The following is a 288,358-nucleotide window of genomic DNA, read 5'->3' as shown; positions in this document are numbered from 1 at the left end:
CTCCCCTGAATAGAATGTAAAGAACGTTCATCAGAATTATTGGGTCAGTTGCAGTACTTGATGCATGCATTTTTCGATACACTGTGGACGCTAGCTGCAAGGCCACTCAAGGCTACGTTTCTAGCAGCAATTCTGGCTGTTCGTTCTAGGTTCACCGATTGTGGATAATAAGGATACTTTTGACTAAAATGGTAGTATGGCAGATAATAATGATATTTAACAGATTTTAAATGGAACCGGATGCACTATGTTCCTCTTATATGGAAAATGCTAATATATTTAAGTCCACTATGCTGTACGCTAGCAATTTTTGACATAATTGTACACCTCCACCAAACTGCACATTATACTGACTGCACTGCCATTAGCCACAATAGGAACATTTTGATTTGTTTACATTACCTGTTTTTGTTCGACCACGCTTCATTCCTCTCTGCTGTCTTCACAGCATGGTGTGTGGGCTAAATAGCTGGATGTTGTTCTAATGTGCCATGGTAAGTGTTGGACAGTTATTTACCTAAAAATGTGGTGTAGGTGTAAATTAAAATAAAATCGAATCCAATTTTATTCGTCACACACACATGGTTGGCAGATGTTAATGCGAGTGTAGCGAAATGCTTGTGCTTCTAGTTCCGACAATGCAGTAATAACCAACGGGTAATCTAACCTAACAATTTCACAACAGCTACCTTATACACACAAGTGTAAATCAAATCAAATCTAATGTATTTATATAGCCCTTCGTACATCAGCTGATATCTCAAAGTGCTGTACAAAAACCCAGCCTAAAACCCCAAATAGCAAACAATGCAGGTGTAGAAGCACAGTGGCTAGGAAAAGCTCCCTAGAAAGGCCAAAACCTAGGAAGAAACCTAGAGAGGAACCAGGCTATGTGGGGTGGCCAGTCCTCTTCTGGCTGTGCCGGGTGGAGATTACAACAGAACATGGCCAAGATGTTCAAATGTTCATAAATGACCAGCATGGTCAAATAATAATAATCACATGCAGAACAGTTGAAACTGGAGCAGCAGCACGGCCAGGTGGACTGGGGACAGCAAGGAGTCATCATGTCAGGTAGTCCTGAGGCATGGTCCTAGGGCTCAGGTCCTCTGAGAGAGAGAAAGAAAGAGAGAAAGAGAGAAAGAGAGAATTAGATAGAGCATACTTAAATTCACACAGGACACCGGATAGGACAGGAGAAGTACTCCAGATATAACAAACTGACCCTAGCCTCCCGACACATAAACTACTGCAGCATAAATACTGGAGGCTGAGACAGGTGGGGTCAGGAGACACTGTGGCCCCATCCGATGACACCCCCGGACAGGGCCAAACAGGAAGGATATAACCCCACCCACTTTGCCAAAGCACAGCCCCCACACCACTAGAGGGATATCTTCAACCACCAACCTACCATCCTGAGACAAGGCCGAGTATAGCCCACAAAGATCTCCGCCACGGCACAACCCAAGGGGGGGCGCCAACCCAGACAGGAAGATCACATCAGTGACTCAACCCACTCAAGTGACGCACCCCTCCTAGGGACGGTATGAAAGAGCCCTAGTAAGCCAGTGACTCAGCTCTGGCTGAGGGATGAAGAATATGTACATAAAGATATATGAATGAGTGATGGTACAGAACGGCATAGGCAAGATGCAGTAGATGGTATAGAGTACAGTATACACATATGAGATGAGTAATGTAGGGTATGTAAACATTATATTAAGTGGCATTGTTTAGTGGCTAGTGATACATTTTTTACATGTATGGCAGCAGCCACTCAATGTTAGTGGTGGCTGTTTAACAGTCTGATGGCCTTGAGATAGAAGCTGTTTTTCAGTCTCTCGGTCCCTGCTTTGATGCATCTGTACTGACCTCGCCTTCTGGATGATAGCGGGGTGAACAGGCAGTGGCTCGGGTGGTTGTTGTCCTTGATGATCTTCATAGCCTTCCTGTGACATCGGGTGGTGTAGGTGTCCTGGAGGACAGGTAGTTTGCCCCCGGTGATGCATTGTGCAGACCTCACTACCCTCTAGAGAGCCTTACGGTTGTGGGCGGAGCAGTTGCCATACCAGGATGCTCTCGATTGTGCATCTGTAAATGTTTATGAGTGCTTTTGGTGACAAGCCGAATTTCTTCAGCCTCCTGAGATTAAAGAGGCGCTGCTGCACCTTCTTCACCACGCTGTATGTGTGGGTGGACCAATTCAGTTGGTCCGTGATGTGTACGCAGAGGAACTTAACTTTCTACCCTCTCCACTACTGTCCCGTCGATGTGGATAGGGGGGTGCTCCCTCTGCTGTTTCCTGAAGTCCACGATCATCTCCTTTGTTTTGTTGACGTTGAGTGAGGTTATTTTGATGACACCGTAGGCTGTCTCGTCGTTGTTGGTAATCAAGCCTACCACTCTAGTGTCATCTGCAAACTTGATGATTGAGTTGGAGGCGTGCATGGCCACACAGTCGCGGGTGAACAGGGAGTACAGGAGAGGGCTGAGAACACACCCTTGTGGGGCCCCAGTGTTGAGGATCAGCGGGGTGGAGATGTTGTTACCTACCCTCACCACCTGGGGGCGGCCCGTACCCAGTTGCACAGGGCAGGGTCGAGACCCAGGGTCTCGAGCTTGATGACGAGTTTGGAGGGTACTATGGTGTTAAATGCTGAGCTATGGTGTTAAATCAATGAACAGCATTCTCACATAGGTATTCCTCTTGTCCAGATGGATTAGGGCAGTGTGCAGCGTGGTTGTGATTGCGTCGTCTGTGGACCTATTGGAGCGATAAGCACATTTTAGTTTAGTTAAATGTATTATATATATATATACAGTACCAGTCAAACGTTTGGGCACACCTACTCAAGGAATTTTCTTTATTTTTACTATTTTCTACATTGTAGAATAATAGAGAAGGCATCAAAGCTATGAAATAACACATGTAGTAACCAAAGAAGTGTTAAATAAAGTAGCACCCTTTGCCTTACACTCTCTTGGCATTATCTCAACCAGCTTCACCTGGAATGCTTTTCCAAAAGTCTTGAAGGAGATCCTACATATACTGAGCACTTCTTGGCTGCTTTTCCTTCACTCTGCAGTCCAACTCATCCCAAATGGGTTGTTGGGTGATTGTGGAGGCCAGGTCATCTGATGCAGCACTCCATCTCCTTCTTGCTCAAATAGCCCTTAACAGTGTCATGACACTCTCTCCTTGGTGAGGATCAACAGAAGAGGAGAGGGGGGAATTGGGCTGGTTTTATGACTCTTAACGCCCAGTCATAAATCGTTTGCAGAAACTCTCCATCTGGCTCTCTGGTATGAGAAGACTGAAACATCTTTGTTCCAGACTCTTTGCCGCCAAAACTTTTACGTCAATAAAAGGGAAATATTGGAACATTATTCCTGACATCCAAAGGTTAAGAATTGTCTGTGGGGATCTAAAGAATAATCCTGTCATATTGTTTATTATTTTATGATGTCATTAATGATGGTATAACGAAATAACTGTAACTTATAGGAAGGAAACATATTATATCTGTCAAGTTTACATCTAAATGTTGTATAAAATAAATTATTAAGTATGAGAGTATTTTTGGAAAGATAGAAATGTGATTTTAGTTTTCTAATGAGATCATTGTTTTTCATATAAGCTATGCACAGTCACACAAGTGAGCTCAGAGTTCATGTCAGCATGATGGAACGCCCCCTTTGGCCAGAATGCTTAAAAGGACTCACTAAGAATGAACATATTAGACCAAGCAGACTGACGGTGTGAGCGGGAATAAATACTAGACCAGACAGTGTGGAGCGGTGGCTACACCGCTGAAAAATGGCTGACCAGTACATTGCCGGGTTACTACTGGCGTGTAAAGTGGTCGGGAGCTGAACCCTGAATAATCAACCATTGAGACCAAAATACGTGAGACCGTGGTCCACACGTTGAAATGGTTAGAAACTCTGAAGCCTCTACACAAGAAGATGAACTCACAAGACCTTATCATATCAATCTGCAGCTGGCATGTAAAGTAGTTTAGAACATTTCAAGTTCTAAAGTTCTTGCAGATATCAAGGAGTATGCGACGTTCATAATGAGACTGATATTAGGTAATGATTAATAAGTGACTGTTATCGATATATATATTATTTATTGTCTAAGAGTTTAAATCGGGAGACGGTAACTCGTTAAACAACTTCTTCCATGGTGCCCCAAATTCCTAATGAGTTAATTGTTACATGATTAATTTAATCGAGTAACAATTACATGTAGTTAGTTGATAAGATACATAACAGACATGTTAATGATAGTCACGCACCAACAACAGCCTGACGGTGCGTTGGGTTATTGTTCTGTTCAAAAACAAATGGGATGGGAACAGTGTATCACTGCAGAATGCTGTGGTAGCCATGCTGGTTAAGTGTGCCTTGAATTCTAAATAAATTGCAGACATTGTCACCAGCAAAGCACTCCCACACCATCACACCTCCTCCTCCATGCTTCACGGTGGGAACCACACATGCAGAGATCATCCGTTCACCTACTCTGTGTCTCACAAAGACATGCCGGTTGGAACCAAAAATTGCAAATTTGGACTAATCAGACCAAAGGACAGATTTCCACTGGTCTAATTGCTCATGTTTCTTGGCCCAAACAAGTCTCTTCTTATTATTACCTCTGCAGCAGAGGTAAAAATATTTTCCTTTCCTGTGGCAGCCTTCATAAGAGCCAGTTTCATCATAGCGCTTGATGGTTTTTGCGAATTGACTGACCTTCCTGTCGTAAAGTCATGATGGACTGTCATTTCTCTTTGCTTATTTGAGCTGCTCTTGCCATAATATGGACTTGGTATTTTACCAAATAGGGCTAACTTCCTTATACCACCCCTACCTTGTCACAACACAACTCATTGGCTCAAACACATGAATTCACTTTCAACAAGGCCACCTGTTAATTGAACTGCATTTCAGGTGACTACCTCATGAAGCTGGTTGAGAGAATGCCAAGTGTGCAAAGCTGTCATCAAGGCAAAGTGTGGCTACTTTGATGAATCTAAAATCTAAAATATATTTAGATTTGTTTAACACTTTTTTGGTTACTACGTGATTCCATATGTGTTCTTTCATAGTTTTGATGTCTTCAATATTATTCTACCACGTTGAAAATAGTAAAAATTTAAAAAAGTAAAAACCTTGAATGAGTAGGTGTGTCCAAACTTTTGACTGGTACTGTATATACAGTATATATAAAATATACTGTATACATATTTTTTTTATATATGTTACTTTATTATTTTTCCCTAACCCTACAATCCCTCCCCTAATTGGAGTAAACTAATGGACAACAACACTTAGGCTTCTACTTACAGCTTATATATACAATATACATTTTATGAACACAGTATATTTTACAATACTTATCTTTTTTAGTCCCATCTTTCAGCTCCACTAGTTTAGTTGAGTTTATTAGGATTAGCTACATTAGCTACTTCACATGCAGCAGCTACTCTTCCTCTGGTCGACATAAAAGGTAGAAATATACATGACAAAGTACAGAACAGTTAAACACAAGACCAACATAAGCATATATTACATGATTTAAACAAATCAAATACAAAAATGTAAACACCAAGAGACAACAAAAATACTATTTATATGCGTATTCATAGGTGCACGTTTGCATGTGCGTGCATTCATAAACAGACTGAAAAGGTTTACATTGTGTTTCCAATGTCCTTATGATGATCCACTGAAGTTCCACTTCATATTGGGGTGGATCTTACCAAGCAAGACAATAATACATCAACATGAACTGAATGCATTTGATTACGGTCCCTTCAGTCAAACACGGAGTTTCAAGACCTTCTCAATAGGCATGACAATGGTTGGCAATGCAAATGACGCAAAATAATCCACTGCAAACATCGAAACGGTCTAATAAAAGACATTGAAAGAGGCCATTGATGTACAAAGGTTAAGCTAGAGTTCACCAGTAGATCTTGAAACAGTTGGATTGTCAGACAAGGCTGCTCGTGAACGTACAAATACCTATTTTGAGCTTTTTTCTCAATCATTGTGTACATTTTTAAAATTATTATTATCAGAGATAGCCTGGATTGAACTGTTGTTGTACATGATGGCACTGCATTAGCATTGAATATTACTCTCAGCATAGACCTCCTTCACAATAGATACAATGGCAAACATTTTCTTTACTCTGAGAACATTGTATCCTCAAGTCAACTTTATTTGAGGTTATTGTTATTCTTTCAAACATTTTACCCGTTAGAAATGTGTGGGTAGAACTTGGGTTTGAAAAGAATACTGTGAGCCAAAAGCAGACGATAAAACAAGAAAAGGTATTATTATTTTCCCTGAGACACGTTTCTAACAGTAATAACAAGAACCCTCATTTTGGGAGAAGGTTGTGCTTTCTTAAATCTAATTGCCCAGTAGTAATGATCATATTTCTAAGATTAACTGTCCACGGTGTAGTTTCTCTACACACTAAATTACAGACTATATAGCCGTAGGTGCTCATCAAAGGAGAAGAACGGTAACATTTATTACACCAGCAACACCACACTTTAATACACTCCCCCAGCCAACCAATAAATGTGTCACTGTGACAAATTGACTGGAATTCATAAATAGGTGTGTCCGCCCATTCTTCTTCTAGGAGGGAGGTTATACTGAGTAAACAATAGGAGAAGACTGAGGTGTGGTTTCTCTGTACTGTATGCTCAGGAGTTGCAATCCTGCACATTCCCACATATGCGATTCTATGGATTCTTATGTTAAACGACTCTCGTGTAAATGATCCGTATGTAAATCATTCTTATGGAAACGATTCGCATAATAAATTACTGTTGCATTGTTCTTGAATGTATGTGTATAATGGGTGTGTGTTTGGAATTGGTGAAAATACTATTCTCCCGTTGATATACTGTGATTTCTGGGATTTTCCAACGGTTAAGAAGGGTCAAGACCTTTTCTTTTGCGGCATGATGATAGAATATACCTTTGGTCAAAAGCTTCATATTGCTTTCCTCTGTGAGTGCCCTGATCAGAATCAGTCAGCCTGTTATATGGAGATGGAAGATTGTGTTCTTTTCTCAATGAGCTCATGCACTTTTGCATATGTAATCGTGAGTGTCAGAGTGTGTGTGTGTGTGTGTGTGTGTGTGTGTGTGTGTGTGTGTGTGTGTGTGTGTGTGTGTGTGTGTGTGTGTGTGTGTGTGTGTGTGTGTGTGTGTGTGTGTGTGTGGTGAGCATACTTATGATGAAAACACCACCAGTCTGTCTATAACATGCTGACTGACTTAGGGCAGGTCACTCACTCACAGTGTTTCAGACATATCATTAGCCGCCCACTAAAGTGGGTCCGACCTAGAGCATGCTGGGTAAACCACACCACATCACCTCTTCCTTCTCCTCAGTGTGTGAAGGAAAAGAAGCAGCAGCGACTCGGGCAAGGGAACATGGTGGAACCCAAGCTGCTAAGGCTGCTGGGAAGGGCGAAGCAAGCTGTTATGAGCTCTGTCATGTGGTATCTCCAGCCTGCAGGGCTGGTTCATTCAGAGGGGACTTAATAAGATTGGATAGAAATTATGTATCCCAAATGGTATCCCTGGTAAAAAAGTAGAGCATAGGAATATGGTGCCGTTTGGGATGCATCCAATAAGAGTGGGTGGAATAAGAGTATCAGCTAACCTCAGGAGGCAGGGGTTTGTCAGTCTGTCATCCTGGGTTGCATTCAGGGTTCAATGCTGCAGTCAGGACATCAGGTGAAGGAGGAATGAAGGATAGGCCCTCCACAGCCAGACGAGTGTTAACCTACGATCTATGGTAACGTCCTGCCACAGTGGTTCAAGGTACTGAGGCATGTCAGGCAGGTCACCCTTGCTAAGAGTAGGGAGAGTTGGAAGGTTTGAATCAGAGACACCTTTGTTGTTTGAACTGAAGGAAGGAGGAGAAAGTGTCTCCTGAAACGTTGCTTTGATCACGGTTCCAAAAACAAATTGAAGCCAAGCCACTTGGAACAGTGAAGCTCATCTTCTCTAAAAATGAAACCCTTTCGAACAGAAAGACGGTTAATGAGGAGAGGCTGAGCACAGCAGCAGGCCCCAGATCTGGTGGAGATGATCAGTGCGCGTGCCTTTCCGCTTCAGTTTGAAAGTTGACATTTTCAAACTAATTAGGCTTTTCAGGGAGCATATTGAAGTAAATTGGATTCTCGTCAACATCGCTCAACATCTCGTTTTGGCGTTAACAACATCTTTCCTATCCAACTGTTCGACTGACAACGCTATCTTCCGAGACAGGGAACAGGGACTGCAATCTGGCATGCTCTCTGTTTCTAGTCTCTGCATTAAAGTAGATGGAATGACATGCTGGTTATGTTACTGTTTTTCATTACTCAACATATTGCAAACACTGACAGTAAATAGCACTTAAACCAGTCCTCGCCCTGGTAAACATACAGTACACTGAAATGTCATATTAGCACAACATATATTCTCACATAAGGGGCAACTACACCTATCGTTCTCTCCAGAGCTCAGTTACAGTATGTGGTACTTGTTGTGTGTAGTATAGAGCTCACAGGCAAGTCACACACGGCTTTGTTCCCTCACCGCTTCCTTTGCGTAACCAATAACGACAGAAAAACTCTTTACGTTGGATTTTAATTGGCTTTCTTATCAGTAAAAGCAGCATTTCACCACGTAACGTCACTCCCCCAGAATACTGTAAAGGCAGTAAGTCAGGACTTTCCTCCCTTCTAATTTCAGATACGATAGATGTTAAACAGTAGGTTTAACAGGGAGGCAAGTGCACTCCACTGAATGAAACTTTATGAAGTATTACTCCATGAATGTAAAGCTAATGTGCAGGTTCTCCAATAGGCCTAATGAGAGAAAGGGACTGATAAGAGAAAGAGGTTTCAGAGAGCAGACATTTGAAGTTATCATTTCAGGGGAATGATCCAGAGAAAATGAGCTTTTGTGAAATGAATAGTGTCCCAGGGAGAAATGGGGTTTAAAAGCCTGAGAATTAATCAAATTAAAGACAAGTGTGACTGTAATTTGGAAATGGTCTGCAGAGTGTGGGAGAGATAGGAAAAGTGTGTGTCTGCATGTGGAGGGCAGGCAGCGAGGTGCAGCAGGATTACATGCGTCCCATGCTGCTGTGACTTCTACGTGCACCTCCAGCCCTCCACAGGGAGAAGGACTCCAGCCTGATGAAGTAGAGCAGAAGCACCATTCACCTCCTCTACAGGAAGATGAAACATCTGCTCAAATTACAGGGGACCACAGCAGCCAAGTACACTCATTATTACACCATGCGCACAAATCATGTATACGTCAATCTGAGACATTGCATACAGGAACAGGACATCACATCCTTTTCATGACATTTGAGTCATTTAACAGAAACCTTATCCAGAGCAACTAGGGTTAAGTGCCTTGCTCAAGAGCACATCCATGGATTTTTCACCTAGTCAACTCGGGGATTCAAACCAGCGACCTTTCAGTTACTGGCCCAGCTCTCTTAACCGCTAGGCTACCTGCTGTATTTTACAACACTGCCTGTAGCTAAAGACTTTTCACTCTCCCCACAGCGAGCTGAAACCTCACATCACAAATGTCCAAACAAATCACTCAAACCGAGCCTAAAAGAGATTTTATGGTGATAGTTTCCCATTTTAGGCTTTGGGGGATTTTCAGAATTATCGCCATGGCAATAAATTGTAGCTAGTCCTTGGGTAGGCCCCTTGGCAAGACAAGTATTGATCGATTTGAATTTAGTGTGTATTGATAGTGTTCCATTTGGTTCTGTTATGATTCTGGTGCGGTAGAAGCTGGGGTGCTAAAGAGATATATTGCCTTGAGGGTGAAAACTTAAATACCTTACTATGTTCTGTTTCAGCCAAGACTATGACTAACCATTTAAAACATAAAAAATGCTTTACGCTCTCGTTTAAGTTTCACGTATATTAGAAGAGGTCGGTCACTGAGCACAAATATTTGACAATGGCCTGTGTCGGCCAAGTAGTACTTTTCAAGTAAAATATCGGAGCTTTAGGGTGTCATTAACAGGGTCTCAAGTTTTGCATGTTCAAGTCCTGGTGGCCACAAGCCTGTGTTAGACCACAGAGTTAAACGCCTAGGTAGCCTGGTGTTGACCTCTCTCAACTGGTCATGTTGTATAAGTTCAGTAACAGACCATTCGTTGTTCATGAAGGAAACAACAGGGGGTTCTAAGATAAAAGTGATATATTCATTTTTTGATGACTCATCCAGGAGTCTCCTTGACCCAGTTCTGTCATGATGTCCAGTATCAAATTGCTCGAAGACATATAAACGTGCAATTCAAACATATTTTTCTGCCTCCTGTAAAGCCAACATCAAATACATTACCACACATTTCATCCGTGGAGGCTACACACAGAGAAAATAGAAAATGAATGTGTCTGTCCCCTCAGTTTTACTGAACCGTTGTTCACTAAGCTTATCTTATCACATAACCCATAGAAGGAGTTACCTTGGCTCTTGGAACAATTCAAAGGAATTTCCATTACACTGTATTAATCCAATTGAATACTAAGCACACAGTATTATTATTATAGTAGCATAGTGTGAGCTTGTAAGTACGCAAAAACCAGACTTCATAAACAAAGTTTTCATGTTGTTGTATTTCGGAGATCTTTGAACTTTTGTGGCGTGTACCTTTAGAAAAGGATTCATTCCCCCACAGTCTCCTGCCTTCGTTGTTATTATATTACTATATCAAACTGTAGAAAGTAAGTATTCCAAAGCAAAGGGCGCAAAACATTCATGTTGAAAATTAATGTGTGGGTGTAGTAGGAATATATCATTTTTATTATGAATAATTTGCCTCTCTAACTCTCTCTGGTACTCTCTCTCTCTCTCTCTCTCTAACTCTCTCTGGTACTCTCTCTCTCTCTCTCTCTCTCTCTCTCTCTCTCTCTCGCGCTCTCTCTCTAACTCTCTCTGGTACTCTCTCTCTCTCTCTCTCTGGTAGTCTCTCTCTCTCTAACTCTCTCTGGTACTCTCTCTCTGGTACTCTCTCTCTCTCTAACTCTCTCTGGTACCCTCTCTCTCTCTCTCTCACTCTCTTTAATTCTCTCTGGTACTCTCTCTCTCTCTCTGGTAGTCTTTCTCTCTCTCAATTCAATTCAATTCAATTCAAGGGCTTTATTGGCATGGGAAACATGTGTTAACATTGCCAAAGCAAGTGAGGTAGACAAAATACAAAGTGAATATATATAAAGTGAAAAACAACAAAAATTAACAGTAAACATTACACATACAGAAGTTTCAAAACATTACATTACTAATGTAATTACATTACATTACATCTCTCTCTAACTCTCTCTGGTACTATCTCTCTCTCTCTCTAACTCTCTCTGGTACTCTCTCTCTCTCTCTCACGCTCTCTCTCTAACTCTCTCTGGTACTCTCTCTCTCTGGTAGTCTCTCTCTCTCTCTAACTCTCTCTGGTAGTCTCTCTCTCTCGCTCTCTCTCTCTCTAACTCTCTGGTACTCTCTCTCTCTCTGGTAGTCTCTCTCTCTCTCTCTCTCTCTCTGGTACTCTCTCTCTCTCTCTGGTAGTCTCAATCTCTAACTCTCTCTGGTACTCTCTCTCTCTCTGGTACTCTCTCTCTCTCTCTCTCTCTCTCTCTCTCTAACTCTCTCTGGTACTCTCTCTCTCTGGTAGTCTCTCTCTCTCTCTCTCTCTGGTACTCTCTCTCTCTCTCGCTCTCTCTCTCTGTAACTCTCTCTGGTACTCTCTCTCTCTCTGTGGTAGTCTCTCTCTCTCTTCCTCTCTCTTTTAATTCAATTCAAAGGGGCTTTATTGGCATGGTAAACATGTGTTTACATGGCCAAAGCAAGTGAAATAAACAATAAACAAAAGTGAGAAGACACAAAACAAGATAAACAACAAATGAACAGTAAACATTGCAGCTGAAGATAAAGAGATAAAGTGTTATATTATCAGCTATGTACAGGGTTTTAGCTATGTGCAAATAGCTGTAGTAGTGGCAGATAAATATACAGATACATATTGGTAGTATTTACAATGTTGTTTGTGATGTACTGGCTGCCCTTTTCTCATGGCAATAGGCCATAAATCTTACTGCACGTTGCTGCATTTCCCTTAACACATATGGGAGTTTATCATCGTTTGATTTTTTTTAAAAACATCTTTGTGAGTCCATACAATCTGTGGGAAATATGTATCTCTAAGGGGGTCATACATTTGGCAAGAGGTTAGGAAGTGCAGCTCAGTTTCCGCCTCATTTTGTGGGCAGTGTGCAAGGCTATGCTTACTGAGTTGGTACATGGTCAAGGAGTTTCTTCATTTTGGGTCAGTCACAGAGGTCAGGAATGATTCATTCCCCCATAGTCTCCCGCCTTCGTTGTTATTATACTACAATATCAAACTGTAGAAGTAGGTATTCCAGATAGCATTCCAATTTGCTCGTTTTTTGGGGTTAATTCTTTCCAGTGTGTCAACTAGTTATTGTTTGCTTTCTCATAATTTGGTTGGGTCTAATTGTGCTGCTCTCCTGGAGCTCTGTGGGGTGTGTTTGTGTTTGTGAACAGAGCCCCAGGACCAGCTTGCTTAGGGGACTCTTCTCCAGGTTCATCTCTCTGTAGGTGATGGCTTTGTTATGGAAGGTTTGGGAATCGCTTCCTTTTAGTTAGTTGTAGAATTTAACTGCTCTTTTCTGGATTTGGATAATTAGTGATTATCAGCCTAATTCTGCTCTGCATGTATTATTTGGTGTTTTACGTTGTACACAGAGTATATTTTTGCAGAATTCTACATGCAGAGTCTCAATTTGGTGTTTGTCCCATTTTGAATTCCTGGTTGGTGAGAGGACCCCAAACCTCACAACCACAAAGGGCAATAGTATCTATAACTGATTCAAGCATTTTTAGCCAGATCCTAATTGGTATTTCAAATTTTATTTTCCTTTTGATGGCATAGAAGGCCCTTCTTGCCTCGTCTCTCAGCTCATTCACAGCTTTGTGGAAGTTACCTCTCTCTCTCTGTTCTCTCTCTCCAACTATATTTCTCTATTCTCTCTCTCTAACTATCTTTCTCTCTTCTCTCTCTCTCTCTGTCTCTAACTCTCTTTCCTGGTACTCGCTGTCTCTAACTTTCTCTCTCTTGCTCTGATGTGGGTGTTGGGTGGGGTTCTGTAATTGTGTGTGAGAGGAGCTGGTCTGTTTTCACCGATAACCTTAACTGGTCTCTATTTTCACCAGGACATATCCACCAGCTGTTCAGTCAATCAGTTTAATTTGCCCTGGTAACCCTTGAACTCCGCCACTGAATTCCGATGTATTAGTCTTGTATACATTTCCCAAACCCCCTGAAACATTACTTGTTGAGAAGTATTATATTGCTGTTTTGGGATTCTATCCCAGTGGGAAAAGCTGGTTGAAATGTCCAGATCCGTTTTTTAATCTGGTTGCAGTTTACTGCTGGATCATCTAGGGTAGAATGTCTTATCCTGACCTGAAGACTGAGGTGAGGTGAACGTTTTAATTAGGTGAAAGACAAGCTGTCAGTCAAGTGTGATTGGCAGCTTAAGTGATATGTAAAGCCTTCCCTTCAGTGTCGGTGCCCCCGGGGCTTGATTCATGGTGGGCATTTAGTCAAGCTCATTGCAGTAATGCACAATCCAGAGTGTGAGCCAATGATTCAGTCACTACAATAAGAATTTGGTGGGTGCTTATATTTGTCCTTTTTCACACATGTACAAGTATGTATTATACACATGTGAATTGGAAATGTGTTTTTTGATCAGCCATTATCAACAGCGACCCTGGAGCAATTAAGGATAAGTGCCTTACTCAAGAGCCACGGACAGATGTTTCACCTTGGGACTTGAACTCGTTAAAGGTCCAACAATCTAACTGCTAGGCCACCTCCCGCCACTATTCACACAGTGTCTTTCTGACGTTTCACGACTCAGTCCAGAACTCAAACTTTAACAGAGGAGGGTCCGGATTCAGAACCTGAAAATGGACTCAAGAGTGCAGCATGTACAGATTCCACCAAATGGCAAAAAATACTCACACTTCTGGCACATTTTAGACAAGAGTACACCCAATGCATATTTTATATTTTGGGATTTTAGATCAGTGAGTGTACACACATCTAATAATACAGCAAATGTCCGTGCGTGATGTCATACACAGTACATTAAGGTAAACTTTATGTATACAAAATATCCATGGTAAGCCGCTAAAGCATATACAAACTCCATATTCCATTCTGTTACCCTCTCTCTCTCTCAGCTAAGTACTCAATTCATCCAAAGTCGACGGCAGCACATCAATGACTAGAACGCGGCTTTCATGAATCATTTCACAGCTCTCTCCCATGCGTGTCTGCATTCGTCCCCCCCATCGACAACAATCAAGATGCCTATAACCTCCCCATGGCTTAGCAAAGAGTTTCTCGCATGGCAAGGCAAACACAATGTCACAGGTACAGTACACACACACACACACACACACACACACACACACACACACACACACACACACACACACACACACACACACACACACACATCAGTTGATATGCCTGGAGCCAGAGTGTTTATTCACAGGACCCAGGATATGCCGGTGGCTCTCAGTGTGTGTTCTGGAACACTGTTAGTGTTCTGTGGTATAAACCTGAAGATAGCAAGGCTTTAGTGGCATGGTAAACAATTATTCTGTCAGGCTGTAGTTGCATCTGAATCTATAGACTGATATAGGGGCATTAGATGGATGTTGTATCTATTATTCCTGTGGGTGAATGGACCATCTTCATGTCCGGTGTTTTGATTTAGATTTTGTCTAAACCCAGTGTTCACACATTACTTTGAGGCCCTGGTTTTCATCTGTGTATCTGTGCTGGTTCCTCAGGGAGAGGCTTTGAGTGGGAATGGTAACTTTGGCAGGTTTGGGCCTATAGGTGTGTGTTGTGGGATCAGTGTTAGAGCTGGCAGATTCTCAGTGAGTTGAGGCTCTCTGGGACCACAGTCCTCACGGTGGGACACCAGATGGGCACAGCTGCTGCTCTACCCTACAGCTGAATCTATCCCCCAAGGTGTGTGTGTGTGTGTGTGTGTGTGTGTGTGTGTGTGTGTGTGTGTGTGTGTGTGTACTGTACCTGTGACATTGTGTTTGCCTTGCCATGCGAGAAACTCTTTGCTAAGCCATGGGGAGGTTTTAGGCATCTTGATTGTTGTCGATGGGGGGGACGAATGCAGACACGCATGGGAGAGAGCTGTGAAATGATTCATGAAAGCCGCGTTCTAGTCATTGATGTGCTGCCGTCGACTTTGGATGAATTGAGTACTTAGCTGAGAGAGAGAGAGGGTAACAGAATGGAATATGGAGTTTGTATATGCTTTAGCGGCTTACCATGGATATTTTGTATACATAAAGTTTACCTTAATGTACTGTGTATGACATCACGCACGGACATTTGCTGTATTATTAGCTGTGTGTACACTCACTGATCTAAAATCCCAAAATATAAAATATGCATTGGGTGTACTCTTGTCTAAAATGTGCCAGAAGTGTGAGTATTTTTTGCCATTTGGTGGAATCTGTACATGCTGCACTCTTGAGTCCATTTTCGGGTTCTGAATCCGGACCCTCCTCTGTTAAAGTTTTTGCCTTGCCATGCGAGAAATTCTTTGCTATGCCATGGGGAGGTTTTAGGCATCTTGATTGTTGTCGATGGGGGGGACGAATGCAGACACGCATGGGAGAGAGCTGTGAAATGATTCATGAAAGCCGCGTTCTAGTCATGTGTGTGTGTGTGTGTGTGTGTGTGTGTGTGTGTGTGTGTGTGTGTGTGTGTGCGCACCTGTAGGGACTGTATTAGTAATAATAAGAATTAACACCAAGGCCATAACTTATTCTCCATTTACTAAAAGGACAGGACTGGACTGATAATGAGAGGATCCATTGCCTTTCAAAATATATTCCCTCCTCTTAGACCTCTCCTCCAGCTCATTGAGAATGTGAGATTACATTAGTTAGGTAAGTATGTACATTCATCTATATGTGTGTGTGTGTGTGTGTGTGTGTGTGTGTGTGTGTGTGTGTGTGTGTGTGTGTGTGTGTGTGTGTGTGTGTGTGTGTGCGCGCGCGCGTACATACATTCCACATGTATATCATGTAGATGAGCCAGTCAGAGTGAGTAACTCCTCTGGTCTGGTGATAGTATATCGACTATAGAGAATGGCTGGCTGAAGGCCTTCTCATCCATCTTAGTGTGTAAGTTGCTCCATTAACGCCTCCAGAGAGAGGAGGTGACTCAGACGTTTACACACGGTCTGCTACTCTGAGGCCACAGAGGCCTGGGGACAGATCATTCTCATCCAGCCTTTGAATAACCCAATTTACACTTCCTGTTTATGTGCCCCCAGAGAGAGACGCAATCACTACAAACATACATATAGTGGCTGGTTGTTGTTGTGGGAAAAATCAGTCATCCCCAGATATTATTCTGTTGTTGCCATGGCGCTGTGAGGTATCCTAGTCAGAGAGCTTTGTAAATATTGTACATACACATTAGGAACACCTGCACTTTCCATGACATTGACTGATCAGGTAAATCCAGGTGAACACTATGAACCCTTATTGATGTCACCTGTTAAATCAACTTGAATCAGTGTTGATGAAGGGAAGGAGACAGGTTTGAGACATTGACAAAATATTTAAGTGCCTTTGAACGGGGCATGGTAGTAGGTGCCAGTTGCACCGGTTTGTATGTGTCAAGAACTGAAACGCTGTTGGGTTTTTCACATTCAACAGTTTCCCATGTGTATCAAGAATGAGTCACCACTCAAAGGACATCCTGCCAACTTGACACAACTGTGGGAAGATTTGGAGTCAACATAGGCCAGCATCTCGGTGGAATGCTTTCGACACCTTCCCAGACTAATTGAGGCTGTTCTGAGGGCAAATGTTTTGTACATTCAGTATTCTTTGGAAAAGATTGATGCAGGATCGTGATGAAAAGTCAATATTTTGGCTTGACAGCTAGCTAGCTGTTTAGATTCAAATCATGTAGCTTTTTGTTTCATCTGTTTGAAAGTATTACACCAAGGACTGCATGCTGTGTCCAGAGGTAACAGAGGAAGTCCAAGGACTGTTCAGACTGTCTTTGTTTCTCCTTGGCTGCCCCATCAATGCCCTCTCCGCTGAACCAACACTAAACCTCCACTAAACCTACTCTGAACCTCCGCTGAACCGACACTAAACCTCCACTAAACTTACGCTGAACCTCTGCTGAACCTACACGGTACCTACGCTGAAACTCCACTGAAACTCCACTGAAACTCCACTGAAGCTACACTGAACCTACACTGATCCTCCACTGAACCTCCACTGAACCTCCACTGAAACTCCACTGAACCTCCACTGAACCTCCACTGAACCTCCACTGAACCTCCACTGAAACTCCACTGAACCTCCACTGAACCTCCACTGAACCTACGCTGAAACTCCACTGAAACTCCACTGAAACTCCACTGAAGCTACACTGAACCTACACTGATCCTCCACTGAACCTCCACTGAACCTCCACTGAAACTCCACTGAACCTCCACTGAACCTCCACTGAACCTCCACTGAAACTCCACTGAACCTCCACTGAAGCTACACTGAACCTCCACTGAACCTCCACTGAACCTCCACTGAAACTCCACTGAAACTCCACTGAACCTCCACTGAACCTCCACTGAACCTCCACTGAACCTCTACTGAACCTCCACTGAAACTCCACTGAACCTCCACTGAACCTCCACTGAACCTCCACTGAAACTCCACTGAAGCTACACTGAACCTCCACTGAACCTCCACTGAACTTCCACTGAAACTCCACTGAAGCTACACTGAACCTACACTGAACCTACACTGAAATTCCACTGAAGCTCCACTGAACCTCCACTGCCTTTCCAGCTCAAACTGCCTCAACTTCATCTGAAGCCGACTGAGACATTCAAGCTCAATATTTTCCATTGTTTGTTTGTTATTTATTTATGGGCTTTGAGATTCTTTGAAAAGCACTATACAAGTAAAATATTGTAACCTAAGTAGGTCTAGTAGGTTAGGTCTACTGTGTCAAGAGGACCACAATGGAAATACGTTTTCAGATCTTTTTGTGTCATCCTCCATTATTTGAAACGCATTGTCCGCATGTGTGGTTGTACTGTGTTTTAAATGATCATCTACATCTATCTATCTATTTATCTACTGTATATGCCATCCACTGCTTTGTGTGGGAATCATTACGTTGGGCTGTATTTTCACTATCCTCATGAAGTGCTGTGGTGCTAATATTGTTGTAGAAATCTTCAGAAGAATGAGAGGTGGTGTTTTGGCTTTGCATCAAAGTATGTTGAAATCCCCATGGCAATCTGAGAATCTCCTGCATGACAGAACTTGTTTTCTGTGTCCATAGGTCGAAGAATGATGGATGTGCTGTATTTGCGAGCAGTGACAATTTGAAAGTGAAAACGGAACAGCTCACTGATTGCCGTAGAGGAAAGAGGCTTCAATCTGCTTTCTTTTCACAGTCAGTGGTCCAACAAATGTTCCTTGTGAGTTATCATGTGTTCACTCACTGAGCATACAGTATGTGTCTCTATGCAAATATCAAAGTCCCGTCAAAGATCTTCAAGGCACGGTGCAACATTGTCAAAATACCTTACACCTCATTAGAATCAGACAGCGTGACGAAATTTTAAACTTTTCTCCAACAACAGCAGAAAAGGCAACAACATGGGTATGATGTGTCCCTGGGACAACATACTGTTTCAGACAAAACTTTACTTACATTGGCGTTTTAATGGTGATCATTTGTACCGCCATATGCTCTCCACTAAAGAACCATTCGGACTGTGAAAGCATCTGGTTAATTAATATGATGCGAAGACATTGCTGCTACATTTAAATGAATTGCTCTCTGGCAGCAATATTCAGCTAAAAGTAAAACACACATGGCCTTTTTCTGTTTGTTGAAGCGCTTTAGCGTTGCCTTTCCCGACCTTTATCAAATCAATCTTATTTAGTCCCTGACTAGCCTGCCAAGGCTCGTGATATGCAGTTACGCCATAATTAAATTAATTTATCAGGTGGAGTAATTAGCATGGGCAATTCTACAGGCACTTAAACTTAAATAAAGTGGAGGGAAAGTCCGTTGAATTAGCAGGGGCGCTTGCTAGCCAATGGGATGATCTGGCGTTCTCTCCATCGTCTCCTTCTCAAAACTCTCAAAACGGGAGGAGTATGCAATTGAGATCTTGCCAATCTCTTATCAATTATGCTGGGAAATCATTGACAGTCTTCTTCCTCCCTTCCTTTTCCTCTCTTCCTCCTCTTCCTCCCTCAAAATGAACACTCAAGCTCCCTATGAACAGTTTATCACTGCAGAAGATAAATTATTTTAAGGAGTGCAGATTCCACAATACTCAGGTCTGTGTAGCCTGGCGAAAGTAAACCCAGCACAGGACACAAACTCATTTGGGGTTGTTTATTGTGACAAAGCTTACATTTAAAATAGGATCATGTAGAAGGGAAGTCACCATCAAGTAAAGTTCAGTCTAAATCACAATCAAGTGAAATAAATCTGCATGAAAACAATCTGAGTACAATAAGTACAAAGTGAAATGTCTAAACGGTAGTGGCTCTGCTTTCTATAGAATAACACAAGAAAATACAGAGACCGCAATGTTCACAGTTAGAATGGACTTTCTGACATTTCAAATATCTGGGTACAAGATGTCTATAAATAAAATGACATTATGCATGAAAAACAAAAATAAATGCTGCCATAAAACAATATGAATACTTACAAAGACTCTGTCCAGGTGATACCCTAACACCACACGGAACAGTAGACCGTCATCTGACCCATACTGCACTGGGGGAAATGTCATATCAACAGATAAGTTACAATTAAAAAATGAAACAAAATACAACACCCTATGGCTTTACACAAAATAGAATGCCATTCTGATAATTACTCACACTTCAAATAATGTTATCATCAACTCCACAACGTGGTCCCGAGAGCACTGGTATTCAGCTAGCAAGAAGCTAACATCCTCATGTCAATCTGAAAGTATCAACAGGCTAACATGGCCATCTGGCATACATATTACAAAACAAACTCTTATACACTGCAGATTATGCAAAATATGATATATTCCGGTACAAGAGTAAGATAAAAAGGTTAATTTACCCATTTAAAGTAGTGTTGGACCCACGGTGGATTTCACCAGCTCTCCAGTGTAATTGCTTGCGCTCACTCTTACACACTACACACACCTTATTTATGGATCTCTTACAGGGACACTGCCATCTAGTGGATATAAATGAATACAGCTACGTGCTTTTGCCACCTGGCTACATCTGTTTTCCCGATTTAAATTGCAGAGCATCATTCCAAATAGCCAACTAGATACTTAATTTCTTTCATATGAAATGTTATTTTCACGATATGCAATCCGACTACTATTAACGACATATAGCATAAGAGATTTATTCCCTTTGCAGAACAGAAGTCAGCCTTTCTCACAGAATCAGCTAATTACATTATGGAACTCAATTGTCTCGTAGTCTAGGACTATTGCCTTATCCTACAGTTCTTCCTTTAGAAGTGGCACTGCATGTTGTAGCCTTCTATAAAAAAACATTAGCATTCTGCTGTATGCCTACCTGTCAATAGTGAGTAGCAAACCAATTACTCAACCAATTCAGTTTGAGTATTGAATTTTTAATTGCATTACATCATTCTCTTATCCGCCTTTTACTGAAGAGCTAAACACAAGCTTTTAAATTCTCATGTTTGTCCTTGCTTTTATTAATATGGCATGGCTGCTGAACCATGGGGAAGGCATTGCTTGTGAAACGTGCCTTGTTCTCAGTCTAGCAATGATGAATGCCTCCTTGCATCACACATTGGACAAGAACCAATCATAAAGCCTTTCGATTATGAAAGCAATATTTAAATAATGTGTGTCTCGTATGCTTCTGAAGAATGGAATGTTCAGTCATTTTCATAAGGTCACTGCAGGGAGGAAACAAATGAGTGGAATGTTTAGTTAGGTATAAAATAAAAATGTTCCATAGATGAATCTCTCTACCTGCTCATAATATAAAACACAGTTGTCTTGATTTAAGTAGCTTTTGATTTCTATTGGTATGTTCGCAAATGTTAGTGAAAAACCAAGGTCTATGCAGACTATCCTGTAGATGTACGCAGGGCCGGTTCCAGGCATAAACGACATAAGCGGTCGCTTGGGGCCCCCGGATATTAGGGGGCCTGTCTTGCCAAATAGTGTCCCCCACTACATCATAATGGGATTCGATGAGTTATATCTTCTGTTGCTAGGGCTGTTGCTTGAACTTGCAACATTCTGACCGGATTATGTAATGAACCAAAGCGTCCGTTACTAAACTGGTTGCTTGGCTCTATTTTACCTCGTAGGAGGATGCTGGCAATTCTCCTTCTATTTCACCTCTGACTTGGTGAATAGATTCACAACGAGTGTAGCTTTAATTTGGTATATTGGATGTCAATTTTGATGACATTTTGATTTTTATCATAAACTCATTTTGCATCGTGGTGCACTTGAAATTTCAGAAATTTCTCCCCTTTAAAACAAAATTCATGCTGATTATGCATGTTTCTACATGAAAGCAATGCTTCCATAACAAGTTAAACTTTTCTCCAATACTATAAAATGAGCCATTACCAGGCTTTAGTCTTCAGATCAATGCTTGAATAGAAATATAGTTTTTAAAGGATGAGAGAAGTGCACACCCCAGATTTTTATTTATATTTTCTTTTGAATGTTTCACACCCCAGATTTTTATTTAGATTTTCTTTTGAATGTTACCTCTTTTTCTCCCCAATTTCATTGTATTCAATTGTTTAGTAGCTACTATCTTGTCTCATCGCTACAACTCCCGTACAGGCTCGGGAGAGACGAAGGTTGAAAGTCATGTGTCCTCCAATACACAACCCAACCAAGCTGCACTGCTTCTTAATACAGCGCCATCCAACCCGGAGGCCAGCCGCACCAATGTGTCGGAGGAAACATCGTGCACCTGGCAACCTTGGTTAGCACACACTGCGCCCAGCCCGCCACAGAAGTCGCTGGTGTGCAAGGATTTCCCTACCGGCCAAACCGGACGATGCTAGGCCAATTGTGCGTCGCCCCACAAACCTCCCGGTCGGTTACGACAGAACCTGGGCGCGAACCCAGAGTCTCTGGTGGCACAGTTGGCGCTGCAGTACAGCACCCTTAACCACTGCGCCACCCGGGAGGCAACACACCCCAGATTTTGAAGTCAACACAGTCGCTACAGTCCCATTAGTTTTCTTTGCAGGCTCGTTTGAATGTTGCGGCTGAGCACATTTGTATGGACACCACTGATCTCGACAAGAGGCGCAACATTCAGAGAAATTCACAATTCAGGGTAACGTTAAGCAGTTCATTTCTATTAGATAACTAGACAGATTTAGATCTAACGTTAGCTAGTTGCTAGCTATACATATAGTTCAGTGGAGGCTGCTGAGGGGAGGATGGCTCAATCTGGGCATGGAGTGAATGGAATGGTATCTAACACATGGTTTCCTTTGGTGGCAGGTAGCCTAGTGGTTAGAGCGTTGGGTCAGTAACTGAAAGGTTGCTAGATCAAATCCCCAAGGTAAAAATCTGTTGTTCTGCATTGTAAATAAGAATTTTTCTTAACTGACTTGTCTAGTTAAATGAAGGTTCCTCAATATGACAGACATATAACTATATCAGTTGAGGCTGGCTCATAATGGAGTCCAATGTTATGTTATTGTTGCTCTTGACAATCAAACTGAACAGGTTGAACGGTTGGATGCATGACATCGAAGATGCTGAACACAAAACCCCTTTCTGAATTCCTTCCTACTCAAGCAAAATGTCAAATAAAACACCTAGAGTACCTTTGCAACTGTGGTTCCCATATTATCCTTAAACCTTCAAATCCCACTTTGAGTACAGGAACCATGGAAACCCAGTTGATGTAACGAATAATCTGCCCAGGCAAGGTGGTGTCCCTAGAGACACAATATAACGTTGCAGGTAAAGTTCAACATTAATAAATGAAAGGAAAACATCACCTCTACACCTCAATCAATATAAGAAAGATATCGTGCTCGGAGACATACCATCAAAGGAGATCTGCTAGCTTTTCGAAAGACTAATATCACACATCAGCAAGGTAGGCTACAGTATATGAGTCCCTGAAGGAAAAGAGGATATTGCTGTGCTTTTTAGAAGAAGCACTATGGATACCTCAGTTATATCCCATTGGTTATATCCCAATGGGGATATTGACGTCCCATTGGGCACAGACGTCAATTCAACGTCTATTCCACATTGGTTCTACGTAATTTAATTGAAATATGTCATTTAGCAGACACTTTTATCCAAAGTGACTTACATTCATGCATGCATCCATTTTACGTGTGGGTGGCACCATGAGGATGATATGATGATGATATAGATTGGTGAAATTAGATGAGTCGTATCATTCATTCACAATGTTTGCTTGTTTCACAGCTACTCTGAAAATATAGTTTACCAAGCTACACTAAAGCTACCCTTAAGAAAAATATAGCTTACTTAACTAAAGTTACTTTGCAAAGTTTTTCATATCTATAAAGCTATCACGTCCTAATCAGAAATGTTATAGGCTCTGACTGGGAACAGACGTCAGTCAGTTCAACGTCTAGTTTTGATTTACATTTGGTTGAGTGGTCAACTAATGTGAATTCAAGATGAAATCATCAACAAAAAATCACAATGTCATTGGATTTAGGTTAAAGGTTGGGTGAGAAAAAGGCAATGCCCTTACGTTGACAACTTTTTGCAAATCCAATTAATTTTCCTTGTTGATCGCATGTACAGTATGTAAGCTGACATATGGAATTGTTTTAAGATCATACTAAGGTCATACTATGGATAATTTAACTATTTGATTTGGAATTTTAGGACCCCTTTATGTCTACAAAAAAAATATTTGAAAATGATTTGATAAAATAATGAGTTTGACCTTTACTACTATAGTCCAGAGAAACGCATTGAATAACACATTCAGAAATGGCTATAAAGACAGTCAAAAAACAAATCATAAAGAACAAGGTTTTGAAGGTGCTAAGAGATTGTTGAGCCAACCCGGGTGTGTATTGACAGTTAAAGTCTTAAATATTGGTTTTAGGGATCATATGGTAACCTACTGTACCCGTAAGAAACCAAAAATGCTTCTAGAGCCAGGTAATATTTTTTTTATTTTACTAGGCAAGTCAGTTAAGAACAAATTCTTATTTTCAATGACGGCCTAGGAACAGTGGGTTAACTGCCTGTTCAGGGGCTCTGGGCACCTTTCATCCAAGCTACTCAATATGCCCCTGCAGCCATAAGAAGTTAACTGTAGAAACCAGGCAAGACACAAAATGGATAGGCCAAATCCCAACATTATGTAGACGCCATTAATGACAACTTACATCAGCCTCATAAACTGTGGAAAATTGTCAAGGACATTGGCTCAAAAACTCCTGTAAGGTAAAATCCTGTAGTATTGGCCTGGATATTGATGATGTTTTATGCCATGACCAGGCAAAGGTTGAAAACAATTTTACCACTTTCTTTTTACCACTGTAGCCTCATCTCTGGTTAAGAAGTTACCCACCTTCTCTGGACACTACAGCCAGTCTTTCTTTAACAACTTTTACCATAGCAAAGGTATCGCAAATGATTTGTTTGCGCTGTGCATGGTAGCAGAGGACAAAGTTTCCAATCTACACTGCTTAATGAGAACAAACAAAACAATTGGGCTGGATCACCTTCCTGCAAGATTCATAAAGGAAAGTGCTTGTGTCACTGCTAAAATGATAACTCATATTGTAAACCTTGCTATTAGTAGTGGTACATTTCCCAAGGATCTCAAAACAGCCGGGGTGTTTCCACTCCACGAGAAGAGCAGATACGCAAATGTAGGACCCTACAGGCCTCATCCAAAGTTGCTGAGAGATTAGTTTTAATCAACTTCAGGCATACCTTCTTGAGCACAAACTTCTTTATGAGCTATAATCTGGCTTTAGAACCGCTCATTCCTCTGATACTTGCCTTATCCACATTTTTGACCACATTAAGCAGGAAAGTGAGAAGTGGAACTATACAGGTACGGTCATGTTAGACTTGCAGAAAGCTTTTGACACTGTGGACCATGTTATTCTCCTGATGAAACTGTAATGCATGGTTCTAAATGATGTAGCAGTGAATTGGTTTAGGTCTTATCTGACCAACAGAACACAAGTATGTAATGTTGGTGATGTTCTGTCAGAGGTCAAAGAAATATTCTGTGGAGTACCGCAGGGATACATTTTAGGGCCTCTCTTATTTCTTATATACTTTAATGATATGCCAGATACAGTAAAGTGCAAACTCCTGCTTTATGCTGATGATTCAGCCATACTGGTATCATGGTATCAGGAAGGATACAGTTTACATAGAGGAGACCCTGAGTAAGGAATTACATTTTGTAAGAGATTGGTTGTCTGACAACAAATTGTCACTACATTTGGGGAAAAAATGAATCGATTTGGTTTGAAACAAAACGTAGATTGCTTAGGGCTGACAAGATAACGGTAAACTGTGCAGGCAAGGAGATTGAATCTAAAACAAGTGTATCTTATCTTGGTGTGTCTCTAGCTCAATCCCTTTCTGGAAACCTGATTGCTGCTAAAATTCTTTCTAAAATGGCAAAGAAATTGAAATGTTTATATTGTAACACTAGATATTTTGACATTAAAGTTAAGAAACTGCTTGTCTCAACCTTTATTCAGTGTCATTTTGATTATGCCTTCTCTGCTTGGTATAGTAAGCTATCAAAAAAGCAGAAAAGGAGAATGCAGGTCATGCAAAATAATGTTGTCAGGTATATGCTGAATGCCTCCCCCAAGACCCACATAGGGGTACATAGGGGTACAGGAGTTCTGGGAGGCTTGTTGCCTGTGGAGTTCAGAGTAGAGTAACTTAAACTTAATCATATGTTTGACATCTTAAATGATCGTGCAATGAATAGATTGTTTTAATGTGAAATGAATATGGTTGATTTTTAAGGTTAGGGAGAAGTGCAGTGAATAGTGACACTTTTTAGGATGCCAATATAAATGAATGTATTTATGGTTGTGTGTAATTTGGTCTTGTCTTTTAATCATTATATGTGTTATTGTTTTTACCATCGAGGACCACTTTGGAAACAAGCGTTTGAATTCATTCTTTCAAGTGATGTCCTCTGGGTCCACATTGTACATTTTGTTGTATATGTATGTTGCCCAAAATAAATTCAATTAAATTCCATATATCTAGGAGATATAAGAAAGCTTAGGAAATATTTTGGGTTATTTTTTTACACATATTTAACCCCTTTTTTGAATAGGCACAAAACTACCGTCATACATTTTTAAACCGGAGCCGGTTACCTTCAGATGACTCCCGTGACACTTGTGGGGGTCTCAGAGCAAAATGGAGCAAAATCTCCCCTTTCCACAGTGGTATCATATTAGTTGGTAGCCCAAACTGATATCTCTAGTTTAAGCAGACAGATTTTGATGGGATTTCTTTATTATGTTACTTAGATTGACACACCGGTGCGTCAATCGACTCTGGGGGGTTTTAAACACAAAAACTATGTTTCAGGTGAGAATTAGGCGGGTCTGATGTCGAAAAAGAAAGGAAATTCTTGTCTACTTCCCATCTTTTATTCCATTTTTTGAAACAAAAATAAAGGAAGTGTGTAGTTCCAGTAGTTAGCAACACCGCTACATGGGAAAAAAGTCATTAAGAACTGAAAACACTACCAAGATTTTAATTTAGTTCAACTACCACCAAGCTACAGCATAATGTAATTTAATGACGACATGTAGTTCACTACTCCCCAACACTGTTCATTCAACACAGATGTCTTGCCAAAGGGGAAACCGTGTTGATATGATTATTAGCTAGTAGCAGTTTCTCTATCTATTGTTACCCTGCAATAGAAAACTGACCCAAGTTAAGATCCTACACCTGTAACAACCAGCTGATATGTTGCTGAAGGAGTTCTGTTTTATTGTACATTGAGGGAGGGAGGTTGACAGAAACAGCTGTTAGATTGTGTAAAGTCTTCATCTGGTTCAATAGACCAGGACAACAGCTCCATCTACTGTAGACCGTAGACTGTGTGTGTGTGTGTGTGTGTGTGTGTGTGTGTGTGTGTGTGTGTGTGTGTGTGTGTGTGTGTGTGTGTGTGTGTGTGTGTGTGTGTGTGTGTGTGTGTGTGTGTGTGTGTGTGTGTGTGTGTGTGTGTGTGTGTGTGTGCGTGCACTTACGTATGTGATACGTGAACTGTAGACTACTGCCAACCATTAAATCTTACAAAAATGTCTACTCTCTTTCCAACTTTTAGAGATGATGTCATTCTGAATCTACCCAGTACTTATTTTTCCCTTTGTGGTGCGGTTCACTCAGAAAGTGCAATGGCAATATACTCCTCAGAGACTCAATTAGATTGTACTTGTCAGCAGGATCTCTGCAAGCCTCATTACCATATGGGTTATTCATTGTGACCACGGTGTTGTTTTGTTTCCAACCAAAGTGTATGTGGTTAATGATGGCTGGCTTCACTGTAGCTCTGGTTAGGTCTTTAGGAGGGCGCAAGGGAAGAGATAGGATTAGATTTTGATTCAAGTGTACAGTGGGTTATTATTGATCTCTGGGATGTTATCCTTTGTGGGTTTTATGATGGATGAACTATGTGGAACAATTTAACGAGGCACTCTCAGCACCTTCGGCTGTGTACACAGTACAGTACATACAACGTCACTTCTTCGACCCTCCCCAGAATCTGTAGCATAACATGATAGACAACCTGTATCACAAAGGTACTTTGTAATGAATCTACGTGTGCATACTGCTAACTTTTAATACTGTAGGTTTCAATTCATAGCTATTTTCTGCTAAATTGTCCGCATCTGGAGTAAGCTAACATAAAGTACTGTGGAGTAGTGATTCATGGTGTTGTGTTGCTGCTGAGTGCTTTTTATCATTGTTGTGGAGCCGGAGGAGAGCATTGATGGAACAGTAGGGGATGGATGGCAAATGAGTGTATATTCAAAATGGCTCCTCATCCTCATGAGCAAGGTGGGCCACATCCCAAATGGCACCCTACGGGCCCTGGTCATAATTAATCTACTATGTAGGGGTAAAGGGTGCCATTTGGGACGTACGCTCAGTCTGTGATGAGCGATTTTCTCTTAGACCACGGAGCCTCATGAATATCACAAATACAGTTAATGAGTACACATTACAGAGTGGTGTTTGACTTCACATTCAATTATAGGAGAGCGGAGAATATTTTTTGGCAGCAAAGTCAACTAATTAAAGGTGAGACCTCACTCTAGTGAACTGTCGCGGATGAAGGAATATGAGGACACTGGTGAAGAGGAGTTGTGTCTAGGTACAGTAGTAGGGACACTGAAGAAGTCGATGTGAGATGAGTGTTAATGCAATGAGATATTCTTATTGGAATTTCTGTGCTAATGTCCTTGAATCTTTTTGGACAGGGAAGTCTAATTACAATACATAAATGTCATATAGTCATACTCAGCAGTCCCTATAATGATATGGCTGATCAATTCACATTACACATCTAACACAAATAGGCTGCGTTTACACAGGCAGCCCAATACAGATCTTTTTTCACTAATTAGTATTTTGACCAATCAGCTCTGAAAAAGGTCTGATGTGAAAAGATCTGATGTGATTGGTCAAAAGACCAATCAGTGGAAAAAAATAACAGAATTAGGTTGCTGGGTGAAAACACAGCCTTAGAACTTGGGTAATCATGCACATATATGCTAATGCACACTGCATTTTCACAGATGCATGCACATTTTCTCTGGCAAATAAAGCATTCATGGGGCTTTTTTGAATATTACATGAGTCTTTCCCTAGTGTGCTGAGACCTGCTGAACTAAGATTCAACCTGGCGCGTGCACACACACACACACACACACACACACACACACACACACACACACACACACACACACACACACACACACACACACACACACACACACACACACCATGGGGAGTAGGACATGCAGACCTTGTTAAATAACTCCATGAACCCTGACTTAGGTTGCTTGTTAGTCATAAGAGGCAGTACCTCAGGATGGGGGTTTGTGGGTAATGTCATGATAATTGCTACTATGTCAACAGTGCAGTAGGAAGTGAAAATGCTTATGTAAATGTAAATCCACCGTAAATCACAGTTCCCCTTTCTTTGTTCAAAGTTGTATGTCATGTTAATCTCTCATCAATTGTACACAAGAATAACTGTGTATGTAATTTGGATGTCTTGCATTAGCAACATATATATATATATATATATATATACTTTTCTTTATTGTGTTATTGACTGTACGTTTGTTTATTCCATGTGTAACTCTGTGTTGTTGTTTGTGTCGCACTGCTTTGCTTTATCTTGGCCAGGTCGCAGTTGTAAATGAGAACTTGTTCTCAACTGGCCTACCTGGTTAAATAAAGGTGAAATAAAAAATTAAATAAAAATATGCCCTGCCCATGTGAGGATCTGTCTTACAAGTGCAAAATCCTCTTGTAACTTAAATCTCACAGGACTGATTGATTTCATTTTGCTCCTGTGACTCTTTCATACTCTTGTAATGACCTGTTTGTAATGACCTGTAAAACACACCCTGGTAATGGCTGAAATGGGCTCAATTGAATACATTATCCTTCTGTTGTATCTATAAGAGCGCTAAAGTGTTGTCAGGGATATTACGCCGACACTCGACACTTACATCACAAGAAAGAGAAGAAAGATAACTTTCCTTTTATGTGCAATTGAACAAAGTAATTGTTTAGTACAGTCAAAATGTTTACAAATTAAATGTGCTGAAATGAAAGCAACTTCCGAAGATGAACACTCGGATTATAGTGATATTATGTCTAAATAGATTAAATATGTGTACTCTACAGCCAAGCATGTTGTTTTTTAATCTGAGGGTATCCTGCTATTGACACAATTGTTGAATTATGCAAGAGAATGTGAAAACAGCAGTAATTAATGAGTCAGTCTAGACAGCACAGGTGTGTGCAGATAGGTTAAACAAATCATATATGCAAATACACCTGGCGTATTCACTCAAATTAGCCACATATCATTTAATTTATTTTAACACAACATATATAAAAAATACCTGATACAGTAAGAAAATGTATATGAGTGCATTCTAAGAAATAAATACATTTGACAATAAATTAAATTCCTGAATACCATTCATTATTTGTCCTTGCCTATAAAATATTTAATGCTATATATAATTCAGTCAATATCTAACGGATTATTTAAAGTTATGAGTTTGGAGCATCTTCATCCATTGTCCAACTGTTGCATTTATTAGACTTGTTTTGAAAACATTTGAACTATTTCGACGACCGTTGCTACTTATATGATTGGTAGCAACATAATGCCTCCACCCACAGCACACTGTCTATCTAGTACTTATATGATTGGTAGCAACATAATGCCTCCACCCACAGCACACTGTCTATCTAGTACTTATATGATTGGTAGCAACATAATGCCTCCACCCACAGCACACTGTCTATCTAGTACTTATATGATTGGTAGCAACATAATGCATCCACCCACAGCACACTGTCTATCTAGTACTTATATGATTGGTAGCAACATAATGCCTCCACCCACAGCACACTGTCTATCTAGTACTTATATGATTGGTAGCAACATAATGCATCCACCCACAGCACACTGTCTATCTAGTACTTATATGATTGGTAGCAACATAATGCCTCCACCCACAGCACACTGTCTATCTAGTACTTATATGATTGGTAGCAACATAATGCCTCCACCCACAGCACACTGTCTATCTAGTACTTATATGATTGGTAGCAACATAATGCCTCCACCCACAGCACACTGTCTATCTAGTACTTATATGATTGGTAGCAACATAATGCCTCCACCCACAGCACACTGTCTATCTAGTACTTATATGATTGGTAGCAACATAATGCCTCCACCCACAGCACACTGTCTATCTAGTACTTATATGATTGGTAGCAACATAATGCATCCACCCACAGCACACTGTCTATCTAGTACTTATATGATTGGTAGCAACATAATGCCTCCACCCACAGCACACTGTCTATCTAGTACTTATATGATTGGTAGCAACATAATGCCTCCACCCACAGCACACTGTCTATCTAGTACTTGTATGTAATGCTCTCAGTATCATTTTATTTCATTTGTCAACAGAGGCACCTGAACTGTCACAAATGTGTGCAGCAGACTTAGCCTGGCATTTTTGTACCCATTCTAGTATACTGTATATAGTCAAAATGTGCATTGCATAGACTAGTACCATTACCACCCCAGTCTATTCCTCAAGACAGCCACTTTCAATTCAATCTTCTGTAATTGTCCTTCACTTTTTCCTGTGGGCCTGCCTACAAATCTCATTACATGACATAACCAATGTCACTGCCAGACAGCCCCGCCCTCTCCCCGAATCCACCAATAACAAGAGGGGCTCTTCTAATCACGCATCAAATGAACTAAACCCCTAACATTCCTTTATTAAACTCTGTTGGCTCTGCAGGTCTGTAAAGAGAGTAGGTTATCCCTGTACAACTCAATTCTAACAAGATGTCGCCACCATGTCTTCCAAGAGAGTATGTGTGTTTAGTATGGATTGGGGGGTCTGTGACACGTATCGGTCATCGATTGTGACACTAAAGCGGGTCCGACGGAACAGTGTGACAGTCACGGAGAGATGAAGACAGAACTCTCCAGTGGCCAATTAGAATGGATATTTTGACCATTTCTGGTTGCTCATCAGTGGTCACGCTTCATTTGGGGATTTGTATTGAATACAAATTTGAAATGATATGATTGATTTGATTTGAATTGAGAGCTGCCATTAAATCAGTGACTGATTAAGGAATATAGTTACTGTCACCAGTTTTTTTTTTTTATAATTCAAAGTAATTCAAAGTTTTGATATTCGAGCTTTTCCGTTTATCTCGAAGGCGTATGTCCGCTAGCTCGTCAGGACACAAGCTCTTTTCTGACAGCTTGTGATATCAGTTGTTATGTGGACGATGATTATAACCTCCCCTATGCATTTCAAAGGCTTGTTTTGATTTACATTTGATTGAGTTGTCCACTAACGTGAGATCAACAACAACAATCACCATGTCACTGGATTTAGTTAGGTGGAAAAAATAAACAATTCCCTTATGTTGATGACTTTTTGCAAATACATTTTCAAAGTTGATTCAACGTCATCACATTTATTTATTTATTTAATGATGCCGAAACAACCAGTGTTTGCCCAGTGGGTTATCTCTATGCCCAGTGGATTATCTCTATGCCTAGTGGGTTATCTCTATGCCCAGTGGGTTATCTCTATGCCCAGTGGGTTATCTCTATGCCCATGCCCAGTGGGTTATCTCTATGCCTAGTGGGTTATCTCTATGCCCAGTGGGTTATCTCTATGCCTAGTGGGTTATCTCTATGCCCAGTGGGTTATCTCTATGCCCAGTGGGTTATCTCTATGCCCAGTGGGTTATCTCTATGCCCAGTGGGTTATCTCTATTCCCAGTGGGTTATCTCTATGCCCAGTGGGTTATCTCTATGCCCAGTGGGTTATCTCTATGCCCAGTGGGTTATCTCTATGCCCAGTGGGTTATCTCTATGCCTAGTGGGTTATCTCTATGCCCAGTAAGTGGCTGTCCTTCATTGACATGGAGCAGGGTTCCCCGATAGGCGACCCACAGGCCAATAAATTATCATTTTCACTGTTGGACATAAAATACTGTAAAATCACCAGGAAATCATCTCAAACTGATTTTAATTCAGGAAATCTGTTCGCAAGTACTCCCACGCATAAATAGAGACGCATATGTGATCATATTCCAGTGTAATCAAGATTTGAAATCATTGTTTTGTCAAATATGATCTGTTTGGGCTTCCTGTGGACAATTTGCAGTGTTAAAATGATTTATAATTATGTTCCTGCTCACAGACCATCCGCTCAAGAAACAATCGGCCCACAGATTAATGTCATTGAGGACCCCTGACATAAAGAGAGGTTTTTCTTTAGAATTTTGAGTTTAGAGTTTTGTGAGAAACAAGCAATAACTGTCTGCACACAAGTGTTAACCGCATGCAAACATTTCATTATCATAGAACAGCCTTGATATGGACTTAATAGTTGCCCCATTGTGGTTCTGTGCCCCAATCATATTCAACTATGTGTTAACAATGTGCTCGATATGATGTCATAATGACACATCATTAGCATCTGTTTGGCAGACTGAATCAACAGACAGACAAATTGTGCAGCAATAATTGCTGTCACACAATTAGTTGTAATTACTACATGTGTACTGCTGTGACACAGCAGAGTTATTGTTGGAGATGATTGGGTTGCAAAGCATCCTCTCTGTGACCGACTGTATTAGCATGCAGTAGAATATACACTGAGAAAACAAAACATTAGGAATATCTTTTGAATATTGTGTTGCACCCACTTTTGCCCTGAGAACAGCCTTCAATATGTTGGGCATGGACACTGCAAGGTGTCAAAAGTGCTCCACAGGGATGCTGGCCCATGTTGACTTCAATTGTGTGGGAAGCGTTGAATGTCCTGTGGGTGGTGAACCATTCTTGATACACATGGGAAACTATTGAGCGTGATAAACCCAGCATGGCACCTACCCCGTTCAAAGACACTTAAATCTTTTTGTCTTGCCCACTCACCCTCTGAATGGCACAGATACACAATCCATGTCTCAATTGTCTCAAGGCTTAAAATCCTTCTTTAACCTGTCTCTTCCCCTTCATCTACAGTGATTGAAGTGGATTTAACAAGTGTCATCAATAAGGGATCATAGCTTTCACCTCGATTCCCCTGGTCAGTCTGTCATGGAAAGATCAGGTGTTCTTAATGTTTTGTGCAGTGTATGTGAAGAGAGCTTGTAACTGTAGTCTTCCATTTCGTCTAGTTTTTTAAGTGTCATTTGACATTCTTTCTCATCCCCAAAAACTCCCCGCTGAGAGGAAGATAGAGAGAGAAAGTGGAGAGCGGATGAAAAAGATTTAATCGTTCATTGTCCCACGCCTTCCTTTGACAAACAGCTTAATCTTCTTAGAAAAGTAGAGTTAACTTCCAAAGACGTTGATCCTTCCTCCCCTTCCTCCCCTTCCTTTCCCAAAGTTGTCTGTTCTAAATGTGATGGTGCTTCTCTCCTGAGTCTCTGACACCGCTCTCTGGCCTTTATGAAGAGGTCATCTGGGGATACAACACCTAGACAGGCTTGAAGACAATCTGCCTCTACCGATCTTACTTTCAAACGTCACACGCTCAAAGAGAGTGGACGTGTAAGAGGGGGAATAGCTTAGGGAAATACTCCCCAGGGCATGGGGACCGACTGAGATCAAAGAGAGTGGGCGTGTAAGAGGGGGAATAGCTTAGGGAAATACTCCCCGGGCATGGGGACCGACTGAGATCAAAGAGAGTGGACGTGTAAGAGGGGGAATAGCTTAGGGAAATACTCCCCGGGCATGGGGACCGACTGAGATCAAAGAGAGTGGGCGTGTAAGAGGGGGAATAGCTTAGGGAAATACTCCCCGGGCATGGGGACCGACTGAGATCAAAGAGAGTGGACGTGTAAGAGGGGGAATAGCTTAGGGAAATACTCCCCGGGCATGGAGAGCGACTGAGATCAAAGAGAGTGGACGTGTAAGAGGGGGAATAGCTTAGGGAAATACTCCCCGGGCATGGGGAGCGACTGAGATCAAAGAGTGTGGACGTGTAAGAGGGGGAATAGCTTAGGGAAATACTCCCCGGGCATGGGGACCGACTGAGATCAAAGAGAGTGGACGTGTAAGAGGGGGAATAGCTTAGGGAAATACTCCCCGGGCATGGGGAGCGACTGAGATCAAAGAGAGTGGACGTGTAAGAGGGGGAATAGCTTAGGGAAATACTCCCCGGGCATGGGGACCGACTGAGATCAAAGAGAGTGGACGTGTAAGAGGGGGAATACTCCCCGGGCATGGGGACCGACTGAGATCAAAGAGAGTGGACGTGTAGGAGGGGGAATAGCTTAGGGAAATACTCCCCGGGCATGGGGACCGACTGAGATCAAAGAGAGTGGACGTGTAAGAGGGGGAATAGCTTAGGGAAATACTCCCCGGGCATGGGGAGCGACTGAGATCAAAGAGAGTGGGCGTGTAGGAGGGGGAATAGCTTAGGGAAATACTCCCCGGGCATGGGGACCGACTGAGATCAAAGAGAGTGGACGTGTAAGAGGGGGAATAGCTTAGGGAAATACTCCCCGGGCATGGGGACCGACTGAGATCAAAGAGAGTGGACGTGTAGGAGGGGGAATAGCTTAGGGAAATACTCCCCGGGCATGGGGACCGACTGAGATCAAAGAGAGTGGACGTGTAGGAGGGGGAATAGCTTAGGGAAATACTCCCCGGGCATGGGGACCGACTGAGATCAAAGAGAGTGGACGTGTAAGAGGGGGAATAGCTTAGGGAAATAGATCAAAGATCAAAATAGATCAAAGTGAGCAGTTAGAAAAGTGTATCGCCTAGTAGTCGACTTACACTAGCCTCCGATATGGCTTTTCAACCTTTGATTCACATACAGTATTTCATAATTATTTCACACGTATTTCACCTATACTTCACACGTTTCAAATAAATGTATCTATGACGTGCATTTCGGATGTGCTATTCCATTATAGAGGTGAAAAGACATGACTGTGCTGTGTGACACGTCTGTACTCTTCTTTCAACATGCAGTGCACGGGCCAGAGCCTTTACAAACCGCTGGAGATCAGATTAATACCTTTTAGAGCAACTGCATGCGATTGAATTGCTTCTGAATTTGATTGAGAAGGAATGTCAGGGTACCTTTCACCTCAACCTTGAACCTGGGGCAGATCGTCAATCAATAGACAAGCTCTGTGCTCAAGCTGGCTTTACTGAGCATCACGAACAGCAACCTCAAAGCCGGATGGATGTTGTCAAAAGGTAAATTCATATAGAGATGTTGTATACAGTGCATTCGGAAAGTATTCAGACCCCGTGACTTTTTCCACATTTTGTTACGTTCACAGCTTCATTGTAAAATGGATGAAATCGTTTTTTATCCTCATCGATCTACACACATTACCCCATAATGACAAAGCAAAAACCGTTTTATTGCAAAAACAACTGAAATATCACATTTACATAAATATTCAGACCCTTTACTCAGTACTTTGTTGAAGATCCTTTGGCAGCGATTACAGCCTCAAGTCTTCTTGGGTATGACGCTACAAGCTTGGCACACCTGTATTTGTAGAGTTTCTCCCATTCTTCTCTGCAGATCCTCTCAAGCACTTTCAGGTTGGATGGGGAGCGTCGCTATACAGCTATTTTCAGGTCTCTCCAAAGATGTTCGATCGGGTTCAAGTTCCAAAGCCAAACCTGCATTGTCTTGGCTGTGTGCTTAGGGTCATTGTCCTGTTGGAAGGTGAACCTTCGCCCCAGTCTGAGGTCCTGAGCGCTCTGGAGCAGGTTTTTATCAAGGATCTCTCTGTACTTTGCTCCGTTTGTCTTTCCCTCGATCCTGACTAGTCTTCCAGTCCCTGCCACTTAAAAACATCCCCACAGCATGATGCTGCGACCACTTTACTTCACCGTAGGGATGGTGCCAGGTTTCATCCAGACGTGACACTTGGCAATCAGGCCAAAGAGTTCAATCGTGATTTCATCAGACCAGATAATCTTGTTTCTCATGGTCTATGAGTCCTTTGGGTGTCTTTTGACAAACTCCAAGAGGGCTGTCATGTGCTTTTTACTGAGGAGTGGCTTCCGTCTGGCCACTCTACCATAAATGCCTGATTTGTGGAGTGCTGCAGAGATGGTTGTCCTTCTGGAAGGTTTTCCCATCTCCGCAGAGGAACTCTGGAGCTCTGTCAGAGTGACCATTGGGCTCTTGGTCACCTCCCTGAGCAAGGCCCTTCTCCCCCGATTGTTCAGTTTGGCCAGGCAGCCAGCTCTAGGAAGAGTCTTGGTTCCAAACGTCTTCGGTTTAAAAATGGTTGAGGCCACTGTGTTCTTGGGGACCTTCAATGCTGCAGAGATTCTTTGGTACCCTTCCCCAGATCTGTGCCTTTTATAAGAGTTTTATATCATAAAAAAAGATAACACCAACATCAATTTGAAGTTTTTTTGACATTTTCGGAGGTTTCTTATTTTTCTTGATTTATAACTCTGTAGTGAAGTGTATGAAAGGGTTGTTTTGTGCCAGGTAGGACCAGAAAGGTTTGAGGCCTAATGTGAAATCAATAGCCTGACATGTCCCATTTGACAATATGTGTGACCTTCTGTTGTTTTGCTGAGTCTATGAAGGGATGAGAATTGTATCCTCAGATACCCCAACGTCTATCAACAACAGTCTTTCGATAACATATTTGCTATCTATATTGATGAATATTTGAGCTTCTGTAGTGTTATGGTTTTAAACAGTCGTACAATGTAGCGTCATGACGTCAGTGTTATATTATATGACTTCCCTCAATTGTTCAACTGAAGATCTGACCGACAGAAGCATAATATTATTAATCGGCAAAGAACTACAGGTCTTAAATGAAGTCACCTCCAAAATCATTGGCACCCTTGATAAAGATGAGAAAAAAAACCCCACTATAAAATAAATAATAACTGAGCTAAATTGCACGCTCAAGAAAATTAGATACAATTACATTTACATTACATTTAAGTCATTTAGCAGACGCTCTTATCCAGAGCGACTTACAAATTGGTGCGTTCACCTTATGACATCCAGTGGAACAGCCACTTTACAATAGTGCATCTAAATCTTTTAAGGGGGGGGGGGGGGGGGGGGTGAGAAGGATTACTTTATCCTATCCTAGGTATTCCTTAAAGATATTCCTCAATTGTATAAAATACTGTGCATGCACATGTACATAGAAAATACAACTGAAATCGAAATCTACTCAAATATACCCCTTCGTCCTTTACCAATAACTACTCAGTTCAATTCACTCGTAGTCTTACTCTTTAATTTGCCATTATATAAGTAGAAGCCAAATCTCACATGTTCAGGAAATTCTCCCAACAAACGAATCGTAGTGAGACAGTGGATTGCTTGCTATTTTGGGTTTAAGGCTGGGTTTCTGTATAGCACTTTGTGACATCAGCTGCTTTATAAACCATAGAGAGACATCCCCTTCTATTACATGAAGTAACGTTCTCCCTGCCTTGGCTTCCCCCCCTGGTTTCATGGAAAGCATTTTCCCAACCGATGTTAGCCTGAGAGCATTTGATATACCCTCCTCATCACACTGTATTAAAGCATCAAATAGCCCTTGTAATGTCACAACATTGCTATTAGCTGCTCCATCTAATTCGTATCCTATATCCAGGTCGTATCCGGGCAGAATGATGATTATGCTGCTTGGGCTAATGTTGGTTTATTCAGATGTCAGCAGGCAAGGACATTTGTGAACACCCTCTCCTGCTAAAGTAATGTTCCCATTCCTATTAATTCACTACTAACCTCTTCTAGTCCTAATAACCCTCAGAGGACTGGAGAAGCCTGGGATGTATTCACTAGGAACCAAACGGGACAACATAGGGAGGGATCTACCTGAATGTGTTCAATAGAAACTCTTGTTTATTTTGGAGGGGAAAAAAGGGGTTGCTACAGTGTCCACTAATGAATACGCCCCTGCTGATCCACGTCCTAGGAAGAAATGGATAAGAAATCTCTGATGGAGGAAGTGACCGTACAGATGGGAAACTCCCTGAAGACTAATGGGGAATTCCAATGCAAAAGAGAGCAGTGGAAATCCACTAATCTATTATAGCTGATGGAAAGTCCATAACAATGTATAACATGTCATACATTATTGATCCTAATGAAGCCATTCAAAATGTCCCTCATTACCTGCATGCACTGGTTTGTGATAATGAGGAGACACGTAACACATTACCAGGCTGTATTCTCTAACCTCTGGAGTCTACAGTCGTGGCCAAAAGTTTTGAGAATGACACAAATATTAATTTCCACAAAGTTTGCTGCTTCACTGTCTTTATGTATGTTTGTCAGATGTTACTATGGAATACTGAAGTATAATTACAAGCATGTCATAAGTGTCAAAGGCTTTTTATTGACAATTACATGAAGTTGATGCAAAGAGTCAATATTTGCAGTGTTGACCCTCTTTTTCAAGACCACTGCAATCCGCCCTGGCATGCTGTCCATTAACTTCTGGGCCACATCCTGACTGATGGCAGCCCATTCTTGCATAATCAATGCTTGGAATTTGTTAGAATGTCTGGGTTTTTGTTTGTCCACCCGCCTGAGGATTGACCATAAATTCTTAATGGGATTAAGGTCTGGGGAGTTTCCTGGCCATGGATCCAAAATATCGATGTTTTGTTCCCCGAGCCACTTGGTTATCACTTTTGACTTATGGCAAGGTGCTCCATCATGCTGGAAAATGCATTGTTCGTCACCAAAATGTTCCTGGATGGTTGTTAGAAGTTGCTCTCGGAGGTTGTGTTGATACCATTCTTTATTCATGGCTGTGTTCTTAGGCAAAATTGTGAGTGAGCCCACTCCCTTGGCTGAGAAGCAACCCCATACATGAATGGTCTCAGGATGCTTTACTGTTGGCATGACACAGGACTGATGGTAGCGCTCACCTTGTCTTCTCCGGACAAGCTTTTTTGCCCCAAACAATCGGAAAGGGGATTCATCAGAGAAAATTACTTTACCCCAGTCCTCAGCAGTCCAATCCCTGTACCTTTTGCAGAATATCAGTCTGTCCCTGATGTTTTTCCTGGAGAGAAGTGGCTTCTTTGCTGCCCTTCTTGACACCAGGCCATCCTCCAAAAGTCTTCGCCTCACTGTGCATTCAGATGCACTCACACCTGCCTGCTGCCATTCCTGAGCAAGCTCTGTACTGGTGGTGCCCCGATCCCGCAGCTGAATGAACTTTAGGAGACAGTCCTGACCGCTCTCCTTGAAGGTCTTGATGATCCGATAAATGGTTGATTTAGGTGCAATCTTACTGGCAGCAGTATCCTTGCCTGTTAAGCCCTTTTTGTGCAAAGTAATGATGACAGCGTGTTTCCTTCCAGGTAACCATGGTTGACAGAGGAAGAACAATTATTCCAAGCACCACCCTCATTTTGAAGCTTCCAGTCTGTTATTCGAACTCAATCAGCATGACAGAGTGATCTCCAGCCTTGTCCTTGTCAACACTCACACCTGTGTTAACGAGAGAATCACTGACATGATGTCAGCTGGTCCTTTTGTGGCAGGACTGAAATGCAGTGGAACTTTTGGGGGGGATTCAGTTCATGTGCATGGCAAAGAGGGACTTTGCAATTAATTGCAATTCATCTGATCACTCTTCATAACATTCTGGAGTATATGCAAATTGCCATCTTACAAACTGAGGCAGCAGACTTTGTGAAAATGTATATTTGTGTAATTCTCAAAACTTTTGGCCACGACTGTACAAGGAGAAAGAGGCTAGGTCAGTAAAGTAACGTGAGAGAGAGAGAAAGAGAGAAGAAAAGAGAAGATAAAAAAGACAGAGAGAGACAGAGAGCACAGTATCTCTGGCTGACAAACAACAGATATTGGTCAGTCTCTCTCCCCCCCCTCTCTCGTTCTTTCTTTTTTTCTCTCTCTCTCAGTCTCTATCTCTCTCTCACTCTCTCTTCCTCCTCTCTCTCTCTCTCTGTGGGCCTCTCTCTCTGACTCCCTGTCTGTCCCTCCCGCGCCACCTCATCACAACCAGCAGGAACAAAGCAGCGGTCCTCTCTGTCACTGCAAACCTGTCCTTCCTCCGTCATCATCAACAGCCTCACACAGCATGGGGCTATTACAAGGATAACTACGCTCTGTAGTCACTAATAATGGATGTGCTTGGGTGAAATGGAAGTCAGCAAAAACCACCCAGTCATCCTGCAGCTGTCTGCAACCCAATAATCCATTGAGGAATTCATAATGCCAACGGCCTATTCCCCAATTCTCCCTGAAGATATTCACATTTAACAATGATTAAGGAACGGTTGCCTTTGTAGCATTCTCAGTGGAGTCCCCATGTGAATACATGTTTAATATCATGATCTGAAGGTATGAGCCTCAGTACAGTAACTCCTGCATTAATATGGCATGTGGCCATGTGAGCTTTACATAGTGACTCAGGGAACCCAACCATGGAAGGAAGAAGTGGTGAACAGAGGAAGTTGGCAGGAGGAGCTATAGGAGCTATAGGAGGACAGTCTCATTGTACCGGCAGGAATGGAATTAATGGAACGGTATCAAACATTCCATTTCAGCCAATACAATGAACCCGTCCTCCTATAGCTCCTCCCACCAGCCTGCTCTGATAGTGACGGAGGGATGACGGAGGGATGACGGAGGGAGGACGGAGGGATGACCGAGGAAAGAGAAACAGAAAACAACTATAAAGAGATAGACTTGGGCATCAGACAGTCTGTCTCTCTGACTCGACAAAGTCCGCCAGTACGGCACAATGTCTGTCAATGCCGTATATCAGCTAGCCAATTATCCTCACACTAACATCCACAGTCAATAGCATTCTATAGTTGCATCTGAAATGGCACCCTATTCCCTATGTAGTGCATTACTTTGAACAGGGCTCTGGTCAAAGTAGTGCACTATAGGGAATAGGGTGCCATTTTGGACGATCCCCGTCAGGACCAACCATTACATCCACTGTGCCCTGCATAGGCTATTATGCTGAGTCTGGGGAGTAAATGAGCTTTCCCTCTTTAGAAGTGAGATATTGTTCTTCTCTTTTGCATTATTTTCTGTCCCTCTAGCAGGAAGGAGCAGCGATTGTTTCTTTAAGGATCGATATTGTATTGCAGTGAGAGATGTGTTGAGGTAAAAGGGGTAAAAAGTTGTGCTGAATGCATTATTAAGTCTTAGATTTATTGTTCACTTTTATTTCTCCAGTGTGTTGTTCCCTCTCTGTTGAGAGACAGGGAAGGTTAGTGGTTTAATTGACTGATAGAGGCTGCAGCGCTCTAAGTACGACCAACAGGACGGTGGGCAGGACTGCCCTCCGGTGGACAATCTATCCCACTGCAACCAATGGAATGTAGGTCCTGTTTGAATACATAAAATTGCCTTCTTCCTCCCTTCCTTGAATTCACATATAATGCTTGGTGCTTGTGCACCAATTGATCATATAGTTTATGTGGGAGGGAGGGATGCATGTTAAAGGTTTAATTTGATTATTAGCGGTAGCGGCTTTGCTTCTTCATAACAGTTTTGTCATGAAAATAATTTGCTTGTTGACGATGGTTATAAAATCCTCCCATTCACTGCTGACACGATTAATTTGCATAGCTGTAGATATTGACGTCTCCATGGAAACGGAAAGGAATAACATCATCCACTTTGGCAGCTTCTGACCACATCTATTTTAACACAGAGGGATGGTCATTAAAACATCAATAAATACATGAAAACAAAGTGACTAGAGACCCTGAATCTGCTTGATTCACTCTAAAATGTGACTTCTGCTTTATCCTAACCCCTCTGAAAGACACGTATAGGCCTACAGGTTGGAGCAGGGGGCTGCCACACTGGGCACTCATGGAGCAGTTGTTGTCGATTGCTCAATAGCACAACGGAAGACAACGCCATCTAGGATTTGATACCAGCAATCTTCCGGTACGCTAGCTCACTTCCCGAAAGATTTTTCACGTCAGACCCGGGATTCGAACTGTCAAATCTCTAGCTCGCCTCTCAAAACCTGCTAACCACTAAGCTACTTGACGCCCGCCTAGTAGTAACGGTTGATATTCCTAAATGTTTTTCGAAACAATACAATTCACAAAATCATAGCACATCCCTTTAAGGCTGACTAAGGATCTGACCTTTTTTAATTAAATTTTTTAATTTAGCCTAAAATGACATACCCAAATCTAACTGCCTGTAGCTCAGGACCTGAAGCAAAGACATGCACATTCTAGATACCATTTAAAAGGAAACACATTGAATTTTGTGGAAATGTGAAATTAATGTAGATGAATATAACACATTTGTCAGGGCAGATTTCCTCTTTCTCTGAAGAGGTGAAACAAGGATCGGACCAATACGCAGCGTGGTAGGTGTCCATGGTTTTTAATAAGAGAAACTTAACATGAACACAGAATACAAAATAATAAAGTGAACTGGTAACGAAACAGTCCCGTGTGGCACAAACACTGACACAGGAAACAATCACCCACAAAATACCCAAAGAATATGGCTGCCTAAATATGGTTCCCAATCAGAGACAACGATAGACAGCTGCCTCTAATTGAGAACCAATCTAGGCAACCATAGACATACAATATACCTAGACAGGCACCAGCCCCATAAACATACAAACCCCTAGACAAGTCAAAACACATAAAACCCCCATGTCACACCCTGACCTAACCAAAATAATAAAGAAAACAAAGATAACTAAGGCCGGGGCGAGACAGTACCCCCCCCCAAAGGTGCGGACTCCCGGCCGCACACCTAAACCCATAGGGGAGGGTCTGGGTGGGCGTCTGTCCACGGTGGCGGCTCTGGCGCGGAACGTGGACCCCACTCCACCATAGTCTTAGTCCGCTTTTGTGGCATCCTAGGAACGGCGACCCTCGCCGCCGACCTAGGATTGGCAACCCTAATAAATGGCCCAACTGGACTGAGGGGCAGCTCCGGACTGAGGGGCAGCTCCGGACTGAGGGGTAGCTCAGGACTGAAGGGCAGCTCCGGACTGAAGGGCAGATCCTGGCTGACTGGCTGCTCTGGCGGATCCTGGCTGAATGGTGGCTCTGGCGGATCCTGGCTGACTGGCGGCTCTGGCGGATCCTGGCTGACTGGCGGCTCTGGCGGATCCTGGCTGACTGGCGGCTCTGGCGGATCCTGGCTGACTGGCGTCTCTGCGGATCCTGGCTGACTGGCGGCTCTGGCGGATCCTGGCTGAATGGCGGCTCTGGCGGCTCCTTGCAGACTAGCGGCTCTGGCGGCTCCTTGCAGACTGGCGGCTCTGGCGGCTCCTTGCAGACTGGCGGCTCTGGCGGCTCCTTGCAGACTGGCGGCTCTGGCGGATCCTTGCAGACTGGCGGCTCTGGCGGCTCCTTGTAGACTGGATAGACGGGAGACTCTAGCAGCGCTGGACAGGCGAGGCGCACTGTAGCCCTGGTGCGTGGTGCCTGTGCTGGTGGTACTGGGCCGAGGACACGCACCTCAGGGCGAGTGCAGGGAGGAGGAACAGGGAGTACTGGGCTCTGGACACACACAGGAAGCCTGGTGCGGGGAGCTGCCACCGGAGGACTGGTGCGTGGAGGTGGCACTGGATAGACCGGACCGTGCAGGCGCACTGGAGCTCTTGAGCACCGAGCCTGCCCAACCTTACCTGGTTGAATGCTCCCGTTCGCATTGCCAGTGTCGGCGAGGTGGAATAGCCCGCACTGGGCTGTGCAGGCGAACCGGGGACACCATGCGTAAGGCTGGTGCCATGTACGCCTGCCCAAGGAGACGCACTAGAGACCAGATGCATAGAGCCGGCTTCATGGCACTTGGCTCGATGCCTACTCTAGCCCGGCCGATGCGAGGAGCTGGTATGTACCGCACCGGGCTATGCACCCGCACTGGGGACACCGTGCACTCCACAGCATAACACGGTACCTGCCCGTTCTCTCTCGCTCTCCGGTAAGCAGAAGAAGTTGGCGCAGGTCTCCTACCTGGCTTCGCCATACTCCCTGTGTGCCCCCAATAAATTTTAGGGGCTGACTCTCGGGCTTCCTACCGCGCCGCCGTGCTCATTTCTCCAACTCCATTCTCCTGTAACCCCCCTCGCACTGCTCCAGCGAATCCCAGGCGGGCTCCGGCACTCTCCCTGGGTCGACCGCCCACCTTTCTATCTCTTCCCAAGTGGTATAGTCCAGATTTTGCTCCCAAGTCCAATAATCCTGACATCGCTGCTCCTCCTGCCGCTGCCTGGTCCTATTTTGGTGGGTGATTCTGCCCACTGTGGTTTTCCTCCTCTTCCTCTAAAGAGGTGAAACAAGGATCGGACCAATACGCAGCATGGTAGGTGTCCATGGTTTTTAATAAGAAAAACTTAACATGAACACAGAATACAAAATAATAAAGTGAACTAGCAACGAAACAGTCCCGTGTGGTTCAAACACTGACACAGGAAACAATCACCCACAAAATACCCAAAGAATATGCTGCCTAAATATGGTTCCCAATCAGAGACAACGATAGACAGCTGCCTCTAATTGAGAACCAATCTAGGCAACCATAGACATACAATATACCTAGACAGGAAACAGCCCCATAAACATACAAACCCCTAGACAAGTCAAAACACATAAAACCCCCATGTCACACCCTGACCTAACCAAAATATTAAAGAAAACAAAGATAACTAAGGCCGGGCGTGACAACATTAGATCTGGTAAAAGATAATACAAATAAAAAATTGTGCGTTTTTTTGTATTTTTTTGTACCATCATCTTTGAAATGCAAGAGAAATGTCATAATGTATTATTCCAGCCCAGGCACAATTTAGATTTTGGCCACTAGATGGCAGAAGTGTATGTGTTGTAGACTGATCCAATGAACCATTGCATATCTGTTCAAGATGTTGTATCAAGACTGCCCAGATGTGCCTAATTGGTTCATTAATACATGTTCAAGTTCATAATTGTGCACTCTCCTCAAACAGTAGCATGGTATTATTTCACTGCAATAGCTACTGTAAATTGGACAGTGCAGTTATATTATCAATAATTTAAGCTTTCTGCCCATATCAGATATGTCTATGTCCTGGGAAATGTTTTTGTTACTTACAAACTCATGCTAAACACATTAGCCTACATTAACTCAACCGTCCTGCGGGGGAGGGGGGGACACCAATCCCATAGAGGTTAAGGCTGACTCCACTATGTCTCTGTGTAACGCTTGATGTGAACAAGCATTTCATCTCCACACTCACTGCCTTTTAGAGCGAAAGCATTTTCTGTTTAGCCTAATTAATTAAAACCATGGAAACGTTCAATATTAATCTCCTCAGCGCTCTGAACTCTAACTGTGGTCATAATCTTACACAGACAATGTATGCTAATTAAAATTCCTTCAAGGTTATCTCTAAACAGGCCAACTGGGATCACCAACAGCTTAGTTCATTATTGTGGAAATAATATAATTGAGTGGTCACAGACTTGCAACTCCACTAGAGTTAGAGGTAGAAGAGATGACTTTATCTGAGGTCAAATGGGAGGGAGCACATGAACTCATATTACACTTTACCACATGGGGGCGCTAATGGGCCATATAAATTAGACATATTAAATCCGCTGGCATGCTGGCCTCCTAATTCTCTTGCCAGACTAGACACAGCTGGTAAATACATAAACATGTTTAAAAGCCTTCAGTATTGATAGAAAGAGGAAATATATTCATCTACCAAAGCTTACATTGACTGGTGGATTATGTCTCTGTGATTTTCCTGAATTACATCATCCATGAATCACAACTAGACAGAGTTAGAAACATGTGTTAAAGTGGCACTCGACAATGATACAATAATACACAATACTGAAACTCATTGTGGAAAACTCCAACTTTTGAGACACTGAAAACAATCATGGTCAAACATGGTACATGTCTATAATACATTGCATCATCAATACACATGTATAAAATAATAATTGTAAAAAACGATTTAAGTACAATGGATAACCCCAACCCTAACTATGCATCACCAAACCCTCATTTGCATTGGTGTGTACTGTTACTTTTTATTTGCCGGGCCAACCTTTCTTTAAAAGTCCGTATCAGTTGGACGCTTCTGTGTTTATAGTCTCAACTCTGAACATGTTTCAACTCAGAAAAATCATTCACCTGTGACATCATGTCTAAACTTGTCATGGTCGGGGCTATGCTTTATGGGATAGGTGGATAAGGGTATGGGGGAAGGTTAATGAGCTATAACGACATATCCATAGATAGTACAGTATACAACTTTCAGAGCTCAGTTCTGACCCTGTTAGCGGTTTGAATTCAAACCCAAACAGAAGCTTACCTGGTCCTTCAGGAGACCAGTGTAACAGATAACAACTACCAGCTGCTCCTTACTGAATGTAACTAAGCAAAACATTTTCCTTTCCCCCATTTAGTAAGTTTGCTGTGCTCTTGTCTTCTCTTTGGTATGCCCAGAGTGCTTGAATACCTTAACTGGGAGGATTTTGCTTCCGCAGAGAGCAGAGGAGCTGCCAGGCTTGTGGCTACAGGCACACAGTTAATTGCATCACATCCGCAAGAGTGATCCAGCTGGGTGTGTGTAGCTATGTGGCTGTGTACTGTAGGTTTCTTTCTCACCATCTCTTTTTTTCTCCCTCCCTCCCTCCCTCCCTCGCCCTCTCTCTCATTCTCTCCCTCCCCCTCTAGGTGAGTCAAAAGCAGCCCAGAATCAGGAAGTAGGATGCCGTGACAGACATGAGTAGGCAGAAGGAAATGGGCACCACCACCACACAATGTCACTATGTCTGCTGCTGCTCCTGTCCATGGTAACACAAGGACGAGAGGGAGGAGAGCGAGGAGAGGCCACAGGGAAATGACCCCATCGTCGATCATGTTGCTGCTGGCTCTGACAGCCTGCCTGGCTGGGACTGGTAGGTGTGGACTGTGGATTGGAAAGATGACTTGCCCTTACTGCTCATTGGAAACAGACATTTCATGGCTTTCTCTACTCTCCTACATTCCCTCACTTTCATGACCTGTCTGTTTTCTCTTGGTGTCTCTCTGTTCTGCTCTTTTTTTCCAGTTTGCCTGAGAATGTAATAGTCTGCTGAAATGTGGTTGATATTGGCGGGTGTTGGCTGCTGAAATATGTGTGGACACGTTTTATGAAGAGATAGTGAAAGTTCTAGGCCTTTTGACTACATTGTATTCTATCCAGTAGGTCTCACACACTGTACCTGCTGTATGGCTACATGTGCCTTTGAGTGGCTTCACAATGCTTTCTGAAGTTGAATATTTGAATAGCTCTCCGAGAGCTTGTTCACTTCTATTCAAACGGATGTTATTGTCTTTGTACATTTCTGTCCCATGTCAGTTGTGAAAGAGGCTGAGTTCACATCCCTTCTTGCAACAGGTAGTTAGTTACGAACGATAACAATCAGCTATGAACACAGTGAAACGTTGATGTTCCTGTTTCATTTCAAAAGACCCATCTTCACCAAAAGAACGAGAACATTGTGTTTTGTCGGTAGGAAAAGCATTAACAGAAACATTTTCGCGATGGCATTACCCAGGTTCTAATGGCACCGTTTGTTCCCTCTGTGGTGCACGTTATCTCCATCTGTGTGATACCTCTTTTGAGTTGAAAGAGTCATAGAGTCTACTGCCAGTATACTGTATGTGCCTTGCCTTTATCGCTGTATCCACTGGCTGGTAACCAAGGGATACGTTCATTTGGAAGGGTTTTTAATGCCCACGTCTCCTCAACACATTAATTTTGAATTACACTGTACACGCCCAAACATTTACAGTAAGATGTGTGATGCTTCTTGGAATGTCTGTGGTTAACCTACACAAAGAAAGGTGCTATCTAGAACCTAAAAGGGTTATCAGGCTGTCCCCATAGGAGAACCCTTTGAAGAACCCTTTTTGGTTCCAGATAGAACGCTTTTGGGGTTCTACATGTACCCCAAAGGGGTACTACCTTTAACCACACCTAAACCCATAGGGGAGGGTCTGGGTGGGCGTCTGTCCACGGTGGCGGCTCTGGCGCGGAACGTGGACCCCACTCCACCATAGTCTTAGTCCGCTTTTGTGGCATCCTAGGAACGGCGACCCTCGCCGCCGACCTAGGATTGGCAACCCTAATAAATGGCCCAACTGGACTGAGGGGCAGCTCCGGACTGAGGGGCAGCTCCGGACTGAGGGGTAGCTCAGGACTGAAGGGCAGCTCCGGACTGAAGGGCAGATCCTGGCTGACTGGCTGCTCTGGCGGATCCTGGCTGAATGGTGGCTCTGGCGGATCCTGGCTGACTGGCGGCTCTGGCGGATCCTGGCTGACTGGCGGCTCTGGCGGATCCTGGCTGACTGGCGGCTCTGGCGGATCCTGGCTGACTGGCGTCTCTGCGGATCCTGGCTGACTGGCGGCTCTGGCGGATCCTGGCTGAATGGCGGCTCTGGCGGCTCCTTGCAGACTAGCGGCTCTGGCGGCTCCTTGCAGACTGGCGGCTCTGGCGGCTCCTTGCAGACTGGCGGCTCTGGCGGCTCCTTGCAGACTGGCGGCTCTGGCGGATCCTTGCAGACTGGCGGCTCTGGCGGCTCCTTGTAGACTGGATAGACGGAGACTCTAGCAGCGCTGGACAGGCGGGCGCACTGTAGCCCTGGTGCGTGGTGCCTGTGCTGGTGGTACTGGGCCGAGGACACGCACCTCAGGGCGAGTGCAGGGAGGAGGAACAGGGAGTACTGGGCTCTGGACACACACAGGAAGCCTGGTGCGGGGAGCTGCCACCGGAGGACTGGTGCGTGGAGGTGGCACTGGATAGACCGGACCGTGCAGGCGCACTGGAGCTCTTGAGCACCGAGCCTGCCCAACCTTACCTGGTTGAATGCTCCCGTTCGCATTGCCAGTGTCGGCGAGGTGGAATAGCCCGCACTGGGCTGTGCAGGCGAACCGGGGACACCATGCGTAAGGCTGGTGCCATGTACGCCTGCCCAAGGAGACGCACTAGAGACCAGATGCATAGAGCCGGCTTCATGGCACTTGGCTCGATGCCTACTCTAGCCCGGCCGATGCGAGGAGCTGGTATGTACCGCACCGGGCTATGCACCCGCACTGGGGACACCGTGCACTCCACAGCATAACACGGTACCTGCCCGTTCTCTCTCGCTCTCCGGTAAGCAGAAGAAGTTGGCGCAGGTCTCCTACCTGGCTTCGCCATACTCCCTGTGTGCCCCCCCCAATAAATTTTAGGGGCTGACTCTCGGGCTTCCTACCGCGCCGCCGTGCTCATTTCTCCAACTCCATTCTCCTGTAACCCCCCTCGCACTGCTCCAGCGAATCCCAGGCGGGCTCCGGCACTCTCCCTGGGTCGACCGCCCACCTTTCTATCTCTTCCCAAGTGGTATAGTCCAGATTTTGCTCCCAAGTCCAATAATCCTGACATCGCTGCTCCTCCTGCCGCTGCCTGGTCCTATTTTGGTGGGTGATTCTGCCCACTGTGGTTTTCCTCCTCTTCCTCTAAAGAGGTGAAACAAGGATCGGACCAATACGCAGCATGGTAGGTGTCCATGGTTTTTAATAAGAAAAACTTAACATGAACACAGAATACAAAATAATAAAGTGAACTAGCAACGAAACAGTCCCGTGTGGTTCAAACACTGACACAGGAAACAATCACCCACAAAATACCCAAAGAATATGCTGCCTAAATATGGTTCCCAATCAGAGACAACGATAGACAGCTGCCTCTAATTGAGAACCAATCTAGGCAACCATAGACATACAATATACCTAGACAGGAAACAGCCCCATAAACATACAAACCCCTAGACAAGTCAAAACACATAAAACCCCCATGTCACACCCTGACCTAACCAAAATATTAAAGAAAACAAAGATAACTAAGGCAAGCGTGACAACATTAGATCTGGTAAAAGATAATACAAATAAAAAATTGTGCGTTTTTTGTATTTTTTTGTACCATCATCTTTGAAATGCAAGAGAAATGTCATAATGTATTATTCCAGCCCAGGCACAATTTAGATTTTGGCCACTAGATGGCAGAAGTGTATGTGTTGTAGACTGATCCAATGAACCATTGCATATCTGTTCAAGATGTTGTATCAAGACTGCCCAGATGTGCCTAATTGGTTCATTAATACATGTTCAAGTTCATAATTGTGCACTCTCCTCAAACAGTAGCATGGTATTATTTCACTGCAATAGCTACTGTAAATTGGACAGTGCAGTTATATTATCAATAATTTAAGCTTTCTGCCCATATCAGATATGTCTATGTCCTGGGAAATGTTTTTGTTACTTACAAACTCATGCTAAACACATTAGCCTACATTAACTCAACCGTCCTGCGGGGGAGGGGGGGACACCAATCCCATAGAGGTTAAGGCTGACTCCACTATGTCTCTGTGTAACGCTTGATGTGAACAAGCATTTCATCTCCACACTCACTGCCTTTTAGAGCGAAAGCATTTTCTGTTTAGCCTAATTAATTAAAACCATGGAAACGTTCAATATTAATCTCCTCAGCGCTCTGAACTCTAACTGTGGTCATAATCTTACACAGACAATGTATGCTAATTAAAATTCCTTCAAGGTTATCTCTAAACAGGCCAACTGGGATCACCAACAGCTTAGTTCATTATTGTGGAAATAATATAATTGAGTGGTCACAGACTTGCAACTCCACTAGAGTTAGAGGTAGAAGAGATGACTTTATCTGAGGTCAAATGGGAGGGAGCACATGAACTCATATTACACTTTACCACATGGGGGCGCTAATGGGCCATATAAATTAGACATATTAAATCCGCTGGCATGCTGGCCTCCTAATTCTCTTGCCAGACTAGACACAGCTGGTAAATACATAAACATGTTTAAAAGCCTTCAGTATTGATAGAAAGAGGAAATATATTCATCTACCAAAGCTTACATTGACTGGTGGATTATGTCTCTGTGATTTTCCTGAATTACATCATCCATGAATCACAACTAGACAGAGTTAGAAACATGTGTTAAAGTGGCACTCGACAATGATACAATAATACACAATACTGAAACTCATTGTGGAAAACTCCAACTTTTGAGACACTGAAAACAATCATGGTCAAACATGGTACATGTCTATAATACATTGCATCATCAATACACATGTATAAAATAATAATTGTAAAAAACGATTTAAGTACAATGGATAACCCCAACCCTAACTATGCATCACCAAACCCTCATTTGCATTGGTGTGTACTGTTACTTTTTATTTGCCGGGCCAACCTTTCTTTAAAAGTCCGTATCAGTTGGACGCTTCTGTGTTTATAGTCTCAACTCTGAACATGTTTCAACTCAGAAAAATCATTCACCTGTGACATCATGTCTAAACTTGTCATGGTCGGGGCTATGCTTTATGGGATAGGTGGATAAGGGTATGGGGGAAGGTTAATGAGCTATAACGACATATCCATAGATAGTACAGTATACAACTTTCAGAGCTCAGTTCTGACCCTGTTAGCGGTTTGAATTCAAACCCAAACAGAAGCTTACCTGGTCCTTCAGGAGACCAGTGTAACAGATAACAACTACCAGCTGCTCCTTACTGAATGTAACTAAGCAAAACATTTTCCTTTCCCCCATTTAGTAAGTTTGCTGTGCTCTTGTCTTCTCTTTGGTATGCCCAGAGTGCTTGAATACCTTAACTGGGAGGATTTTGCTTCCGCAGAGAGCAGAGGAGCTGCCAGGCTTGTGGCTACAGGCACACAGTTAATTGCATCACATCCGCAAGAGTGATCCAGCTGGGTGTGTGTAGCTATGTGGCTGTGTACTGTAGGTTTCTTTCTCACCATCTCTTTTTTTTCTCTCCCTCCCTCCCTCCCTCCCTCGCCCTCTCTCTCATTCTCTCCCTCCCCCTCTAGGTGAGTCAAAAGCAGCCCAGAATCAGGAAGTAGGATGCCGTGACAGACATGAGTAGGCAGAAGGAAATGGGCACCACCACCACACAATGTCACTATGTCTGCTGCTGCTCCTGTCCATGGTAACACAAGGACGAGAGGGAGGAGAGCGAGGAGAGGCCACAGGGAAATGACCCCATCGTCGATCATGTTGCTGCTGGCTCTGACAGCCTGCCTGGCTGGGACTGGTAGGTGTGGACTGTGGATTGGAAAGATGACTTGCCCTTACTGCTCATTGGAAACAGACATTTCATGGCTTTCTCTACTCTCCTACATTCCCTCACTTTCATGACCTGTCTGTTTTCTCTTGGTGTCTCTCTGTTCTGCTCTTTTTTTTCCAGTTTGCCTGAGAATGTAATAGTCTGCTGAAATGTGGTTGATATTGGCGGGTGTTGGCTGCTGAAATATGTGTGGACACGTTTTATGAAGAGATAGTGAAAGTTCTAGGCCTTTTGACTACATTGTATTCTATCCAGTAGGTCTCACACACTGTACCTGCTGTATGGCTACATGTGCCTTTGAGTGGCTTCACAATGCTTTCTGAAGTTGAATATTTGAATAGCTCTCCGAGAGCTTGTTCACTTCTATTCAAACGGATGTTATTGTCTTTGTACATTTCTGTCCCATGTCAGTTGTGAAAGAGGCTGAGTTCACATCCCTTCTTGCAACAGGTAGTTAGTTACGAACGATAACAATCAGCTATGAACACAGTGAAACGTTGATGTTCCTGTTTCATTTCAAAAGACCCATCTTCACCAAAAGAACGAGAACATTGTGTTTTGTCGGTAGGAAAAGCATTAACAGAAACATTTTCGCGATGGCATTACCCAGGTTCTAATGGCACCGTTTGTTCCCTCTGTGGTGCACGTTATCTCCATCTGTGTGATACCTCTTTTGAGTTGAAAGAGTCATAGAGTCTACTGCCAGTATACTGTATGTGCCTTGCCTTTATCGCTGTATCCACTGGCTGGTAACCAAGGGATACGTTCATTTGGAAGGGTTTTTAATGCCCACGTCTCCTCAACACATTAATTTTGAATTACACTGTACACGCCCAAACATTTACAGTAAGATGTGTGATGCTTCTTGGAATGTCTGTGGTTAACCTACACAAAGAAAGGTGCTATCTAGAACCTAAAAGGGTTATCAGGCTGTCCCCATAGGAGAACCCTTTGAAGAACCCTTTTTGGTTCCAGATAGAACGCTTTTGGGGTTCTACATGTACCCCAAAGGGGTACTACCTTTAACCAAAAAGGGTTCTACCTGAAATCAAAAAAGGTTGCCTATGGGGACAGCTGAAGAACCCCTTTGGAACCCTTTTTTGGAAGAGTGTATGACACATCGGCTCATTTTGTTAAACATGATTAAGGTCACAGCTCTCAACCAAGTACACTACTGACAGGCCCAAACTGATTCACATCCAAAGATCTGATGACTGTTTAAACAGTATCACACTGTCTGACTCAGTGTAGTTTGCACATAGTGGAGTCTTTCGTGGGTTTTCTATGAATCCCCAATATTCTAAATGGCATAAAACTAGGGTGATGATTTTTCTTTTCCTGGCCAAGTGACCCGGGAAAACTCTTGGCTCTCGTTACACCGTAGGCTTGAGGTCAGGTGGTGTTATAATGAAGAACTCTTGGCCCTATGTTGCTTAACCATGGACTCTTTCATTCATTGCAGTGTTCTGCCAGGGTGATGAGGACACAAGTACTGTTGAAGAAACACAAACAGAAAATGATGCCGGGTTCTCAGGTGAGCTTTAGCTGTTGTCTGCTCCCCCATGTGCATACTCCTCCAACACGACCTGGTGGCAAGAGCTCATAACTGTCCCTTTCCAACGGGTTTGGCATTAGTTGTGCTTGTGTTGATGCTTCTCTCAATGTCCCCAGTGATCCCACCTGTAAGTGATGCTACCCCTACACCAGACTCATACCTATCATATGAGAGTCCTTCAGGTGAGATTACACCTGTCTCCATAACACAATTCCATTACCTGATTTCCATCAGAGCCTTGCATGACAACAACAAAAAAAGCCCTCTGGTTTTTCATTTAATTTCCTGTCATTTCAGAGGGATATGAGACTGAAGCTGAAGCTGGTTCTGGGTTCAGTCCAGATGTCAATATAGAAGGTATCAGTACATCAGCACTTAGTAACAACTGCTGATGTAAAAGGGGCTTTATAAAATAAACTTGGTTGATTTGATTGATTGAACACAAACAACAAAACTGAAGAAAACCGTGTGTTAGAAACGGTTATTGAGATGGTGAAAATAATTGCAGAAACATTGCAGACAAGCCGGTGTTACATCTATAGCGTCATGATCAGTTTCCCACCATGATGGTTCCTCCTCCAGGGGAGGATCATTTCAAATCCTCTGAAGCACCACTGGAGGACAGTCTGAGTCTCACCTTCGTCCTGGTTCCTGTTGTGCTGGTGGTCGTGATAATCGCAATGGTAGTGGGCGTAGTCATAATCAACCGCAGATGGAATCGGAAAGGAAAGAACAATTCTGGTAAGTCATGAGAACTGTGCTATAGCTGGAAATATGTCCACGTGATGAGAAGTGACATGACCTCATTCTCATACACCATGACAGATCTGCTTATGACTAGATGTACTGTACCTTTCACTTTACAACACGATGACGTGAAAAACAGCTCTGAGTTGGGGTATGTTTAGCTTTGTGCACACTTATTTAAAATAGTGTGTAGGCCTACAGTTGTGTACTCAACCACAATACAGTGGATATTGTTAATATACTTTGACATGACTTTCTTAGGTGGTGCACGATGTTGGCTATAATGATGGTTTCCTATTCCAGATAACGTAGAAGAGGATAAATATTTGCATGGTAGCGATGACACAGAAAAAGTTCCAATGTAAGTATTGAACACTGCACTATGAAGTTATACAGTGCATTTGGAAAGTTTTCAGACCCCTTGACTTTTTCCACATTTTGTTACATTACAGCCTTATTCTAAAATGTGTATATATATGTTTTTAAATGTATTTCCCTCGTCAATCTACAATCAATACCACATAATGACAAGGTGAGTACAGGTTTTTAATTTTTTGGGCAAAAAAACAGAGACTCGATGAGACTCGAAATCGAGCTCAGGTGCATCCTGTTTCCATTGATCATCCTTGAGATATTTCTACAACTTGGAGTCCACCTGTGGTAAATTCAATTGATTGGACATGATTTGGAAAGGCATTGAAGGTCCACAAGAACACAGCAGAAATAAATCAGGTAAACTGTGCTAATGTGTAGTGAGTTTCACTTACTGCCTAGTACACAAGGGTCCAAAACTGTAAACCTAAAAAAACACTAAATAGATTCTTAAATGGAAGAGGTTTGGATCCACCAAGACTCTTCCTAGAGCTGGCCGCTCGGCCAAACTGAGCGATCAGGGGAGTGGGGCCAATGTCAGGGAGGTGACCAAGAACCCGATAGTCACTCTGACAGAGCTCCATAATTCCTCTGTGGAGATGGGAGAAGTTTCCAGAAGAACATCCATATCTGCAGCGCTCCACCAACCAGGCCTTTATGGTAGAGTGGCCAGACAGAAGTCACTCCTCAGTAAAAGGCACATGATAGCCCATTTGGAGTTTGCCAAACAGTACCTATAGGACTCTCAGACCATAATAAAAAGGATTCTCTGGTCTAAAGATGAACGGAGAAAAGTACAGAGAGATCCTTGACGAAAACCTGCTCCAGAGCGCTCAGGACCTCAGACTGGGGCGAAGGTTCACCTTCCAACAGGACAATGACCCTAAGCACACAGCCAAGACAACGCAGGAGTGGCTTCGGGACAAGCCTGAATGTCCTTGAGTGGCCCAGCCAGAGCCCGGACTTGAACCCGATTGAATATCTCTGGAGAGATCTGAAAATCCCCAAATACAGGTGTGCCAAGCTTGTAGCGTCATATCCAAGAAGACTCGAGGCTGTAATCGCTGCCAAAGGTGTTTCAACAAAGTACTGAGTAAAGGGTCTGAATACTTAAGTAAATGTGATATTTTTTATACATTTGCAAAGATGTCTAAAAAACTGTTTTTGCTTTGTCATTATGGGTTATCATGTGTAGATTGATGAAGGTACAAAACAATTTAATCCATTTTTGAATAAGCCTGTAACTTAACAAAATTTGGAAAAAGTCAAGGGGTCTGAATACTTTCCGAATGTATCTAGGCTACTGCTGTCTTGACTGTGCTCTCTATACGTTTGAAGTTGCAGTCACTTAAAATTCATATATGGCGGTAAATCTGTTTCCTTGGTATGATTTTGACCTCACCCTTTCTCGCCTCTGTTTGTTATTTCCTGTTTAGAAAGAAAGACGTTGAGGAGTTTGAAACAGGCGTGTGTGTGCGTGTTCCGTGTGTGTGTCTCTCTCTGTGTGTGTGGGTGTGTGTGTGTGCTCTTTTCCTCAACAAGTTGTTTCACACAAACACACATGCACCAGTCTCTCATATCTGACATAAAGTATATAGTCATGTGTGAATCGAAGTGTTTACACATTAGCCTGAGAACTTATGAAAGAGCATTTCAGCAGAAATATGGCAAAGCTCAAGTTCCTCCTGCTATGACATGACACCCTTTCCCTGGTAACCAGCCTCCACGTGAGAATGTACGGTATGACTAAGGTATCTTTAGTGTAAGAGAAAGACTAACATCGTCAAAAACGATCTCCTGTCAAAACTTTACACTGCACATGAGTGCTCTCTCTCTCTCTCTAAGCCAATCATGTGTCCATGATGACTTCAGCGCATTGACAGAAAACTATGGTCAATGACGAGAGCGCCCCCCTCTGGGAATCAGCAATACTACCACTCAAATGGCCTTGAGTAGAAAATCATGTCAAACTCTATTGGAGGGAAGGACAGTGCTTATTCAAATACGAACAGTTTTGGGTGGAAATCAGTGAGAAACAGCATATTCCTAAGGAGTTTCATTTGAGACCAGTACACCGTGTGAGAAACCCCTCAAATGTTTGGATTGTCTTTATACCTCAACAGTGGATGTTTGTATTCCCCCCCCCTCTACACTCCCTTCATTTTAGTCCCTTTATTTTGTCATTTTTCGAATGTCAGAACAGTAATATGACGGGCTGACGATGTTGTCTGTTTTCCAGGCCCATGTTTGAGGATGATGTCCCCTCTGTGTTGGAGCTGGAGATGGAAGACCTGGAACAGTGGATGAATAAAGATGGTGAGTCATCTTAAAACCCCAAAAGAAAATGTATTGCAGCCCACTAATAATGATCTTTGAAAATAATGTATAACTGGAACCATCTGAGCTGAGGCTGTATATTTTGTATGTTAGTTGGCAATAGTCGTCCTTGTTCTCCGAGCATTAGACTACTCTTAGTTCACAATACGAAGATCTGTCTGTTGTCAACTCTGTTGACTGCTCACTCCTGTTTTGTCATTGAAATTTGGACATGTGCAATCACATGCCTTTCCCTGATAAATGCCACTGTGAAAACAGGTTGGTTGAGTGTAACTTTTCTCCAATAGAGGGCGCCATTGTATACTTTACTACTGAGCCACTGCAAGTGTGACGATAGCGTTCATGCATGGACTAGACTGGAGTCAATTCCTTTTATATGTGCACTTTAAATATCTAAGTACATACTGATAGGAAAGCTATTCGTAGACTGTAAATGTCCATATTGTTTGAGATTTATACAGGGATATTGTATTCGTCACATGAGCTGTCAATTTGTTTCTTTTAGGTGGCGTTCGAATGGACTCTGGACAAGGGATCTAACATGAGATCATGGTAAACATACACCTGTTATTTACTAACACTATAGTAGTCAACTCTGCTGTACTTTGCTGTTAATGTAGCAACGCTGCAGGATAAGATAATGGGCTCTATTCAAAATGCATCACTGAATCGTTACAGATTGCGCGATATAAATGTGAAGGTAATCCCGATTGTGCCGAAAAAGGCAGCGTTTACCGTGAACGTAGTCTCCGCTAACGCGGAATATTGCATTTACATTTCAATCACGCTTTAACGCTGCATATCTGTAATACGGATTGAATAGAGTCCAAGGTGGTGACTGGCGAATGCGTCAGTCACACCCATCAATGGAACTCAGGAACAGGGAGGGAGGACAGACAGCCTGGTGATGACATAATGTGCTGTTCTGGTGACATACTAACATGGCCTGTTGCTGTTGACGTGGGTTGACCTGTCCTGCTGTTACTGTAACATGAAACTCAACAGTCTATCATTTGATTAAGAGAAAGGATCTAGGATCAGTTTAGCCTTTTAGATCATAATTAATAAGATGGACATGGATGAGGAGACCTGATCCTAGATCAGCACATGTAGTCTGTGATACTTTATAATTACAGGCCTTGCTGAGGGGAGGACGGCGCATAACAATGCCCCAAAGGGAGCAAATGGAATGGCATCAAACACTTGAAAACAACATTTTTGATGCAGTGGTGCAACTTTTGTTTTAGAAGTGGGAGGGACATTGTTTTGTATTTTTTATCCAGTCGGGATAAACACTCTAAACAGCCTACCTGACCGCTCGGAGGCGTCCACATGGTCCTAAAGCACACCATTGCCTCGTTTTGTATCACATTCCAATTATAAAGCTCGGGGGAACAAAAATGCAATTTCAGAATGTGGGGGGACATGCCCCCTCTGTCCCCATTGAAAGTTTTGCCCCTTGTTTGATGTATTTGACACCATTCCACCTATACCGCTCCAGCCAATACCAAGAGCCCGTCCTCCCCAATTAAGGTGCCACCAACCTGCAGGTACGATTAATAAAGCTGCCAGTTGAGGACTTGTGAGGCGTCTGTTTCTCAAACTAGACACTCTGATGCGCTTGTCCTCTTGTTCAGTTGTGCACCGGGGCCTTCCACTCCTCTTTCTATTCTGGTTAGGGCCAGTTTGCGCTGTTCTGTGAAGGGAGTAATACACAGCGTGGTACGAGATCTTCAGTTTCTTGGCAATTTCTAGCATTGAATAGCCTTCATTTCTCAGAACAAGAATAGACTGATGAGTTTCAGAAGAAAGGTCTTTGTTTCTGGCCATTTTGAGCCTGTAATCGAACCCACAAATGCTGATGCTCCAGATACTCAACTAGTCTAAAGAAGGCCAGTTTTATTGCTTCTTTAATCAGAACAGCAGTTTTCAGCTGTGCTAACATAATTGCAAAAGTTTTTTTTATGATCAATTAGCCTTTTTAAAATGATAAATTTGGATTTGCTAACACAACATGCCATTGGAACACAGGAGTGATGGTTGCTGATAATGGGCCTCTGTACGCCTATGCAGATATTCAATAAAAAATCGACCGTTTCCAGCTACAATAGTCATTTGCAACATTAACAATGTCTACACTGTATTTCTGATCAATTTGATGTTATTTTAATGGACAAAAAAATGTGCTTTTCTTTCAAAAAACAAGGACATTTCTAAGTGACCCCAAACTTTTGAATGGTAGTGTACATACTCATCATGCGCAGATATTTATCCTTTATTTAACTAGGAAAATCAGTTAAGAACAAATTCTTATTTACAATGACGGCCAAACCCAGATGACGCTGGGCCAATTGTGCGCCACCCAATCACGGCCAGATGTGATGCAGCCTGGATTCAAACCAGGGATTGCAGTGACGCTTCTTGCACTGAGACGCAGTGTCTTAGACTGCTGCGCCACTCGGGAGCCCAATTTAGCAACAGTCATTTCTGTTTTTTGGGGGGGGTTGTATTTTACCCTGTTTTTTTCCACAATTTTGTGATTTCCAATTGCGATCCAATTACGATCTTGTCTCATCGCTGCAACTCCCTAACGGGCTTGGGAGAGGCGAAAATTGAGTCATGCATCCTCCGAAACATGACCCGCCAAACCTCACTTCTTAACACCCGCCTGCCTAACCCAGAAGCCAGCTGCACCAATCTCAGAGGAAACCCCGCTCAACTAACGACCGAAGTCAGCCTGCAGTCACCCGGCCTACCACAATAGTAATTTCTGTTCCCCTTGCATAGTTTGTTTTGATACGTCGTAGCCACATACACACACACACACACACACACACACACAAATACAAATACAAATACAGATACAGAGCGAGACAGAGTCTCACATACTCCCACACACTCACACGCACAGAAATATACACATGACTGCACAAACACATGCCTCACTTACTGCCTCACTTACTGATATAAGGGCACACACACACACAGTGACTGCTGAACTCTGTCCCCTAGTCCTCTGTACCCATCATAACCTTCTAACCCTCTGAAGCAGGAAGAGTCCTGACATCTGTTAGTGATTACCACAGGCATGCATGGAAGTGTGGCGCAACAGGGCGTTGGGATGGCCCCTTATTCTCTCTCTCAGAAAGGCTGGGAGGGTCAAGGTCCATTAGACTAGCTGTGAGCTCACGTCATTCACACACAGCTTTTTTACCCCCAGGGTTCTGTTGGTTTGCAGCATGCCATAAGGGTGGAGGGTCATAGACTACTCTCAGTTAACTGTGTAGGGCAGGCCTACTGTAGACCAGTGGAGGCTGGTGGGAGGAGCTATTTGGAGGACGGGCTCATTGTGATGGCTGGAATGTAATAAATGTAACGGTATAAAACACATCAGACATATGGAAACCACTTTTTTGACCCTGTTCCATAATTCCATTCCAGCCATTACAATGAGCCCATCCTCCTATAGCTCCTCCCACCAACCTCCACTGCTGTAGACAGCATGCCCTATTGTAGACCTACTGTAACTACATAAAAATCAACTGTAAATATCTGTTTCCAACGGGGGATTTATTGACAGTTTGGTGTAGACTAGATCAACATGCCAGCTGATTGTGAAATGACATCATTCTCATTCCTTCCCAAGGACCTTTGTGAGTTACATACTGTAGGTCAGAGGGTCTGGTGTGACAACCAAACGAATGTTAAAACATCACGTCACTCCTTCCAATGAAGGATGTTATTCTATTGATTGTATGAACATGTACTGTACTGTATGTCGTCGCATGACCTCTCCCTGTCTGTCTGTCTCCTATAGGCTAGTCCCTAAAGAGTCACGGAGTCAGTCAATTCTCTCTCCCAACCGTCCTCTTGCTGTACTGCCGGTGACAAAGGACATTTCCCCATCGCAGGGAAGGACATTCTGTTACCCAGCTGCACTGTAGGCTTCTTCTATTCATGTCAATGTCAAAGCAACGTCATCAACCGACCACATTGACAACAAGAAAGCAACACCTCCGCCAAGGGGACTGCAAAAAACAGGAAATGCTGAATTTATTTTCCATTTCAGCATAAACAAAAGACAAGAAACAATAAATGCACAAGTTAAATGTTTTTAGAACGTAACATCTTAAAATGTACTGTATAGTATAGACTCTATGGAGAAACAGTGTGTGGCAATAATCCTTTCACTACACGGATCCTGATTGTGGTCGGCCCAATAATGAATGCTTTTTGCAACGCCATCAACTCAGTACAGTGCCTTTTTTAGTCATTGTTTCAAGTTCATCTACACTTTTTATGTGATTGTTTTATTGTCTTTTGTATTCAGCTGTCATGCAGTGAGAGAGGGAATCAGTGAGAGAGGAAGGACTAAAACACAGGAGGTTGGTGGCACCTTTATTGGGGAGGACGGACTCGTGGTAATGGCTGGAGCGGAATGAGTGGAATGGTATCAAATGGATCAGACACTTGGTTTCCATGCGTTTGATGCCATTCCATTCGCTCCGTTCCAGCCATTATTATGAGCCGTCCTCCCTTCAGCAGCCTCCTGTGGAGTAAAACGTGTAAAACTATTGCTGAAAGCGGGTGTCGGTAGCCATGTTCTGACACCCAGACAATAATATTAGAACTTGACCTCCAAAGATCCTACAGGCCCTCCCCTTTACAACAAACACATATTCCATGCCCACAGTAAAGCCAGACCAGATGGTATATAGCCTTATTCCAACGGCCAGCTAACCCAGTCCCATGATAGATATGATGGCTCAACAAATGTTTATGCTAAAGATTAGCTAGTGTCTCCTCCTCTCCTCTGCTCTGTCCCTTCTGGTTGTAGTACACAGACTGCATGTGGATCTATCTCTCTGTCTCTCTCTCTCTCTCTCACAAACTCCGACTCTAATTACCAAACCCTGTCTATTGTTTCATGCATGAGATAACTGAGAACTGCTGGTACACTGCTTTGCTTTGGTTCATGCCCATCGCACAATGCTAAAGCTGTTTAGAATTCAAGAGGGATTCGGGAAGGTAATTTCTGAGATAGTCTGTGAGATATTTTCACAGAGTGCAAATTTCCGTTTGGTTGTTATATATAGTGACTGTCTTGTGATGTTTTGTTTTCCATGATTTTCTTTGAGAAACAGTATTTCACAATTACTGTCATTACACCCTAAGCATGTAATTCCTGTTGATGGTACACTGTCTTTCATTGGTTGAATATGTTTTTCCTCCAATGATAGTGGTGTTGTTGCTATGCAATCTGAATCTACAAATTCTCGTCACATCGATGTATAAATGTTTTGCTCAGCTCTACGTGACAGTCAGTATTTTGCAGTAACTTTCATTGTAAATATGTGGAAGATATTTTTTTAACTCGCATGTATATTTTTTAACTGTGTATATTGTGCTTGATTTGATACAAATATTGATATTTGCTTATGGTCATAGGAGTGAATGGGGTCCCTCAATCTCTGTTAGGTCCTCATACTTGTCAGTAATCCAAGTGTTACAGCAGTAGTTATAGTCATTACAATAAGGAACCAACTGTCCTGCCAATATATTTGTAAATCATCAATAAATCTGTGACGCGCTATTTTGTTTGCGTGCGCTGGCCCATTAATGTGTGCCACTTCGTCTGTCCCTGTATGCGTCACAGGAGGTTGGTGGCAACTTAATTGGGGAGGACGGACTCGTGGTAATGGCTGGAGCGGAATCGGTGGAACGCATCAAACACATGGTTTCCATGTGCTTTATGCCATTCCATATGCTCCGTTCCAGCCATTGTTATGAGCCGTCCTCCCCTCAGCAGCCTCCACTGGTGTGTGTGTGTGTGGTAGAGCCAGAAACCCATCTCCCATCACCCTCTCTTCCACCCTCTCTTCCCTCCATATACCTGATGGACGCTCATTGGATGGTAATGGAATTCATATTAGAGGAGGCTGGCGAAGAGCAGCAAGGACAGACATCCTGGAAAGCTATGCATATCAATAAGGAATAAACGCCAGGAGAGATGGAGTCGCTATTCTCTCTCCTCTCTCTCTCTCTCTCGTTACATCATTACCAATGTACTGTCTGAAACTCCAGCTCATGGTCTCCCACCAGTGTTTCTGCTTTTCACCTGGACAGTTCTAGTGCCAGTATATGTCATATAAACATGTTCTTATCTCTTTAGATCATTGAAATGTCTAGTTGTTTTTGATGAGTGTCTAGAGGAGACCTTTTAAAGTCATTTAAGAAGTCTATAGATCTACTTTATAAATATGTCTTGAGTGAAGGAGGTTGGGGGGGCAGGGCGGAGGGTTAATGTGTCTCCTCCAAATTTTCTTTGTACCCCTATGTCAATATAAATTAAACTAAATAAACAGTTGATCAAAAAATAAATACAACTATTTTCAGATATATCTGATATAGTTTGGGCTCCCGAGTGGCGCAGTGGTCTAACACACTATATCTCCGTGAAAGAGGCGTCACTACAGTCCCTGGTTCAAGTCCAGGCTTTATCACATCTGGCCGTGATTGGGAGTCCCATAGGGTGGGGAACACTTGGCCCAGCGTTGTCTGGGGTAGGCCGACATTGTTAAATAAGAATTTGTTCTTAACTGACTTGCCTAGTGAAATAAATAAATAAACATCTAGTTGATATAGCACTGCGTGTGTTGGAACTCTACTGCACACCCCAGGGAAAGGTTGCCCCTAAATATTACTTTACCTGATTCTGAACTTACTGTAATTGTTAACAGTTGAAATGCAAAAAGGATCAGCTAATAACTATTATACTACCACATATTACACTGGACTGGTAGTTGACCTCAGACGGATTCATATGTAACCTTCATGACAGCAGTGTATGGTAGTTGGCCTCAGACTGATTCATATGTAACCTTCATGACAGCAGTGTATGGTAGTTGACCTCAGCCGGATTCATATGTAACCTTCATGACAGCAGTGTATGGTAGTTGACCTCAAACTGCTTCATATGTAACCTTCATGACAGCAGTGTATGGTAGTTGACCTCAGACTGATTCATATGTAACCTTCATGACAGCAGTGTATGGTAGTTGACCTCAGCCGGATTCATATGTAACCTTCATGACAGCAGTGTATGGAAGTTGGCCTCAGACTGCTTCATATGTAACCTTCATGACAGCAGTGTATGGTAGTTGACCTCAGACGGATTCATATGTAACCTTCATGACAGCAGTGTATGGTAGTTGACCTCAGCCGGATTCATATGTAACCTTCATGACAGTAGTGTATGGTAGTTGACCTCAGACTGCTTCATATATAACCTTCATGACAGCAGTGTGTGGTAGTTGACCTCAGACTGCTTCATATGTAACCTTCATGACAGCAGTGTATGGTAGTTGACCTCAGACTGCTTCATATGTAACCTTCATGACAGCAGTGTATGGTAGTTGACCTCAGACTGCTTCATATGTAACCTTCATGACAGCAGTGTATGGTAGTTGACCTCAGACTGCTTCATATGTAACCTTCATGACAGCAGTGTATGGTAGTTGACCTCAGACTGCTTCATATGTAACCTTCATGACAGCAGTGTATGGTAGTTGACCTCAGACTGCTTCATATGTAACCTTCATGACAGCAGTGTATGGTAGTTGACCTCAGACTGCTTCATATGTAACCTTCATGACAGCAGTGTATGGTAGTTGACCTCAGACTGCTTCATATGTAACCTTCATGACAGCAGTGTATGGTAGTTGACCTCAGACTGCTTCATATGTAACCTTCATGACAGCAGTGTATGGTAGTTGACCTCAGACTGCTTCATATGTAACCTTCATGACAGCAGTGTATGGTAGTTGACCTCAGACTGATTCATATGTAACCTTCATGACAGCAGTGTATGGTAGTTGACCTCAGACTGCTTCATATGTAACCTTCATTTTTATTTTTTATTTTATTTTACCTTTATTTAACTAGGCAAGTCAGAACAAATTCTTATTTTCAACGACGGCCTAGGAACAGTGGGTTAACTGCCATGACAGCAGTGTATGCGAAAATATGAAGGGCAATTCCAGGGCTGTGAGCATTGTTCTCACAGTCAGAGCTATATTCTGGTTGCTCTGTTTTGTGTTGTGTCTTTGTACGTAGCAGAACAGGCCGCTGATACAAGGTGATCTGACACAACCTAAACATGACCTAAGCCTAATGTTGACGCTCACTGATATCAGACAAAGGCCACTTAAAATAAACGGATGAGATAATCCAAACAGATAGGAGACGAGCCAAAATGACAAGACGACTTCTTGTGCGTGAGAAAAATAGAAGACAAGATGATTAGCTAGAAGACTTCTTCTGAGATTTGGGTCAACTTGCAAATAACTTTTCTTTATACAAACTATACAGTATCTATTCATGGGAAACTAATAAGTGAATCTACAGACTGATGAATGACGGTTCACAGAGATACGTAGATACATCTCTCTGAGATATCAATACATTCATCAAGGCACCCTTTGTTTTGTCTGTGTTCATTCTGCCCTGCCAGAGCAGAAAAACATGTTTATCTGAAATCCCATGCAATCTGTGATATCAACACTGTACATTCAATTCAAATGCCATATCAGGTTTCTGTTTCTCTCTCTGTGTTCACTATCCTCAGTCTGTTCTGCCCTGTACTGGATCCATGGTTTACTGTAGTGCACTGTATCATTATCTGGCCTGAGCCATTGTTACTGTCACCTCTAATCAATTCTCTCTCTCAGCCACACAGTCAGCCATGTTTTCCTTTTCCAGAGAGGCTGCAGTGTTCTGAGGTGACCTCTTTCTCATCTCTTCATCTTTCTGTTTGTGTGTGGCTTATCCATGCTACCTACTACACTGAACCAGTGGGCAGAGGGTAATCCCACACAGCCACAGTACGCACCGGGGAAACAGACGTGTGTGTGTGTGTGTGTGTGTGTGAAACAGAGAAAGTGTGTGTGTGGTGTCATCCTCTATGATAGTGCCACACTTTTCCTCCAGGCCTAGGCCCTCTTGAAGAGTCATGTCCGGCGAGAAGAGAAAAGCCCCCTTCCTTCCCGCACTCATCATCAAAGATATGAGATCTCACACTGCACTATGCTGCTGCTGTGTGTGGCACAACACGCCTGATGAGCAACACATGATCCTTTCCCGGCAATACTGGGTTAACCCTTTCATTCACAGCAAGAAACCCTGATGCAGCCAACTGAGCTATATTCTTCCTCTGTGAGCTCATTTGACTACTGCACAGGGGAAGGCCTATACAAACAATACCAATGTCATCTTCCCTATTGTACAGAGTAAGAGCTGTGTTTCCCTATGGTCATGTTGGTGGTTGTAAGGGCTTGACCTCAGAGTAATGGTTTAATCTAGTCAAAACAGAGCAAAGAAGTTTCCTGAATGTGAGAAAGCTTTGTATTATTATGATGAAACCCACTTTCCATCCATCATTACACAGACTAGCCACATGACCACCATCCAACCTAGTGGTCAGCAGACAACAGCAGTTCTCCATCACTGACTGCGACCCTCTATTTCTCAACACAACACAGAAGCCCATCAATGGACATTGGGTGTGTGTCAAACTATGAACTCTGCGGGCCCGGAAATACCTCGGCGCAAGTCGAGACTCAGTTCAGACTTTGTGAGCGAGATGAAAGGCATCTGGGATTTGTCATTGGTCTTTAAAAAACATATGATGCAAATAGAATGGGAAGCCTTGTCTGTTTCTGAGAGTGGAGTTATGATTTGTAAGAAAAATGCACAATGAGAATGCACAGGCCAGCCAAAAGTGTCTGAACACTCTCCAGCAGCACTGGTCTGGACGCTAGTGGTGGAGCAGTCATAGAAACAGATGGAAGCCATTTGTTGTGTTTTTTTCCCCTCTGTAGCTGTGGTCTGGACAGCCTAGCCTAGGCTCCATGTTAATCGGAGTAATGTGTGCAGTTATGTGAGGAATATCGCGGTGTAAATTGAGAATCGTCACAGCAATAAGCTGTCCTGTTGTGTCCCTGTCCAGAGGTTTAACATACAGAGCTGACATTCTGTCATTGATGGATTCCTGCCGTATTCTAAATGTTCTATGGAGCCTGGGTCTGAGACATATGTTCTATGGAGCCTGGGTCTGAGACATATGTTCTATGGAGCCTGGGTCTGAGACATATGTTCTATGGAGCCTGGGTCTGAGACATATGTTCTATGGAGCCTGGGTCTGAGACATATGTTCTATGGAGCCTGGGTCTGAGACATATGTTCTATGGAGCCTGGGTCTGTCCCGCGACATGAGACATATAGGATGTTAACGTTATTCATTTCCCCTCATATTCCGCAACTCTATGTTGCCCGATGCGATGTGGCCTAAACATATAACTCCAACAAAGCCTTTTGTATTTCAATGTGAAAACTAATATGACCATACTGATTCCTCTGACTTTGTCTGGATACTCAAATAAACCTAATGTACTATTAGAATATGAAGACAGACATGTCAGAGGGACTTTTCAATTTCCACATAAGGATTCCCTGCGTGTGGAGGTTTCAACTGCCGGGCTGCTCTGCTATCCACAGAGGCTCTTAGTTTATTTGTGTCTGCCTGGCCTGGAAAAGCTCTCCCTCACTCACTCTCACTCTGAGGCATATTTTTCAGCTTTCGTTGGCTCAGTGCCAGTGTCAATTCCATGCTCCTCAGAATCACATTCTTTGGCGCTTAGTGATATCTCAGGCCTTCAGACTAGCTCCCCCTGGCAGATTAAGATACAGGACATGGAAATGACCGTAAAACAAAGCAAAACAATACCGGGCACACAGCCGCTTCGCTTCAGCGCTGTGCTAGACACTGGTCCAGGAAATAGCGTTATACTGAAATTGGTTGGTATGAATCTCCTGGGTTTTTCACACAGATGCATTTCAAGTTTCAAGTTGTATTAGTCATATGTACTGGATACACATGGTATACATCATCCAAAAAAATGCAACAACAATAAAACATAATAAAAGATACAAACATAAAGAGCACAATCACACACACACACTTTGTATGAAATATAAGAAACAGTAGCCAATAGACTGGACCAATTATGTGAAAACAATCATATTCATTATAATAACTACCCTAAACAGTACAGGTTCAAGAAACTATTTCGGACGTAACATGTTTGCATCGTTCTAAAAAAAAAATGTTTTTGGCATCGTCATCATCCTGCGACTACCAACTCTCTACTAGTCAGTGAACGGAGAACCGAGAGCACTATCGCTTGAGGTAGCGAAGAGCATCAAGCGGATAAACTCTGTCTAATTTTCAGCTAATTCCCCTTCAATGCTGGTCGGACACGGACCATACACCTTCCCCAAGTTGATTTTTTTTGTCTGTGGGTGAACCGAACTGTTGGACGAATTGAAATATATTATAATTTGGCATTATATCTAAGCAGGAACGAAAGTATTGACAGTGGTATCCGAGGTTAGCCAGTTGGCTAACTGGGAAGGTTGCCTAGCTAGCTGCTGCTGAGAAAATACGAAGTGGAGGGAGACCCCAGCGGCAAAAAGGGCCATCGACGTGAGCTGTATCCTGAAGAGGAGCGCTCCGTTTTTCTGGACACATCAAGAGGAGCCGGAGTCCATTTTGCTGTGTTCTACTCTGATAATTTCGGAGGTAAGAGGTACAAGGAAACGGGTGGACGGTCCCGGCGTAGAAATCGTTACAATAGAGCGCTTGGGCCAGACAGTCAGCGGCGGAATGGTTATCTAACTTTAGCGAGATAGCTAGCAATTCCTTGCTAGCCAGCTGCAAGTGTTTCTCAGTAAATGAAGCTATTTGTAAACATCAGCTTTGCATATACATTGAGTACGAATTAAATGTGTTAATCTGTGTTTTTAGACAACGAAACGGATACATTTGTTATTAATAACATGACCACCTTGACCTAGCTAATGTAGTCCATATCGGCTAACGTTAGTAGCTAGCTAGCTACCAACCAACTGCTGGACTTTAACTAGCATTAGCTAGCTATCTTGCTGGCTGACAAGACACTTTCATTGCACGAAAAACAAGTATGTTGTTTATTTTGCTTGTTTTGTTTCGGGAGAATGCTAACGTTAGTGTTGGCTTGTAATTTCAGTGATTCGTTGGAGAGTGAGTTAGCTATCCAGCTAGATAGCACCGCACGCTAAATCAAGATAGTTAGTCAGTCTCCTTTTGTTATGCTAATGCTAATCGTCCAATTTCTGATAGCATAACATCCTGATTTACTCGCTACAACACAGCATGCAAGCACAATAACGTTTAGTTTGTAAGAGCTTACTTTCGAGTTACATACCATCGCAAGCTAACGTTTATCGGATTGTACTTTATCACATTTTATTTTTCTTCGTGTTTTTTTCGTAAGTTTTGGTGAAGCAAGGTTAACGTGTTGGAGTGCATCTTACTAGCCGCGAGGAACAGCGCCAGTGTGATCCGAGCACATGCTCCTGTCTATGGCATCAGTCAGAGAATGTAGAAATTCGAGATTATCAAGCGAGGATAACAAATGCAACTCTTTCTTTGTAAATGTACCATTTCATAAAAACAAACACCTGCAAAACGCCCAAGCACAGTGAGTTCTCATATTGGCTAGTTGTGTTTTTTAAATTGACTGAAATAATATTGTTGTCACTTTAAGATTTTATGTTTACGTAACCTGTATGGGTAACGTTGCAAACGTATCAAACTAGCCTAGATATCACACCGGAATAGTTAGAAAAACTAGCCAAAGTGTGCACGGTCCATTTACAATGATGGGGAGCGAGAGATGGGTTAGGTTTGATGTGCGGTTTTGAGGTAACTACTGTTACCTTTCCAGTATCACTAACTGTCATACTTGACTGAGTTGCCACAGTGAATCAAGTAAAGTAAACGGTGCATTTCAAAACTTGGTGTCTACTCTTATGAAAGACTATAGGGTGTCATGTTGGCAATACCTGCATTTTCTTCTTATGTAATCACTATTGTCAAATGTATTATTGCCCTTCCTGTATGTGCCATTTTCCTTATGGAATGTACCGGATGACTCCTCTCTAACAACTGTAGGGATATATGATGCAGCACTTAGGAATGTTAAACAAGACACCAGTTGAAAAGTATTTTCAACTGCGTTTCTCCCCTAACAAATCTGGGCCCCATGAATAGCTACCTATAGTTCCTCAAAATAAAGGTGTATGTCCTGTAGGCAAGTACAATAACAATGCACTGTCCTGTAGGCAAGTACATACTGCTAGTCTCTACAGCCAGTTTCTTTCTTCTCAAGACTTGGTGCTGAGGGTTCTCATGCAATCTTGACAGTTCAGTGTGGTCCCTTTTTTGTGTTGTCCCCTGCACAAGACAAAATAAAGTTAACTTACACGTAGGAACGTAAGATAAAGGAAACCCTTTAATTTTCCTGCTCAACTAATTCATTTATTTTAACACTCCCTCTGTGCTCTCCTCTTGCTCTTTCTCCCTCTGTCCCTCTGTCTTCATAAGGCTTAGAGCCTCTGCTCTCTCCCTGCACAGTGAGTCCTCAATAACTCGGAGCTCAGGCCCTCCACAGACTAACAGAAAGGAAGAAGAGAGAGAGGCGGGAGGGAGAGAGAAAGCCCTTAAGGACTCCAAGAGATATATAAAACAATGCAGTACTCTTCTCTCTAATGAAAGCCAGGAAGTGGGACAACCGAAGGGTTTTTTCTCTCTGAATAACAGCTTTTTTCACACTGATTGTGGTGGTGATGGAGAATGTTGGTAAGAGATGAGTAATGGAACACATTCATGTTCATTAATCCAAATTGTTTATGTGGACTGTCTGGATGTTTCTTTGAGGGCCTCTGAAACTCTAAGCCTACGGGCCTGGTTATTAAATTGTCCACTCATTTAATACCCTTTGGTGTCGAGTGGTGATTTATCCAAGAGGGTTTGCATCATGCTCTTACAGCCATGCAAATAACAGATAACAAAATCATTGCTGCTGCTCTCACAGCATAAAAACATGTACACACACGATTCTCAGTACAGTTTGTGCTTGGAATTACCGAGGTGATACTGCCTGTCGCTACTCAATAACAGATTAACCAACATCGTATACACACTAGTCATGTAATGTATAGCCTGACTCTTACTCACTTCAATGCCTGTGTGATTTCTTTGCGAGGTTAACCTCGTCAGGTGTTTTTTCTTTAGTCTATACCATTAATATTAGGTCATGAATATAGGCTATATAAGTCTCCTTTTTATGGGAGTTGTAATAGAGCAGGGGTCTCCAACCTTTTTTAGCATGAGAGCTACACAACAAAAATATGTATCTTTTTAAATAGGCACATTCTTCTTCTCTCCCCTTCCTCGTGTCCTTAGTGTCAATATACACTACCGTTGGGGTCACTTAAAAATGTCCTTGTTTTTGAAAGAAAAGCACATTTTTGTCCATTAAAATAACTTCAAATTGATCAGAAATACAGTGTAGACATTGTTAATGTTTTAAATGACTATTGTAGCTGGAAACTGCTGATTTTTAATGGAATAAGTGCATAGGCGTACAGAGGCCCATTATCAGCAACCATCACTCCTGTGTTCCAACGGCATGTTGTGTTAGCTAATCCAAGTTTATCATTTTAAATAGTACCTGCAAAAAGTCTCAACGTCAACAGTGAAGAGGTGACTCTGGGATGTTGGCCTTCTAGACAGAGTTGCAAAGAAAAAAACGTATCTCAGACTGGCCAATAAAAATTTAAGATGGGCAAAAGAACAGATGCTGGACAGAGGAACTCTGCCTAAAAGGACAGCATCCCGGAGTCGCCTCTTCACTGTTGACGTTGAGACTGGTGTTCGCGGGTACTATTTAATGAAGCTGCCAATTGAGGACTTGTGAGGCATCTGTTTCTCAACCTAGAATGGAATAGGCTTCATTTCTCAGAACAATTTGTTTCTAGCCATTTTGAGCCTATAATCGAACCCACAAATGCTGATGCTCCAGATACTCAACTAGTCTGAAGGACAGTTTTATTCCTTCTTTAATCAGGACAACAGTTTTCAGCTGTGCTAATATAATTGCAAAGGGGTTTTCTAATGATCAATTAGCTTTTTTAAATGATAAACTTGGATTAGCTAACACAACGTGCTGGAACACAGGAGTGATAGGCCCATTATCAGCAACTATGTAGATATTCCATAAAATCTGCCATTTCCAGCTACAATAGTCATTACCAATGTCTGCACTGTATTTCTGATACATTTTATGTTATTTTAAGGGACAAAAATGTGCTTTTCTGTCAAAAATCAGAACATTTCTAGGTGGCCCCTAACTTTTGAATGGTAGTATACCTACTACTATAATGGTTAATAATGGTTACTTCTAAAAATGTTTTTTTTTTCATGTACAAAGAAGGTGCCTTGCTGATTTAAGTTTGTCTCAAAATGAATCTGTAAATGTTGGTTAGAAGTGGAACCTTCTTGGGTAAAGCAAAAAAAAAATCTCTTTTTATTTTCCCAAATTCTATTTTCTCAGTTTTCTGGAGGAAAATGAACACATTTTGATTTGAATGCAATTCCCCTTTAATTACACATCTAGTGTGTGAGAAATGTACTCTCTAATGTGATGGTTTTGTATTGCTGCTGTTCATTTCATGATGAAGTTTGCAAATAATAGATACAAATGAGTGATGCACCGATATTACATTTTTGGCCGATATCCGATATTTTCCTTGCCAAAAGAACGATACTGATGACCATTATTCAAAAATGTAGCTGTCTTTTTAAAAGCTTTCTAGTGCAGTTAAGTAGTTAACACACACACATGGACCCAGTGTTCTAAGACACTGCAGCTCCGTGCAAGAGGCGTCACTACAGTCCCTGGTTCGAATCCAGGCTGTATCACATCCGGCCATGATTGGAAGTCCCATAGGGCGGCGCACAATTGGCCCAGCGTCATCCTGGTTTCACCGGGGTAGGCCGTCATTGTAAATAAGAATTTGTTCTTAAAGTTTCTGATAGGCTTATTGACATCATTTGAGTCAATTCGAGGTGTACCTGTGGATGTATTTCAAGGCCTACCTTCAAACTCAGTGCCTCTTTGCTTGACATCATGGGAAAATCAAAAGAAATCAGCCAAGACCTCAGAAAATTTACAAACACCTGAAGGTACCACGTGTACTATTGTTTGTACAGATGAACAAGTATAAACACCATGGGACCATGCAGCCATCATACCGCTCAGGAAGGAGACTCGTTCTGTCTCCTAGAGATGAACGTACTTTGTTGTGGAAAGTGCAAATCAATCCCAGAACAACAGGAAAGGACCTTGTGAAGCTGCTGGAGGAAACGTGTACAAAAGTATCTTTATCCATAGGAGTGGCCATCACAAAGCCCTGACCTCAAAATTCACCCAACTTATTATGGGACGCTTGTGGAAGGCTACCCAGAACGTTTGACCCAAGTTAAAACATTTGAAGGCAATACTACCAAATACTAATTGAGTGTATGTAAACTTCTGGCCCACTGGGAATGTGATGAACGAAATAAAAGCTGAAATAAATCACTCTACTTTTATTCTGATATTTCACATTCTTAAAATAAAGTGGTGATCCTAACTGACTTTTTTACTAGGATTAAATGTCAGAAACTGTGAATAACTGAGTTTAATGTAGTTGGCTAAGGTGAAAACTTCCAACTTCAACTGTAAAAAGCTAGGTGTCATCTAAAATAACCCTCATTTTATAATACTGTTCTTATTTGATTAATGGTTGGATCCATCTATTTGAAGATAGCCACAACAGTGGATGTTGGTTAGCCTTCAAACTAAAAGTATGGCATAATTCTATGATTTTTCACTGTCAATTACTTTTAATTTGAAGGCAAACCGCAAATTCCAATTGTGCCTAATGCTTATTGTGGCTAGCTTCACAGCAGTTCATGCTAGCTGGCTGCTAAAATGTTAGCTTTGGGCAACAGGGTTACCCTGTTGAGTGTAGGGGGCATTATTTTGATGTTTGGATGAAAAACGTACCCAAATGAAACTGCCTATTTCTCAGGCCCAGAATCTATAATATGCATATAATTGTCAGATTAGGATAGAAAACACTCAAGTTCCCAAAACTGTCAAAATATTGTCTGTGAGTATAACAGAACTGATATTGCAGGCGAAAACCTGAGGAAAATCCAACCAGGAAGTGCCTAAGAGAAACTAATCTTCCTGTTCCATTGCATGCCCCCCTCCATTTAAAGGGATATCAACCAGATTCCTTTCCCTATGGCTTCCACATGGTGTGAACAGTCTTTAGACAGTTTCAGGCTTTTATTCTAAAAAATTAGCTAGAACAATCACATCAGTGGATGGCTGGGTGCCAGCAGAGTTTTGCATGTGCAACAGCTTGGAGCAGACATTTTCTCTCTCCTATTGAAAAAGCTACGCTCCGGTTGAAATATTATCGATTCATTTATTGTAAAAACAACCTGAGGATTGATTATAAAAACCGTTTGACATGTTTCTATGAACTTTACGGATACTATTTGTAATTTTCGTCTGCACGAGCCTGTGGATTTCTGAACAAAACGCGCCAACCAAATGGAGGTTTTTGGATTTAAAAATAATCTTTATCGAACAAAAGGAACATTTATTGTGTAACTGGGAGTCTCGTGAGTGCAAACATCCAAAGATCATCAAAGGTAAGCGATTCATTTGATATATTTTCTGACTTTTGTGAGGTGTCTACTTTGCTGCTAGCTGTTTGTAATGTTTTGTCTGCTGAGAGAGCTGTCCTAACATAAACGCTTGGACAGCTTTTGCTGTGAAGCAACAAGCTACGCTGTGTTTTGCTATATTGCACTTGTGATTTCATGAAATTAAATATTTTTAGTAATTTAATTTGAATTTGGCGCTCTGCAATTCAGCGGTTGTTGACGAAGATGATCCCGCTAACTGGATGGGTGCGCCAAGAAGTTAAGTAGCTGGCTAGCTATTTATTTTTATGATCTGAAGTTCAATTTCAATAGGCGAACAACAAGTGGCTACCTAGCTAATATTTACTCACAAGGATTCAAATCATTGATAAGAATAATGAAAATGACAGCAGTTTCTACTGGTCATTGTTTTCAGGCTGGTGTATTGGTGCTAGCTAGCTACCCCAAATTATGCTTTATTACCAACGCTGTATTGTAAGCACATCGTTCGTTTGTGGCTGGTGTTTGCTTGTTTGCAGACTTTTGTACAGCTTTGACGGTGCTACGATCTTTTTTGATACGCAAGACCCAAACAGCTTTCCATAGTATGCATGTCATGAAGCTAATAGCATCGACGCTATTAGTGTAACTCCGATAGGGCAACATCTGAAAATTAGCGCACTTGGTAGTGTGTACTAGTGCTCGACCAGTTGGCGAAAGCCAACATCGCCTACGACAGAGAACGTTTGATTTTCAAGGGCAATTCATTCCATTATCTTGGCTTTCATGGATTTCGCCTTTTGAGTTGTCTCTCTGAAATGTTCTTTGACTGCTGGACTTGTTGACTGCTCGATCCACATAGCAGACATTGTGGGCTAGGTTAGGAATGCTGTGTTGCCCGTGTTGTGCAAAATGTTATGTGATGTAGGTACATGACGTAATGACGTTATCTAGGTATGCACTTCATGACATCGGTTTTGTACACCGGTGGTAAACTAGACATCGGGCGACATCGATGTTGGCATTTTTAGCTAATATCGTCCGATTCCGATATGTTCCCCAATATATTGTGCATCCCTAATAGAAATGATATACTCACTCATGATATACTTCTGCCAGGTAAGCTTACTTTTCAGTTACCGTTTTAATTGAAGATTTTGGTTAAAGTATTTCTGTCAACCCACAAGACGGTTATCACATCAACTGGCTAAACATGGAGTGATAGACAAACGCGCACCAGACAGACGGACAATATTGCTGGAAATTAATTGGCAAAAATGTATTAGGTTTGACTAACCAAGGGTGAGAATGTTGTGGTGATTAGATAGTAGCTGGGAGCTTGCGGTGTCTGATACTTGTGAGATTTGTTTTGCAGTGGAACATGTCCAGATTTGATTTTACTTTCAGAATTATTTGCGAGCTATTCATAGGTGGGCTGCAGGCTACGGTAGCTTGAGATCGACCTGACCCCTGTGACAGAGTGTTTGCATTCGAGCCCACAGCAAAGAGCCTACTTGTTTTCCTGAGCTCAACCCTCCGTCGCTGTCTCTGCAGCTCTACAATTTGCAGGGATTGAAAAGTTATTTTGACGGCTGAGGACCAGGCAGCAGAACAGTGGTGGTTTGACGGTTCATATAATCCTTTATGATACGAGTCTGGCTCCTACAGGTTAAATATGATATACAATCTAAGTTTGAGGTAGCTGCAGTGTTTGCAGAGTAACGTATTTGGCAGATTCAGGTGGAAAGAATGTGCCTTGCTGTTTAAGTTTCTCTCAATGAAGCTGTAACTGTTGGGTGGAAGTGGAACCTCCTTGGGCAAAACTATAGGGCCGTTCTTCTGGTAATGCTAGAGGGGGGCTTCAGTGAGGGAGAGGCCATTGTCACAAGACGTTTTAGGCCTGTGTGTTAGCCACACAATGGCATTCTTCAGGTTCTCAAATGACTTTGGTTCAGGTCAAGGGTGGCGTTGATGGGTTTATGCATTAATGTCGTTTGCCAAAATTATTGAGGAACTTCACATGGCTTTTGAGAACTATATCCCTAATGGATTATGAGCTGTAATGGCGATTTTCAGTTTCCTACCTCTCACACTGAGGGATTTTCTCCACTCACAGCTTTCCAGAATAAGGTCAGTGAAAACATTTGATAGAGAGCATGCATGCATCATGGATCTTCATAGACATTCATGGGCCTGCCTTTTAAAAATTTTATCTTTGTAGATGGAGGATGTAGCTAATGTTTCTCTTGCTTGTGTGGACAACCGGTTGGTTTCAGTAGGTTACAGATCCAGCCTTGGACTGCAGTCTTGTAGAAAGCATTCTATAATGCAAACACGTCTAATGGGTTTGTCTCGTGCTGACTGACCTTCTGGTACTATGGGTTAGAGAACATTTGCTGGAAGCAGGGGCCTATAGAATGCTGTCTTGCTGTAATGGTTTTGTCTTACTGTGAAGTATGGCTTATCCACATTCTCTCAGTCACCCACGGCTGTTTCAGACGGTAGGATACTGACCCCTGGGCTCTGCTAAAACCATTCTCATCCACGGCCCTGGCTTTGAAGTAGATGTTGCCACAACACCGGGGAGATGAAAGGGGGCTTGGCAAAGGGTGTAGCTGTGTATCTCTGTTCTCTTGATGTGCAGGTGTCGTTTTATGTATGTGTGACTGAGACCATGGGGGCTTGCCTTACTACTTCACTCCAATTTCCGAGTGAAGGCAGACTTTCTGATTAACGTATGTCAGAGGGGTCTCGCTAATCAAGAAGACCAGCTGGCTCTTGTGACTGCTCCAAGCCGACCATTGAACTGACTGAGGCGACCCTGGTGTGTCCTTCATACTGTAGACCGGTCTCCTGTGTGTCTTGGAAAAGTCGCCTCCAACAAACAGAATAGGCTACCTCTTTTAACTTTAGCCAGGCGACCCTGCCTGCCACGATGACATCCTCTCAGACCTAAGACTTTACAGGATCAAGGTGGAATGTTATTTTCTCCCCTCCACCTCATCTCATTTTTAAACCGTGACGTCATGAAAGTTGGAGCAGGAGCATCATCCGTTCCACAGTAGGGCCTTTTTTCTCTGTCCCATTGTGAATGGCTTCATGCAGCTCCCTATCTGCGGTGGTGAGCGAGAAGGACCATGTAAATAATTCAGAGCCCTGCCATGCATGCCTCTCTGGGGCTGGGATCACTGAGGAGTCTCCTAGCAAGGCAGCCTGTGCTTTGATGTGGGCTTCTGGTTTGAATACTAGCCTATGTATGGGACACAGTGAGTCAAGGGACTGGGGGAGGAGGGGGCGATTCTGATAGATACATCTCAGGATGATTACAACAGTAATAGTAGAACAGTACATTTTATTTATTTATTAAAGGAATTTTCTATGAAGAGTATGCCGGGTTTTTTCTGGCCACTGTGGTGAACCCCATTTGATAAGGAGATGGCATACTTGTAGATAAAGTATGATTTTTACAGTTAAAATGGCTTGTGCATTATTATCTTTCCCCATGACTTTCTAGAGGAGTTATTCATTTCAGGGCAAATATAATTTCATAACTGCTAAATGACTTAAATGTAAATGTAAATAAGATGACGAAACAAAAATAGAAACGCATCATGCAACAATTTCAAGGATTTGACTGAGTTACAGTTCATGTAAGGGAATCAGTCAATTGAAATATTTTATGGATTTCACACGACTGGGCATGGACGCAGCCATGGGTGGGCCTGGGAAGAGAATAGGCCTACCCACTTGGGAACCAAGCGCTCCTATTGGCGAGCCAGGCCCAGCCAATCAGAATGAGTTCCCCGTAAAAGGGCTTTATTACAGACAGATATACTCCTCAGTTTCAGCTGCCCAGGTGGCTGGCCTCAGGTAAAGAAGCCGGATGTGGAGGGACTGGCTTGGTTAAAACGATTCTCTAAAATGAGGTAGGAGGCGGCTTATGGTAGAGAAATGAACATTAAATTCTCTGGCATCAGCTCTGGTGGACATTCCTGAAGTCAGCATGTCTATTGCCGGCTCCCTCAAAACTTGAGACATCTGTGGCATTGTGTTTTGTGATTAAACTGCACATTTTAGTGGCTTTTTATTGTCCCCAGCACAAGGTGTGTAATGATCAGGTGGAAGGATTATCTGGACAAAGGAGAAATACACAACGAACAGGGATGTAAACAAATTTTTGTGTGTATGGAACATTTCTGGGTTCTTTTATTTCAGCTCATGAAACGTGACCAACATTTTACATATTGTGTTTTATATTTTTGTTCAGTATAAATGGAGCCTCCTGCCAGAACTTTAAACAAAGCAATATAAACAACTACAATTCTAGGAGTATTAGTCCATTTCACTGGAAATATTTATTTGATTCCTTAAAGATTTTATTTTCCGCCCATTGCAGAGGCATCTGGAATTGGCCCACTAACATCAAAGTGAATCCAAATAATTTATTCATTGTTCTTCTGTGACACATTCAGCTTCTATTTCTAATGAAAGAGAGCAATACTTGGGCTGAAGAAAATCCTACTTAGCCAAAATGTGGGTCTATATTTGAAGAGGGCCGTGGTAGCTAACTAGACATCGACGTTTGAGATGTGTTGAATGGAAAACCCCCCGCCTTCCACCAACCCCGTTATAAAGAAAGAAATCTCCTTTTCCTATTCCCACATTTCGCTGTCTGAGCGTTGTTTTGCCTCTTAAAGTTATCTAAAAGGATTACCTCCACAAGAGCGTTGGCAGTCTAATTCAATGGACCTCTGAAATGGGGTGAAAGGGAAACCACGGCATTGTCTTGCCTCTCGCCGGCCAGTGCTGCTGAGGTTTTTCTTTTTGTTCTCTGCGCTTCTCTCTGGCATTGAACGTTTTCACAGTCCACAGTCTGTCTCAAAACAGCTGCACTGTCCCCATAGAAATAGAATTACAAGAACAGGAAACGCCAGACCATGCCAATGGAATAGAACACATGGGTACACTTGATTCCTGTTCTAATACTTATTTCTATGCCATGATCCTTCTTTGACTGATGGGTAGAACACAATGTCTGTTCTAGTAACTATATTTCTATGCCTGGATGTCATTTCCTGGGATCTTTCGGACAGGAAGCTGGCCCTCTCATCATTGGGAACAGACCTCGCCCAGACCAGGCTCATCCTGGTGTGGTGCCTTCTATGCCCCCTATGCTCTTCCTTTCCTGTCAGTGGATCTCTGGGATGTCTCTCTGTTCCTAAGTGCACTTCCTTCCCGACCAGCACTCTTGAGCTTGGAGCACCGCTGATTGTTTAAGCGAAGCAGGCAGCCCCTTCATGTCTCTCATGGTGCTATCAGTGTCTGTGACTGTCTTGGTGGTGCATAATTACACTCTTCCCCCCTACCTCACCCCAGCCCCTGTCCTTAAAAGAAATCCCCACCACCCCTCTTTCTGAGGCTGAGGGAGCAGGACGATATCCCCATGAAAGGAGGACCCCCCCCCCAGCTGAGGGCCTGTTCACATAGAAACGCCTGTCTTTGTGAATGGAGAGGCCTCCCTGACAAGCACTGGTCAGAGACCGCAGGCCTCCCACCCTCCTCTACTGCAGGAAGCCTGGGCCCCACAGCGAGCTCCACAACGTGGTTTGCTCTGATGATTAACTCCAGAACTTGAAGGCTTTTTGTTTGGGTCTTTACTCTTATGAAATACTGTTGGGTGTTCGAACGGTATTATTATTTTGTACTGTTGAAGCTCAGTTGCACAAATTTCCACAAACTAAAGGACAATGCCAAATCTTACATAATGTGAAAAACGCTCACTCTTACTACACAGGTCTAGACTAGCTCTCATATTGATGTGATGTAACATCGAAACAACGACATTACAGATCTTGAAACATACCATGAAAAATTTAAACGGAGAGGAATGCCGACACCGTTTCAAATTCTCAGAAATTTCAGGGATCCTGTAATTACGTGTCTGTTGCGTTCCAAAGGGTGTATAGTGCAGTGGGCCTTTGTCAAAAGTAGTGCACTATATCGGGAATAGGGTGCCATTTGGAACACCTAAACTTTTTATTTATTTAAATCATGGTTGCTCTGCCCCACATTCCCCTCCCTGCGCACCATGAATTATTTACTGCTTATCAAAATTCTAAGCTGAGACCGGAGAGGCCTTGGTCGGATCTCACCTGATGAGAATGTTTCGCAGTGTGAGGCACAGCAGGCCTCTTCTCACAGTCACTGTGGACACACACTCACTCTCTCTTCTGTAGTCTCAAGGAGGGGTAAATTAATTATGCCCTAGTGAAGGCGAGCCGGCCGCCAAGCCTGCTGGGTGATATAACACACAGTAACACGGCAGGGTCAGTGACATTGCGTAGTTAATACGCTACTGCAATGCTGCAGGCGTATTGTGCTGCAATGTAGCGTTATGTGGCTAACCCCTGCTGCAATGTTATTGAGGACCTGCGAACGGGTCGACCAGCAGTGACGATATCTGGCCTAGCCCGTGTGTGTGTGTTTTGCAGGCTATGCTGGCAGAGATGGGCAGCTCAGTCAAAGTGCCTTAAGGTCTATTAGGGAGGATAATCCTCTAGGGAGAGTCCAGTCCAGCAGTGGATAGAGTGGAGAAGAGAGGACGACAAAGTCAGTATAAATATCACTATGTACCCCCCTCTCTCTCTCAATAATATATTACTCTATACCCCCCAACACCCTGCTCGCGCCTTCCCTCAGTGCAGCCGGACTTTCTCTAACGCATGGCAACCATCTGCTTTCCAGATTACTCTCCTTTCCACTACAAGGAAAGTCAGCCCGCAGAACGACAGGGCAAGCCAACACCATCTCAGGTTTTTTCGACCGATACAGCAAACATAGTCGTGTGTCATCCCATTTTGCAATGGAATGTTACGTTGGTGGGAGAACGCAACTTCATGCAGTGAACTCCTTATCTTAGGGAAGCGTTCAGTTCTTCAAAGAGGGGAGGTTAATGCGAACCTATGTCCAGCATAGCTAGAATGCAATGTTTTGGTAAGAAGTGTGCAATTTGTTTCAATTGACAATTCTAACTTGTATTAACCTCATGTATTTATAGCGGTCTTGTAATATATTTTTGTTGATTAAATAGTTGTCCTCACGGCACCATTTGCAAATACACTGGTCTTAATGAGGCTCCCATTAATAAAAAATTAGCAGGTTATTGAGATGGATGATTACATTTAGTGTTTGACACTTTCCTAGGGTTTTTAATTTTTTAATTTATCTGTTATTTTTCCAGGTAAGTTCCACCCCCCCAATCCTAAGTGTTTTCCTTGTAGTTCTACCCATGCTCTCCCTTTGTCACCCCTGCCTTGTTCCCCCCCCCCCCCATCCTATTTCCTCTGGCTGGCAGTCGGTGGCCTCAGCAATTCAAAGAGGGAGGCTCTGCAGAGCTCAAGGATAACATGCTGTACCACTGAGCCCCCCCCCAGGTCTGAGGTATGTCTTTGTCATCCAGTGGGAAAGACTGACTCGTACCTGTTCTTTCCCCCTTTTGCTAACTCTGCTCTTCCCATCTTTAGTAATGGTTTCCCTCCCCCTTCAGGCAACATTTAGTGTTCCATTGTTTCCAGCTGCCTACAGCCCAGGTAATAAGGCGTGTGTGTCCCCAGCCGTTTGTCTACAGTGACTGTTCCCCTCGGCTGGCTGGCAGTCACCTCATGCAGCGTTTTAACTCTGTTCGAGAGGAACCGGGGGATGTGAAGCCAGTTAGTCTCATTGGAAGGAGTAGTGCTGTGTTTTTCTGTTTCCCCACAATGGGGGTTGCTATGCTGGCTGTGTCTGTCTTATCTCGGCGCTGCTCGCAAACCTGTTCTGTGAAGATTACCTCGTGCCATTGTCTATACAACCCTTTGCACTGACAGACACACAGGCTAAACACTGTTGTCCAACACGGCACTCTAATACGTTTGCCTTCTACAGCCACCGACTGGTCCGTTTCACCTTATTGGACAAAAAAAGAAACAAAGTGATTAATAGGCCTGTATGCTTTCTCTTGTGGCGTTTTGATTTGGCACACGCAAATGGTATAGGTATCAATCTGAGCCTGTTGTTAGTAGCCCATGTTTTGGTTATTTGGTTTCCTTTTAATTCATTTGCATCAGAGGGATGGACAAACAAAGCTCCAACAGATGACGCCAGTTGCCATATCACTGTTGCCATGGTAGCAGGTTCTTCTTGCCTCTCAATTTCCCCCATAATTTCCTCTGGGGTGTAGCACCTTGTGTCACGGCTGCATTCTTTTCAAAACACTTTGTATTCCACAGGCACCTCTAAACAAATCATGATCTGTGTAGACTAGCATGGCTTTGCCCAACTAACTACATCAAGTAATGGTCTCAAATGGCACCATATTCCCTATATTGGGCATATGGGGCTCTGGTTAATAGTAGTGCACTATAAAGGGAATAGGGTGCCATTTTGGGACGCGAGCCATCCAGCTCTTAAGAAGCCAGCTCATCTATAGAGAAGAGGGCCTACTACACTGTCTCTGTCCCTAATTGCACGATGGACTATTTTTGATCAGAGCCCTTTGCGAATAGGGAAGGTGCCATTTGGGATGCACACAAATGAATAATGTGGCTGTTGGGGCTAGAGACCTCCTCGCTATTCTGGCTAGTGTGTGTGTGAGAGGATTGAGCTACTTCCCATAGCAATAGTCAATGTAGCCTAAATGGTTTGACTTTTTCATAAGCACAACTAAACCATACATGTACAGTTGTTGGATACCAGCGTACACAAACCTACCTGTATTGTTTATGAATGTAAGGCCTACCAATGAATCCTTTGTTGGGTCCACCTCCCGTTTGAATAAATCAACTTCCTCCTGTTAATTTTGTTTTACAGCCACCTTTGTCTATGCTTCCAATTCTTTACTTCAGTTTTCTCATTTTACTTTTGGTTTTGTATACCAGCTGAAAATACCATATTTGGGGTTCTTGAAAATATATAAAACAGCGTTTTTATATAAGGTTGAGGCGGTATCCAGATTTTTATTCCGTCATTTAATTACCGGCTTGGTACACAAGGGGTCGCCAAAAAGCCCATTGGGCATCTATTACTTGAATGCTAACAAAAGTAGCACAAGTAATAGTGAATTTCGATGGCGGCTGCTAGCTAAATATGCCAAGGACAGGCAATCCAGCTCATAAAGTTATATCTACTGAACAAAAATGTAAATGAAACAATTTAAACGGTTTTACTGAGATACAGTTCATATAAGGAAATCACTCAATTGAAATAAATAAATTGGGTCCTAATCTATGGATATTGACATGACTGGGGAGCCAGGTCCAGCCAATCAGAATTACTTCTTTTTTTTCCCCACAAAAGGGCTTTTATTAAAGACAAAAATACTTCTGTTTCAGGCCGGTTGGAAGTACTGAAAAATTATCTAAAATGGAGGCGGCTTATGGTAGAGAAATTAACATTCAACTCTCTAGCAACCGCTCTGGTGGACATTCCTGCAGTCAGCATGCCAATTGCACACTCCCTCAACTTGAGACATCTGTGACGTTGTGTGACACAGCTGCACATTTTTAAATGGCCTTTTGTTGTCCCCAGCACAAGGTGCACCTGTGATATTCATTCTATTTAATCAGGTTCTTGATATGCCACACCTGTCAGGTGGATGGATTATCATGGCAAAGGATAAATTCTCGCTTACAGGGATGTTGACACATTTGTGCACAACTTTTGAGAGAAATAAAGCTTTTTGCGTGTATGGACTATTTTTGGGGTCTTTTATTTCAGCTCATGAAACATGGGATCAACATTTTACATGTGTTGATATTTTTGAGCTGGATTGCCTGTCTTCGACATTTACAAGTGAGAGGTTCGGTCGAGACAGAGGAAAAAATGCAAGGAAACTTCTCAAACACGACAATGTTAACACAATTCAGACACTAAGTTAAAGTTAGTGGTCGCGTTAAAGCAGATTTCTCAGTTTTTCACTCTGGGGGGGGGGCACACGAATAAGAAATGTCTTTCTGCGTTTTATAAACGCAGATCTAAAGTGTTATTTATTCTAAATTCTGCTCGGTATCAGACAGTTTTGTGCTTCAGTGTCACTTCTCCACTCGTATGAGAATTCACAACCGGACATTCTATCAGTAGACAGCGCTCTGACTGATGTGTAGGTTTATTTAGCTACCAACTTTTCTCCGGTACTTTTCTTGGTGTAGCCAGCCTACTTTTCTCCGGTAAAATGAAAGATAAAAATTCAAGCAAAACATTAGGAAATGTAGCTGGCTACATTCTTTCTACGATAAACATTAGAAATATGATGGCCACACATTGTTTTACTAAAATACCTTGGTTTTTCATTGTAAGCTCATTTAGGCCTACGTGTGTGTGTCAGCCAAATAGCATTGCGCTTCTGTTGTCATCTGAGGAAAACAAAGCTATTTTCTGCCGAATGTGTGTTTTTCTGTGAAGGAAAACCATAGTTGCACATCCCTGATAATTCCTATTGAAGCAAAAAAAACACTGACTTTCAATATAAAACACAACCCTGTCACAGCTGGACTCACCTGCTCTCGCTTTCTCGTGTTGTGCTGTTTACAAACAAACCGGGGACTGGCTAAACTGTTCTGGGGAACTACGGAAAGCTTCATAATGAAGTGATTTCTGCCTGTTGTACTTAAAAATATATATATTTTTAGTCCAGGTAGCAGATAATGCACCTCCTTTTTTTTTTTTTTTTTTTGTAGGTGCTGTATATGAACTACTTTACATTGGTTCTCACTGGAACAAAATGTTACATTTCTATGACTTACATGGTGGAGGAACATATTGTCTGTAGTCTACTGTACACAGTGGAGGAACATATTGTCTGTAGTCTACTGTACACGGTGGAGGAACATATTGTCTGTAGTCTACTGTACACAGTGGAGGAACATATTGTCTGTAGTCTACTGTACACAGTGGAGGAACATATTGTCTGTAGTCTACTGTACACAGTGGAGGAACATATTGTCTGTAGTCTACTGTACACGGTGGAGGAACATATTGTCTGTAGTCTACTGTACTGGAGGAACATATTGTCTGTAGTCTACTGTACACGGTGGAGGAACATATTGTCTGTAGTCTACTGTACACGGTGGAGGAACATATTGTCTGTAGTCTACTGTACACGGTGGAGGAACATATTGTCTGTAGTCTACTGTACATGGTGGAGGAACATATTGTATGTAGTCTACTGTACACGGTGGAGGAACATATTGTCTGTAGTCTACTGTACACGGTGGAGGAACATATTGTCTGTAGTCTACTGTACACGGTGGAGGAACATATTGTCTGTAGTCTACTGTACACGGTGGAGGAACATATTGTCTGTAGTCTACTGTACACGGTGGAGGAACATATTGTCTGTAGTCTACTGTACACGGTGGAGGAACATATTGTCTGTAGTCTACTGTACACGGTGGAGGAACATATTGTCTGTAGTCTACTGTACACGGTGGAGGAACATTGTCTGTAGTCTACTGTACACGGTGGAGGAACATTGTCTGTAGTCTACTGTACACGGTGGAGGAACATTGTCTGTAGTCTACTGTACACGGTGGAGGAACATATTGTCTGTAGTCTACTGTACACGGTGGAGGAACATATTGTCTGTAGTCTACTGTACACGGTGGAGGAACATATTGTCTGTAGTCTACTGTACACGGTGGAGGAACATATTGTCTGTAGTCTACTGTACACGGTGGAGGAACATATTGTCTGTAGTCTACTGTACACAGTGGAGGAACATATTGTCTGTAGTCTACTGTACACGGTGGAGGAACATATTGTCTGTAGTCTACTGTACACGGTGGAGGAACATATTGTCTGTAGTCTACTGTACACGGTGGAGGAACATATTGTCTGTAGTCTACTGTACACGGTGGAGGAACATATTGTCTGTAGTCTACTGTACACGGTGGAGGAACATATTGTCTGTAGTCTACTGTACACGGTGGAGGAACATATTGTCTGTAGTCTACTGTACACGGTGGAGGAACATATTGTCTGTAGTCTACTGTACACGGTGGAGGAACATATTGTCTGTAGTCTACTGTACACGGTGGAGGAACATATTGTCTGTAGTCTACTGTACACGGTGGAGGAACATATTGTCTGTAGTCTACTGTACACGGTGGAGGAACATATTGTCTGTAGTCTACTGTACACGGTGGAGGAACATATTGTCTGTAGTCTACTGTACACGGTGGAGGAACATATTGTCTGTAGTCTACTGTACACGGTGGAGGAACATATTGTCTGTAGTCTACTGTACAAGGTGGAGGAACATATTGTCTGTAGTCTACTGTACAAGGTGGAGGAACATATTGTCTGTAGTCTACTGTACACGGTGGAGGAACATATTGTCTGTAGTCTACTGTACACGGTGGAGGAACATATTGTCTGTAGTCTACTGTACACGGTGGAGGAACATATTGTCTGTAGTCTACTGTACACGGTGGAGGAACATATTGTCTGTAGTCTACTGTACACGGTGGAGGAACATATTGTCTGTAGTCTACTGTACACGGTGGAGGAACATATTGTCTGTAGTCTACTGTACACGGTGGAGGAACATATTGTCTGTAGTCTACTGTACACGGTGGAGGAACATATTGTCTGTAGTCTACTGTACACGGTGGAGGAACATATTGTCTGTAGTCTACTGTACACGGTGGAGGAACATATTGTCTGTAGTCTACTGTACACGGTGGAGGAACATATTGTCTGTAGTCTACTGTACACGGTGGAGGAACATATTGTCTGTAGTCTACTGTACACGATGGAGGAACATATTGTCTGTAGTCTACTGTACACGGTGGAGGAACATATTGTCTGTAGTCTACTGTACACGATGGAGGAACATATTGTCTGTAGTCTACTGTACACGGTGGAGGAACATTGTCTGTAGTCTACTGTACACGATGGAGGAACATATTGTCTGTAGTCTACTGTACACGGGGGAGGAACATATTGTCTGTAGTCTACTGTACATGATGGAGGAACATATTGTCTGTAGTCTACTGTACATGATGGAGGAACATATATTGTCTGTAGAACATATTGTCTGTAGTCTACTGTACACGGTGGAGGAACATATTGTCTGTAGTCTACTGTACACGGTGGAGGAACATATTGTCTGTAGTCTACTGTACACGATGGAGGAACATATTGTCTGTAGTCTACTGTACACGGTGGAGGAACATTGTCTGTAGTCTACTGTACACGATGGAGGAACATATTGTCTGTAGTCTACTGTACACGGGGGAGGAACATATTGTCTGTAGTCTACTGTACATGATGGAGGAACATATTGTCTGTAGTCTACTGTACATGATGGAGGAACATATATTGTCTGTAGAACATATTGTCTGTAGTCTACTGTACACAGTGGAGGAACATATTGTCTGTAGTCTACTGTACACGATGGAGGAACATATTGTCTGTAGTCTACTGTACACGATGGAGGAACATATTGTCTGTAGTCTACTGTACACGGTGGAGGAACATTGTCTGTAGTCTACTGTACACGATGGAGGAACATATTGTCTGTAGTCTACTGTACACGGGGGAGGAACATATTGTCTGTAGTCTACTGTACATGATGGAGGAACATATTGTCTGTAGTCTACTGTACATGGTGGAGGAACATATATTGTCTGTAGAACATGTCTGTAGTCTACTGTACACAGTGGAGGAACATATTGTCTGTAGTCTACTGTACACGATGGAGGAACATATTGTCTGTAGTCTACTGTACACGATGGAGGAACATATTGTCTGTAGTCTACTGTACACGGTGGAGGAACATTGTCTGTAGTCTACTGTACACGATGGAGGAACATATTGTCTGTAGTCTACTGTACACGGGGGAGGAACATATTGTCTGTAGTCTACTGTACATGATGGAGGAACATATTGTCTGTAGTCTACTGTACATGGTGGAGGAACATATATTGTCTGTAGAACATGTCTGTAGTCTACTGTACATGGTGGAGGAACATATTGTATGTAGTCTACTGTACACAGTGGAGGAACATATTGTCTGTAGTCTACTGTACATGGTGGAGGAACATATTGTCTGTAGTCTACTGTACACGGTGGAGGAACATATTGTCTGTAGTCTACTGTACACGGTGGAGGAACATATTGTCTGTAGTCTACTGTACACGGTGGAGGAACATATTGTCTGTAGTCTACTGTACACGATGGAGGAACATATTGCCTGTAGTCTACTGTACACGGTGGAGGAACATATTGCCTGTAGTCTACTGTACACGATGGAGGAACATATTGTCTGTAGTCTACTGTACACGGTGGAGGAACATATTGTCTGTCTGTAGTCTACTGTACACGGTGGAGGAACATATTGTCTGTAGTCTACTGTACACAGTGGAGGAACATATTGTCTGTAGTCTACTGTACATGGTGGAGGAACATATTGTCTGTAGTCTACTGTACATGGTGGAGGAACATATTGTCTGTAGTCTACTGTACACGGTGGAGGAACATATTGTCTGTAGTCTACTGTACACGGTGGAGGAACATATTGTCTGTAGTCTACTGTACACGGTGGAGGAACATATTGTCTGTAGTCTACTGTACACGGTGGAGGAACATATTGTCTGTAGTCTACTGTACACAGTGGAGGAACATATTGTCTGTAGTCTACTGTACACAGTGGAGGAACATATTGTCTGTAGTCTACTGTACACAGTGGAGGAACATATTGTCTGTAGTCTACTGTACATGGTGGAGGAACATATTGTCTGTAGTCTACTGTACACGGTGGAGGAACATATTGTCTGTAGTCTACTGTACATGGTGGAGGAACATATATTGTCTGTAGAACATGTCTGTAGTCTACTGTACATGGTGGAGGAACATATTGTCTGTAGTCTACTGTACACAGTGGAGGAACATATTGTCTGTAGTCTACTGTACATGGTGGAGGAACATATTGTCTGTAGTCTACTGTACACGGTGGAGGAACATATTGTCTGTCTGTAGTCTACTGTACACGGTGGAGGAACATATTGTCTGTAGTCTACTGTACATGGTGGAGGAACATATTGTCTGTAGTCTACTGTACACGGTGGAGGAACATATTGTCTGTCTGTAGTCTACTGTACACGGTGGAGGAACATATTGTCTGTAGTCTACTGTACACGGTGGAGGAACATTGTCTGTAGTCTACTGTACACGGTGGAGGAACATATTGCCTGTAGTCTACTGTACATGATGGAGGAACATATTGTCTGTAGTCTACTGTACACGGTGGAGGAACATATTGTCTGTCTGTAGTCTACTGTACACGGTGGAGGAACATATTGTCTGTAGTCTACTGTACACGGTGGAGGAACATATTGTCTGTAGTCTACTGTACACAGTGGAGGAACATATTGTCTGTAGCCTACTGTACATGATGGAGGAACATATTGTCTGTAGTCTACTGTACATGGTGGAGGAACATATTGTCTGTAGCCTACTGTACATGGTGGAGGAACATATTGTCTGTAGCCTACTGTACACGGTGGAGGAACGTATTGTCTGTAGTCTACTGTACATGGTGGAGGAACATATTGTCTGTAGCCTACTGTACATGGTGGAGGAACGTATTGTCTGTAGCCTACTGTACACAGTGGAGGAACATATTGTCTGTAGCCTACTGTACATGGTGGAGGAACGTATTGTCTGTAGCCTACTGTACACGGTGGAGGAACATATTGTCTGTCTGTAGCCTACTGTACACGGTGGAGGAACGTATTGTCTGTAGCCTACTGTACATGGTGGAGGAACGTATTGTCTGTAGCCTACTGTACACGGTGGAGGAACATATTGTCTGTCTGTAGCCTACTGTAAGTGGCACTTCACATTTTTATATGGAAAATGGCTGAGGATTTTTGTACAATATTCACAACATATTGACACAATTACAATCTTTTATAAATCTAATTTCCGATATGTGGGAAATGTTTTTTGTGTAAAAATGTATTAGCAAGCAGCAGATTAAATAAAGTTAATTATTTCCTCCCTCTCCCCGTTTTAGCTTGCTCACTAACTTGCTAGGTTTAGGATATTTACTAGCCCATACCAGCTATTGTTGATCGCTGTGGAATGTCTCGTAGACACACAATTCGCCCGCCTCATTCTCACAAAAGTTTTCCATTTACCGTGTGACTCTCACCGCAGGGTCTTGTGGGAATGTTTCATTTTTTTTGTAGAGAACCTCAAACTCAACAATATAATAACATTTTATTTTTACTGCTCAAGTTACGTTGGTAACCAGTTTATAATCGCAATAAGGCACCTCTGGGGATTGTGGTATATGACCAATATAACAAGGCTAAGGGCTGAATCCAGGCACTCTGCGTGCTTAACAGTCCTGAGCCTTGGTATATTGGCCATATACCACACCCCATCTGGTCTTACTGCTTCTTTTTATTTATTTTTTGGCATTGAGAAATAGGTGCTACATTGCCTTTTTTAAGTAGTGTTACTCCTCACCTCTTGTACTAATATAAAAGCAGGCCTACGTCTAGAGCTCTAGCTCTGTTGATTGTTGTTTTGTGAATTGACGTTGAAGCACACTCGCTAGTCCAAGACTTCATATCGAGATGCCCGGCCACCCACTGTTCAGGATCTCCCTTAGATCACAGCATCACAGAGCCTCAGCCTCCAGTTTGTTGCATGGCCACTTTAATCTGCTCTCTCCTTTCATCTCTGTAGGGTAGTAGACATCAGCGTAGAGCAGCACTACTAATCAGGTCATTTCTGATGAGCTGTAGCGCAGATCAACACCCATCTGATTTTGGTCTCTTCTCTCCAGTGTTTGACATTCTGGCAAGAGAATGTGGTGTATGATCTGAAACTCAATTTGAGGGATGTGTGTGTTTGTCTGTCAGCCTCCTGAAGTAGTGTCATTTGTCAATTGAGGTTCTTTTCATCCAAGAAATACACATTCACTTCTGCATATCATTTGACGGGTAGTTAGAAGGGATTTTTGTTCACCTGTGCTCTGTGGCTGTAGTCGGAGCACTGTGTGGCATGTCTAACATCAGGCGTCGGATGAGTGATCAGATGATTAGCAATATTAGCATAATCCTATTATTGATGTGGAGTTGAGCGCTTTCGCCTTATTGAGGTTCTAACCGTTGCTCATTGCAGCAGGGCTGGATAATCTCCCCCCTTTGTCTCCCTGGGTGTGCTGTGCCACACATTCATTAGGGCCCAAACGGAACAGCCCACCTCTGTATTGGGGGTCCATACAGGGTCCAGGTCCCCAACAATATCACGCTATAAGGCAACTGACTAAGCTTCTCCCGGTTCTCTCATTTTGACTGACGCGGGAAGTAGTCCTCAAAAGCATAGGAGCATATGAACGGTGTAAAGAGTGCATAATCATTAACTCATTCTTTCTTTTTTTACACTGACACGTCTCATTTTTTATATTAGAAGATTAAGCGAGCCAATAGGATTATCGGCTTAGACATAGTGGCAGCTTTGTCAGACCCCGACTGGTATGCCTTTTGCTTTCAACCCTTCATTGTTCCCAACCAAGTGGATCGATAGCCATTGACTTGCTATAACCAGGACAGGAAAAAATGTATTTTGAGGCTATATTACTATGCCGTGTGTGTGTGTGCAAACACCCCACTCAAGTCACTTAAGTGTTTCTCTGCACCACTCTACCCCAGACCAGCTGATTAAGTTGTATTATGCAGTCCTAGACTAGTCCCAGAGAACTGAGACCAAGGGAGCTGACTGCAGACAAAGCCCTCACCCCTTAATGCTCTCATTTGAGGGGGAACGTATGTTCAGAACAGCCCATGCCTGGCCACTGCCCGGTGTATCGTAACTCATTCTCTTGTCACTGTAGAGACAGCTGTCCTTTTATGTAGGGGGTTATAGATGGGCTCTTGTGTTTCACAGGGGCTACAACCCAAATGGCATTGGCACCCTATTCCCTACACGCTATTCCCCATTTGGGAAGCACGCGTGGAGACCACAGAGTTCTGGGTAGGCTTGGAAAATACACCGTATACCAGGGGATTTTGAAGTACTGACAACCCTAGTTCCGGGTACACACACCTGGTACAGACACACGTACAGACGGACGAGACAAGACAAGACACACCCACCCGGTACCTCTGGGGCAGAAGTCTATCAGCGAGCTGGAGGATGGCAGCCCGCATGGCTTTGCCCGGGAAAAGTATGCTGTGTAGCAACAGTCCCTAAAAGAATGTGTTTGGGTGAAATAGTTTTTTTGCACAATAGTTTATCCGTCTGTGACAGCAGCTGTCTGGGCTCCCTCTGCAGCACAGTGTGGAACACACTGGGTTTATTGGGTCTTCTAAACTTATGGGCACAATATTTCTTTATTGCCATGTTTTGATAAGCATAATGTGCACTCTGATATTAGCCAAATCTAATTTGCCTCAATTATCACTTCTATGCAATCATTGGTTGCAAAATGCTATAGTTGAAAGTCTGACCGTTCCACTTGGAGAGGAATGTTAAGTAGCGAATGTGACTCGAGCCCTACGGCTAGATGTTTTCCCCTATAGCCTGTTCTGCTGCTGTACCATTATCTACCGTTTTGGAACAGGGTCCAGTATTCTCTCGACGACCCTCAGGAAGAATAGCTTCTTCTTCCACAAAAACTAATGGGGATCCCGAAAAAAAGTCAATAAGGAGGGATCTGGCTTTTCAACATCCAAAGGCCCTCGGAAACACTCCAGCTTTACGCTCATGATGTCTTTCTAAGTATGGGCTTTATATGCTTGGCATTTTATTAGCCTACTAGCTTATTAGCTCCATTCATCTTATGCTTGTGGCTTGATCAAACTTCACTCAATTTTGTATTTTTTTTAAATGTAACTTTTTTTTTATTGAACTAGTGAAGTTGGTTAAGAACAAATTCTTATTTACAATGACGGCCAAACCCGGACCACACTGAGCCAATTGTGCGCCGTCCTATGGGACTCACAATCACGGTCAGATGTGATGCAGCCTGGATCTGACCAGGGACTGTAGTGACACCTCTTCCACTGAGACGCAGTGCCTTGGACCGCTGTGCCACTCGGGAAATGAATGAAGTATTCCATGTATGTAGCAACACATTGTTTGACACATTGTTCTACTGCGACTATCTGTGATTGCATAGTCCTTGCTGTGCAAACGAGGACCGCCCAGCACAGCTATAAATTTTTTTAAAAAAGAGATGATAATTCAGGAGGCTAGGGCTACATGCTGCCACTGCCAGACTTTCGGCTGTGCGACCCCCTTCTCTAGTTTGTGTCTTATCAGGATGCGCTTGCCTCCCCTTGCCCTTAGACCAGAGGCAGAGCGGGGAGAGGCTAATCCCAAGCCCAATGCTATTAGCCTTCCCAGCTGGACTACTCCTCTGCAGACACGACGTTCAAATACTAATCCAAATCTTTCATGAACTTTGAGCATTTGCCTAGGGTGCCAGATGGGTGGCGTTTGCAGTTTTGGGACTATGCTATTTCATCCAGTAAGCCAGGCAAGCTCAATCAAGCACAGAGAAGGTAATTGAAATGATTTTGAATAGTTTCTCTCCTCTGGGCCCAGCAGGTGGCTGTAGGTCTGGGATTCAGCCCCTGTTCTTTCGCAAGAGCCACTCGAACACAAAGTGCAGAGGCTTGTATTGGTAAGGAAGTGAAGCGGCTGGACGTCTGTGTTGGAACATGATGTATGTCAGTGGGAAGCTGTTTCAAATCACCTCTCATCGCAGTTGCTTGATTTGGGTCGTTATGTATGTTGGGTTCTCTCTCGGCTATCTGGCATCACATGTCAACAGCCAGGAATCTGTACCCTATATTTTTGATGATGCGAATGACAGAAGAAATGACTGTCGTCAAACACTGAGTCTTTTATTGGCCTATGCACAGCCTAGCGGTTAAGAGCATTGAGCCAGTAACTGAAAGGTCGCTGGTTCAAATCCCCGAGCTGACTAGGTGAAAAATCTTGTCTGTGCCCTTGAGCAAGCCACTTAACCCTAATTTGCTCTGGATAAGAACGTCTGCTAAATAACTCCAATGTTGTCATTCACAGTTCTTGTTTGTGTGTATGATTTAGTGAGACACATCCAGGCTGCGTTGCATCCGGCCGTGATTGGGAGTCCCATAGGGGGGCGCACAATTGTCACAGCGTTGGCCGGGGTAGGCCGTCGTAGTTAAGAAAAAAATACTTATTTACTGACTTGCCTTGTTAAATAACAAAAGCATAAGGCTTAACTGGCCTAGTGTTTGGCCCTCCTTGAACATAATTGAATTGTAGCTTCTGGCGTTGGACTATGGATGTATGAGCTGCATAGTGGGACTATGTGAAACTCTCTTTATACCAAAAGGAATAGTCTCCTATGGTGAGGACAGGTCACCAGAATTGGGTTGCAAAATGTACTGCTTATTCCCTCCTGATCCTGGGATCCTCAATCCGGGATTTCAGGAAAACCAGGGAATTGATTGAAAGTTCCCGGAATGTTGTTACCCTACACCAGAATGAACAGGGCAAGTAGTGTGTTTAAACAGGAACTGTATGTGCTAGCTTTGTGGTAGGCCTACAGTAATAATAGTCAGTCAGGTGTCCTGTAGTCCTTGGACTCTATTCCCTTCAAATTACATTTCTGTTGAAATATGATTCTTAGTGTTTAAATACAGTTGCATTAGAACAGTCATCAATTTTGATACGCTGTCCCTTGAAATAACTGTTTTGTACTAATCTAGAGGCGATAAGTCAATCTCTGTTTTCTCTTTTACCTCAAAGGGAGGCATGGTACTGTTTACAGACTAGTTTAACCCAGCCCTTTGTGTGGCTGTAGCCTGTTTATAACTAACAGCTTGGATACAAGGCCAAACAGTTTCTGTTTCCTCCCAGATACTCTTAACTTAAGGATATTAAGTGTTGCTAAGTGATGCCTGGCAAGGGAAAGGCCAGAGGTTTGGATATTTTAATTGGGTGAAATAATCATAGAAATATAATTAATAGAATGGGCAAGTAAATTATGGCGTAATGGATGAACTGGCTGCAATTTTGAGTGTACGCATAGGAGCAACGCAGGAAGTGGACCCATCAATCTGTGCTGGGATTTGTTGAATCAACTCAACTGACATTACTAAAATCCATTCCATAAGCCACATCAGTTAGCATAATTTGCTTAAACGTTCTACATTAGCCTGGAAATTATTGCATCACAACACCAGGCAGCCATTGTGAGTAACTGTGGCAATTTCGATTGGTAAACTCTTGGGTACAGAGGTTCCAAGCCTGTTCTATTCATTCTATTTCTATGGATATTTATCATACCCTGCCCCTGTTTACCAGTGGTGGTTGGCCTCTAAAACATGCATTGGGCCTAGTTAGTCTGATTCGATAGCCTCTGAATTTCCTAAGTTGTTTTTGGTGAGTATCAGTTTTGAGTTGGGAAGATGGACAGAGCATGGAGACAGGAGGAGAGTACTCCTTCCCTGCACCTCTTCAGCTTCATCATTCCCACAGTTCTCCCTTGCTGTCAGGACAGCAAATCCTGACAATGAGGGCCAGTGTGTCTTCCAGTCAGGCTCCATTAAGAACAATTTTTTTAGAGCCCCCTCTCCTAGCTTAACTTTCCCTCCTCCAGAGCAGGTGAAAGAGCCCCTCTGTTTCCATCAGTGACTGAGTGATTGGCTACTTTCTTGAACGCTCCGCTAGGATGCCCAGTGGACCTGGGAGTTATGGAAGAAGATTTAAGGACACTTCAGAGAGGGACCACAGGAGGAAAAGTTCCCAGAGATGACGAGATGTTCACTTTTCACAGCATATTGGATGTGTAACCAGGCCAGCTTAGTACAGCTTGATGTGGCTCCGCTCTGTTCGCCTCAGTAGTGTGAAAAGCTCTATGGTGACAGGCTTTTACCTCTACAACCTTTTTTTTTATTTAGACAGCGCGGTTACTGTCACCTGTGTAATCCAAAGCCAGGGGAGTCCTTGGGGTGAGCCAGCTTGATCGCTCGTCACGGGCAAAAGTACATCTGTGTGGAAGGTACAGGCCCAGATCATTACAGGGCGGGGATGGTGTGTCCGATGATGAGTTCAATCCCATCTAAGCCTCTAGCAGCTGCCACTCTGTAATTACGAGGCAGCTCCCTCCACTGCACTGTGCCCTGCCACTGAAACAACCAATGCCATGATGTGGTCTGTGGCTTATAAATGCTGCCTGAAGTTTTTGAGAAGGGGTTGTCGCTGCACTCTACATCTGGCTTTTAATCGGCAAGGAAATGCATGAAACTCACTGTAATGATACCATGTTAGATCACATTGAGATGCAGTGCAGCTAGGACAGGGCTGTCAAACTCATTCCATGGAGGGCCTAGTGCCTGCATCAGTCCAGTACAATGGAGGAGCGAAAACCTAACACACTCGGCCCTCCGCGGAATGAGTTTGACACGTGATCTAGGTTCTAGAAGATCGTGGCAAATGCCTCAACAACATGACTCGTGTAGGCCTTTATCAACCTAGATGTGTCTTAACACTGCCAACTCTCCCAAAAATTCCCTTCTGCAAAATGACTGATTTGCAGCTGCTTGAGAATTGGTTGTGGTAGCACAATTGTTAGTGCTTTGATGATCGTAGAACGTTCCAACAGCAGCATGAATTTGATTTAGCGACTCAATACATTCCTGACCTTCAACATCTGGAGCTCATACGCCTCTCCGGATTTCACAGCGACGATAACAACACGGCGTTTTTACTATCCGGTCTGATTCGGAGCTTTTAGAGATTTAACAGATGAATTGGAGCATTCAAGTGGCCTACGTCTATTACTAGAGCTCTGAGGTGATTCTTACGTTTAGAACGTCTTAGTGTGGCTTTGTCTAGGCCTGTGTATTAAAGTCCTATTTTCACTTCCCCATGATGCGAAGCCTAGCAGCAGTACATGTAAAAGTGACTGTCTTACGACACAGGTTCCCACAGTAGCATGGGTTACCATCCTCTTGATCCAGTCCTAGTCTACGCCGGAATGGATAGGATTGTGGGTTTGCATTGTTCGGTTTCTTTAAGGGAGTGGGAACCTTTTGTCTCCATTGGTCTACCTCCAACTCTCCATCACCTTTTTGAGAAATAGGGTGTCTGTACTTTTCTGTGTGTGCTTTAAATTCGGCTGACAGTGTTGGATTTCAGCCACTGCGATGATGGTTCCTGTTGCCTTAGGAAATGTGATCTGCATTTTCTCCTCGTCTCCGGAATCACTTTGGGGGGAAATGATGAATAGCTGTTGATAGGTTTAAGACGATACACGTCAGCGCTCTGGGACACATCCACATGCTTTGTCTTTTTTAGGCTCACTTGCTACTTCAACATTCAACGAAGAGACTTTGGCTAGATAGCTTAAAATGCATGCCGCAGTAGGGTATTGATTTTTTAAAATTGATTTTTATATTTCGCTGTATAACTAGTAGCCTGTTAGTCTCCAGCTCTGACTGTTGCCACTCAGCCAAAATGGATCTGATATTTCCTTCCTTTTCCTTCATTGTCAGTGGATCACTAACTGGTGCAGTCTCTACTTCTTCACATGAAAGGAGAACGAGTGGGAGTAGAGGGGCAGTCTTCTGTACGGCCGAGCCCTCAAAGTTGGGGTGGGTGAATGTGCCAGAGACCGGCGGTTGTGTGAAACAGTCAATTAGGATTCAGTGTTTATGCGCTGAGTGAGGGAGGGAGAGGGAGGTTAAGAGATGGCAGGGAAGAAGGGAATGGTTGGCAGAGTGTTTCCGCCCGGGTCTGTTTATTCATCGTGTCTGGCCTAATGAAGACATGCCTTTTTTGAGCTGGGTAGGGTAGCCCCATCTGTCTGCCGGTGAACTCCAGAGAGGGGAGATGTGGGGAGAGAGGGGTGGCTGGAGTCAGGCCAGGGCTCTGCTTCTCCCTGAAGAGGCTTGACTGTCGCTCTGTTCTGCTGTGGCCCCCAAAGCAGAGGCGTAGGGCCACGAGAGATCAGTTGTTTAGTTAGGGAGGCTACCTCATATGAAGAGAAGCCTGTCTTAATCATCATTGTAATCAGTGACGTAGTGGTGGGTAAACTCTGAATGCCGGTCGCAGAGGGAAAAAAAGTCCTTCCTATACTTTCAATGTGTTTTTCTGCAAAAGGTGGGTGAACTGTTGGGCATAACAATGGTGGGTGAACTGTTTACTTGCGTTTACTTTCCACGACACCACGAGTCGTAATCAGTCATCATAATTATTTATCTTTCTATTTTCAAATGTTTAGCTCTTGCTTCTCTAACTTTTTCTCCCATTATCACTCAGGCCTCTCCCTATCTTACCCTTCTTTCTACATTCCTTTATCCCCCTACACTACCAATCTATCCAGATACTGTCAACCCTGCCACTCAAAGGGGCCCCTGACCCATAATGGGTTTGTCTCAAAACTCCTCCCACTGTCCATTCCTTTCTGCCTTGGGAGGGGGGGGGGGGGGGCATGGCCCTTAGAAAAACATAGAAAGAGGAACCATATGCCTGGCAAATGCTGGCCTATCAATAGGCCTATTGTCTATGCTCCTCTTTGTAAGATTTGAAGAGAAGTCTTTACAGCGAATGTCATATGTCACATGGGTGTTATTTAAGCACACTGGTGTGTCATAGGTGCTAGTTTAGTAACTTAATCTGAGATAGATAGCTTTGAGATGAGTTGGGCTTTCTTGGTGATGCAGTTCTGTTTGTAAATCAACTCTGTGCTAAAGAGCAGCTTGATGGCATTACACAACTTTGTTGGTTTTAAACGGCCTCTGTGGCATCGATATTAGTCACATTTATTCTAGTGGCAAAATTGACTACAAGGTAAAAAGAGGATAGTTTTGGTAAAACTGTCCAGCCTCGTCCAAAACTGAGATTTATGAGTTCTTCACAACTTACTGAGTGTTGGGTTGGATGACGATCATGCCCAGGTGCCCACTACCACAAGAGAAGCAGCTGTGCTGATTGCGCTCTATCAACTGCGCACGCTCCATCCAATCAGAGCTGCCCAAACCTCCAGACAGTGAGACAGACCTGTCACATTACACAGCGCCTCGGAGTTTACGTAAGACAACACAACACAACACAATGTTATGTTGAAATACCCCTGGGCCCTAAGCCCTTTATGGAGTGGCCTCTTGCTGATGTGTGTGACTATTGATGTGTGTACAAGTCAGTTAAGGATCAATTCTTATTTTCAATGGCGGCCTAGGATCAGTGGGTTAACTGCTTTGTTCAGGGGCAGAACGACAGATTTTTACCATGTCAGCTTGGGGATTCGATCTTGCAACCTTTCAGTTAATAGTCCAACGCTTTAACCACTAGGCTACCTGCCGCCCCATTTGCGAGCGTCTTGTGTCCGGCCTGTTTTGTAATGACATGAATCCCTATGAAACACTGCCAGACACACTCACACTCTGGTAATAGATAGTTAGGTTGTATTAAACAGAATGGCAACAAATAACACGGGACTTGACAACTTGATTGTTCCCTGGCTGCTAGATGTACCTGCTAGCTACTACTAGCTAGCTTAACAGAAATGTAGCTTGGCTAGCTAGCTATTGATTTTGGGGCACTGATAAACAGCTTGTAGCAGCCTATACTTTATTTACAATAGTTTGACAACCTGCAGATGATTAAGTTGTGGGCATGTTATTGTTCTCAGGAATCTGTCCCGATTCGGTCGACTGTATGCAGTGCACTGACTAGTTTCTGTTTTTACTAGAGAAATACTGCACCAAACACCATAGCTAGATGTAAAATTGCATGACTAAAACCTCAACAAAAATGTCTAACATGAATATCTTTGGACTATTTTGAGGTGACTATTTTGAGGAAGTGGCTATGTTGTTGCTACGGTGACTCAGAAGGGACAAACGATACCTGCCAGGGTACGATATGCGTAACACACCCACATCAAACATCAACCCCAGTTTGTCTTGAGTCATGGCCGCTAGCGTTTCTTAATGGGCAATCTTCAAAACGAGGCCAAATAAGGAAGTTCCGTCGATCTTTAACTGTTTCACTTAGCAAGTTGATGTGTTCATTTAAAATGTTCTTTGACAGTCCGTAGTCCGTACCAAGTTTCCTTCCGACACGTGTCGGGCCTTGCCTCAAGATGTACACAAGACATATTCCAAAGTAAGATCTATTATTCATTTGACTGGGAAGGAAATATGGTTGTCATTGCCAAAGACCCCAACCTTGTGCAGTAAGGTGGTGTCTGAAAAACCTGCACTAGAAGAACCGTAACAAACCCGTCTTGAAATAGATGGTATCAAGGCGTGTTGTGTTGGAAAGTCTTTGTGGTCGTTCCTCTCTTCAACATGTATTATTCCATTCTTTCATTCCCCGCCCCACTCATTCTCTTTATTACTTCTTCTCGCCAATCTTCTCCTCTGTAACTGAAGCTTTTGGCAGCCCGTCCCGGCGTTCATTATCATTACCCGGTGTGGATGAAATGTGATCTGTGTTTTGCTGGTAGAGACCTCCGCTGTTGTGGCCCTCGCCTCTGGAGGAAAGGTAGCATCACGGGGATCGTCGGATTTCACCCACGGCTCAGTGTCAAAAGCCACAGAATGAGAAGGAGGTGGAGAGGAAATGATTCCCTCCGCATTCCTGCAGTAATTTGAGGACAGTCTCTCCTCCTTGCTTTCTCCTTACTTCCTGGTGTTTACAGCTGGGCTAGGCTAGCTGTAGTAGGACTAGTTATTATGTTCATTCACTAGGAGAGGTTCCCATGTCTTTCTCCTTACTGCCTGGTGTTTACAGCTGGGCTAGGCTAGCTGTAGTAGGACTAGTTATTATGTTCATTCACTAGGAGATGATCCCATGTCTTTCTCCTTACTGCCTGGTGTTTACAGCTGGGCTAGGCTAGCTGTAGTAGGACTAGTTATTATGTTCATTCACTAGGAGAGGCTCCCATGTCTAACTCCTTACTGCCTGGTGTTTACAGCTGGGCTAGGCTAGCTGTAGTAGGACTAGTTATTATGTTCATTCACTAGGAGAGGCTCCCATGTCTTTCTCCTTACTTCCTGGTGTTTACAGCTGGGCTAGGCTAGCTGTAGTAGGACTAGTTATTATGTTCATTCACTAGGAGAGGCTCCCATGTCTTTCTCCTTACTGCCTGGTGTTTACAGCTGGGCTAGGCTAGCTGTAGTAGGACTAGTTATTATGTTCATTCACTAGGAGAGGCTCCCATGACGCAGGTCTCTTTTCCATATGACACTGCTGCCCAACTTGGCGTATACAGCTAAAGCATACAGCGAGGGGGAAAAGTATTTGATCCCCTGCTGATTTTGTACGTTTGCCCACTGACAAAGAAATTATCAGTCTATACATTTAATGGTAGGTTTATTTGAACAGTGAGAGACAGAATAACAACAACAAAAAATCCAGAAAAACGCATGTCAAAAATGTTATGAATTGATTTTCATTTTAATGAGGGAAATAAGTATTTGACCCCTCTGCAAAACATGACTTAGTACTTGGTGGCAAAACCCTTGTTGGCAATCAAAGGTCAGAAGTTTCTTGTAGTTGGCCACCAGGTTTGCACACATCTCAGGAGGGATTTTGTCCCACTCCTCTTTGCAGAACTTCTCCAAGTCATTTAAGGTTTCGAGGCTGACGTTTGGCAACTCGAACCTTCAGCTCCCTCCACAGATTTTCTATGGGATTATGGTCTGGAGACTGGCTAGGCCACTCCAGGACCTTAATGTGCTTCTTCTTGAGCCACTCCTTTGTTGCCTTGGTCGTGTGTTTTGGGTCATTGTCATGCTGGAATACCCATCCACTACCCATTTTCAATGCCCTGGCTGAGGGAAGGAGGTTCTCACCCAAGATTTGACGGTACATGGCCCCGTCCATCGTCCCTTTGATGCGGTGAAGTTGTCCTGTCCTCTTAGCAGAAAAACACCCCCAAAGTATAATGTTTCCACCTCCATGTTTGACAGTGGGGATCGTGTTCTTGGGGTCATAGGCAGCATTCCTTCTCCTCCAAACACGGCGAGTTGAGTTGATGCCAAATAGCTCCAATTTGGTCTCATCTGACCACAACACTTTCACCCAGTTGTCCTCTGATTCATTCAGATGTTCATTGGCAAACTTCAGACGGGCATGTATATGTGCTTTCTTGAGCAGGGGGACCTTGCGGACGCTGCAGGATTTCAGTCCTTCACGGCGTAGTGTGTTACCAATTGTTTTCTTTGTGACTATGGTCCCAGCTGCCTCGATCATTGACAACATCCTCCCATGTAGTTCTGGGTTCATTCCTCACCGTTCTCATGATCATTGCAACTCCAGGAGGTGAGATCTTGCATGGAGCCCCAGGCCGAGGGAGATTGACAGTTCTTTTGTGTTTCTTCCATTTGCAAATAATTGCACCAACTGTTGTCTCCTTCTCACCAAACTGCATGGCGATGGTCTTGTAGCCCATTCCAGCCTTGTGTAGGTCTACAGTCTTGTCCCTGACATCCTTGGAGAGCTCTTTGGTCTTGCCCATGGTGAAGAGTTTGGAATCTGATTGATTGATTGCTTCTGTGGACAGGTGTCTTTTATACAGGTAACAAGCTGAGATTAGGAGCACTCCCTTTAAGAGTGTGCTCCTAATCTCAGCTTGTTACCTGTATAAAAGACACCTGGGAGCCAGAAATCTTTCTGATTGAGAGGGGGTCAAATACTTATTTCCCTCATTAAAATGCATGTGTTTTTCTGACGTGCCTTTCTGGATATTTTTGTTATTCTGTCTCTCACTGTTCAAATAAACCTACCATTAAAATTATAGACGGACCATTTCTTTGTCAGTGGGCAAATGTACAAAATCAGCAGGGGATCAAATATCTTTTTCCCTCACTGTAAGGCCAATTGGAAAAAGATTTTCGCCCTATGAAAATACAGCTGAAAGAGGCAATTAACGACTGAGGTTCCTGTTGAACTATTATGTATATTGCCCAAACTAATAACCTCACTGATTTAAATAAAACATAAAAAATGACCTGATATCGAAAAGGTCAACATTAAGTCACGTGGCCTTTCTGTTCACTGTTGACTAATAGGTTTTACACACACATTACATACATGGTTTTAATGCCCTTGCATTAAGGCTTTTATAACCCCTTACACCTTTAGCTTGGCACCCCCATGATCCAGACTGTGGTTTTGAGTCGGGGAAAATATCTTGACTTCTGCTATGTCATGACTACCAAGCCTGAGTAACACGACAACAGACTGGCGGCGGAATGCGTCACCTCTCACAGTTAGACCTGGGTTCAAATACTATTTGAAATCTTTTAAATACTTTGAGTGTTTGCTAGAGTGCCAGGTGCGTGGCGTTTGCACTTCGACCGTTGGTTCCTTTGGAACAGGCAAGCTCAGTCAAGCACGGGTACAGTATTTGAAATTATTTCAAATAGTATGTGAACCCAGGTCTAGTGCACGCACCTAGGTCATGTTGGGTGTGACCTGACAAGAACTTGCTTATTATTCAGTGGTTAGGCTCTCACCTACCTGCTCTTTTACCTTTTATTGCTGTGTGTTTTTAGTAAATAGCCTACAGCTGTGAGAACACGTCTGCCCTGCCTGGAGAAATACCAGACCTCCCAAAGATCACTCCTTTACAGGGAACTCTCTGTTATGAGGACATGACCAGGGATCTTACGCCACTAAGCCTAGACTGTTATGGTAGAAGAGTCAGAGCTCAGAAGACATTGTCCTCCATACCGGGTCAAAAAAAAGTTAGGTAAATAAATCACATTTTATTTGTCACGTGCTGAATACAACACGTGTATGACTACAGGTGTATGTTTTACCGTGAAATGTCTACCTGCACACATCATGGTACGTTAAGGGCTTGTAACAAAAATACACTCCCTTTGATCCAAACCTTCTAAAGCCATCCTGTACATGCTCATACATTGTTTGCGATGTCTACTGTCCCCCGTTGGTCAAGGTGGTTCACTGTTGATAGACGTGTAGGAATAGTTTGTTTTATAAGTGGAGATTCCTCCTTGTCCCATGGCCCTCATTGGGGCCTGGACTTGTTTAGTAAACACAGACCTCAGTCCAGTTACCGTGCATTAAAAAAACGAATTCAAGGAGCAGCAAAAGGGCTGGGCCCGTATTCACAAAGCATCTGATCTACGATCAGGTCCCTCGGTTTTATTCATTAGTCAAAAACTAGGCCATTAGCACTCGTACTCTGAGACGCTTTTGTGAATACAGGCCCTGGCTAGGTTCAGTCTAGCACATCTGGAAACTGTCTGGGAATTACACACACATCAAATCAGACGTTGTCTGCGTTACAGACGTTACAGTACATCTGTCTTGGCAGCCTTGCGGCATTTTTCTGAAGTAGGATGTTTGTTGACGTATTGCATAGGCCTGTGTTTGTGTGCATGATGTACTTTTCTCTTCTTTAGTCCGGTGTGTGCGCACGTGCGTAGAGCCGCCTGTTTGCCACTCGAGAGACCCTGCGCTGTTGATTTGAAGTGTGTATGGCTCTCAGATTGCCTCAGCAGCCTCATGGTGTGGGTGGCATGGTCCTTGTAAGGAGAGAGTGTTAGTTTGTTTCTATGGCATCTTCCACCCATGTATAGTGATGTTACTTTACCCACTAAGAAGGACCGTAGCCCCCGGAGATTGAGTGTGTGTTTTCTGATGCCTTGCGTTCAGCATATAGATTTACTGTAGTTCCCAGTAGCTTATTTTCTTTGGATTATCCCCAAACTTGCCTCGTTGTGTGGTTGATAATGTGTACTGATTATTCTGGGTCATGTCGTAACTTATTTCCTCTACGGAGAACAATCTAGCGCTTCATAGGACTGTGAAGCTGATTGGCCTGTCACGTCAGGTGTTCAAAGAAAGCCTGTCACAAACCTGTTAATAACACAAAGAAAGCACATTAAAGGCCAAGTGCAGTCATTTTGGACACCTACTCATTCAAGGGTTTTTCTTTATTTTAACTATTTTCTACAATGTATAATAGTGAAGACATCGAAACTATGATATAACATATGGAATCATGTAGTAAACATTTCAAAATAGGTTTGAATGAGTAGGTGTGTCCATGCGCGCGCACATACTTCATTCACACGGAGGAGTACCGGAATAGTACCGTGAAAATGATAACGGCCTTTTTAGTGTAAGATCTGTTTGAAAAGACCATCTGAAATTTCAGCCTTTTTTGGTGGAGAACATTTTTTTGGCCTTCCTGGTGCCGTCAACATATGGCCGTAGACCATTAAAGAGTTACAAACCTCTCTGCCAATAACCGCTCATTTCAGTTTGCATACTGGTGTGATTGGTATAAGGATGCCTAGTGTAACCCATGTCATGTTTTTGTCCCTTAATGCATCCTCCTTCCCTTTATACACTGTCTTCATTCAACAAAGGACTTTGAATAAACTCTGTCTGGAATTTTAACTTTCTCTTGGTTAATTCCCTCCACTAGCTTCTGTCCAGTCCAGCTATAATGCCTGTTTGTTGTGCTGGCCAAGGTCACTGGACAAGGTAACGGCGTCAAAATCAGGGGCTACCTGTGTCTTGGCTAGGGCTGTGACTGTCATGAAATTTTGAATGGCTGTAATTGGCCAGCCAAATGACCACAGTAACTGCAATAACCGTTCAAATAGCTATTTATTAAAACATTTTGATGTGGATGCACATTTTCTCCTCTCCTCCGTTCCTGACTGCATGTGCTGCCATAGAAGTAGAATGAACGGATCGGGTGTCCCCATTTCAAGTCAATGATGGCATAATGGGTGGGTAGACTGACAAGGAGTAAAGCAGGAAGTGTACCCATCAATATGTCCTGTGAGTTGTTGATTCAACTCAACTGACATTACAAAAAATATGTTCCATTGCATGAGCCACATCAGTTAGCATCATTTGAATGGACATTCTACATTTCCATAAATTATTGCAAGACCATACCAGGCAGCCATTGTGAGTGTACCCATGAGTTTACAAGTCAAAATTGACACACGAATGCCCGGCTATCCAGTCTTCAGTCAGCTGTTCATTCTGCAAACAAAATATTGTATTGCATAATTTTTTTAAATAAACTGTAATGGTTATTTAATTTCATCTGTAACCGTTGGTTACATGGTTATATGGTAGTTTTCTCCTAGCTGGTACAATGACTGCCCCTCACATTGTAGCCACGGAGGTTCAAGGCCGACCATGGTACTGCACGCATTGTTAGCAGAAAACAGCATCCCTCATTAGGGTGAATTTAAAAAACGTTTGTCTTTAAAAAAAGAATGTATTTACACAATCAGTACCAATAATTGCTTCTAATAAACCAAATGTATGTCTTTTGAACTGATTATTTTAAAATCACACAGAAGTTATAATGATCATTTAGTTGCTAATGGCAGCCTGCAGGACGCCGGTCGGCCTTCACTTTGAGTTACTTGATGAGAGTGGGCAGCACTGAGCTAGCCTGCAACGTCACTTCCTGGAGTAGTTCTAACGGCGCATGTTATGTCTCCAGGAGACGCCATCTTAACAGACTTAACTTGGCTTCAATGCGCTATTGAGTCTTCACATGGGTGTGAGTGGTGTCACGTGATCGATGGCTTTGTAAATGCGTACATACATACACCCCTAGTCTTGGCCCATCTGTTTCACCTCCGTGTGTGTGTGTGTGCCTGAGCAGCTCTAAGCATGTGCCTTGGCCAGGTGTCCTCCATCTGGATGACAGTGTGTCTGGGGATACTTCAGCTCCTCTACAGTCTAACCTGGATTAGCCAGAGCCCAGGCTGGGGTTGGATACTGCTGGGTGATTGGCCTCTAGACTAACCACCTGTTAATAAGTGAGGTCTTCCTGGGATCCAGTTAGGCGTTTGGCTGATTTCCCATCATTGGGTGACCCATACTATGCTATGCTGCCTCTGATGTTTTCTCTTCACATTGTCCAGCTATGGTGGATGTGGTAACCAGGTCAGCCCAATATGGCTGGGTTTGCCTTCGTAGTGTGCAATGGTCACAGTACACAACCAGGTTGAAGTTGAGGCTCATTATGACCATAGACGGAGTCCCTATGAACGAAGTATCCCACCAAGAGCTGCTTTGGCTGCAGTTGTCTCCCGGTCTCCCTCTCCCGTAGCGTGTATAGCCTGCCAGGTTTCTCTTGAGGCCTGAAGTGAGTAATGCTCTTCTAAAGATGTACAGTACTCAACTGGAAACCAATGCGGGTTAATGAGATGTAGCCAGGCTGATTTGACTGAGGTTAAATTACTTTAATTAAATAAGCAAATCGTCTGCGTTTTGACTGCATTTCGAGGACACACACAATCGCATGTGGCAAGTGAATGTTGTTGAATTAGTGTTGTTAAATAGGGTAATAGGTAGGCCTACATTTCGAAAACCTTCTTGGGTAAGAGAATGTTGTATTCATCTCTGGCTATGTCGTTCTACACCCTAATGCTTCTCACCCAGGGTTTAACAGAATGTCTTGACAATGGACCAAGATTCTAGAACTCATTGCAAGTCTTCTGTTGGCAGTCTTTGAATTCTACAGACTACAGCTGACCTGGACAGGAGTCTACTATCTCTGTACTGTGTTGACACGCACGCGTGCACGTCCGTCTGTCTCCGGGAATCCTCTGAGCTGTTCCTAGAAAGTGCTCCTTGTTATCCACCTGATATTGTGGTCACGATGTCAGCCTGTTGGTTTATGGAACTCCAAGCTTGGCAGCATGTGTTACAGGCCTGTTGAGAGGAGAAGGGGAGAGAACTTCTCTATTTTGGACCGTACAACCTTTCACGCAGTGCACTTTGTCCTAGTACTTCTCTCTGGCCAACTGCGACCATAACAAGGAAAGGTCTACTGCTTGCACTCACAAAAACCCTCCCTGGTCAATGTGGAAGCCTGCATCTCCACTTTCGATTCCACTGACTCTCTGTTAGTGGGTCACTCTGAATGTGTGTGTGTGTGTACGTACTTGTTGCCATTCTGAATCAAAGTGACTTTGATTTGATACATGCTGCGCTCTGCTTTGAATCAGATTCTGAAATTACACAACGACTCAACACCGCATGCTTCCCTCCTGCTGGGGAGACATGCTTCAGCTTCATTCAATGACAGATTTTTCTACGAGAGAACAAATCAATAGGGATTCAATAGAACCAGTATACAGGGACTCTCAATAGACTTTTGTGATGTATTTTGTGATGCCTGTGGCTGTCTATAAGACCACATGTTGTCATTGAAGAACGAGGGCCGACTCGTCCTGCAACCGGTGTACCTTTTTAACCTATTGTTCAGCTTTTTTCCGACAGCACTCTCTTTGTGCTCACTTTAACAGCACTATTAGAGTCAGACCAAACTGACGGTGAACAGCAGTCACCCCCGCCAACACTCTGTTTTGTAATATAAATATTAACGTCTGGCCTGGCGAGCAGCTGACGTCAACGGAAGGCTGTAGATGATCTTGGCACTGTCTGGGAATCTTTTCTCTCTTCATGTCCAACAATACATATTTGACCCCGATATATTCAATGTTATCTTTGGATGGTTTGCAATATTTTTTCCTTGTCGACGGTGATCCTGGTATGTTGGACTCTGAACTTTGGAGCAATGACTTCATGTGGTCATTCCCAAGTTTTTATCTTTCTGTATTTTATTTCTATAAATAGAAAATGGAAATGGATCCAGTTGTCGTTTTGACTACAAACTGTCATCTGAAAACAGGAAAGGAATGATGGGAAAGGTGAAACCTGTGAAATAAGATGGATTTGCTCATTCTCTTACTATCAGCAGCTCAAGTTTATTTGGCCTCTGGGCTCAACGATGAGATGAACAGAGTTTCTGTTCCACAGCTGGGTGGTATGATGATGGTCTTGTTCTCGCGCTCTCTCTCTTGGTCTCTTTCGCTCTCCCTCTTTCTCTCTCGTGCTCCCATCTCTCTCGTGGTCTCGTTCTCTCGCGCTCCCTCGGGGGCTCTCTCTCTCTTTCTCTTTTTTTTGTTCTTTCTTGTGCTGTCTCAGTCTCGGTGTGTGTCTGGAACCTCTCACCAGAATCTGTAAACATCTCCCAGCTGCTGTGCTGCCAAGTTACATAATGGAGCTACAAACTAACCTTGACTTCCCTCTCTCGTCTCCTATAATTCCATAGGCTCCTGGGAGTCATAAACCAACTGCTTTCTTGATGTAAAAAGATCTGATTGTTCAATAGACTAATTAGTGTAAAAAATATCAGAATTGAGTTGCCTGTCTAAACGCAGCCACAGTGATCTGCTGTCTCAAACATGCACACTCACTCCTGTCTCACTGTGATCCACTGTTAACCAGCTGAATAGTCTGCCTCTGCTATTCTCAATGTCTTTCCCAGGACTCCTGTCCGGCTCTGTCTGGTGTTAACACCCAGTTAGCCAACAGCAAGCCCTGGCCTGTTCCCTTGGCACTGTCCATTTTCCTAGTGCTGTTGTGATGGGATAGCCTGTCATATCTAGAGGTTATTTTCTAGGCACTGGCAGCCGCTCAGAGGTAGAAACCGACGGGATTTGGAAGCCGATAACTGTGCCTCGTACAACTGGTCTGCCTTGCCAAAAGATCCCCAGTGGCTGCTCAAGTTACATGTTGACTTTTGCCCGACTTCAGCTCCGACCACTTCCCATATCAAACTGCACTTTTTTTGTCTGTCTCAAACCAAATTGGTCCAAATTGGTCCATGAAGAAACTAACTTGACCAGCGAACCAAATTAGAGTAGCCTGACCCAGCTCGTGTTCTTGTCTTCTCTTTCAACTGGGTGGAAAGTTGAACACTTTACCATACGGACTGGGTTAGGGTCACCAGAGGGGTTCGAGAAACTCAGAGAACCTGGGGGATGCATCATAGTGGCTGTCCAACAGCAACTGCCGGTCTGCTTCCGACGGTTAACAGCAAGGCCCTCGTCTACGCACGCTATGGGAAGAGAGCTCTTATCTGATAGAGTTGCCTTGTTGAGAATGTCGTCAGTGTTTCCGTAGCATAATGGTTTTTATGCCAAACAACCGTCCGCCAGTACTGATTTCAGGAGGTTTTGCCTAGTTGATTATGGCAACCGACTGCAGTATGAAAAGGGAACATGCAAGAGTGACATGACATGCACATCCCAGACTTACCAAACCATATACTGCAGATAAGACAAGGGAAGACCTGCACACTGTATAGCCGAATGCTGCTTTCCTGCTGCACGAGATTACCCAGCCTGTAGGGCCTAGGCCCTAAGTGTGCAGCTGCCCCTTGTGAATGAATGGCTGATTACTAAATGTTAATGCGCCACTATCAGCGGGTAAATCCATCTGCCTCACGGGTGCAGTGGTGACACACTGTTTGTTGCATGTTGACACGGGTGTATTCAGCCGGTCTGTTCCTGTCTGGGTTTTTGACTTCTAGTCTACCTGTTGTTTTTTATTCTCTAGCTTTCTCCCGGAAGGAATTCCCCACACCTTCGGTGTCAGAAAGATCAAGGAACACCCTGGGTGTCTTCCTTGATGGGCAATAGGGTGCCATTTCTGACGCACCCCTGTTACTTCGTATAGCCACTGTAGAAGTAAAGTAGTGATTTAATTAAGGTGTAGGGTCATGTTATGTAGTCGAGTTGTAAGGCCTCACCTTCACATGGGAATGTTCACCTATACATCGTAGATCCTAGATTGCCCGTTTCCTGCTACATACGGCTCTGTATTTCTTTGCATAGCTCTCTGTCTGTACAGTGGGGCAAAAAAGTATTTCGTTAGCCACCAATTGTGCAAGTTCTCCCACTTAAAAAGATGAGAGGCCTGTAATTTTTAACATAGGTACACTTCAACTATGACAGACAAAATGAGAAAAATAATCCAGAAAATCACATTGTAGGATTTTTATGAATTTATTTGCAAATTATGGTGGAAAATAAGTATTTGGTCACCTACAAACAAGCAAGATTTCTGGGTCTCACAGACCTGTAACTTCTTCTTTAAGAGGCTCCTCTGTCCTCCACTCGTTACCTGTAATAATGGCACCTGTTTGAACTTGTTATCAGTATAAAAGACACCTGTCCACAACCTCAAACAGTCACACTCCAAACTCCACTATGGCCAAGACCAAAGAGCTGTCAAAGGACACCAGAAACAAAATTGTAGACCTGCACCAGGCTGTGAAGACTGAATCTGCAATAGGTAAGCAGCTTGGTTTGAAGAAATTAACTGGGGGAGCAATTATTAGGAAATGGAAGACACAATACCACTGATAATCTCCCTCGATCTGGGGCTCCATGCAAGATCTCATCCCGTGAGGTCAAAATGATCACAAGAACGGTGAGCAAAAATCCCAGAACCACACGGGGGGACCTAGTGAATGACCTGCAGAGAGCTGGGACCAAAGTAACAAAGCCTACCATCAGTAACACACTACGCCGCCAGGGACTCAAATCCTGCAGTGCCAGATGTGTCCCCCTGCTTAAGCCAGTACATGTCCAGGCCCGTCTGAAGTTTGCTAGAGAGCATTTGGATGATCCAGAAGAAGATTGGGAGAATGTCATATGGTCAGATGAAACCAAAATATAAATTTTTGGTAAAAACTCAACTCGTGTTTGGAGGACAAAGAATGCGGAGTTGCATCCAAAGAACACCATACCTACTGTGAAGCATGGGGGTGGAAACATCTTTGAGGCTGTTTTTCTGCAAAGGGACCAGGACGACTGTAAAGGAAAGAATGAATGGGGCCATGTATCGTGAGATTTTGAGTGAACCTCCTTCCATCAGCTAGGGCATTGAAGATGAAACGTGGCTGGGTCTTTCAGCATGACAATGATCCCAAACATACCGCCCGGGCAACGAAGGAGTGGCTTCGTAAGAAGCATTTCAAGGTCCTGGAGTGGCCTAGCCAGTCTCCAGATCTCAACCCCATAGAAAATCTTTGGAGGGAGTTGAAAGTCCGTGTTGCCCAGCAACAGCCCCAAAACATCACTGCTCTAGAGATCTGCATGGAGGAATGGGCCAAAATACCAGCAACAGTGTGTGAAAACCTTGTGAAGACTTACAGAAAACATTTGACCTCTGTCATTGCCAAGAAAGGGTATTTAACAAACTATTGAGAAACTTTTGTTATTGACCAAATACTTATTTTCCACCATAATTTGCAAATAAATTCATTAAAAATCCTACAATGTGATTTTCTGGATTTTTTTTTCTCATTTTGTCTGTCATAGTTGAAGTGTACCTATGATGAAAATTACAGGCCTCTCATCTTTTTAAGTGGGAGAGCTTGCACAATTGGTGACTGACTAAATACTTTTTTGCCCCACTATCTCTATGTAAGTCCAGAGTGTGTGACTTATTCACTGCCTTAAGGCGTCTTTGTGCATTTGTTTCCTTTGTGTTATCGCCCTGTTTGAGTCTATGTTGTGACTAACTGGGCCCGTCTGTGGGAGAGTGGAGGTGTGCTGTATCTGTTATGGGATCTGGTTTTCAGGGGGATAAACTGAGATACCAGGATGAGACCAAAACACATGGAACTGAGAGACCCCTAGAGCCCTGAGAGAGGGGAGATCATTACTTTCTCTCACCCCAGACGGCCCTGTGGCATGTTGACTCTGTGATGACCTCAGATTGTTTAACACACGATGCACTGACATCCCCTTCTCTCTACTCAGCCTCCACTGACAGCCCTAACAGAGGGGCCAGGCCGGGAGAGGAGAGGAGAGCAACCCCCAGTGTGGCCTGACCGAGAGACTCGTGAGTAACCGCTTCACTTCCTCTCCCTGGAGATTGGGGAGGGAGGGTGGGTGTGGTGGATTTTTCCATGATCACCAGCTGCATACCTTTATGCACAGTACAGATGTTAAGTGTGTATGTGCACTGTGTGGAGCTGACAAAGAGAATCCTAACTGCTTCACTTACGCTCCCATGGGAATGGGGGGGTTGAGGCGTGTGTGTGTTTCTTTTGGGTTGAGGCTACAGGAAACGAGAGATATTTAATAGCTAGCTAATTAGACTCCTTTCTTTCTCCTTCATTGACTTTTCAGGGGAGGCTTAATGCTCAATTAAGCTTCCCCCTTTTTAGGTTGTGATTTATCCCTCCCTCCCTCCTGTCTTTTCACTATCTTAGTATTCATGACTGCCTTTCCACTGTGTGGCCATTTTACCACGACTTCATTCTGCTTTCAACTGTGAGCCTACTCGACAGCGCCTCGTGATTTACCTCCTGCCCCCCATCTCCTCCAGTACAGAGATATCCTGATACGTTATTACAGCCTCTTTATGTTACTGAGGACTGCTTCTGTTATGCTTAGTCTCTAGTTGAGAGAATAAAATCAACACTAACCTGTACCTTTGTTCCCATAACTTCCATATAGGGATATCAAACAATATTTAACCCTAATATGACGAGTCACTCCAACATTTGACTACTTTTCACATTGCGACATATCCAAAGGGACAGTTAGCTTACAGTATACTGTATAGGTTAACCTCTTGCTTCTACTTGGGACGCTTGCGTCCCAACTAGAGCTCTGGAAATGCAAATGCGCTACGCTAAATGCTAATAGTATTAGTTAAAACTCAAAAGTTCATTAAAATACACATGCAGGGTATCAAATTAAAGCTACACTCGTTGTGAATCCAGGCAACAAGTCAGATTTTTAAAATGCTTTTCGGCGACAGCATGAGAAGCTATTATCTGATAGCATGCACCAATACACTACAACACAAAAGCACAGCAGGGGACGTAAACAAAATAATTAGCATTTCGGCATTACACAAACCGCACAATAAAATAGAAAACAGTCATTACCTTTCACCATCTTCTTTGTTGGCACTCCTAGATGTCCCATAAACACTATTGGGTCTTTATTTCGATTAAATCGGGCCATATAAAGCCAAGATATCGTTATATGTAGACTGTGTGATAAACGAAAAAAACAGCGATTTCACAACGTAACGTCATTTTTTTAAATTCAAAAAGTAGACGATAAACTTTCACAAAACACTTCGAAATACGTTTGTAATGCTACTTTAGGTAATAGTAAACGTTAATAAGCGATAAAAATCATCCTTAGGCGATGTAAAGATCATTAGCTGTCGTCTTGGAAAAAATTTCACGAGAGAGCTCTTCCGGAATGATCTGGGCGGAGACCGGAGGTAAGTGGTGCCCCTGTTTCGGTTCAACCAAGAATCAAAGATGATTCAATTCACAAGACTCTAGACAACATGGGGATGCTGTGGGAGTTGAATGCTCGGTCTTATCTAATTCGGCTCACTGTTAACAATTGCTGGAAGTGGCGCAAGGATATTTATTTCCATTTTCTGTGATCAGGTTTTCCTGCGCTTTCCGATGTAACGCACGTTATGTTATAGCCACAGTCGTGATTTAACCAGTTTTAAAAACGTCCGAGGGTTTCCTATCCACACATTCTAACCATATGAACGTACTATATTCCTGGCATGAGTAGCAGGGCGCTGAAATGTTGCGCGATTTTTAACAAAATGTTCAAAAAAGTAGAGGGTCGACTTAAGAGGTTAACACCAGAAGGCTAGCCTAGCCTGTAACATCAAAATGAGCCTACCAAGTTTGAACATTAGTTGCGAGAGTTGGGTCCTGCTCTTAGACCTGCTCTGACAATAAATTTACAGTGATACTTCAAGATTTTGGCAATGCTTCTCCAGGGTCTGATGAATTCATGGATACCATTTTTATGTCTTTGCGAGCAGCTTGAAGGAAGTTGCTAACTAGCGTCAGTGAAATGACTGGAAGTCTATGGGGATCTGCTAGCTAGCATTCTTAGACTTAAGTATTAAATAGACTTCCAGTCATTGCGCTAACGCCAGTTAGCAATTACGCTACTTAGCAACTTCCTTCAAACCACTCGCAGAGACATACATGTGTATCTACGAGTTCATCAGACTCTGAGAAAGTAGATAAAGGGCCTCATAGCCAAAATCCCGAAGGATCCCTTTGACTACCAGGGTAAGCAGTTCATTGTTTAACAGCATCCTCTGGCAGGCTCCCCCTGAACCATTTGAAGAGGTTTATTGTACCATATCTCTCCTCAGAAAGCGTTAGCCATGTGTCGTTCCTCCGGAATGGAAGGGAACAATGTCGAAAGAGGGAGAGAAATGATACACGGGGAGGGAGGGAGGGAGGGAGGGAGAGAGAGAGGGAGGGAGGGAGGGAGGGAGGGAGAGAGAGAGGGAGGAGAGAGAGGGAGGGAGAGAGGGAGAGAGGGAGGGAGGGAGGGAGAGAGGGATGAGCGCAGGAGGGTGAGGTGAGCGCAGGCGGGAGTGGAGTGAGATCCACCCTCCCGGAATGAACAGGGGAGTGGAGTGAGATCCACCCTCCCGGAATGAACAGGGGAGTGGAGTGAGATCCACCCTCCCAGCCTTTCTCATTGTTCTCAGTGATAGAGACAGGAAGCCTCACATTCACACTTCTGCGTCAGGGGAGTTTATTTTAATTTTATAACTACCAATGAAGAAACAGGAGGTTTATTAACTTTGAAGCGTCGCTGTCGGTGTTGCTCAGGTTCATCTGTGGGCAAATAGGGAGGGAACCTCGAGGGGATGAGATCACTAATGAGGAGTAGTGTGTGTGTGTGTGTCTGTCCCACTGTTGGAGCAAAGGCGCATAGAAGCAATGCCTTTCCTGTGCACATGCATGCACAATTGTTTCGGTAAAAACTTTAATTAATTTGAAGTAGGCGTTCACCATCTTTGTTTCCTGATGTGTATTCCCCAGTTTGAAAGTGGATTCTCATATCGGCCTCTCCCCAGCCACTTAAGATTAATGAAAGAGCAAATATGTGAATTCATGCAGAATGGGTTCACCTTTTAGTATGCTTGTATCTGTCCGATGTGCGTGTGTGCTGTGGGGAGCTCTACCTCCTTACAGACGAAAGTGCAGCCAGCATAGACCCTGAATAATTCATTGCTGGCACGCTTTTGTGAATTAAAGGTAAAGCGATTGGATAGCATACAGAGAGCCTCGTACGGGGTGCTCTCTCTGCTAAATATTTAAAGGGATGGTCCTGACTGCTAACCCCAGCCAGTCAGTCACCTCTTTAGGCTATATTGCCTTCTAAAACTACAATTCTGAGGCTCTCTGACGGTTTTCTAATGTGACACTATACCCGGGGGTGTTAATAATGGGTGGGTTTGGATTGGAATCCCAGGGGAGCACAGTCTTCATTCTTCCAATGCAGTTTCCTCAGGATGCTAGCTGGATGTTACCTCAACCCAAGCTAAGGTTGATACGTCTGGGCTCACTGGTGAGAAACCGTGTCGAAGCAGGTGAGCGGAGTTAGAGGTGCACACTTGTTTCTTTAAAGAACAGTTGCAATAGAAGTCTGCAAGTTGGGTTGTTTGAATAACATGCTGACTACCCTGGCTACGTGTAGTTGATTTAGTCTGTCCAGCGGCGATCATGACACGCAGGTTAAAATATCAAAACCAACTATATTACTTTGGTGGCAGGTTGAAACACATGAAACGTTCATGGACATTTAACTAAGCTAGCTGTTGCTGGCTAGTTTGTCCTGGGAGATGAACTTTGGGTTGTTATTTTAACTGACATGCTTATGGTCATTGTTTTTAGCGTATTATTTGTAGAATTGTTTTGTGCCCGAGTCGTACAAAATGGTGTGTGCTTCTACTCCAACGAACCTGTTTTTATTTTGTTGTATTTCAAACATCCCCGTGGCCAGTGAGGTTGGCGTGTAAGGCTTTTCACCTTGCCATCAATATTAGAACAGTGTAGGCTACAATGAATGGATGTCACGTCAGCTATCAGTCATCACTTGCTTATTTCAATGATCAAAATACAGTTGTGTGTTTGTGTGTGTGCCCAGATAAGAATGGCTCTAGGTGTTTGTTGCTCTCACACTGTGTGTTTGGTGGCACCGCCTGCTCCCTCTGGTTCTCACACTGCCTGTCTGTGTTTTTATTAAGAGAAACCTTTTGCTGCAGAGTTCCGGCTGCAGGGCTGTTGGTGCCTCTCTCTCTACTGAAGGAAGTAACTTAATTACAGTCTGTAAAGAGGGGGAAGAGCACCCGCTTGGTTACCTCCCCATGTTTGATATAGTAATTAGGTAATATCCACGGGAACTGCTGTGCCCGTCACAACAGGCGCGGTCGCTTTCATCTTTTCCTCAAGGTACAGGGAGGTGCTGGACTTCATTCCTCTGAAAAAAGAAAAAAAGATCTGATTCTTGTTTTCTTTTTAAAGGATGAGCTAGGATGAGCTTCATTCACCTGAAGAGGCAGGTCGTAGTTGGAATTTCAGGCTGTGACGTTTATTTAGAAGAGGTGTGAAGCAGTGGTGTCTGGGAAATGTGGGATCAGTTCCTGGAAGAGGTGAGCATTTCTTCACAAGTACAGACGGAGCACAGGGGGAAGACAAGTAGACCTTGGCTTTGTCATATCCTGAGGTGAAAGCAAGGCACTTTCCACAACAGCAGAGCAGCAGAAGAAAAGAGGTCTGGGATTCAACCAGTCGTTCTTTGTGTCACTCCTTAATCAGTCCCCCAGCGCCCACAACCCACACACATCCCATGTAAATAATTTAAAGGCCCTTTCCTTTTGCCAGCCCAGCAGCCAGGGGAAGAAAATGGCCAGCCCACAATTGATGACACAGGACAGCAGAGGACAGTAGAAATGGCTGCTGATATACTAAGGCTGCACCTGAAATTGCACCCTATTCTCTATGTAGTGCAACACGTTTGACCAGGGCCCGTAGGGCCATTTCAGTTGCACTCTACGGCTTTCAGCAATTGCTAACAGGGTCGGATAGTAAAACAAGCTGCAGATGCCCTCTCTGTTCGTGGCGAGGCGTTAAACAACTTGGAATGGCCGCGTCACGCTGTCAGCTTACATTTGGGCGTAATGAAAGGGCTGCTCGGAGGGTATTTAATCCGCTGCGCTTTTTTTGTTTAACGTTGGAAAAGTTTATCGTTAGTGGATCCATGCAGTGGGAAGAAGACTGGACTGTAAGAAATACTATAACATGTTGAGAGAACCGTCTCCTCTCTTGATGATCTATTGGCCCAACAGAATATAAATGCCTTACAGTTTCCTGTAGGCCCACATCTTAGGTTAGACTGGGATCCTGACTACAATACCACGTGAGGGTAATGTGTTTAAATGGCATTGGAGTAAAACCTGCTGGCCATTTTGTTTCTGCTTTTAGATGTTGCTTCTCTATTGTGGGGAACAGGGGTGAAATGACTCAAACACACACTGTTTTCTGTGGCGTGTTCTTTGCTGTTACTGTGAGAGCTGGGTAGTAGGATGGTGCTGTTTGTAGGTGGCGCTGTGTGTACGTTCCCTCGTCAGAGAAAAAAGGTGGTCACAGTCACACGCTTCAACCCAGTCATTCATGCTTCGGAAGCTCCGGACGAAAACAGGAAACCAGGAAACCACCCTGCACTGTTCTGTTCCTGGGGTGGCAGGAAGCTGTGGCTTACCCAGGCATCGTTCACTCTTGGAGGGCTCACCCTGTCCACCCAGTCCACCCAGAACATTGTTGTTGTTCAGTGTGTCATGCAGGCAGTCAGTGTGACATTCCTTTCTGTTGAAAATAGAAGAGGATAGCCACTTGTCGGCCTGTGGGTTACTCAGCCTAGGCATTTTGGTTTGTTGTTGCTGAGGACGTCATGCAGTCAGTGGGCCTAAATCGGACACATTTCTGTTGAGAATAGAGGAAGTAGTAGTACCTGTGATTCTCATGCTGTAGTGGAGGGGAAGGAATTGTACTGTCTTTCCCCACTAGAGGACAGTCTAGTCAGAGGAAATGGACACTGCCTGGTCAGATGGAGTGGAGAGAATCATCCTTCACTGGCTCCTATTGGGTCTCTCTGTACAATGTCATAGGAGCGGTTACTGTTCGCCAGAGAGATTCCCTGAAAACACGCCACTTCAATACGGCTACAACATTTTAGTTGCAGGTTAGGAGAATAAGGTTAATGCTAGGAAAAGAGTTAGGTTTTAACAAAAAGTCAGTTGGGAGGAGATTAATGATCAAGGAAAAAGGCAGAGATTTTAATGAAGGACCCAGACAGACCTTGCTTGATATAGAACGACGATGGTAATTAGATCATTGAATAATCTGCTTAGAAGTCACTACTTTGTAAAAGGAAAGGTTGGAATGCATGCTTATTCCCCAGGTCCGCAAACGACTCCTAGAAAGTGGGAAAACGCTGGACAAACGCTCTATAAAACGCCTCAATACATCAGGTCCAGTGACACAAGTGGATAATGATTTTGCGTCCAAGGATTTGTGGAGTTTTTAATGCACTCTCACTTTTCTCCATTTTAAAGTCCCTAAGGCCAATCTGGGAATTCCCATGGCTCAATGCAGCGCACCCCTAGCCTGGTGTCCTAGCTGATTTTGCTAGATATTTGGCTGTTTCACTTCCCTTCAGCTCCGAAGCCAGGCTAAGCTCACCCCACCCTAGCCCTATGTTTGGCTGTCTGGTCGGTGGCCGGGCCTGCGGCCAACATCAAGACAAACTGCAGATTTACTGTCCGTCTTTACAACCGCATCACAATTAATACTTGGGATTGGATCATGTCTTTACAGGTGGTTTCCTCCATCAGAAACAAACACAAGACTGTTCAGATGTCCTTGACAAATGCCTGCTTTCTGCCTGGGCTCCTTAATTGACTTAGCAGAGTAAGACTCAGTGGCAATGAAAGTCGCTGTAGGCTAAATGTTGTGAAGGTGTAGTCCTGACATACTGCAGCGCTGCCGTCATGAGCGATGCCAGCCCCCCCCGCGCGCAGACACACCTGTTCCCACAGCCGTGTACTAGTCACCCACAATCCCTCTCTCTCCAGGGATTGAACAAGTCTGATCACACAGGAGGATGATAGTCAGCATCACACAGCCTCCGGCTACTGCAGCTGCACCGTGATTTAAGGACTCCCTAGGTACTACTGCATAGGGGAATTGCACTCACAAAAGTGTCCAAAAGCATTTAGACACATTCAGTGAATGATTTCTGTTATGATGAAAAAAAGACATGCTGCTTTGTAAGGACTCTATGTACTCCCTAGGACAGGCCTCTCCAACCCTGTTCCTGGAGAGCTAGAATCAGGTGCTCTAGATTAAGGTTGGAGTGAAAACCTACAGGACGAAAGCTCTCCAGGAACAGGGTTGGAGTGAACCTACAGGACAGTAGCTCCCCAGGAACAGGGTTGGAGTGAACCTACAGGACAGTAGCTCCCCAGGAACAGGGTTGGAGTGAACCTACAGGACAGTAGCTCTCCAGGAACAGGGTTGGAGTGAACCTACAGGACAGTAGCTCCCCGGGAACAGGGTTGGAGTGAACCTACAGGACAGTAGCTCCCCGGGAACAGGGTAGGAGTGAACCTACAGGACAGTAGCTCCCCGGGAACAGGGTTGGAGTGAACCTACAGGACTGTAGCTCCCCAGGAACAGGGTTGGAGTGAACCTACAAGACAGTAGCTCTCCAGGAACAGGGTTGGAGTGAACCTACAGGACTGTAGCTCCCCAGGAACAGGGTTGGAGTGAACCTACAGGACAGTAGCTCCCCAGGAACAGGGTTGGAGTGAACCTACAGGACTGTAGCTCCCCAGGAACAGGGTTGGAGTGAACCTACAGGACTGTAGCTCCCCAGGAACAGGGTTGGAGTGAACCTACAGGAGAGTAGCTCTCCAGGAACAGGGTTGGAGTGAACCTACAGGACAGTAGCTCTCCAGGAACAGGGTTGGAGTGAACCTACAGGACAGTAGCTCCCCAGGAACAGGGTTGGAGAGCCCTGCCCTAGATCTTACCCTATAGATGAATTATACCCACTCAAGTGTCTGAAGTTCATTTATTCAATGAACAGTTCTGATAACAAAGTTCTGATAGATAGCTAGGCTTCGGAAAAGGTATTTCCATTTGGTAGCGTTAACATGGCAGGTAAAATGAATTTCATATGAAGCCGGAAGGTCAGACACCTGGCTGAGGTGATTATTTTAATGGGTTTATTCCTGTCTGAATCATGTTATGTGGTGTCTACTCTGCATCTTAGTCAAACATATTATACACACACATCAGTAGACTCACAGGTGCTGGGAGAAGATTTAGCCTCGTCTGTAACAAGACTAGAGCCACCATACGAGTAGGGCTGAACTCTAGAAATATAGCTAAGTCCCAAAACGACATGTTTCCAATCTAAAGTTGGTGTATCTGCTCTGTGGTTGTTGCGGGGGAGTGGGTCGGTTGCTTGCTGTGTTGCCGGCTTGGCCCGAGTAGTAAACTACAGCTAATGAACCCATGCTGCTCCAGGCTCCATATGGAGGAGTGACTGCCTCTCATCCTGTACTTGGCAGCACCCACCTCCCTCGCTCCACCCTCCACTCTGGCAGGATTAGACTGTGTGCCAGGTTGCCAGTCCTTTCAGATCAGACTTAAATCTTGACCAGGCAGTATTATGTCATGGGTAAACACTGACACAGTTCCATCTCTCTAAGACTCCTCTTCACTGTTTTGGACGGTTGAGACCGTTTCAGAAGACTGGGAAAGACACAGCTTGTGGTAGACAGGTAGAAGTGGCCTAACAGTGTCACCTTGTGGTGTATTGGTTGTCCGTTGTCTCCACAGTGGGAGGAGCGGTGATGCTTCATCTGGAGTGTCAGCTAACATGGTTTGTGTGAGGTAATTGAATCTGAGGTGCATTAAAGTAGCACTGCCTCACTGTAAATGGTGTGCTGAGATGCCCGCGTCTCGTTGAGCTTGGCTCAGCATTAATGTACGCCCAAGACGCGCGTCTTACGTGTCAAAACTGACTAGTCAGCTCAGAGGCCGACTGAGGTGACAATAGGTACTCAAGCTAGGGCAAGTGATGGAGATGACAAGTGCCAGCTTGTCAGTGACACTCTTGCTTTGCTTTGTTTTATGTGGTGTCCATGTGATTCCGTGGAAATGAAGCCCGTCAACAGCTGATCTTGCCCTGTGCTAAAGTCTGGAATTTCACAAGGAGACTTTAATGTGGTGTGTAGAGGATTTACTGGCTTTCGTCATGAGCCTGGGTTTCTGCTTATCTTTTATTTTACACCCCTTTTTCAGTTCCCTGTTGCTTATTGCGTTTAGTCCTGACACTTGTCATCTCCCCTCAAAGATTTATTTTCAGGGTTGAAGAATCACCCAATGCAATGAATGGGGAAACCTCATCACCTGAACATAGACCTTGCAACTCCAGGCCCAGCCCAGTCTGTACACCATCTGCAGAAGAGGAAAGCTTTTGTAGCCTGGTCTGGCTCCACACAATGGAGCTGTAATTGTATGGTGTTGGCTGTTGGAGGCTAGCCGCTCGTTCCTGATTGCCGGTGACTGATAACTCCGTCAGCCCCTGCTCCTCGCCACACACAATGGATGTTGTGGAAACTAGCCTCCGGTCAAAACAATGGTTGGATTTTCCTGAAGCTGCCGCCTGCCACCTTGTACGCCGTGTGTGTTTCTGTATTTCTTGAACGCTCTCAATAGACGTGGTGACCTTTCTTTAGGCTAATTCGGGGAGAACAGTTGGAGTCGGAGATGTGGCCTTTTTTTTTTAGTGACTGCGTGGCTGCCTCTTCCGCCTCGCAAGTGTTTATGTTTAGGCTAAACGATCCTAGACTGCACTAAAAGCCTTGCCTCCACATCCTGGCTGCAGAAATATAAACGGGATCCTTTTAAAGTACAGTCTAATGTGCTTTCCTTCACTCACTCCAACTATAAGCAAAGAAAATCCAGTTAGTTCCCCTTTCATCCCGTTCAGTCCATCTCTCCCTCTCTTCCCCCTTTCATCCCGTTCAGTCCATCTCTCCCTCTCTTCCCCCTTTCATCCCGTTCAGTCCATCTCTCCCTCTCTTCCCCCTTTCATCCCGTTCAGTCCTTCTCTCCCTCTCTTCCCCCTTTCATCCCGTTCAGTCCATCTCTCCCTCTCTTCCCCCTTTCATCCCGTTCAGTCCTTCTCTCCCTCTCTTCCCTCTGAAAACCTCCCCCGGTACTGTGGTGCAGCGAGCCACTCCGCCCCAGGGATCAATATGGAAGCCGGGAGCTGACGCAGTGAAAAGCAATATTTATAAATCATGAACTGGACGTTCATTCACCCGTTCTCTCGTTCTCTCTAGAGGAAAATAACAAAATGCTCAAATAGGGGATTATTGAACCCAGAATAATAATGGTGTGCTGAGGTGTACACAGTCTTGTCTTTCCTGCACGGTAGCCTGCATCAGCCATGCAGAACTAACCAAGGGAGAGAGAGAAGGGTCTGTATCGTTGTTGCCAAGTTTTGAAGTTTCCTAAGTGGCTTTTTGTTCCCTCTGAGCAGAGTGACTGAGAATCACAAGGACAGAGACCTTTTTAATGATTGCTTTGCATAGAGAAATTGTGACTGGAGAGTTGAGGAAAATAACTTTGTTCTCTCCACTCAAACGAAAGCGGTTTCTGTTTTTGTGATGTTTACATGTGTCATATTTGTTTGAACAGCTGGTTGTGGTCTTACTGTTTTTCTCATGCTACATCTGGATCTTTTTGATTTAAACAGCCTCTTTTCATTTCAGGATGTCTCTGGGCACACTGTTCCAGGCAGTAGGCTTGTTGATTTAAACAGCCTCTTTTCATTTCAGGATGCCTCTGGGCACACTGTTCCAGGCAGTAGGCTTGTTGATTTAAACAGCCTCTTTTCATTTCAGGATGTCTCTGGGCACACTGTTCCAGGCAGTAGGCTTGTTGATTTAAACAGCCTCTTTTCATTTCAGGATGTCTCTGGGCACACTGTTCCAGGCAGTAGGCTTGTTGATTTAAACAGCCTCTTTTCATTTCAGGATGTCTCTGGGCACACTGTTCCAGGCAGTAGGCTTGTTGATTTAAACAGCCTCTTTTCATTTCAGGATGTCTCTGGGCACACTGTTCCAGGCAGTAGGCTTGTTGATTTAAACAGCCTCTTTTCATTTCAGGATGTCTCTGGGCACACTGTTCCAGGCAGTAGGCTTGTTGATTTAAACAGCCTCTTTTCATTTCAGGATGCCTCTGGGCACACTGTTCCAGGCAGTAGGCTTGTTGATTTAAACAGCCTCTTTTCATTTCAGGATGTCTCTGGGCACACTGTTCCAGGCAGTAGGCTTGTTGATTTAAACAGCCTCTTTTCATTTCAGGATGTCTCTGGGCACACTGTTCCAGGCAGTAGGCTTGTTGATTTGTACTGTTTGTTCCAGTGAGGTGGCAATAGGGGATCAATCTCACCCTCTCGCTCTCAATTTTAATTTCAAATCAAATTGAGGGCTTTTATTGGCATGGGAAACATATGTTGACGTTGCCAAAGCAAGTGAAGTAGATAATAAACAAACAATAAAAATGAACAGTAAATCAAATCAAATCAAATTTATTTATATAGCCCTTCGTACATCAGCTGATATCTCAAAGTGCTGTACAGAAACCCAGCCTAAAACCCCAAACAGCACTCACAGAAGTTCCAAAAGAATAAAGACATTTCAAATGTCATATATATATATATACTCTCACCCCATCTCTCAATTCTATTCAATGGGCTTCATTGACATGGGAAACATGTTTACATTGCCAATGCAAGTGAAATATCTCTCACCCTATACAACGATCAGTCATGACTTCAAGCAGCCTCTGTCCTTTTCACAGTCCTCACCTGGAGAGAGGCTAACTGCTGTTGATTTCTAGCTAAAGTCCCCTGTTATCGCCTCACTGAACACAGCCGACCAGCTGAATACTGAACAGTCAGGCCCAGCCTGTGGTCGGCGAGGGACTGTTGTGTTCTGTGGATCCACATCTCTGACTTGGCCTCTGCTATATGTGGAGTGATAACACTTCTGATAAGGTCGAGGCGTGCTGCTCAGCACAGTAACCCAGTCTACCTATATTTTGGGATATTATACTGGGATATTCACCACCCCATCCTATTTCATATGACACCATTTAAATGTTATCGCTCTCTGTGTTTTGTATGGTACTGAAATTCTCTGTTTTCTCCTTTACCGATTTGGCCGAGTCTTCTGTCTGCACATTGGTGGTGGTGATTGTACTCTTAAAGGTGATTCTCTTTTTTATCTGCTTATTCCGGGGCTATTTATATCAAGCTGGCAGGGTGCCTCGAGCACAAGCCCTATTCTCCTTCCCTCATTCTGCCTCAACTCATCCACCCTCACCATGGCCTCTCTCTCTCCCTCCCCAACCTATCATTCTCCTCTCAAGGCCCCATGGCTTCATCAACTCTGATTACTATTCAGTGATGAGGTGAATGATTTGCCTGTCATCGTCTCCTACTCTGTGGGGGCGCATCGGTGCAGGCTCCATCTCCATCTCCAGGGCTAATCGGGTTAAACGCCTGATAAGGTGAGTGAGCAGTGTTGTTAAGGAGTGTAGAAGAGGGGAGATGCTGCTGGAAATGGTACCTGTCTAAGATATGTTTGTTTTTTTGCATTCATCCTGCCTCCCCTCCCTCCCTCCTACAGCACTGCTCGCTCACCTTATCTCGGGCGTTTAACCTGACTCTCCCTGGAGATGGAGGCTGTACCGAGCGCCCCCACAGAGTAGGAGATGACGTCGGGAAAGAAAGTCCCTTCCATCTAGGCTTCTTTCTCTCTCCATTTATTTTATCTGTGCATTTTCTCATGGTGCTCGAGCTTTAAACGCAAGCACTGGTGATGTGGTTCTCCCCCATATGCACTTCCAAATGGCTTGCCTCACCAACACCACAGCAGAGAGAGAATCTTACACTGAACAAAAATATAAATGCAACAATGTCAAAGATTTTACAGTTCATATAAGGAAATCAGATGCCTTAAAAAGGTAGGGGCGTGGATCAGAAAAGTTGATCAGGCTGTTGATTGTGGCCTGTGGAATGTTGTCCCACTCCTCTTCAATGGCTGTGCGAAGTTGCTGGTTATTATCCTGAACTGGAGCACGCTGTCATACGTGTTCGATCCAGAGCATCCCAAACATGCTCAATGGGTGAGTATGCAGGCCATGGAAGAACTGGGACATTTTCAGCTTCCAGGAATTGTGTGCAGATCCTTGTGACATGGGGCCGTGCGTTATCATGCTGAAACAACGAGATGATGACGGCGGATGAATGACACAACAATGGGCCACAGGATCTCGTCACATTCCAATTGCCATTGATAAAATGCAATTGTTTTCGTTGTCCGTAGCTTATACCTCTCATACCATAACCTCACCTCCACCATGGGGCACTCGGTACACAACGTTCACATCAGCAAACCTGATGTCTGATAGTTTGTGCAGAAATTATTTGGTTGTGCAAACCCACAGTTTTATCAGCTCTCCGGGTGGCTGGTTTTAGGCGATTTTCACTGGAGGTCCTGGGCTGGCGTGGTTAGACGTGGTCTGCGCTTATAAGGCTGGCTGGACGTACTGCCAAATTCTATAAAATGACGTTTGAGGCGGCTTATGGTGGAGAACTTTACATTCAATTTTCTGGCAACAGCTCTGGTAGATATTCCTGCAGTCAGCATGCAAATTCCACGCACCCTCTCAACTTGAGACATCTGTGGCATTGTGATGTGTGACACAACTGCACATTTGAGCGGCCTTTTACTGTCCCCAGCACAAGGTGCACCTGTGTAATGGTCATGCTGTTTAATCAGCTTCTTGATATGCCACACCTGTCAATTGGATGGATTGTCTTGGCAAAGGAGAAATGCTCATTAATGGATGTAAAGAAATTTGTGCACAACATTGGAGCAATATGCTTCTTTTAGGATCTTTTATTTCAGCTCATGAAACATGGGACCAACACTTTACATGTTGCGTTTTATATTTTTGCTCAGTATGTATTGTGTGGAATATGGAGGTGAATTTTACATTGATCGGCTGTCTCTCTCTTGCTTTCGTCTGATTACTTTCCTGTGACATAAAGTAATCAGACGTGGCATATAATTAGGATAATAACGCTGTCTGGTGCTCTGCCACTCCACTACTCAGCTACTTAGATGCTCCCTTCTAACCCTCTCCTTTGTATCCAGCTGTCTAACCTTGTGGAGGGAAGGAGCAGAGCCACGGTTTGGATTTCTCCCAACTCCACTCCGCTCTATCCACGCAGCACTGGGTTGATTGACAGGCTCCCGGGAGCACCCGTGTCATAAAAGTGCAACATACTTTGATTGGCGACTCGGTGTATCGGCTCTGAGTGGCTTATTGCCAGAGCTGCTGGAGGGGGGAGTAGGCAGGTACAGCTGTGGCAGTCAGCAGCGTTGACAGGGACAACATCCACATCACGTAAGCAGTCTCATCCGGGGGGGGCGGGCGACAAAGCGAGAGAATAGAAGACGGTAGTAGCAGCAGTATCCCCAGCAGCATCCTGCTCCAGAGTGAGCTGGGCAGAGGGAGGAGCCTCGGAGAAGAGGCATGTGTCTGGATTCTGCCAAGAGAAGAAGAAGAGAGTGGAAGGAGGAGGGAGTCACAAGGGGAATGGACTGGAGCATCCGTATTGTAGCGGCAGACTTGAGCTTCCCGGTATGTAGCGAGGTGAGCTGCCTCCGGCCTTCCCACCAGGCATGACCGCGGAGCCTGCTTCCCATCAGAGGTTTAACTGACTGGAGAAGTGACATTGCAACTGCAGCCTGTGGCTTGACACACACGAGAACCCGGAAGCGTCGGGTGTCTCTGGAGGACTCTGTTGAGCGACTCGGGACGAGGCAGTTATTTAATTTGGGAACTAAACGAATGCTGTGAGGAGCAACTGTGAAAGGAACTAAAGGAGGACCCACCCGACAGGACAGCATTAGTCTTTAGCTCTCCCTCTCTCATCCCTCATTCTCCCCTTGTCGTCGTCGTCTTTTCCTCTGGACCAGAGAGGCCACTAATGAGCAAGTCGATGTGTGGCTGTGGCTGCAGCTTCATCTCCTCTCTGATGAAGAGGCTGGGCCGCACAGCCTGTTGCTCAGACCTCCTCTCCTGCAGCCATACCTCCGAGCAGCTGCAGCGCCTGGCCACCGGCTGCCCACCGCCCCCCAAGGTAACGATGCCTAACGCGATGCCTGCCCACATTGCCACCCACATCCATGGCATAGACAGGGCACTTCAATGGATTTGACTGGATCTCTGTTTACGACTAATCTGTGTAAAGATGCGGTGTGCATACTAGAATGGAGTGAGGAAGTACTAGTCATTCACAATCTGTGCTTGGACTTATAGTCTAGTAAGCTACTAGCATTCCATCCTAGTACTATAGACAATACTAAGCTATTACTACTAGTATTACAGGATGGACTGAGAATCATATTGATTATGTATGTTTGGGTCAGACTGACCTTGCTTTTGGTTATCCAAGATTATTTCTCCCATTATCGGGCTGCATGCGGAGCTGTTGGAAGTGCACTGCAGTAATTGATTTTGTAATGGAACCAGGTGATTTAATGGCTGTCTAGCTTTGTTGCCGTGCCAACCATAGGGCTTGCTTTGAAACTGTCCTGTTTTCTAAGTGGATGCCTTCAGACATCCTGGTGGTTTAACACTGAGTGATTGCTGCTTCGCCTCAATTGGAAAAAAAAGCTTTTTGAGGAATGGAGCAAACTCCAAGGTGGTACAAGAAGAAAGGTGAGTGGAAGGGAGAGGAGGCGACGGGTACCACTGAAGAAGAAGTTAGGGCTCTGACCCTTATCACTAGCCTCCACCCTGTTCTCTTCTCTCCCTTACCCTACGGCTTTCGGCTCCTTTTCATAGTTCCCCACTTGTTACCGGTATTGTTTTTGGTCGTTTACCGGTATTGACTGAGTGGCTTCTTCCCGTTTTGACGGGGAGCGGCCTGGGCTGGGTTTGGCAGTTGGCCATTTTCACTTTGTACAAGATTGATCCTGTTTTCCTTTGGAGAGATTTATGTCCTGATGGAAGGTGAGAAAGTACCGCAAAGGAAAATAATGGATGTCTGGTTGGTTTATTTCATCTGTTGCCCGCATGCCAACTATTGACTGAGGGAGAGTTCTCTTTAAAACAGCTCTGCGTTGTTTAACAAACGGTATGAGAGGTAACGTTAAAACGTCTCTCTACTATTCATCCGTTTGTTATCGAGTTAAGTGTTTCATTGTCAAATTCGAGGAGAAATAATTCCCCTCTTTCCGTCCTTTTTTACAGGCCTGAACGGTTTCAGTTCCCCTCTTTTGAGGCACCAAGCGGCACCAGCTTTAAATAGAGAGATCGATTAATAGCCTCTGCAATGAAATGTAGACCCAGGAGGTCCCACTGAGCACTAAGCTCTGTATTTAAAGGATTACTGCCTCTAAAGAAGGCCTGTATATAACAGCCCATGGCGGCTGGGCAGAAATTCATAATTATAAATATTAACATCCCTTTATTACCACTGATTAGGCGGTTGGCATGTTGCATAATACAATTAATCTCTCAGCATGGAACATGTTTTGTTCAGCCCAAATCTGGCATTTATCTGTCTGACACTTAATTCGATTGCTGTTTTTTTTTTCTCCTGATAGCTCCTCCAGCTATCTGTTGCTGGTGATCTTTTTCTGGACTGAGTTCATAGTGAATGTTGTTCCTCTCCTTTTTGCTCTGTTCAGATCCCATCCGTTTGATTTATTGCCGCCGTTTCAAAGGGGATGTGCTCTCTAATTCGCTCTTCGTTGGCGTGCCCATGTCTCACTGGTCACAACACTGTAACCCTTTGATAGATGGGTTCTCACAGCAACTCTGCTTTTGTCTTTTCATACTTCACTTTAGGTATTAGCATAAGTCTGTAGAGAAAGTCCCTGCAACCCCAGCGGGGTATTTCAACCCCCCCTTTGGACAACAGGGAAACACTCAGGATCAGTATGTAGGCTGTGGTGTTGCCTCGAGCCTGCCGTCTTCTGTGCACAACAAGTGAGAATAGAAGTTCTTGTTTTGCAAAATCATTTCTGTGACCCATACAGGCTGATTGTGGCAGGATCCAACTCCCTCCAACTACTTGACATGCTCCGCAGGAGAGAATTATTGTTTGTTTTTATGAATGTTTCACAGCGAGTCTCGGCTTGTCTTAACTTACTGATTTAAGCGTCAGAATAAACGTTCAAAGTCTGTAATGATGGACCGACCGTGTGTCCGATGCTCCGTAAAGAGCAGGTCGTGAGGATGGTAGGCGATATGTGGTTGTCTGTGGTTGAATAGATTGTGTCCCAAAAGTCCTGCGTTTGTCTTTTCATACGCCACTTCCTCAGCAAGAGAGGAAATGACCCCCCCCCCCCCCCAGCTTTGATCAAATGAAATGTGATTTCCTGTTTCTTTATATATATTCCCACACTGTCGTTGGAGTAATACTGTGAAAATGATCATGCCTATTTAGTGTAAGAGCTGTTTGAAAAGACTACATGAAATTTCAGCCTGTTTTGGCGAGGTGATGTTTTCAGCAGTTAATAGACCAATAAGAGGTCCAAACCTCTGCCAAAAACATCTGGTTTCCCCCTGCCCACTCAGTCCACTCCCAGACAGTCCTAGCTAAATTCATCCACGCGTGGTTAATGTCTGTGGCTGTTGTTTAGATTGAGCCATTTACTCACTGATCCCCTTCACTGGGCTAATAATCCTTCAGCAGTCTGCCAGCCAGTTGGCTAGAGAGCCTACTAATACGTATGTGTTAAACACAGGGAGATTGCCGAGGGGAGAGGCCAAGCATGCCCACTGACCAACTGCCTGCTGTGCAAAATAGGGCCTTCACAAGTGCTTACCCGTTGGCCACCCCTCATGGCCCATGGAGAAGTTGGCCCGGCCTGAAGCAGCCCAGCAGTCCACCATAGGGGCATTCTGCCGGTCTGAAGTGCCCCCAGATGAGGGCACTGTGCCTGGGTGTGCCGCACACAGCTGTGTCTTTGTCTCCGGAGCTCCAGACTTGGCACGGCACGCCACAGACGCGCCCAACATCCCCTGTTATCAGCAGCTACACTGGGTGCTGTTTTGGTCCCAGCTGCCACAGTTCTGTGCGCTAGGCTAACTAACAGGACCCGGCCTTAAACTCTAAACATTCAGACCCATTTATATTATTCCTGTGGATGGAGAAAAAGCTTTTGGTCGGTCGATAAAGAGGCCAATGGCTGGCTCGTGTTTTTTATTTTATTTCAGAGCGCAATCAAAGCATATTTCCGAACGATACCAGCTCGTTACAGCCCCATTATTGCTTCTCGCTCATTGTCCATTAAACAGAGACCGTGAAAGTTCCCATGCAATTGTGGTCTGATAGGAAGAGCATAAAACCCCAAGCTTAATGATTAAGTTCTAATGGTGTTCTGGTTCTGCTTTCACTTGGTCATCTTGCAAGATGCTCTGATATGCACAACCTTTTGAGATAATGGCTTCTGTTTTAAACGCTCAGGTAACTTTACCCAGGTCTTTGTGCCAGAAGTATTTTATCATCCTATACGATCTCAGCCTTTTATAAACCCTTGCCGTACTAAATTCAACACCGCTTTCATTTAGCAGGATGCCAGCATGCCAATATTGTTTGTTGCAATAGCCATATTCTGAAGTCTAAAATCCCATAACTGTAGTATTAACTTGAAACCATCTGTAGGCTTATTAGAAAGCAAGTCAAGCTTGTGTTTTTGTGTTTATCCAGCAAAGTTGTGGATGAAGACAAACTGCAATGTGCCTAGGGGATATTACGAATGACAAACATTTGTTTTGCCGCGGGGGATTCCCACTTGTGTAAGTTCTGTCTCTTAAATTGCATTAAGGCACATGGTAATGGAATTCGGGATGTTGCTGAGATTACTCCTCAGGAGTTTTCTGCTGACGGAGGTAACTTAGTTCCCACCACAGAAATAGAATTACTTCTACACTTTTCATATACACCTCCACCAATTACCTCAAATAAAAGTTAAGTAAAAAAAACGTGGAACTTTTTCTGTCAGCAACTGAAGCATTCTGCCATTTCTGTTATTTAATAAGGAAATAAATGCTGCTTTCTTACCCTCTACCACCTACGGGCAGGTTGCCACAGTCTGAACAGGAAGTCTGCCAGGCAGTTGTTGTTGTTTTGGTCCTAGTGACCTCATCCTACCTGTTTCCTGTATGAGATGAGACTCTGTACAGTACCCATTTGGGCTGTGAGTCACTCTTTGCCAAAGGAAAACCAAGCTCACACCTGCATCACCCACTTCCTAGGGATGCGTTCTGCTCTCACCCTCTGACCTCAACCTAGAGTAAAATCCCTCGTTTTAGTGCTAGCTGGTGGAGTCTCACTGGTGGTCCATGCTTTGTAGAGGCTTATTTCAACTAGTCAAACCTAATGATACACAGTTTTATACTGGCTCACTGTGAATGGGAAGTATATATTTGGGGGGGAGGGGGTCACTAAATGAACCAGAAACAATTACCTTCATCCCTCCTGTGATTCAATACGTCACTGTCTCTCATGGATATGCGCTCTTGTCGTGTGTGTGTTCCACCGCAATTGTTTTCAGCAACAATAACAAAACATATTTCATGTGATGTTTAAGAACTACAGAACCTTGACGATTTCCTTATAGGAGGCATACCGGGTTCAGATATTCATAGCCTTCCTCTGTCGAGCTCACAGCTCTGAAAATACATGTCCCAGGAGGAGCCCTGCAATCTGAGATGATGCTAATGCTCCAGTGTCCACCACAGCGCTTGAGACTTGGAGAGCCAGGCATCCACACACTGAGCCACTCAGCCAACCCAGTTTCTTTCCTGGAGGTCACAAAGAAAAGGAGTTTCAGGGAAATGGACACAAAATGGCCGGCCATCTATCCACTCGTCACTTTGTCAATGCCAGCCGGCGCATGCAGCTCCACAACACAAAGCGCCTTCATTTCCTTTTGTGTGTGTGTAGCCTGCGACTGTGTCTCTGCAGGAGGTGAAGTGTGGCTAGAGAAATGTACCTGGCTGGTGTCTCATTTTGTCAGTGGGCTAAAGCAAGGGGATCTGTGTGTCCCAGATCTTGTGAATGTTACAGGAAAAAGAATGATCTGAAATGAGAACTTTAGTCCCTTTTATTTTTTTTTATTTTTTTTTTACTTCATCCTTTACTTTCATTATCATCCATTCATCCAGTGGCTCAGACACTAGAGGTGAACTGGACAGATGATTGCTCTGAAACATTTCTTTTAAAGGGAAGCTTACCGGTAACCACAGAAACGGCTTGTTTTCTGATTCTATTGGTCGCGTACGTACACATATTTTGCCGGTGCAGTGAAATGCTTGTTTCTCCAGCTCCAACAGTGCAGTAATACCCAACAATACAAAACGATGCACACATCAAAAAAAGTGAATTTATACATAGAAATATATATGTATATGATGGTGTGTGTATATACATTATGGACAGTATATGAATAGAAAAGGTGTGTAGAGCAGTAATTATATAATGAGCCTTGACCAGAATATAGTATATACATATGAAGTGGGTAAAACAGTATGTAAACATTATTAAAGTGACCAGTGTTGAAAGACTATGTACATAGGGCAGAAGTCTCTAAGGTGCAGGGTTGAGTACTGGGTGGTAGTCAGCTAGTAACAGTCACTAAGGTGCAGGGTTGAGTACTGGGTGGTAGTCAGCTAGTAACAGTGACTAAGGTGCAGGGTTGAGTACTGGGTGGTAGTCAGCTAGTAACAGTGACTAAGGTGCAGGGTTGAGTACTGGGTGGTAGTCAGCTAGTAACAGTGACTAAGGTGCAGGGTTGAGTACTGGGTGGTAGTCAGCTAGTAACAGTGACTAAGGTGCAGGGTTGAGTACTGGGTGGTAGTCAGCTAGTAACAGTGACTAAGGTGCAGGGTTGAGTACTGGGTGGTAGTCAGCTAGTAACAGTGACTAAGGTGCAGGGTTGAGTACTGGGTGGTAGTCAGCTAGTAACAGTGACTAAGGTGCAGGGTTGAGTACTGGGTGGTAGTCAGCTAGTAACAGTGACTGAGTTCAGGGCAGGGCAGGGTACTATGCGGTGTGTACGCCATTTGGCAGGAGTAGTTTAGAAGCTCTGCAGTCTCCCATGGCCCAGCTTCCTCAGAGACAAATGTCCTGCCAAATAAGCATTGGCCACAGTAATAAGAGGGAGAAAGCAAGAGGAAAATGACACGCACTGTACCCCTTTTATCTGTTCACGTGGATGCTCCCACTTGCTGTCTCCCACTTGCTGTCCCAACAGTCTGAGACCATGTTAACTGGAGAGAGTTCTGTCCCACCCGGTGCTGAATTTGAAAGTAGATACCAGTCATCCATTATGGAATGATTAGTGTTCAGGGAAACTGGATGAGACATGCTATTCCGGCCTGTCTTTCTGGCCTTGCCCTCTTTTCAGTCTGGCAGACGAGTATCGCTCGACCGGAATATCAATGTGTCCAACTGAATCGAACATGGCTTTGGTGTGTCACGCTCGTCACATTTTGCCAGTGGACTGGTAAGAACTGGTTTGAGGTTTGATTTTATATTCTGTCATATGTATCAGGTACATGGTAACAATAAGAAATGCTTACGTCCATGACTGATCAAAGGTCAAATTGAAAAACACATTGCAAGGTTTCTGCAAGCTGTTATCACTTCCAATGGTGTGCACCTTTTTAGGAGCGTTAACAATGAGCAAACTAAGAGACTGATGATATCGGCTGTTACATACCCACAGTCCACTTCTCAGCAACACCGCTCTTTGCTGTGCTGCTAAGTTGCTCATCTCCTGCCTGATAAATAAACCATTAATGTGACAACTTATAAGAAATCCCGCTATGCCCTCAGATGAACCATCAAACAAGCAAAGCATCAATACAGGATTAAGATTGCATCCTGCTGTACTGGCTCTGACTCTCGTCGGATTTGGCAGTGCTTGAAAACCATTACGGACTACAAAGGGATACCCAGACATGAGCTGCCCAGTGACGCGAGCTTACCACTCGAGCTAAATGCCTTTTATGCTCGCTTCGAGGCAAGCAACTCTGCAGCATGCATGAGAGCACCAGCTGTTCTGGATGACTGTGTGATAACACTCTCTGTGGCCGACGTGAGCAAGACCTTTAAACCGGTCAGAATTCACAAAGCCCCTGGGACAGATGGATTACCAGGACTTGCGCCGACTAACTGGCAAGTGTCTTCACTGACATTTTCTCTCCCTGACTGACTCTGTAATACCTACATGTTTCAAGCAGACCACCATAGTCCCTGTGCCCAAGGAAGCGAAGGTAACCTGCCTAAATGATTACCGCCCCATAGCACTCACGTCGGTCACCATGAAGTACTTAGAAAGGTTGGTCATGGCCCACATCAACAGCATCCTCCTGGATACTCCTGAAACCCCACCTCTTTCAGGAATACCTAGGATAGGATAAAGTAATCCTTCTCACCCCCCTTAAAAGATTTAGATGCACTATTGTAAAGTGGCTGTTCCACTGGATGTCTTAAGGTGAACGCACCAATTTGTAAGTCGCTCTGGATAAGAGCGTCTGCTAAATGACTTAAATGTAAATGTAAATGATACCCTAGACCCACTCCAATTCGCGTACTGTCCCGACATATCCACAGATGACGCAATCTCAATCACACTCCACACTGTCCTTTCACACCTGGACAAAAAGAACACCTATGTGAGAATGCTGTTAATTGACTACAGCTCAGCGTTCAACACCATAGTGCCCACGAAGCTCATCACTACGCTAAGGACTCTGGGAATAAACATCTCCCTCTGCAACTGGATCCTGGACTTCCTGACGGGTCGCCCCCAGGTGGCAAGGGTAGTCAAAAACGCGTCTGCCTCGCTGATCCTCAACACCGGGGCCCCTCAGGGGTGTGTGCTCAGTCCCCTCCTGTATTCCCTGTTCACCCACAACTGCGTGGCCCAAACACGACCTCAACACCATCATTAATTTTGCTGACGACACAACAGTGGTAGGCCTGATCACAGGCAACGATGAGACAGCCAATAGGGAGGTGGTCAGAGAACTGGCAGTGTGGTGCCAGGACAACAACCTCTCAATGTGAGCAAGACAAAGGAGGTGGTCGTGGACTACAGGAAAAGGTGGGCCAAACACCCCCCCAAGTTCCTTGTTGTCCACATCACCAACAATCTATCATGGTCCAACCACACCAAGACAGTAGTGAAGAGGGGACGACCAAAACTTTTCCCCACCAGAGAAAGAATTTGGCATGGGTCCTGAGCTCCTCAAGAAGTTCTACAGCTGCACCTTCGAGAGAACCTGACCGGTTGCATCACCGACTGGTATGGCAACTGCTCGGCATCTGACCGTAAGGCGCTACAGAGGGTAGTGCGTACTAGAGGTCGACCGATCTTTAAAAGGAATGGTCGATTTAATTAGGGCCGATTCTCAAGTTTTCATAACAATCGGTAATCTGCATTTTTGGACACCCATTGCATTCCACAAGGAAACTGCGTGGCAGTTTGACCACCTGTTACGCGAGTGCAGCAAGGAGCCAATGTAAGTTGCTAGCTAGCATTAAACTTATCTTGTAAAAAAACGATCAATCTTCACATAATCACTAGTTAACTACACATGGTTGATATCACTAGGTTAACTACACTTCTCTTGCATTCATTGCACGCAGAGTCAAGGTATATGCAAAAGTTTGAGCCGCCTGGCTTGTTGTGAACTAATTTGCCAGAATTTTACATAATTATTACATAACATTGAAGGTTGTGCAATGGAACAGCAATATTTAGACTTCGGTTTGCCGCCTGTTCGATAAAATACGGATCGGTTCCGTATTTCACTGAAAGAATAAACGTTTTATTTTCTAAATGATAGTTTCCGGATTTGACCATATTAATGACCTAAGGCTCGTATTTCTGTGTGTTATTATATTATAATTAAGTCTATGATTTGATAGAGCAGTCTGAGCGGTGGTAGGCAGCAGCAGGCTCGTAAGCATTCATTCAAACTTTACTGCGTTTGCCAGCAGCTCTTAGCAATGCTTGCTTCACAGCGCTGTTTATGACTTCAAGCCTGTCAACTCCTGAGATTAGGCTGGCAATACTAAAGTGTCTAGTAGAACATCCAAGAGTCAAAGGTATCTGAAATACAAATGGTATAGAGAGATAGTTGACGCATCATAATTCCTATAATAACTACAACTTAAAACTTCTTTACTGGGAATATTGAACCACCAGCTTTCATATGTTCTCATGTTCTGCGCAACATTAGCTTTTTTACATGGCACATATTGCACTTTTACTTTCTTCTCCAACGCAGTACTTTTGCATTATTTAAACCAAATTTAGCATGTTTCATTATTTGAGACTAAATAGATTTTATTTATGTATTATACTAAGTTAAAATAAAAGTGTTCATTGTTTATTCAGTATTGTTGTAATTGTCATTATTACAAATATATATATATATATATAAAATATGCAGTCAATGTATATATATATGTATATTTATATATATATATATATAAATAATAATAAAAAATGGGCCGATTTTTAATCGATACAGTCTTTTTCTGGTCCTCCAATCATCGGTATTGGTGATGAAAAAATCATAATCGGTCGACCTCTAGTGCATACGGCCCAGTACATCACTGGGGCCAAGCTTCCTGCAATCCAGGACCTATATAATGGGCAGTGTCAGAGGAAAGCCCATGAAATTGTCAGAGACTCGAGTCACCCAAGTCATAGACTGTTTCCTCTGCTACCGCACGACAAGCAGTACCGAAGCGTCAAGTCTAGGACCAAAAGGCTCCCTATCTCCCATCCATAAGTAAGCTGAACAATTAATCAAATGGCCACCGGACTATTGCTTTGACCCCCCCTCCATTTTGTTTTTACACTGCTGCTACTCGCTGTTTATTATCTATGCATAGTCACTTCACCCCTACCTACATGTACACATGACCTCTAACCTCCACACTGACTCGGCACCGGGGATCCCTGTATATAGCCTCGTTATTGTTGTTTTTTCAATTATTTTTTTACTTTAGTTTATTTGGTGAATCTTTTCTTAACCAACAGTGCAGTTCAAGAAGAGTTAAGGGCTTGTAAGTACGCATTTCACGTTAAGGTCTAGACTTGCTGTATTCGGCGCGTGACAAATTTAGATTTGAACTCCTTCAGCACTGTCACCTGTGGAAACCAACTGCTGTATCCAAGTTGTTTGTGTGTGTGTGTGTGACTGCATGTCCATCATTTGTCGCTGTGGCGATCCAAACGGACATCCCATTCTGCCCCCATGGCACTCGTCAATCCAGAACAGCTGACCAGGCTGAATGGACCTTCAAGGCTTTACCCTCTTTAGCTAAGCTATGTCTGCTGTAAATCTGGCGCGCTAGAGTGGACACACCACTTGGAGAAATCACCATCTGCCGCTTTCTCAGGATATATTTATTTAATCAAGCATTTGCTACAGGCGTTTCTGAGAACTAAACATTATTTAGGTCACTAAGTACGATGCTTTACTCTAGTAGGCCTAATTGGCACAGTTCAGTGAGACGTGGGGCTGGGGGTTGTTTGGTCAGTGATGTGGTGAGGAGACTGTCAGGTGGTCACCTCTCTGATCCCCAGAGTTGCCCACCAGAGAGAGTATCCCCTATCCCCCACCGTCAAAGACCCTGACATCAGAGAACAGATATCGCTAGCTTAGTATTATAGAGACAGCCTGACTACTGGCCGACAACCTTCTTGTGAAGACTGCAGAGAAATAAGAGTAGAATCCTCTGATGCAGTGGCTGGACCTCGACTTGCTAACCAGACAGTCTGCTATTTTACATGCTGGATGGTTATTACAATGTTGTCTTTGCAATGGAGATGTGTACATAAGAACCCCTCCCCCCTGCAGAAACACTACACACCCACGTACTCCACATCTTTAGTGCAAGCCCGGGAGGCTGGCTTGGGAGATGCAGCTTTGTCTTGTCTCTCTCCCTACCTCACTTTCTCCCGCTTCCACTTAAACTCTTGACGTGGTGCCAGGTCCTGACGCCTCCGAATCAGAGGCTCTCTCATCCACAGAGAAATAACACTGGCTGTGTTTTGAACTGACACCAGGGCTTGGCTGCATAGTAACTCAGATCGGGGAGCTGAAGTGGTCACACTGCATACAGTCATGATAAGTCCATATTCACATAGTAGCATGTAGCCCTTTACACTCGTACCCGTATACTGGTTGAATTGGCAGATTTGGACATGGATACGCGCCTAAATTGGAACGTAGTGGCGCTACCGTAGCATGCTATACGTGACGTCAGAGCTCTGGCTCTGTGCTTCACCGCAATGGATGGGATTTGACTGTCAGCTGTTCTGAATTTTAGCACAAATCAAATCAAATATATTTGTCACATACACATGGTTAGCAGATGTTAATGTGAGTGTAGCGAAATGCTTGTGCTTCTAGTTCCGACAATGCAGTAATAACCAACAAGTAATCTAGCTAACAATTCCAAAACTACTACCTTATAGACACAAGTGTAAGGGGATAAAGAATATGTACATAAAGATATATGAATGAGTGATGGTACAGAGCGGCATAGGCAAGATACAGTAGATGGTATTGAGTACAGTATATACATATGAGATGAGTATGTAAACAAAGTGGCATAGTTAAAGTGGCTAGTGATACATGTATTACGTAAAGATGCAGTAGATGATATAGAGTACAGTATATACGTATACATATGAGATGAATAATGTAGGGTTTGTAAACATTATATTAGGTAGCATTGTTTAAAGTGGCTAGTGATATATTTTACATCACTTCCCATCAATTCCCATTATTAAAGTGGCTGGAGTTGAGTCAGTGTGTTGGCAGCAGCCACTCAATGTTAGTGGTGGCTGTTTAACAGTCTGATGGCCTTGAGATAGAAGCTGTTTTTCAGTCTCTCGGTCCCAGCTTTGATGCACCTGTACTGACCTCGCCTTCTGGATGATAGCGGGGTGAACAGGCAGTGGCTCGGGTGGTTGTTGTCCTTGATGATCTTTATGGCCTTCCTGTGACATCGGGTGGTGTAGGTGTCCTGGAGGGCAGGTAGTTTGCCCCCGGTGATGCGTTGTGCAGACCTCACTACCCTCTGCATCTGTAAAAGTTTGAGTGCTTTTGGTGACAAGCCAAATTTCTTCAGCCTCCTGAGGTTGAAGAGGCGCTGCTGCGCCTTCTTCATGATGCTGTCTGTGTGGGTGGACCAATTCAGTTTGTCTGTGATGTGTTAGCCGAGGAACTTAAAACTTACTACCCTCTCCACTACTGTTCCATCGATGTGGATAGGGGGGTGTTCCCTCTGCTGTTTCCTGAAGTCCACAATCATCTCCTTAGTTTTGTTGACGTTGAGTGTGAGGTTATTTCCTGACACCACACTCCGAGGGCCCTCACCTCCTCCCTGTAGGCAGTCTCATTGTTGGTAATCAAGCCTACCACTGTTGTGTCGTCCGCAAACTTGATGATTGAGTTGGAGGCGTGCGTGGCCACGCAGTCGTGGGTGAACAGGGAGTACAGGAGAGGGCTCAGAACGCACCCTTGTGGGGCCCCAGTGTGGAGGATCAGCGGGGTGGAGATGTTGTTGCCTACCCTCACCACCTGGGGGCGGCCCGTCAGGAAGTCCAGTACCCAGTTGCACAGGGCGGGGTCGAGACCCAGGGGTCTCGAGCTTGATGACGAGTTTGGAGGGCACTATGGTGTTAAATGCCGAGCTGTAGTCGATGAACAGCATTCTCACATAGGTATTCCTCTTGTCCAGATGGGTTAGGGCAGTGTGGTTGAGATTGCATCGTCTGTGGACCTATTTGGGCGGTAAGCAAATTGGAGTGAGTCTAGGGTGTCAGGTAGGGTGGAGGTGATATGGTCCTTGACTAGTCTCTCAAAGCACTTCATGATGACGGAAGTGAGTGCTACGGGCGGTAGTCGTTTAGCTCAGTTACCTTAGCTTTCTTGGGAACAGGAACAATGGTGGCCCTCTTGAAGCATGTGGGAACAACAGACTGGGATAGGGATTGATTGAATATGTCCGTAAACACACCAGCCAGCTGGTCTGCGCATGCTCTGAGGGCGCGGCTGGGGATGCCGTCTGGGCCTGCAGCCTTGCGAGGGTTGACACGTTTAAATGTTTTCCTCACGTCTGCTGCAGTGAAGGAGAGTCCGCATGTTTTGGTTGCGGGCCGTGTCAGTGGCACTGTATTGTCCTCAAAGCGGGCAAAAAAGTTATTTAGTCTGCCTGGGAGCAAGACATCCTGGTCCGTGACGGGGCTGGTTTTCTTTTTGTAATCTGTGATTGACTGTAGACCCTGCCACATACCTCTTGTGTCTGAGCCGTTGAATTGAGATTCTACTTTGTCTCTATACTGACGCTTAGGTTGTTTGATTGCCTTGCGGAGGGAATAGCTACACTGTTTGTATTCGGTCATGTTTCCGGTCACCTTGCCCTGATTAAAAGCAGTGGTTCGCGCTTTCAGTTTCACGCGAATGCTGCCATCAATCCACGGTTTCTGGTTTGGGAATGTTTTAATCGTTGCTATGGGAACGACATCTTCAACGCACGTTCTAATGAACTCGCTCACCGAATCAGCGTATTCGTCAATGTTGTTGTTTGATGCAATACGAAACATATCCCAGTCCACGTGATGGAAGCAGTCTTTGAGTGTGGAATCAGATTGGTCGGCCCAGCGTTGAACAGACCTCAGCGCGGGAGCTTCTTGTTTTAGTTTCTGTCTGTAGGCAGGGATCAACAAAATGGAGTCGTGGTCAGCTTTTCCGAAAGGAGAGCGGGGCAGGGCCTTATATGCGTCACAGAAGTTAGAATAGCAATGATCCAAGGTTTTTCCAGCCCTGGTTGCGCAATCGATATGCTGATACAATTTAGCCTTGTTAAAATCCCCAGCTACAATGAATGCAACCTCAGCATATATGGATTCCAGTTTGCAAAGAGTCAAATAAAGTTTGTTCAGAGCCATCGATGTGTCTGCTTGGGGGGGAATATATACGGCTGTGATTATAATCGAAGAGAATTCCCTTGGTAGATAATGCGGTCGACATTTGATTGTGAGGAATTCTAAATCAGGTGAACAGAAGGACTTGAGTTCCTGTATGTTGTTGTGGCCACACCACGTCTCGTTAACCATGAAGCATACGCCCCCGCCCCTCGTCTTACCAGAAAGATGTTTGTTTCTGTCGGCGCGATGCGTGGAGAAACCAGCTGGCTGCACCGACTCCGATAGCGTCTCTCCAGTGAGCCATGTTTCCGTGAAGCAAAGAACATTAGTCTCTGATGTCCCTCTGGAATGCTACCCGTGCTCGGATTTCATCAACCTTGTTGTCAAGAGACTGGACATTGGCGAGAAGAATGCTAGGGAGTGGTGCACGATGTGCCCGTCTCCGGAGTCTGACCAGAAGACTGCTTCGTTTCCCCCTTTTACGAAGTCGTTTTTTTGGGTCGCCGGCTAGGATCCATTCCGTTGTCCTGGGTGAAAGGCAGAACACAGGATCCGCTTCGCGAAAGTCATATTCTTGGTCATACTGATGGTGAGTTGACGCTGCTCTTATATTCAGTAGTTCTTCTTGACTGTATGTAATGAAACTTAAGATGACCTGGTGTACCAATGTAAGAAATAACACGTAAAAAAACAAAAAACTGCATCGTTTCCTAAGAACGCGAAGCGAGGCGGCCATCTCTGTCGGCGCCGGAAGTACTTGCCCTCATCCCTCCCGCTAATTGGGCCAACGTCTGCAAATAATTTTTTGTCTGATTGAAGGAAATGCTGTAAATTACGAGGACTATATATTTTAAAAGATGAGACATTGAGGATTATAACAAATACCGCGTTGATGTCATACAAGCAAGCCAAGCAATTGTATCCAAATGTGCACTTTACATTGTCACGTCATAGTGTCAACATTTCTGATCACTATTTGATGTACAGTTACAAGACTACTTGGCGTTCTACCCTGGGTTGTTCCGAACAGAATAAACACCTATGTTGTATTGTGAAGAACATTTTGCAACGGACCACACCTGAATGCAAGCGACTCCGTTCTTTGTGCATCAAAATGACGATCTGCTTCTCTGAATTGCTTTGTGAAAGCCTAACACTGTAAAATCGGATTTGGTCATTTATCTAGTCATGTCGACAATGGAACACGCTTCCAGATGTTTGCCTGACCCTGATTGCGATTTATAATGGACCATTTTTGGATTGCGTTAACAACAGTAATTGTGTGATGGCGGGGATGCAGGGCTGTGTTCCAAACTAAACAACTACAAGTGTGCTTGCTCTAGTTCCTCAACGGCACAGCTAGGAGAGCTCCAAAAGCCCCCTAGAGTTGAAGACCCTTTTTCTGAGTCAACTGTGCACACTTTGGAGAGGTGTGTGGCGACTTGGAAACACCAGTTGGACCTCTCACTCAAACCCCTTGTGATTTGTTTGGTCTTATGTTGCACGTACCTCACATTTCCCAGGAATGTTCTTATGTTACTGAATGTATCCAGGGTGTTTTTTCCCGGTTTCGTTATCAACAAATCCTGCGAAATGTACAATAAATGTAAAAGGCACACAACATCATAATGTTTGGATTTAGTCTTGTCGGGTGAGCTGCTGTTCTCACCTTTTTAGTCAAATTTTCCCATGATCTTCAAACTGTTAATTTCTAATTGCTACCGTGGTTATGCAAACTCTTACCATATTTCTTCTGTAAGAAACAGTTCAGTTTAGCCCTATCCATAAAAGCCAATTCCCTGGAGTGTCAGGGGTTAAAGATGAGACAGTCTTCCCACCAGGAGTCTGTCGAGCTAGAGCACAACCAGTGAAGAGTGGATGACGGAATGAAATGGAGGAACCCTGCCTAGATAAAGGTCATTTCCCAAGCCCTAGTGTACTGGGAAACCCTCCTTCCTTGGGGGCATTGAGGGGTTACAGGGTTGACCCCATGCCCGGATGCCTGTGTCCCCAGAGAGCTGATGGCCAGTATGGGGCGCCATTCAGGACATATTTACAGATGCAGTATGTCACTGGCCGGAGAGAGTGGCTCAGTCATGTTCCATTGAGAACTGTGTGAGAGCGAGGCAGGCAGGAAGGGTGGGTGAGAGAGAACAGTATTTGAGTTAGTAATATTCTCAATAGCACAAACAGTCTTAAGGTCTAAGCACATCTGTTCAGTCACACGGAAATAACCTCAGTGCAAGGCATGTTGGAACAGCATCATTGTCCTCCAACTGCTCCTATAAAGACGAGGGACGTCGACCAATCAAGCGTCCTTCCAGGAAAAGTTAAGCACATTATGGATGCGTCCCAAATAGCACCCTGTCCCGTAGAACACTATGAGCCCTGGTCAAAAGTAGTGCACTATATGGGGACTAGGGTGCCATTTAGGACTTAGTGTATTTTCCCACGGTTCCCAACAGGTGCATCGACTCTCCCCTCTACCTCCCCTAACCAGCGTTTTAATAGCTTCCTCCATCAGTCCCCCAGCTGTGCTGCCCTGCTGCATCTCTCCATTCAGCCCTGGATCTGCCCTGCTGCATCTCTCCATTCAGCCCTGGATCTGCCCTGCTGCAGCTCTCCATTCAGCCCTGGATCTGCCCTGCTGCAGCCCTCCATTCAGCCCTGGATCTGCCCTGCTGCAGCCCTCCATTCAGCCCTGGATCTGCCCTGCGCTGGATAATCCCTCCGCTGTACTGTAATTCCTGCCCCTGTGGCTGATTTTTAGCAATGTGTTCACAGCAGGCTTTAGGGCCCAACAGATCAAAGCCAAACATGAAACGACGAACGCTTTAACCATCCTCAATTACATCAAGCAGGGGGAGGGGAAGAGTGAGAGAGAGCTTCTGTTTTTAAAGCAATATAGCAGACACTCTGACACCAGCCAGTGTTTCAAACTCTAACCTGCGCCCGCCTTCTGGCTGGGCTCTCTCTCTTGATTGGGTGGTCTAATTAGCACTAACATTTCACCTCCTGTTGGAGACAACATTAATCAGAGGGGTTACGCTAACGAGCAAAGCACTGGGTCGGTACAGCGGTCGGAAAACATTCTCTTACGTTAATTGGAGGTTGATTAAACGTTGCTGGAGGAGCCCCCGCTGATTGTCCAAGGTTGAAGTCATCAAACGAGAAGCTGCCGCTATCATAAAACAAGTCCAAAATGAAAAATACATCTGAAGAAGGAAATAGTCATGTGTATTTGGTTAGGAAATAAACTAGCTAGAGCAGGTACTTGTGACTGATAGAAATTCCAGGTAGCCCGCGCCACTACTCAGCTGTTGTTCCCTTGGGGCTCCGTACTTCCAGGTTATTGCTGTAGTAGTAAATGTGCAGCTGGATAATTCTGTGTTTTCTTAACTGCTGCTGAAAGGTACCTGCGTTGTGTAGCTGTTGTTCCCTTGGGGCTCCACTAGAGGCACCTGCTCAGTAAAGAATAGGTGTAACCATAACAGTAAAGCAACAGTTGGGCATGTTTGAATGGGCCCCACTCCCACAGAAGGGCCAGCTCAGTGCCACATTATATGCTATGGAGAGAGTCTGGCCCTCTTGTCCTGAGTGCTGCCATTCTATTCTTGTCACCTTCTACCTTGTTACACACAACCTAATGGCATCCTGTCATTACACACCACAGCTCCAACTGTGTGTGTGTGTGTGTGTGTGTGCGCGCGCTCTCCCAGGGCCGTTGCTGGCTTATAGAATTTGTATCGACCTCCCACTGTTTCCGCTGTCTGATTAACGCTGACAAATGTTTTATTCCGTCTTAACACTGCCCTTATAACCATATAAATATAAATACTAGAATGGTAAAAAGCACAATGTAATTCCAGTTCTATGCATGTAACACCTCTGCTGCTTTTATATGATCTCATTAGCAGCCATACATGTTGTCTTAATGAAGCGTAGGCTGCTGTCTGTCTATGGACCATTATACTGGTCCAGTATCATCTTAAGCATCTTAGTCATGGTGATCATAGTGGATGAATGATCTCTGGTGTCGACGTTATGATGACTGATCTCTGGTGTCGACGTTATGATGACTGATCTCTGGTGTCGACGTTATGATGACTGATCTCTGGTGTCGACGTTATGATGACTGATCTCTGGTGTCGACGTTATGATGACTGATCTCTGGTGTCGACGTTATGATGAATGATCTCTGGTGTCGACGTTATGATGAATGATCTCTGGTGTCGACGTTATGATGACTGATCTCTGGTGTCGACGTTATGATGAATGATCTCTGGTGTCGACGTTATGATGAATGATCTCTGGTGTCACGTTAGGATGAAAGATCTCTGGTGTCGACGTTAGGATGAATGATCTCTGGTGTCGACGTTATGATGAATGATCTCTGGTGTCGACGTTATGATGACTGATCTCTGGTGTCGACGTTATGATGACTGATCTCTGGTGTCGACGTCATGATGACTGATCTCTGGTGTCGACGTTATGATGACTGATCTCTGGTGTCGACGTTATGATGAATGATCTATGACGGGGTTTCCCGAGCTCTGTCCTGGGGACCCTAAGGGGTGCACGTTTTGATTTCTGCCCTAGCACGACACAGCTGATTTCAAATAACCAACTGATAATCGAGCTTGAATTTGAACCAGCTGTGTAGTGTTAGGGCAGAAACCAAAACGTGCACCCCTTAGGTTCCCCAGGAAGGAGTTTTGGAAACTCTGACCTATGGTTTTGGAAGTCTTCTCTGGTTGATTAGAATGGGATTTCAGTGGGACTCTGTACAAGTACTCCCTCTGCTGGTTCTTCGGTCAAGTACTGGAAGAGGATACCTCTTCTCAGAATGAACATCAAGGATGTTTCTGACGCTAGATTCGGATTAAAAACTATCTGTGCTCTCACATGTTGGTCACATCTACGGTTATAAGGGGCGGCAGGTACCCTAGTGGTAGAGCGTTGGACTGGTAACCAAAAGGTTGCAAGATCGACTCCCCGAGCTGACAAGGTTCTGCCCCTGAACAAGGCAAGAATTTGTTCTTAACTGACTTGCCTAGTAAAGTAAAGGTAAAAATAATAATAATGTTCTTGACACCCCTTATAGAACCATGTTTAGGCTACAGATTCCTGTTCTCTTGGCTCTTCTTTCAGTGGCTGATTCATTGCTTTGGTGTAGTGTCTGTGTCCTGTCAGTGTCCTGTCGGTGTCCTGCCAGTTTATCCAGTTTATCAAGAGCACTGTCAGCCGTTGTCAGATTGACTCGTCCTCTGAATGGAGTTCACAGGCAGGCCGGGTCTATTCCTGTTCTAACGGAGTGCACTCACTTCCTGTTGGTGTCAGTGGAGGCGGTCCAGTCTCTCAAACGGTCGCCTCTCCTGGGGAACAGGAGACAGAATGTGGCCGACTTCAAAAGGAGGGGATGGCATGTAGGTTATGCTAGGCTATTTTCCACCAGGTGATAGATAGGTTTGGTGTGTGTGTGTCTGTTAGACAACCTTCCTACTGTAATCTCCTATAAGAGTGAGGGACACTGACCGTGAACTCAGTCATGCATTTCTCTAAATGCATGGCATTAAATGCATGCATTTCTCTAAATGCATGGCTGTGAGTGAACTCATTCAGGTTCAACTTTGTCTAGGTGCCTGGGCAAGGTGAATGTGTCCTGTTCTAGACTGCCACATAGACCATCAATGTGATCACCCAAGAGGCTAACGAAACAACATGGCTGGGATGGAGCTTTTCCACTGTTCCCCTGGCCTGCACTCCTCCCTGCTCCCTCACTCCTTCTCCTCTAGCTTGCACTCCTCCTCTCCCTCACTCAGTCCCTCACTTGTCTTTCCAAACTCATTCTCATATTCAGGCCGTACATAATGAGCTTTCTGACACTTTGGCTTCGGAGTGAAGGCGGTGTCATGTTGGGTAACTTGGCTCCATCAGTTTCGGGTACAGAGTCCCTGTCATCTAACTAGTTAACATGGCCTTATATTCTGATGTAGGCTTACACCCTCAACCTGGTCCCAGATCTGTTTGTGCTGTCAACAGGAGTTGGCAAGACGACACAAACAGGCCACATCATATCATGCTTGCGTGATTGACTTCTATAGTTTTGTGAATAACGGCAGGCTTCAAACAGCATGAACAAGCTGTCTGACACAAGCCTACAGTATGTTTACCAAGACGAGAGTTAAATTCCTCAGCACAGCATATTTTGATTTATTTTGATTAGGCTAAAGTTTCTGGGAACCACCAGATTCACTGTCGGTAGACCAGCAGCCTCGGATGATAAACGGCTCTAAACATAACAGAGCTGGACTTTCTCATTCTGAACAACGTTCCACAGCCGCCATCCAATTCCAAACTACCCCAATGGTTAAGAACAGTCGTTGGACTGGATTCTCCCATACAGAGCCAGGATTGTCGCTGCTTTCATATCATGACAGATGGGCTGTGTTCATTGGCTGTGTCAGAGGCTAGAATACCTGTGTGTGTGTGTGTGTGTGTGTGTGTGTGTGCGTGCGTGCCACGTTGAGGCTCGGTAGTTAGTTATTGTAGAATTTCCAAGGCCCGTGCTGTGAGCCAAACCTTTCCTCTATTGTCTCCCCACCAAAATGCAACCATTTCATGCATCTCCCAGGGTAAATGCTTTGTTTTATTTCTACCGTTATGAATAAAAGATGAAGGGGTTATTTCCACTTTATTTTGGTGAGCGTCAGCATTGCAATTGTCTGTGTGTATGAGATGGATAACTCTAATATCTCCTCTTTTCTCCCCCCTCTCTGCCGTTTCGTATCTCTCCTACAGAATGCCAAGCCCTTCTCCTCCTCAGACAGCCTAGTGAAGGTCCAGGAGGTAGCAAGCTGGCTTTTGGAAATGAACCAGGATCTGCTGTCGGGGGGCAGCAGGCGGGGCCTGGGGGGCCGGCGAGGGGGCCCGGGGGCCCAGCGAGGTAACGCCTCCTCCTCGGCCCGGACGCCCCAGGGCCAGCAGCCTGGAGAGGAGGCCGACGAGGAGGAGCACATGAACCGGGTGGTGGAGGACCAAGAACACCAGCAGTCCAGAGTCCAGCCTGCGGCCTCGGCAGGGGGGGAAGGAGTGGAAGAGCCGTGGACCTCCAGGCAGAATGGGCCCCAGGGAGACGGGGAGGAGGAGGATGGAGGAGGAGTACCCAACGAGGTGAACGGAGGAGTGACTAAGGGCGGCCGGTGGATGTGGGAGGCGGAGCGACGGCAACAGGGGGGGGATGACGAGGAGGAGGAGGAAGAGGAGAACAACAACAGTGGCAGCCAGCAGGGAGAGGAGGAGGAGGAGGAGGAAAGGACAGAGGGAGGAGCGAGAACGGGGAGGGATGAGGAGGACGAGGAGGAGATGGACCAGGACAGTGATGACTTTGAGCATTCGGAGGAGAGTGGGAGGGAGGAGGAAGAGGAGGAGGAGGGGGAAGATGGCCTCCACTCACCCTCCCTCAGGAGTGATGTGTCTGTCCCCAACAACAACCTGGACCAGTCCTCGGGGTGCCAACACCAAAGCTCACCCATCAAGAAGAAGGTAAGACCTGACCAGTGTTCATGTTTCACAGTATACCAGAACTTACTAGATACTAGAACCTTAAAAAACGGTTCTCTACTAGAATTGTTACTTTCGTTCTTCTGTCAAATGTCTCACGCCGTCTTCTGATTTGAGAGAGGATCAAGTCTGTATCAGCGCAGCCGACATCGCCTTATCGTACCTAGTCCGCTTCCTCATACTGTCTCTAGCCTGGCCTGAGGAACCAGTGCACTCCCTGGGAGTCTGGGCTGCATCACGTTAGCTCCCCACTCATACTGGCTCTAGCCTGGCCTGAGGAACCAGTGCACTCCCTGGGAGTCTGGGCTGCATCACGTTAGCTCCCCACTCATACTGGCTCTAACCTGGCCTGAGGAACCAGTGCACTCCCTGGGAGTCTGGGCTGCATCACGTTAGCTCCCCACTCATACTGGCTCTAGCCTGGCCTGAGGAACCAGTGCACTCCCTGGGAGTCTGGGCTGCATCACGTTAGCTCCCCACTCATACTGGCTCTAACCTGGCCTGAGGAACCAGTGCACTCCCTGGGAGTCTGGGTTGCATCACGTTAGCTCCCCACTCATACTGGCTCTAGCCTGGCCTGAGGAACCAGTGCACTCCCTGGGAGTCTGGGCTGCATCACGTTAGCTCCCCACTCATACTGGCTCTAGCCTGGCCTGAGGAACCAGTGCACTCCTGGGAGTCTGGGCTGCATCACGTTAGCTCCCCACTCATACTGGCTCTAACCTGGCCTGAGGAACCAGTGCACTCCCTGGGAGTCTGGGTTGCATCACGTTAGCTCCCCACTCATACTGGCTCTAGCCTGGCCTGAGGAACCAGTGCACTCCCTGGGAGTCTGGGCTGCATCACGTTAGCTCCCCACTCATACTGGCTCTAGCCTGGCCTGAGGAACCAGTGCACTCCCTGGGAGTCTGGGCTGCATCACGTTAGCTCCCCACTCATACTGGCTCTAGCCTGGCCTGAGGAACCAGTGCAATCCCTGGGAGTCTGGGCTGCATCACCACTTATGCTGAACAGAAGTTAACACCTGTGAATATTGCAAAAATGGCAACAATGTCCATTACAGGCTAGAACAAGAAGATACTGGTAGCTTCCAGCTTTGTAAACTAAGTTTCCTTGCTAGCTTCCAGCTTTGTAAGCTAAGTTTCCTTGCTAGCTTCCAGCTGATGCATACATCAGTTCACTACCCTAGTACCTTGTTGGCGATAATATGCAAACCATAACACATACTACTGCTGATTTCAAAGCTGATTGTCTCAAAAAAATGTATTCATTCATGTAATCTCCCTCATGTCTCTTCCAGTCAATATTGTCTTTGCTGGAGCCACAAACTGAGTGTGAATGACATCATGGGCCTTAAAGAGACAACGCACACATTTTATAAAATATTTTTCTTCTTCTATGCAAATGTTGTTGATCAGTACAATAAAATAAGTCCCGAATGGAAGGGTAACAGATAGTTTGTCATCTGTAGCCCTGTGAAATCAGCCAAAACAATAAGTCAATGCGTGCACACACCTGTATTGTGACTAGGCCAAGGCTACATCTTGATTTCCCCAATTTATCAATAGAGATTTACCATTCAAATAAATTATTACCTTTCTGTTATGTAGTTAGATTGGTAAAAACAAAGTCAAATTGATTGTATAATCCAAATCTATGTCAAATGTAATGATATTGCCTAGTTAAATAAAGAAAATATTGAACTCTTAAAGATCTGTCTGGATCAAGTAGCATTCTGTGAATGGCTAATAGGCCTTCTTTTTCCCCTTGGTATCATGCTGGTATCTAGTATTATGACACTGAACCTGGTGTCCGTATCAAAGACAAAATTCTGGTATTGTGACATCACTAACCTGTTGTCAGTTTGTTGTGTGTGTCCTAATGTGATGGTCTTAATGTACATAGAAACAGGTACAGTATTGTGTGAATAGGATCAAAGTAAGTTATGCTCCTTGCTTTTCCACATCCCTGAGAAGGTGACGATAAGCAGCCCAGCTCTGTTTCAAAGCAGACACTTTCAGAAATGTGCAAAACCTCTAACAGCGTCTAATAATCTCATGACATGAGCAGTTGTTGATACTTGATACTGAACGTGATCCACAACTCTCGTAGTCCTTAACAGAGCAGTACAGTATTGCTGTATTTCTAATCCAATGGCTCCCTCTTGTGTTCAAAAGAAGTTCCTACATTTTTAAATTCATGGAGTTAATTTCTTGACTGTTGAAAATGCCAATAAAAAGGCCTGCGATTTGGTCTTGAAATGCTATTTCACGTACCCTCTACATCCGCTAGCTGTACCCCATTTGTCGTGCTGTATCTGTGGTCAACTTGCAATGCTACAGCAATGCGTTAATGCCATATCAAGCAATTCTAGCATATCGGCCTATTAAAAACTTCAAAGAGAACATTTACAGTAGTCTGTAATAGGTACTATGAGAAGGTCTACAACCCTCAACTCAACTCTGGACCTCTGAGCCAGTCCCACTGCGTTTTTTTTTTCTTTCATTTGTTCCCATCGAATCAGACTGATTTTAGACCTTGGACATCAGGTGGGTGCAATGAATTATCAGGTAGAACAGAAAACCAGCAGGCTCTGAACCTCGTACGGTAAGAGTTGAATACAGCTGATCTTCATAGATAGAATGTCTAGTAATTCCATTTCTATTTCTATACTCTACAATGCATAGGTCATACAGGGAGAATGTTATGTGCTGATTGACATATAGCAGTAGCTGGCAACCTTTCTTGGGTTGCATGCCTGACCCGTGTCTGTGACATTCCCTCTTGGTAGAAGCAGCAAAGGTGCTGACTTCAAGAAGCCGTACCTTCTATTTTGAGGATCCATAAGTGAAGATGGAGTGTCTTGAAGGATTGTTCCCAGTGACTCTTCTGTCGTTGTTGAGCACCACGGTGTTTACTTCAGCTGAGCTTTACTTCTACTCTAATTTCATATCAGGTTATGGGTCGTCAATCAACTGAGGTTGTTGACTCAAATAATATTTCTGATTGCCAAAATCCCGACATATCTTAAGTCTTACAATGAGGCCCTTTTATCTACTTCCCATAGTCGGATGAACTCGTGTCATTTATGTCTCTGTCCAGTGTGAGGGAAGTTGGCGGGAGTTTTGCGAGCCAATGCTAAATAGCGTCAGCGTAATGACGAGTAGCTACCAGCGTTCTCTGGAGAAGTAGATCAGGTTATTGGCAATGAGGCCCTTACATATCCATTTAAGCAGGCCTGTAGTACTTAAAGTCCAGCTCAGTCAGTTGAGAGACTGGAGCATTCAGCAAGGACCCAGCCCAGTGCTTGGCCGCCCACCTACTCTAGTGTGTCCTCGTCGAATCACATCTTGCTGTCTGTCTTGGCAACACGATCGACACAGAGCTGTGTTGGACTGACAGGTCATCCATTCCCCACTGCTCTTCTCAAATCACCCAGGAAACCCGTGAAGGCAAATCTATTCCGCCACCCTCGGAAATCACTCTTTAATTAGTCCGGAGAAGTAATGAACTGCAGTAAAGTGACAAACACTCGGCCCGCCTGGTAGCCTTGGACCCGGGGTAGCCCTCCGCTACAAGGACAGAGCCTCCTCTGAAAGACGAGGAGACCAGGCAGGCATTTTATTGGACTAGATTTATCACTCCAGAGAAGGACAAATGTGTGCCATCTAACCCCCCCCCCCCCTCTGTTTTGTCCTCGGGCAAGTGTCAAGTGGGCTGGAGCTTGGTTTGGAGCTCGCTGTGCCTCCCCCGGGCAGTGTCAAGTGGGCTGGAGCTTGGCTTGGAGCTCGCTGTGCCTCCCCCGGGCAGCCCCGGGCCTCGTTCCGTAGGCCAACGTTCTGGAACGCTGCAGATGGAAGTTAATACCATGAATAGAGCAGACATGATTCCTTATTCTGCAAGTCAATAGAGGCATGTTTGTTCTATGCAACATATGTAACTTAGGCTCGGCCGCGTGGCGCTTCCCTTCAGGCAGTCCTGGAGTCTCTCTTGTTGTGCCGAGCCATGTGGCTCTGTTCACCTTTCACACGTGTGCCACATGTTGTTTTCTTTGCCATACCAACCCACCCCCTTCTCTCCTGTGAGCGTGATCGAGCTGTAGCAGTCAAACACCTTGGAGAGATGGAGAGAGAGAAGGGGGAGGGAGAGCTACTGTAGCAGCGAATCCATTCACATCCGAGCGAGCCACAAGCGGGGGAGCTGTGACAGTAACACTTGTCAACAACAGGGAAGTGGCCCGTCTGTCTCACTGTTACTGAACAGCTCTAGAACTAACTGCTCCTCATCCTCCAGTCCAGCCTGACCAGTTGTCTTCCTCCTGCAATGGGGAATCGCACCATGAAGAAGGTGGCGCTGCTACTGGTGAGCATGTGTGGAGTTGTTACTGCTGTGTGTGTGTGTGTGTGTGTGTGTTTCTCTAGGTTGGTTTTCTCGAGACGGCTGGTTGTGCTTGACTTATACACAGCTAACATTGTCCTGAAATACTTTGACCTAACTGTCGATCTCGATTGTGTGTGGTGGGTACCGGCGCGCCAGCTGACACTGATGTCTTACGAGGCTAGGAGCAGACGCCTCACAGGACCGGCTGCAGTTTCTTCATCCTGGAAGGTTACACATTTCAATATCAGTGATGTAATGGTCTGTAACGGAGTGACCTGCTCTCTGAAGTATTTGTATATTGATGTGGAGATGTGATCGGCTATGTTTCTCTTCTCATGCAATTATCTCCACAAGTGTCAAGCGTTTTCAATTTGCTTCGTGTGTGTCGGACTGTCTGGTGTTGATGCCTGTGCTGACTTTGCGACAAGACACAAGTTCAACTGCTGCCGGACCTCGAGGAAAGGCAACGTCCAGCTGGGGATTCAGATTGCTCTGCAATTGACCTTGATTCAGTTTCATCTCTTAAAGTATTTGTTATTTCTCGTTATGCGTTACAGTTGGAGACTTTCTTAGAACACGTAAACTCCATGTGTTTTTAGACAGTCCGTCTTTATGAAGAGGGAGGATGGGAGAAATAGAACTGGAGAACAGCACATCTGCTCTGAATTCCCCCATAGTGGCCAGCCCAGAAGCTCTGGTCAGGGCTAAGTTCAACCCACCACATGCTCCCTACTTCCATCCTCCTTAGTTATTGTTTTGAAAGAAAAGACATCTCTTCACGGGTGAAGGAGACTAAACGCAAAGACCCAGAATTCCCACGGGCCCACGACTGGCTGTGAGCAATTGACCTCTGTCTCTGTCACAGCACGACCCCAAAGTCATGTCCCCCTCTGGTTCTCACCACGTTAGCGCCAAATGGCCAGCAACACCAGCAATCAGTTAAATAAAGGTTAGATAATAAGTTACTGTACAAGAGCCTAGGCTGTGATAATGGACATAGTTTTGAGTAGATGTCAGACGATGCCCTGGTTATCTAGATTAGCTCTGCCCCCGCAGGCATTGTCCTATATCTAATCATAGACATCAGTTTATAGCAGTGGTTCTCAACTGGTTTTGCCTCCGAACCCAAATTGCACAAGGTTGTCTCTGTCGCGACCCAATAATAGTATCTCAAAAAATTATCACAAATACAATCTGGAAACTATTTTGAATTCTATATTAGTAGTAAATGTAGCACTTATATGACGAGGGAACAATGTTCCCACCTCTTTCAATGTAAGTAATTAAATGAGGCCCATATTCTTGATGAAGAATGTTAATTAACTCATTGGCTTGAGACCACAAAACCAACCAACTAATAGTTCTATATTCAAAATATTATGATTGAAGAAAAATTGTTAAACGATTCAATAATTAAGTGTAAGTTCATAATTTCTACACACCTAATACCTGGTTTAAGTCGTTTCAGTTCAGACTGGAGTATTTATTTTTTGCTCAGACACCCGCGAACACACTCAACATCCCACCAGTTGAGAATCTCTGGTTTTTAAGTACCAAGAAAGAGTTAATCATGGATTAAACTTCGATTCTTAGTTCCAATATGTATTCAGGAGGAACGATCGGAGTCTAAAGCTAGTTGATAATACCAGTGTTTTTATAGCGGTGAGTAACGTGTTAAGACGAGTGTCTTTCTCTGGCTCACTGTTTGTTGAGATGTCCTTGGCAGGCAGATCCTGAAGTATGGCTTAGTGGGATGACGAGAATGCTCTTTCATTGTCGAGAATATGCAATCAGAATTTAAATCTCCAGAAGCCAAACCGCTAGAGAAAATAAATATTTAATGTAGAAAATAAGCTGTTGGAGTTTTAGAATTCATGACAACCAATTGGGTATTTTAGACTGGCAATATCTCTTAGTGCCTCTGGTGATCAAGTCCTCCCTCCCCCCAACAGAGTGTGTTCAGTCCTTTTGTGTTGCCTTTTGGAGTGTGTCTGATACATTTTCACAGCTGGAGACTCGGTCTGTTTGTAATAAGGAGGAACTGAACAGGGTCAAATATCCTATATTCAGGGGATAGGAGAAGTGCTTTTAAACAAGCCTATGTGCATGTTAGCGGTGTGTTGACTAAATAAGGCTGTGCTATGTCATATGCTATACTAATATAGCCAGTGTTTCCTATCGTGGTGTGGTGGTCAATGGTGTATGTGATTGAGCAGAGATGGCAAACTGTGAGAGGTTCAAGTGTTGCTCCCAACATCAGGCCTGAATGTAGAAACAGCCTTGATTGCAGTGCATCTTTAGGCTTTATGGGCTTTGCTATTGGAATACGAGTGTTTTGAATCACGGTGGGATGGACGTATGTGTGATACAGTAAACACCGTGAGAGGTGTGGAAGTGCTGGAACCAACACGGGGCTGGTATGTAGAAACAGCCCTGTGTTAAAGTCTGAGTAGGCTGCTGCCTGTGTGGAGGAATGTGTCAGTAAGCTGTTCTGCCTGGCATGTCTTGAGAAGGGGACAGATGGGGGGCTTGTGGCTCTCTGAACTACATGGCCTGGGTTAGGAGAGGCTCCTGAATTAGACCCTCTCTCTTCCTCTTACTCTCCATCACTCTCAACCTGACTGCCTGCCAAGTTCCTCTGCTGCTACACACACACACACACACACACAGAGAGAGTCAGAGACAGAAAGCACTCTCCCAGTGGGGTCATGTTTCCCACAAGGTACAGTGAATTCTGGGATTTAACCTCCGCTCCATGACTACTCACATGCTGTGCATTAACGACCTCCACACCACTGACGACCTCTTCAAATGACCTCTAACTAAACCTGTAACTAACCTGCTTGTAGCACTCTGATCAACTTCTATTGTATTCTCTACAACAGATGCCTTTCTGTTCCATGCAATTAAAGTGGCATTCCATCAAACAGTATTACAACGTGATGGTTCATGAATGCCGTAGTGGATGTGTAGGGGTTAGATATGACTGCTGTCCGTTTGGCCGCTGTCGTGCAGTTTGTCTACTGCGTGTATATTTAAAGGGCAAGGTTGGTTCATTGCAATAGGCTTAACATAAACTAGCATCGGTCAGACTGTGGTAGATGGCTTATGATATCATAAAACTATCCTCCTTGATATTTAGTTGTTTTCTAAACCTTTAGCCTCAACACCACATCACAGATGATTTATGTGGAATATGCATATGCACTTCCCTCCTCTGGGATTCCCCATTAGCCCTGACAATAAATCCCCCATAAACCATCTGGGGTGGTGGATTAGACAGAGCAGGAGATTAGGCTTCCATGGTGACTGAGCCGCCTTGTGACTTTCTGCCTGCCGGTGTGTTTGTACCCTTTAACTGCCCTAATCTCTGTGGGGGGGGCACTTTTGAACATGTGAACAATTGGAACCCACTGTTGGTCATCTCAATGACACACCTCTGTTCTGGCATAGAGAGGGAGGGGGACAGCCTGGGTCTGTTGGGGGGGGGGGCAGGCTGCGTCAGCCTTGCTGCCTGGCTTGCAAATGTCTTTATTTCTATGTGGATGAGGTGTGTAGGCCTATGTACAGACATCACATAGACCGCTACTGTGTGTGTGTCTCGCCACACATGCCACAAGCATTGTTCAGTCCCATTTTGGTCCTGGATCCTCTCCAGACAATGCCCCAGGGGCAGTCAAGGCCAAGGCCCTTCTGGGGGAGGGGGGCCTTTTTATACGCCTGTCTGACAGCCAGGGGTCAGCCCAGATGGCATCTGAACACTGAGTTAATGCAAGTAGGGCAGGTACTAGGTACAGCGCCCCTGTGATGAATAGAGGCAGCAGGTAACCTAGTGGTTAGCGTGTTGGGCCTGTAATTGAAAGGTTGCTGGATCGAATCACTAAGCTGACTAGGTTAAAATCTGTCGTTCTGCCCCTGTACAAGGCAGTTAACCCACTGTTACCGGGAACAGTGGGCTGTCATTGTAAATAAGAATTTGTTCTTAACTGACTTGCCTAGTTAAATAAAGGTTCAATTGAAAAGTAAAGAAAACGGGACATGTCCATGTTTCAAATCACGTTTTATTTGTCACATGCGTCGAATACAACAATAGACCTTACCTTACGTGAGACCTGGAATACAACAATAGACCTTACCTTACGTGAGACCTGGAATACAACAATAGACCTTACCTTACGTGAGACCTGGAATACAACAATAGACCTTACCTTACGTGAGACCTGGAATACAACAATAGACCTTACCTTACGTGAGACCTGGAATACAACAATAGACCTTACGTGAAACGTTTAATTACAAGCCCTTAACCAACAATATTGACTAAATAACCCCCCCCGCCCAATATTCCCTCATTTTGAGGGAGAGGTTGTTGTCCTGGCACCACACTGCCAGGTCTCTGACCTCCTACCTATAGGCTGTTTTTTTCCTTTTGTCCTGGTGGGAAAGGGCAGTATTGAGATGGCGTCATCTGTGATTCTGTTGGAGTGGGTCTAGGGTTTCTGGGATGATGGTGTTGATTTGAGCCATGTCCAGCCTTTCAAAGCTATGGGGTGGTAGTCATTTAGGCAGGTTACTTTTGCTTTCTTGGGTACAGGGACTATGGTGGTCTGCTTGAAACATGTAGGTATTAAGGACTCGGTCTGGGAGAGGTTGAAAATGTCAGTGAAGACACTTGCCAGTTGCTTTGCGCACGCTCGGAGTACACGTCCTGTTAATCCGTCTGGCCCCGCGGCTTTGTGAATGTTGACCTCTTTAAAGGGTCTTGCTTACATCGGCTACGGAAAGCCTCTGGAACAGCTGGTGCTCTCATGCATGCTTCAGTGTTGCTTGCCTCATAGCGATTATAAAAGTCATTCATCCTGTCTGGCAGGCTCGCGTCACTGGGCTGCTCGCGACTGGGTTTCCCTTTTGTAGTCTGCAATAGTTTGCAAGCCCTGCCACATTTGATGAGCGTCAGAGCCGGTGTAGTACGATTTGATCTTAATCCTGTATTGGTGCTTTGCCTGTTTGATGGTTCGTCTGAGGGCATAGCGGGACTTCTTATACGGGTCCGGATTAGCGTCCCGCCCCTTGAAAACGGCAGCTCTAGTCTTTAGATCGGTGGGGATGTTGCCAGTAATCCATGGCTTCTGGTTGAGATATGTACGTACGGTCACAGTGGACGACGTCATCGACGCACGTATTGATGAAGCCGGTGACTGATGTGGTTAACTCCTCAATGCCATTGGATGAATCCCGGAACATATTCCAGTCTGTGTTAGTAAAACAGACCTTTAGTGTAGCATCCACATCATCTGACCACTTCCTTATTGAGCAAGTCATTTGTACTTCCTTTTTCTTGTTTTTGCTTGTAAGCAGGAATCAGGAGGATAGAATTATGGTCAGATTTTCCAAATGGAGAATGAGAGAGAGCATCTCTGTGTGTGGAGTAAAGGTGGTCTAGAGTTTTAAAATTATTTATTTTTTCACCTCTGGTTCCACATGTGACATGCTGGTAGGAATGAGGTAAAACGAATTTAAGTTGGCCTGCATTAAAGTCCCTGACCACTAGGAGCGCTTCTGAATCAGCATTTTCTTGTTTGCTTATGGCCTTATACAGCTCGTTGGGTGCGGTCCTAGTGCCAGCATCAGTTTATGGTGGTAAATAGACAGCTACAAAAAAAAATATAGGTGAGATTTCTCTTAGTGTGGTCTAGATCTTATCATGAGGTACTCGATCTCAGGCGAGCAATACCTCGAGACTACCTTAATTTTAGGCATCATGCACCAGCTGTTATTGACAAATAGACACAGATCCCCACCCCTCATCTTACCGGACATAGCTGTTCTGCCCTGCCGATGCACGGAAAACCCAGCCAACTGTATATGATCTGTGTTGTCGTTCAGCCACGACTCGGTTGAAACAGAAGATTTTACATTTTTGAAAATCCTGTCTGTAGGATAGTCTCAACGGCGCTCAACCAGTTTATTCTCCAGCACGGCAGCCGATAGAACGGATACTGGAGTCTGGTTACCCACTCGCCGACAAATTCTCACAAGGCACCCTAATTCCCCCCTCCTATATTTCCTTATTTTCTTCATGCAAATGATGTGGATTTGGGCCTTGTCTGGGAGCAACGTTACATCCTTCAGTACTGATATGTGGTCCTGTGTCACTCAGTTCGTAAGAGCATGGTGCTGGAATCACATGCTAATACTAAATGTATGACCTCGCTGTACTGTGAATAGATCATAATCTTCATCAAATTAATTTGTGATTTTCACTCGAGACTCAATATAAGGATTTACTTATACTTAGACTTGTTAAAGGTACATTGTACGAATTATCCTGTCGAACCCGAAGCCTGTTATTTACTTGCTAGACCTAATGAGAGGCTTAATGGGAGACTAGTTTTCCACTACGCTTTCTAGACACACACTTGAACTTTATCATCCCAGAGTTAGAATCCTATTAAAATTGAAGTGGGTAAACCATTTCAGTAATTAACAGATTGCGTAAGAAGGAATGCCCATAGGATTCCATCAACCTACCAAGTCTAACAATGTTTGTTTACATGACGCTGTGTTCTTAATTACCGACTAATGAGCGTTGTTTTTTAAAGACCATTTTTCTTGTTATAAATATATTTATCTCACTTGCTTGTTTATTGTTCAGGGGATTTTTGTTTAAAGCAGTTAACACTCTAACCCCTCAGTTTGTCAACAGGGAAGTTGATCCTTTCTTCCTCGTAAATAGCCATCCTGCTGCTTTAAAAAAAAAAAATCAGCTTGACAGTTAAAAGAAACCTTTTAAAAATTCAACTGAAGGAATTCCAGATGACTGTTTGGGGAATAAATTGAATTGGAGTTTGATCATCAAACAACTACCCAAGTGTCTCTTGATGTGGTGCTCTGCTCTGGTGAATCTTAACGCAAACTTGTCCTCTTTGAATTAAAGCACAACCCTGACATGATCAACACTGCCAGCTCGGATGGTTAGTCTACTCTTAGTGTTGTTGCTAGATGGTTTTTTGAATGAAAACTAAAGTGTTTTTTCTGCCAGTCAGTCCGTGGGCCAGAGCAGGGCAGATCTCCGTTGTAGCATGGTCTGTGCTGCAGGACCCAGATAAGGACTAGAGCAGGACCAAAGTGGAGGCAGGAGTACATGTCTGTGACATGGCACCACTACTACTGTGTGACTGGACCATTGAGTCATTGACCCTGGCTCTATGGGATTAAAGGCCTTTTTGGATCAAGGCCAATAACACAAAACAGAAAAGCATAACAGACTGTAACAATTCAGTGTTACCTTACAGCACTTCTCTGGATCATGGTCAAGAACACGGCCTACTCTGCTAATACAAACAAACAGGCCTTAACGGTTGCGAGTATTGCCTTTCGGCACAGAAATCTGGTCACACAGTACATTCAATAACACAGGCAGCCACGTCCACCCATGATACAACAGTTGAGTGTTGCCTTATGACGCGGCGGATATCTGGTTGTGCGCCCGTGGCCCCTGCTATGCCAGTCTCTCTGTGTGTCTCCGGTGCGACAGAGGAGCGAGATTTCCCCTATAAATCCATGGAGAGACTCTGAGTGCAGCAGAGGAAGCAACGCTGTTGGTGTAACCCTGCTGCTCCACCACACTGTGACTGACATCTGTTCTGCAGTGTGAGTAGCAATGCGACCTGCTATGCAACCACTTAACGGCACCCGTCTCTTTCTGTTTCCTCATGGATTACTCTAGTTTTTTGCTGGTTCTGCGGCGGATGAAAAAGAAGGGCTCAAGTTCTGATAAGCAGCGCTCGCATTAGCAGAAGAATTAAGAGTCCGGATGGATTCGAGTAATTTGATTGTTTAAGTGGCTTAAAAGGCCCGATAATGAAAAGTTATTGCGAATTGAATTTGTACTTTTCATAACATTGAGACGTTGAGTAAAAAAACAATCAAAGTTTACTGTGTTGCTAGGCTACCGTTTGGACTTTGTAGAAACCTACTCTAACTTCCGCCATCCTCTTAACCATGACTCAAAATAAAGCCCACTTGCACTGATCATAGAAATCAAGTCTGGTGGCTTCAATCAATTGGAACATCCGACAGTGAATCGCTCCCCATCGCTGTTCTCTATAGTCTCCCCCTAGTTCTCTGGAGGGGGGCTGGGTCATATTCCTGTCTGCTCCCCAGGTGAGGGGAGGCCAGCCTGGGCTGAGACCAGCAGAGTTGTCCCCCCTCCCTCTGCCCCATCTGTTGGTTGTACTGTGCTGTCCCGAGCCCGGAGCAGGCACTTCACAGACATGGTGTTTGAATATTTGATACAGGCCTAATTAACTATGCCCTTTTACTGGAGACGATGCACTGCTATTCTCCTGAGCCGAGGCCCTGCCGGCTTCAAGGCTACGCAGCCAAGGTTGTTGTTTTGCTGTCAAGGAGCTCTTCCGTCGCCTGGTTGGAGCTCTGCGCCGCCTGGTTGGAGCTCTGCGCCGCCTGGTTGGAGCTCTGCGCCGCCTGGTTGGAGCTCTGCGCCGCCTGGTTGGAGCTTTGCGCGCGTCCTTCAAACAAAATAGCCTCCACACGCCTACTCTACTGATTCTACGGACAGTAATGTAGCCTACTCAAAAGCATCCACACACCCATCAGGGAACCGTCCCAGCTGTCTCTGGAATGCCAGCTTGTTGATCCAAGCCTGCTAGGAATAGAGGATCAGAGGAATTTGGATTTGTTTTTGGGCTCCCATTTTCAGTGTTTAATAAACTCAATGGGTCTAATTCATTAAAGTTTATACCTCAACCTTCGAACTTTAGAAAATTACATTTGTGCGTCTCATTAATGAGAAGTCACTCTGAAGTGTTTTAAATGGAGCGGGCAAATCAACTGCTGTCCATAGGAACCTTGTTTGTAGCTTTAGTCTAAGTCTGAAAATAAGAGCATGAAAAATGTTTCAGACAGTTATACTTAGGAGTTGAAAGTTTGTTAAATTAAATCCAGACAATATTATTTGGCTTACTAGTCGACGACTAGCGTGATGTAGCATTGACTTGGTGTGATGAACACTGGTTGTCCCATAACTTGGCCTTCTCTCTGGAGAGTTAATGAGCAGTCTATCCCTCATGGAAGCTGAATGCTCACACCATTTTAAACTGTTATTCTGTATGCAATGGAGCTCTGTGTTCAAATGCTCGTTTATGGACCTATTTTTGGCAGTAAATTATGTTTTTGGGGAGAACTGGAACCTTGTTAGGCTAAATACTAATGCTTTTCCTGTTTGTTTGATCTAACAAAGCAGGCCAGCTCTAGCCAGGCCTGAGGAGAATGTCAATGCAGATTGCCTCGTCCATCACTCCTACGCTATGGATAGCAACAAGATGGCACCTGGGTCCTCCTGTGTGTGATTTGCCTCCAGCTGCGGCCTGGATATCCAGCTAAAAGTGCTAGCCCTAGATGGATGGCAGCATTTTGTCAGAGTTGCAGCAACTCATTGCGTCGAGTCATTCTCAATCGCCCATCCCTCCATCTCTTCCTCCCTTTTATCTCTCCTAGTTCTCCCCAACAGGTTGCCAGGTAACAGGGCCAACACAGCCTCCACTGGGGTGTTCAGGTACTCTCAGAACATTACATTGCTTAAAGAGCAATTAATTAGCCACTTTTCAACCTCCGGATCGTTGTCTCCAGCACCAAACCAGTGTCTACATAATGTGAAGACCGAGCCTTTCTATGACGGGTGGTTAAAAACGAAGAAAGGTCCTCAGACAATGCTTCTCTTTCACAGGGTAGGATTAAATGTACAAGACAGTTGATCTTAAAAGCTAGTTTCTAACCCATGGGAGGGTATGAAAATCACTGTTTTTAAACTTTTGATGTCATCGGGTACCTCCAGGAATAAATGTCGTAGCCAGGCATTCAGACTTTGAGAGAGTCCGAGAGGGAGTTGAAAACAGCATGTCCGGTGAACAGGTCAGGGTTCCATAGCCTCAGCTTTGTGTTGGTAGTGTAGCAGTAGTGACATTGACTAGTTCCACAGTATGCTCTTATCGATCTGTGCTTTGCTACAGTGCTTTTTGTAAAACTAGGGGACTTATGAAGTCTGAACAAAACAGGGCCCTTTTCTCTCTCTTTCTATCCCGCTCTCCCTCCCTTTCATGTGTCTCTTTGGGCCACCTCATTACAGGAGACTCGGTGGGCTCCATGTTATGCTCTGTGGAGACCGGTTGGAGTTGGTCTGCCATCTCCAGGACAGGGCTGCACTCTGCCGCAGCTCAGCCATGGCTTTCCTCCTTGACCTTGGGGGAGACATTAGTGTGTCACCCTGTCCTGCCGCCACACTGACTGCTTTATTGGCCCAGGCCACAGGAACACTCTGCCTGTCTGTACTTGCGAATTTTGGACACTTCAGCCCACGAGCTTACTCACAAGTCTGCCTGCTTGCAAACAGACGTCTGCAAGCGTGTGAGCTGAAGTCCATTTTAGCATCCAATCATATTGGTAAATGTCAAGGGATATGCATACGGCGGTACAGGAAATGAATAAGTGTACCCCTGAACAGCTCTGTAAACTCAGGTCTGCCTGACTTCTGCGACGGAAGTGGCTCCGCTATGTCCTCCCTCTATCCCACCTGTTATGTGGAATTAACTCTGAGAAGCCAGCCTGTCGTGGTGTAGGTGGTGTTTTCCAACACGCCGGCTGCCCGTCAGAGACGAGACCCGGCAGAGCTGAGCCGCAAAAGGTCACGTGCACCCGTCCGCCCACGCCAAGGCAAATGCAGCTGAACTCCCGTCCAACTCTCCTGCTGCTGGCACCGCTGTGCCTCAGCCCATGCCGACGCAATCTCACGCTAGCTCTCATGGAAACCTGGCCGGCCTGGACACATGGAGATGGCAGACAATCTCCTGCCGCCTCACGTTAATTGAACCAGTCATCAGAGGGCATTGTGAGCTAGCTACAACGTGCAATGATAACGGAGGTTGAATTTTTGCACGTCACTGACTAGACTTGAATCATTGGACCTAGCTCGTGTGTTGCACACCACTGTATCTGGACCCCTACTGTGGTGTGGGAGGGAGGGAGGGATGATTGGCTATGGCACCATGTCTCTATGACAACGGCCCTGGCTGCTGATGGCTGTGTGGTCTGTAGGTGACAGGCAGCCTGCTCCATGTCTCCCTCCCTCCCACACTGGTTGGATGTTTTAATAAAAATCCTGACCCTGGTAACTGTTGCTATGCGACTCATGATTCCACCCTAGTGCCAGTCCATTTCATCCAAACCCCGCAAGTCTCCCCTTTAGAGGCGTCTCAGGGAAAGAGTGACTGAGGATCAAGCTTCCTGTGAAGAAATCTCCCTAAGATGGTATTACACGGTCACAAAGCATTTCACTGCACCTGATTTAACATCTGTTTTAACATCTGCTAATCTGTGTACGCCACAAATAAACTTTGATTTCAATGTAGCCTGAATAAAACATAGCATAGAAAACTGCTCAGAATCGTGCTGCAGTTCCAACAATGTCCACCAGAGGGAGGCAGTGCTCTATAGGCTCAGACTGTCTGCTGCAGCTGTGCCGCCAGAGCAGCATCCCAGGCTTCACACACACATCGGCTGTTTCTCATCTGCTACCCGCTGTCACTGGACAGCCTCATTCAGCCGTGTGTGTGTGTGTGTGTGTGTGGGCCCACCCTGTCAGCTCCTCTGGGGTAGCGTCAGAGCCTCAGACACAGAGCCACTCTGGTGCACAATGCAGGGGGATGGAGGTACTGGGAGAGGTCGACTGTGTGGATACGATGAGGGTCAACGGCTGGGGACTTGATGAATTCTACTGTCTGGTGCAGGCCTACAGTAGATTTGTTTATTTCACTGACAACCTCTTCATTGAAGAGGGAGCATGAACTCAATCCCAGCTTTTAAATGACCTCCTCTCGAACACTGTGGTGAATGCAAAGGTACTCATTAAATTGGCGGAAAACACACACACACACACACACACACCTCCTACTCTGGGCCATACCGTACTTGTGGCAGCTCGTAGGCAGACTCCAGACACAACATGTCGAGAGGTAGAGTGGAGCCAAACAGTTGGGATCACTGAGTAACACGGATAAACGTTTGGCTCAATGAACACACTGCCCCCGCGCACACGTCCCCTCGTCCCTACCTCCCTCACCCATTTCCATCTCTACGCAAATTGACTGTGGCATTTCCCCTGCCGCCTGCCTCACCCCTGTAGCAGCAGAGCCTCGGTTGCTCGCCACCTGGCTTGGCTGACAAGCCACAGCTTTATGACACTCGCCACCCGGGATTAGGTTGGAATGTCTCTGTTGACAACTGTCTGGCCCCAGGCCTCTTTGCGTCGGGAGTGAGCATTGGGGCAATTATTAGGCCCCAGTGGCAAAGCCACAGTTCCCTTATTTTAGGGGGCGCCCGCCTCGTTGAGCATAGAGCGTTGGGCACCGCGTTTTTAGAACACACATCCTAACTTTCCATTGTACATTATGGCCATTCAGGATTATGAGATAGATAGGCATGCATATGCATTTATATACATATCTGTGTGCCCTGGCCAAGCCAATTTGTCATTTTGTTTGGCCTTGGAGAAATGTGTTTTAAGGACTATTTCTCACAAAAGCCGCCCTAGACATTAAAGATTAATGGCTGCGTGCAATTTTTATGATTTTCAGCTAGTTATTCTTCTCTCAAATGAGCTTTCTGTTACGCTTTTAGTATGTGTGTGTGTGTGTGTGTGTGTGTGTGTGTGTGTATACTGTGTGGGAGAGAAGGTCTGGATTCCTATTGGAAAGACTGGAGGCAGGTTTAAACCACTTGACAGAGTTGACACGTTGCTGCTCCCAGGCCAGTAGTGCAACAGGAAGCTCTGCCACTCGTCTTCATTCTGCTAAATAGCTGTTGGCTTTTTGACTTACCTCCATGGACGTTTTCAGATTTTGAAGCAATACAATGTCTAGCAATTAGGATATGGAAATGGGCCTGTGCCTCTGCAGAGCTGAACAGAGCCCTATGTCCCAACAGTGTCTATTTAAACTCCAGCTGTTTTTCTTAGGAACTAATCAAACACCAACCAGAAGGGTTTTTCTTAATCCTCTGTGGATGTTATTTTCTCTCGGCCAAACTCTTTTTCCAAATGTTCTTAGTTGAATGCATTCAGTTGTACCAAATGACTAGGTATCTCTCTTTCTCTTTACTCCGGCGTCCGATCCATGTGAAAGTCATTTTAACGTTTGCCTGTATCTTCAATGCTATTGTTTATAGGGTAATAGCTTCTGCGACCGTAATCGCTGGCTGTCGGCTGGTGTTTATGCCCAGCGGAGGATGCTAATGTAAACAGGAAGGAACCTCAACTCACACTTGTACACAGTGGCAGGCCGTCGCTGTACAAGGGGCTGGACGACTCATTCAAATCAGGTCCAATTTTATTGGTCACATCCACATGGTAAGCAGATGTTATTGCGAGTGTAGCGAAATGCTTGTGTGTGATTACTCATTCATCAACTTTGTGTTCTAGCATGTGTTGTGTAGCGAAATGCTTGTGTGTGATTACTCATTCATCAACTTTGTGTTCTAGCATGTGTTGTATAGATTGGTACGGCTAATCACTCACTGTTGCAAAGGGAGGTGTGACTGCAAGTGTGTTATAATGTAAACAGCGAGGAAACGGTCTGTGTGTGGTCCGGTATGAGCTAAGCCTTCCCAGCGATCCATCATGCCCAGTCCCCATACAAGCCCAGGCCAGAAGAGCCTCGTTATGCTTTGTCTGATTTGGCTGTCAGAGCCTTCCACATGTGTGAAATAAGGGAATGTGTTGCTATGGTTACACGTAAACAGGTTCCCGTTTCTGAATAGTCTGATGTACCGTATTTGTTTCATATTGTAATGGATTTGCAAGCATGCTTAGTCTTATGTCTTCTAAAACACAAGTTGCCCTGATGCTTTAATCACTTGAAATGAAGCTGGTGTCTTTAATGGTGAAACAGCCATGTCCATTTGGGATGTTACAACATCAAAAAAGGTACTTCAAACAGCACCCTTTCCCCCCCTCCCTGTAAATCCTTTCATGTGCTATAGAAGGACAATATGTACTGCAGTTGACTGTGCTGCGCCACGCTTCTCAGCTCGGCGACAAAAACGACAACGGTGGGGGTGGGGGAACAGTGGCACCGTTTCCCCCTACGGTGGATTCCCTCTCTAAGTCACAGGCGAACATCCTCCAATACATTTACTCAGTTTTTAGACACATTTCGACTTGTTCTTGAAGTTTCGGTAATATAGGTCCCAGTCTTAGCAGCATTGGCTGTCATGGTCAGAAACATGTGTAAGTGTGCTGAGTAACTCGAGGTACCAAAAAGGCTGGACCTTTTGACACATCAGTGTTTCTCCTCACAGAATGCAACCTAAGGGATCCTGAAGGTATTGTAATGACCTGACTAGATCATAAATGAACAATTGTCCAGACAGAGGCTTGAGTTTGCGAATTGACGGTTTATTGAACCAACTTTACACAGGCTACTGTTTGGGCCGTAGCACACGCCAAATAGATGACAGATAACCCACAAGCCAATCGTGACCTTCTCTTGTGAAGCCCAGACGTAAGAGAGAGAGAACAAAGGCTGAACCTGGTCTTAACTTCCAATTCCCAACCCCCCTCCACGCCACTCCGCCAACCACCAGGATGCCCGGCATCAGAACATTCCAGGCATTCCCGTGATTGGCAGATAGCAGGTTGATTGACATGTCGGACCCCGCGAACACCGGGTACTGGTCAGTACAACACAACCACCTCCTAGCCTAGCACATAACACACAGCTGTCTGTGCGGGTCGCTACAGTATAGACGACTGGAGTGAAGTGTGTTCTGGAATAGCTCTGCTGACAGGGTGTGTGTGAGAGATCACTGGGTGGTGTGTGTGTGGTGTGTGTGTGTGTGTGTGCGCTCGTTGCTTTTGACCAAAATGCTTGAGCAAGTAAATTGCTTTGTTTACTGAGGATGAGTTACCACCACGCAGGTAAACCTATTCTCACTGAGAAGATCAGACCGTAACTCCCATTGGCGTTAGCATATTTAAGAAGATCAGACCGTAGGTTAAGATCCTATAGGCTAATATAGCCCATCCGAGTTAGCATATTCTCATTAAGAAAATCAGACCGTAGGTTAAAATCCTATAGGCTAATATAGCCCATCAGAGTTAGCATATTCTCATTAAGATCAGACCGTAGGTTAAGATCCTATAGGCTAATATAGCCCATCCGTTATTCTCATTAAGAAGATCCTATTAAAATCCTATAGGCTAATATAGCCCATCGGAGTTAGCATATTCTCATTAAGAAGATCAGACCGTAAGATCATATTCTCAGAGTTAGCATATTCTCATTAAGAAAATCAGACCGTAGGTTAAGATCCTATAGGCTAATATAGCATATTGGCATATTATAGCATATTGGCGTCCACTTGAACTGTAACCACAAACATGAACCTTTTTTCTAGTACCGCTCAGTTGATCTCCCACCCCCCCCCCCGTTCTACCTTAAACCCTGACCTCTAAATCTCCTCAAGTTTTGGAAGTTAACATCCGTCTGGAGGCTGTTTTAAACTGCATGGCATTCAGGATAAGAGATTCCCTCAAACCGAAGGCTTTGGGCTTGAATTCCCCAGGACCCAAGGTTAAATCCCTCATGGCTGACATTCCTACTGTTTACCTTGGGCCTATCATGTTAACAGACATAAACCTCGGCAGTGGGTCCATGGCACATAGTTTGGAAGTTGAAGATTAGCCAAAAAGCTCATGTAGCCGGAATATAGACATGGGAGATACATTTGCTGTAGCCTATTCAGGATGTGTTCGGAAACGAGCAGTTTTGCTGGTGTCTCTGGTTACCATCACCGATGTGTCTGCACTCTTGACTGTTTACACTAAACCTCTGTGGGAAAGGTACTAATGCTGCTAGCTTCGCATTCAGACTCACACACTTATACAGCGGGGAGTTCTTTTGTATTTATGAATTATTCAGTTGCCTGCCAACATCCAGAAGCAACACACAATGAAGAGGCCTCTCGGTTCAAGAGGACTAGGGCTTTGTTTTTCATTACATCTTTATTGATCAGGGATGGGCAGCGTAGGGGGGAGTCAGCATTCTTTGTTGTCCGTCAGTTCTGCCGAGTTGTGAAGACTCTGTCATCCCCACTGATCCAGACCTATTTTTTCTGTAGTTAAATTTTCCCATAGCAATTATTTATTTCTCCAGCCTTCTTTTCTCCAGCCTTTTGATTAGAATTTGAGGAAGTTCCACGTGCTGAGATGTGACCTATGTGGGTATGGTAATGGCGTCTATTCCCAATAGGTTGACACTATATTGAGAAATGTCCTAGCCGGCATACAGCAGCACATTCTGTGGACAACATCGTCCCAGAAGAAGTGGAGGCAATTAAAAAAGTTGGAGAACTTCTCCTGCTCTTCTAAGGGAGATTTCGACCTTCAAATTAAATCCCAAGTTCTCGAAAAGTTGGGAAACGGCGGCACTCCAATAAGTTAATTAAAAAAATTGGACAAAAATCTGATCTGCTTGCCATGAGTTGGCATAAACTGTCACTGTTTATGACAGGTGTCATGTCCCACTGCGATACTGTAACATTATGCCCCCCCCTCCATGTCCCACTGCGCTACTGTTAAATTATGCCCCCCATGTCCCACTGCGATACTGTAACATAATGCCCCCCATGTCCCACTGTGATACTGTAACATTATGGTTCCCCCCCATGTCCCACTGATACTGTAACATTATGCCCCCATGTCCCACTGCGATACTGTAACATTGTGCCCCCCATGTCCCGCTGTGATACTGTAACATTATGCCCCCATGTCCCACTGATACTGTAACATTATGCCCCCATGTCCCACTGCGATACTGTAACATTATCGCCCCCATGTCCCGCTGTGATACTGTAACATTATGCCCCCCCCATGTCCCGCTGTGATACTGTAACATTATGCGTCCCACTGTGATACTGTAACATTATGCCTCCCACTGTGATACTGTAACATTATGCCTCCCACTGTGATACTGTAACATTATGCCTCCACTGTGATACTGTAACATTATGCCTCCCACTGTGATACTGTAACGTTATGCCCCCACTGTGATACTGTAACATTATGCCCCCACTGTGATACTGTAACATTATGCCTCCCACTGTGATACTGTAACATTATGCCTCCCACTGTGATACTGTAACATTATGCCTCCCACTGTGATACTGTAACATTATGCCTCCCACTGTGATACTGTAACATTATGCCTCCCACTGTGATACTGTAACATTATGCCTCCCACTGTGATACTGTAACATTATGCCTCCCACTGTGATACTGTAACATTATGCGTCCCACTGTGATACTGTAACATTATGCGTCCCACTGTGATACTGTAACATTATGCCTCCCACTGTGATACTGTAACGTTATGCCTCCCACTGTGATACTGTAACGTTATGCCTCCCACTGTGATACTGTAACGTTATGCCCCCCACTGTGATACTGTAACATTATGCCTCCCACTGTGATACTGTAACATTATGCCTCCCACTGTGATACTGTAACATTATGCCTCCCACTGTGATACTGTAACATTATGCCTCCCACTGTGATACTGTAACATTATGCCTCCCACTGTGATACTGTAACATTATGCCTCCCACTGTGATACTGTAACGTTATGCCCCCCATGTCCCACTGTGATACTGTAACGTTATGCCCCCCATGTCCCACTGTGATACTGTAACGTTATGCCTCCCACTGTGATACTGTAACGTTATGCCTCCCACTGTGATACTGTAACATTATGCCTCCCACTGTGATACTGTAACATTATGCCTCCCACTGTGATACTGTAACATTATGCCTCCCACTGTGATACTGTAACATTATGCCTCCCACTGTGATACTGTAACGTTATGCCTCCCACTGTGATACTGTAACGTTATGCCTCCCACTGTGATACTGTAACGTTATGCCTCCCACTGTGATACTGTAACGTTATGCCTCCCACTGTGATACTGTAACGTTATGCCCCCCATGTCCCACTGCGATACTGTAACGTTATGCCCCCCATGTCCCACTGCGATACTGTAACGTTATGCCCCCCCATGTCCCACTGTGATACTGTAACGTTATGCCCCCCATGTCCCACTGTGATACTGTAACGTTATGCCCCCCATGTCCCACTGTGATACTGTAACGTTATGCCTCCCACTGTGATACTGTAACATTATGCCTCCCACTGTGATACTGTAACATTATGCCTCCCACTGTGATACTGTAACATTATGCCTCCCACTGTGATACTGTAACATTATGCCTCCCACTGTGATACTGTAACGTTATGCCTCCCACTGTGATACTGTAACGTTATGCCTCCCACTGTGATACTGTAACGTTATGCCTCCCACTGTGATACTGTAACGTTATGCCTCCCACTGTGATACTGTAACGTTATGCCCCCCATGTCCCACTGCGATACTGTAACGTTATGCCCCCCCATGTCCCACTGTGATACTGTAACGTTATGTCCCCCCATGTCCCACTGCGATACTGTAACATTATGCCCCCCCATGTCCCACTGCGATACTGTAACATTATGCCCCCCCACCCATGTCCCACTGTGATACTGTAACATTATGTCCCACTGTGATACTGTAACATTATGCCTCCCATGTCCCACTGCGATACTGTAACATTATGCCTCCCATGTCCCACTGCGATACTGTAACATTCTGCCCCCATGTCCCACTGATACTGTAACATTATGCCCCCCCATGTCCCACTGCGATACTGTAACATTCTGCCCCCCATGTCCCACTGTGATACTGTAACATTATGTCCCACTGATACTGTAACGTTATGCCCCCCCCATGTCCCACTGTGATACTGTAACATTATGTCCCACTGTGATACTGTAACATTATGTCCCACTGTGATACTGTAACATTCTGCCCCCATGTCCCACTGTGATACTGTAACGTTATTCCCCCCATGTCCCACTGTGATACTGTAACGTTATGCCCCCATGTCCCACTGTGATACTGTAACAATTTGCCCCCATGTCCCACTGCGATACTGTAACATTATGGTTCCCCCCATGCCCCACTGTGATACTGTAACATTATGCCCCCATGTCCCACTGTGATACTGTAACATTATGTCCCACTGTGATACTGTAACATTATGCCCCCATGTCCCACTGTCATACTGTAACATTATGCCCCCATGTCCCACTGCGATACTGTAACATTATGCCCCCATGTCCCACTGTGATACTGTAACGTTATGCCCCCATGTCCCATTGCGATACTGTAACATTATGCCCCCATGTCCCCTGCGATACTGTAACATTATGCCCCCCATGTCCCACTGTGATACTGTAACATTATGCCCCCATGTCCCACTGCGATACTGTACTGTAACATTATGCCCCCATGTCCCACTGTGATACTGTAACGTTATGCCCCCATGTCCCATTGCGATACTGTAACATTATGCCCCCATGTCCCCTGCGATACTGTAACATTATGCCCCCATGTCCCATTGCGATACTGTAACATTATGCCCCCCCATGTCCCACTGCGATACTGTAACATTCTGCCCCCATGTCCCACTGTGATACTGTAACATTATGCCCCCCCCCATGTCCCACTGCGATACTGTAACATTCTGCTCCCCATGTCCCACTGATACTGTAACGTTATGCCCCCATGTCCCACTGTGATACTGTAACATTATGCCCCCATGTCCCACTGCGATACTGTAACATTCTGCCCCCCATGTCCCACTGTGATACTGTAACATTATGCCCCCATGTCCCACTGCGATACTGTAACATTCTGCCCCCATGTCCCACTGATACTGTAACGTTATGCCCCCATGTCCCACTGTGATACTGTAACGTTATGCCCCCATGTCCCACTGTGATACTGTAACATTATGTCCCACTGTGATACTGTAACATTATGTCCCACTGTGATACTGTAACGTTATGCCCCCACATGTCCCACTGCGATACTGTAACATTGCCCCCATGTCCCACTGCGATACTGTAACATTATGGTCCCCCCCATGTCCCACTGTGATACTGTAACGTTATGCCCCCACATGTCCCACTGCGATACTGTAACATTATGCCCCCATGTCCCACTGCGATACTGTAACATTATGCCCCCCATGTCCCACTGTGATACTGTAACGTTATGCCCCCATGTCCCACTGCGATACTGTAACGTTATGCCCCCATGTCCCACTGCGATACTGTAACGTTATGCCCCCATGTCCCACTGCGATACTGTAACGTTATGCCCCCATGTCCCACTGCGATACTGTAACGTTATGCCCCCCATGTCCCACTGCGATACTGTAACATTCTGCCCCCATGTCCCACTGTGATACTGTAACATTATGCCCCCCCCATGTCCCACTGCGATACTGTAACATTATGCCCCCCAAAAAAAAAAAAGTTACCTGACACAGACCAGCTGATCTGGACATTTCTGACTAATTGTAAATAGCGCTTTAAGGTATGTAATGACTGACATGACAAGAAGAACTGCTGATGCACTACCCAATTTAGAAATGTCACCTTGTGCATTCTACTATCGCAGGTTTCAAGAGTATGTTGAAAGCCCGACTGAGTTCCAAAAAAAAAGAAAAGGGCCCCACCGTTTTGGAACCACTGTGTTAAGAGACCATGTCAAAGCAGCTGATTACAGTGGTAAGTCAGGGAGGAGCAGACAGGACAGGAGGGGGCTGGTCTGGGGGATTGCACATGTCACCCCATTGAGCTTCCTCATAACTGCAGTTTTGGACAACCGGTGGAACTCATTCCTCCCCAGGGGGTCAGGGAGCCGGATTCCACAGTGACTCGTCGTTCCGGGGGGGCGTGGCCTATCCTGAGGCATGGCAGACAGCTGCTCTGCCTGGCAGGGACCGCAGCGATGACATCACGCCCTGGGATAATTTAAAGAGGGCCGATGAGCTGGGCAGCGAGCTCGTAGTGGACAGACCAGCATCAACAAAGCACCGTGAGGGTTGTATTAGTGTTTTCAAGAGCTCCAGAGAGAAGAGTCGAATTCCCCGGCCACTACGTACAACAACCTGCTCCCTGAGCCGACCCACCCCTGATTACCCCTCTGGGATATGACCTACTAGCCCCTGTTCTTGCAATGCTGAGGCATTGCCCCATACCCCTTTTCGCATCTTCCGGATCCCGAAAGAAGATGCCCAAGGCCTCTGGGAAAGAGAAGGCCCCCCTGGCAACACCGGAGAGCCTGGCCCTGGACATAGTGGCAGACCCAAAGGTGGTGGTCAAGGTGGCTAAGGACCCACCACTGCCCCCGCAGAAAGTGCTCCGGCTCTTCAGCATCAACATCATCACTCAGGGGCTGCCCTTCTGTCGCAGACGGGTGAGTGCTGCCGGGCTTGGGCCCAAGGTGTGTTAAGGGGGGTTGGGGTAGGCCAGATGCTTACCGACATGAGTGAGGAATCTCGCCTGTCACCCACATAATGTCAAGGGTTCACTCCGCACCCTGCTGGCTTATATGTGAGACGGGACTGACGAAAGCACAACTGTCTGCGGACTAGTGCAACTGTGATTCTGTTTTAGCGTCAAGGTCTCTTCCCCGTTTCCTCTCTTCTGTTGAATTGCACGTTGTCAGTCTCTGTTTTTGTGTTTGTAGTTAATCAAAGTGACAGTTTTTGTCTCCATCTGACAGAGGTTGTTTGTTTCCCTCTTTTTGTTTCTGCTCTGGTGACTATTTTCTTTTGTTTTTGAAATGTTCAACAAGAGTCTTGTTTCTTCCCTGGGTTGTATATTGTCAAAGTGAAACGCAGTTGAGGCCGTCTCAAAAATAGTTCTGACCTCTGACCCACAAGCCTTCTCAACGTGGATATAAACACTGTATAAACACTGTACCTACTACATCTCTTCCCACTTCAGTCAACAAACAGTCATTTGTTACCTGTACTGTTGTGTCTCGTCTTGTTTCATTAAATCAAGATGGAAAGATAAAAGCCATAGTCAGTGTTGGCACTTGTCCTTGACCGTAAATGCAGTGACAGGTTTTATTCTTGACAAAGCGTTTCATAATATGAAAACTATATTGCCAACACGTGAATGAGCGCAATAGCTTGTCAGTTTGGTAGAATACCCGATTCCCCAAGGACTTTTACTAAGGGCTTTGTCACAATTACATTGTACCATGTTGTGTAATGCTAACAAATGCACACTACCAATCCTTAATCATGTGCCTACTTCAGCAAATAGCTTTCAACCAATTTATTTTTATTTAAGTATTCGGTTTCTCTCTAAAACACGGTTTTATGCTACCGTGTGTCGTGGGTAGACTGCTGGGCGCAACAATGCTCTTGTTGACGCAGTCATGTGCCCGGGCAGCCTCGCCCAAAGAGCCGTTCAGGACTCCTACATGTGACCTTAAAAAGGCTGCATGGTATCTCTCTATTTATAGGTTATGTTTAGGAGACGGTGACCAAATGTATTGATCGCAGGGATAAACACCTGGCAGCTTCTGTAGTCCAAGGAAATATCGGTTGTCGACGTTTCAAGAACGTAAAGTTGAACGTTTTACAGGGACAAGTGCATAAAAGACACAGGCTCTGGATGTCCTCTCCCTTCAGTAGTCTTTTATTGCTGACATGTTTCAGTGATGTCATCCGATTAATGGGAGAGGTGCTGCTAGATAGGAGGGGGGCCAGTGACGGCCAGGACAGTTCAATGGTATCGGACGCGATGGAACGTTACACCTCGACAACTGGCCTGCGGCTTTACTCCTTATGCTCAGCAACCTAAGTCCAGCATCCTTACACGTACACACTTTTTATGTGTGTGTGTGGCGCACTGCGGCAACAAGTGGAGAAGGCTGACCAAGGCTTTGTCTGCCATGTTGAGCTGTTATCCTGCCAAATTGAATTGCGGCCCACGCAACCTTTTTTCTAGTTGTTCCCCTGTAAGGAATCAGACGTACCACAGCTTTTGTACCCCCTGTCTGTGACGTGGGAAATGTTGGCAGCCCTTGATGGGCAATTTGCACTTTTGTGACATTGTACTGATGTGAACCCTTAAAAAAACTTCATTACTTTGGGGAATTGAATTGACTACCGCTAACAGCATTGATATTTTCTTGTCAAATTAGACTGGCACCTCAATGTTTGAGTGTTGGCTACATCATAGTAAAAATGCCTTGGAGCTTAGACGAAGGGCTCTTTTTTTTATAGGGGTTGCTGAGGGAAGGATGGGAGAGGACATGAAAGATTGAGAGAATATAATTGTCCTCTTTCCACCTCCGCAGTTTTCAGAGGGAGTTGAGGGACAGAGTGAAGGATGGAGAGAGAATGAGGAGAGGACACAGCTAAAACAGTGACTGAGGAGACTGCAACCCTCTCGCTCGCTCGCTCTCCCCGCCCCCCTCTCGCTCGCTCGCTCGCTCTCCCCGCCCCCCTCTCGCTCGCTCGCTCGCTCTCCCCGCCCCCTCTCGCTCGCTCTCCGCGCCCCTCTCCCCGCCCTCCGCTCGCTCTCCCTGCCCCCCACTCGCCCTGCCCCCTCTCTCTCCCTCCCCACATTTTGTCTCCCCCTGTCTCTTGCTCTCCCCCTCTCTCTCTCTCTCTTCTGTCTGAGATCAAAGCCAGCCACTGGGTAAAACAGCTCCGAGACAAAGGGATCAGAATGGTAATTTGTCCTTCATTAGCGCTGTTTACGCGCTAGCTGCAGGTTCAAAAGCTGAGCCGAAAGGGCTCTAAGGGGGTGGCTAGGCAGGATAATATCCACTATGCTCCGTCTTTCCTGGCCACAGAGTCAGAATAAAAGAGATGTTTCTCTTTGTAAGTGTTTCGCTCACTGTCCAATGGGATTCAAGTGGTACTCATAATAATCACCATAATCATTTTTTGCAAGGTAAAACAGACTGTTACATTCCTCTGTTACACTGCATGACTAACAAAAAGGGAGACCAAACTAGGTTCACAGTCAACGCACACGTCACAAAGCAGGATGAGCAACTGTCCAGGCATACGATGGCTATAGCCCTTTAACCTGTTAAACTCAGTGGTTGTTTTGGACCCGGTACTCTAGTCCTTTAACCTGTTAAACTCAGTGGTTGTTTTGGATCCGGTACTCTAGTCCTTTAACCTGTTAAACTCAGTGGTTGTTTTGGACCCGGTACTCTAGTCCTTTAACCTGTTAAACTCAGTGGTTGTTTAGGACCCGGTACTCTAGTCCTTTAACCTGTTAAACTCAGTGGTTGTTTAGGACCCGGTACTCTAGCCCTTTAACCTGTTAAACTCAGTGGTTGTTTAGGACCCGGTACTCTAGCCCGTTAAACTCAGTGGTTGTTTTGAACCCGGGTACTCTAGCCCTTTAACCTGTTAAACTCAGTGGTTGTTTTGGACCCGGTACTCTAGCCCTTTAAAAGGCTGTTTGTGAGGTGATTCTCCCCAAGAACTTCATGAAAGCGGAATGTCTTGACCTCCATCCAGTGTTAATTTGTACCGTGTACTGTTTCAGATGTGTTGTGGGCTGTAAAATGGTGTTGAGGGTGTTAGAACTGTAAATAAGGTGTCCCACTGGGTACCTTCTGTGTTCTCTCATTCTCTTGCTCCCTCCCTCTTTCTAGTTCATCCCTCCCTTCATTCCTTACCTCCCTCTCCTTTGGTAAGGAATGTTCTGTGCCCTGTTTTCTACAACTGCTAGGGAAACTCAGCCTTGACGCTAATTAGGATTTAATCGTTTGAGCTGAAGGTGAAATACACCTTTTGGTACCAACCAGACCTAGGCCTCCAGGGGAGCATGAAACGAGACACCCCTGGCACAGGGAACCGAACACGGGAAGAATAAAGTTAGTTAAGCCCCCACCTCTGGCAGCCTCCGGATGGTAATTGGTTTATATATATATATATATATATATTTTTTTTTTTTTAATGTAGGATTACGGCACTGTTGCCGGTCGAGCTTAATCCCTGGCTTCCCGTTGCGAGAGTGCAGTTTCCCCCTCCAAAAGCAGAGCAGCGCCCGCGGCATGCCGACCCCTCCATCAGGGGATCTTTGCCTTCCCTCTCTACCTCTTTCACTCTCTCCCACTAACTAAAACACTGCAGAATACAGGTGTTCTATCAGCAACTTGCACACATTCCCCCAGTAAGATTAACTTTGTATGAAAAGACAAAATGGGCCCTTACAGGCTTCCCCTTTTGTTCTTTAGTGGGTCGTGTTCAAGAACAAGTTCCTTTTGTTTTTGAGTCTTTGTCACTGTGTTAAAATGGTACCTTGCGAGGAGAGAGTTCCAGGCCCCGAACTGAAAAACAGTCTAAACTTTGCCACTGGCTGCCTTCTGGAAGAACGTTGTCTCAGTAGACCAAACCAAACAGTAGCTAGGTCCCCAATGCCCAGTTGTGGGGCTGCTCTTGCTGGTGTGCCACGCAGACTCCATCAGACTCTACTGTGGAGGCAGCAGCTGGCTGCAGTGAATGGAATTGCTGGTATTTCTCTGGTCTTTATGGGACGTTAGAACTTAAGTCCCCGGAGCTTCTGCTTTCAAGAGAGCTCATTCCTCAGAGACCCAGGAGCTTTCACAAGACATTTCTGTCATTTCTAATGCGACAGTGTTGCTGCTGAGATAATTTCAGAAAGGTTTAGTTATTTTAACAAAACTTAAGTTAATAAACTTATTTAACTGAATACATTATCATATGTTCCATAGTACGGAGCGATTTAGTGATTTGAGGTAGTTTGATTATTTAAAAAATAATCATGGATTACGGTTTCGATTATACATTAAATGCATTATGGATTATTGACAGAAAATATATATTTTTTTTGGGGGGGGGAATTCCGAAGTCAATCATTATGAACATTCAATTGCAAAAACATAGAGACGATGGAATATTTTCAGTCGGGTCAATAGAGAAATAGGAAATGACTATGAAATAATCTAATTTTAAAAGTTTTTTATTTTATGACTTGATTTTTTTTTTCATTCCTTAAAGTAATCATCTCATCTCTGCTCAGGGAATAGCAGCCAGCCAGACTAACATCTAACGTTATCTCGGTGCTCCCCATACGGATCTTCAGTCATCCTATTCAGCTAGGCTAGCCTGACAAAATCATTTTTCTGCTTCTTCAAAGTAGATGAGGCATACATGCACAAACGGTCTCTATCCCTCTCGTTGTTGTGTACATTCCTCTCTCATGCGTTCTGTGTGTATCTAACCTAACGTAGCGTGCGTAAAAGTGTCTTTGTCCAAGCCGGAAAGAACAGGTGCAATGGATGTTCTTGACTATTTCTTGAACTGCATTGTTGTTTAAGAGCTTAAGTAAGCGTTTCACGGCAAGGTCGTATGTAATTCAACTAAGATTAATTGTAGTTAATTACCAGGTTTCTGCACTGAACTAGGTTGAATATTTGCTTAATGCAAACTACAACTCCCCTTCAGGCCAGCATTTCTGTCGAATAATTGGATTTCTCTCGGCGCGTTGGGCTCACACACAACTCCTGAATGGAATTCAAGCAATTGAACTGACATCGGTCAATTAGTTGTTTTAATAAACCCACCCAAAAGAAAACGAAATCTTGGTTAATCGCTCAGCAATAATGTTACATAACATTTGTTTCCTCTGTAATAGCTTAGCAATAATATGTCTCCTGAAATGTAGGTACACAAGCTTAAATACGGTCCTTGTCTGAGGACATCTCCAGGATCTTTTGTATCGTCCTTCAACTCTGTCAATCTCCTGGTATAAATAGCATAGAGACTTGGCTTGAGTTTCCAATTCAAATGTGCCAACAGGTTACGCAAACCTCGTTTGCCAGGCTCAGAAAAGGTATCCAGCTGCTGATGGTTATCGGGGAATTAGACTTACACGGCAGTGCATTTGAGACTTGGTGTTACTTTCCTGGCTCATCCTGCTGCCATGCCATTTTGAGTAAGATGATCTGGACCTGCCCATTACAGCTATGTGTCCTGTCCCCTGCCATCAGCCAGGGCCATCAGCTGCTTGGACTTTCGCTCAGTATAGGCGACAACTTTCTCTAGAGACTCTGATATCAAGTGCAAAGTGGATGAGCTAATAGCTAGATCTCAAAAGCCACGGAAGGAAACACTTTGCTTATTTTGTCCGTTATACATCCCTTCTTTGCCTTCAAAGTAGTTTTGTATATATATATATATATATACACACATCTCCTCACGGGGACATGTAAGCTGTTGCGGATTTCGCCGTTAACCAGCCAAGTATCTAGTATAAAACAAGATGTTATAATTGAGTGCTCATATGGCCTTTTTGTTTGTTTGTAAGGTGTCTGTGTGTGTGAAGCAGGGCGACGTTGACACTCTTGGTAGGTGCGGCCTATGATGCATGCTGCAAGCCAGGCGCAGATTGCAACCTCGCTGTCATGTCTTCGGTCACATTTCAAAAACATTTCCATTTCCAACAGTGTTGGATAAAAGGGATATGAGATGGCACCAATTTTAGGCTGTTAAATTCAACTTCGCCAGTGTGCTGTTTGAATACTGTATATGCGCTTGCGTGCTTACTGCTTAGCACTACTCTGCGTCATTCATCATACTTTCAAACAAGTTATTTGCAGAGAAAGCACAAGAAAAGTTTGCACCTTTATGCCGACGAAGAGATGTTGAGAAAAGCCCACACCAGGCCTTAGAGATCAGTGCACGGCCAGTTGACTCCCTTAACTCCCTCACGCTCCTCCCAAGACTCCAATCTCTGCAGTGGATTATTTCTCAAATCCATCTTCTAGTAAACACATTGACCAACTTCTTGCCGGTCGGGCCCAGCCGTGTGTTAAGGTGCCTGCGGCGGGCGGTTCAGATAAGACCTTTTGGATTTGAGGAGCTTCACCTTGTACTCATTTGGTGCTACATAGATCAAAATGGGACTCGCAATCCCTCGACTCTGCATCATGGCCCACCGAAGCAATCGTCTCCTCGCCGCATCGCTTTAGCGGCCCTGTTCACGTTATTGCAGTTGACAGCAAGGTGTCATTGCAGGAGAGATGCCGTTAAAATGGAGGGCCTGGAGAAGCACTGAAGATGGTCCATTTGCTGATGCAATAGACTGCAATACGACAGGGCTTATGCTGGAATAATAAAGCACGCTACATTACCACTCCAAGACCTTCTGAGTTCTGGCTTTCTTTTTGGATGAATTATTACGTATTTAGCGATTTGTTTCTATTGTGTCAGTATAGTGTCACGCTTCAAAATGATGACCTTTTTAAAAATGTAGTCTGCCACTGGGGACCGCATTCACAACTTCACGCTCTCCCCACACACTAGAAATCCAAGGTCCCTCCGACTAATCGCCGGTCTATTCCCTACCAAGTAGAATAGGTTATTGTATTGAACAGACCCGTAGGCTTGTTTGTACTCTGTATCCTGCTGGGCTGTGACACAGCTTTGAGCAGAGGATGAAACACAGACTCCCAGAGAGCGGTGTTGCTCTCACGGGGGAGCCGCCTGTTATGTCCCTTCAATGGGCCTCGTGGTGTAAGACATGCCCTGCCACTGGGCAGTCGGTCCGTTGTATCTGCAGTCTCTCCTTTCCCGACAAGTTCACGAGAGATAAGTGCTATCTGGGAGCCCTTCATGGCACCCTCGCCCACTTCTAATCCTTCATTGTCCATCTTGTCATTTTTCTATTACAGATTATACTCTTAAGGCTTTTATTCATCACCCTCCAGCTCTAAATGCACTTTTTTCCATTATCAGTAGACAATCCGGTCTTTGCTCACAAACTGACCGTAAGTCCCCATCACCAACTAAGTGTTGCAGTGCGATGGATACCCATGGCATTCTGGCTGCGCATCACAACTATCTGTCCTGCTGCTCCTTTACTCTCTATTAATAGAACCCACATAAGAAGAGCTCCTCTCTGCCGTTATGGCTCAGCTGCTGAGAGAAACCCACAACACTTTCGCCTCAGACGTACTGACCTCCCCTTCAGTTCAAAGCCAAGGAAGAAGTGATGGCGAAATGATGTCAAATCATGTCAAAAGGATTTGTGGGGCGTGGACTCATGGGGCGTTCCCCTGGTGTTAGCCGTCTCGCTAGCTAGCCTCCCTCCCTAGCGCCTTCCTCCCTTCCCACACCTTGGCGTATTTGAACATATCTGTAATGTCTATATGGGCGGCTGGCTGCCACATTCATCTCTGGATTTGTGACCTGGACAGCTGATGCCCGGCCCCGTTCAACCCCCACTGGCTCTCCTGAGGCAAGGACCAGAGCTCTGCTCCCTCACTCCTGGGAGAGGTGCTGGGATTCCATTGCCCTTGGGCTCCAAATAACACTGAAGGGGGGTGGAAGGGAGGAAGGCATCTGCTCCATGCTATTCTAGGCAGACCAATTCCAGGGCAGAGAGCGGGAGAGAGCCAGCCAGCAGTTCGGCCCAACCAAGCTGTTCTGTCCCCCACTAAGAAAATGAAGAGGCAAGGATTCGGTAGCCAGGGAGGGCGGTCGGGTTTCTGGTTTATAGCAGCAGTCTTATCGAATCATCTGCCATCATCACTACCTCTTGACCTGATTTTGTTTGATTTCCTCTGATCTAATCAACCAATATGAGATTTCTGTTCTCTTTACTCACAACGAATCATGGTAAACAAACACTGTTCCTTATCAGTCAATGTTCATCAGAGTGTATTGGAAAACATTGACTTGTTTCCGAGTACTTCAACATAAATTAGCCTGGTCATCATTGATGACACGCATGCATGTCTCGACACTAGCGTTTAAAGGTGAATATGAGTTCTCTCTCTAAACGCCGTATGCTGTACGTGACGCAGTGTGACCAAGACCTGCTCAGTCGGCTCACGACCGACTGGCTCAGGTCGTACTTTAGTCACGGCCCTTCCCACCTGCAGCAGGGCTGCCTGGAGGCACTGACATTTCCCACGGCAGACAGGGGCAAGAGGGGTTAATAAGAGGCCTTCCCCTCCCTCAGGAATCCGTCACGGGGCCTAAGCATCGCCATGTTCCCCAACCGGAGAGAAACTGAAGTTGGGGTGGCAGTTTTTAAAACCCCTCTACACGCACGCAGATACACACTGCTCTGCTTCTCAGTTGTCGTGTCTGGTGTATAGTACCTCAAGGTCTACTCACATGACTGAGAGTCATCATTACCAACAACTACATCCAATAAGTAAGCCTGAGGTTAAACAAGACTGCGTTGTCGTAGCCTGTTTTCTCCTTGCTGCTTCACTAATGATTTGTTTGGGAGTCTGTTTTTGAAGTGAGTCATAGGCGTAGTGTATCGGGACCCCTGCTCCTTACCTGTGATCTGGTATTGCTAAGCACTTGTGTCAGGAGCCACACGGGGCCAAGCTGCTCTAGGAGTTTTGGGATATCTGGGTGTTGTTTGTGCCGGCGTCTCTAAGCTGCCAGCCTGAGAGCAGAGTGGCGAAGCTACCCTGTTACCTCTTCCACCAAAACTGGACTGTTTATTTTCAATTAACGGTTTCCAAGGAACGGATGCTATGGTTCTCACTGGGCCCCTCACGCCACAGCTCTCACTCTAACAGTATGTGTGTGTATATAAAATGGGGCAGAAAAGTATTTAGTCAGCCACCAATTGTGCAAGTTCTCCCACTTAAAAAGAGGAGAGAGGCCTGTAATTTTCATCATAGGTACAACTATGACAGACAAAATGAGAAAAAAAAATCCAGAAAATCACATTGTAGGATTTAAGAGGCTCCTCTGTCCTCCACTCGTTACCTGTAATAATGGCACCTGTTTGAACTTGTTATCATTATAAAAGACCCCTGTCCACAACCTCAAACAGTCACACTCCAAACTCCACTATGGCCAAGACCAAAGAGCTGTCAAAGGACACCAGAAACAAAATTGTAGACCTGCACCAGGCTGGGAAGACTGAATCTGCAATAGGTAAGCAGCTTGGTTTGAAGAAATCAACTGTGGGAGCAATTATTAGGAAATGGAAGACATACAAGACCACTGATAATCTCCCTCGATCTGGGGCTCCACGCAAGATCTCACCCAGTGGGGTCAAAATGATCACAAGAACGGTGAGCAAAAATCCCAGAACCACACGGGGGGACCTTGTGAATGACCTGCAGAGAGCTGGGACCAAAGTAATAAAGCCTACCATCAGTAACACACTACGCCGCCAGGGACTCAACTCGTCGTGTTTGGAGGACAAAGAATGCTAAGTTGCATTCAAAGAACACCATACCTACTGTGAAGCATGGGAGTGGAAACATCATGCTTTGGGGCTGTTTTTCTGCAAAGGGACCAGGACGACTGATCCGTGTAAAGGAAAGAATGAATGGGGCCATGTATCGTGAGATTTTGAGGGAAAACCTCCTTCCATCAGCAAGGGCATTGAAGATGAAACGTGGCTGGGTCTTTCAGCATGACAATGATCCCAAACATACCGCCCGGGCAACGAAGGAGTGGCTTCGTAAGAAGCATTTCAAGGTCCTGGAGTGGCCTAGCCAGTCTCCAGATCTCAACCCCATAGAAAATCTTTGGAGGGCGTTGAAAGTCCGTGTTGCCCAGCAACAGCCCCAAAACATCACTGCTCTAGAGGAGATCTGCATGGAGGAATGGGCCAAAATACCAGCAACAGTGTGTGAAAACCTTGTGAAGACTTACAGAAAACGTTTGACCTCTGTCATTGCCAACAAAGGGTATATAACAAAGTATTGAGAAACTTGTTATTGTTTGCAAATAAATTCATTAAAAATCCTACAGTGATTTTCTGGAAATTTTTTTCTCATTTTGTCTGTCATAGTTGAAGTGTACCTATGATGATAAATTACAGGCCTTATCTTTTTAAGTGGGAGAACTTGCACAATTGGTGGCTGACTAAATACTTTTTTGCCCCACTGTATATATAGAGAATCAATCTTCCTCATTGATCTGTTGTCTCTGGCTTTGATGGCCGTTTGGCCGAGGGACAACAGACCCCCCCCCTCCATTATAGCTTTCTCTCTCATTTGTGGAATTATGCCTGTGCAACACTGCCCCGACTCCCCGCCTCCACACTCTTGTGTTCTGGGCTGGGATCCCCTGGTTGGGAATGAGCTGGTTAAATGTCTGTCTGGTCCTCCTTTCCAAGCCTCAGTATCTGTTGCTACTCCCCTTTTAAAACCCACCCACCCATCTCTCTGTTGCTCTGGCTTGTGCGCCTAGCAGGCACGTAATTGGGTCGTCAGTAGGCAGTCGGACGCAGCCGGTGAATAGATAGCCAACCGGCCGGCTGTAATTGATGCGGCTGTCTGCATGGTTTGTTTAATCTGTGCATAACCCCTCCGTCCCTCGTCCTCTGTGTGTGGTCCGCCTGCCGCTGCTCTGAGGGTGCAGGTGCTGAGAGTTTAGAGAGACATGCCAAAAGAGAGAGCTGCAGAGCGAGAGACGGAGACTGAAGGACGGATAAAGAGAGGGGGAGGGAGAGAGTGGTGGGCATTTCTTAGGCGAAAGGCTTGGATGCAAGACATAACGGTCATAGGATCCTGTGAGCTATGAGCTGGCAGGCGATGTTGCCTCTACCCCTCCCTGCCCACTCTCTCTCCATCTCAATGTAAGGGGCTTTATTAGCATGGGAAACCAATGTTAACATTGCCAAAGCCAGTGAAATGGATAACAAACAAAAGTGAAATAGACAATGAACGAACAGTTACACTCCAGAAAGAATAAAGAGAGAAAGAATAAAGAGATTTCAAATGTCATATTATGTGCACATAGTTTCTCTCGCTCTCTCTCTCCGCCACCCACAGTGAACCCACTGTGGAGTGCAGCCAGGCTCAGCATTGGTAGTAATAAAGATCGCCTTGCAGAGCAGAGAGAAGCACAGCCTGCAGAATATAGAGAGGAAAGAAGGAGCGTTATTGCTTCTGTTGTTGCAGACTGCTGAAACTCCAGTGTATTGCACAGACTAAAGAAAGACTAAACAAGTACCTCCGGGCAGTTTGATCAAGGAGTGGAAAGCCTTTGTTGCTTGATTGAGTGTGTGATTTGAATGAGTTGTTCAGGTAGACTTTGGTTTTGAACAACGGTACTGGTCAGTCCGGGTTGGCTGGTATTCTGTCAAGTATCTAATATAGTGGGTTCAGTTCACCCATTTGTCAGGCTCACTGTAGAGTGCCTCGTCATGCCTGTCACCAGCGCGGGTAATGATTCCCTCCATGCCTTGGCTAGAGTGGAGCTGCTTAGGCTGCTCTGTCTAACGGATCCCCAGTATCAGATGAGCTCCCACCATTCAGTGGTACCAAACTAGTTGAGACCAGTCGTTAATTCTCAAAGGTCATTGATGTAAAGTATAGGCTAGTCTAACTTTTTATGCCTTCAACCTTACTCGAGACGCGTCACATCCACTAGCATTTCGCTACACTCGCATTAACATCTGCTAACCATGTGTATGTGACAATTAAAATGTGATTTGATTTGTTCAGTAGCACCGAACGAGTCGTGGCTGACGTCGTTGGTGAAGTGTAGGCTGACTTTTAGCCCACGACTTCACCCTACCCTTTATTTGTGTCTGGCGGCCATGCTAGTGTCTCTGGGTTTGCCTGCTAAGGGCTTCGCGATGAACAGCTGGACAGCCAGCGGTTTCTGCAGCACAGGCAGAGTCTGGTGCCAGCTGGTCTGCCGTCTTGGCTCTGGCATACGGAATGCGTGAACGCAGGACCCTATCCAACCTTGTAGTATGATTTCTGTAATATCCCATAGACTTAATACAGGTTTGGATTATTTTACTATACATTGATATCTAAACAATGTTTATGCTACAGCGTGAAAATTGACACTTTCATTTTAGTTCAAAAGAAACATTGTAGGAAAAATCCATTTAATTTTTCTAATCCTGGAAACGGGTCAGTTGAATAGTGCCTCGCCCACGCCGCTAACAAAACACAGTGCCCTTTAATGCTCTTCACACATTGAGGCTTTAGAAAAAGAAGAGGCTACTTGGAGCCTGCCTTGCTCCTCCTGGTCTTGCACATGCATATGAAGTGGCTCTTTATTACCCTTTACCCTCAGTGCTTAAGGCGTCACTACAGACACCCTGGTCTGAATCCAGGCTGTATCGCAACCGGCCGTGATTGGGAGTCCCATAGGGCGGCTCACAATTGGCCGGCATTGTAAGAAAGAATGTGTTAAGTGATTTGCCTAGTTAAATGAAGGTTAAAAATGTAAACGCTTGCTTCCTTTTTGTTTCTGCTTTTAATACCACTATATGAGTGTCCTTGGGTGTGATTGTGTGTGTGCGCTCTCACATTGTATTAGTTAGTCTGCATCCCTGGATGTGAAGGAGCACGAAGGGGTCTTGTGGTTATCTAGTCCTCAGATGTCTGTCTGTATTCAGAATGAATACGCAGTACCTCTCACGCTTCCATCGATCTCCACATGTCCTCTACCGACGTGAAGGCCTCTACAACTGAAGGCCTCCTAAGACTAACGTTTAGCATGCAGAGGGAAACCAATGGGTGCAGGGACATGTTAATGTCTCTGTTAGAAAGAATCGAGGCAGAAAGGCAGACAAACTTGTTGCATGTTGTGATAAAGTAAGGAACGACTTATCCAAGGAAACACAGTGACTCATGAGGATTTTCGTGGCTGCCGTAGTTAGCGGACTCACACACACACACACAGTTAGCTGACCATGTTTTGAAGGTCTCTTCTCACATTTGATTATAACCGTGTATCATGTGGGAGATGTTACGCCAGGCTTCAACTTCCCCCCTATTTATAAACCCTGTGCCATTTTATAAATGTCTCCCCTTGCCCGGGCTCGCTGTGCCGTCCACCTCCCCGTCTGAGAGACCTCCGTCATCACCCAAGTAAAGGCAAGCGGCACATCGCATCCCTTCAATTCAGAAGGCCACGGGTTTGTCCCAAGTGGCACCCTATTCCCTGTGTAGTGCACTACATTTGACCAGGGCCCTGCTCAGAAGTATTGCACTATACAGGGAATAGGGTGCCATTTCAGACGCAGCCCAACTCCCACATCTCTTTAGCAGCCTGAACTTTGTCCACCTTCACCATTGCCTGCCTACCCAACCAACCAGGCCTTCCTTCCAGCCCGTCTTCTCTCTAAACTTGTTATTCAAGCTCCCTGTCCAATTAAGGACAGCTTCCCCTTGCCCCCTCTTGGCTTTCTCTGTATTTAATTATACATAACATCAAGGCACCCAGGCACAGGGGCGAGATGGATGCGTTTTCTATGTAAAAGCGAGTCGCCAGCCTCTCACTAATGTAGCTCCGGTGACTCAGCCGGCTATTAATAGGACCCTGCCTGTCAGTTCCTTCAGCCCTCAGGCTTTGTGTGCAGTGATACAACAATGCTCATCGTCCAGCCGCTCTCCTCTGCCGTACCGTAGCGGACCGTCCTTGGCAGCAGAGAAGACTTGAACACACGTTGGCATGACGGCCGTCATTGTCTTGTGTCACAGTGCAACATTCGTCTGCGACTGTAAGTTGAGGGACTGGCGTTGTTGCGTATGAGTGACTCCATCTGTTGGAAGACTAGCCTAGATCAAAGCAGCCATTTAAACCCCACATATAGCTAACCACCGCAGGGACTTGTTGACATCACTGACCTTGTCTAAGGTCTGTTTCCTCACCGTCAGGTTCTCTTGTTTTTTACATCAACTTTCCGACCCTTCGTCACACCAGCCCTTTTCTCCCATGTTACAGAAGGGGACATTCCCACCATTAGTCTAAGGCCCATTCCCACTATTCCCACTGGGGCCATTTCCAGTAGCTGGAATGTTTAGGGAACGCTGTCAACCTTAGATCCTGGCCCCGCCAGGCCAGTAGATTGATAAGGAAGAAGCGGGAGTTCCGAGCAGCCGCTTGTTGCCGTGTTTTAAAAAGTCAGGTCAAGAGACGTCTGGAAGAGGGAAGAGCATTCTCTGAGGAAAACAAACCAGCCAAGGAAGAATGGAGGAGGATAGGATATGCAACTTAATGGGCTTCAGCTGGACCTTCCCATCTCGCTCTCTGTTTCTAGCATCTCTCGTTCTGCCTGTAGGCTCCTACATCTGTATGTCAAGGCAACCCTTTCACACCTCTCCGCGTCGCGTCTAGGGGCGTTTTCTGTTTTGTGTTGGTTGTTACTGCAGACCACTTGCACTGTCCGTATTTCCTTAAAAAATCATTCTGGTTTAGTAGTGCAGTGACACAGCTCTCTCACATTTACAGACTCAAGGACATACAGGACCCACTTCGTCATTCGACTGAATAGCCTTACAGTTAGTTTACTGAGGGAGGAGGAATGCAAATACTTTCACCCCCCATTTCCCCCCTTTTCCCGTTCAAAGCATCGTACTGAGCAGAGGGGCGAGAGCTGCATGTCTTAGAGTATAGATTGTGTCTGTATGTAGGTCCAGTGGCTCCCTCTATTTCCCCCACACAGTCCCCACTCGCTCCCACTCTCTCGCCTTACCACATATTTCCCCTCCTCATCCTCTCTCTCCTTCCTTCCATCCCTCTCTCTATGGACTTGTCTTATCTCCGGCCAACAGCACCCTGATCCTCCCTTTCCTGTGGACTGGGTGGGCTCTTCATTAGCCGTAGCTTAATGGAATCATTCAGTCTCTAAACCCATGATGAGGTTGACTTTATTTCTGAATGCCACTGCGTTCCTCAACTGTCCCTGTCGCAAATGCAGTTTGAACTAGCATTCATAAAAACTACAGACCAACGCTGGGCAGGGTAGCCTAGTGGTTAGAGTGTTGGACTAGTAACCGGAAGGTTGCAAGTTCAAACCCCCGAGCTGACAAGGTACAAATCTGTCGTTCTGCCCCTGAACAGGCAGTTAACCCGCTGTTCCTAGGCCGTCATTGAAAATAAGAATTTGTTCTTAAACTGACTTGCCTGGTTAAATAAAGGTAAAATAAATTAAAAAATTAAAAATTAATATTGACCTAAAAGTCCTTTCTGGGCTATTTGCTGTGTAATGTGGTTGAGGATTAAGACTTAAGGGTTTGACAAGTCCTCCTGTTACCGTTTCCATTAGTCTTGTCTAATATCCGTAGAGCTCAAACTTACTGAACAAAGAATGTCGGCCATTTGATTGCTGCGAGACTTTCCCAAGTAGCGTAAAATGTGAACTTCACTGAAACAAAATTTGTTATGACAGCTGCCAGAAAAATACACTTCTGGGTAGAACAGCTGTAGATGAACTCTGCTTGGTAAATCAAGGCGTTTTTAGTTTTTCTAACAGTGCAGTATGCTGCAGTGCCTTCTCTGAGTGGTATAGGAAAATGACTTTTCCCCTCTTCCTCTGCAAGCTACATTCAGATTTCTAGACTCTGGCAGTAGTTCTTCATTAAGAATTCTAATTGGAAGACTGCATGCAAAGAGGTAGTCTGTCATACTGTTTGATGCCTGCGAGTTGATTAGCTAGTTCCGCACTGCTCCAGAAAGTAGATTTGCAGTGATTAACATTCAATCGTGATGTTTTTGTGTTTGTTTCATTTGATATGACTCTAATGATATTACCAATCGACGGATGCCATTTCTGCATGCGATTTTTCACTCCACGTTCCTCTAATGCTTTGAGACTCACGACTTGGATAAGAGACTTTGTTTACACTAGAAACTATCGCACAGAATGTTAATTGCTGCTGTCTTTAACTTGTTCAAAAGCAGCCATCAAGAATACACTCTGGGGAGACATTTCTTTCAGAAGTAAAATATTCATAGAGCATATTGTTTTGACTATTATTGATGGCCGAGTGTGAACAGTGCTTTGAAACATTAATGCTATTTACCATTGCATAAGTGACCTATATGAAACATTCATAACTAGAGAAAATGCCTTTGCCTCCACTGGGTAGATCTTAAACAAAGGCAAACCAAAGGGCATATTACCAGTGGACAATAGTGCAGCGTTTGTTATGAAGATGGAGCAATGCAACTGAATGAAATGTGTAGCTACAACTTAAGCTCATTTCAAGAAATCATTTCAGTAACACTTTGTTTGGGTCCCATTTTGTTGATCTGAGGAGACTTCTGTCACTGTTGTGAAGACTTCTAGCTCTCTCATTCTTCTCCCAGGAGCCTAGATTGACATTTACTGCACTCTCTCGCTGTGCTCAGTCAAAATGTCTGACTGGTCGTGCAGCTCTGGGTCGTGCAGCTTTGGAAGTCCAAAGATACTGAAAAACATTGCCTTTTCACACAGTGTTAGGACAATGCTCTATTAAGAGTCACCCTAGATGCCATTTTGTGGTCTCTAATGCTTGAAGAACGGGGGATCTGAAATTGAGGGTTGTGACCCTATGGGTGATTGGTTCATCATAGCTCTCTGCATCGCTCAGTCTCCCTTTGTGACGACACCCCGATTACTTCCCTTGTTTTACTCCTTACCACTTCTAGGAACACATTTATCTGGCCCCAATGAGTTTCTCCAGTAACTTAGAGCAAGGTACTTCTTCAAGGTCATATGTGAGTCATTTCTGCCCAGTGCCCATCCTCCCCTAAACCCCTTCAGGGAGAAGGATCACTCTTACTATCCATTTGAAAAATGTTTCCTATTTTGGGCCTCCCGAGTGGCGCTGTGGTCTAAGACACTGCACTGCAGTGCTAGCTGTGCTACTAGAGATCCTGGTTTGAGTCCAGGCTCTGTCGAAGCCGGCCACGACCGAGAGACCCATGGGGCGGCGGACAATTGGCCCAGCATCGTCCAGGTTAGGGGAGGGTTTGGCCGGGCGGAATATCCTTGTCCCATCGCGCTCTAGAGACTCCTGGGTCGGGCGCATGCGTGCTGACATTGTCGCCGAGTGTACAGTGTTTCCTCTGACACATTGGTGCTGCTGGCTTCCGGGTTAAGTGGGCATTGTGTCAAGAAGCAGTGCGTCTTGGCAGGGTCGTGTTTTGAAGGATGCACGGCCCTCGACCTTTGCCTTTCCCGAGTCCGTACAAGACTGTAACTACCAATTGGATACCACGACATTGGGGAGAAAAATTGATATATTTTTTTCCTTGTGGTCTATTCAGCCATCAGATTGCAATAGTTAGTCCTGCCATCTGTATTCCAGTAAGTCTTATCTTAGGCTGTACCAAGGTTCTAGCTAACTCAGGCTGTGCAACTCCCGCCTTATACAGAAATCAGAGGAGGCGGATGCTGTCTCTTAGGCCGGCCCCGCCTTTTGGAAAGGCATCACTAAATACCCTGCGGTCAGTCAGGCAAGATGTCAGCCAGCCAGCCAGGTAGGGAGGCAGGGCTGTCAGGCTCTGTGCGGACCAGGTCCCCACTGTCAGCCCCTGGTGGACCGTACTATACACCCTGGTGAGAATTCTCCCTCCCAACAAACACTGGACTGAATGTTCCCTCTATTCTTTGAAAATTTAATGATGTTTGTTGCCAGTGAGATGCAAAGGAACTCAGAAAATCTGAGGTGCAATAATGTGACTGATGGCTTAATTTGCCATTCGACAGATTCATTGTTGGTCTGTTGGAATGGATGTCACCTGAAGTCTCTTCCCAAAGTTTATTTCGGTCAGCGATGGACAAGCATTCATTTCTCACACTTTCTGATTTCTTCACACCCCAACTAAATAGCTTATACTAAACCTTCTGTTTTCCTTGGTTTGTTAATCACAGTGCTTTAAGCGCATCCTCCAATGTTCCTACTCAAGTGGCCTGCTTCCCTCCCTCCCCCCCAAAAACTCCTTTCTCCGTGCCTCTCCGCATTCAAATGGGTCCATTAGTCTGGGAAGCACCGCCTCTTTATTTGAATGCACTTTGATTCCCAACCAACCCCAAGCTTTATCATTAAGACAGACCATCTAAGGCAACGAGCTGATACCCAAAATAACAACGTTAAGCTGGCGCAGTCCAAGTCTTTGGGTTATTACTGAGTCTTCAGGTTACGAGTCGGAGCGATTTTTAAAGGAAGTTTACTCGTCATCCATCCTTATAGAATAGCAATAGTTCACTGTTTTCATAGTTCTTCTTCTTTGAGTCGTTTAACCTCTCTCCGGATCATGACGAATTGTCCCAGTCTTCTAGCATAGCTCAGGCTCTTGTCTCCTATGTGATTCACTACTGTATGATGGGGAATCTGGCATGGTATATTTATTCTAAGAAGCAGTCTTGGACGGATATTGTATCACTGTGCCGTTTGTCACACTGTGTGCATTTGTCTGGTAGTCATTAGGGCTGTGGGAATTGCCAGGGACCTCACCATACCATAGTATCACTATACTAAGGTGCAGATACGATATGCATTGCGATTCTCATTATTCTATATGTTTTGCGATCCGATACTGATTTTATTGTGATTTGATGTTCCAAACATATTGCTCACCATATGTCTGCTGCAGAGAGACAAGAGAGAGAGCCATGAGAACACGAGTCTTGATCAGTCATGGTAATAAAAGTGCTGAAAACATCTTGGCTCCCCATTTAAAAAGAAGATGGAGAACAAGCTATGAGGGGAAAATCCAACTAGCACACAAATAACATTGTGATACTGTCAAAACAATACCAAACATCGTCAAAAATAATATCCCGATATGTAACTGTCAATTTTTCGCCCCCGATCACTAGCAGTCATCTTCATAGAAGGAACACGTTGGCTTTACATCCAGTGAAATCACCACCTGTTTCCTTTCTGGAAGGGGAACATGGGGTGGCTTTGTGCCTGTCTGGGAGAGGACAATGAATGCAAACCTACCATTATGTAGGAATAAGCAGTGTGTACATTGCTTCAATGCGAAGAGAGCTTTGCCTCATAATGGCAGTTAATGACGTGTCCCATGCCTAACTGTCTTCTCTCTCTCTCTGTCTCTCTGTCTCTCCTCTGTCTCTCTGTCTCTCCTCTGTCTCTCTCTTCTCTGTCTCTCCTCTGTCTCTCTCTTCTCTGTCTCTCCTCTGTCTCTCTCTTCTCTGTCTCTCCTCTGTCTCTCTCTTCTCTGTCTCTCTCTCTCTCTCTCTTTTCCTCCTCCCTCCTGCCGTGGTTGATTCCTGCTAACTCAGGTAAGCAGATCTTGTGTTTGTTCACTTTGTTTTCTATATGTGTAAGCCACACAACCCTCCAGGCTCCTTGTCCTCGGACTCCGCTATGCATCATTTGTCAGTCAAACATACATTCGTCAGTCAAACATGCACCTTTGTCATAATACCCTTTGTGACCAGGGTGAACGGGTGTTTAATCACCACTAGGGGGCAATACTTAACTACATGCTCACTCAGAGAGGGAGAGAAGCATGCAGCAGCTCAGCCCAGTGACACCCCACCCCTTCCCCGTCCTCATGTTACTCCTCTGTTACTCAACCTGACCTGTGGTTGGTTGTGGCACCACGGCTCATTCAGCCCTCTGTTTAATTGCCTGTCCCTGTTCTATTTACCAGTGTACCACATTAGAGGTGCTTTGTACCTGTGCGTTTTAACAAGATGCTGTGGGAACGTGCCAGGCTAGGCTGATTAAACGAGCTGCAGTTGATTGGATTAGGGCAGTGACACCCTGAAGAGAACCCCTCGGGTCATCGTTTGGTTTTGTCTGACTGTAGCACTGTGGACCTTTCCCAGCAACCACTTTGCGTGCTTTGAGACAGTGCCTGTTCTGCTGTCTGCCAACTGGCCAACTCCCATACACACACATTTGTATGTATGCAGAGTGACCCTCTCTATACACACACACACACACACACACGATTTATAGCCCCATTGAATGTGCATGTTGTTATGACAACTACAAGTGCATGCAGTGCTCAGTCTTGCATTAGGATGTTGAGGGACATTTTCTCTCTGTCTCTCTGTCTGTGTATCTCTCTCTGTCACTCTCTCTCTGTCACTCTGTCTCTCTGTCTCTGTCACACTGTCTGAGATTCACAATACCGGAAAAATACGATGTGGATGAGAAATGTTCTTTTTTTTTTTCAGAAAAGTTTTGAATTTAGCCTATTTCTTCAGCAGTGGTATTTCTTTGAATATCAATTTCCATTGTGAAGGCTACATATATTAATAGTGTGACAGGCTGTTTTGAATTGAATGCATTGGATGAATGTTCTCAGTTAAACTATTAGTGAAGGAAACAGGACATTATGATCTTTAGCTACATTCATAGTAAATGGAAATCAAGCAAATATGTGTTTTTGTAGAGAGAAGCCCGTTTAACTGACTTGTTAATGTAGACGAATCGTCATTCAATGGAGAGGGAAGGGGACCACCAACTGTGTTCCCATTTGACTTAAGTGTTATTGGCCCCTCTTACATATTACTGAGCTCTGTTAACCACCCAAAGGAGAGCGAGACTGAACTGCATTCAGTCCGTGCTCAGTGAAATGTGCTGCAGTCCCCGGGTGATGGTCTATAGATTCCGCTCTGTGGACAAGCTGGCCATTGTGGTGATAGTGCTAGTGTTGTAATTATACAGTGGTGTGATGGATGAAGTGTTGGCTCAACCTGCGGCCCATTTGTGGCAGTCAGGGCAAGAAGTCAAGTAAAGCCATCTGATAATTGCATTTGTCCACCGACAGGATTAGCTATAGGCACAGATCAGGGGACAGAGGGGCCAGTGTATTCAGGCCCCACGGCTTGGCCTCCCGGCGGGAGGGGTGGTCCCCCTGGGTCCCAGCACAGGAAAGAGGGCCACGCGTCACCACCGCATGATGGGGGTCGTTTGACTGCCAACTCAGCGGCACACTGCCCCGGCACAGCGTGGGATGGCGGGGGCTGAGTGGGGAGCCTGGCGAGGCATCAATGAAGTTTATGCGACGGGCAACTCGACATAACAGTGCGGGTCCAAAAGCCACGTCTCTGTTGTGTCTCCTTCGCTCTCGACACACACACACACACACACACACAGGAGCCTGACTCGCCGCAGGTAGGCTGCCTCTTGTCACGGAAGAGGCCGCTGCAGGGTCACGGATCCCCCCTCCGCTGGGAACCCCTACGGCGAGGCTGTAGGAGTAACACGTGTACACACACACCTGCCTTAGTTAGCAGCGCAACAGGAGCCTCTCTGTTTAGAAGCTTCTACCTACTAGATTAAAGTCAACGACAGCCAAATTGAATGGGAATGTTAACTTGAAGAGCTGCAAGGCTTTTTATATTCCTCTGTTACCTTTTAAAAGCTCTAGTCACCTGTGTTTATAACTAGGGCGTTGTCATTCCTAGGGTTGTTCTGTAGACTTCTTGGTCAAGTCTGTGAATTGAGTTGAGCCTCCACACAGCGCGATAAGACAAACCAACCGCAGTTAATTAGTCCAGTCAGTGGCAGATGAAATTAAGCTATTTACGTTTATGTGTTTAACTTTGGAGTTAAACAGCCCCTTGCAGGCCTGGACCAGCATACATCTCTAGTTGTGGGCAAGTTGGGGTGCTTATACCCTGAAGAAGACAGCTTGGCTGTCAAAACGTTGGTATTACATTTTTGCATCTGAGCTCCTAGAGTGTGCGGCTCTCTTTTATTTTCAAGTTGGGGTGCTTGCCAAAAAATCCATTACTTTTGCAATCCAGTCATTGTTTGCAGTGTGTGTGCTTGCGAATAGTGATTTGATGGAGGACATGTGCACTTAAGAGATGTTTAAGTGTTTCTATTTCTAGACCATCCTTTATTTAAACCAGGACAATGGCACTAGGCCTCTTTACTGAGAGAGATGTTGCTGAGGCCTTCCCTCTGTCTGCTGACCGGTGATATCCACACTGTCCTTTTTAGACTTGGGCCAAATTCAATACAACAGTTTACAGACTGGGCCTGTACCCAACCTGCTGTGCTGTGTCTGAGTGATTTGTAACTCTGCACAACTTTGGAGAACCACCAAAGCTCCAACCTCAGAACAGGTTATATGTGCTTTATTATGACCTGGGTGGTTCGAGCCCTGAATGCTGGTATCAGAACGTATACCACGGGTATAACCAAACATGTATTGTTACTGCTCTAATTATGTTGGTAACCAGTTAATAATAGCAATAAGGCACCTCGGGTTTGTGATATATGGCCAATATACTGCTGGGTGTCAAGGCACTCTGCGTTGCGTGGTGGCTAAGAAAAGCCCTTAGCTGTGTTATATTGGCCATATACCCCCCCCCCCCCCTCCGGGCCTTATTGCTTAAGTATACCATGGTAGTCTGGTTTCAGAACTGGTTGTGTGATTTATTGTACCGTGGTAGTCTGGTCTCAAGACTCCATCCTCTTTGAACTCTTGGATGGCCTATACTTTTCTATTGAGCCTAGGGTTAGTCTATGTAAAGAGTTTGATTGGTGTGAGACCTGAACTTAACTATATTGTGACAGAAGGCACTGAGAAGGCCCTTCTGGGGGCACGGCAATCCCCAATACCACCATAACTCCTATTCTTCCTGGAGACTCCCCATGGAGTCCCCTTTTCTCCAATCTCAGTGTGCATTCAACTGGCCACTTGGAAACCCCCCCCCCCCCCCCCCCCATGGCTTTACCATGTTACCACAACAACCCAGTTGGCCAACCTCTACAGGGGACCTGCATGCTTCCTATCCACACACCATTACGGCTCTCACCTCATCAGTTGCCTCCACTTCCACCCAGAAGCAATGTCTTCAGGATCAGCTGGCACCTGTCCTCTGTAGAACAAAAACATCACTGACTGAGTCTCAGCTTTCTATCTCATTGTGACACTCCACTTGAGCCAACTGTTAGCACACACACACACACACACCGTTATCCCCCCACACACAGGTTCTCAATTTGAGGGGCCACATTTCTGAGTTGAGGCGGGGACAGTAACCGTTGGAATATCAATGAGTACCAGGTGCCTGTAAAAGGCAGCACTTCAAACAGCCCAATGTCCCCTGGTGTGGCATCAGCACCGCTGGCCACCGGGGGCTTTCAGACTCTGAAGATGGCATTTGAAAAGAAGAGAAAGTGGTGGACCCAAAGGGAAAAAGAGGCGATATCACTTGTAATTGTCGAACATACCGTGACACTACTGCCAAATGAATAGTGTCATATTGTCCAGTCTTCCTTTTCTGGGATTCGGAACCGTGTTTCTGTCCTGAACATGTAGGCTGCTCCGCCGGTTTTATATAGCGTTGTCAAACACTTGATTACAGAGACTATTTCCATCTGGACCCTCTTCAACCCGCTGCTAACCTTTATAAGATAGTTCTTAACATGATCAGGACGTGTTACATTTCTTCAAACATCTTTCTATTTAATTGCCCTAATAATCACAGTTTGTCAACTTGCCTGTTCGGCTCTATTGGACATTAGAATCAGAATATATACTTGTTTTGTAACTTTTCTTGTTGCATGTCTAAGTGGCAGTGACGGTGTGATTTGAAGAACAATGGCTGCACAATGTGTGGTTAGTAAGAATAAAACAATGTACCTCAGCCGTACTACTTTTAGCCGAGTCCTTGTCCTTTCAGACTGAAACGAATCATCCTTCATCAGCCGCTCGCTATGCGAGGTGAATGGGAGGAGGTGGTCGACTCAATATTGTCAACAGCCTTCTCCCTCAGATTGACCCCAGTCAAGTCCTACAGCATCCTGCAGTAGTAACCCACTGCAGTAATATTTAATTAGCTCCTAGCCACTATTGCTTCATTACTCTTCATTACATTCTTCTTTGCTGAAGGTTTTTTCCCCTCCCTCTGCGTCTTCTCCTTCCAATTCCCATTAAAACGGATGGATTTCCCTTGATGCGGTGATGTTCCCTTGGCTGCATCTGAAATGGCACCCTATTCCCTATATAGTGCACTACTTTTGACACGAGCCTACGGGGCTCTGGTCGAAAGTCTTGCATGACATATGGAATGGGGTGCCATTTTGGACCACCCCTTGGCTGAACTGAAAGGTGCTGTATAGCTGTACCCCCATCCATGTCCAGAATGCTGCTCCTCTCCCCACACACTGATCATTAAAACCCAGAGAAATGGACGCTAGCAGCAACAGAACAGCCAAGACGGCGAAGTACGACATCTGTTCTTGGATCAGTTGCTGAGTGTCATGGGGGTTCCAGAACCCTAATGAGATTACAGTCCTTGTGGACGGGATGTGTTTAGAACATGACTGATGAGGGAACTGTTTTCGTGACAATGGTAGAATAATGACTATAAGCCCCAAACCACAGTGTGGAATTTAGAATGCGTTTATATTTGAATGAAATGAGCTGGTATCTGGGAGAATATACAGTATTTGTCTTTGAGAAATACTTGGACAACGGCCATACCAGACAGTCGAATGAACCCAAACAAAATGCAAGGGCACATTTTTTGGACGCTACGAAATTCCCCACCGAATCCCCCCCAGCAGTTTATCCAGGGTTTGTTTTGCATGGCCCAGAATGACATATTACACCGACACTATTCCCAGCAGAACTTAGATTTTGATTAGCAACGCATCCCCCTCCTTAACGGCGATATAACACAGCAATCGATATCAAGTCCTCCGCTGCGGATAGAGGGAGCACGTCGTAGGGATTAATTTACTAATACATAATGGAAAATCAATGGTACGCCCCCCCCCCGACACACTCCATAAGTATCCCAGGTGGATCTCAACAACAGCATCCGCCGACTAGGCGAGCTGGTGTATCCTGTCTTCCCTTTCAGCTTCAGATACAGCCTGGGCCAGATAGCATTGTTTTGAATACAGGGTTTTTAATACATCTGATGCCCCAGTTGTGTGAGCCTCGGCGTGTTCTATTGTGTTAGTGTGATGGATGATAATGAACAGGGACTCCATGGCTGCATTTGATTCTCTGCCCACCCTGTCCCGGTCCCAGCAGCGTCAGTAGGCCTCCTGTTCCACAGACTACTGGACTGCTGATGTGATGAGCAGGGACTCCATGGCTACATTTGATTCTCTGCCCACCCTGTCCCGGTCCCAGCAGCGTCAGCAGGCCTCCTGTTAGACAGACTACTGATGTGATGAGCAGGGACTCCATGGCTACATTTGATTCTCCGCCCACCCTGTCCCGGTCCCAGCAGCGTCAGCAGGCCTCCTGTTCCACAGACTACTGGACGACTGATGTGATGAGCAGGGACTCCATGGCTACATTTGATTCTCCGCCCACCCTGTCCCGGTCCCAGCAGCGTCAGCAGGCCTCCTGTTAGACAGACTACTGATGTGATGAGCAGGGACTCCATGGCTACATTTGATTCTCCGCCCACCCTGTCCCGGTCCCAGCAGCGTCAGCAGGCCTCCTGTTAGACAGACTACTGGACGATTGATGTGATGAGCAGGGACTCCATGGCTACATTTGATTCTCCGCCCACCCTGTCCCGGTCCCAGCAGCGTCAGCAGGCCTCCTGTTAGACAGACTACTGGACTGCTGATGTGATGAGCAGGGACTCCATGGCTGCATTTGATTCTCTGCCCACCCTGTCCCGGTCCCAGCAGCGTCAGCAGGCCTCCTGTTCCACAGACTACTGGACTGCTGATGTGATTTTTTTTTAATTTTTTTATTTCACCTTTATTTAACCAGGTAGGCTAGTTGAGAACAAGTTCTCATTTGCAACTGCGACCTGGCCAAGATAAAGCATAGCAGTGTGAACAGACAACACAGAGTTACACATGGAGTAAGCAATTAACAAGTCAATAACACAGTAGAAAAAAAAATGGGCAGTCTATATACAATGTGTGCAAAAGGCATGAGGTAGGCGAATAATACAATTTTGCAGATTAACACTGGGGTGATAAATGATCAGATGGTCATGTACAGGTAGAGATATTGGTGTGCAAAAGAGCAGAAAGGTAAATAAATAAATAAAATAAAAAACAGTATAAAAACAGTATGGGGATGAGGTAGGTGAAAATGGGTGGGCTATTTACCAATAGACTATGTACAGCTGCAGCGATCGGTTAGCTGCTCGGATAGCTGATGTTTGAAGTTGGTGAGGGAGATAAAAGTCTCCAACTTCAGCGATTTTTGCAGTTCATTCCAGTCACAGGCAGCAGAGTACTGGAACGAGAGGCGGCCAAATGAGGTGTTGGCTTTAGGGATGATCAGTGAGATACACCTGCTGGAGCGTGTGCTACGGATGGGTGTTGCCATCGTGACCAGTGAACTGAGATAAGGCGGAGCTTTACCTAGCATGGACTTGTAGATGACCTGGAGCCAGTGGGTCTGGCGACGAATATGTAGCGAGGGCCAGCCGACTAGAGCATACAAGTCGCAGTGGTGGGTGGTATAAGGTGCTTTGGTGACAAAACGGATGGCACTATGATAGACTGCATCCAGTTTGCTGAGTAGAGTGTTGGAAGCCATTTTGTAGATGACATCGCCGAAATCGAGGATCGGTAGGATAGTCAGTTTTACTAGGGTAAGCTTGGCGGCGTGAGTGAAGGAGGCTTTGTTGCGGAATAGAAAGCCGACTCTTGATTTGATTTTCGATTGGAGATGTTTGATGTGAGTCTGGAAGGAGAGTTTGCAGTCTAGCCAGACACCTAGGTACTTATAGATGTCCACATATTCAAGGTCGGAACCATCCAGGGTGGTGATGCTAGTCGGGCATGCGGGTGCAGGCAGCGATCGGTTGAAAAGCATGCATTTGGTTTTACTCGCGTTTAAGAGCAGTTGGAGGCCACGGAAGGAGTGCTGTATGGCATTGAAGATCGTTTGGAGGTTAGATAGCACAGTGTCCAATGACGGGCCGAAAGTATATAGAATGGTGTCGTCTGCGTAGAGGTGGATCAGGGAATCGCCCGCAGCAAGAGCAACATCATTGATATATACAGAGAAAAGAGTCGGCCCGAGAATTGAACCCTGTGGCACCCCCATAGAGACTGCCAGAGGACCGGACAGCATGCCCTCCGATTTGACACACTGAACTCTGTCTGCAAAGTAATTGGTGAACCAGGCAAGGCAGTCATCCGAGAAACCGAGGCTATTGAGTCTGCCGATAAGAATATGGTGATTGACAGAGTCGAAAGCCTTGGCGAGGTCGATGAAGACGGCTGCACAGTACTGTCTTTTATCGATGGCGGTTATGATATCGTTTAGTACCTTGAGCGTGGCTGAGGTGCACCCGTGACCGGCTCGGAAACCAGATTGCACAGCGGAGAAGGTACGGTGGGATTCGAGATGGTCAGTGACCTGTTTGTTGACTTGGCTTTCAAGACCTTAGATAGGCAGGGCAGGATGGATATAGGTCTATAGCAGTTTGGGTCCAGGGTGTCTCCCCTTTGAAGAGGGGGATGACTGCGGCAGCTTTCAATCCTTGGGGATCTCAGACGATATGAAAGAGAGGTTGAACAGGCTGGTAATAGGGGTTGCGACAATGGCGGCAGATAGTTTCAGAAATAGAGGGTCCAGATTGTCAAGCCCAGCTGATTTGTACGGGTCTAGGTTTTGCAGCTCTTTCAGAACATCTGCTATCTGGATTTGGGTAAAGGAGAACCTGGAGAGGCTTGGGCGAGGAGCTGCGGGGGCGGAGCTGTTGGCCGAGGTTGGAGTAGCCAGGCGGAAGGCATGGCCAGCCGTTGAGAAGTGCTTATTGAAGCTTTCGATAATCGTGGATTTATCGGTGGAGACCGTGTTACCTAGCCTCAGTGCAGTGGGCAGCTGGGAGGAGGTGCTCTTGTTCTCCATGGACTTCACAGTGTCCCAGAACTTTTTGGAGTTGGAGCTACAGGATGCAAACTTCTGCCTGAAGAAGCTGGCCTTAGCTTTCCTGACTGACTGCGTGTATTGGTTCCTGACTTCCCTGAACAGTTGCATATCACGGGGCTATTCGATGCTATTGCAGTCCGCCACAGGATGTTTTTGTGCTGGTCGAGGGCAGTCAGGTCTGGAGTGAACCAAGGGCTGTATCTGTTCTTGGTTCTGCATTTTTTGAACGGAGCATGCTTATCTAAAATGGTGAGGAAGTTACTTTTAAAGAATGACCAGGCATCCTCAACTGACGGGATGAGGTCAATGTCCTTCCAGGATACCCGGGCCAGGTCGATTAGAAAGGCCTGCTCACAGAAGTGTTTTAGGGAGCGTTTGACAGTGATGAGGGTGGTCGTTTGACTGCGGCTCCGTGGCGGATACAGGCAATGAGGCAATGATCGCTGAGATCCTGGTTGAAGACAGCGGAGGTGTATTTGGAGGGCCAGTTGGTCAGGATGACGTCTATGAGGGTGCCCTTGTTTACAGAGTTAGGGTTGTACCTGGTGGGTTCCTTGATGATTTGAGTGAGATTGAGGGCATCTAGCTTACATTGTAGGACTGCCGGGGTGTTAAGCATATCCCAGTTTAGGTCACCTAACAGAACAAACTCTGAAGCTAGATGGGGGCGATCAATTCACAAATGGTGTCCAGGGCACAGCTGGGAGCTGAGGGTGGCCGGTAGCAGGCGGCAACAGTGAGAGACTTATTTCTGGAGAGGGTAATTTTCAAAATTAGTAGTTCGAACTGTTTGGGTATGGACCTGGAAAGTATGACATTACTTTGCAGGCTATCTCTGCAGTAGACTGCAACTCCGCCCCTTTGGTAGTTCTATCTTGACGGAAGATGTTATAGTTGGGTATGGAAATCTCTGAATTTTTGGTGGCCTTCCTGAGCCAGGATTCAGACACGGCAAGGACATCAGGGTTAGCAGAGTGTGCTAAAGCAGTGAGTAAAACAAACTTAGGGAGGAGGCTTCTGATGTTGACATGCATAAAACCAAGGCTTTTTCGATCACAGAAGTCAACAAATGAGGGTACCTGGGGACATGCAGGGCCTGGGTTTACCTCCACATCACCCGCGGAACAGAGAAGGAGTAGTATGAGGGTGCGGCTAAAGGCTATCAAAACTGGTCGCCTAGAGCGTTGGGGGCAGAGGATAAGAGGAGCAGGTTTCTGGGCATGGTAGAATATATTCAGGGCATAATGCACAGACAGGGGTATGGTGGGGTGCGGGTACAGCGGAGGTAAGCCCAGGCACTGGGTGATGATGAGACAGGTTGTATCTCTGGACATGCTGGTTGTAATGGGTGAGGTCACCGCATGTGTGGGAGGTGGGACAAAGGAGGTAACAGGGGTATGCAGAGTGGGTCTAGGGGCTCCATTGTGAACTAAAACAATTATAACTAACCTGAACAACAGTATACAAGGCATATTGACATCTGAGAGAGACATACAGCGAGGCATACAGTAATCACAGGTGTTGAATTTGGAAAGCTGGCTAAAAACAGTAGGCGAGGCTAATCCGCTAGCACAACAAACAGCAGGTAAAATGGCGTTGACTAGGCAACGGGGCCGACAGGTAAGACAAACAAGCAGAAAGGAGTACCGTGATTAATGGACAGTCCAGCGTGCGTCAGCTATGTAGCCAAGAGATCAGTGTCCAGGGGGCAGCGGTGGATGGGCAGGGGGGCTGGCGAGTGATTCAGGTTTTTTATTTTTTTTTTATATTTTTTTTTTTTAACTAACAATGACTAACTAGCTTGTAGCTAGTTAGCTGGTTAGCGTCTGGAGGTTCTTGAGTGTCATAAAAATAAGAGTAAAAGTAATAGCGATTCCGTATCACATTGGGTGAGGCAGGTTTCCGGAAGGTATAAACAAATTAAAAATCAAAAAGAGATAGAAAGTAAATGGGGTCAGAGAGTGATTGGGACGCGGTGGTACAGACGGTTAGCAGGCCTGTGCTAACAAGCTAACAGTTCGTAGGCCCGAGCTAGACAAGGTAGCAGTTAGCGGACCGGAGCTTGACAAGCTAGCCGTTAGCAGGCCGAATTAGCAAGCAGGGAGATAGCGAGGGCTAGAGAGTTAACCTTTGGGGGACGTCGCGATGGGGTGAGTCTGTTTATTTATTCCTCTTCATGCGGTGAGCTGGAGATACAGCGATTCAGAAAGCTCGCGGGCCTTGGCCAGCAGATGGATCTTTGGCGATGTCGCAGCGGAGAAGCCTGTTGAAACCCCTCGGACGATTATGTCGGCGGACCAGTCGTGATGGATCGGCGGGGCTCCGTGTCGGCAGTAGAGGGTCAGTCGAGGGTCCAGGCCAATTGGCAAATTAGGTATTTTTGGACCTCTTCGGGTAGTCGGGAGATGGGTTTAGCTCGAGGCTAGCTCCAGGCTAACTGGTGCTTGCTCTGGGACAGAGACGTTAGCCAGGAGTAGCCACTCGGATTGCAGCTAGCTATTTACGATGATCCGGTATAAAGCTTCAGAGCTTGCGGTAGGAATCCGGAGATGGGGTAGAGAAAAAGCAGTCTGATATGCTTTGGGTAGATGTCGCGCTGGTGTCCTAGTTAGCGTTGAAGACCGCTAGCAGTGGCTAGCTAGTAGCTAGTTAGCGGCTAGCTTCTGATGAGGGTTCCGATTCTAAAGCATAGAAAAAGCAGATCCGTACCACATTGGGTGATGCGGGTTGCAGGAGAGTATATTCAGCCTGTGGTTGGGAAGTGAGATTAAAATATGTACGAAATATATACGGAAAAAAAGAGGAAAAAAAACTATATTTACACTATACAGGACGGGACAAGACAAAACACACGTCCGACTGCTACGCCATCTTGGAGATAAGGTGTGATGAGCAGGGACTCCATGGCTACATTTGATTCTCTGCCCACCCTGTCCCGGTCCCAGCAGCGTCAGCAGGCCTCCTGTTCCACAGACTACTGGACTGCTGATGTGATGAGCAGGGCCTCATTACTCCCTTCATTACGCCAGGCCACTACTTGTTTACCATTACCCCTGTGAAATATGTCAGCCATTTTGAGCACAGACTTCACATTCTGCCCTCTGGACATAGTATATTTTAGTATACTTGTATATTTGTAGTATATTTTGCTGACTTCACACTCCATGGACTGGGATAATGGTCCTTCTCAGTTGGTGTCCATTGCAAGTAGGCACGAGTCCTCGAAACAGGCAAACACTGGGGGGGAAGGAACCAGGCTTTTCCTTTCGCCGTAGTGCACCATCCAAAGCTGCCTGAACTGTCACCAACCAGCGCTTACTGAGAAGGATGAGTCATAAGTGAGACGCTGGCCATCTGTGGTTTCTAACTTTGTTAAATCTGGCCTCCCCCTTCTATCCAGCTCGTTATTTCCGTGCCGAGGATTACTTTGACACATGCAAACAAAACCAAGAGGCGACAAGACCACAAATCATTTAGCTGAGAGGAGAACTATTAGCTTTTTAATCACTCGTCTTCTTGCCTGTGGGTAGCTTTTCATTCTCCACTGAGGAGAGAGGAGATGGAGAGAGGGAGAGGGGAATTGGTCCTGGTTGAGCAGAGTTGTTGCTCGAAGGCTCAGGCTGCTCACATGGGCTGGGCACCACCACCACCAAATAAATATAATTACTACCTAGCACAGTACATTACCTTGAATGAGGAATCCCCATTCTAGTAATTCCATTTCTATGGACACCACCACCGTCTCTCTGGGTATGGCTACCTCCTACCTGTCCCAACACAGCAGCTGAGACAGACTGAGGGAGGGAGAAAGAGAAAGTGCTGATGTGGCCCGACTGCCCTCTTTAATTTGAGTGTGGGAGAGCCGGAGCCCCCTGGGGGTAAGCAAGCGGAGAGCCTGGTGGCCAGCTTGTGCTGCTGGGTCTCAGACCGGCTGTGGAGCAGCACCTGCTGAGTCGGCCTCACGTCCCCAGGTCATTTACTACAGTGTGAAGAGGAGTCACAGAGCCCTGTTATTTATCTTTGGTAATACAAGCAGCATATTGTACAGGACAAAGTGCATTGAGGGACAAGTTAGTTACGGTTTTCTCTACAGGAAAACAAGGTAACACAATGAAGAGATTTCTCTATTAGTTTGTCTTTCCATTCATTGTAGCTCCAGGTCACCTTATACCTTTGTGTGACCAGGTTCTGTACCCATTGTGTGTTCTGCAGTACTGGTAATTGAAAGGGTTTCTTGTTGTCTCTCCTGATACCAAGGTACACACTATGTACCTGAGTGGTATGTCCTCTCCCATCAGCCCCTCTCTGAGGCTTGTTGTGTCAACTGTAATAAGACGAGTCCCCCCTCCAGAATACAACACACACAATCCCTTTGCCCTTTTGATGAATCTGGTGTCCCTGTGTTACTGCTTTGTTTCAGTGTGGCAGGCAGGAGGCGAGAAGTCTATTCCCCAGACAGGAGCTGGTAGATGGAGGCGGGCCTGCATCAGACTTTCTCAGGTGGCAGGCTGGCAGAACAAACAGGAAGCCCTCGAACACACACACCTACACACAACGTGAGCACACACACAACGTGCGCACATGGGCTCAGAACAGTAAACCGACCTTGAGCGAAGCCATCTCCACATCAAACGCAGGTGTGTGTGTGTGGAATCTTTTCTCTCCTTTGTTGGGGGGGGGGGGGGCAGGCAGTGTTTGGAAAGAGACCAGTGAGGGCTGCCAACGGGGGCGTCTGTTTGCTGCAGTGCTGCCTATAACTGCTGCTTGCTTACACTTATAGCAGTTCTCCTGTCCTCGATGGAAGACGAGAGCTGGTTAAAATGGCCTCCCTTGGAAGGGGTCTGCAGAGCTCAAGTATTATCGGTTTTGCCATGTTCACTTGTGAATAAAACATTTGAAAGCCTCTGATTGATGGAAGGTATAAGGGGAAAGAGGCCAATTGAAACTTTATTAGCTCTGTGGGGAGTTTTAACTTCTGTTTCTGTTCCACGTTGGGGGTTTTTCAACGGCCAAGTCTTACAAGTCTATCTTTGCTCTCACATGAGAGGGTAGCAGAACCCTGGAGCTACTTCTCCTAATAGGAACAGGATCTTACTTCCTGAAAGTGTGTCCCAAACAGAGGGGGTTAGGGAGTGTAGTCATGTGGGTCATGCGGGGACCTAAAATAAAGTGCCCCCTTCAAGTCGTTTTTAAAAGGGGGAGAAATGAATACGTAGGACTTCTTCGAGGAGTTCGGTGCATGAAAGCGTTCGCTGGGAGCGCGTTTTAATTCAAAGTGGGCCGCCTTTCCACATATCCTCTGGAGAGTTATTTTTTCGGCTCCTCTGTAAAGATGCTTTGCAATTGTTTCAGGCTTCACGGGCCGATCCTGACAGGCCCTTTAAAAAGCGAAAAGCTCTCCTCTCCTTCCTCCCACTAAGGTTCATTAGCACCCAGAGTCAAGGCAAATGTTACCTTAAAGCTATCCCTACCACAAAGCCCTTTTACATAGTATGTTTATTATTCGCATGGTCAGCTTTTTGATTCTCAGCACTTTTCCTGGTAGCCCAAATGATCTCCACTCCACCCCCCTCTTCCCCACCCTCCCCTCTTCTCCGTCCGTCAGAGACATTAATGAGCATAAATACGGTGCTGTTGTTTTTGTACATTGTTTCTAGGCCCCACCATGGTGTGGTTAATTTGCTGCAGACTGCAGTGCCCGCCCGGACTGCTGCAAAGCAGAGATGCCCAGCCAGGTGTCAGGGATTGATGGAGTGGAATCGGGGGTTGATGAGGTCCAACCTCCTACCCTCTGTTTACCCTTTTACATCCTGGAATGTGAGCGTCCTACAAACAGACCCTTGTTCTAGAGGGGGAATCCCTGACAGCGGCTCACTTGTCTCCCATCCCTAACGAGGAGGAGGCTGTCCCTATCCCTTATCTTGGGTCATGCTTATTCAGCGCTAAATGGAAGAAAACGGAGACTAAGGGACTACCTGGACTCCCCCACCATTTTAGTGTCACTGTCCTGCCCCCGTCCCTCAACCATTGGTCTCTTCACTCATTACTGGCACTGGAAGCACTCCCCTTCATTTACCCATTCACCACCACCCACTCTCATATATAGGCTGTCCTTTACTGCATATATAAGCTGTCCTTTACTGCATATATAGGCTGTCCTTTACTGCATATATAGGCTGTCCTTTACTGCATATATAGGCTGTCCTTTACTGCATATATAGGCTGTCCTTTACTGCATATATAGGCTGTCCTTTACTGTCATTTATAGCCTATCCTTTACTGTCATTTATAGCCTATCCATTACTGTCATATACAGTTGAAGTCGGAAATTTACATACACCTTAGCCAAATACATTTAAACTCAGTTTTTCAGAATTTCTGACATTTAATCCTAGTAAAAATGCCCTGTTTTAGGTCAGTTAGGATCACCACTTTATTTTAAGAATGTGAAATGTCAGAATAATAGTATAGAGAATGATTTATTTCAGTATTTATTTCTTTCATCACATTCCCAGCGGGTCAGAAGTTTACATACACTCATTTAGTATTTGGTAGCTTTGACGCAAATGATGTCAATTGGCCTATCAGAAGCTTCTAAAGCCATGACATCATTTTCTGGAATTTTCCAAGCTGTTTTAAGGCACAGTCATCTTAGTCTATTTAAACTTCTGACCCACTGGAATTGTGATACAGTGAAATAATCTGTCTGTAAACAATTGTTGGAAGAATGACTTGTCATGCACAAAGTAGATGTCCTAACCGACTTGCCAAAACTATAGTCTGTTAACAAGAAACTTGTGGTGTGGTTGAAACGCGTTTTAATGACTCCAACCTAAGTGTATGTAAACTTCCGACTTCAACTGTATAGACACACACACATTGTCATATAGGCTATCCTTTACTGTCATGTAGGCTATCCTTTACTGTCATGTAGGCTATCCTTTACTGTCATGTAGGCCATCCTTTACTGTCATGTAGGCTATCCTTTACTGTCATGTAGGCTATCCTTTACTGTCATGTAGGCTATCCTTTACTGTCATGTAGGCTATCCTTTACTGTCATGTAGGCTATCCTTTACTGTCATGTAGGCTATCCTTTACTGTCATGTAGGCTATCCTTTACTGTCATGTAGGCTATCCTTTACTGTCATGTAGGCTATCCTTTACTGTCATGTAGGCTATCCTTTACTGTCATGTAGGCTATCCTTTACTGTCATGTAGGCTATCCTTTACTGTCATGTAGGCCATCCTTTACTGTCATGTAGGCCATCCTTTACTGTCATGTAGGCTATCCTTTACTGTCATGTAGGCTATCCTTTACTGTCATGTAGGCTATCCTTTACTGTCATGTAGGCTATCCTTTACTGTCATGTAGGCTATCCTTTACTGCATTGCCCATATGTTCTTTTCGCTAGTTCTCTCTTCATACCATGTAAGAAGCAGTTTCCATGTAGTCTAGGCTTCCCTTCTCCTTACTACTATGCAGGTGATCTAGTCAGAGCAGTTGATGTGGCTCCTTCATGGACCGGGCTGCTGTGGAGCTTGCCTCTTGGTAGAGTATGACTTCCCTCTCCTGCATAATAATTAACCTACATTATCATGGTCTGAATCAGACAGATGTCAGACCGTAGACCAGGGAGGGGAAAAGGAGGGAGAAACTCTAAAGGTTGGCTGTTGCCTCTAAAGTGTATCAGAGGCATTTCCACCTCAGCGGGATGGGACTCTGAACGCTGACTACAGGGGGGTGATGCCCGGTCGCTTGTCCGTGGCTTTGTTAGCTGAAGGGAAGTGAATGATTGGGCTAATAAGCGTGGCATCACTGCAAATCAGTTAAGCGGAACATCTGAAAATGTAGTTGTGTAGCTGCCGCTGTTGCTCTGTTCAGCTTTCTTTTTTCTCTTTTTACCAACCTTGATTCTCCCTCCAACGAACCCTTTACCCCTATTGGATTTGGTGTTGTTGATTTGCCAAAGTAATCAGTGCCTGTCTTCCTGTATGACGGACGGGGGCCTCTGAATTACAGTGATGCTGTGAAAGAGGACTTCATTAGCAGAATTCATTACTGAAAGGTTCAAGACCTGCGGCCATTGCCCGGACTGGACTGGGTCTCTGACAGCAAACAAGACGAGCCCCCCTCATCCTCATTCTGGAGCTGCAGCTAACTCACTGCAGCCCGGAGGCCAGCCCAGAGCTCTCCGTCAGTGTTGCCAGGCAACCGTTTACAGATGGATGGAGGGGGAGGGTGGTGGGGTCTCGCCTGTGGCTGCCGCCCCCGCCCGTCCCTCGTAACAGGCCCGGGCAGCGAGAAGACTCATAGGGAGCAGATCGGCCACTCGCCTAGCCTGGCCTCTCAAGCTCCCAAAGACCTTGGCTCGTAGAATTTAATATCTATGATAACCAGCATTGTGGAATGATCAAACCTCCCAGGGCCATGCATCTGGCCTCTCTAACAAGTAAACATAGTCAGTTCCCCTGACCCAGCCTCTCCCTAAGAGAAAAAACCCCCACTGGCTGAATCCCAGCACCAGAGGTGGGCGAGTAGAACATTATGTTTCCCCAACAGAACAGGGTCAAGACAGTAAAGTTACAGTGACAACAGGGGCCGGTCAGTTTGATCAAAGCAGTTTGCTCTCCCTACTAGAAACCTGATAGCGTGCCTCTGCTATTCTTGAGCTTTGATTTCCTCCTTTGGGTCTTAACCACCTTTTGACGGACAGAGAGCAAGATCGAGGCCAGTAGCCCATAAATGAACTCCACGAAGATGTCTATACTGCAGTGTGGCTGAACTACTGCACCAAGAGTATGTTTCCTATTTCTTATTAGAGAGTGGAAGAGGACAACAACAAGATGGCAGGCAGAGGGTTTTTCACTCCCTCAGACAAAAGGCTTTAGAGGCGCTTCCTTGTCTCCGGTCCCGGGCGGTGGATTGTTTTTGTTCATTTCAGGGGGGGCCGTCTGTGTGGAGGCCTTATTTGTTTCCTGAATGGCTAATCTGCCAAGTTCATGCCTGGGGCTGGCCGCTGAGAAGGGGGTCCTTGTTTCCAGCGATGCCGGGCGGTCCTTGTGACAGTGCCGCTTGTCCCGGACCTCTGCCTGATTCATTACAATACAGCTGCCTCCAGAGGCGACCAGGCAGACAGAGGATTTGTCCCAAATGGCATCCTATTCCCCATGGGCCCTGGTCAAAAGTAGTGCACTATATAGGGAACAGGGTGCCACCCAGGAGCTGAAGCAGAGCATGCTTACCTTGGCCCTTTCCTCTCCCTCACAGACCCTCCTCAAGCAGGGTCGGGTCTGCAGCAAGCAGATGGTCTCTGGGGATTAAGCCATTAGGCACATGGCAGCCATTGTGAGGTCTTTGTGACATCAAAGGTCATACCCCAGGAGTTATAGAGGTCAAGGATGATGATGATTCTGAGCCCAGCTCGCTTGCCCTGGTTGTTTCCACAGCCTGAGGGGGAAAAGGCTGAGATGGACTGGCTGTGGTATTACTGCTTGCTGCTATTGGACCTGTCCAGAGAGTATTGATCATTAAACGGCACTGTTGAATGTGCTAAAAGCAACCGATTGGGTCTATTTGACTGGTATGATAATGATCACCTGTTAGTTCCTCGGCAGACTGAAGAGGGCTACTGACACAGATTTAGCACCATCTTATTCAAATATGTTCATATCCACCCTCAGAATATAACTCCATTATTTTCACTTCAAATTTTGTGACCAAAGAGCAAATACATACAAATATTTTTTTTATATATACATTCATAGAATGTAGAATGTCAGTCTTGTCCAGGACTGGACTCTACACAGACTGGTGCGTCAACCAACCACCACAGCTAGAGTTGGCCTATTATGCAAATAGCTGTGCCATATGGTCATATGCCTGTCACTTTGATGTTGAGCTCCACTGTACAGGCAGCAGTACAGCACCGTTCTGTTCAGGTCATTGTTTAGAAAGCAGTAGCAAGCAAAAGTCACAAGAAACTCAAATGGTTTCCTGCAAATATGTAAATACCACACGAGTCTTACTTTTGTGACCTTGAGTCCTATTGATCAAACAACCAACAGGTTGGCTGTCTCCTTCAGTTGCCTCTCCAGAATATACCTTTGTTTGGTTTCAGTGCGGAATAGTCTCCGCTTTTTCTCCTTTCATTGTGTCCCGTTGACATTTGTACTACAGCGGCTGTGCAGGTGCCTTATTTTCCACAGAGGGAGGGAGCTCTCGTCTCACTTTGTTCATGGTGCCGGCCAGACTGGCGAACAAGTTGCTTGAAAAGAAAACCAATGACCGTGAAGTGAAGAAAATGTCCGTGGTGACATTGCTCCCCTTGCCAATGTGAGGTTCCACAAGCCTCATCACCACATTCGCACTTAATGCCGATGTGGATATTTTCCCAGATATTGAAAGCCGTTCAGCGTGTACAATTACGCACACTCTCACTGTGTAGCCTACTCCAAGGAGGCCAGAGGAGACCGATACGACTGCTTTGATTGGGTGAACTGATATAGGGTACGTACCATTTTGAGATTAGGCCTATAATTAGACTGGATCAATACAATAGAATGGTCCGCACTGTTCTTCAATTGGTGATTACATAATTATGCCTCGTTCGCTTCCACTCGCTGCTCAACTCACCCATTCTCCCCCTTTTCTCCCCTTCATACTTTGCTTCATTTATTTCCTCTGTTATGTGTGAAATTAGTTTTGGGTTAGTTTAGGTTCAGTTTCGAGGCAATTATTGGAGTGATTATCAGATGGGCACTGCACTTTCAACTGTCAGGAGAAGGAGTGGAGCAGGCCCTACTGTCGAGAGGGGGAATGGGGGTAAACCAATTTTTAAAATGACATGCCCTCCTAAAACTGGTTCTGTTCTTCATATTAAGATTCTGACAATGGCGGCTTGTTATATAGGCTTATTTATGAAAAGTCAAGGACAGAGGGGGGCACGACTTAAAAAATCAAAGGTCATACCCCAGGAGTTAGAGGTCAGAATCATCATTCTTGACCCCAGCTTGCTTGCCTTGGTTGTTTCCATAGCCTGAGGGGGAAGCAAGCTGAGATGGACTGGCTGTGGTATTACTGCTTGCTGCTATTGGACCTTTCCAGAGAGTATTGATCCTTAAACAGCACTATTGACTAGTGCCAAAGGCAACAGATTGGTCTTTTTGACTGGTGTGATAATGATCACCCGTTAGTAGCCCCGTCTGACCTGCCGAGGGGCGGACTATGACCTGTGCTGTGTGCAAAACAAATGCAGTGTCAACGCCCACTCACGGTCTGTTCACCCTCAGGCCTAAAGCCGTGTGGAGAGCGGAGAGGAAATATAGGGGCCAGGATATAACGGGAGTGACTACCCTCATAGATTATTAAAATCGTAGATAATTTCTTTCTAGCTTTTTCTCAACGTACGAAAGAGGACTGACTGTTGCCCCCCTCCGGCTCTGTTCCGCTGGTCTTGAAATGCAGCAGTAACCACGACCGCTAAGAAGGCACCAGAGCCGGAAAACCTCAGGATCCTCCTTCGGAAAATATACTGCTGTTGTGGTATGAGAGGCAAGACACTCCGTCTGCTAGTCCAACCAACCTCACTCCTTCCAGCAGCGTCTCTAGATCTCATTCTCAGAGGTCAGCTGACTCAGGAGGTGCGGAGGGATGTTCTGACTTCTGCAGGGTGGAGGGTGGAGTAAAACTCACTGTCATTGAGCCTTGTAGAAAAGTCCTTACGTAAGTTGTCGCAGCAACCCTTCACTCTCCCGTCAGAGGCAGGTTGAAAGGGTCATGTGTTTCGCACCAAACGAAGGAAAACTGAGCTCTGTATAGACCTGACAACTTAAATCGTTTTGGACGTAATTGACTGAAAAGTCGTTCCAAAGGCAATCGTTTCCCTGCTAAGAGACCAAATTGGAATTTGACATGATTTATCAAGACTCACGGTAGACGCGCTACTTTGGGTGGAGACGATAGAGGGAGAGAGCGAAGGAAAAAAACAGCTGGTTGTTTTCAGAGAAAGGGAAGCAACGCGGCAGACTCCCTAGCACTGACAGACTAATAATTCTTGCCACATAATGCATGCTCTTTCCCTGCATTTAGGAACACGCCACCACTCAACATATCATCAGCATCTCTGTTATTCAGTCCCTCTGCACAAGCAATGCTTTTACTCGTAGTGATGTCCCACATCCGTACGAATTACAGGTGCGCGCGGACTGCAGAGCACGGCTTGAACTGAAAGCTTGCTGGACAATGTTCTGCCCGTCTCCTTTGGAGGTCACAGCTAAGGTCGCTTCACAGCTGGACCATAGAGCGAGAAGATGAAATGACATCAGTACAGAGCAACACTGTCCACAGTGAAACTGGCGATTTATTATTTTTTTGCCCTGAAGAGATTGCTGCCACACAGACGGTCCTCTCAGCAGAGGCCTGGCCTCCCCACCACGATGAGAATACACTGTGACACGGAGTAGCATTTTAAAGGCTTTATTTTTAGAGCTCTGTGCTGGAAAGGCTCCACCAACCATCTCATCTACGCAAAGCATGGGATTTAGGGAAGGGGAGAGACCAAAAGAGACAGTCTCTTAACATTACTGCTTGTTTTGTTTTCTCTGTTCGCTAGTTTCCGTTATGACGGCCATCGTTTTTGAAATGGCTTTTCTGTTCTGTAGCTAATGTTAAAATATTTTGTCAAAAAGGCTTGTATTGGCAATGGGTTCAGGCCTACACCTCGGCATAGAATGGGTGAGAAACTTACACTGCGCATGCTTTTTGAATAGGGATGATTAATGTAGAGAGTGGGGAAGGTCCAAGAATGGTTTGCCGTGGTCGGTGTAGCTGACGTTTTGATTGTAGAAAGGGTGGGCAACCCGTTGAGCCATTCTACAGCTGAAGGATATGACACGTGTTGTGACATGCCCCGACGTCACTACAGCAGTGTGGCGGTGACACGGTCGGCGTGAACGCTTGCTGTGTCCTCAGCACGCATGCCAACTTCCTTTCCCTCACACAGGCCTAGCTGGGTCATGTCACACTTTCCTCTGTGTCCTTGGGTGCTGTTGGGTCACTGTGACCAAACTAACCCAGAGGCAATCTTACGCAGGGATTTGAACCCTGGAATCGCTTAGCGTGATTTTTTAAAGAAAACGTCCATTGAGTTGCTGCATCTTTTCAACCCCAGAGTCACTAGCAAAGAAGATGGGCTGCTCAGATCCTCCTGTCTCTTGCCCTGTCCTGATAACAGATTGTGTGTGAAAGGACTGGTAATTGTCAATTCTCCACAATGGAATTGATTGCATTGTACTAAATAACAAAAAACATTCTTACAAAAAAGGAGAATGCCGCTCAAAGAACTGTGTTTGTGTACCCCCTTAAGTGATGTTTTTATTCTTACTACCCTGACCTTTTCTGCATACAATAGTGCGTATGAAGTTGAATAGCAAATGACTTTACAAATTATGACCAGGTTTGTAGTCAATGCAGCATCCTTGACATTGTAACCTTGGATTGAAAGGCTGATTATTCTCACTGATTACAGCAGTCTAGTATGAATGGCTAAGGAGAAGGGGTAGCAGTATTCAGTGTTTGCAGTCCCGTCACATTTTTCTGAGGACAAGGTGAGAAAATGGTCGCCACAACAATGAGACGAGTTAATTAACTGCCAGCCGCTCAGCGGTTTTTCAACAACGGACATCCTTCGATGTTTGTTTCACTTCTTTATTCGTCACCCTCTTCCCGTCCCTCTCCCCAAAGACGTAGGCTGTAGCTTTGAATGACGCCGGCTACTGAAGTTCGTTGGACTCGTAGCAACAGCCCCACTCTGAAAACAAAATGGCCTCCGTACAATACGGACTGAGGGGAGCTGTCAGTGAGAAGACAGAAGCAAAACGGGCAGCCTGTGGAAAACACTGCAAAGAATGAAGAGAAGACCAATATGGAGAGATGGGAGAAGTCAAAGATGAACAACTGATTAGAATGCCAAGGGGCTTGGCTCTGGTTGGATGTTTGAATACCACTCCAGACAGAAAGGCACACACACACACTTATAAACACAAGATGGAGGGAGTATGAGTGTTCCTGATGATGCTGTCTTTCTGAGAGCTGTGTGGGCTGTGTACAGTGCCGCTATGTACTATCTACTGAGTGCTGAAAGAAGGGGAGGGGGTGGCAGTAGGGGTGGCGGAATGAAATCAAGTGTACCAACGTGGAATCATTACTGCTTCTCCCACAGGGGCGGCCGTTTAGGAGAGTGAGGTGGCTCATCAACCCCATGGGCCTCTAAGTATACATGAGCACTTAACTTTCTGTATCCACCGGCCCCCCATGTATAAATAATGACCAGCAGATTGCCATTCTCAATAATACAAGGGGTTGTTGTGTAGCCCTGTTTGCCGCACTGCAGCCCCGCCTTCCCCGCCTCAGGCTTGTCCTTGAGAGCCTCGTTCAGCCATTCTGGACCTGTGAGGCCTACCATACCTGCCCTGTCCCACCTCCTGAGCCCTTCTGCAGCCCCTCTCGACCTGCGAGGCCTACCCAACCAGCCTTGTCCCACCTCCTGAGCCCTTCTGCAGCCCCTCTCGACCTGCGAGGCCTACCCAACCAGCCTTGTCCCACCTCCTGAGCCCTTCTGCAGCCCCTCTCGACCTGCGAGGCCTACCCAACCAGCCTTGTCCCACCTCCTGAGCCCTTCTGCAGCCCCTCTCGGCCTGCGAGGCCTACCCAACCAGCCCTGTCCCACCTCCTGAGCCCTTCTGCAGCCCCTCTCGACCTGCGAGGCCTACCCAACCAGCCCTGTCCCAGCCCTTTCTCCACCAAGACTCAAATGCTGACTCATGCTCCGCATTAACTGCATGAGAACCCAACCAGCCCTGCCCCACCTCCTGGAGCCCTTCAGCAGCCCCTCTCGACCTGCGAGGCCTACCCAACCAGCCCTGCCCCACCTCCTGGAGCCCTTCAGCAGCCCCTCTCGACCTGCGAGGCCTACCCAACCAGCCCTGCCCCACCTCCTGGAGCCCTTCAGCAGCCCCTCTCGACCTGCGAGGCCTACCCAACCAGCCCTGTCCCAGCGCTTTCTCCACCAAGACTCAAATGCTGACTCATGCTCCGCATTAACTGCATGAGAATTTCAGCCTTGTTAACTTTTTCAATGTTAGAAACAGGTTTTTCTGGTGTTTATCTACAGCATTAATTGAGGCCCAGTTAGAGACTTGTTCTGAAGGACAGAAAGAACTCATCCCCTTCCTCATGATAATGAAAGACACATTATTAAAGTCGCTGTTGTGCCCGGTGTAATTTCCGATAACTACATTAAAACACAGCAGTTATCTAAGCGGCTTAATTGGAAAAATGTCCTTCCGGTGGGCCGGCATTTATTCTCCCAAATTGAGATGTGCAAAGAAATTAATGAGCTACGTAAAAGTTTCTTGCAAGAAGAAATGGAGGGAAAGCAAGATGGTTGTCTCTCCACTGCTGTACTAAAAGGAGGAACTGAGAGGGGAAGAATAGCAAGGGGTTGTCTAACGCTGACCTTTCACTGCTGACAAAAAGGAGAGCGGGGGAGGTACAAAGAGGAAGAGGGGAGGAGAATCCTCTTCACCTCAGCCCTTGGCCCTCCAACAGGATATCCTAAATCCAGACCCCACACAGGCATGTGAGGTTCTCCCCATGCAGCAGCTGGGGTCTACCTCTGCACTGTCTCAGTCCAGGGCTGCGTCAGAGCTCACTACTTTCAACTAGGGCTCTGGTCAAAAGTAGTGCACTATATAGGGAATAGGGCGCCATTTTGAATACACCCCAGGTTTGTAAACTGTTAACGTCTGGTCTGCCCTATCAGCTCTGGAAAGCAAGAGGGAAACAGCAATAACCATAGAAATGGACTAGGCTAGAATGGGAATATCCATTTCAAGTCAACGTTTCTGTGGGTGTAACAATCCTTCAACGTTCATTCTTGTCGTTTTCATCTTACTGTCAAGGTCTAGTATCTGTTACTTTACTAACTGGTAGCTAATTAACAGTAGCTGTAGCAGCTACTATCAAGGTTTCTCCTCTCTCCCATATGTTGCTTGGCATCTCCAGTCTGCTCCTTACCGGTGTGTCTTTCAGGGCAGTGTTCACCTCCACCAGGCTGGTCACATTACCTCTGCTCCAGGTTTAACTCCAGTCTCTCTACCTGCCAATCACAAATCTCTGCTTCCCTCAGACTCCAAGCAGGACTGACAGCATGGAGCGTTGGAGCATGGCCTCTCTTCTCTATCTCGCGCTCCCTCCTCTCTCTCTCTGCCCGTGGGTAGTAACCAGTGTTTCTCTCCCTCCTCTCTCTCTCTGCCTGTGGGTAGTAACCAGTGTTTCTCTCCCTCTTCTCTCTCTCTGCCTGTGGGTAGTAACCAGTGTTTCTCTCCCTCCTCTCTCTCTCTGCCCGTGGGTAGTAACCAGTGTTTCTCTCCCTCCTCTCTCTCTCTCTGCCTGTGGGTAGTAACCAGTGTTTCTCTACCTCATCTCTCTCTCTCTCGCTCTCTGCCTGTGGGTAGTAACCAGTGTTTCTCTCTCTCTGTCTCTGCCTGTGGGTAGTAACCAGTGTTTCTCTCTCTCTCTCTCTGCCTGTGGGTAGTAACCAGTGTTTCTCTACCTCATCTCTCTCTCTCTCTCTCTCTCTCTCTCTGCCTGTGGGTAGTAACCAGTGTTTCTCTTTCTCTGTCTCTGCCTGTGGGTAGTAACCAGTGTTTCTCTCCCTCCTCTCTCTCTCTCTCTCTCTCTCTCTCTGCTTGTGGGTAGTAACCAGTGTTTCTCTCCTTCATCTCTCTCGCTCTCTCTCTTTCTGCCTGTGGGTAGTAACCAGCGTTTCTCTCCCTCCTCTCTCTCTCTCTCTCTTTCTGCCTGTGGGTAGTAACCAGTGTTTCTCTCCCTCCTCTCTCTCGCTCTCTCTCTCTTTCTGCCTGTGGGTAGTAACCAGTGTTTCTCTCCCTCCTCTCTCTCTCTCTCTCTCTTTCTGCCTGTGGGTAGTAACCAGTGTTTCTCTCCCTCCTCTCTCTCGCTCTCTCTCTCTTTCTGCCTGTGGGTAGTAACCAGTGTTTCTCTGTCTCTGCCTGTGGGTAGTAACCAGTGTTTCTCTGTCTCTGCCTGTGGGTAGTAACCAGTGTTTCTCTGTCTCTGCCTGTGGGTAGTAACCGGTTTCTCTGAGTGGTGCTCGATCTGTGCTGTGGTGACTATAGCCAAGGGCTTTTTATAGTCATAAGAGAACTCTCTGCTAGGTTTTGTTGCCTGGGTGACATGTCAGCAATGCTCTCTCTCTTTCTCTCTCTCTCTCTCTCTTTTTCCCCTTTTCCCACTAACACACACATCACTAATATTTTCCCCTGCAGTCTGCCACTTTCCTTTTGCTGCTTGCTCTATTTCAGGGACGGGCAACACCAGTCCTCGGGGGGGCTGATTGGTGTCACAGTTTTGCCCCAGTTAACACACCTGACTCCAATATTCAACTAATCTTGGTCTTCAGTTTAGAATGCAGTGTAGTTGAATCAGCTGTGTTTGCTAGGGATGTGGGGGAAGGGCGACAACACCGGCCCTGAGGAATGGAGTTGCCCATCCCTGGTCGATCTGGTCTCAGAGGACTTGACAGGTGTGTGTGTGTGTGTGTGTGTGTGTGTACACAATGTGTGCTACACACACACACACTGTACATATTCTGCAGGGCCCTCTATCTACCCTCTCTCAAATGAACTGACTCTGACCTAGGGCTGTGGCGGTCCTAAAAGTTTTGTCAGCAGGTGATTGTCATGCAAATAACTGCTGGTCTCACGGTAAGTGACCATTAATGAACATAAACCCGTTTAGCATCCCGTAGCTTCCCACGCTTGGCCTACAAGTCACTGATCCACACCTTTTGGAGCATCTACATTTTCAAACAGTCCACTTAATAGTCCATTTAATATAGCCGACACATCACAATGAATCCCTTATTTAATTTACAGGTGTGAATAATCATGATATGAAGAAAATGTTGTCTATTTCAGAAGAACAGAATAGCATACTCTGAGTTGTCCTTATGTTAGGTCCTGATCTGACTGTGCCATATGGCTGTGGACTTTAGCAATAAATAAATATAGCAGCATGAGAAAGCTGGGATCCTCTTTTTCAAAAGTGGTCAGTCAAAACTCTGTTTTCACATGCGATTACGCAGTGACTGGGTCTCTAAGAACGCGTGTCACTAGGCTCTGTAGGTTCTGAACTCTAACCGTATAGGTCCTAGGTCTACAGGCTACGTTTGGAGTTATTTGGCCATTGTAGTTGATACAAACCTTAACAGAACATATAGGCCTATGGGCCAGGCTACATGTGGGCAACTATGATTTGAAAAACTCTGCAAAGAAAGGCAGGCGCTGTTTCCTCCCTTACTGCACACGCTGGGCAGCATTCCCAAGTGATATTGTCACGCATCAAACTATTCTTCATTTAGTCTTGTATTTACATATACTAACTAATATATGTGTGAAATGAGTTGCACCGGACTGAACAGGGGCAGGGGAAAACAAATGTCATCTGTGCACTTAAATGACGAATGGAGGACGCTTTTCCTGTGGTTCGTTTTCATGCCAGCCGGGTACCAAAACGTCATGATACCAACATTTTAGAACCCCATAGTACCATTACATATGATACTACCGACTTTTTCAGCTCTGCTGATCTCAAGAACCTCCTGGCGCCTGTTATAAAATGTTTATAAAGTCAATTTTGTTTATAAATTGTTAACAGCCACTAGTCTCTTGTCTGCACTTGTCCAATAATATCCACTTCACTTTCATGTGCATATCAGGTGTGGCAGCTGTGATCAGCCAGCCTCATCCCCTACCAGCCTTCACTCACCTGCTTCACCTGCTTCTCTCCCTCCGCTAAAATAGAATTTAACTGTGATGGCGAGCCAGGATCCAGACCCTGATTTGTACATTTGTTACATTGGAGCAGCTCGTAAAGCTCGAAATTGTATAATTTCATCGCCTGTTATAACCAAGCGCACTGACCAGTCTGAGTAGACTTTGCAAGTTGACTGTCCTGCAGCCTCTGAGTGTCAGAGAGGGTATGGAGCACCGCTTCGCGACAGGCATGCTTGTTGCTTTACAGCAAAAAAATCTTCTCTAACCTAAACTTTAAAAAATATGACCCATATTACCGGAGGTTCCTTTTATTTGGTCTTTCTATCAGGATTTACACACATTTTATATCATTTCACAAACCAAACCGGGCCGAACAGATTGCTAAGCCACTGATAAAAAAACATGTTTTCCCACCTTGGTATCCCAATACTAAATCGGTATGGTCATACTTGGCCTGGTATCGTGTTGTTTGTCAAATGTTGGTATCATGACAAGCCTACTATAATCCTGTTGTAAAGCGAAGCAATGTTCTTAATATTAGGAATGCCGTTTTGGAGAAGCCTAGTCACCGTAACAGCCCCAACTCTGACCCTCTACTCTCACATCCAGCACTCTGAATCCCAGCAAGACACCTCACCTCTCAAGGCCTCAGTCTCAACCTCCCTCCCAGCCATCCCTCCCTCCCAGCCATCACTCCATCCCTCCCTCCCAGCCATCACTCCATCCCTCCCAGCCATCCCTCCCAGCCATCCCTCCCTCCCTCCTAGCCATCCCTCCCTCCCTCCTAGCCATCCCTCCCTCCCTCCTAGCCATCCCTCCCTCCCTCCTAGCCATCCCTCCCTCCCTCCTAGCCATCCCTCCCTCCCAGCCATCCCTCCCTCCCTCCCAGCCATCCCTCCCTCCCAGCCATCCCTCCCTCCCTGCCATCCTTCCCTCCCTGCCATCCCTCCCTCCCTCCCTGCCATCCCTCCCTCCCTCCCTGCCATCCCTCCCTCCCTCCCTGCCATCCCTCCCTCCCAGCCATCCCTCCCTCCCAGCCATCCCTCCCTCCCAGCCATCCCTCCCTCCCAGCCATCCCTCCCTCCTAGCCCTCCCAGCCATCCCTCCCTCCTAGCCATCCCAGCCATCCCTCCCTCCTAGCCATCCCAGCCATCCCTCCCTCCTAGCCATCCCTGCCCTCAACTGTCTCAGTACAAACACACACAATGCTCAACCATTCTATTTACCGAGACAGTTTATTTCCCAACCAGCACACTTACCTAGACATTTGTGTACCCACACTTGTGTGTTATTTCTGCTTCCTCATATTAAACCAATATGTCGTACGTTCACTGTAACCTTCTGTCCTAATCTAACCCCTCCTCACGGTAGACTTAAACACGTTACATGAGGAGAGTCCCATGACACACGGCAGAGCATTGAGCCGTGCCAATGCTGCTGTTTACACACACTTCCTCCCCTAGTGGCACTCTGTTTGCCTCAGGCTGTTGAGTCAAGCAAGTCACCGCCCTCACTCACACACACAGACACCTCAGCTCATGCTTCCTAAACGATGGACCAGTGTTTGTTGTGCTTGTAAAAATTGATCTGTTTATGAAATGAATCCATTAAAGTTTTGGAAGCCACACAGCCCTCTGGGCAATTTGAACCAAACTGAAACACTATCACACTATTATTTGTCCATTAAAGGGGTAAGTGTTTGGAGCATAGAGACTGTAGTACTGTAATATTATAGCTGTAGTGTCGGGCTGGAATACCCTAGCAGAGTGTTAGCTGACTGTAGTACTGTAATATTATAGCTGTAGTGTCGGGCTGGAATACTCTAGCAGAGTGTTAGCTGACTGTAATATTATAGCTGTAGTGTTGGGCTGGAATACTCTAGCAGAGTGTTAGCTGACTGTAGTACTGTAATATTATAGCTGTAGTGTTGGGCTGGAATACTCTAGCAGAGTGTTAGCTGACTGTAATATTATAGCTGTAGTGTTGGGCTGGAATACTCTAGCAGAGTGTTAGCTGACTGTAGTACTGTAATATTATAGCTGTAGTGTTGGGCTGGAATACTCTAGCAGAGTGTTAGCTGACTAGTACTGTAATATTATAGCTGTAGTGTTGGGCTGGAATACTCTAGCAGAGTGTTAGCTGACTGTAGTACTGTAATATTATAGCTGTAGTGTTGGGCTGGAATACTCTAGCAGAGTGTTAGCTGACTGTAGTACTGTAATATTATAGCTGTAGTGTTGGGCTGGAATACTCTAGCAGAGTGTTAGCTGACTGTAGTACTGTAATATTATAGCTGTAGTGTTGGGCTGGAATACTCTAGCAGAGTGTTAGCTGACTGTAGTACTGTAATATTATAGCTGTAGTGTTGGGCTGGAATACTCTAGCAGAGTGTTAGCTGACTGTAGTACTGTAATATTATAGCTGTAGTGTTGGGCTGGAATACCCTAGCAGAGTGTTAGCTGACTGTAATATTATAGCTGTAGTGTTGGGCTGGAATACTCTAGCAGAGTGTTAGCTGACTGTAGTACTGTAATATTATAGCTGTAGTGTTGGGCTGGAATACTCTAGCAGAGTGTTAGCTGACTGTAGTACTGTAATATTATAGCTGTAGTGTTGGGCTGGAATACCCTAGGAGAGTGTTAGCTGACTGTAGTACTGTAATATTATAGCTGTAGTGTTGGGCTGGAATACTCTAGCAGAGTGTTAGCTGACTGTAGTACTGTAATATTATAGCTGTAGTGTTGGGCTGGAATACCCTAGGAGAGTGTTAGCTGACTGTAGTACTGTAATATTATAGCTGTAGTGTTGGGCTGGAAAACTCTAGCAGAGTGTTAGCTGACTGTAGTACTGTAATAGTATAGCTGTAGTGTTGGGCTGGAATACTCTAGCAGAGTGTTAGCTGACTGTAGTACTGTAATATTATAGCTGTAGTGTTGGGCTGGAATACTCTAGCAGAGTGTTAGCTGACTGTAGTACTGTAATATTATAGCTGTAGTGTTGGGCTGGAATACTCTAGCAGAGTGTTAGCTGACTAGTACTGTAATATTATAGCTGTAGTGTTGGGCTGGAATACCCTAGGAGAGTGTTAGCTGACTGTAGTACTGTAATATTATAGCTGTAGTGTTGGGCTGGAATACTCTAGCAGAGTGTTAGCTGACTGTAGTACTGTAATATTATAGCTGTAGTGTTGGGCTGGAATACTCTAGCAGAGTGTTAGCTGACTGTAGTACTGTAATATTATTTACATTTACATTTAAGTCATTTAGCAGACGCTCTTATCCAGAGCGACTTACAAATTGGTGCATTCACCTTATGACCTCCAGTGGAACAGTAGTGCATCTAAATCTTTTCAGGGGAGGGGGTGAGAGGGATTACTTTATCCTATCCTAGGTATTCCTTAAAGAGGTGGGGTTTCAGGTGTCTCCGGAAGGTGGTGATTGACTCCGCTGTCCTGGCGTCGTGAGGAGTTTGTTCCACCATTGGGGGCCAGAGCAGCGAACAGTTTTGACTGGGCTGAGCGGGAACTGTACTTCCTCAGTGGTAGGGAGGCGAGCAGGCCAGAGGTGGATGAACGCAGTGCCCTTGTTTGGGTGTAGGGCCTGATCAGAGCCTGGAGGTACTGAGGTGCCGTTCCCCTCACAGCTCCGTAGGCAAGCACCATGGTCTTGTAGCGGATGCGAGCTTCAACTGGAAGCCAGTGGAGGGAGCGGAGGAGCGGGGTGACGTGAGAGAACTTGGGAAGGTTGAACACCAGACGGGCTGCGGCGTTCTGGATGAGTTGTAGGGGTTTAATGGCACAGGCAGGGAGCCCAGCCAACAGCGAGTTGCAGTAATCCAGACGGGAGATGACAAGTGCCTGGATTAGGACCTGCGCCGCTTCCTGTGTGAGGCAGGGTCGTACTCTGCGGATGTTGTAGAGCATGAACCTACAGGAACGGGCCACCGCCTTGATGTTAGTTGAGAACGACAGGGTGTTGTCCAGGATCACGCCAAGGTTCTTAGCGCTCTGGGAGGAGGACACAATGGAGTTGTCAACCGTGATGGCGAGATCATGGAACGGGCAGTCCTTCCCGGGAGGAAGAGCAGCTCCGTCTTGCCGAGGTTCAGCTTGAGGTGGTGATCCGTCATCCACACGGATATGTCTGCCAGACATGCAGAGATGCGATTCGCCACCTGGTCATCAGAAGGGGAAAGGAGAAGATTAATTGTGTGTCGTCTGCATAGCAATGATAGGAGAGACCATGTGAGGTTATGACAGAGCCAAGTGACTTGGTGTATAGCGAGAATAGGAGAGGGCCTAGAACAGAGCCCTGGGGACACCAGTGGTGAGAGCACGTGGTGTGGAGACGGATTCTCGCCACGCCACCTGGTAGGAGCGACCTGTCAGGTAGGACGCAATCCAAGCGTGGGCCGCGCCGGAGATGCCCAACTCGGAGAGGGTGGAGAGGAGGATCTGATGGTTCACAGTATCGAAGGCAGCCGATAGGTCTAGAAGGATGAGAGCAGAGGAGAGAGAGTTAGCTTTAGCAGTGCGGAGCGCCTCCGTGATACAGAGAAGAGCAGTCTCAGTTGAATGACTAGTCTTGAAACCTGACTGATTTGGATCAAGAAGGTCATTCTGAGAGAGATAGCGGGAGAGCTGGCCAAGGACGGCACGTTCAAGAGTTTTGGAGAGAAAAGAAAGAAGGGATACTGGTCTGTAGTTGTTGACATCGGAGGGATCGAGTGTAGGTTTTTCAGAAGGGGTGCAACTCTCGCTCTCTTGAAGACGGAAGGGACGTAGCCAGCGGTCAGGGATGAGTTGATGAGCGAGGTGAGGTAAGGGAGAAGGTCTCCGGAAATGGTCTGGAGAAGAGAGGAGGGGATAGGGTCAAGCGGGCAGGTTGTTGGGCGGCCGGCCGTCACAAGACGCGAGATTTCATCTGGAGAGAGGGGAGAAAGAGGTCAGAGCACAGGGTAGGGCAGTGTGAGCAGAACCAGCGGTGTCGTTTGACTTAGCAAACGAGGATCGGATGTCGTCGACCTTCTTTTCAAAATGGTTGACGAAGTCATCTGCATAGAGGAAGGAGGGGGGGAGGAGGATTCAGGAGGGAGGAGAAGGTTGCAAAGAGCTTCCTAGGGTTAGAGGCAGATGCTTGGAATTTAGAGTGGTAGAAAGTGGCTTTAGCAGCAGAGAGAGAAGAGGAAAATGTAGAGAGGAGGGAGTGAAAGGATGTCAGGTCCGCAGGGAGGCGAGTTTTCCTCCATTTCCGCTCGGCTGCCCGGAGCCCTGTTCTGTGAGCTCGCAATGAGTCGTCAAGCCACGGAGCGGGAGGGAGGACCGAGCCGGCCTGGAGGATAGGGGACATAGAGAGTCAAAGGATGCAGAAAGGGAGGAGAGGAGGGTTGAGGAGGCAGAATCAGGAGATAGGTTGGAGAAGGTTTGAGCAGAGGGAAGAGATGATAGGATGGAAGAGGAGAGAGTAGCGGGGAGAGAGAGCGAAGGTTGGGACAGCGCGATACCATCCGAGTAGGGGCAGTGTGGGAAGTGTTGGATGAGAGCGAGAGGAAAAGGATACAAGGTAGTGGTCGGAGACTTGGAGGGGAGTTGCAACGAGGTTAGTGGAAGAACAGCATCTAGTAAAGATGAGGTCGAGCGTATTTCCTGCCTTGTGAGTAGGGGGGGAAGGTGAGAGGGTGAGGTCAAAAGAGGAGAGGAGAGGAGTGGAAAGAAGGAGGCCGAGAGGAATGAGTCAAAGGTAGGCGTGGGGAGGTTAAAGTCGCCCAGAACTGTGAGAGGTGAGCCGTCCTCAGGAAAGGAGCTTATCAAGGCATCAAGCTCATTGATGAACTCTCCGAGGGAACCTGGAGGGCGATAAATGATAAGGATGTTAAGCTTGAAAGGGCTGGTAAATGTGACCGCATGAAATTCAAAGGAGGCGATAGACAGATGGGTAAGGGGAGAAAGAGAGAATGACCACTTGGGAGAGATGAGGATCCCGGTGCCACCACCCCGCTGACCAGAAGCTCTCGGGGTGTGCGAGAACACGTGGGCAGACGAAGAGAGAGCAGCAGTGTTGTCTGTGGTGATCCATGTTTCCGTCAGTGCCAAGAAGTCGAGGGACTGGAGGGAGACATAGGCGGAGATGAACTCTGCCTTGTTGGCCGCAGATCGGCAGTTCCAGAGGCTACCGGAGACCTGGAACTCCACGTGGGTCGTGCGCGCTGGGACCACCAGATTAGGGTGGCCGCGGCCACGCGGTGTGGAGCGTTTGTATGGTCTGTGCAGAGAGGAGAGAACAGGGATAGACAGACACATAGTTGACAGGCTACACAAGAGGCTACGCTAATGCAAAGGAGATTGGAATGACAAGTGGACTACACGTCACGAGTGTTCAGAAAGTTAAGCTTACGTAGCAAGAATCTTATTGACTAAAATGATACAGTACTGCTGAAGTAGGCTAGCTGGCAGAGGCTGCGTTGTTGACTATGTAGGCTAGCTGGCATTGGCTGCGTTGTTGACACTACACTAATCAAGTCGTTCCGTTGAGTGTAATAGTTTCTACTGTGCTGCTATTCGGGGCTAGCTGGCTAGCTAGCAGTGTTGATTACGTTACGTTGCGTTAAAAGAACGACAATAGCTGGCTAGCTAACCTAGGAAATCGCTCTAGACTACACAATTATCTTTGATACAAAGACGGCTATGTAGCTAGCTATGTAGCTAGCTACGATCAAACAAATCAAGCCGTTGTACTGTAATGAAATGAAATGAAAAGTGTGATACTACCTGTGGAGCGAAGCGAAATGCGACCGGATTGTTGAGTGCAGAAGTTCTGTTCGGTAAACGTTGGCTAGCTGTTGGCTAGCTAGCAGAGTCTCCTATGTTAAGGACGACATAAAACTACACACTCTAAACTACACAATTATCTTGGGTACGAAGACAGCAAAGACAACTATGTAGCTAGCTAACACTACACTAATCAAGTCGTTCAGTTGAGTGTAATAGTTGTGCTGCTAATCGGTAGACGGTGGACTAGCTAACGGTGGACGTTAGCTAGCTGGCTAGCTGCAGGGCAGTGTAGACTGCGTTAGGACGACGAAATACGATAATTACGCAATTATCTATGATACAAAGACGGCTATGTAGCTAGCTAAGAAGAAATTGCTAAGATTAGACAAATCAAACCGTTGTACTATAATGAAATTATAGCTGTAGTGTTGGGCTGGAATACTCTAGCAGAGTGTTAGCTGACTGTAGTACTGTAATATTATAGCTGTAGTGTTGGGCTGGAATACCCTAGGAGAGTGTAAGCTGACTGTAGTACTGTAATATTGTTGCACTGCAGCTGCAGGGCAGAGGATGGATAGCGGAGGTGGTGAAAGACCTGCGAGGTCTGGCCGGCCACTCTAAATATGATTAACGTCACTATTGGGCAGTCAGAAATTTGACCTCTGCTTTAAACCCAACCCCTACCAAAGACACGTACCGCTTTTGGAGAGATTTTGGAGGCTTCCACACTGGGCGCAAGTGCACAAAGGCAGGTGAAGGCATCTAGGATTTAATACCGGCTCACTTCCCGCCAGATTTTTTTCTGTCGTACCCGGGATTCAAAATGGCTGCCCGCCGGTTGATGACTCACCTCTCTAACCGCTAGGCTACAGGCCGCATGGATACAGACCCAGGTGCTCTCAACATAGAGATGTTTTTGGGTTCTACCTAGCTTCTCCTCAGGGGATATGGTGACTACAAGAGTCTGTTGAGACGTGTGGAAAAAGGGAGGATTGCGTACTGTGTAAGGGAGCGACGCACCTGAAGGGCAGACCACCGTGTGTGTGTGTGTGTGTGTGTGTGTGTCTGCATTTATGTGTGGTGATGCTAACCGGGTTAACCGAGGAAGTGTGACGAGTGTGTTCCCAGGACGGGAGGATGCTCTTCCACACCACTGCTGGCTCAGCCAGTCATGCAGAAAGACGGCAGGATTACGCTATCAGGGAGCATGTGTTAAAACCCACCAAACGTTCACACGTACACACACTCTAGCAGATTACTGCTTCAGGATCAGCTACAGTACACACACACGCGCATTCATGCATAAACTCTCACCGACACACATACCCTCTCACTGACTGACAAACACACACATGCTTACTTACACAAGCATACACTGTCATGTTAATATACTGTACTTGCATACTCATGAGTGGAGGAGAATATTTCAAACATGGCTGTGGTTATGGACATTCCTCAACTACTCGGACCAGGTTGCATTGCTGTTGAGTTGCGTCAGTCACATTCCACTGACAAACCACCCAAAACAAATTCCATTTATGTCTCTTTCACTTTGAACACAAGACATGGCAACGTGTGTGTGTGTGTGTGTGTGTGGCAGCATTTTTACCACCTGACTCATCACAACACTATCACTCACTCTTGCTTTTAGCCTGTTAAAGATAAGTCTAATTCCTCAAATTCCATTTAGACAAAGAGCCTGTGCTTTTCAAAGGCTAAGCCAATGGCCAACATCTAAACAAGATCAAGCATTTTCCCCCGAGTCTCTGGTAGACAGAGGTTAAAAATGGCCGCTTCTTTCATATTGACCTCCTTCTTATCCTTCTTATCATGAGACCCTTGTTTATGTGTTTGACTTTGACTCCTCTATTTGTAGCTGGTTGCTGTGGAGATGGCATTTAGGACATTGGGTAGGTAAACTGTCAAGTATGGGAGAACAGCGGTATTGAAATGTAGCAATGTTTCCGGACGGCAAGTACAATGGGTTTTCTGGTACAAAGAGTTGTTGTTGTTGGTCGTAGCTCAGCTAAACACGTCAAGACGTTCCTGGATCCTCCACCTGCATTCCTTCCATGTTACACCGTCCTTCAGGCTCACCTGTCTTCCTGATTCATCACGCCGTAATCTTCAAAAAGACCGCAAAGTGAAAAACAACGGCTACCTCACCCTCTCCGCTCCAAATTGCTTCTCCGTCCTCGTTCTGTTTCGTGTCTTCTCCGCTAGCCTCAGCTTTTGAGTCCTAGGTCTTTCTTTTTCCTCTGCTCTGGAGAAAACTATCCCACTCTCGAGCTTTTCTGAGATCCCAAGCCCAAAGTTGCCAGCTGCTCCATCCACTCCAATTACATCTCAGAGAATAGATTTTGCTCCGGTTCGGACCCTGTATAGTTATCTTCTCCTTTTGAGAGGGATGTTTTGTAGTATGGAGTTGGCTCCGGTATGGTGTAGTTGTGGCTTTTTCTAGAAAACTGTACATGAGAAACATGCTGTGTGTTCTAGTGAGATTCCTTTACCCTGGCATCTCCTCCTCCTCCTCCTCTTCTTCCCTGGCTTGCCCCTTCCAGTGCAGGGTCTAGGAGAATGCCTATTAGTCCTTGGGTATTGTTAGGGGAGCAGCAGGGGTGTAATTTGGAGCTATTTTTAAAGGAGAAAGTGACATCTGCTGAAGCGCGAGTGTGGGTGGGAGATACTCAGTGTGTGTTGTGTGCACTCCGGATGTACAGAGCCACGGCCACGCATTCATAACTCAATGAACAGTCCCACATCTTGGCAAAGTGCTTCACACCCACACACCACTCTGCATTTAAAGGTCACTGTTTATTGAGATGCTGAAGCTTGATAATATGGACATGGCCAGCCCATCTGCATTCTCCAATGGCATTTTACTACACGCCGAGATACTGGCTTTATAAATTATTCTCCAAATGAAGGTAAATGCCTTGGTTGTGGGGGGGTGACCAATATACATGCCTATTTCCCCATTCCCCCATGTTGACAACAGAAAAATGGAGCGCAACAGAGTCTGGCTTCCTGCTTCATATCTGTAATTTGCAGAGGTCTGGATTGAATAGCCTGCTCTTTCTGATCCTATTAGGAGAGGGCAATAGTTCCCCATAGAGGCCTGTTCCTGTGTTGGGAGAGGTGGGGTGTTGTGGGACTGTGGATAGAGGTGGGGTGTTGTGGGACTGTGGATAGGAGAGGTGGGGTGTTGTGGGACTGTGGATAGAGGTGGGGTGTTGTGGGACTGTGGATAGGAGAGGTGGGGTGTTGTGGGACTGTGGATAGGAGAGGTGGGGTGTTGTGGGACTGTGGTTAGGAGAGGTTGAGATCTGAAAAATATGTGAAAAAGGAGGTGGAGCTATGGTCCCCTATTGAGCACTGGGCAGAACCCAGAGACCCAGGAAGGTCAAAGGTAACTCAGACACAGTTGGGCTCCTCACACTCCTCGTCCTCCTCCTCCTCCTCCAACTAGCTCATCCAGACACCCAGAGCCAACAGCCAGCAAACCACCGCTGCTTTTTAGCAATTTGGCTCGTTCTGCCTAATCTGGGCTGTGGAGTGGCACTTTTGAATAATTAAAGGGGGTTTATCCGTTCCTCTGTAAATGTTGACACCTGCGCAGGCCAAGTTTCACCTGGCTTATGGCTGCCAGTTCTGTAACCCTCTTCTCTCCGTGTTCATGTCCATGTGGAATATTGATGTGGTAAATGCAAAACATGCTAAACCGCAACACAGTAGGGATGGGACAGAGGGGTAATGTTCACGTTAACTGCATTATTAGAGTGGCAGTGGCAGTAAGTTCCCTGTTCATGGTACAGGCCTGCAGCTAAATCATTTAACGATGTTATATAAATGCGCCCAGAAACATTATCAACCCCTGACATTGTTTTCCTGCGTGGCTGTCTGGTACATAAGTCATGCTCTGACTGATCTTGTTTATAGCCGCCGTTCGTAGCTAGCAGAAAATCTCTGTATTAATTGACGATGGGTAAAGGTCAAGACTGGCTTTGAAGAATCCGAGAGAGAACTCGTGTTCGGCCTTCTAACTCTGTATGCGTGCGTGTCGGCTTTGCTGTAGTTCAGTGCCAAAGGGTTAATTCGACCCATCCACAAAGGACACAACACTTCCTGCTGTCTGATTTATTCGCTCTACTCAACAAGGTCAACAGCTTCCTCCTCCCCCATTTTCATTTGAAGTCCCTCTCTAAAGGCAGGTCACAGATCAGTGATACACTATATCAGTAGGCAGTGGGAAAATACGAGGTAAGCGATGGTTGCTGTTCTCAGATCTGGCCAGGCCTCCATAGCTGGGAGGTGCCGTGCCTGGCCCACCCCAGAAGGGAAGGCTCCAGATGGGAGGTCAGGAAGAAGCCTCTAGCCTCCCATCCACTGAGAAACTGCAGGAGCCCACCACCCAGATATACTTTTTCCTACAATGCCGCTGGAAGTTAAACACGAGCCTGCTACCTGGTTCCTGCTAATAGATAAAGCACTGGTTTCTTTTGATTAGGAAAATAATCCAGGTGACCTTTTTGTCAGCCAGGGATTTAGTTCCGTTTCTCTCAGTTGTAATCCAGAAAGAGGCACAGTTGGTTAGATAAATGTCACAGTGACGTCCGACGTCTCTCTTCTCACTTGAATCCCGGGGCAGAAAAATATCAAAGTATTTAGTCAGCGGTTTGATTTCTTATTTACTTACTTATTAAGTATTCCTTCCAGGAAGTGGGAATGCCTCGTGGTGTTATTGTGAAGCCTGACCTTCAATGGCTTTCAGCAGGGAAATAGAAAGTCCAATTTTAGATCCTGATGGCAGATAAACAACTAATAAAGCTCGATATTAGTTTTGTCACAGTAATTTATGGTGTTATTATCACGGGTCCATAGCACACCCGGTCGCCCCTGGTGTCTTGGGGGGGTGCGTACCCTGGCCAGTAGGTTGTCTAAGGGGAGTTCAACTTTTGTTCTCCATAGTGCAGAGAGTTTTGTACACTTTCTCCTCTCCAAACTCACTGTAGTGGAGACTATTGGTCTCTGGAATTTCCGATGGGCTTCCCAGACTTTCAGCCTGCCAGATATCAAGCCTGAGAACAACCTTGGGTCCAGGTTAAGTTACTATTTGACTCTTAACAGCGTGTGATTGGCAGTAATGGACATTGCCCTTCTATCCTCTATTCTGTCCATGTCATTTCCCATGGAACACTCGTGATGTCACAATAGGAGATGTCAGTCCTCCTCACTTTAATTTCCTCGTTGACCTGACCCCAATAGAGGCCTGGACTCTTGGGTTGCAGTCGCGTGGGTGGCTAAAGGCTGTTATGCTAATGGCCCCAAGCAGCCACAGGCAGATGATGTCATTATTCAGAATAATGATCCCCAGAATGGAATGCCGATGGACCAAGGTTCTATTTGTCACATCTCTCCCCGTGGTCGTCCGTCGATCGCATGTCATCTGTCTGGTTGGAATTGCACCCTGCTGTTGCTCTCTCGGTGAGCGGCCATTGAGATCGAAGGCCCCCCCCCGCCCACGGTCCCCTATTTTGTCACCGCCAGGACAATGACACGCCGGTTATTCAGCGACGCACCACTGCCCAAGACGTATTTGCTGCTTCAAGTTCAACAAGGCCCCACGTTGAAACATTTGATCAAGGAGGCCATTCTCCTATAGCTTGAGCCAGGGTATTTTCCCACCTATCTGTTGCCTTTGAAAAGCTCAATGTCCAAGTCCATCTAATCCACCTATAGAGAGGGTTAATTTTCTACCCTTTATTTAATGAAACCTCATGAAGAATGATGAATTCTGTGAATCAGTTCTGCAGTTCCTTTTCTTTTTTAAATACTGCAGTATCACGTACATAAAAAAAACAGTCATGGGTGCTCAATTTTTCCTGAAGAACTCATAAGCGAATTTCTATTCTGTTGGCTGAAACACTGCCATAGAAATTCATACATCCACATGCTGTAGCCTACTGTTTGTGTAGGAAGCTCCATACGAGAGAGAGAGAGAGAGGAGAGACATAAAGGGAACCGATCATTTGCATTTGCCCTCCAGACATACCACTGCGCTGTTACAAGATAGTAATTTTACTACATTCTCCATTCTAGTTCCCAATATATATTCCAACACAGAACCATTCATCATATATTATCCTTCTCGTTCCTCTCTGTCTCTATATATCACTCTCTATATATATAGATGGATGGATTGATCTATATCTAGATATATTTATATATCTATAGAGAGAGAGATCTGTCCGTCTCTCTCCCGGAGGTCTATCACTTAAAGACGAGAAGACAAAACGCAGACAAGGCTGAGATATCAGTCTGAAATGAGTTTACTTTGGAGGACACCTGTACCGGAGTGCCAAGTCTAGGACAAAAAGGCGTCTCAACAGTTTTTACCCCCAAGCCATAAGACTCCTGAACAGGTAATCAAATGGTTACCGGGAGTATTTGCATTGTGTGCCACCCCCCAACCCCTCTTTTGACACTGCTGCTACTCTCTGTTTATCATATATGCATAGTCACTTTAACGATACATTCATGTACATACTACCTCCATTGGGCCGACCAACCAGTGCTCCCGCACATTGGCTAGCTGGGCTATCTGCAATGTGTCCTGCCACCCACCACCCGCCAACCCCTCTTTTACGCTACTGCTACTCTCTGTTCATCATATATGCGTTTTCACTTTAACAATATCTACATGTGTATATACTACCTCAATCAGCCTGACTAAACGGTGTCTGTATATAGCCTCGCTACTTTTATAGCCTCGTTACTGTACATAGCCTTTTTACTGTTGTTTTATTTCTTTACTTACCTATTGTCACCTAACACCTTTTTTTGCACTGTTGGTTAGAGCCTGTAAGTAAGCATTTCACTGTGAGGTCTACACCTGTTGTATTCGGCGCACTTGACAAATAAACTTTTATTTGATTTGTGGAAGCCCCATGTCTGGGTGGGGAGGGTTTTTAAGAGGTTTTGATAAGTGTTGTGAGGTAAGAGCCTAGCGCCGCTGTCTGTTAATGCTTTACCGAGCGGCAGAAGGGGAGCAACAGAGGTCACAGGCTCTTCAAAGGCTGGGGCGCCACCGCTCTCGCGTTCCACGCATTCCAATGTACTGTGTTAAGGTTGGGCAGCGAGGGGGTTGTTCTCAAGAGGCCCCAACACACACACACACACATCGTCTCGTGTGCTGCTTGGTGTTGCTGTGGCAACAAAAACAAACGAAAGATTTTCAGTGCAGGGGGAAGGGACACACACAAGGCGCTCCAGACTATCTTAGTTATACTGCACCTTGCCACCTTTAACCCCTCCAACACTAGATTACATGGGGAGCAGGTGAGGCTGCAGTGAGGCCCCTCTCTCAAAGGCCTCAATTGTACCCTTTAAAGGTAGTTTGTGTCATACATGCAAGTCCTTGTCATAAAACATAAATAGCTGTGTGTGTACATGGTTTACTATCTCTATTAAACTAACATCTGATTATCAAGGTGGCTTGCTTTTCTAAGGCGTTGCTCTATGGCCTGCCTTGTATGAGTTTTCCGATTTCCTTCAAATGGTTTTGGGATACTGGCACATTTTCTCTCCTCTCTTTCTTGTCTCACCAATTTGACAAGTGCCTCTCCTCACCTCTCCCCTCCAAACCCCCGATTTCCCACCTGAATCCAGATGATTGGATAATGACAGGTGTCGAGTGTCTTAATGGCCTTTAGAGCTGGTAAATCTGATTCCCAGTCAGTAACCTGTGAAGAGGGCCTTCCTGTGATCCTCCTCCATTATCTCTGTGTGGTTATCATATTGACTGACTAATACAGAGGCTGATAGGCAGGTGGACTGTGGAACAGGGGCAAGAACTCAAGGTGTTGGAGACTCCCTAAAAAAAACACAGCACTTTTTTTTTACACAGCACAGGATTTTTTTTACTTAACTTGGCAAGTCAGTTAAGAACAAATTCTTATTTACAGTGACGGTCTACCCCAGCCAAACCCTAACCCGGCTGATGCTGGGCCGTCGCCCTATGGGACTCCCAATCACGGCCGGTTGTGATACAGCCTGGAATCAAACCAGGGTCTGTAGTGACGCCTCTTGCACTGCAGTGCACTCGGGAACCTTCGTGGAAGTGACTTTTCGTAGCAGTTTAGGAGAGTATTTTTGATAACCCTAATCAAATCATAATCCAGCTTTATTTATATAGCACATTTCAGACAGGAATGCAACGCAACGCACTTCACAGGAAAAAACGTTGATAAATAACAATGGAAATGAAACCAGAAATATTTACTACACAACAATCAGTTTCTTAACCTTAACCTAATTCTCTTAACCTGCTACGTTAATTCTCCTAACCTGCTGCGTAAATTCCCGTAACTTCCGGTCGTAGCTGAATCGAAGTGGTGTGTTTTCAGGGAATCTCCAAGGTGTTGATGAGCGGGAAATGGATAGTTTTTTATTTAATCAAACTTCACCGGTAATGTGCTGACAGATGTCTAAAGAGATGTTCTAACAAGATAATAAAACAATGTAGCTCCCATGTTGCCAATGACACTCTCAATAGGAAATATGGCCACTGCAACAGCTTTTTTGTGAATCGGCCCCTATGGAGAACAAGTCTCAACATGTTCAGAGAATTGCAGGACTGCAGGCTCGTTGCTTTTACCTTGCAGGTGTTTGCAGACCTAATGCAAGATCCCCAGACTAGTTTCCCATTTGTCCAAATTGATCAACATAAACGAAAGGGCTTTTCATGTTTATTTATTTTCTACACAAGGCATTATTTGAATAACAATAGCCGAGCTAGATACCTGCCAGTGCAGGATTTGTTTACCAGATAGCTGGATAGTCCTGTGCAAATCATCCCTCTTACCTTGGAGGTGACAAATACTATAAAGTATTTTCTTTTAACAGTGTGTGTTCACCTCAACCATTATTATTTATTAGTTTGTTCAGCTGTGACGTTTTGTTTTGGACCCAAACCAGTAGTTTAGAGTTGTTTTATTTCCCCTCGACAGCAGTATAATTTGCATGTGATAGCCCTTTCCCAGTTGTGAAGCCATCACCTATGTTCTAGTTATGTTAACAAAGGCCCATCATTGTTTTTGCCCATATTGAAAAGGAATTAGCGTACATTTCGTGTGTAAATCAGGTGCTGCACCTGAAGTGCATATTGTGTACCGCTGCAGACTAGAGAATAATGGATTTCTCTTTATCCCCGGGCTAAATGAAGTGTGGAATATAATATATGAATGTTATGCGTTAATATTTCAGCCCATGCATAATAAAGTTTTAAAAAATTGTTTATTCAATATCACATTCTCCCTCTAATATTTATATAGTTTCTCACTTTTCGGGGTGTAATTTGTGTCTGACTGCCCTAAGCAGAACACTGATTATACAGAATATCCTATTTAAAGCAAGTTGTGATAAATACCTCCTGCCCAGTGATGGGGAAAGAACATTAGGGGTGCCACTGCTGCCATACCATGGGGTGTGTGGGTGGACTGCAACACGTGAGGGGGGAGGACTAGGTGGTATACAGCTATGACCGGAAAGTGACTTTTTCATAGCAGGTTAGGAGAATTTACACGAATTTGCACAGCAAGTTGGAATAATTAACACGGCAGGCAGGTTAGGAGAATTAGGTTAAGGTTAGTGAAACACCTCTCTCAACCTGCTACGAAAAGTCACTTCCGGTCGTAGCTGTACGCCATCTAGTCACATCCGTGATTTCCCCTCCCTTTTTCTTTGCCTGGCTGCTGTGTATTCGCACCAATAATTGATGCGCTGCGCATACTGTTGATTGTTGGACTGCACCATTCGGCTCCTCACCGCCGGGGAAAATGTAATCCGAGCTCTACACAGAAGCTAGCGTTGTAAAGGCTCTGAAGAGGGCATGGCCCTCCCCTTTCTCCCGAGTTGCAACTTCCCCTTTTTTTATCATCCCTCTCTCCTTGCTCATTATCCTTGCTCGTGCAGTCCTGTGGGGCAATCGGTAGTGAGAGCCGCCTAGCTTCATCGTTCTGTATTTGAATCGTTACTGAGAAAAATCAATCGGTGTGGCACGAACGGAGCTATTCCATACAGATAAATCTACTACACCTACCGCCAAACACGCACGCCCGGTGACGTGCTCGAGCATGTCCACATCAGAGATTGTCACGGATCTACCCGCGAGCACCCTGCCCTGCTCCCCTTTGCACTGCGATTCTACCACTCTGACATATTGGGGATTCAACGATTCGCAGTGAAGGAAAAGGAACCCACAGCCGGATTACCAAACATGGGTTTCTACGGCACTTTAAAGATGATTTTCTATAAAGTGAGTAGGCTTTCTACGTCTATATGCAACATCATGCCGCACAATCTTGCTGTCATATCGTTGCATGATTGACATATTGACCGAGCGCCTGGGAAATAATTTTCTGCCAGTTGCGAATCGAATGGCTGAAAATGACGCGCCGCTGTGTACATCAGCAGATTGAATGGGCAGGCACTGCAGAGGATGAACGGGAACAGCAGGGAAATTATGCGGGGCTCATATCATAGCCGATTTGATTAATATTTTAGAATGACTGAGAGATTCATACTGAGCACATCGGTGCTCGTTTTCGTTATGACATTCAGGGTACAGGGATGTCGGCAACAGAATAAATAAATGTTGCTTATGAAATACATTGGGTTTTATGCATAGGCCTATTGCATAATAATTACACGTGAGGTTTGCTGTCGTAGCTTCACATTTTCCCACTGTAATATTTGAGCAATGAGCATTCATTCCTCTACCATGGATTATGCCCGTTGTTGAAAACGCGGTGACCCAGCCTATCTGCCCATCAATTAACTGCACTTGCGTGTCACACTGACGGTGTGAGCAGTGTGTTCCTTTGCATCACGGCATATTAACCAATAGGCTACAATGCTTCATTATTTACCCGCATAGAGTGCTCTAACATCAGAAGGAATGATTAGACTAGATACTTTGTTTTTTTGATGTGTTTATGGCGGATGAAATTTTCCTCCCATTTCTGCATAGAATATAACCTCCATTTCCAGGTTATAGTGAGCAATCTGTTGTATTTTTAATCAGTGCTTTTAGGTTAGCTTGTAGCTATTCTGTTTCCTATTCCAAATATTTCCCTTGGTCTACCTATGTATTATGCATCAGGCTATTACATATGCAGTTGTGTTGCCAAGTGACTCACTGCATAGTTAGCCTACAGGTATCTGATTTGTATCTGTTGAATTGCCTGTTGAAGAAGAGACTATATTCCTTACACTGTAGACTTGCTTGAGGCTTCAAGCACAAATGATGGGTCACTGTGTCAGACTGCTGTATATAAGGCAAAACAGCGTTTATGACAGATTGTTATCCATCATAGTATGTCATCCAGAAATGCACGCTTATTGTGGTGGAATTTTTCATAGACTTTGGTGATGAGGTTGAAAGACTGCAAGTCGTTTGCTGCAACCAACATCACAGCGTCTCTTAAAAGCGATTACGGTTTCAAGTGCGGATAACATTGACGAATGCGGTTGCTGATCCGCTTATAATGTGTTGGATGTGTGGAAAGCGAGCCCTTATGAGAGGCAATCAACCGGTATGAACTGAGCACACCGGAAAATCTGAATAACGTCTGTTACCGGGCAGCGGAACGTCCCACACCTCCTGTGTCCGTGTCCATCATCGGTTACCGTTAAACAGTTTCGGCACGTCCTCCCGAAACTAGGAAAGGGAACGTGCAGCTGTTGATGATTTATAGTGGATCATATTATGTAAACAAATTGGGTAATCACTTCAAATTCATTTGCACAAAATCCAAGGAGAAAAGTGCCGGCTAGTCAAATTGACTGGGCTGCTGGGTTTTGGATGCATTTCAGGTTTTTAATTAGTGGGATTCAAATGTGGACTGTTTGTGTTCAGCCGGGCAAGGCGTTTCCCACCTCTATTCAAATAGGCTCATTATCATTTTTTAAATCCTTTCTGTTTATTATTTCCATTTCAAGAGGTATCAAGTAGGCGGCTATGATTTCATACCCAAATTATATTTTTCTGTCATTCACTGTGAGCTCCTGTTGTAACAAATTCTTCTCAGTGAGTAGCCGACTCTTCCTCTCATTTCATATTCTCTCACATTCAATCGGCTATTCTACAGAGTCGATGCTCTTTCTCTGCCATCCACTCAGCTGCTGTTATAGGGAGCGTGTTCTACTCTGAAGGGAAGGTAGTGCTCAGTGTTGTAAGAATTGTCTTTTTTAACACCCCCACAGGCACAGAGTGGGAGACTGGCTGCTTTTTCAAAGCCTAATAGAAAATCCAGTTTGACTTTAATTTCTCAATAGGTCCCTTTGCTATCTGTTCCGTGCAAATGGATGTTACGGGGGTGCCCCATCTCTTTCTAGTTATGTCCCAGTTCTATTTGTTTCTCCAATGGAGATCTTGAAATGATTTCATGGCTGCTTGACATGGTAATTGAATAACTGTGGCGTGCATGGAGAACATTATTCCAATTAGCAATATTTTCATAAGGTCTACATTCCAATGAGGAATAACACATTACAGTTGGTTGATCTGTCTTTTCAGACCGACGGGGAGCAAATCTTTATTTTTGTCTATTATAAACTGGTTACCAATGTATTTAGAGCAGTAAAATTAAATGTTTTGTCATAACCGTGGTATATGGTCTGATATACCACTGCTGTCAGCCAATCGACATTCATTCACCACCCAGTTTATAATAAGAGAATGATTTCCTCAGAACTTATGAGGTACGCTTTCATTCTCGCTTTCATTCTCTCTCACACTGCTTTTCAAAATGTCCTTATCTCTCTATCCAGCTCTTCTCCTCCTTCTCACAGTTAGGGAGGTCAGAGGTGTGAGACACAGAGTGACTGATTAGTAGCTGTCTACACACAACATTCTCCGTCTCGTCTTCGGTTACCTTTTCCCACGGCTGAAACACAAGAGACTGGTGGTTGCGCTCTGTGTTTTCAACGCCTGCGCTTGGGAGATTCCCTCGTCAGCCACCACCCCCTGTACCCCCCCCCCCCCCGCGCACACACACCCCCCAACTCTCCCTAGTACTTGAACTGCCATTGCAGTGAGGTCATTCCTTGGAGAACAAGGAATTGGGGTTGAGAATGAACCCCCTAACAATCAGAGAATATCTTATAAAAACCCAACTGCTTCCTCGAGAGAGAATATTTTAACTAGATAGAAAACACATTGATGATAAATCTTCTGTTCTTAACCAACATTTGGAATGTTGTCATTCTAGACTTATTTAATTTTTATCTGCCATTTCTCTTCCAGAATCCCTTTTCATTGCCTTCTCTGCAGTGCATCCCATCAAAATGATTCTGATTCATTTGTCTCTCCTGTCTCTCTCTCTCCCAGAGAGATGGCTTTCATTTATTTGAACAGTTCTTGATCTGACCCGACTGTCTCGACAACGCGCTGGGAACCATCCCACTACGGGGCCCCTAATCAAAACCCAGCCAGCTCCTCACAAGAAAGAGAAACCAGAATCACTTCCCTCAGCTCAGTTAGACCACCACACACACACTCGGTGCCAAATGATCTGGTGGAAATTCAACTATAATCAATAGTCTTTGATATCAGTATCGTTGGGTGGTCCTCCAATCAACTAGGCTACATCCCCAGCTGTCAAATAATCTGTTGTTGGGTAGAAGTTAAACGATCACTGTTTATCAGTCAAACTTTATTCAGGTAGAGGCAAAGTTTATTTTTTAAAGTAGGCCTCCCTCCATACAGACCTCATTGCAGTTCTATAGCCACATTGCAGGCAAGGCTATATTGTCTATTTTTCTGTGGCTCCAGAATTGGCAACAAATTAAATATTTTGCATTCTGAACTTGTCCTTGGCGTAGTTTCTGTCCGTCTCTCAGTGCATCTTGCTAGTGTTCCATGCATGTGTGAGTCCCGACGGTCAGAGTGCAGTGATATGAATAGTTAATAGGTATTCTTGGTCTGTTATTATAGTCCAGTGTGTGGTGGACATTGCATCGATTTGGGTTAACTTCCTATATAAAAATAGGCTAAATGTCTGTTTATGTCACGATGTACCAGTCACAGACACTACCAAAGTGGAGTAAAGCGAACAGAACACGAAAGAGGCTTTGTCTTTTGAAACCCCCCAGTGCTCCTCCCTAACCGGGCATTCAATTCACCAAGTGCATAAAAATCCATTTGAGACTCACTGTACAATGATGTTCATTATCCAGGCTCTGACTATGCACCCACTGAGGCAGGAGAGGTTGTGTGTGTGGTTTCCCTTGAACCACCCATGTATAAATCGAGCTATTCTAATCAAGGTGTTCTTTCTAGCGAAGGGTGCAGTCATTGCCCATCCTGTAAGCATATAGCTGCTCCCGAATGATTGTTTCAGTGAGTGTGTGTTTGCGTCCCCCGCTCTTTTTTGGAATCCTCCACACCTGTCAGAGGCTCTCAGTATGGAATGCAAACCTATTGGAGTGAAGCTCATCAGTGTAAAAAAAAAAAAACTACCACACCTCAGCCCTGCCTTTCATTTGGCGTTGGCTAATGGGGAGCCTAATAAAAATAAATCATAATGTCTTTCAGTTTTAGCCAACCTCTACCACACCTCACCCTGTTCTTTCTCTCAGCTGGAGCCAGCCTAGCCTGTGTTATGCAGCTCCATCATCTGCATTGAGAATGAATGAAACTTCAAAATTCTTTGTATTTTTATCTATAGGCTGAATAAGTTGGGAACCTTCGGCTTCTTGCTCATAATTTACGTTTGCTCACGTGGAAATGGTTGGTTCACGTGCTGAGGAAAGAGAACTATCTGCATTTTGTTTTATTCTTGTGAGGATCTGTGCCGTGTGCACAAAAAGGACGGCAGTTGTGTTCAAATCATTTTCTGAAGTAAACAGTCAGTGCTTTCCTGCTGTGAGCCTCAAAAAGCATTCAAGTCAGCGTTTGTTTGCAATACCAGTTACTCAACAACAAAATTGTTCTTTCAAAGTGAGGCGCTGCTTCGTTCTCCTCAGGAGTACAGCCTGCAAATGTTAATGGCAGAGATGACTCATATCTTCTGTCTTTGAGGAGAAGTAATCTGGAGAGTGAGGCAGGAATTATCATTTACACTCCAGCCAGGTCTCATCTTTCACCAAATGCTAGGTTGCTGCAGGGAGTTTTTTTAAAGTTTTGGGCCCTGTCATTATTTTCTTAAAGAGGGGTGCAAGAACGAAGGAACGTGCACACGCACACAAGAGTGTACCTCTGTGGTGTCTGTCTCGCTCTACTGCCTCCTAACATCTCTTCTCCTTTCTCTCCTTTCACCTCTTTTGTTTTGCAGATGAAGAGAAAGTTGGACCATGGCCCAGAGGTCCGATCTTTCCCTTCAGGAAAAAAGCCCTGCAAAGGCTCAGAGTATCCAAGGTAAAGACCCCCTCCCCCCGTACCTACCTCCCCTACCCTGTTATCCAGTATCCAAGGTAAAGACCCCCTACCCTGTTATCCAGTATCCAAGGTAAAGACCCCCTACCCTGTTATCCAGTATCCAAGGTAAAGACCCCCTCCCCCCGTACCTACCTCCCCTACCCTGTTATTCAGTATCCAAGGTAAAGACCCCCTCCCCCGTACCTACCTCCCCTACCCTCTTATCCAGTATCCAAGGTAAAGACCCCTCCCCCCCGTACCTACCCCCCTACCCTGTTATCCAGTATTCAAGGATAAAGACCCCCTTCCCCCGTTATCCAGTATTCAAGGATAAAGACCCCCGTACCTCCCTCCCTACCCTGTTATCCAGTATCCAAGGTAAAGACCCCCTCCCCCGTACCTACCTCCCCTACCCTGTTATCCAGTATCCAAGGTAAAGACCCCCTCCCCCGTACCTACCTCCCCTACCCTGTTATCCAGTATCCAAGGTAAAGACCCCCCCCCCCGTACCTACCTCCCCTACCTTGTTATCCAGTATCCAAGGTAAAGACTCCCTCCCCCGTACCTTCCCTCCCCTACCCTGTTATCCAGTATCCAAGGTAAAGACTCCCTCCCCCGTACCTACCTCCCCTACCCTGTTATCCAGTATCCAAGGTAAAGACCCCCTACCCTGTTAACCAGTATTCAAGGATAAAGACCCCCTCCCCCGTACCTACCTCCCCTACCCTGTTATTCAGTATCCAAGGTAAAGACCCCTCCCCCGTACCTACCTCCCCTACCCTGTTATCCAGTATCCAAGGTAAAGACCCCCCTGTACCTACCTCCCTACCCTGTTATCCAGTATCCATCCAAGTTATCCAGTAAAGACCCCCTCCTACCTCCCTACCTGTTATCCAGTATCCCCCCTACCCTGTTATCCAGTATCCAAGGTAAAGACCCCCCTACCTACCCCCTACCCTGTTATCCAGTATCCAAGGTAAAGAACCAACCCCCTGTTCCCACCTTCCTACCAGTTAACGAATAGATTTAGCCTTCCTACCCAGTAAGACCAGCAATGCAAATGGTAAAGAAACCCTGACCCATTTCTGTTGTATCACAGACAGGATCCAGCAGGCAGCCCCCGTTGTCCCTGTAAGTCAGAATATTATGTAGTTATTCACACTAAGACATAATCCTCATAAGAAGTGCTCACCGCAGTGTGTTCCTTGCCCATTAAAGTGTACTTCATGCCTTCCTGAGGACCCTGACGAAGCACTGCTGCCTCACTCACTGGCAGCACTGTGCTGCTTCTGCAGCCTTGTAATTGCCACACGTTGGTCTAGCTCTCAATCCCGTTAAAAATAAACACGTTTCTTAATTGACGTTCAGGTAGTACCTTCCCATTTCGTGCCTAGTGAATACGACCTTGGTTCCAGTTCAATTCCAGAGAAACTGTTACATTTAGAAGAGCCCTGGGGTATTCACTAGGAATCAAACGGAAGCAAACTAAATCAAACGGGTAGGAACCTACCTGCAGTTGCCCAATAGATCACGCTGTTTTCATTGTAAAATGTTTTGCTACGTTGTGTACTAATGAACACGCCCCAGCTATAGAAACTCAGTTAGTCCCAGGGCTGTTTCTCTCATTAGTATCTGTTGTTTGCTTCTCCATCCACCCAACTTGTGTACTACTTCTCACTGCTATTGTAATTAGTGAGCGGAGTGGAAGATACCTGTAGAAGCTGCTACTGCTGCAGCACCTGCACTTTGCCCGCATTTGAAACTATTCATAATGACCTCCGTGTTCCTCGCTATCAATATAACCCTCATCCTTCTCCTCAGAAGAACAGGAGAAATAGTTTTTCTTCAGTATAGTGTCTGGTTATCTTTTCTCCTGAAAAATTTAAAAAAATCTCACTTTCTTACTCTCTCCCTCCCCATCTCTCCATATTTCTCCCCACAGTGCTACAGGGCTGGTCCCCTACCCAGCCACCCCCACCACGTTTGGGCACATCAGGACAGCTAACGGTCAGGGGCAGCACAGGCGACGTATCACCTCCATCCCTTCTCCCACAGGTCTCCAGGAATGGCTCCGGACATTTCAGGTGAGTTAGTTCCCCCTTCGCTCCTCCAATGTCTCCCTGTCACGTCCATCCTCCCCTTCCTAGTGGTCATTTCAGGTGATTAGTTCCCACTTAGCTCCTCCAATGTCTTCCTGTCACGTCCATCCTCCCCTTCCTAGTGGTAATTTCAGGTGAGTTAGTTCCCCCTTCGCTCCTCCAATGTCTTCCTGTCACGTCCATCCTCCCCTTCCTAGTGGTAATTTCAGGTGAGTTAGTTCCCCCTTCGCTCCTCCAATGTCTTCCTGTCACGTCCATCCTCCCCTTCCTAGTGGTCATTTCAGGTGAGTTAGTTCCCCCTTCGCTCCTCCAATGTCTTCCTGTCACGTCCATCCTCCCCTTCCTAGTGGTCATTTCAGGTGATTAGTTCCCACTTAGCTCCTCCAATGTCTTCCTGTCACGTCCATCCTCCCCTTCCTAGTGGTCATTTCAGGTGAGTTAGTTCCCCCTTCGCTCCTCCAATATCTTCCTGTCACGTCCATCCTCCCCTTCCTAGTGGTCATTTCAGGTGATTAGTTCCCACTTAGCTCCTCCAATGTCTTCCTGTCACGTCCATCCTCCCCTTCCTAGTGGTCATTTCAGGTGATTAGTTCCCACTTAGCTCCTCCAATGTCTTCCTGTCACGTCCATCCTCCCCTTCCTAGTGGTCATTTCAGGTGAGTTAGTTCCCCCTTCGCTCCTCCAATATCTTCCTGTCACGTCCATCCTCCCCTTCCTAGTGGTCATTTCAGGTGATTAGTTCCCCTTAGCTCCTCCAATGTCTTCCTGTCACGTCCATCCTCCCCTTCCTAGTGGTCATTTCAGGTGATTAGTTCCCACTTAGCTCCTCCAATGTCTTCCTGTCACGTCCATCCTCCCCTTCCTAGTGGTCATTTCAGGTGAGTTAGTTCCTACCCGCTAGCTCTGTTCCTAATTGGCCTCTGCTCCCCGAGGAGTGATGGTTCTAACTAAGTAGCTAATTAAGTAGGTAGTTCCTAGTTGCTCCAGAGTTCCTCCCAACTCCTTTGTTACATATGTCTGCCCCCCTCCCCCTCCCTTGGCCGTCTTCCTACGAAGCCCTGGAGCGAGAGCTCATCAAAAAGCTGACGTTGCGCCCAATCAATGTTTCCTCAAGCCTTGAAGGTAATTGCTGCCTTGATGTTTTGGCCCACACATTACCATATGCACTGTAGCATGGGATAGGATTTAGCCTACCTGTTTAGAATACAGGCTCCAATATTGTATTTGTGCAGCCAACGCCCGATGTATACTATGTCAACAGTTGAACAGATGTGATCTTTGTTCAGGTAATCCTTTCAAAGCCACATCGTATTTTAGGCCAGTCAGCTTCGTATGACATATTAGCCTATGGTCGAGTTCTAACGTCACAGCCAATAGTCGATAGAGAAATCCTTTTGTCTTTCAGGTACTTCCTGTAGTGCCTCAGGTCAGAAATAGTTTATTAAATAGGGAATAGGGTGCCATTTCAGGCACGGCCGTAATGTTCCTTCTCTGCTTTTTGATAGGGCAACAAAAGCCTTGTTGTGTTGAGGCAACTCCACAATGATGACTAGTGCTCAGACATCGGCGATTTGTTTCCAGCATTTTGTTAATATCAAATTCATCGTCAGTAAGCATCCCTTTCATCCGAAATGGGAGCAATGCTGAGTTTATTTGACTTGGCAACCAACTCGCTGTAATGCTGCTGCCTTCGTCGCTGAAGTTTTTTACAGCAGGCTTTGTGGCTGTATTGACTATGCCCGTCATAAAGGCCAAATCTTTGGGGAAATAAACAGGAAAGAAATTAGAGCTTTAGCTCCGTCTTCAAAGCATTCTCTGAAGGTAATGGCTGCCTAACCGCCACAAAATGTCAAGAGATCTTTTATTCGAAAACTGGCAATTTGCTAATAACATTCCTGCTCGCAACATCTTTCTGCTAATATTGCGGTGATTAACTTTCTTCACGTCTCTGTTTGGTGAATAAACCAGTTTACTGCTATTGTGGAATGTAATCCCATCCTGTAGCGATTTACAGCCACAGAAGCCAGACTGCAGCATAGAGATGTCAGGCCAAGTTCATTTAACAATTGGATGCCTGTAAGTCTTACTTCAGGATGTTAAGATTCCGCAGCTGTTTAGAACAATGTTGCGTTCAAGGTCGGGCTTTTCCGCTCTGTTTACTTCTGCAACAACTACCTGTAAGATCAGTACCTGCCTCTCCGGGACATGGCACGGCATCAAACAATTCAGTCAGACATCCGTTGTCAAATATTGTAACATTGCATTTATCGCTTAATCGTTCCCAAAAACCACTAATCCTGTGAAATAGCTTGTCCATGTGAGAACTCGCCCTCTGTGTGTGTGTGTTTTTTTTTTTGACAGAGCGGGAGAGCGTGAGAGAGAGAGACTATTGACGTAGTTCACCTGCTATGGCCCCATTTTTGCCTTTCGTCTGACAGCCTGTATTAGACGCAGCTAAACCCACCAACGTGCATTCTGTACATTCTCTTTCCTGTCCTGGCATGCTCAGCCCCTTTTGTGCTTCCTGTGGAGTGAGAGAGAAATTCAATGAATCCGCTTCAAGAGGTTTTAAGATGAGTGTAGCCAGACGATAATGCTATCCAAATGTCATAACATTGGAAAGAAACATGGTGTTATGTCGTCTGGTTGAAAACCAGGGTTGACTGACCCATGCTTTGTAATCAGTGCCTTAATTCAGTGCGTTACCCGCCAAGCATAAGCAAGCTTTGTAGCTAGCGGTGTTTCTACCCAGAAAGCTAATTCCCAGAGGCATAACCAAAGGGTGTTAAGTCGCCTGCCAGCCAGCGCTGAGTAACCATTCAGTAATCCAACCCTTTTCCCTGGTTCGGGAAGTACTGCTTTGAACCCAACTCCCTGATTACCTTCCTAACTACCGGCACAGCCAGCTCCTCCGGTGGCGTCAGTCTAACTGCCAAATTACAGATGCTTTACATGCCCAATGCTTTCCATCCTCCATCCTTCTCTCTTATAATCACTGTGTTACATTTGAGCGCTCTCCCAAAGGGAAAACAACGTTGGCCCCAGCATCTAGACACTTGGTCTAGTTACAACTACAGCCTTTGCTAGCTAAGCTCAACAGTTTGGCTTTGAGCTTCAGGCTGTGAGTGGTGCTGAATATTCAGCCAGGAGAAATCCCAGACGGAGCATAGCTAGGTAATAACAGTGCTGATGAAGGCCAGGCTTTTAATGTGCCTGTTGCCGGTGTAGTTAGCGGCGAGGTGCCTTGGGCTAACTGGCTTCTGTTGAGGGAATGTGTTATTCACTTGCGTACACATGACCAAAAGTATGTGGACACCTGCTTGTCGAACATTTTATTCCAAAATCATGAGCATTAATATGGAGTTGGTACCCCCCCTTTGCTGCTTTAACAGCCTCTACTCTTCTGGAAAGGTTTTCCACTAGATGTTGGAACATTGCTGCGGGGACTTGTTTCCATTTAGCCAAAACGGCATTCGTGAGGTCGGGCACTGTTGTTGAGCGATTAGGCCCGGCTCACAGTCGGCATTCCAATTCATCCCAAAGGTGTTCGATGTGGGTGAGGTCAGGGCTCTGTGCAGACCAGTCAAATTCCATTTCTCTATGGACCTCTTTGCCATGCTGAAACAGGAAAGGGCCTACCCCCAAACTGCCACAAAGTTGGAAGCACAGAATCGTCTAGAATGTCATTGTTTGCTGTAGGGTTAAGATTTCCCTTCACTGGAACTAAGGGGCCCGAAACCATGAAAAACAGCCCCAGCCCATTATTCCTCCTCCACCAAATGTTACAGTTGGCACTATGCATTGGGGCAGGTGGTGCTCTCATGGTATCTTCCAAACCCAGATTTGTCTGTCGGACTGCCAGATAGCGTGATTCATCACTCCAGAGAACATGCTTCCACTGCTCCAGAGTCCAATGGCAGCAAGCTTTACACCACTCCAGCCGACGCTTTGGCATTGGGCATGGTGATCTTACGCTTGTGTGCAGCTGCTCGGCCATGGAAACCCATTTCATGAAGCTGTTCTTGTGCTGACGTTGCTTCCAGAGGCAGTTTGGAACTAGGTATTGAGTGTTGCAACCAAGGACAGACTATTTTTACACACTACGTGCTTCATCACTCGGCGGTCCCGTTCTGTGAGCTTGTGTGGCCTACCACTTTGCGGCTAAGCCGTTGTTGCTCCTAGATGTTTCCAATTCGCCATAACAGAACTTACAGTTGACCGAGGCAGCTCTGGCAGGGCAGAAATTTGACGAACTGACTTGTTGGGAAGGTGGCATCCTATGACAGTGTGCCACGATAAAAGTCACAGCTCTTCAGTCAGGCCATTCTACTGCCAGTGTTTGTCAATGGAGATTGCATGGCGTTGTTCTCGACTTTATACACCTGTCGGCAACGGGTGTGGCTGAAATAGCCGAGTCCACTAATTTGAAGGGGTGTCCATATACTTTTGTATATATAGTGTATGCATTGGCACACAAATATACACACTTCTACACCTATGCAAATTGGCTTCAAACACTTTTACATTCCACCACACTTACAGCAAGCACCCTTGTAAGCCAATACAACGCAACACACTAAAAACAACTACTTTTACAATCAAGTACCATCAACACAACCAACACATAAAGTCCTCTCCATGTACTTCTCTCCTGACCGGTCCTGTGTATTCCACAGCTGGAGTAGTGTAGCATCGACACATCCCATCTAACCCTGCTCTCCCTCGTCCTCCTGTGTGTTTTTCAGAGCTGGAGTGGCCCAGAGAAGCTCATGGCGCTGGATGACTTGATCGACAGCTGTGAGCCCACGCATGTCAAACACATGATGCAGGTTATTGAGCCGCAGTTCCAACGCGATTTCATCTCCCTGCTGCCCAAAGAGGTGACAACCCCTTTATAGCTCTTTATAGAAAGAAAAGGCTACTAACCCCTTTCTCCTCCCTCTCGCTTTCTATCCCCTTCCTCCTCCCTCTCGCTTTCTATCCCCTTCCTCCTCCCTCTCGCTTTCTAGCCCCTTCCTCCTCCCTCTCGCTTTCTAGCCCCTTCCTCCTCCCTCTCGCTTTCTAGCCCCTTCCTCCTCGCTTTCTAGCCCCTCCCTCTCGCTTTCTAGCCCCTCCCTCTCGCTTTCTAGCCCCTCCCTCTCGCTTTCTAGCCCCTCCCTCTCGCTTTCTAGCCCCTTCCTCCTCCCTCTCGCTTTCTAATCCCTAAAGAAGTGAGAACCAAAGCTCCCTTAACACCTATTTAACTCCCCCAACTGCACACTCCCATCTCCCCATCCATCCATCCATCCATCCATCCCTGTTGCCCAAAGAGGTGAGAACTGAATGCTCCCTGAGCTGTCTTCTTATCTCCACTTAACTCATTGGAAAAAGCCTTAATGGCACCTTTCGGTGGGTGTGTCACCCTTCGCTCAAACTGAGGACTAATAACACCAGGCCAATGTGTCTCTGTTCAGGATTCTATGGTCTCAGATCCCCTGAGACCATAGAATCTTATCTTAAACAGCCTCCTGTCACTCCTCAGAGAGGTCCTTATCAGAGTGACTGTCTGTCTGGCACCTGCCTCCTGTCTGTCAGGTGTGAGGGAGGTCTGGACGGGGAGGGAAAGAGGGGAGAGAAAGGCAGGGTGTGGAATCGTCTCTAATGGGGGAGGGAGTGAGTGAAGGGAGATGTGTGGGAAGTAGTCTGGAATGGGGGAGGGAGTGAGTGAAGGGAGATGTGTGGAAAGTAGTCTGGAATGATCCATAATGGTCTAAATAGCCTCCCCTCAGCTTGCTCCAGTGGCCAAGCCCCTTCAGACTGTTTGTTTAGCAGAGGTTGGAGCATGAGGAAACTTGTCTTGCTCCCGCTCACTGTTGCCTTGTTTAGCAGAGGTTGGAGCATGAGGAAACTTGTCTTGCTCCCGCTCACTGTTGCCTTGTTTAGCAGAGGTTAGAGCATGAGGAAACTTGTCTTGCTCCCTCTCACTGTTACCTTGTTTCTTCCCATTTAGCTGTTTCTGCTTTGCTCCCCATTTGTTCTCTCCTCTCTCTTTTCTCTCACTCTCACTATTTTCTCCTTCTCTCTTTTCTCTCTCTTCTCTCTCTCACTCTTTTCTCCTTCTCACTATTTTTTCTCGCTCTTTTTTTCTAGCTCTCTCGTCTCTCGCTCTTTTTCTCTCTCGCTCTTTTTCTCTCTTTTTTCTCTGTCTCTCAGGCTGGAGTGTGATAGGGTGTGGTAGGCACTAGGCAGAGTAAAGAAGTGGCAACAGAACAAGCCCTGGGGGCAGTTCAGTGGTATCCATATATGGATGAGACTGAGACACGTAGTAAGACGAAGACACCCTGTAGTACCCTGTTATGTAACCACTCAATACACAATCAGGGGTTCTGCTGTGCTGCATCGATGAAACACTTTCTAACGCTCTCAATTGCTCTGGATCGTCAATAATGGCTTGGGGATGAGGCATGTTTGAGTTGTAGAGCACTGCTATTGAATTATAGAGCACTGGTATTTTAGGAGGTGTGGGGTTGGTCAACAAGACTCAGACCACCCACTCAACCACGGCAACGCCCTTACGCTGTAAAATAACATTCTCTCCTCCTTTCTCTCTCTCCTTCCCTCCATCCTTCCTCTCCTCCGTCAGTTGGCCCTGTATGTGCTGTCGTTCCTTGAGCCCAAGGACCTGTTGCAGGCCGCTCAGACCTGTCGTTACTGGAGGATCCTGGCTGAGGACAACCTCCTCTGGAGGGAGAAGTGCCGGGAGGAGGGTCAGTCTAGACGCACTTAGCCAATAGGAATCACTGAACCGATATACGGGCATGACAGGCACAAGCACTGGCCAAAAGGAACATGCTGAAGTAGTTTCAGACCATGAATGACACCAGCATTGGCCAATGTGATCAATCTTGAACAATGGTCAGACTAGATTGACAATGGCCTGAGCAAACAGTAGATATTCTGCGTTCTGACACAGTCTCGGACTGACACTGCTCCTCTCCTCTCATCTCTCCACAAGCAGGCATTGATGAGCCTCTAGCCTTCAAGAAGAGGAAAGTCACCAAGCCGGGCTTCACCCACAGCCCCTGGAAGTGTGCATACATCAGGCAGCATAGGATAGACACCAACTGGAGGAGAGGAGACCTCCGATCACCCAAGGTAGACATTTTCTCTTTGCTTCCACTTATTCTCAACATTTTATATAAGTAAGCAGTAAGGCACCTTGGGGGTTTGTGGTGTACGGCCAATATACCACGGCTAAGGGCTGTTCTTAGGCACAACGCAACGCGGAGTGCCTGGATACAGCCTTTAGCCGTTGTGTATTGGCCGTATACCACAAACCCCCGAGTTGCCTTATTGCTATTATAAACTGATTACCAATGAAAAATGCATGTTTTGTCATACCCGTGGTATGCAGTCTGATATACCACAGCTGTCAGCCAATCAACATTTAGGGCTCAAACAACCCAGTTTATAATATAGATAATTTTATTTGCCCCACAGTATTTAATTCTGCTTCAGTTCTCAACTTTGGACTTGGTGGTTTTGTATAAAACTTAGAATCTAAAGCCTTTCTTCGTTCCTTATTAGACGGTTTCATTATATCTTAACACTCCCTTGAGACTCGTATGGATTTTATATAAAGCGGCTTTGAATTAGATCAGGCGTCCAAGTCGATAAGGCTCTTATGCTGGGTTTTATTAGAAGCCATAGGTGGGTCAGTTCTCAACCTCTCTTAAAGAAGATTTTGGTAATGACAGTTCTTATAGATAGTTTTTTTAATGGTAGTTCTTCTCTAGAGCTCGACATGACCTCAATTCTACTTCTACATCAAACTGCTGTTTCTTGAGTGTTTTCAGAGTTTAAATTGAGCTTGACTAGCAAGGGAGAGTGATCTTCCTAATATGCCTCGTATGGCTAATTTCAAAAAGCCCTCAGGTCCTTTTGTGACTAGACGGAGTAGTGGCTGACGTAACCGTGGTTACCCCGCTTGCTCTTCACACTCCCCTGTGTCTGTCTGTAAGGCGCTCTGTCATTGGCCAAGTCTGCAGTTCTGTGGCCCCCGTGTCCGTCAGCTGAGTTTACACACACATACACTCACAGCTGAGTTTACACACACATACACTCACAGCTGAGTTTACACACACATACACTCACAGCTGAGTTTACACACACATACACTCACAGCTGAGTTTACACACACATACACTCACAGCTGAGTTTACACACACATACACTCACAGCTGAGTTTACACACACATACACTCACAGCTGAGTTTACACACACATACACTCACAGCTGAGTTTACACACACATACACTCACAGCTGAGTTTACACACACATACACTCACAGCTGAGTTTACACACACATACACTCACAGCTGAGTTTACACACACATACACTCACAGCTGAGTTTACACACACATACACTCACAGCTGAGTTTACACACACATACACTCACAGCTGAGTTTACACACACATACACTCACAGCTGAGTTTACACACACATACACTCACAGCTGAGTTTACACACACATACACTCACAGCTGAGTTTACACACACATACACTCACAGCTGAGTTTACACACACATACACTCACAGCTGAGTTTACACACACATACACTCACAGCTGAGTTTACACACACATACACTCACAGCTGAGTTTACACACACATACACTCACAGCTGAGTTTACACACACATACACTCACAAGTCTTTTTGAACAGGGGGTCTCTGTACACCAGCAAAGCGCCGTCGTGACATTTACCTCAAGTCTTTGATCTCTGGAGAAATGCAGCCTTGTCATTGTTCCTGTTTGGTTCTTGACATTTTATCTTATTCTCCTTCACTCCGTTCTCTCCTTCTCCCTGTCATCCATCTCTCTCTCCTTCCCTCCCTCTTCTCTTCTCCATCCCTCTGTCCTCTCTAGGTGCTTAAGGGTCATGATGACCATGTCATCACCTGCCTCCAGTTCTGTGGTAACCGCATCGTCAGCGGCTCTGACGACAACTCGCTCAAGGTCTGGTCGGCTGTCACGGGAAAGGTACGACTGTCACTCATCCCTCGCTCTCCAACCCCCACATTGAAACTAGTCCAAACCTTTTTGACCACAGAATGTAGAAAATCGCCGTGGTCTCAGTTGTAGACTGGTATGGTGCTGGTGTGTAGATTGGTATGGTTTGGTTCTGGAGATTATGAATAGGAGTTTAAAAAGTGATAGTGTCTCTAAGTCTCATGGGTTGTTCCATCCCACTGCATCTCAGTGTTATGTGGAATACAATACACATTGTAATGAGTTCCTGTTCTGAAGCTGGTGTATTTCTCATTACCGTCTCATTGATCTGTAATGAAGCATGTTAGCAGGAAGTCAATCCACATGCTATGGCAGCTCTTTAAATGTCTTAGTGTGTCTTCACTCAATACCTCAGATTCATGGTCATGGGTTTGTATTGATTTTTGCATTTAAGGTTTACTCAAATTCATAGGCTACAGTATACTGCATACTGGAGATTTTACACAAATGATACTGCTTGATGCTCCAGAATCTCCCTGAGACCCTGGCCAGATTGCAATTGATTCGTGACATCATTCAACATTGGCACATAACACCACCTGTCCTGCAATACTGCAGCATATTGTCTGGAATCCATTTTGTTCTCTCTTCCCTCCTCCTGCATTTAGTTTTTTGTCCCAAATGTCACCCTATTCTCTATGTAGTGCACTACTTTTGACCAGCCACCTATGGGCCCTGGTCAAAAGTAGTGCACCACTACATAAGGGACAGGTTACCGTTGGAGATTCAGCCTTAGCCATTGTGCGGAGAGCCAGTGAAAGATCTGTGTCGTCAGACAGGCGAGGGAGGGGCTGTTGGTATTCATGGCTGGGACTGATGCGGGACACGTGCCTTGTGTTGCTGGTTTATAGGGTCTACTAAAATGGTGGCGTTGGTGTGGGCCTCGCTGAGAGAGGGAGAGCAAGAGGTAGGGAGGCTCAGGGAGTATTGTAAATCACCTCTTCCCTGGTCTTCGCCGACTCCGTTTTCACTGGAGCTCTTAATGAAATTTCTCCTTTAGGACAAAGCTCTCTGGCTTTTTAAAGTGCAAGGAGAACGACTAAGGGAAGAAACAACACGTTTCAGACATGGTTCTATCCTTGCATGGAAAATGACAAATACACTCTGAATGCGTCAGTGGTGCCCAGGTGCATGAAACACTGAAAAAAGAGGCAGCGTCGTGTCTCATAGCAGAAAAGCTTCCTCCCTGTTGATTGAATTGGGCACTCAGCCAAGCAGTGATTATACAGTCTGTCGGTCTCTCTCAGCGTTGTGCTGATGTGAACAGATCAGTACCAAGGGCTTCTGATCGTGAAGCCATGCGGATTGTCTCTCTTCACACCACCAACATTAGGGTAATGTCCATCCGGATGACTTGTAACTCTCAGGTTAGTGCTGCAGTGACTTGCTCACACCATGCTGTGTTGACAGAGGTCAGAACAGGTGTGTGCGTGATTAGTCATCGTAACCCAGCAGGCTGGCCCGAGGCCATTCTTTTCCCACGTCCCACGATGCACCTGGACTGGATCCACAAACACCGCCCCCACCCCTCCCTCCCTGCCGTGTGGTTGGTTACCTTTTATGCCCAAACCAGCTGTTCCTGTGCCAAATTTGTTCATTTCACTATGACAGTCGAGGTCAGAGCTGTAGAAAGGTGTGCTGATCCTAAATCAGTTTGGAAGAATCTAGAGACCAATTTCGCCTGAGCCAGATTAGTAAATTTGCTCTTGTTTGTTGAAGTCAGGACTGAAGCAATTTGAGCTGATCCTAGATCAGTCGTTAAACCGCTGGTGGATAGATCTCCATTGCAAGAAGAGAAAAAGACAGATTTCCTTTATTTGTGCTCTCTTTTGCTCTCTCTTTTGCTCTCTCTTTTGCTCTCTCTTTTGCTCTCTCTTTTGTTCTCTCTCTCGCTATCTCTCTTGTGCTCTCTTTTGCTCTCTCGCTATCTCTCTTGTGCTCTCTTTTGCTCTCTCTCGTGCTCTCTCATGCTCTCTTTTGCTCTCTCATGCTCTCTTTTGCTCTCTCACGCTCTCTTTTGCTCTCTCTTGCTCTCTCTCGTGCTCTCTTTTGCTCGCTCTCTCTCGTGCTCTCTTTTGCTCTCTCTCTCTCGTGCTCTCTTTTGCTCTCTCTCTCTCGTGCTCTCTTTTGCTCTCTCTCTCTCGAACTCTCTTTTGCTCTCTCTCGAACTCTCTTTTGCTCTCTCGCTCTCTCTTTTGCTCTCGCTCACTCTCTCGCTCTTTTGCCCGCTCTCGCTCTCTGCAGTGCCCTTACATTCACCATCAATCATCTCTCGCCGTGACAAGCCAGGCTTGTTTTGACATGACCCCTGCCAAAGAATAGTCCAGAGCTGCTACCGGATTCTTCTTCCTGATCCTGCTTCTGTTTCCACAGCAAATAGCCAAAATGTCTGCCTGGCTGCCAGACAGGACTTTAGCTTCTCTCTCTCCTCTTTCTTTACAGATTGTCTGACCTTGGGTTGTGGGTGTTCTTGTTTATTCTTGCGTGTGTGTGTGCGCGCAGGAGTGTGTACGGGAGTGTGTGTGTGTGGGAGTGCGTAGGAGTACGTGTGGGAGTGTGTGTGTGGGAGAACATGCGTGTGGGAGTGCGCGCGTGGGCGTGCGTGTGGGCGTGCGTGTGGGCGTGAGTGTGCGTGTGGGCGTGAGTGTGCGTGTGGGCGTGCGTGTGGGCGTGAGTGCGCGCGGGTGTGTGGGAGTACATGCGTGGGAGTGCGCATGTGTATGTGTGGGTGTGTGGGAGTACATGCGTGGGAGTGCGCATGTGTGTGTGTGTGGGAGTACGTGTGTGTTATGCCTGTGTGTGGGAGTGTATGTGTGTGTGCCCTCGCTTGTGTGTTTCCTCTCCTACCTTGGTGTTCCACTCCAAGTCCCAGCTTAAGTGGCGTAAACCTTCAGCCTCACAGGAGCTCAGGGAAGCCTATTCCTGCCCAGCTTTCAGCAGCTAACATCCAGACTAAGGTCTTTATTCACCACTGGACCAATAGGAGATAGAGAGAAACCCACGCTTGAAAATGGACCTCGAAAGAGTGCTTTTCACTCTTTCATGTGATGTGTCAATGCCAGGTGCTTCTTTGAGAAGGTTTTCGCTCTTCCGTTGTTGTTTTACTGGGATATTACAGAGGGACAATGTTGACTCCCTCTCTAGACTGGCCTCCATGTCCGTCTGAAGCATCTATCTCCAATTGATTTGTATTTTTTTTTTAGTTCTGTTGTCCTTCAGCTGCGGCCCACAAAGTCTCGGTCCGGACTCACTCTGTTTGGTTTGGGGACGCTTTTATTTTGATAAAGATGAGCTGGCACAGACAGGAATGTCACAACCCGAGTGCTTTGAATTCCTCTGTCCCAAAGAGGATGTGCAGTCTGAATATGACTTCGTTATCCCAGCCACTGGATTCAGTGATTAGACCAAGCTTGTGTCCAAAATGGCACCCTATTCCGTATATAGTGCACTACTTTTGGCGAGGGTTCTGTCCCTGACCGGTAGAGAGGGGAGTAGTCAAGTGAATGAAATATTCTGCTGAACATGTTCTAATGTAGAGAACAAAAACAGTGCAAAGCCTACTGTTTAGAACGAATGTGATGGACCTCTATTCCTTTTATGGCATGTTCAGTCCCCCAGTTGCATTTCTCAAAGTAGCACCTGGCATTGATACATCACTTGGAACAAAATGAAACAAGTCACGTGTCTGGTGCTGTAGTGTCCTCCATAGATTTTCCCTGTTAGACATGGCTCGCATGTACAGCGTATCCCATCCAGCAACATTTACCATTTCATTTCCATCGTGCGTCACAGCAGACATTCTTCAGATCAGATAATGGATCTTCCACTGTTGTGGAATTTAGCCTTTCATGTCACAAATGAAAGATTCCATCATTATCTAAAACTAGGATTGTTATTCTTGTCCTTTAGATACCAGAGGGGTTTCTCTCTCACTCCGTCAGTACTATCATACAGTATGGGAGTGATTCGGGACACCCCAACTGTGAGCAATCAAGACATGATTGTACCAGCAGATTACTCAACAAACGCTTCCTTACTCATCTCCTTGAGAGACTGGCTTGCGTCCCAAATGGCAACCTATGCCCTTTATAGTGCACTACTTTTGACCAGGGCCCACCGTAGGGTGCCATTTGGGAAGCACAACCTGGAATTCCGCATTGCTCTGCGGTTAAGTAAGATAACAGGATGCCATTGGAGTTCTGTTAAGACCGTTTGCTTTGAGACTGAAGAAGAGGAGGCTAGAAACCACAATGCCGTGAAATGATGGTCTGGGCTTAGACGGAGAGCTGCTTCGGTTTGGCTTCGTTGTTGATGCTCTTTTTTAGATATTTTTTTATTTTATTTTACATATTAGCATTTTGCTTACTGCAGCCCCAGACTTTTAAATTGTCTGTTAGTTTTCCTCAGTCTGTCTGTCTTCAGTAGCCTAGCGATCGGATGTTGTCGTGGAATATGGTGCTGGCTGCTGAGTCCGTCTGAGGCCTGCACCTTTGTCTTTGCTGCCCTTCGCTTTCAATGAGAGCTGTCAAGCTTCGATCTACACACACGGTACACACACACTGTACATGCAGCCAGTGCTTCAAAGGCTGTCTGTCTGTGTGCTGGAGCAGTGAAAGTCCTTGTGCCCGTCAACAGACAACTCTGCTGCCTGTCACACACACTCCGCTGCCTGTCAGGCTGATCTGAAATGGCAGGCAGATTCCCTCTATCGCAGAGAGAAAAGGCAACACACACACACTCTAGCTGTGTATTCCTGGGTCACCTTCACCTCAGATAATAACATGAGGAGCTCCAGACATTACTAATGGAGTGTATGCCTCGTAATGAGGCCATTGATCTCCTTGTATATGAGAACTACATGTATTGAACTGAAGCAATGCATTCAATGTTTTAAAAATCCGACGAGTTTCGGCTGCATGGCCTTTTGTCAGGGAGTACAAAGAAATAATACAATGTCCTCTTTTGAACAGCTTTTCCAATTAGCCCTAATTGGAAGAGGGAGTGGTTACAAAATTGATTGGACAACACCTAGTAAGCAATACTATACACATTAAAAAGTGAAATACTCTAGCTATGTTATCATAAAAATACAACTCCAAGCTAGAAGTATCAGAACACTTAGAAAGGTCGTTTTTTTTATTACTTTGTTTCTATTGTACATGCCATACAAATAAAGGCATTTTAATTAATTATATGAAGAATGCCTTGGTCCTCCTTTCTTTTTGATGACCAATTTACCCTTTTACCAAAGAGCACCTTCTGTCTACCAAAATGTACTATTGTGTACCTTAGTCACGCTTCCCTTCCTCCTCTTTCTACATTCAATGTTTAATTGATTGTTCTGATTGGGGTCATGTCTCATCTTTGTAGACTGTGTTTTGACATGTGTGTCGTTGTGAGAGACTGTTAGCCTATGTTATTATGTTCATACTAATCGGCGTATCCAGACCTGACATGTCCCCACAAGCTAGATGTGGAATCACAGCTGAGAGCGTGACTAACATGGATCAACGCCAGGTCTGTGTTGACCGTCAAACAGAAACTTCTGAGGCCCGTATCATCAAGACCCAGGAATGCATGCGGAGGTCTTATCACGTAGAGTTTACACCCTTCTCCTGTGTGTCACAGGGCCATTTGCACAGTGTTGGGAAAACCCTTGTTCTCTCGGTTTATTCACTTTATTCACTCATTGTCCTTGAAAGGACATCTCTCTTTTTCATGTTTCCCCTCCCACCCTCTTTCCCTCTCCCCCCCCTCCCCTCCCCCGCCCTCTCCCTCCCCCGCTCTCTCTCTCCCTCCCCCGCTCTCTCTCTCCCTCCCCCGCTCTCTCTCTCCCTCCCCCGCTCTCTCTCTCCCTCCCCCGCTCTCTCTCTCCCTCCCCCGCTCTCTCCCTCCCTCCCCCGTCCCGCTCTCTCCCTCTCTCTGTACCTCTGAGTCATAATGAGATCTTGGGTAACCACCAGGTCTGTTCAAATGCAGGCGGGAGCAAGAAAAACACCTCTGTAAACATTCCTCTCCAGCATATAGGCTCCTTACATCTGACCTCTGCTGGGCTGTGAGCTCTGTCTGATAAACACAACAAGGTCTGCAATCTGGCCTCGTCTGACTTTCCCGCTAACGTTGTCTAGCCTAGTATATGTGACCATCTTGTTATTTTGCACTGTGCAGCTTTCTCATAGCCTTGTAATAGACCCTGTTTGTTTATCTCCCGGGGCTAGCGGGATAGCCTTTTACCTTCAGTTAGCATCACCTGTCTGTTGGCATCCTCGCTTAGTCAGTCAGCCGACCTGGTTTTGTTGTTTTGTGTTCTGAAGACTATGCATTCTGGGAAAGGTGACCATTATGGGAAGGAGACAACTGTCAGCAGTCGCAGTAGAAAAACAACATGGTCTCCCCAATCGAAAGATAACTGTGGGGAAGAGCAATACAAGGTACTTTTCCAACATTTTAACACCAAGGATCAAAGGATTCAGGAAGGAAGTGTAATGCAAAAATAGAGCACTTGATCAAACCCTTGCTCTTCAAACCAGCCCCTAACAGGCCCTCGAGGAAGAATGTCTAATCTTCCTCTGAGACGCAGAGAGATACCTCTTAGTATTTGTTCAACACAGGCAGATAAATAGTCACCTTAGCCTCCACTTCCAGGGGTCCTTCCCTCCTTGACTCTGAAGTAGGCTGTAATCACCCGAGACCAGGAGAGAAAGCTTCCACGTTCTTGGAACCCGAATGTCAGAACCCTGGGCTTGTTTTGCTTGGGGATCCATCACCCTGGTAACAGACTTGCTGTGTGTTGAGTACTTTGACTCAGGACTGTGTTTTGATATGTGATGCAGTCAAAAATATGTATACATATAATACTGATCTCATTCAATGCATTCATGACCCCAGCCTGGTACTATGTTGACAGCTGAACAAACAATATGCCAAGAAACTCCACTGTATTTGACCCACTATTTATTTGACAGTTTACTGTTGTTGACCGTCACTGTTAGTTGGTGATCAACTTGCTCAGTCGTAGCAGAAGCTTTCATCTCATTATATCCTGCTTTGAACCATTACTAATTGCTCCTCCTCTTCCCACAATATAACCGTTATGAAGCTGAGCAAATGGAGGCCTGACTGCAGTTAGATAAATAGCTTGTGACATTGGCGAGAAAAGGTTACGTCCCAAAGTTAATGAAGCGTCCCTGTTTATCACAGGAGAGCAAGGGAGATGGATGGAGAGTGGAACTGAGATGGGAGAGTGAGAGAGAGAGAGACTGCAGTTACACCCAACTCACTCACCTCAATAAAACCCCTGCCCCCGCCTTGCCTTGACGGTCGCTAGACGCTCACCACTTTATCAGCTTCAGTCAGGAGGTCACGTGTTTTACACCCTCCGCATCACGTCCCGGCACGGATCATAACGCCCCCGGAACAGACTGGTTCCTCCGGTTTACCATCCCACCCCAAAAAATCGAATTAAATTCGAGGGATAAATACGTTTAATGGGTTAATGGCTATGGAGGCCGTTACAAATTGAATAGAATAGATTGGAAAGATTTCTTTAATCACTGTACTGTAATCAATAGCTAATCTAGCTTTGCAAATTAGGAAGAATGGGTCCCTTTTTTTGTGAAGGCTTTGTCACCACCTGTACTCCAGACTTGGGTTCAAATACTATTTGAACTCTTTCAAATACTTAGTGGTTGCTCGAGTCTGCCTGGCGTGTCAGATGGTCGGGTTTTGCACGTTTCCAGCTAATGTGTTGGTTAGATTGCACCAGCAAAGCCCAATAAAAAGTAGAAAGTATTTGAACCCCAGGACTTCCATCTTCTTGGAACAACAGAAGGAAATGGCTCCTCATTCAACTGTAGATGAGTATAAATCAATTCCCTTAGACGGAGGAAAGGTCAATATAATACATTTTATCCCCCCTGTGCTGCAGTTACATGTAGATTGACTTGACTAGAGGTTTTTAGGAAAGGTCAGAACAATTTAAATTCACTTTGTTATACCTTCTGAATGGAACGTGATCTCAGCCTGATATCCCATCCTGTCTTCAACTAGACTTTCATCCAATCATCGGAGGGTCAATCTCAAACTTGAGTGAAATTATTTTCTTACATATTTTCTTACATTACTTCAAAACTCTTAAGATATATATATACATACACTGCTCAAAAAATTAAGGGAACACTAAAATAACACATCCTAGATCTGAATTAATGAAATATTCTTATTAAATACTTTTTCTTTACATAGTTGAATGTGCTGACAACAAAATCACACAAAAATTATCAATGGAAATCAAATTTATCAACCCATGGAGGTCTGGATTTGGAGTCACACTCTAAATTAAAGTGGAAAACCACACTACAGGCTGATCCAACTTTGATGTAATGTCCTTAAAACAAGTCAAAATGAGGCTCAGTAGTGTGTGTGGCCTCCACGTGCCTGTATGACCTCCCTACAACGCCTGGACATGCTCCTGATGAGGTGGCTGATGGTCTCCTGAGGGATCTCCTCCCAGACCTGGACTAAAGCATCCGCCAACTCCTGGACAGTCTGTGGTGCAACGTGGCGTTGGTGGATGGAGCGAGACATGATGTCCCAGATGTGCTCAATTGGATTCAGGTCTGGGGAACGGACGGGCCAGTCCATAGCATCAATGCCTTCCTCTTGCAGGAACTGCTGACACACTCCAGCCACATGAGGTCTAGCATTGTCTTGCATTAGGAGGAACCCAGGGCGCACCTCAGCCACGCTCAAGGTCCTAAACGATATCTTAACCGCCATCGATAAGAAACATTACTGTGCAGCTGTATTCATTGATCTGGCCAAGGCTTTCGACTCTGTCAATCACCACATCCTCATCGGCAGACTCGACAGCCTTGGTTTCTCAAATGATTGCCTCGCCTGGTTCACCAACTACTTCTCTGATAGAGTTCAGTGTGTCCTGCTGCTGGGTTGTTGCCCTCCTACGGCCTCCTCCACGTCTCCTGATGTACTGGCCTGTCTCCTGGCAGCGCCTCCATGCTCTGGACACTACGCTGACAGACACAGCAAACCTTCTTGCCACAGCTCGCATTGATGTGCCATCCTGGATGAGCTGCACTACCTGAGCCACTTGTGTGGGTTGTAGACTCCGTCTCATGCTACCACTAGAGTGAAAGCACCGCCAGCATTCAAAAGTGACCAAAACATCAGCCAGGAAGCATAGGAACTGAGAAGTGGTCTGTGGTCACCACCTGCAGAACCACTCCTTTATTGGGGGTGTCTTGCTAATGCCTATAATTTCCACCTGTTGTCTATTCCATTTGCACAACATACATTTACATTTAAGTCATTTAGCAGACGCTCTTATCCAGAGCGACTTACAAATTGGTGCTTTCACCTTATGACATCCAGTGGAACAGCCACTTTACAATAGTGCATCTAGGTCTTTTAAGGGGGGGGGGAGAAGGATTACTTTATCCTATCCTAGGTATTCCTTAAAGAGGTGGGGTTTCAGGTGTCTCCGGAAGGTGGTGATTGACTCCGCTGTCCTGGCGTCGTGAGGGAGTTTGTTCCACCATTGGGGGGCCAGAGCAGCGAACAGTTTTGACTGGGCTGAGCGGGAACTGTACTTCCCTTTCACAACAGCATGTGAAATTTATTGTCAATCAGTGTTGCTTCCTAAGTGGACAGTTTGATTTCACAGAAGTGTGAATGACTTGGAGTTACATTGTGGTGTTTAAGTGTTCCCTTTATTTTTTTAGCAATGTATGTATATGAGACTGAGGTGATGTTTTGGAGGTTTTTTTAAAGAGCAGAGGTATGTCAAACTTGTTTGAAATGGATTTATATAATTACATGGGAAGGGAGGGGAACTTCACCACGTCCACCACCAATGTGTGGCTCCCATCTATCTGAATATGTCATAGTATGGACTATGCGTAATGAGGTGTGTTTTCTGTTTGTCATTGTGAAGTATCTAGACTGAGACATCTTCTCTCTCTGATCTCTCTGCAGTGTCTGAGGACGTTGGTGGGCCACACGGGGGGCGTGTGGTCGTCCCAGATGAGGGACAACATCATCATCAGCGGCTCCACCGACCGGACGCTCAAGGTCTGGAACGCGGAGACGGGCGACTGTATCCACACCCTGTACGGGCATACCTCAACGGTGCGCTGTATGCACCTGCACGAGAAAACGTATGTACTGACTGACTGTTTACCCAACAGGTTGTGAGCTTTCAAATGGACCAGTAGTTGTCCGACAAGAGTTGAGAAACATACTATATTCTATTCCTGGTATCAAAACAGCACGTATTACAAGCATACTGTACCCAGGCAGTAAAAAACACATCAGCCTCAACACCACAACATGCCAATGTGCCTCATGAAGTGTACTTAGGGTCTCATAGGGACTGAATAGAACCCTGAATAGAACCAAAGTGGCCGTCTAAGTGATCCGCCTGCCACTCCTCTCTAGTGCTCTTCCTGCCTCGGGGCCGATGAGGTTTTGTGTACCATTTAGATTACTCACTCAGAGGAAGTGAAGGGCCTCTGGCGGCTGCAGGGCTTGACAGTGGAAGAACGGTGATTTCCATCTTTGTCAGTGCTGGATGCCGGAAGCCGTTTTGTAACTCATGGAGTACGCCTCCCAATTCTTTATGAACCTGTTTTTCTGCTTTCTGTGCTGGAGGGGTTGCAGGTTTAGGAGGGGTTGCAGGTTTAGGAGGGGTTGCAGGTTTAGGAGGGGTTGCAGGTTTAGGAGGGGTTGCAGGTTTAGGAGGGGTTGCAGGTTTAGGAGGGGTTGCAGGTTTAGGAGGGGTTGCAGGTTTAGGAGGGGTGGGTAATTGTGTCCTGGGGGTTTTGTGTATGTTCATGTACCAGCATGACGATGGCGAAACTCGAAGATGGTCTTGAGAATGAGAAGGCTACAATCTTATTTATGTATTTCCTGTTTTGCTTTCATCAACTGTCATCATGGGGATGAGGGCTAGAGGTCAACCTATTGAATTTACTGCCAGTAAATCACGACCATGAAGGATACGTGTCTGCAAGGCCCTGGAAAAAACACTAAGTTTGTCAAGATTCCCATCAAAGCTGTCACATGAACTGTGATAAACATGAAAGAAATTGCCTTGATCCAAATTAATCCAATCTAACCAGTAACAACTCTCAGCGTGTAATTCTCAGACATTGAGCCAGCCAGCCTGCCAGCCAGCTAGCTTTAATAAAGTCCCGCAAGAATAGACTAGTGTTTTGAATGTGTCGTCAATCCGTCTCCTCTTTCTTCTCCCAGGGTGGTGAGTGGTTCTCGCGACGCCACGCTGCGTGTGTGGAACGTGGAGACGGGCCAGTGTTTACACGTCCTCATGGGCCACGTGGCGGCGGTGCGCTGCGTCCAGTACGACGGTCGCAGGGTGGTCAGCGGGGCCTACGACTTCATGGTCAAGGTCTGGGACCCCGAGACTGAGACCTGCCTCCACACGCTGCAAGGCCACACCAACAGAGTCTACTCACTACAGGTCTGTGTACACGCGCTGTCTCGTATTTATTTACATTTGAGTCATTTAGCAGACGCTCGTATCCAGAGACTTACAGGAGCAATTAGGGTTACGTGCCTTGCTCAAGGGCACATCGGCATATTTTTCACCTAGTCTACTTAGGGATTTGAACCAGCAACCTTTCGGTTACTTGCCCAAAGCTCTTAACCGCTAGGCTACCTACCGCAGACGCTCACTTACACTCATACACACCACAGAGTCCATCATTTCATTAACGTCTGAAGATTTGTATAGTGACTTAGTCTATTGGATTTTAATCTACAGTCCTCCAAGTGAACCGTGTTTTTAAACTGTGCATTCAAACTCTGCAAAATCAAGCCCTTCTTATCAAAGAGCGCCCCGCCCCAACTCAAACATCACTATTTTTACATTCCTTTTATGTCCTACTATTTGGCAGCCCTCTAGGAATAAAACATGAAACGAATCAATTTAACACGCCGTCATAGAAGTCCTCTACTCAAATCAAATCCCTTCATATATCCACTGTACAGTTCGGTGTAAATGATGATAATCTCTTTTGAAAGTGTACAACTGGGTCTCATCTGGTTCATACAGTGCCTAACTTGTCCATAAAACAAGAACGATAGAGCTCAGAGTACTTAGAGAACCCAGAACCTTTAAAACAGTGTTTGCAGTTGGTGCTTTGAACCGCCATTCCACAATATAATAAGGTGGTTGCCATGTGAACCACACTGGTTGGGAAAGAGCCACAACAAAATAGTCCCACTGTCTGTTGTATCCAAGGCAGCAGAGCAGCAGTACGATGGGTTTTTCTCAACTCCTTCTCTTTCTACGTTGCAGTAACATTATATAAACAGAACATTGGTGTGAGTCTGGGTCACACACACACAGCAGTAGTAGTGTTAGAAGGTTAATGGATTCCTCTGCCTCGTGTCCTCGAAGATGTCCTCTCCCTTTACATCTCTCCCTCTGTGATGACGGAGCAGTTTAGAGCCACAACTATCACCTTCAGAGAGAGAGAGGCTGCATCCCAAATGGCTCCCTTCTCCCTTCATAGTGCACTGCTTTAGACCAGGCTCAAAGGTAGTTCATCTGAATAGGGAATAGGAGAGATGGGTTTACTGTTCAGATGGACAGATGCCCTCCACTATACACTCTGTGACACGGACTTTGGAAAAAGCTGTGCATATCTGTACAATTAATTAGATCTAATGAATTACTGCTATATTAAATGAATGCTAATGAATTTAATTCATTTTATCTAATGGAATATTATCTAGAAAAGCTTTATTTGACTCCGATTCAATGGATTCATCAGACACATCTGATCTGAATTTCAATGTGCAATTCATTATTTTACGCAACATTTTATTGTTAACGTGTAACTGGATCGTCCTCTTTCCTCCTCTGTTTGGTTTTCTCTTTGGGTTCTGTCCCAGGGTACTGTAAAGTCTCTCTGATAACTGCTGATGGAAAAAGGGCTTCATGAATACATTCTATTGATTGATTCCATGCTAGAAAAGAAATGACTGGAATCTGTTGGTGTCAAACGGAATGAATCTCAATAACTGGATCATCCTTCCACCCCTCCAGTTTGATGGGATCCACGTGGTGAGCGGTAGCCTGGACACGTCTATCCGGGTGTGGGATGTGGAGACGGGTAACTGCATCCACACTCTGACAGGTCACCAGTCCCTCACCAGCGGCATGGAGCTCAAAGACAACATCCTGGTCTCGGGCAACGCCGACTCCACCGTCAAGATCTGGGACATCAAGACGGGACAGTGCCTGCAGACGTTGCAAGGTGAGTCTTCGTCCTTCCCACACACACACATAGTGCCTGCAGACGTTGCAAGGTGAGTCTTCGTCCTTCCCACACACACACATAGTGCCTGCAGACGTTGCAAGGTGAGTCTTCGTCCTTCCCACACACACACATAGTGCCTGCAGACGTTGCAAGGTGAGTCTTCGTCCTTCCCACACACACACATAGTGCCTGCAGACGTTGCAAGGTGAGTCTTCGTCCTTCCCACACACACACATAGTGCCTGCAGACGTTGCAAGGTGAGTCTTCGTCCTTCCCACACACACACGTAGTGCCTGCAGACGTTGCAAGGTGAGTCTTCGTCCTTCCCACACACACACTTAGTGCCTGCAGACGTTGCAAGGTGAGTCTTCGTCCTTCCCACACACACACGTAGTGCCTGCAGACGTTGCAAGGTGAGTCTGTCGCCGAGTCGTCAACGCCCTCGTTGGAACAGGGTTGTATTCATTAAAGGAACAACGAAGTAAAACGCTTTGCAATGGAAAACGAAAACGGGTGTTTGTCAAGTTCAGGTAGTCCCTCCCTGTTTCAGCCCGTTTTCTTCTGTTTGGTGGTTTGTAAATACAACCATGTTTGATTATTTGGTTGATTTGATGTGACTTATATAGTGCGTTCTTGACTCTCAAAATGCTTTACATAGTATGGGGGGGAACTCCCTTCAAACTCCACCATCTACCACAGACAACTCTACAACGTCCTCCTTTTATCTATAAGTGGGGAAAATGTCTGGAATTGGCCAATTTTGGACCCGAGCAAAAGGCTGTTGCTCCGAGATATTCACTCAATGATGTGCTTGGCTGTGCATGGCCAAACAGAGCCAACACATTGTGGGCCGGCCAGCCACTCTCCAGATAGGGATCATTTCCCTGGCTCAGGATGTTAGTGTAACAGTTCTCTCAGCCATTAGCTCTAAGTACTGTTACCTTGAATGGGGAGAAATGGAGAAACCCTTACTGTGCAGCTTGCACTGTTTTCTGCCAATGCTAATTTCTCCCCCAAATGGCCTTATTAGTGAACTACAAACTCAACGATTCCCATGGAACTACAACTCACACATATCCCCTCCAATTGGAACAAAGGGAATAGATATCGCCCTGTTTTAGAATGAGCGAGAAGAGGGGAGGATGTGAGAGGAGGGGTGATAGAAGGGGTGATGGCCCTGCATGAGGATGAGAGAGAAGAGGGGAGTATGTGAGAGGAGAGGGGAGTATGTGAGAGGAGAGGTGATGGCCCTGCATGAGGATGAGAGAGGAGAGGTGAAAGAAGGGGTGATGGCCCTGCATGAGGATGAGAGAGAAGAGGGGAGTATGTGAGAGGAGAGGTGAAAGAAGGGGTGATGGCCCTGCATGAGGATGAGAGAGAAGAGGGGAGTATGTGAGAGGAGAGGTGAAAGAAGGGGTGATGGCCCTGCATGAGGATGAGAGAGAAGAGGGGAGTATGTGAGAGGAGAGGTGAAAGAAGGGGTGATGGCCCTGCATGAGGATGAGAGAGAAGAGGAGTATGTGAGAGGAGAGGTGAAAGAAGGGGTGATGGCCCTGCATGAGGATGAGAGAGAGAAGGCAAGAAGAGCATTCTATGCTATCAAAAGGAACATAAAATTCGACATACCAATTAGGATCTAGCTAAAAAAGTACTTGAATCATTAATGGAACCCATTTCCTTTTATGGTTGTGGGGTCTGAGGTCCACTCACTAACCAAGATTTCACAAAATGGGACAAACACCAAATTGAGACTGCATGCAGAATTCTACAAAAATATCCTCTGTGTACAACGTAAAACACCAAATAATGCATGCAGAGCAGAATTAGGCCAATAACCGCTAATTATCAAAATCCAGAAAAGAGACGTTAAATTCTACAACCACCTGAAAGGAAGCGATTCCCAAACCTTCCATAACAAAGCCATCACCTACAGAGAAATACATCTAGAGAAGAGCCCCTTAAGCAAGCTGGTCCTGGGGCTCTGCTCACAAACACAAACAGATCCCCAGGACAGCAACATAATTAGACCCAACCAAATCATGAGAAAACAAAAAGATAATTACTTGACACGTTGGAAAGACTTTACAAAAAAACTGCGGACTAGAATGCTATTTGGCCCTAAACAGAGAATACACAGTGGCAGAATACCTGAACACTGTGTCTGACCCAAAATTAAGGAAATATTTGATTTTGTACAGACTCAGTGAGCATAGCCTTGCTATTGAGAGAGGCCACAAAATGAGGTGGAAACTGAGCTGTACTTCCTAACCTCCTGCCAAATGTATGACCATATTAGAGAGACATATTTCCCTCTGATTACACAGACCCACAAAGAATTTGAGAACAAACCCAATTTTGATAAACTCCCATATCTGAAATACTACAGTGTGCCATCACAGCAGCAATATTTGTAACGTGTTGCTGCAAGAAAAGGCCAACCAGTGAAGAACTAATACAACATATATTTATTTTCCCTTTTGTAGTTGAACTTTTTGCACATTTTTACAAGACTGTATATAGACATAATGACATTTGAAATGTCTTTATTCTTTTGGAACTTTTGTGAGTTCATTTTTTGTTATCTATTTCACTTGCTTTGGCAATGTAACATATGTTTCCCATGCCAATAAAGCCCCTTACATTGAAATGTAATGGAATTGAAAGGAGGATGAGGGATGAACAAAAGTGGACGGGGTCCTGTCTTGTCGGGGAGCCTGGCCCAGGTCCTGTCTTGTCGGGGAGCCTGGCCCAGGTCCTGTCTTGTCGGGGAGCCTGGCCCAGGTCCTGTCTTGTCGGGGAGCCTGGCCCAGGTCCTGTCTTGTCGGGAGCCTGGCCCAGGTCCTGTCTTGTCGGGAGCCTGGCCCAGCCTGGCCCAGGTCCTGTCTTGTCGGGGAGCCTGGCCCAGGTCCTGTCTTGTCGGGAGCCTGGCCCAGGTCCTGTCTTGTCGGGGAGCCTGGCCCAGGTCCTGTCTTGTCGGGGAGCCTGGCCCAGGTCCTGTCTTGTCGGGGAGCCTGGCCCAGGTCCTGTCTTGTCGGGGAGCCTGGCCCAGGTCCTGTCTTGTCGGGGAGCCTGGCCCAGGTCCTGTCTTGTCGGGGAGCCTGGCCCAGGTCCTGTCAGCCTGGCCCAGGTCCTGTCTTGGAGCCTGGCCCAGGTCCTGTCTTGTCGGGAGCCTGGCCCAGGTCCGGTCAGGTCCTGTCTTGTCGGGAGCCTGGCCCAGGTCCGGTCATGTCTTGGGGAGCCTGGCCCATGAGGGGCCTGGCCCAGGTCCTGTCTTGTCGGGAGCCTGACAAGGGGTCCTGTCATGAGCGTTAGGGGGCATGAGGGGCTAAGGAGGGCTATGGAGGGGAGGGGGTGGGGTGCAGGGATTATGTAGGTCATGTAATTGGGTCAATGGGCAATTTCTGCCATTCATTCATTAGGGCATTTAGATGAGACAATAGCCTAACAGGCAACTCACTGGCAGACACAGATGAGGTACTTAAGCTGAGAGGATAGGTAATGATGTAGACAGCTGCTTTGTTGTGGAAATGAAATGGGTGGGAGAGGGGGAGAGATGTGGGGGTTGGCTGGGTACGTTGTCCAATCTTTGCGAGAAACGCGCAGTGCAAAATGTCTAGCCCTTTGAAAACACTAGAGACAGACGAAGGGAGGGGATGAGGGTTTACACTGCTGGCTGCCAATAGAGACAGACGAAGGGAGGGGATGAGGGTTTACACTGCTGGCTGCCACTAGAGACAGACGAAGGGAGGGAATGAGGGTTTACACTGCTGGCTGCCACTAGAGACAGACGAAGGGAGGGGATGAGGGTTTACACTGCTGGCTGCCACTAGAGACAGACGAAGGGAGGGGATGAGGGTTTACACTGCTGGCTGCCACTAGAGACAGACGAAGGGAGGGGATGAGGGTTTACACTGCTGGCTGCCACTAGAGACAGACGAAGGGAGGGGATGAGGGTTTACACTGCTGGCTGCCACTAGAGACAGACGAAGGGAGGGGATGAGGGTTTACACTGCTGGCTGCCACTAGAGACAGACGAAGGGAGAGGATGAGGGTTTACACTGCTGGCTGCCACTAGAGACAGACGAAGGGAGGGGATGAGGGTTTACACTGCTGGCTGCCACTAGAGACAGACGAAGGGAGGGGATGAGGGTTTACACTGCTGGCTGCCACTAGAGACAGACGAAGGGAGAGGATGAGGGTTTACACTGCTGGCTGCCACTAGAGCTCTGTTCAAATGAGATCTGTTGGTAGGCTAATGAACACAATTCCTAGTGTACTTCATACAACGGATGATTTTGCATTCATAATGAACACATTGTGGACTGTAGTTCATCATATTAGAGATTTCATCCTGACTAGTCCTCACTGTTTAGAGTTTTGTGGAATAACTGCTAGAAGGTATTTTAATGTTTGCCAGCTACATCTTTCAAACTGTGATTCTGTGTTTGTTTTAATAGTGTAAACTAGATCTCATGTGGGGGATTTATCATCTGCATATCCTAAGGGAATATTAGTCATTCACCGCCACACACACACACACACAGGGGCATCTCATCGGAAGAGGAGGCAACAGCCACAGACACTACAATCTGCACACCAAATGGGTGATGCTGCCACACTCGCCACACACAAACACTCACCACATACACTCACCACACACACTCACCACATACACACACCACACACACCGCTGTAGTGCCAGAAGGCTGCAGTCAGCAGAGCTAGTCAGCAGCTGTAGATGGTGACAGCTCTATGCCCTGGGCTCCTCTCTACTAGCCCAGGATTTTCCATGGCAGACGAGGACAAGGCAGGGTGCCTTATTCCCCTGCCGTAACACTCTCCAGAAATAAACAGTATAGTGTTTACCATCTCTACCAGGTTTACCAGGTCTTCTACCAATGACCTCGCAACCAATGATCTCTTTCTATCACGCCTTTTCTCTTTGTTGGTTTCCTTTTTTCCCCTCACTCGTTGAGTCCAACTAACTCTCTGCCTCTCTCTACGTTCTTGAAGGGATATTACGGGATTTTGTCAACTGGGCCCTTCATCTACTTTCCGAGAGTCTGATGAACTCATTGGTGCCATTTTTATGTCTCTGTGTCCAGTATGAAGGAAGTTAGAGGTACTTTCGCCACCCAATGCTAACTAGCGTTAGTGCAATTGAGGCAAGTCACATCGACTTCAATTAATTGTGCTAACGCTAGTTAGCAACTTCAGAGACACAAAAATGGTATCTGTGAGTTCATCTGACTCTGGGGAAGTAGACGTTAAAGAGACACTACAGTGAAAATGAGAAACTAGCTATTTATCTCTTTCACACATTCGCTCACTCTTCTCCCCCTCCTCTCTCTCTCTCCCCCTCCTCTCTCTCTCTCCCCCTCTCCACCACCAGGTCCCCACAAGCACCAGAGCGCCGTGACGTGCCTGCAGTTCAACAAGAACTTTGTCATCACCAGCTCGGACGACGGCACGGTGAAGCTGTGGGACCTGAAGACGGGCGAGTTCATCCGTAACCTGGTGACGCTGGAGAGCGGCGGCAGCGGCGGGGTGGTGTGGCGTATCCGCGCCTCCAACACCAAGCTGGTGTGTGCCGTGGGAAGCCGCAACGGCACCGAGGAGACAAAACTACTGGTGCTAGACTTTGACGTGGACATGAAGTGAGAGGAGAGGAGGGGAAATGGTCGAGACGGGGACAAGTGAGGAGAGGGGAGGAGGGTTAAAGGGAGACGAGGATGAGATGGCTCAACATCGAGGGTGAACGTGCCCTAAACTCTTCACTCCCACACTCAGAAACAGCCCCGTCCCACCCTACCCTCAACCCCCCTCCTTGCCTCTCCCCTCCCCCTGTCGGTGGCCGTTTCTGACAAAGCCACAGTCACCAACCTCACCGGCCAGCACCCGTACTTGTTACCCCTCCCACCTTAAGGGGGTGGGGTCCGAATCAGAAGGGGTAGGAAGTGGGTGTGGCTTGGAACAGGGGTATGGCTTGCCCGCACCTCTGCGGTAGACTGGGAGGAAGAGGAAGAAGAGGGGGAGGAACAGACTCGTCCAATAAAGGAGGAAGAGAAGAAAGACAGGAACTCTTGAAGAAATAACTCTGCGGTTTAGAGGCAGCTTCTTCGCAAAAAAAACAGAGACTTGTTCACTCAAGCCTGACGCAAGCATTTGTTCAGATGTATAAAGATATATCATTTTTTATCCCCCACATAAAGCGCCAACCGACTATTTACTAGAAAAACAACACTGTATACAAGGCAAAGACACAGGGAAACATCAAATTCTCATCTGAGAAAATTAAGTGTATTGGAAAAAAGTTTTTATGATGACACACAATATTAGCTAAGTAAGGTTCTTGTCGTCGGGGAGAGAATGAGAGAAACGACATGCCAAGAATCTGATTGGTCCCCAAACCAGGTATGAGCCTATAACATCAGGCCCTATATCCTGTTCTCTGTTTGTTCCAGTCTTATTGTTCTTCAGTCTTTTAGTTCCAGGGTTTGATTTCTTCAGAAAACACACAGGAGCACATGTACAACTGTGAATTTGCTTTCCTTTTGTAGCTATGTTCTTTCAATCAGTTCAAAGACAAGGATTTTTGTTGTTCATTTGTTTTTTGGTTGCCTGTTGTTGCCAACAGCAACAAGTCCCAGTATTAACCTGTTCCACTCACTTCTTTGCTTTTGTTAACTCACCACGTTTTATTTTCTGTTTGGGTTGTTCTTTACATTCTTCTTTTCTTCTTCATAGCTGAAGTCTGGAGACGTTAAGTCTCCAGATTTAGACACGATGCTGTCCTGTGTTTTTCAACGAGTCTGGCTGGGTTGGTTCCTCAATGCTGGTTCTTACGTGGGGGGGGGTTGGGGTTCTCGGAACTCTTCGTGTGGAATAGCGTCCTCCCTCCCTCCCAGTACTGTTTTCCCAGTGGGTAAACTGTATTTATGCTGCTAGATAAAACTGAAATAAAGATGGAACTTTTACTCCCTGTGACGTTTTAGTCCCAGACTAAATTCCAAAATGGACTCTTCTAATGTTTTAAACAGACGACACACAAGAGAGAGAGAGAGAGAAACATGACAATAACAACCGTGGTTTTGTTTCTGCCACTGAAACTTTGAGCCAAACGTGCCTCAGCCAGGCTGAGAGGAGAGAGAGTTGGACAAAGACAGGTCTGCCTGCATAGGCTAAACGATAGGGTGTAGTGTGTGTGTGTGTGTGTGTGTATGTTTTTGGGCAAATTGTTAACACATTCCTTGAGACAAAGCGCTTTCAGCCTGTTTTGTGAGGAACTGTCTAGATGCTGTGTGGACTGGGAAAGAGAAAAAAGAAAATAGCAAATTTGTTTTGTTTGTTTTTTTAAAGAGTGAATGAAAGAAAACTGTCCATCCATATGTGATTTGTTTCCATTCAAATGTTTGAAGCAACATTGTTGAATGGGCGCAAACTGACAACAATACAGTAGAAGGCGGGACAGTCTTGGTGTTATGAATATGACATTACACGTTACAGTCGAACTGTTAAGCGCTAGCTAGCAGTCTAATGGTTTGTGAATGGAAAAAGTACCTACAGGCAACCTGGCTTCAAGTGAACAGAACAGAACATTGCAGCCAAAACAATTAGTTAAACTCAATCTCCCAAGAAAGGAGTCACACACAACTCAAGCAGAACTGTGAAAGTGGTTTAACACTGTATATTAAAAAAAAACATCTTGTTCTTTCTCCTCTCGTTTTATTTTTTAATCTGTTTTAATTTATGATCTGGTTTGAGAAATCAGATGCCGCAGGTGTTTTTATTTTTTCAGTTCATTCATGTAACTGCCTGGCTAAAAGAAAACAGACAGAGAAAAAAACCTGAAAGGGATTGTGTATTTGTTTGATTCAACTTAGAAATTTTATTTTCTTATAACTTAAGTGCAATAAAATGTGCGTTGTTTTTTCATTTTTTTTTCTTCATTTCAAGCATTTCAGTTGTCTGTTTTTCACTGTGTTAATTGTTCAATAAAACCTCTTCGGTTTATTACATTACTGAGGGGACTTTCACATACTTTGTCTTTGGCGCACGTACAGGGGGGAAGGTAGATGTACTCTTATATGCCTGAGTGCAATTTAGTAAGATTTGGTGATATTTCCTGATAAGAATCTCTAAAGGTTTTTGTAATGTTTGGGCTTCAAAGTTTCATACCTATAAAGACAAGACAACACCATTTATATTTATAAGACCGGCAACGGCACTGGAACAAGTTTCATACATTCTACACTCATTTTACTGACAGGATATATAGTTAAAGGTAACACGCAACGAAAATGATTTCTGAAAAAGCTTCCTGCAGGTACATTTCAACCAATGGAAGTTGAGGCCGACAGGTTTCTGAGTGGATAGCAAAGATACAGTAGCTTCATTACAAGACACTGATGTATATCCACAGCCACTCTTAAAGCACTTCATTTTGGGACGTGATGAATCGGCTCTATTCCTTCAAGTTATTAGCTATTAATCTACCTTCTACCTCCAGGCAGGATTCATTTCTCTGCCTTGTAATTCAGTCTGCATATATGCATTGCAGCCAGTGCCCATTGATGGATGTATCCTATTCCCATCCACTCACACAAAACCTAGCCTGGCGTGCTAACCAGGGGTGGTAAAATAAACAGGAGAGATCAATAGCACCCTATTCCCTTTATAGTGCACTACTTTTGACCAGGGCTCGTGGGTCTCTGCAGGGAATGGGGTGCATTTGGGATATGTCGCTAGACCCAGCTAGGGGTGATAAAATAAGAGATGGGGCTGGAAAGGTTTGATGGGAAGGTAAGGGGGAGGGGTGCTACTGTTTTACAGCGATATAGATTGGTTTTGATGGGGGGATGAGGTCTTGTGTTTGGAGGGTGGAGGAGGGGGAAAAGATGAAGGGTTTAATGTAAAGGAGTTGGGATGGAGGGGTTGGAAGGAGGATCCCTGCTCCCTTTCCTCCCTCTCGTCCCTTTGTTCAGAAATCCTGCCCTGCAGGGATAGTTCTATCACTAGTGTACTAGTGCCAGTAGATGCTCAAAACCAGGGCCTGTAAACTGGCCAGTGCTAGGCTAGGCTAACTATGCTACACAGCTCCGTAGCTAGCCTCCATCTAAGGGGCCCTGCTATACTTATTTTACCCAGGCAGGGGAGACCCCGGTGGGGGGTTGGGTATCTTTCCTTCGTGGGGAAAGTGCTAACTAGCAGAGCTCCATAAAGGGAACATGATGTAGTTCCTCAGAGCCATTTGAGACAGGAATAAATAGAGAACCATATAGCCCTGATTCCTTTGGGAGCTGATGTGCTAGTCGTTCATCTTGTCACCTAGGGTGGCCCTATGGAGACTAGTTGTGAATGAACAGGATACACACACTGAAGCTGATGTGCTAGTCGTTCATCTTGTCACCTAGGGTGGCCCTATGGAGACTAGTTGTGAATGAACAGGACACACACGCTGAAGCTGATGTGCTAGTCGTTCATCTTGTCACCTAGGGTGGCCCTATGGAGACTAGTTGTGAATGGACACACACACCGAAGCTGATGTGCTAGTCGTTCATCTTGTCTCCTAGGGTGGCCCTATGGAGACTAGTTGTGAATGAACAGGACACACACACTGAAGCTGACGTGCTAGTCGTTCATCTTGTCACCTAGGGTGGCCCTATGGAGACCAGTTGTGAATGAACACGACACACACACTGAGGTTGACATGAGGGTAATCGCCACCCAACACTCCCACTCCCTTGTTGCTGGGAAACCAGAGGTGTGTGTTTGACTTTCCTGACCTTCCCCTCTTTTTTGCCCTGGCAAGATTGGGCTCTAACAAGATATTGAAAACCCCATTGTGATGCTAGGTAGGTTTGTCATTTCTCTAATTGGCCTTTTAGAATGAGTTTCTGACTTCTTGGGTTCAGGAAAGACTAGATGGAGGGTCACATCACATCTGATAGAGCACCGCACAATGAGACGAGTCACAAGGCTGGCCGTGTTCATTAGGGCACACGGTAGCAAAATACTTCGCAACAGAAGACTAAACCGAGCGTTTCTTATTGGAGAACTTCAGGTTGTCCCTCCCTGTTTCAATCAGTTTTCTTCCGTTTGGTACCTAATGAATAGGGCCTAGATTTTGAGAACAATTGCATGTGAAGGCTCCAACACATTCATATTCACAGTCGTGCGCTTCCCTTCCCTTGTGTGGCGTGGCAGGCATGGCTGATAGTATACCCAGCGGCATGCCAGGCATCACTAATCTCAGGAGAGTAACCGTCGGTTTCCAGCATGGCTTATAGCCTCTTTGATCTGTTGGGGATTCATGATTGATTGGCGCACAAGGGACGACCTTGGCCTTCTGGCATATCTAGAACTGGGCACAATGGTTGGCATACATACGGAGAGGGAAAGAGTGGCTTTTCTCAATTCATCTGCTCTATTTTCCAAAAGCCCTCAAGTGCAGTAACATTTGGAGCTAGGATGGGAGCTAGGCTACTTGGGTATACCGCCACACACACGGTTATGGTGACCTGCTTTCCAACAATCCCATCTAGAACAACACTAGGACTGAGATACATTAACTAATTTCACAGTCAAACTAAGCTGCTCTCAAGATGTCCTCTAGTCTATCACCAATGGTTTGGAACACAGACACAGTATGTTTACTGATTCATTTGAGTATCACCAATGGTTTGGAACACAGACACAGTATGTTTACTGATTCATTTGAGTATCACCAATGGTTTGGAACACACAGTATGTTTACTGATTAATTTCAGAATCACCAATGGTTTGGAACACTGACACAGCAGTATGTTTACTCATTTAGTTTGAGTAGTTGTTGGACTGTTAAGTCCACCCACCTGGTTTAGTTTGACTGACCTTTGGAGTTGAGAACTTGGAGGTGGAACAGCAAGCTGAGGTGTGTGTGTGTTCTCTCAGTGTGGGGGACTTGAAATGAGCATACACACTCGCACTACGCCAGAGCCCATCTGTACAGCACTACTGTGCGTGGGTGGAGAGTGGCAGGGGACATGCTGCCACAGGAAGGGCACACACACACACACTGATATGTATAGTCACAGCATCTGATGATGGAGGACCACCTGTCCATGAGAGAACCTTGTGTGTTTGATAATTAAGGTCAAATCACATGCTTAGTAAACAACCGGTGTAGACGAACAGTGAAATGTTTACTTACAGGCCCTTCCCAACAACGCAGAGAGAAAGAAAATAGAGAAATAATGGAAAAGTGAAACATGTAATAATAAAAGTAATAAATACACAATGAGTAACAATAACTTGACTATATACACAAGGTACCAGTACTGAATCGATATGCAGGGGTACGAGGTAATTGAGGTAGAAATCTACATATAACTAAGAATAAAGTAACAGATAGTAAAAAGTACCAGTTGATATGCAGGGGTACGAGGTAATTGAGGTAGATATCTACATATAACTAAGAATAAAGTAACAGATAGTAAACAGTACCAGTTGATGTGTAGGGGTACGAGGTAATCGAGGTAGATATCTACATATAACTAAGAATAAAGTAACAGATTGTAAACAGTACCAGTTGATGTGCAGGGGTACGAGGTAATCGAGGTAGATATCTACATATAACTAAGAATAAAGTAACAGATAGTAAACAGTACCAGTTGATGTGCAGGGGTATGAGGTAATTGAGGTAGATATCTACATATAACTAAGAATAAAGTAACAGATAGTAAACAGTACCAGTTGATGTGTAGGGGTACGAGGTAATTGAGGTAGATATCTACATATAACTAAGAATAAAGTAACAGATAGTAAACAGTACCAGTTGATGTGTAGGGGTATGAGGGAATTGAGGTAGATATCTACATATAACTAAGAATAAAGTAACAGATAGTAAACAGTACCAGTTGATGTGCAGGGGTACGAGGTAATTGAGGTAGATATCTACATATAACTAAGAATAAAGTAACAGATAGTAAACAGTACCAGTTGATGTGCAGGGGTTGAGGTAGATATCTACATATAACTAAGAATAAAGTAACAGATAGTAAACAGTACCAGTTGAGGTAATTGAGGCAGATATCTACATATAACTAAGAATAAAGTAACAGATAGTAAACAGTACCAGTTGATGTGCAGGGGTACGAGGTAATTGAGGTAGATATCTACATATAACTAAGAATAAACTGACAGATAGTAAACAGTAGCTGCAGCGTATGTGATGAGATAAAAAAGTTGGCGCAAAAACGGTCAATGCACATATCCCGGGTAGCTATTTGGTTAACTATTTCACTAACTAGTTAGCAGTGTTGTGGCTTGGGGGGTAGAATCTGTTCAGGGTGCTGTTGGTTCCAGACTTGGTTCATCGGTACTGCTTGTCTTGTGGTAACAGAGACTTGGGTGGATGGAGTCTTTGACAATTCTTAGGGCCTTCCTCTGACACCGCCTGGTATAGAGGTCCTGGATGGCAGGAAACTCGGCCCCAGTGATGTACTGGGCCATCGGCACTACCCTCTGTACTGATTTGCGGTTGGATGCCAAGCAGTTGCCATACCAAGCGGTGATGCAGCCAGTCAAGATGTTCTCAATGGTGCAGCTGTAGAACTTTTGGAGCATCTGAGGGCCCATGCCAAATATTTTCAGCCTCCCGAGGGGGAAGAGGTGTTGTCTCTCGACCTGCTTCTCTTCAGCCCCATCCATGTGAATGGGGGCGTGCTCGGCCCTCCGTTTCCTGTCGCCCACGATCAGCTACTTTGTCTTGTTGATGTTGAGGGAGAGGTTGTCCTCCCTATAGGCTGCCTCGTCATCAGTGATTAAGCCTGCCACCGTCGTGTCGTCAGCAAACTTAATGATGTCGTGGGTGAATAGGGAGTACAGGAGGGGACTAAGCACGCACCCCTGAGGGGCCCCTGTGTTGAGGGTCAGCGTGGCTGATGTGTTGTTGCCTACTCTCACCACCTGGGGGCGGCCCGTCAGCAAGTCTAGGATCCAGTTGCAGAGGGAGGTGTTCGGTCCCAGGGTCCTTAGCTTGGTGTTGAGCTTGAAGGGCACTATGATGTTGAACGCTGAGCTGTCGTCAATGAACAGCATTCTCATGTGGGTGTTATTTTGTCCAGGTAGGAAAGGGCAGTGTGTAGTGCAATAGATTCAGATCAACTTTATTATCCCACCAGGGGGAAATTAATTTGGTCATGTGCTTAACAAGACGTTAACAAGAGCATCATCTGTGGATCTGTTGGGGCGGTATGTGAATTGGAGTGGGTCCAGGATGTCTGGGATGATGGTGTTGATGTGAGCCATCACCAGTCTTTCAAAGTATTTCATGGCTACAGATGTGAGTGCTACGTGGTGATAGTAATTTAGACCGGTTACCTTGGCGTTCTTGGGCACAGAAACTCGGTCTGCATGAAACATTCATGTTTTTTATTTAACCAGGTAAGACCCATTGAGATTAGAAAGGTATTACAGACTGTCAGTGAAGACACTTGCCAGCTGGTCAGCACATGAGGTGTGTGTGTGTGTGTGTCATAGAGGAAATGAGTCATCTATTTTGTTCTCCCCCTCAAATTTGTATTACTCACTCAATATTCTCTACCTGACTGGTCAGACTGCAGTGTGTGTGTGTGTTTCAGTGGGTGAGTGCGTGACTGCACTGGTAAGTGTTTGTGTGGGTTTGTACTGTACACTATATTACTCTTGGGTCGATGCTTGTCTTAAAAATGTAAGAACAGAGTGTGACCTTACGCGCGTGCATACGTTCGTGTCTATGCATGCACCTGTGTGTGTGTGTGTGTGTGTGTGTGTGTGTGCGTGTGCGTCTTTGCCCTCTATGCCTTGGCAGGGAAACAGTGCTACTGACAGTTCCTGAAGAGGCGAGCGCCACAGGCACAGCTAGGGCAGAACAAACCCTTCTGGAGCACAGCTCACAACTCGAGCAGAGAGACAGGAAGGGAGAGAGAGAAATAAAGAGAGACAGAAGAAGCCTGAGGTACACAGAAAAGAAGAGATGAGGAGAAAGAGAGAGAGACCTGAGATACAGAGAGGAAGAGAGAGGGATGACGAGGCCAGAGAGAGAGAGAGAGAGACAGGAGAAGCCTGAGGTACATAGGGAGAGAGAGAGAGCGACAGGAGAAGCCTGAGGTACATAGGGGGAGAGAGAGACAGGAGAAGCCTGAGGTACATAGGGAGAGAGGGGGAGAGAGAGCGAGAGAGAGGAGAAGCCTGAGGTACATAGGGAGAGAGGGAGAGAGAGAGACAGGAGAAGCCTGAGGTACATAGGGAGAGAGAGAGAGCGACAGGAGAAGCCTGAGGTACATAGGGGGAGAGAGAGACAGGAGAAGCCTGAGGTACATAGGGAGAGAGGGGGAGAGAGAGCGAGAGAGAGGAGAAGCCTGAGGTACATAGGGAGAGAGGGAGAGAGAGAGACAGGAGAAGCCTGAGGTACATAGGGAGAGAGAGAGAGACAGGAGAAGCCTGAGGTACATATGGAGAGAGGGGGAGAGAGAGAGACAGGAGAAGCCTGAGGTACATAGGGGGAGAGAGAGAGACAGGAGAAGCCTGAGGTACATAGGGGGAGAGAGAGAGAGAGACAGGAGAAGCCTGAGGTACATAGGGAGAGAGGGGAGAGAGAGAGAGACAGGAGAAGCCTGAGGTACATAGGGAGAGAGGGGGAGAGAGAGAGAGACAGGAGAAGCCTGAGGTACATAGGGAGAGAGGGGGAGAGAGAGAGACAGGAGAAGCCTGAGGTACATAGGGAGAGAGGGGGAGAGAGAGAGACAGGAGAAGCCTGAGGTACATAGGGAGAGAGGGGGAGAGAGAGAGACAGGAGAAGCCTGAGGTACATAGGGAGAGAGAGAGAGACAGGAGAAGCCTGAGGTACATATGGAGAGAGGGGGAGAGAGAGAGACAGGAGAAGCCTGAGGTACATAGGGAGAGAGGGGGAGAGAGAGAGAGACAGGAGAAGCTTGAGGTACATAGGGAGAGAGGGGGAGAGAGAGACAGGAGAAGCCTGAGGTACATAGGGAGAGAGGGGGAGAGAGAGAGAGACAGGAGAAGCCTGAGGTACATATGGAGAGAGGGGGAGAGAGAGAGACAGGAGAAGCCTGAGGTACATAGGGAGAGAGGGGGAGAGAGAGACAGGAGAAGCCTGAGGTACATAGGGAGAGAGGGGGAGAGAGAGAGACAGGAGAAGCCTGAGGTACATAGGGAGAGAGGGGGAGAGAGAGAGACAGGAGAAGCCTGAGGTACATAGGGAGAGAGGGGGAGAGAGAGAGAGAGAGAGAGACAGGAGAAGCTTGAGGTACATAGGGAGAGAGGGGGAGAGAGAGAGAGACAGGAGAAGCCTGAGGTACATAGGGAGAGAGGGGGAGAGAGAGCGAGAGAGAGGAGAAGCCTGAGGTACATAGGGAGAGAGAGAGACAGGAGAAGCCTGAGGTACATATGGAGAGAGGGGGAGAGAGAGAGACAGGAGAAGCCTGAGGTACATAGGGAGAGAGGGGGAGAGAGAGAGAGACAGGAGAAGCCTGAGGTACATAGGGGGAGAGAGAGAGAGAGACAGGAGAAGCTTGAGGTACATAGGGAGAGAGGGGGAGAGAGAGAGAGAGACGGGAGAAGCTTGAGGTACATAGGGAGAGAAGGGGAGAGAGAGAGAGACAGGAGAAGCCTGAGGTACATAGGGAGAGAGGGGGAGAGAGAGAGACAGGAGAAGCCTGAGGTACATAGGGAGAGAGAGAGACAGGAGAAGCCTGAGGTACATAGGGAGAGAGAGAGAGAGGCCATTCAGCAATTACAGGGAGAAGTGCCTCCAATACAACGACACTAATTATATCCACCATCTGTAACACATCGCTAGATGATTCCCAAGACATCTATGTTAATATACGTTAATCAGCATACCTCACCCTTGGGGGAAACAGTTTATCTCTAACTTGTATTTAATAAGAGAATACTAATGACTGTGGTCAACCTCACTCCTGGTATAGTACTGTAGTTATATATTACAGTCTGATTTAGGATGACACTCTTACTTGCCCACTTAGCCACTACTTAGGGGCACTTGCCATCTTACACTCTTAGAAAAAAGGGTTCCAAAAGGGTTCTCCAGCTGTCCCCATAGGAGAACCCTTTTTGTTTCTAAGTAGAACCCTCTGTGGAAATGGTTCTACCTGGAACCACAAAGAGTTCTCCCAGGGGGACAGCCGAAGACCCATTTTATGTTCTTGAAGGCACTTTTTTTCCCTAAGAGTGTAGCCACGAGCATGAGTTATGTCACTCCGTTATTTAAGGTTTAATTAACTTTTATGGCGGGTTGTGACATCACGTGCCTGAATACCCATCCACATGGCTCTGGCCAAACTGATATTACTTCTCCACGATGCTTCTGGATTTGCCTGCCTGCCCTACGATTTCTAGAATGCAAACACATTCTGACCGTTCTGATTGGTCCCAGAAACCGATGGATTGGATCAGAGCCAGCCTACATGATGTTGTCAATTTTGATACTCTGATTGGCAGTGGTGGAAAAAGTACTCAATTGTCATACTTGAGTAAAAGTAAATATACATTGATAGAAAATGACTCAAGTAAAAGTGAAAGTCACCCAGTAAAATACTACTTGAGAAAAAGTCTAAAAGTATTTGGTTTAAAATATACTTAAGTATCAAAAGTAAATGTAATAGCTAAAATGTATTTAAGTATCAAAAGTCAAAAATAATTTCAAATTCCTTATATTAAGCATACCAGACGGCCCAATTTTATGATCTTTTTTTATATTGACGGATAGCCAGGGGTACACTCCAACACTCAGACATCATTTACAAACGAAGCATTTGTGTTTAATGAATCTGCCAGATCGGAGACAGTAGGGATGACCAGGGATGTTCCCTTGTTAAGGGTGTGAATTTGACCATTTTCCTGTCAAAATGTACTTTGGGGTGTTTTGGGGAAAATGCATGCAGTAAAAAGTACATTATTTTCTTTCGGAATGGAGTGAAGTAAAAATATAAATAATAAAGTGAAGTACAGATACCCTAAAAAACAACTTTAGTAAAAATACTTTAAAGTACTACTTAAGTACTTTACACCACTGTTGATTGGTTAGACTTGATCCAATCACTGGTTATTTTGAAGTCACACAAACCACTTCTAGGATGGCAGATTCAGACTGAATGTATGTAGATATCAATCAAGCAGCGGAATTCAATTCAGGGTCAGTCAAATTGTATTGGTCACGTTCACATATTTAGCAGATGTTATCGCGGGTATAGCAAAAATGCTCATCAGGCAATGTCAACACGGCATTAACTATACATTGTGACCAATGCTGTCTTATCTCAGGGCTGATGGGGAAAGGTCAGAAGCAGAGATTTATCAAGAGAATAGATTAGTTTGACCTTTTCATGACCCCTCATTAGCACCTTTTCATTATAGCCCCAGTTCAACAGGGTAATGAGGTTTCTTACATGCAAAATGCTGTCTGACTGCTATACTGAAACAAAAATAAAAACTCAACATGTGAAATGTTGGTTTCATGAGCTGAAAGAAAATATCCCAGAAATGTTACATACACACAAAAAAAATTCTCTCAAATTTTGTGCACAAATTTGTTTACATCCCTGTTAGTGAGCATTTTCTCCTTTGTCAAGATAATCCATCCACCTGACAGGTGTGGCATTTAAACAAGCTGATTAAACAGCATGATCATTACACAGGTGCACCTTGTGCTGGGGACAAT

General features: G+C 45.3%; 2 protein-coding genes across 8 annotated transcripts; both read left to right on the top strand.

Annotated features, from left to right (window-relative positions):
- Positions 1-47,679: 47,679 nt before the first annotated feature.
- LOC115145614 (transmembrane protein 154-like) lies at positions 47,680-63,802 on the top strand. 2 transcript variants are annotated; one of them, XM_065003922.1, is made up of 10 exons: positions 47,686-47,921; positions 52,915-53,138; positions 54,634-54,705; positions 54,843-54,908; positions 55,024-55,083; positions 55,309-55,467; positions 55,777-55,834; positions 58,085-58,161; positions 58,688-58,734; positions 62,000-63,802. In XM_065003922.1, the coding sequence occupies exons 2-9, from the start codon at positions 53,009-53,011 to the stop codon at positions 58,720-58,722; spliced, it is 657 nt and encodes a 218-aa protein (XP_064859994.1). In that variant the 5' UTR covers positions 47,686-47,921; positions 52,915-53,008; the 3' UTR covers positions 58,723-58,734; positions 62,000-63,802. The 2 variants fall into 2 exon arrangements, with proteins under 2 accessions (XP_064859995.1, XP_064859994.1); XM_065003923.1 differs by lacking the exons at positions 58,688-58,734; positions 62,000-63,802 and having other exon boundaries at positions 47,680-47,921; positions 58,085-58,190.
- Positions 63,803-69,406: 5,604 nt separating this feature from the next.
- On the top strand, positions 69,407-278,657 carry fbxw7 (F-box and WD repeat domain containing 7). 6 transcript variants are annotated; one of them, XM_065003919.1, is made up of 13 exons: positions 69,407-69,820; positions 114,460-114,541; positions 150,440-151,183; positions 246,095-246,177; positions 248,120-248,261; positions 253,022-253,156; positions 254,899-255,022; positions 255,274-255,410; positions 257,189-257,302; positions 267,326-267,507; positions 268,604-268,829; positions 270,423-270,633; positions 276,029-278,657. In XM_065003919.1, exons 3-13 carry the CDS (start codon positions 150,509-150,511, stop codon positions 276,295-276,297), a joined length of 2,298 nt encoding a protein of 765 aa, XP_064859991.1. In that variant the 5' UTR covers positions 69,407-69,820; positions 114,460-114,541; positions 150,440-150,508; the 3' UTR covers positions 276,298-278,657. The 6 variants fall into 6 exon arrangements, with proteins under 6 accessions (XP_064859991.1, XP_064859989.1, XP_064859990.1 ...); XM_065003917.1 differs by having other exon boundaries at positions 255,271-255,410; XM_065003918.1 differs by lacking the exon at positions 114,460-114,541 and having other exon boundaries at positions 255,271-255,410.
- The last annotated feature ends 9,701 nt before the right edge of the window (positions 278,658-288,358 follow it).

This window comes from Oncorhynchus nerka, linkage group LG18 (assembly GCF_034236695.1).
Source record: "Oncorhynchus nerka isolate Pitt River linkage group LG18, Oner_Uvic_2.0, whole genome shotgun sequence".
Taxonomy (NCBI): domain Eukaryota; kingdom Metazoa; phylum Chordata; class Actinopteri; order Salmoniformes; family Salmonidae; genus Oncorhynchus; species Oncorhynchus nerka.
The sequence above is the reverse complement of the archived record's forward strand: the minus strand, read 5'-3'. Positions and strand labels throughout refer to the sequence as shown.

Coding starts and splice junctions, on each gene's coding strand:
- fbxw7 (XM_065003918.1), top strand. CDS start 150,509: ATGAACCAGGATCTGCTGTCGGGGGGCAGCAGGCGGGGCCTGGGGGGC. Junction 246,178..248,119: donor AAAGGCTCAGAGTATCCAAG/GTAAAGACCCCC, acceptor TTCTCCCCACAG/TGCTACAGGGCTGGTCCCCT. Junction 267,508..268,603: donor ATGCACCTGCACGAGAAAAC/GTATGTACTGAC, acceptor TTCTTCTCCCAG/GGTGGTGAGTGGTTCTCGCG.
- LOC115145614 (XM_065003922.1), top strand. CDS start 53,009: ATGTCTGCTGCTGCTCCTGTCCATGGTAACACAAGGACGAGAGGGAGG. Junction 53,139..54,633: donor AGCCTGCCTGGCTGGGACTG/GTAGGTGTGGAC, acceptor CATTCATTGCAG/TGTTCTGCCAGGGTGATGAG. Junction 55,835..58,084: donor GACACAGAAAAAGTTCCAAT/GTAAGTATTGAA, acceptor TCTGTTTTCCAG/GCCCATGTTTGAGGATGATG.